At 37.8% G+C, this 262,336-nt stretch overlaps 1 protein-coding gene and 1 pseudogene across 13 annotated transcripts; one reads left to right on the top strand and one right to left on the bottom strand.

Annotated features, from left to right (window-relative positions):
• Nucleotides 1–1,835: 1,835 nt before the first annotated feature.
• On the bottom strand, nucleotides 1,836–31,711 carry LOC117706823 (phosphatidylglycerophosphatase and protein-tyrosine phosphatase 1 pseudogene; annotated as a pseudogene).
• Nucleotides 31,712–38,298: 6,587 nt separating this feature from the next.
• Bltp1 (bridge-like lipid transfer protein family member 1) lies at nucleotides 38,299–236,928 on the top strand. Of its 13 annotated transcripts, none has more exons than XM_076932299.1 (88): nucleotides 38,299–38,540; nucleotides 39,623–39,720; nucleotides 44,828–44,954; nucleotides 47,275–47,391; nucleotides 48,324–48,402; nucleotides 49,747–49,811; nucleotides 56,324–56,510; nucleotides 58,209–58,290; nucleotides 58,681–58,874; nucleotides 60,265–60,344; nucleotides 62,345–62,495; nucleotides 69,208–69,364; nucleotides 69,725–69,803; nucleotides 73,549–73,640; nucleotides 75,010–75,127; nucleotides 88,351–88,506; nucleotides 89,180–89,277; nucleotides 91,732–91,910; nucleotides 92,057–92,163; nucleotides 93,060–93,268; nucleotides 100,796–101,023; nucleotides 104,597–104,734; nucleotides 109,226–109,405; nucleotides 110,686–110,814; nucleotides 113,156–113,275; nucleotides 115,527–115,807; nucleotides 116,504–116,754; nucleotides 119,227–119,485; nucleotides 120,754–121,591; nucleotides 123,014–123,084; nucleotides 123,785–123,958; nucleotides 127,080–127,200; nucleotides 128,489–128,635; nucleotides 131,446–131,573; nucleotides 131,792–131,988; nucleotides 132,635–132,832; nucleotides 133,523–133,734; nucleotides 137,163–137,314; nucleotides 137,733–137,883; nucleotides 138,059–138,211; nucleotides 139,343–139,583; nucleotides 140,690–140,832; nucleotides 144,555–144,774; nucleotides 145,477–145,635; nucleotides 146,886–147,061; nucleotides 149,880–150,055; nucleotides 153,036–153,742; nucleotides 154,146–154,391; nucleotides 155,862–155,955; nucleotides 157,947–157,997; nucleotides 160,534–160,740; nucleotides 161,570–161,808; nucleotides 163,851–164,095; nucleotides 171,893–171,998; nucleotides 177,534–177,631; nucleotides 178,729–178,914; nucleotides 179,811–179,979; nucleotides 181,813–182,024; nucleotides 183,195–183,393; nucleotides 185,889–185,948; nucleotides 187,115–187,341; nucleotides 188,024–188,221; nucleotides 188,448–188,578; nucleotides 189,177–189,300; nucleotides 199,630–199,739; nucleotides 200,547–200,637; nucleotides 201,251–201,313; nucleotides 204,437–204,690; nucleotides 207,602–207,817; nucleotides 211,228–211,408; nucleotides 211,873–212,074; nucleotides 213,698–213,859; nucleotides 214,335–214,474; nucleotides 215,793–215,994; nucleotides 216,989–217,189; nucleotides 217,863–218,042; nucleotides 219,600–219,737; nucleotides 220,368–220,625; nucleotides 221,382–221,532; nucleotides 222,412–222,569; nucleotides 222,702–222,894; nucleotides 223,114–223,331; nucleotides 226,767–227,018; nucleotides 228,414–228,617; nucleotides 230,475–230,669; nucleotides 231,281–231,415; nucleotides 234,785–234,950; nucleotides 236,218–236,928. In XM_076932299.1, the coding sequence occupies exons 3-88, from the start codon at nucleotides 44,858–44,860 to the stop codon at nucleotides 236,432–236,434; spliced, it is 15,276 nt and encodes a 5,091-aa protein (XP_076788414.1). In that variant the 5' UTR covers nucleotides 38,299–38,540; nucleotides 39,623–39,720; nucleotides 44,828–44,857; the 3' UTR covers nucleotides 236,435–236,928. The 13 variants fall into 13 exon arrangements, with proteins under 13 accessions (XP_076788414.1, XP_076788413.1, XP_076788416.1 ...); XM_076932298.1 differs by having other exon boundaries at nucleotides 38,379–38,609; XM_076932301.1 differs by having other exon boundaries at nucleotides 38,379–38,609; nucleotides 214,338–214,474.
• Nucleotides 236,929–262,336: the final 25,408 nt, after the last annotated feature.

Genomic DNA, 262,336 nt, shown 5'->3' on the forward strand with positions numbered 1-262,336 from the left:
ACCTATCAGTATATAAATTAGGAATCAGGCTGCAAGTTTCAGTTTCTGGCTCACAGTCGAAACACCTGAACAAATACAGAATCGAGAGCTTCCTACACCATTCCTCTCCAGAGACCTAAAGCCAGAGAACGGATATGTGGCCTGACATTTCGAACTCTTAATTGTTCAAACTGAACCGAAATCCTGCAAACTCCCATGTCCTCTGAGTGAGCTGTCTCTCTGATGTTCCTATCCCATTAAACAAATCTTGACTTTTTTTTTTTTCTTTTCTATTTCAAATCAAATTTCTTTTTTAGCCTACTACAAGCCATTTCCTCTCTAAATTGTAATAGATTAGGACCTACTTTGGGTCTTACTCTTCATCCCTGAACTAACCTTTTAAACGCACTGCTCACAATTTCTGCCTTTCCCTAAAGCATAATTTATTCTATTGCTGTTAGTCAATCGTTTATTCCTTTCCTCTGCTTTGAAGCTTCAATTGCCCCTCTGCTAAATATCTATTGTCTGGTAGCAGTAAAGCCTAAGAGGATATAAGTGTGTAATACAAAAGGATTTTTGCAACATCTGTTAGAAGTGGTTGGGGTCAGCATGTCTCCATGGCTGAGCTAGCCTCTTCCTCTTTTCAACACATCTCTTTCTCTTCATTCCTTGGCTTCATTGTACTATGTCTCCTCAACAACTAGGAATCTTATTTATAACCTGAACCTATCCCAAGCCAGAGCCACTTGACTCCCCAAGGTTCAAGGGTCACCAGCACCTGAAGCAGCAGCAGTTTTACAACTTGAAAACCATGTCCACCCATCTATCCATTATGAGGAAACCCGTGTCTGGCTCTTCAGTGTGTGTGTGTGTGTGTGTGTGTGTGTGTGTGTGTGTATCCCCAACCCTTTTGTTTTTGGTTTTCTTGCTATGTAGTCCCAGATCTTCTAGGTTTCACTACATAGACCAGGCTATTCTTAACCTCACAACAATCGTGTCTCTTCCCCCTGAGTGCTGGGACTAGAAAATATGTACCACAATACCCAGCTTCTTGTCTTTTTTTTTTTTAGGATGTGTCCCTTTTTGTTTTCCTGAGGTTGGAACATATAGAAGTGAATACTTCCAGACTTTTCTCTGACCCTCAACTGTCCATTGGCATGGGAAGCCTATAACTTGTCTCATTAGTTGGTCCTGACTTTCCCAGGCCATCTTATAAGTAGAAAGTGTTACTGAGCTACACAAACTATATGCAAACTCTCGTTTCTCCTTACCCACCAGCTTCCTTTTCTGTCTGCTCTCTCCCCCTCCTTCCACGATCTCTCCATCTTCCACTCTCCTCTTCCCTCTCCCTTTTCTCTTTGGCACTGAGGGACTTCAGGCCACTTAATACCAATTTCTTTTTCTTTGTTTCTTTCTTTTTTTTTAGGACTAATTTTATTTTTGGAAATACTAGAGACCAAATTAGGGGCCTTATATGTGCTGGACAAGCATTTTGCCAAGTAATGCAGTTGAAATTGGGATTCTGAAAGGAACAAGATCTAAATATTTGTTCCTTATTTTTCTAGCATTAAGTATCTTTGTGTTATTGTGCCATTACACAAGATATTAGATATAAAATAGTTTTCTGTTAAAATTAATATTTCCTTACTCTATTGAAGAACATATGATTTAGCCAGACATCCTTGTTCTCTGAAGCCACACAACAGCGTTATTTCAGAAAGAATGCAAAGGAAACCTATTATCTATTATTCTGCACAGTTTTCGTGTTGTCCTGGCTTATACCCCTTGGTCCTTTTGACTTTTTACTGTATCTCCAGGAGAGCTGGGTTCTTTGTTATCCACAGACTTCATATTCTTCATATGCCAGTGTGAGAGATGTCAGCAGTTATTCTTGCCCTTGCAGAAATCTTGTGGAACTCTTTGAGAACTTCCAACGGTTGGGCCTGACAGAGATGTGTGATTGGAGTTTGGGATTAGCTTGTGAGAGCATGCAGCTTCCTCTGGGCTCCCGTTGTGGTCCTGAGTTAGATAGTCTGCCATCATTGTAGCACTTCTGGATGGCACAGCCTTACAATGCATGTAGACACACTGGCCCAGTGACTGGCATCTTAGAGCAAACTGGACCCCTCTATGGAGGTTGGACAAGGTGAGGAACCCAGTCATGTCGACTATGCTAAGCTGTCACTGCTCAGTTCCTGATATCCTCCATTAATTACTTCTAGGTGTTGCATGTGAATCTAGTCTGTACTCCTCATTCATGGTGATCACCCCTCACTCCCCAGCTTGTCATGCTCCACAGCTGCAACACACCTATCAGCATCAGGGATCCGATGGGTGGTACCAGTAGCTGTACACCTAACCATTAGCCTTCCTGCAGAACACCACATACAGCAACATCCAGTAAAAGAGTGCCAAGGCCAGGGCAGCCTCCAGCCACATAGAAGCAGCCACCCTGCCTGGCACAGCTGTGAGATGCCAAAACACTTCCCAAACAGCTGCTGGGCTGCCTGGCTCCTCCTGAGCCTCACAAACTGGACTTCACTCCTCCCCCAAAATGCCCTCTGTTCCAAACAAGCCCCGGAGCTACAGGGTTGGGCACCATAGCTTCAGAGAGGATAAGTCTCACTTTAGGCAAAGGTTCCCTCTGGCTTGCGATGGAAGGATCTTTCTAATCCTGCTTCACAAACAACCTAGCACTTGGAGACTTACTGGACCTCCACTGTAAAATTTAAATTTTATGGCATCTACTCTTAATTTACTAGAATACAGAGTATAGAAATAATTATAATTTTTCACTCTTGTCTGTAATGCAGTCCCTAGGCCATCTAGGAACAGGATGTCCTTAAGCTGGGACAGTAGGTATCTGGATCCTAAAATTTGGTGACTGGGGTGACTCTACCTTCTGGGGCTTTTTGTTCTTGTTGTTGTTGGTGGTGTTTAAAGAAGATACTTCTCCACTTAACAAGGGCTGTTTGTCATCAGATTCTATGCATGCAATTACCAATATAAAATATATCTGCTCTGTGTGTGTGTGTTTAAACTTGTGATCCTCCTCCTGTCTTTGCTTCTCCAGTGTTGTATTATGAATACAGGTATACGCCACCACACCTGCTTGATTTACAGCTCCCCTTGTTTACCATTCAGGACCCTCTACAATCTTCCCCCTGGGTGTAGAACTCCATAACTCTTACACTTTGCTAGGACTGTACAAGATTTCACTTCCTTCATCCACCCAGACAAACCATCAAGCACGTGAGAGACATGTGAAAGGTGTGCAGAGCAGGCTCTGTACCCTTGACAAGCAGAATCCAAATCACTGATATGGACCCTGCAACACAGCAGAGTTCCCAGGCTAGGAGTTATACTGGTGTAAGCCTTCATTTACTACTCAGAGCAGGGCTTCATCCTTATTTATTAGCTATGACAAAGTCTCATAAACTGGGTAATTATAGAATACAGAATTTTTTCCTAGTGCCAGAGAGCAAGAAGTCAAGTACCAATGTGCCACCCTCCAGTGAGAGCCCCTTGTCATGCCTTCAGGTGAAGCTGACCACAGGGCTCCCACTAAGAAAGAATGAACAGCCACATGGACTGGGCACCTGTCACAACCCCTCCTCTTATGCTAGTGCATCAACAGAAGGCACATTGAAACAACAGCAGGGTTCAATACCGTTATTTAACTTCTCTGTGCTTCCATTTTGCCCTATGAAAGTGGTGGCCATAGCAGCACCTGCCTTCTTTGGGTTATTTCAAGCATAAGGGAACCAGCACTTTAGAGAAGTTAGACTTGCTAATCAGCACCTAATGTTAAACATCACCATCTTCATCCTCCCAGATGATTTTAACTTTAGGACTTGAACATTCATGAAGGTAGGTTTTATGTATTATTTTCTAGGGAAAATTTTTCTGATTTATGATATGAACCTTTCATAATGGTCTGTCCTCTGATCCAAGATACTCTAGTCATGTGAAAGTGAACATTTTCTTCCACAGAGCACTGTTCTGTCAACCAGCTCACCATGACTTTACTCATTTTCCATTAACAGTCTGTGCTGCTAAGTGCTGGCTGTGCATAACACATGTTAAAAGCAATAATGCTGATTGTTGCTATCAATTCTAAAAAAGTATTTTTGTACTGCACAGTCATGGATATGTCCTGGATTCTGTAATAAAAGGGAAGCTATGGTTTGGGATGATAAAATACACCTGATAAAAATGTATTGTCATATGGCACCATACATATTGCCCATGGCTGTTCTCATATTATAATAGCATAGGTAAGTAGTTACCACAGTCCTATGATGCAGAATGCATTTACTAACTGGATCCTTATAAAAAAGCTTTGTCAAGCCCCACTCTTAGAGGTTAAATGATTTCTGTAAATCACACCGCTTGTAGGGGAAACTCTGAATCCCAAAGAACAGGCTGGGAACTAGCTGTTCCTTTGTTTTATAGAGAGGGAAAAAAAGCAGTATTTTTACACGTTTGGAATCATTTTGTGGACTGCCAAGCTTTGAAGCTTCAGTTTCAGTCATGAAAAGCTTCAATTATAGATGCATGAGAAGTGCCCGGTCTGAAGATGTAGCCTCTTGGGTGCTGCTGGCAGAAGCATCTTTCTCATCATTAATCAGAAAAGTGCCATGCTTCTGCCCCAAGCCAACCTCAGAGCTGAAGTGCATCACCTGCAGGAAACTCATTCCTCCCAACGGTGCACACTGAGGTTTGCTCTTAGCTCATGGCCTCCATAACACCCATCAAGAGCATCACACCCCCTGCCATTCTAAGGACAATCAAAACAATACAATGTCAGGAGAAAGAGAGATCCTTCTCACATGGTGCCTTAAAAGTGGCTTCTTATCATCTCTCTGATGCTCAGTAACAATACCTTCTCTGTGCACTTCATATGCAAAGAACGCTTTAAGAACTCAAATACTATGTGTGCTGCAGAACAGTTCCCTTATACTGTGAGATCAGAGTAATCTGGAAGACAGCCATCTGTTCTCAACGGGGAGTGGCTTGTCTAGAAGATTTAAACAGGAGCAAGATGGCCAATTTGGGCAGCTTCCCAAATATTACTTTGTTGATAGTGATAGCCATTTTTTTCTTATGAATTCTCAGAAAATGAAACACATCTATATCCAGACGTACATATATTTACATATGCAAAAATTTTCATTTTTTAAACCCTTTAAATTTTAGAATAAGTGTTGGCGCTGAGAGCCAAGAATTGAATTTCTTGCAATATTTATCTAGAAAATACAGCATTTTATATCTTCCCCAATATTGCATAGAGTATGAAGATCAATTTTCCATTATCCATTAGGATGCTACAAGGTATGATGGCTCACGTATATGACAGTGATTAAAAAAATTTGTCAAGGAGAAAGGTAAACTACACATATACTACAGTAAGAAAACCTCTTAGAAAAACAATTGTAAGGTGGTTTATTCCATATCTATTGTCATTGTTACTAATAAAAGACAATTGGGAATATAGTAGGCTTAATTCTCCACTAGGCTGTCAGGGTGACCTCTAACAAGGAGGTCATTAATATAGACTCGAAAGTGTGAGTAGGCAGACAAACTCTATTTGCCTAAGTTACATTTTTCACTAGGCAGATAATAGTGACTACTGGATGCTCTAAAAGCAATTTGTAATTTAGCCTGCTATTGCAGGGCTTCGCATTTTTCAAGGTTTTAACATTGAAATTATTTAAGATTTACAGAAAGTTGCAAATGTGTCTGTAAACTCTTCACCCACAGTGGTGGTTTGGATAGGTTTGCTCTTCATAGATTCAAGTGTTTCAGCTCTTGACCATAGGGCATAGCACTGTTAAGACATGTGGCCTTGTTTGAAGTAGGCCTTGGAGGAGTGTGTCACTATGTTCAAGTGAGGTCTCTATGCACAAGTGTGGAGGTTTGGACTTCTGCTATATATTGTAATGCTAATACTGCCTCCCCTACCCCTGCCCCAGATCTGGTTGCCTCAGGGACAAGAGAATCCTCCCACACACCAAATAATAATGTGACCTTGCTCCTAAATTTAAAACTGGTAATTAAATAAAAATGCCTACAGCTGGGCAGAAGAGAAGTAGGTGGGAGTTTCAGTTTTTGGGCTTGGGGTCTGAGGGGGAACATGATCAGGAAGAGAGAGAGAAAGTTGAGAGAGGAGACAATGAATATGTTTGTAAAGAGATGAAGAGAATATGTTCTGTGGGTGTGTGGAGAGGTATGGGGGAAGGGGATGTCTCAGTGGGCCCATGCAGAGGCATCTCTCCCCTCTGAGGGACCAGTCACACACCGGTATGGTATAGAATTTATTCAGGGCATGGGGAGCAGAGCCAGGAGGATAATAGAGGCAGAGAGAGGCAGAGAGAGAGTGTTGGACCCTAAGATCCAAACTGGGGAACACGCTCCCACAGAAACACTCACGGACAGCAGATTTTATGCAATAACAAGAGGTTTATTAATAACCAGTGCACTGGAGTTCCCTTGCACACAGGCAAGAGGAACCCCAAGCCAAAGCTAAGAGCAGTTTTTATACCATTTTCACAGAGTTCAAAGGGCAGTTTTATAATTACCCCTTAAATAATAAGGCTGATCTCAAACAGCTGTTCCCAGGCCCCGGTTTCTAGGTAACTCAGATTTGCACATTATCTTTATAACAATGAGGGCTAGCTAAGTAGCTTCTGTTTACCCAGGTATATTGCACTAAGGAGCCAGCCTCCTGATTGCCTCTTATCTTGGGCCCTTCTCCTGGAATATGTGTGTAAGTCTTTGGAATGTGCTCCTCCTGGGATGTGTCTCTGGGGAAGTTAATTTTTAAGTTTAACCCGAGATTCTTTCTATTTTGAGTTTAAGCTGAGACCTGAAATTCCTTCATTACGTGAAATTCCTTCAAGAGACAGAGAGAAAGAGAGAGAGAGAGAAAGAGAGAGAGAGAGAGAGAGAGGAAGGGAAGGGAAGGGAAGGGAAGGGAAGGGAAGGGAAGGGAAGGGAAGGGAAGGGAAGGGAAGGGAAGAAGAGAAGAGAAGAGAAGAGAAGAGAAGAGAAGAGAAGAGAAGAGAAGAGAAGAGAAGTAGAGGAGTAGAGGCTGGCCATGAGCACGTGGAGAGAGTGAGGGAGGTGTAAAGGGGTGAGGGGACAGGGGGAAGTAAGAGGCAAGAGAGAGCAAGAGATCAAGAGAGAGAGGAGGGGACAAGCAGCCCCTTTTATAGTGGGCCAGGCTTACCTGGCTTTTACCAGGTAACTGTGGAGGTAGAGTTTAGACAGAATACTAACATTCCCCCGTTTTGGTTTAATTAAAAAAGAAAAATTAGAAAGAGGTAACAGCGAAGCAGGAATAGGGTCGTTGTGATATCTGGCTACTTCCTGCTGGCATTGGGAGCGATGTGTCTCTAGGGGGAACCTAGAAGAATGGGTATGGGGGATGTTTGTCTGGGAGAGTTGGCTGTTTTCTGCTTCCAGGGTCTATGGAGCCATCTGAGGATAGGTCAGAAGGAACAGGTCCAGTAGAAGCAGCTGTGTGTGTGACAGGAGATGGAGCATCTGGAGGTTGCTTCTCTGGAGCTGTTTTGGAAGCACCTAGACTTGACAAGATGTAGGGAATAAGATTAAGTACATTTGGGAGGAAAGAAACTTTTTTCTTATGATGTACATTTGAAACCCAGAGGAATCCCACTCTCTGGTATAGGTAGTAAGTGGAAACCTTAGGCAGATATACTTATCTGGATGGAGTCTATTTGGTCTGTGAGAGGCAAATCTGAGTGGGTTTCCTGTAGCTTACAAGTTTACAAAAGAGATAACAGCGTAAGTTAACAACACGAGCAGTCTTTAAGATGAACATTTGCTGGATCGTATAGTGGAATGTTTTATTAGAGTTGGGCAAGTTTATAGGAACTCAGATAATTTAGGACAGTGGCATAGCAAGAAGAGGAAATATGAAGCATTTAATTGATGGAAACTGAGTTTGGGTAATGAGGTAACAGATTACATCTGTGAAAGCTTAGCTGTCAATGTAGTCAGAAGTCTGAGAAAGAGTAAACAACAATCTACTAATTATATATTATTTTTAAAAATGACAGCACCCACTATCCAACAGTTCCCATGGTCTCTGTGGTCTCTTGGGCAGAGTCAGTCTGGCTTTCAAGCACAGAAGACACTGGCTTTTTCTCTGTGGAATGGATACACATGACATGAGAAATGACTTACCTTGGTTTAGCCAAGTCATTTGACTCAGGGCATCCAGTTTTGTCAACTGCCTTTTTTCAGTGATCATATCATCACATCTAGTCCAGGCAGTATCTTCTAGGTGTGTGCACATCTTCTGAAACCATCTTGGGTCAACTGTTAGAGGCTTTGGGAATTCTGTTGGTCACTTAAATATATTATTAGCAGACTTCTGACAAGATTGAGGGATATATGGATTGGTTGTAACTGAATAGACTTTAATAACAGTAGTAGAAATCTATCAGGACAGGATAGGAAAGAAAATCTTAAGTAACTTTGGCAGGTTGTGTAGGTAGAGAAAAGCACATTTTTGTATTAGCAAAGAAACATTTGGCTAGGACCAGAATAAGAAAGTTGGCAGCAGTGGCACAGGATCGTATGGCTGGTGGGTCTGGCGGGTCGGGGCTATGTGCCACAGGTCAGGTTCATGACAGGACTTCTTCCTACTAGCAACCAGAAGTCATGGCCCAGTCCTCTGGTGGCTGGAGTCTGGGGTGGGTGGGGAAAAGCAAGCGTGTTCTGTATCACAGCAACGTTCATGCTAGCTGTTCTTGTGTCAGACAGACGGCACCACTAGCACTCACTTTATAGGGCAGAGAGGAAGAGAGAGCCTCCCTTGCATGCATGAGCAGCCAAGCCCTTTGTGTGGGTGGTTGCACACGTGGAGAAGCAAGTCTCAGGGAGGGTCCCTGGCAGGATGCAAGGAGTAGACCCAGAGCAAAGCTAAGAAACACAGGGGGAAGGGAGCAAGCAGGGTCCAGGACCAACTGCTTCAGACAAACCGGCTGAAATAAGTGTCCACAGCCAGCCGCAAATAATGGAGGAGGAAGAGGAGGAAGAGGAGGAGGAGGAGGAGGAGGAGGAGGAGGAGGAGGAGGAGGAGGAGGAGGAGGAGGAGGAGGAGGAGGAGGGAGAGAAGCCTAAGCTAGCAGGTGACACTTGAAAGACTGACCCCTGGGGAAAATATGCTGGGAACTAGAACTTGGAGTTGGTGCTGAGAGAGAGAGACTAGACTGTCCAGGCCTGGCCTGGGGTTCTCAGCTGTGAGAAAAAAAACTGTCTCAAAAGGAGAGGGAAAAGTCTCACTCAAGGGAGGAGTCCTAGAAGGAGAGTCAGGAAAGCACAGGGTTAGCGCCGAGATCAAGAAATCTTTCCTGAGACCATGTGGACAGTTACTCTGACCAGTGGGGGATGGGGGAGCTTACCAGTTCTATGCTAGTGTGGATCTCTTTTGGTATCTGGTGTGATACAAACCTGCAGATTTCTACATCTGAGTCATGGCATCAATGATGTGTTTATAAAAAGATAAAGAGATAAAGAGAATATGTTCTGTGGGTATGTGGAGAGGTATGGGGGAAGGGGATGTGAGGGGACAGGGAGAAGCAAGAGATCAAGAGAGAGAGGAGGGGGCAAGCAGACCCTTTTATAGTGATCCAGGCCTACCTGGCTGTTGCCAGGTAACTGTGGGGAGGAGCATACCTGGCTGTTGCCAGGTAACTATAGAGGTGGAGTTTAGACAGAATACTAACAAGGATGTCATGGAGTAAGACATCATGAGACTTGTCCATAAGGGAGTAAAAGTGGCCTATGCCTAACATTGGCAAGTCATATCTCAGTGTTATTTACAGGGAAGTAGACAAAAGAGCATAGAGGGTAGATATTTGCCCAGATCTGGTGCTTTTAAGGCTTGTTATAAGTATAAAAGTATTGTGTCTTTAATCTGGAAACTGAATGATCTAAGGTGGGGTAGAAATCCTTGACTAATATTAAATATTTACTACAACACTCAAGCTCTACCCAGTGTGGAATTTCAGTATCTTCCTGACTGCCTGCAGAAGACAATCTTCTCCTCTTGACTGCCTTCTGATCAAAATGTAGCTCCTTCTCCAGCATCACATCTGCCTGGATGCTGTCATGTTTCCTATCATGATGATAATGAACTGAACCTCTGAAACTGTAAGCCAGTCCCAATCAAATGTTTTCTTTATAAGAGTTGCCATGGCCATGGTGTGTCTTTACAGCAATGAAACCCTAACTACGATACCCAGATTCTACAAAGTTATGCTTTTTTTTATTGCTCCATCATTTTGTAGACAGATATAGAGATAGACAAATAGATGGTTGCAATTACGGTTTTGTATCACTCGAAAGTTAGAGGTATGATACTCAGTTATCATTCAATATCTCATCCAAGTTTCACAAATGGTCCAGGAACGTAGCTCAGTGACAGAACATTTGAATAGCATGTGTAAAGCCCAGGATTCTATCCTCAGAATGACAACAACAAAATGAATTGATAATTGCTAATCATCTGGGGAAGTACTCCAGGATACCAGATTCTGTCCAGGGCCAAACATTACAGCGAGTTTTCCTTTCTTTTTCATTTGCCTTAGCTTAGACTCTCCAACCGGATGACCTTTGACTGCTTGGAAGAGTCCAGACCATTTATCTCAAAGAACAGCTCTCTATTTGTAGCTTCTGATACGCTGCCATCATTAATGCACACTGTGTGCTGAGGATTCCTAGGGAGGTTTGACCCACTCTCAGTGCCCTGGAAGGACATGACGTCACTTTGTTTGCCCACAGAAGATAATGACCTTGCACATATAGTTAGGGCAGTGTCTGCTGGGCCTCTCCAATGCACAGGTTTTAGGTTTGTCTCTTTGTCATTAATACAAATCCTTTATGGGCTTACTTTGTGGCTATGTTATAGTCCCCTTCTCATTAAGCTTTCAAACAGTAATGTTATCATATATGGGTGGTCTTGTACAAAACCGCTACAGTCTGAACAGCTTAGCGATTGACTTAAAAAGGGTGACAGGAAATAAAGAAACGATGGACACATACACAGAAAAGCTGGCCTTGGGTGAGCCATGTACTCTGGTGCAGACACAATACCAACAGCAACCTGAAAACTCAGCTTGTTTGTTTTATAGAGCTGACCAAGGAGTCAGTCTTGCTAAGCTTGGTAGGAGAACTTGGTAGGGGAGCAGTCAACAGTCTGTAAATACCCTGGAGGAGAAGGAGGCTGCAGTCAACATTTTATGCATGGACCATGGGAAGGCCTTGTCATTGTCATTTCCCTGAACCTGACTTGAGGATGGCATTGCCATTCCCATGGTCCTGAGGCACTGGGGTCCTACAGGGCTGTGCTCATGTCAACAACACACACTCATTCAAAATTTCATCTGCTCCCCACACAAAACAATTATTATGGTGGAGGTTGCCATCAAAATAACTGCATTGTCTCATCCATGATCAGGAGAAAAAATATATATACGATAATACACCTCATGAATTGTTATTTTATCCATTGAATTTTAAACTAGAATCCTCATAGTTTATCCTGATGCACAAATGGTATGAGCTTCATTGTGAGATTTTAAGTGAGCAGAAAGAAACCTGAACTGTTGTGTGGTGCAGTGCTGGTGGCAGAAAGTGCTTTTACCAACTTAAGAAGAGCTGGGAAAACATCAGAGGTGAGGAGAAACTGGGAACAAGGACCAAGGAACAGTGCCTCTGGGAAAGGGGAAGCAACAGCATTAGAACAGAGGCCTAGGAAGAAGAGGTTGGGCCCAGGTAACTGGGCTGATCATGGCATTGAAGGAAACATGGAGAACACAGAGGACAGAAGGTAAGTGAAGGCGAGGAGCCCAGTGTGTACTATGGACCGCAATGTGGAAGTGTCAGCACTTAAAAACAGACTCATCAAACTCAGAGAAGAAATTCACCAAATGACTTGGCTTGGGAATTGTCAAAGAATGAAGCTTTGGAGGTGAGCAAGCTACTTTAGCAGGAGCAGAAAGCCAAATGGAAGAGAACAGGGCCAACAGCAGGAACTTTCTAAAATTAACGTCAATTGCAGAGTGAGACACAGATGCTTACGAAAGGAATGAAAACTTTCTATCCAGGTATGGTGATCCATGCCTGTAATCCCAGGTCCTGGGAAGCTGAGGCAGGATTGCTATGAATTCTGAGGCCAACTTGTCCTAGTGAGATTCAAGTCAGCCTCGAATACAGAGTGAGACCTTGTCTCACCAAATGAAACAAAGCCCAGCCTGTGGGTCAAACTGAACAACACATAGAACCCACTGACCTGTCTAAGGGACCACCCCTTGGGGGAATCTAAGAATCTCAGGTCTCAGTTTAAACTTAAAAAGTAACTTCCCCAGAGTCACATCCCGGGAGGAGCACATTCCAAAGACTTACACACACATCCCAGGAGAAGGGCTCATGATAAGAGGTAATCAGGAAGCTGGGCCCTTAACATAATAAACCTGGGTAAACAGAAGCCACTTAGCTAACACTCATTGTCAGAAAGATAATGTGCAAATCTGAGTTACCTAGAAACCAGGTCTGGGAACAGCTGTTTGAGATCAGCCTTTGTGGTTATTGTTTAAGAGGTAATTGTAAAACTGCCCTCGTGAACTCTGTGAAAATGGTATAAAAACTGCTCTTAGCTTTGGCTTGGGGTTCCTCTTGCCTGTGTGCAAGGGAACCCCAGTGCACTGGTTATTAATAAACCTTTTGTTATTGCATTGAATCCACTGTCCGTGAGTGTTTCTGCGGGAGCGCGTCCCCTGGTTTGGATCTTAGAGTCCAACACCCTAAGAATGTGGATTCATTTAAGTGATCCTAAAGAGATGGGAGAAATAACTAATCTCTGAATGAGATAATATACTCTTTCTTTCCAGATTTTCCACCTCCCAGCACAGTCCCTCCAAGCTACCACAAGGTTTTTTGTGTCTGCCCATATTTCTGAGTCCTGACTCAAAAAGATGTAAGTTTTCCTTCTTCTCTGTTTCTTTTGGGTGCTGATCAGAGCTGAAGTATGGTTTTTCTAGCATTCGGGTTTCATCACTCTTTCTCTAAAGATCCCCTTCTACCCTGCTGTATGACTGACCCCCATGCTGGCTTAACTCAAACGGCATAGCTGTGCTTCTCTGTTCTTCTCTTTTCTACGAAGCTGTTGAGATTCTCTGCTTGTGTTGGAGAACCCTGCTATTAAGGTTGCAACCCCCCTATGACTGGATGGTTCTCTAAGATCAGTACAAAATGGAGGCCTCCCTTTCTCATCGGGGCTTTCCTTTCTCTTCCTGACCTTGTCTAGCAGATCACAGATGCCTGCCCTTGTCTGAAGAATGACCTTGTGCAGAGCTGCATAACCCAGTTTGTGTCCAGCTCTAGCCTCTCGGTGCATGATAATTGGGTCCTGTATTATTATGACCAACCAGCCCTTTCTGCCACACCCCTAAAAGCCCTTACACACCTTATTCCTTACACACTTTATTCCTGGAACAATAAAGAATTGTCTCACTGTAGTGGTCTCTGAAGTCGGTCTGGCATACTCATGGCTGTCCGAACCCTGCTCACAATTTCCACTGCCTTTGTCCTTGTAACCAGTAGCAGATGCCCCACCTTACCCCAGGAGACAGGAGGCCTACAAGCTTGCCTGACTTGATTGTTTTCTTTTAAACTCTAACACAATTGTCTTCAAGCTTCTGTTTGAAGTCCCTCCTCAGATTCTTTTATGAATCCCAAGGGGGACCCCAGTATCACAATGATAGTGTCAGCTGGCCATGTGGCTCACCGGAAGAATGAGCCTGCTCAACATACATGATATTCTGAGATGAATATCCAGAATTACACATGTAATAATGATTATTTAAAAACAAATGAGTACACAGAAATAAAGCATCCTTTTATCCAGCCTCCTCCCAGCTTGCTTCTTGCCTTACCCCTCTGTCTCCCTACCTAACCCGGCTAATTTCAGGCCCTCAGAGCTGCTGTAACTTCATTTGATTAAGTTCACACTACCCCCACTTTCATCCAGTCTTCCAAGGCCCAGGAGTCACTGCATATACATCCATCTTAGCCCTATGTTAGAAGAGACTAGAGATTAATTAACAAGTCTCTCCAAGCCAATGTTTTCAGAGCATTCAGTGGGGACCCTTCCAAGTGAACCAGACTTGCAAAATTTAGACTCATTACATGCTCACTATGGCAGCCCCAGAAGCATAACAAGTGACTGACCATGAAGAGAATATTAATATAGCCCTTTCTTCCAAAACAGTAACTTTCATTAGCAAGTACCCTGGGTGTCTTCATTTTAAACTCTAATAAAATTGTCTAATAGAATGTAGGCTTGGTGACTCCCTGTGAGCCTGGCCAAGTACCCAGGAAGCCACCACAGTTCAAAACTCTGCCTGTCTAAGCCCATTTCCTTCCCTATCTTCTGCATCAGACTGAAGACTCTCCTTCCTCGTGCCCTCCATGGACCCCTGGCTTGCTCTTTCTCTGTTTCTCTCTGTAAATCATTTCAGTTGTCAGTGTGTTGGGCCATCATTATCATGATGTATTCCTAACCAAGCTTTTATATTTTGTTCTTTTGCTGTGATAAAATACTCTGACTAAAGCAACTTAGGGGAGGAAAGAATTTATTTGGTTTGCACTTCCAGGTCGCAGGTCCTATTTTTAAATAGGAACTCAAGGGAAAAACTTGAAGCAAAAAACCATGGAGAAATGCTCAGCCTTGCTACATGCTACTCTGCTTCAAGGCATGGGCGGGTGGGCAGAGCCAAGGACCCCTCACTCTTAGCTTATGGAATGTTTTGTAACCTAAATTCTGTTTTGCTAACTCTGGTCTTCACAAAATATTGTTCTGGACTCATTTGTTGTTCTGTGCAGTGCGAATGTGCTCAGTAGCTGAACAGCTCCCCAGGTGACAATGCCCCTGTGTGACCTTGTACCTACTGTGCCTGGGGTGACATCCAAAGATGCATTGTCCTGGGAGTCATTTGTACGATCAATTTCTTTGGTGTCACACCTTTACGATTTTAGTAAATGGGTTCCATCTCATTTGGAACTCTGTACTTGGAGACACGGCTCATTTTCCTTTAGGAAATTCAATTTTCAAGTTTTTTTAATTAGGCAGATAAAATTTTCAGATACAGATTATATGTCATTTGGGTCATAAAATAGCATAACAATGTCACTATTGATTCCAATATGTTTTCAAAATGTTTCCTTCCGAAGAGGTACTCTTCTCATGCACCCACCTAGCCAATATCTTCCTTGGCATAGATCTGATTTTTAATAATATTTTAAATAAATGGTTCCATTGGGTAAGACAAAGTGTAATTGTTTTAACCTGTTTAAGTGACCAGCTGTTGTGCTGGGAGAAAGCAAAATATCTCTTTTATGGTTTTCCCACATACACATACATCCTGCATTACTTTTCAAGCCACTTGTCACTCTTATAAAGACTGGCTTAACTAAAAGCTAGGAGCTGTAATCATTCAGACTCCATCTTTGTGTGGACCAAATTCATGTGACCCTATTCAGGCCCTGTAGGTTCCTTCATATTTAAACATTACATTTGCTTAAATATCCAATTTGCATAATTGCTGAAAGCAAGCAGCTAACCCTTCCTACCTCCAGCTAATTTTACCTCTTTGCTCCCCATACCAGACTTGACATGTTGTATCACGAACAACATTGGAATGCCAGAGCCCATCTCCATAATAAATGGTTGCAGAATTGATTTTTCTGTGCTTTGTTTGGATCCAACTTCAACCTAGAGACCTTTGTGAATTCCAACTATGACTTGCTGCATAATACGTTAGGTGTTTCAAATTTATCAGTGAATTAGTGTCAAGACATACAGATCCAATATGTCCAATATTGTTTGCCAAGTCCTTGCACAGCCTTAGGATTAGCCTGGCTTCAAGTGGATGAAGACAGACATGTAGAAAGCCTGAGATTGGGTGGTCTCTGTCCTCTGATGGAGAAGCCATGGCACCTTAGAGGGTTAGTGTGTATCAATGAGGCAGCTTAAGCTAATCTTGGAAGGAGGACTCTATAATCAACTAGTTTCCAGGCTGGGAGGAGAAAGCTACAATAAACATTTTCTGCACCCTCTGTCAACATTTGCACTCAGAGAGGAGGAAGTCTTTGCCATCCCTCCCAGCCTCAAAGTCTGGTGGGGGTAGGAGGAGGGTGAGAAGCCATTTCTATTTTCCAATCTATCTGAGGCTTTGTTTATGTCAACAACACACATCCAGTTAAGAATTCACATACTCAGGGCTTCCTCTGCTCCCCACAGTTTCCATCATTTTACTGTATAACTTTGAGGGATCATTTTGCTAATATAGCCTCTGACTCTGTATTTTGCTGAATTCCAAATACTTTTCTATGGGCCAGGTATGGTGTTACACACCTCTTTTTCCCCAGAACTCAGTAAGCAGAGGCAGGTAGATCTCTGTAAGTTCAAAGCCAGTCAGGTCTACACAGTAAGTGCCAGGCTAGCCAAGCCTACATAGTGAGATGCTGTTTCAAAACACAAACAAAACCAAATACTCTCCAGTGAAGGAGTGGGTAACAGACAGTAAGGACTTAAAGAGAAGGGGAAAAAATTCTGGCCTACAGAATTGTTGAGGTCTGGCACCTCTCATGAGCTCCATATTTACTAGTTATGGTGGTCTGTTGTTGTTATGTTCCTGTAATTTCATGATAATGTTAGGTACCACTTAGCATGTGGTATGTGCAGTGCCTATGAGCCCCTTTCAAGGTTAACATTCTGTGCTGGATTGTAGGTTCTTGGTGGGAATCATCTTTCTTGGTCATCAGTACCATTCCAAGGTAATGCACACATGTCCAAGTCCCCGCTTGCCCCATGTGAATGTATCTGGCTCACTCTTCAGTGGAGCATAGTGAGAGCTTCAAATCACGAGACTGAAAGGGGAGATTCCTGAGAATTGGAAACAAATCATTGCTGGAAACCAAAGGCACAGAAATGCATCCCACCGTGAGAAGATGCAGCAAGAGCACTTCTTGCGGCATACACAATGAACACAGCATGAGAGCAGCTATTAAAAAACACAAACAGAGAATGTTTGTGAAAAACAGCTAAAACAACAGAGGTGGGGGAGGTGCTCAGAGCCCTCATGTGCAGAATATTTACCAGAGAAACGACTCTGAGGCTAAGAGAAGGAACCCATGGTGCAGTTCAGACTTCAGATTCCAAAGTAAGGTTTCTGCAGGTCTCCTCCCTCTTATGATATCCACAAAAGCTCTCTCAGGATAGCCAGTGGTTCTTTCTCTTCCAGTTCCCATCAACTAGAGAGACAGGGAAGATAAACAAGGCTGCCATGCTCATCCCCCATCAGTGAATTATATAAAACTGAATGCAGAAGATGAGTGATCCAGAGTCAGCTCTTAGTCTAAGATATGTATTCATTTCCAATGTCTTAACATAGCTCAAAGTAACTTGTGACTTATTGTACATATGTGTGACTAATCACAAATATTAAATTGACATATTGTGCTTGAAATATAAACCTACCCAAGGCCAGCCAGGCTTTTAGAATTAATCAGAGTGGAAAAAATAAAGCAATAGCCCCCCCCCCCAAAGTAATGCCAAACAGGTCATTTGACATAGTCTTATATTATTGTTGAGGAGGTTCAAAACCCCTATTTTACAGATAGGTTTACCTGACAGATTTTGAATTCCTCTTTGATATTGAAAGAATAATCTTTTTTTTTTTCAATTGGGTCTGTCAGTTTCTTTCCATGTTGCTTTGATGAAATAGCTCACCAAAGGAACTTAGGACAGAAAAGGTTTATTGTGGCTTACAGTTCAAGGGAACAACCTGTGACAGGGAAGATGTGGAGAAAGCCTACTGGTGGTGCAAGAGGCCAGCCGGTCATATTGCATCCATACTCAAGAAGCAACGAGAGTGAATATGAAGTTGGTGAAGCTCTAAAACATTAAGGCTCTCTCTCAAGGATCCACTTCTCCCAATGAGACCCTGTCCCCTAAAGCTTCTATGACCTTCTCACAGCACTACAGAGACCAAGGTTTCAAATACATGAGTACCTTTCTCGTTCTGACCATAGCATTGGTGAGACTAATTTTAAGGAAGCCTATTACACTCAGTCTGTTTTACTGTTATTGTCTTGAGAGTACAAAGTCCTAGAGGTCAATTGCTGGGGGTTTTGCTGATTGCTTGTCTTAGTTTGGTTTCTATTGCTGCAATAAACAGCATGACTGAAAGCAACTTGGAGAGAATGGGTTTACTCAGTTCACAGCATATTTAGTCTGTTACCCTAGGAAGTCGGGGCAGGAACTGAGAACAGGAACCTGGAGGCAGGAGCTGAAGTATAGGTTATGGAGGGGATGCTACTAGCCGGATCACTTGTCCAGGCAGGGGTGGCACCACCCACAGTGAGCTGAGCCTTCCCACATCAATCATTAATCAAGAAAATGACCCCATAGGCTGGCCTATAGGCCAATCTGGTGAAGGTGTTTTCTCAATTGAAATTCTTCTTCCCAGATAATTTTAGATTGTGTCACATTGACAAAAACAAAACAAAACAAAACAAAAAAAACAAAAAACAAAACAAAACAAAACAAAAACTAACCAATACTATTCTTAACTGATGTGACATCACAGAAGGGGGGATTTTAGTTATTTAGGGTGCTTTCATCTGGAGTTAAGAGAAAATTCTCTTCAATCTGCACAAGCAATTCATGATACAGATTATTTTTTATGACAAGTAGACCAAGCAAAGTTAGGAGATGTTGCCAGTAGCTCGCACCATTACCAAAGTTTTTTCCCACCTCTCCAAAATACTACTCATAGAATGTAAGCTCTGACTAACAGGATAACTTCTTCTCCTGTGGATTAAACACAGGAGGCTTCCAGACTTCAGATGCTGATGTCTGAGTGTGACGAACATGTGGCTATTTTTTCCCACGCATCCTGTCTAGAGAGCAACATTTTTACAGGATCCCTTTGATTTCTTCCCTTAGCAAGAGAACAACATGACCACTGCAAAACAATCGCTGGCAAAACATGTTTGATTAACAAGATATAATTCTGGGGCTGAGCAGAGTAAGACTCATAGCTATACCAATTAAGTTTCATTTGACTATTGTATCACAGAGAACTAAACCAATTAAGGCTTAAATAAGGAAGAAAATTCCCCACAGGAAAATATGCTACCTATTGACTTAAAACAACACTTTACTTAGCTTATGAATCAAATGATAACTGAGTGGCTCTTCTGGGCTAGACTTGTAGGACTCCCAGTTGACTCAGCTACAGGTCATGCTTACTGGAAGAACATGATCTTTATCTGCCCACACTCGCAAATGGAGAGATAGACTGGACCACCTTTATTCATGTCTTAAGGGGTCATTCTCAAAGAAAGGCCCCAAAGAACAAGCAGAAACAGACAAACTCTCCATGTATTATTTGTCTGAGATCAGAAGGCAGTCCCTGAAGTTCTGATTCCCCCCTAGAGAGGAAGGCTCTTTATGGAATCCAGTCCAACGGGACAGAGCTGGGGTCTTCCTCTCCATAGGGATGGCAAGAGTGCAAATCCAAAAGCATCATGCTAGCACATATGCCAGGGACAGGGGGACAGGGAGACAGGGAGACAGGGAGACAGGGAGACAGGGAGACAGGGAGACAGGGAGACAGGGAGACAGGGAGACAGGGAGACAGGGAGACAGGGACAGGGACGACAGGGAGACAGGGAGACAGGGAGACAGGGACGACAGGGACAGGGACAGGGACAGGGACGGGAGACAGGGAGACAGGGAGACAGGGAGACAGGGAGACAGGGAGACAGGGAGACAGGGAGACAGGGAGACAGGGAGACAGACAGGGAGACAGGGAGACAGGGAGACAGGGAGACAGGGAGACAGGGAGACAGACAGGGAGACAGGGAGACAGGGAGACAGGGAGACAGGGAGACAGGGAGACAGGGAGACAGGGAGACAGGGAGACAGGGAGACAGGGAGACAGGGAGACAGACAGGGAGACAGGGAGACAGGGAGACAGGGAGACAGACAGGGAGACAGGGAGACAGGGAGACAGGGAGACAGGGAGACAGGGAGACAGGGAGACAGGGAGACAGGGAGACAGGGAGACAGGGAGACGACAGGGAGACAGGGAGACGACAGGGAGACAGGGAGACGACAGGGAGACAGGGAGACAGGGAGACGACAGGGAGACAGGGAGACGACAGGGAGACAGGGAGACAGGGACAGGGAGACAGGGACAGGGAGACAGGGACAGGGAGACAGGGACAGGGAGACAGGGACAGGGAGACAGACAGGGACAGGGAGACAGACAGGGACAGGGAGACAGACAGGGACAGGGAGACAGACAGGGACAGGGAGACAGACAGGGACAGGGAGACAGACAGGGACAGGGAGACAGACAGGGACAGGGAGACAGACAGGGACAGGGAGACAGACAGACAGGGACAGGGAGACAGACAGACAGGGACAGGGAGACAGACAGACAGGGACAGGGAGACAGACAGACAGGGACAGGGAGACAGACAGACAGGGACAGGGAGACAGACAGACAGGGACAGGGAGACAGACAGACAGGGACAGGGAGACAGACAGACAGGGACAGGGAGACAGACAGACAGGGACAGGGAGACAGACAGACAGGGACAGGGAGACAGACAGACAGGGACAGGGAGACAGACAGACAGGGACAGGGAGACAGACAGACAGACAGGGACAGGGAGACAGACAGACAGGGACAGGGAGACAGACAGACAGGGACAGGGAGACAGACAGACAGGGGACAGGGACAGGGAGACAGACAGACAGGGACAGGGAGACAGACAGACAGAGACAGGGACAGGGAGACAGACAGACAGGGACAGGGAGACAGACAGACAGAGACAGGGACAGGGAGACAGACAGACAGACAGGGACAGGGAGACAGACAGACAGGGACAGGGAGACAGACACAGACAGACAGGGACAGGGAGACAGACAGACAGGGACAGACAGACAGGGACAGGGAGACAGACAGACAGGGACAGGGAGACAGACAGACAGACAGACAGGGACAGGGAGACAGACAGACAGGGAGACAGGGACAGGGAGACAGACAGACAGGGACAGGGAGACAGACAGACAGGGACAGGGAGACAGACAGGGACAGGGAGACAGACAGACAGGGACAGGGAGACAGACAGGGACAGGGAGACAGACAGGGACAGGGAGACAGACAGGGACAGGGAGAGAGACAGACAGGGACAGGGAGACAGACAGGGAGACAGGGACAGGGAGACAGACAGGGACAGGGAGACAGACAGACAGGGACAGGGAGACAGACAGGGAGACGACAGGGAGACAGACAGACAGGGACAGGGAGACAGACAGACAGGGACAGGGAGACAGACAGGGACAGGGAGACAGACAGACAGGGACAGGGAGACAGACAGGGACAGGGAGACAGACAGACAGGGACAGGGAGACAGACAGGGACAGGGAGACAGACAGACAGGGACAGGGAGACAGACAGGGACAGGGAGACAGACAGACAGGGACAGGGAGACAGACAGGGACAGGGAGACAGACAGACAGGGACAGGGAGACAGACAGACAGGGACAGGGAGACAGACAGACAGGGACAGGGAGACAGACAGGGACAGGGAGACAGACAGGGACAGGGAGACAGACAGGGACAGGGAGACAGACAGGGACAGGGAGGACAGGGACAGGGACGACAGGGACAGGGACGACAGGGACAGGGACAGGGACGACAGGGACAGGGACAGGGACAGGGACAGGGACAGGGACAGGGACGACAGGGACAGGGAGACAGGGTGCTGGGTGATTAAGGTCTTTGCTTTCTTTTCAGGCCTATCTGCCCTCAGTAGTTCAATTTGAAAGGTGAAGAAAATAGTTCTATTTTTTTAGAAGACATTTGTTTTCATTTTATGAGCACCAGTGTCTATGAACTACCTGGGTACAGCATCCCTCAAGTGCGGAAGAGGCTTTTGGAACTGGACTTACAAGTGGTTATGACCCACCCTGTGAGTGCTGAGATTTGAGTCTACATCCTCTGGATGAGTACTCTTAACCGCTAAGCAGCTCTACAGTCCCCGAATGACTCTACTCTTCAGTAAGCATTCCTGCCTTGTGCTCACAGAGAACTTCTTCTGCAAAGCCCGCCTACTGTGCCTGAGAACCACACAGCTCCCATAGGCACCCAGCTACTCCACCCTCTTCAAGAGCACAGTTTGTTGGGCTTTAGAGTAATGTTTTTGTGCTTCTCTATGCCCTCGTGTAACTGACTTGGATTCTAAATTCCAGCTGAGCAGAGAATGAGACTGTGGAAAAAAAAGATTATTTTTAATATAAATGTAAATAGTAGCTTACAAATAAATCTGGTAGCGGTGTCTACTTACCTTATGCTAGTCTCCAGGTACCGCATAGAAAACTAAGATTTATTTCAAACTATACCTATATAGCTGGGGAATATTGATTTATGTTAACTTCCTATGCTAATCTGGCTACCTCCCAGCCATGACCCCAGTATTCTTGCTTCTTATGAATAGTCTGGCTCTTTGGGTTCCAGGTATGTTTCTCTGGACCCCTTTTCCTCATGGCTTCAATTCCTCCATCCTCCTGACCGACATTTAGCCACCCTCTTCCCCCTGGCAGGTGGAAGCTTTTACACTATTCTCTCTTTTGCCCAACCACTGGGTGATCAGCTTTTATTGACAAGGCAGAGAATAAATGTTTGCACAGACCTGATACAGGAGATTCTTGATATAAGCGTTACAATGCCACGTCCAGATTGAACAAGATATGAAGGTAGATATAAGGAGTGGTTCTGATGCTTTGATTTAATTGGGAATCTGGGAATACTGAAGGTCCTTGTCCCCAACTGGTTCTTGGTCAATCAATAAAGATGCCAGTGGCCAGTGGTTGGTCAGAAAGAAAGGGGTGGGACTTCCAGGTTCCCAAAGGCTAAGAGAGAGGAGGAGGAGGAGAATCAAGATACTTGGTGAAGACAGAACAGACTCAGAGTTGTAGGGGAGATCTTCCAAAATTTAGGCAGAAAGGGAAAGTGGCCCGTGGAAGGGCAGCCCTTCCTTCTTGGGCAGAAAGACCAATGGGCTTCACAGAAGGTAATCAGACAACTAAGCTGAGGGAAGATTTAGAGGTGTTAAGCTGGGAGTAAAGGTAAGTGCACGCTGGCCTAGCACAGGAGGCTTAGAAAAGCCTAGCCAGTAAGCCAGTAAGGCGGGTTAAAAATGAGCTAACGTGTATCTTTCATCCACAGATCCGAGATAGCTACTGGGCAGGTGCAAACCTGCGGCTCACCAGGAGCTCAAATCCGTGTAGCAAAAACTCACTGATACAGGTAGAGAAATCATTATTCGAATAACACAAGGGCAACCTTTACTCGGTGCCAAAAAACACGCCTACAAGGCTGGGTGCCTGTCACAGTAAGTGTTCAAGTAAAGAAGCCATTAGGTGCAAACACACACTTCATGGATTAAAAAGATAATCATAAGAGAGGACCCTGGAACCTGAAGCCTAAAGTCATAACAAGCATCTGTACAAATCAGAATTCCTTTGTTTGTGTTTAATACTTAAATATGTTTAAATTGACATATAATGATTGCAATTCTTTATGGTTTGGGAATTAGAATTCTTTATAAGGGATTCATAAATTTGGGTGGGAAATAATGACACCTTTTCTTTCAAACTCCACCTGAAATTTAATAATTTCTTCAATTATTAATTCAGGTGACAAGCCAGAAATACATGGAACTTTGTTATCAGTAAAAATCACTGAGATCTTAGTATCTTAGAGTTGTAGATAATGTAAAATATTTTAACTCATCTCTAACTCAAAAATATAGGGGATTTGGTATCTAATTTATAAACAACTCCTGGGCTAGTGTTTGACTAAATGCAGTAGTCCAGCCTTGTCAAGCTGACATGTGGAACCTTCCTTTTTCCCAGTGTACTCCAGCGTCTCCTGTTTCCTTGGCCTACAATTTTTACTCTCTGCTCCCTGCTTCTCATCATCCATCATTCAGGTATTTTAAAAAATATCTGATAAACAGAACAAAGCAGTGTATCTCCAGACTCAGGAGTCTTTGTGCTCTGGAGTATGGCAAACTGACAGTGATGTGGCCTCCCAAGAGGTCGGGAAGTGGGTTTTCATGCACTCTCTTTGTGGACTCAGCACATTTGCCTTGTCAGCCTTTTAGCTGCCACTAGGTGGAGCCTCTCTCCCCTTGGATTGTAGGTTTGAAGTCCCAGTGGGTTTCATTACTCAGAATCTTCTTCTCTAAAGAGCCCGTTCATACCACAAGGCTGTTTCTCTTTCTACATTTATTTATCACTTACGGTTAAATTTTGGGGCGGTGTTAAATGGGAGCAGGGACTTTGCTTTGTTCCATTTCTGTAGCTCCTGAACCTCAATCAGCATCTGTTGTGACATAGTTTAATATTAAGTCGCTGCCTGATGTTCAGACTACATTTTTTGAAGTTTACTAATTGTTGTTATTTTTATATTTTCTTTTAAATTTATGTGTCTAAGTATTCTTCCCACATGTATGCTTATGTACCATGTTCACTTCTGGTGCCTGTGCAGGCCGGAAAAAGGCATCTAATCCCCTGGAACTGAGTTACTGACGGTTGTAGGCCACCATAGATGCTGGGAAACAAATCCAAGTCCTTTGCAAGAGCAACACGTGCTCGTGAGCACGGAACCATCTCCAGGCCCAGGCTAAAGCCTTGTTCAGAAACGTAATTTCTAAAAGCTCTGTTTTGTTTTGAATTACGCATGTGTATCTCTTTGAGGTATGTGCGTATGGATGCAGATGCTAGTCACAATGCAGAGACCAGACGTGCTGCTGGTTCCCCTCTGTAACCGAGTTATAGGCGGTTGTGAGCCACGCAGTGTGGGTACTGGCCCCGAATCACATCAGTACACAAAGACGTTCTCATCATCTTCGTCCTTCTTCGGTTTTTGCTTCCCTCCTCCTCTGTCTTATTTTTCACCTGTATCCTTTATGTGCTATGTGTGTGCTATAGTTTATATTAACCCATCATCTGTGGTGGACATAGAGACCTGCTTCCAGTATTTGGCCATTACAAACAATGCTCCACAGAATTATCTGTTGTGGGTTTTGGTTTTTTGTTTGTTTGTTTGTTTGTTTCATATTTTTTTATCTTCAGGCCTAATTCCTTGGGCTTAATTCTTGATTTAAATCCACGTGTGGTTTTTATAGATGCTCTCCGTTTTCCGTTGTTGGGAGTTATGCCCTCTTAGCCTTCCTTGGAGACCCCGAGAGTGCTTGTTTTTGCACAGTTTTGTTTTGTTTTGTTTTCCAATCAAACATGTATGTTAATCAGTCTTTGGAATATTGGTTAGTTTACTAGGACAGAAATAATCTAATTTAGCACTTCTCAACCTGTGGGTCATTGTAGGACTGTGAAAGGACAGCAGGGTTTCTCGTCAAGCACCGGCTAGAAATCACCAGAGACCCCAGGTGATCCTAGGGGCCCCAGGTGGGACGCAGTGATCCTAAGGGACCGCATACATTTCACCACACTTCCAGACTCCAGGCTCCTGACACAGGCTCCTGACGCGAGACTGAAGACTTCCATAGAGTGAGGCCTTTCAGTCTTGTAGGACAACCCCTTCTAGCCCCTCCACAGGTAGAGGGCGTGACTACAGGCCACAGAGCCTTACACAGATCTCCCTATTAATGAGATACCTAAATGCCAGAGGGCATAGCCAATTGAACATTCCTTCCCAGACCCTCCTCCCTGCAAAAGGTATTTAACCACAGGCCGCCCTGAAAATACCCGGGTATAGTTTTTATCCATTTTCTGCCATGACAATAAATATCTTAAGACTATGGCCTATTTCTCTTCTTTCGGACCCAACGTGGAAAACGGTAGAGAAGGTTTTCAACTACCGAACTGCTGCCTAATCTCCCGCTGAAGCCAGCCACAGAGGCCTAGTAACCCAAGCAAGCAACCTGAGCCAGTCGTGATCCAGCCAGTTGAGTTGCTGACCAAGACTCTCATCCCCGAGGGACATAGTCAGAGCTTCTGCCCCTCCCGGAGGGACCTCAGACTGTGTTCCCCACCCACAAGCGGAGTCCTGCACCTTCTCATAGACCCATGTCTGCTCGGTGTCAATGTGGAGTGAACACAATCAAATTCCCGTGCCTCTGTCCCCACGAGAGGCTCTAGCTGCATGGTGAGACAGAGGTGGAACCCATGCATCAATACAACAGACCCACGTGCACACTATAACACGACAAGTCTCAACTCTTTGGGGTGTCGAATGACCCTGCCGCAGGGGTTGCCTAAGACCATCGGAAAACACAGACATCTACATTGTTATTCATGACAGTAGCAAAAATACAGTTATGAAATAGTAATGAAATAATTTTATGGTTGGGGGTCACTATAACACTATAACTGTATTAAAGGGTCGCAGCATTAGGTCTCATCATTGATCTAATTTTTAGTGAAGGTTTGATTTCTTTCCTTACTTAGCTCTTCTGTTATCTCCTCTGTGGATTCTTGCTTTTTGTAATTACAGAAGATAAGCTGAGATTCCCGCCCCCCATCTGTCTTTACTTCTCTCCCTACCCTCCAATGTGCTGACCTTCTTCCTGCTCCTCAAACTTCTCTGCAGAAGCCAGGCTTCTGCAGAGAAACACAGTCTGTATGATACTCATCTTGACAGGACGGCTCTTCAGAAGTAAATTTACTGCATGGATCTATTGAAAGACACAGATCATGGTATAAAAGGTTTATTAATGTAGAAAATTCTATCTCTATAAATCTACATGTTAACCATATAGCCACATCTTTCTGTCTTCATCAGCCAGTTAATTGATGAATATGTAGGGTTTTTTGTTTGTTTGTTTGTTTGAATTTGGCTCATGCAGCTGTGAGCTGAAAAGTCGGAAATCCCCCAGCAGGCTTGCAGCTGGAAACTCTAGCAGGATCATTAATACTGCAGTGCAGAAGCAGGGTTTCATTTCCTTGGGAAAATCCTGGCCTTGTTCTTATGTAATAACGTGAGGCCCAACAACAGTATGGAGGATAATCTGTCAGTCACCTGGTTAAGGATGGTAACCTACAATACCAGCACATCCTAGGAAATACATGGAATACAAATGACAGATGGATAATGATAAAATGTTAACTTTTATATAAGAAAAAAAGAGAGAATGAAAGCATGTGATTAATTTTTTATTTTTAATTATTATTTTTAATTTAATTTAATTTTTTTTTTACTTATTTGCTTCACATCCCACTCATTGCCTCCCTCCAATTCACCCCCTCCCACAATCCTTCCCCCATTTCTCCTCCTCTTCTCCTCTGAGCAGGTGCGGCCACCCTGAATGTCTCCCCATCCTAGCACTTCAAGTCTCTGTGAGGCTAGGCGCTTCCTCTTCACTGAATCCAGACAAGGCAGCCCAGCTAGAAGAACATATCTTACATACAGGCAACAGCTTTGGGGATAGCCCCCACTCCAGTTGTTTAGGACCTATATGAAGACCAAGCTGCACATCTGCTACATATGTGTGGGGAGGCCTAGATCCAGCCCGTGTATGTTTTTTGGTTGGAGGTTTAGACTCTGAGAGCCCCAAGAAAGAGAAGAGAGTGAAAACATGTGCATATTTAAAACATAAAAACAACACATTTTAGTCTTAAAAAAAAAAAAGCTGGAACTGAGAAAGAAATCTAGACAGAAGTATATTCTGGATTAAGCCTGATCAGATCCAGGCAGCACAAAGCATGGTCAGGTGACCCAGTATCTCCCAGGCCCATCAGCATTGAGCTAAGTCCCTCCAACACCCACCTTCAGGTGAAGGGTAATGAAAAAGCCTCCAATTGGTTTGTATACAGGTCTGCCAGGGTAAGCTGAGGTGAGGGGCAGCTGCACACAGGCTCATTCAGAGGTGACCTTAGCAGCAATAAGGGACAAGTATCTCAATGGGAGCCTTCAGAGATTGGGAGGTCTGGGAGAGAAGTCTGTGTTTGGACATACAAAACGCACACTAAGTTTGAAGCCCACCCCCCACCTCCTTTTTTTTTTTTTTTTAAATCACAACTTAGTCACTAATAGTATTTGATGTAGAGGACAATCTGAAGTGGTTTGACCAGAAGATATCCGCTGGCCTTTTGTTCCTCTGAGCTAAAACTGTTATGATAGCACAAATGTGAGCATGAAGTTATGATGATATAAACATACGTTAGGGATGGGAACATAGCTCAGTAGTAGAGAACACATGCCTGGCACGTGTGCGGTTCTGGGTTTAACCTATGGCACTGAGAAAAAAAAAATCGAAGAATTATGAATGAAAATGTCTATTTGCTATTTAAAACCACTGAAAATAACCTTTAGCTATTAACTTGACACAGACTCAAATCAACTGGAAAGGAGAGTTTTGACTGAGTAATTGTCTCGATCAAGTTGGTCCGTGAGCATATATGAAATCCCCAAGCAATGAAAATCCCATATGGTGGTTTGAATGAGAATGACCCCCATTGGCTCATATGTTTGAATATTAGTCACCACTTGGTGGAACTGTTTGGGGAAGGATTAGGTGGTTTGGCCTTGTTGGGGGAGGCATGACATGGAGCAAAGCTACAGGGCAAGATGCAAGGGTTGAGGCTTCAAAAGCCTCCCATGGTCCCTAATGCACTCTGCATCCTGTTTGTGGATCCAGACATGGGCTGTGGCTCCAGACCCACGCCTGACTGCCTGCTGCCATATTCTCTACCAGGATGGTGATAGATTCCTATCTCTCTGGAACTGGAGGCTTCACATAAACCCTTTCTTTTATAAGTTGCCTTGGTCATGGTCTTTTTTTCCCCATAGCAATAGAAAAGCAATTAAGGTAGACAGTCATAATTGTTAATTGATGGAGGACCTGCCCACCATGTGTGGTACCTGGGAAGATGGCGCTAGGCCGCATAGGAAACTTAGTTAAGCATGAAGCCAGGAGAACCATCAAAAAAAAAAAAAAAAAAAAAAAAAAAAAAAAAAGGTATTCCTTCATGGTTTCTGCTTCAAGTTCCTACTTGGGCTCTTACTCTGACTTCTCTGTATGCTGGGCTGTAACCTTTAAGATAAAATACGCTCCTTTCTCCTCTAAGTTGCTTTTAGTCAGAGTATTGTATTATAGGAAAGAGACCAGAACACTAGAAAAAATTACATTTCTGCAAGGAGTGCACCTATTTTCTTGGTAGGATCCTGGATGAGAGCTGAGTGAAACAGTGAGAGGATATGTTTTGGGCATGAATTAGAGAAAGCTAAGTATTGTATCCGAGTTTAAAACTATGTCTTAGGAAAGTTTCTGTGCATAATAGTGATACCATGACCATGTAGCCAAGGCACAAGAGACTCATTTGGGGCTAAACAGAGATATCCAGGGATGTTAACAGAGAGTATGTCAGGTTGATGGATAGCTGGATTAATTAGGTATACAATTAATTTCAGTATTTTTTTAAACTTTCTGTAGATTCGAAATAGTTTCAAAGTAAGGGTTGGTGGCATGAAGTTTTCAAAAATAATCTATTATATCCATGCATACTGAAAAAAAGCGTTTTTGTGCCAGTGGTACACAAAATAGAGCAATTTCAAAAGCAAAATTTAATTAGCAGTAGTGCACTGAGAAGGCTGACAGATGATTGACAGGAAAGAGCAGCTGCCAAGGATCCTAGTGAGTGAAGTGTGGGTGGGGTGGCTAGCGAGGAGCTGCACACTAGAGAGGAACGTGATGTTCAGAAACGCTGTCAACAGGGCTGCCCCCAGAAGTCCACTGTCTTCACTGGCAAAGCAGAAAACTTAGGATAGAGGGTAAGCGTTTCTGAAGAGTGGGGAGGAGGCAGAGGGAGGGTGCTGGGTCGTTATCAGCATCTCTGCTTCTCTTACTAGTCTTTACACAGGGCTTGATTCTAATATACTTCCTTCTTTTTTTCTTTCTTTCCTTTTTTTTTTTCCTGCTCCGTAACTCACAGTTCCAACCACAAGGCCACCAGAGGGCGTAGGCTCGTGTTTATTTATTTAGGTTTATAATACGGTTCTTCCTTCACAAGCCCTGAGGAAAAGCTCGGAGATATGAACAATGAATAAGCCGGATGGTGGTAAAGTGCAGTACTTCCGGAACAGTGAGATACATCGTTTCCTAACCACAGGTTTACAAACAAGTAGGGCTTTGTGCAACCAGGAATGCAAATGAGCTGCTTTCAGTTTCCTAATATTTCCTCAACATCTGCATTTTCTAACACGACGGGGTGAAGCGAGCAGCGTAACGCTGCTGCAGGGGCTGTGGTTTAAGTCACCATTGATATCCTCGTCAGAAAAGACACGCCTATTCATATGAAGTGCAAAGCCCTGTATAGCCTCTCACAACTGCCTTCCTAGTTTTCTATAGATACTTGTTGTTTCATATTTGTATGTTGGCACTTGTATCTCCTGCCCTTGGACTTCATTATTGGAATACAGTGCTATTGCTTCAATGCTGTTATAGACAGTAGTGACCTCCAACAGTACAAAAGGAGATATGCTGGACACATCTTCAGAACACACACGGCAGGTGTTATCCCATGATTCATCCAAGGCCAACAGAAGCGCTAGGAAAAGTTCTTAGTTGTGCCCCTCTCAACTCAGCCTCCATCACCGTCTGCTGTCGAGTCCTATTTATCCCATCCAAACATCATGTGTCCTCCACGAGTCTTGCCTCGGCACGTGCCTCTATCTCAGCAAGTGCTTCTGTCTCAACAGACGTCTTCCTCCCAATCAGCCTAAGTCCGCAGAAGCAGCAAGAAACGGTGTCACACCACCAGAAGTTTTTTGATGTGTTTCTTTCTATGGAGTCCTGACAAACGGAGCTCAACTATGCAGTGAAAGGCAGACCCTGACAATAGACCCTTTCATTTTGCCATTGTTTGGGGCTGTTTTATATATTAGTTTTTAGCACATATCTATATACCACATCATTTTTGTTTTAATATTTATTTTTGATGCAAAAAGTTTGTTTTTTCACTAAGAGTTTTCTTACCTTCTTTTCTTCCTTTTTGCCTTCATCTCCCTCTCTCCTCCCTCTCTCCCCCTCTCCCTTTGTTACTTCTCTCCCTCCCTCACTCCTTCTTTCCTTCTTTCCTTCCTTCCTTCCATTGATTGAAACAAGATTTCATGTAGCCCATAATGGCCTAAAATTTGCTATAAAACTCTAGATGGCCTCAAACCCCTGATTCTTCTACCTCCAACTGAAATAGAATTATAAACTTTCTTAATTTTTTTCTTAATACCTACTGCAGTAGCCCAGTTTCTTCTGCTTAATGAAATCATTGACTTACTGCCTTTGAAGCAAGTTCTTTTATGTAATAAATTCAAATTTTCAAATTGAAGGCTTTTAAAATTACAACTTGTGAGTGTACCTATCTCCCACTGCTGGAAATCTCCTGTCCAATCCGGTTTTACTGTTTCTGTCATGCTCAGGATCACCACTTCTGTTTTCCCTTCCACACTAGTAAAGACAGGGTATTGATTCTTGCAAGAGGTTTACCTTGAATGCCCTTGAAGAAAGGATTGCGTATAACTAGTGTTCATCTACTCACCTCCTTTACTTCAATTTCAAGTCTATGACACTGAAATAGCATCAGGGCGTCATGGGTCATTTTCATACCAGCAATGAAGGAGAAGCTGAGCACAGTCAGCCCTAAGGGAGATGCAGTGCTGCCTGCCAGAGTCTCACATCTTCTCAGGGAAGGGCTTGGCGTTTTCTTACTTAACCTTACATTTTATTTTTAGCTCCTATGTTTTGCAAAATCCTCATTGTATGTGCATTTTTAAAATGTCTGTACATAGAGATGGGTCTAAAAAAATACAACTAACTTAAAATATCATGCTATTAGACTCAAGTGTAGCACAGTGGTAAAGTGCATGCTTAGAAAGGAAAGACTTTGAATTTGGTCACCAGAACTGCAAAACAACCCCCCCCCCCCAATCTTCCGAATACACACACACACACACACACACACACAGTTTAACTTTCATTCAAAGTTTTCTCAAGTCAAATATTCCTTAACTCAAAAGCAAAGGACTGTCAAGGTATTTCCAGACCCAACAGTATACAGATTGATTTTTAGAATTTTACCAATCTTTGCATCTGATGCTAAGGGGACAATTAGATTATACAAACCAAGATGGATAATGTAAAAGTTTGTTTTGATTTTGAATGAATTACAGTTTCAGTAAAAAAAATGGCAGTGGGCTGCTTATGATATCTGAATGACTGAGGCAATAATTTAATTACATGTTATTGCAGTGAGAGTTTATGGAAGTCAAATATGATTATTTTTAAAGAGAAGTTACACTAGAGAGTTATTCTAAGTTATATTCTTGTGTAGAGAGATAAATAAGCACACTATAATGTTTTCTTTTGATGAAGATATTAACATTTTGATTTAAGATGTTGATACCGATACTGGGTGCCATAAAAACTGCTGCAGAGAATTTTATCTATTGCTGAAATATGTAAACTATAGTTGAATCACATCATGTTCAACATTTGAAACAGTGGCAAAATTTTAGTTCTAGGATGTGTTTATTAATTAAAATTATTTTTCTTGTGCCAATTTTATAGAATAGACAGTTGAACACCTTGCTTACTCCTTACACATTTTGATTCTGATGAGCAGAAATGAGGGAACATCAAGCCAAATTTATGCAATTTATAGTTTAGTTTTCACATTTATGATCTCACCCAAAATAGAACCAATACTATGCATTTTTCTCTCTAGATAAGCTAACCCCTAAAGTTCCCATCTTCAAATTATCTATTTTGCCTAAGGGTTATACTTTACCATGAATAAATCATTTTTCTGTTTCTCCTGTTTTATCATGTTGTTGATGAAAAGTCCATTTTTTCAGTTTTGACTGCAGTTTTTGGTTTTGATTTGGAGCATGGGTCCATGTTGAGGCCTTTTTCTCTCATGGATTTCTTGCCATCAGTCTTTTCTAGTTTTCCTCCCACTTTCCTGGCCATTTGGTTCCCTTTCATTGACTTCTCAATCCCTTCATCCATACTGAGGGTAACAAGCGCCATCTTGAGCTACCTTTTAGATTGCAATCTGTCTCCTGTGCAGGTAATTCAACTCACTCCTTTATTTCTAGTTAAAAGTGAAATACATGACCACCGAAAGGAAATGCCAACAAATAAATGAAAAGTTATATTTTAATTTAGATATGTAAAGGAGTGTGAGTGGAGTAAATTCAGAGAGGAGCAAACTCTTCTGGACGAGGAAACCTGCCTCTTCTTCCATGTGAGAACAGTTTGTTACACAGCAGAGGAGCAAACAACCAGCTGAAAACAACATTTTGCTGAATAAGAAGTCATAATAACGATAGGAAATGTCAACCATAGCATTTCCTATTCAAGAATACACAATTTTAGTACACACAAAGTACTGTGCAACCATCAGCACAATTTAAATTTAGAACAGATTTGCCTTCTCTAAAAGAAACCCCCCCGCACATCTTCAGTGAATCCCCAACTGTCTTAGTTCCTTTTCCACAGCTGTGACACATGACCCAGGAACTAATAGAAGAACTAGTTAACTGGGAACTCACAGATGTAGAGGGTGAGTCTATGGCTGTCATGTTGGGGAGCTTGGCAGCAGGCATGGTACTGGAGCCGTAGAAGGGATCATATATTCTTATACACAAGTAGAGGACAGATAGAGGGGAGAGTGGTGGGGACTAACTGGGAATAGTGTGGGATTTTGAAACCTCAAAGTCCACTCCCAGTGACTCACTTCCTCCAGCAAAGCCATCTGTCTCAATCCTTCCCAAACACTTCCCCCCACTAGGGACCAGGCATTAAAACATGTGAGTCTGGGAAGGAGGGGGGTGGGAAAGGGTCATTCTTATTCAAACCACCACACTGACTCCTAAACCCCACTCTTCCCCCTACCCCCCCACCTAGAAAATTCACTAATTCACTTTCTATATCACTGAATTTTCTTATTTTAAATCAGTGGTTCTCAACCTATCCAGTGCTACTTCATTACTGTAATTTTGCTGCTATGAATTGTAATGTAAATATCTGTTTTCTGATGGACTTGGGCAACCCTCTGAAAGAGTCATCTGATCTCCCAAAGGGGTCACCACTCACAGGTTGAGAACCATAGTCATATAAATGAAATTATGAAATATAAAGTCTTTATTGATCAGCTTCTTTCATTTATATTTTCAAGATTTACCCATGCTGTAGCAAGTATTAGTTTCATGTTTCTCTCTCTCTCTCTCTCTCTCTCTCTCTCTCTCTCTCTCTCTCTCTCTCTCTCTCTCTCTGTGTGTGTGTGTGTGTGTATGGAGCCAAGGGGGCAGTTTTGGGGGATTATTCATCAATTGCTCTCCCCCTTGATTTTTAAGACCGAACCTGGAGCTCACCAATTTGTCCAGTCAGCCAACTAGCAAGCCCCAGGAATTCTCTGCCATGTCCCCGTCTCCACCTTCCTAGTGCTGAGATTACAAGTCCTCTGCCATAACCAGCTTTTGAGATGTGGGATGGTAAGGTTGACATCTTCTATGGTTATGATTTCTCCTTATCCAGCAAGCACTTTACCATATCCTCTGCCTCAGTTCACGTGTTTTTGTTTCTGAATACTATGCCATGGAATGGACAAGTGACATTTTCTTTGTCAGCTGAAGGACATTTGAGTTGTTTCATTTATTAGACCTGTATGAATAAATAATGCTACAATGAATATTAATTTCATGTGAACATATTTTCCACATTCTCTTGGACACACCCTGAAGAGAGGAGGAGTTGGGTCACTGGTCGGCTCTATGTTTAACATTATGGAGAAGTGCCAAACTGTTTTCCTTGGTGGCTACATGGCCTTGCATTCTCATCAGCAATGTAAGAAAGTTCCAGTTTCTTCATATCTTCTCCAACACATACTTTTTCATAAAATTTTAAAGTTATGATTTATTGTTTCTAGAAATTTGGTCTTGTCACATTGTCCAGGCCAAGCTAAACAATACCCTTGCTTCAGGCTCCCAGATAGTTGGGTTTACAGGCCTACACCACTATGCCCAGCTTGTTTTCTTTATTGTGGTCATTAGAGTGAGTGTGAAGAGACATTTGATTGACATATTAATTTGTCTTTCCCGGTCGATGAAAGATTTTGAGCATCTTTTCATGTGCTTATTAATTTTTGTAGACTTCCTGAGAAATACATATTCAAATAGCTTGTATATATTTTCATATATCATTTCAAGCTTTATTAGGTATAAGATTCCCACCCACATTTCCACACCCCATCTCTTCCCTATTCTCTCTTCTTTCTTTCTTTCTTTAAAGAAATCTGTATAGTTTACAAACTGGCAGGTTGCCGTATGGCATTTTCATGAATACTTAATTTTGATCTATCCCACTCTGGCACGGTGCCAGGTGCTTCTTTGGGTGGAGGGTGCTGGGGCAGCAGCTCACACTATAGCAAAACTCATCTGAAATTCACTTTGTAGCCCAGACTGACCGTGATCTCTGGACAATCCTCCTGCCTCAGCTTCCTGAGGCAGTATAAAACATTTCTGGTGGCATCTTTATGATCTGTGCTATTCAGTCTCTCACCAGTTTATGTGAAACTGACAGGGCCCAGATCGTCCTCATCCTGGCTTGTAAGTGGTTATCACTTGGATTTGTCTCCAGGGAGGCAAATCATGTGCAAGTCTTCCCTGTAAGGTCAATAGTGTTGAAACTTACTTGATCTTCTAATCAGTGGTCGGCCATAAACAGAAAGCTCGAAGGATGTAAGTGCTGAGCATGCTTACGGTCTTGGTCTTTTCCTTTTTGATGGACACACTGGTGGTCAAATTTTTCTACATAGTCACAAGGACCCAGATAGTGGTTGCTAGGTGTCTTAGTCAGGGTTTCTCTTGCTGTAATGAAACCATGACCAAAAGTAACCTGGGGAGGAAAGGGTTTATTTCACTCACAGTTTCATCAAACATCACATATTATTAAAAGCAGTGAGGGCAGGAACTCAAGCCGGGCAGGAACCTGGAGGCAGGAGCTGATGTAGAGGCCATGGAGGGGTGCTGCTTACTGCACTGCTTCCCATGGTATGTTCAGCCTGCTTTCTTAAAGAACCCAGGACCATCTGCCCAGGGATAGCACCACCTACAAGGGCTGGGACCTCTGCCATCAATCACTATAAAAAAATTACTTGTCTACAGCTAGATTTTATGTAGGCATTTTTGTAATTAAGGTTCCCTACTTTCGGATGACTTTACCTTGTGTCAGGTTAACCTAAAACGATCCAGCACACCAGGGATTAGGGATAGCCTTGGAGAGGAGTGGGGGATGACCATAAAGAACAGCAGGAAGGAAATCTCTGTGTGACATGCAGTGGCGGTTACATGAACTTAGACATGACAAAGTGGCACAGAGCCGCACACACATCATACCAGCTTAAGACATGTTTTCATATTGTACTATACTCATATAAGACAGACCTGTCAGAGGGAGTGGATAAGCAGCCAAGACCATTTTGTATGACATCGCAACTTCCTGTGAATGGGCTGTGCTTTCAAAGTAAAAGGTTATAACACAAAACATCATTAGCTGTTTTTTTCTTTTCATAAATTCTTTTTGTTATTTTGTTCACTTTTTGAGGTATGGTCTTTTGATGTAGTTCAGGCTGGCCCAGAACTTTTGCCGTTGGTCTCAAACCCAGGATTTTTCTGCCTCAGCCTTCAGTGTGCTGGGATGCTATGCATGCATTAGTTATGTTCAGCTAGATTATATTTGCTGGAGGCAGGTTTGTTTTGTTTTGTTTTTTGACATCTCTACCTTGGTGACATGCCAGTGAAAAGTCAAAGCAGGAGAAAGGTTCGGTAACCAGGAAGTGTCCCTTTGTAAATTTCATGAGCCATAGGAACTTTCTCAGGGTTAGAGGCCACTGGAATAGAAATGCTCCACAATGAATAATTCATCTTGATGATGTCATCTCTTTTACACCTGTAGCTCTGCGTGGCTTTTAGTCAAGGGGATGAGAAGAAAGGAGAGACATAAGTGTCCAGATTCTCCAGTTCCTCACTCACAATAGAGGAAGTCTGCAGTGAATTACACTTCTCTCCTTGCCATCCTAAGATCTTCCTCTAATCTCTGGAGCAATTTAGTTTCAGTTTAGTTTTCTGGGAACTGAATCATATTTCAGTTACTTCTAGTTCAAAGAACTTGTGCTAAGATTTTGTTTATTTTTTTTAGTCTTATATCTGGCTTCACATCTGTTTAAAAGTAGATGCTCCCACCCCCTTGTGGAAATGTTGAGTGACCTGAACTCTTAGAACCAGAGTCTTAGATATTACCAGGTAGTGTAGAGAATGAACTGGAAGTCAATGTGCTTGGGTTCAAATCCTAGCTCTCTAAACAACGTATTTCAACTCCCTGAGCCTTAGGCTTTCAATTTGTAATTGGAGAGAAGGGAGGGCAAGAATACTCTTTGTAGAACTTAAGGAAGATAAGGGAGTGGTACTTAAGTCCTGCTCAACAGTTTGATCTTGCTGTTTCCATTTCCATTGTCTTACAAGCACATTCCACTCTGCTCCAAGACATCTGGAATCTTTAATGCAGCCAAGACAGTTGAATGCTTTGCTTTACACAATTTGTGCATAAAAAACACTCTGGTTAAGTATCTATCCTATACATTTAATTTAGAAAGTTATTAGCCTTGCTAAATGGTATTCAGAGTGGTGAGCACAAACCATGTTCATTATTAGAATAATAAAGTACTTGGTTGATTTACTATGTCAGCGTTTCACACATCAAATGCATCTTCTGTGAGATGCATGCCACAGCTACCTGACTGTTCTTTTCTGGTTTCCTTTTCCTATGTTGATTATACCATCTACATTATCAGGACGATGTTTACCTCCCCACTTGGAATCTGGAGCAAGGTAGATTTCAAATCAATAGAGACCTCTGTCTCTCAAACTGGGATACACCCTGTGGACACGGCCCCGCCCCTCCGCTCAGGCCTTTTCTCTTGTCAAGCAGGATTCGCCCCTAGGCACAGGTTTCAACTTTAATCTTTAGTTTGGTCCTGAAGCTCAAGGCCTTGCCCCTTGACCTAGGTCTCATCCCTAGGGCCTAATCCCTGTCCCTCTGCCCACGGCCCTCCAAAGCCCAGGCTCCGCCCTTCGTCCAGGCCCCGCCCCCGGCCCAGGCGTTGCTTCTCCGTTCCAGCTCCGTGCCAGTGAGGGGCGGGGCCAACTCGGTTCCTGGGCGGGGCCAGAGTGGCGTACCCTGAGGCGCTGGCGCCTTGACGTGGGACGCTGCCGGTTGACGCAGCTGCAGTGCCGCTGGCCTCCGCTCCTGCCCCTGCTCCGTTCCTCCGCCCCATGGGCGTCCGAGGTGGCCGGCCGGAGCTGGACCTGCTTCAGGCTGAGGGTGTAGGCATCAGCGGAGGTCCCGACTTGGGGCTGCCGCGCTGTCAGGTGAGAGGAGCTGGAGAGGCTGCGCGCGGTGATGCCTGGGAGGCGGTGAGGTGGGCAGCGCCTTTCCGGGTGAGTCTGGAAGGTTTGCGGGGTCGCGGCTGTGGCGCGGGCCTGGGATCGGAGGTCGGAGGTTAAGGTGGAGGCCTAGCAGGCCCTGACAGCCGGGTGCCAGGGTTGCGGGAGGGCGCGCGTGGACCTGCCAGGGTGGGCAGGGCCGAGCGCTCGGGATGGCTCGGCTGTCTCCGGTAGGGCACACCTGAGTGTACACCTCTCCGGCTAGAGGAAGGTCCAGAACGGTTATATTCCATCCGGGGAATCTTAGTTGTCTTCCTTCCTTGCCCCATTGGTTCTGGTGTTAACAGTGGGATGTCTGTTAAAGGGAACGAATTCTTGTAAATTTCCTCTGAGCAGTCATGGGTTTCTGGAACTGAGAAAGTAGGTTTCAGGTGGTTTTGTGTTGCTGCTTTTATCCTGTGCGTGGAAATGTAGCAGATTTAGCTTGGCAAGTGTGAACGTGGATGAATTAATCAGAATATTTGACTTAACAGTGACTGCTATGTGCTATTTTAATAGGCGCTCAAACAGTTTGCAACAGTACTATTAGGTGAAGTCTTTCCCCACTTTGTAGCTGAGAACCTTGGAACAGAACTGTTTCAAACCTGACTTTCTCACTTTATAGCCCCTCAGTCAACATGCCACCCTATTGCTCATACGCCTTAAGAGTTTCCAAGGCTAGTGCTCTGTCGTAAAATGTACCAGGTGCCCAGAGTAGAAAGGAAACAAAGGCACACCTCTTTCTAGCATAGACTCGGTGTCAGTAGAAAAACTCTTTCAAGGCTGCACTTTTAACTGTGCCTTACACGTACAACTTGACTGACTCTTATGTTCCTTTTACATATAAAGTGTTTTTGAAATTATTTTAGTCTTGTTTGAGGTCTAGGAGTTCTTGTTACAAGGGGATGTAATATTGGACCGATACTGAAGAGTTTCCTGGTGTGTTTAAATAATTTAATTTGAAAAGGCTACACTACCAACAAAGTTAGGATAACTTTTATGATTGGTTGATATGCTGCTTTTTTCAGACTTGTTAAGATGAAGCACTGCAGAAGGACCTTCAGAAGAGGAAAGACAAACAACATTGAAGATTAAAAACTAAACAAAATAAAACAAAAAAACTTGTGTAAGTGTTCTTGCCTAAGATTTTTTTTTATATATATAAAAAAATCTAATTTCTCATTAAAGCCCAGATAGAGAAAAGTTAACTTTATGCTTCATTTGTGATTTAGTTCATCCGTGACCCACAGATCATTCCATTTGCATCTTGGACTGCTGATACCTGATTGATAATTTGCTCAAGTGCATAACTTTTGCAAGCCCAGGGGATCATTACTAAGTGCCAGTACGCTTCTCTTTTGCTTACTCTGTTATCTGCTCACGTTTAGAAAAGGCTTAAGAAAGAATATTTCTATGTCTCTCTCTGTGTATGTTTGTCATTGCTGTAGTAATTTGCTTTTAAAGCACAGAGAAAACTCTGCAGCCAAGGCTTGCCTGGAGCTTGAGATCTTCCTGCCTCTGCTTCTTGGTGTAGGCTTGCAACAGTTACCCAACTTGAAGTGTTTTCTTTCTTTCTTTCTTTTTTTTCTTTTTTTTTTTAAATTATGGGTTTTATAGAGCATAGCAAAAGACATGGATAAACATGATTAAAAGTAACTTAATTCATTTAATAGATATTTATAGAGTACTATAAAGCAGACATCATTTTAAGCTTCTGGGAAAGATTGAAATCCTGGTAAAGAATGAAGTAGTAGAAGAGAAAAGGAGCACTTTTGTTCCTCCTGAATCATTTGCTGTATGAAGTTTACTCAGTAGGTTCTTATATTAGCTTCCAGCTTCTCTTCATGCAGCGGTTGGTGTACAGTGAGATGTAGCTGAGCTGCATAGCCTTAATTCCTGTGGATACTCTGTTGCCTTGATCCATCACCTTATGCCAGAGTATGCTCCTCCTATTAAAGGCTGTATTAGTTTCCTTTCTAGTGCTGTGATATGACACCATGACCAAGGCAACATAAAAGACAGTTTAGTTTGGCTTATGGTCCTAGAGGGTTAGAGTCTGTGATGGTAGAGCAAAGGCATGGTGGCAGATGGCTAGAACAGCAGCCGAGAGCTTCCATCTTGATCCATAATCAGCAGGCAGAGTGCCTACTAGGAGTGGCACACCTACTCCAAGGCTACACCTCCTAATCCTTGCCAAACAGTTTCACCAACTGGGATTTTACATTTCATTCCCTGGCCCCCATCAATTGTGGCCATATCATAATGCATAATAATCTAATCCAATTTCAGAAATACCTTTTGGCCTCAAACTGTTTAAAAACTCAAAGTTTTAAGTCTCTTCTGGGACTCAAAGCAATCTCTCAATTGAAAGCCTATGTAAAATCAAAGAGCAAATTAAATATTTCCAACATACAATGGCTTAGAATATGGATTCCAATTTTAAGGGGGGAAGAATAGGCTATAGTAAGGAAATGCTGGCCCAAAAGAAATACTGAAATCCAGTAGGGAAAACCCCAAATCTGGAGCACCACGTCTGATGTCAAAGGGCTTCCTGCTTTTCTGCCTGCAATACACACCTCATTCTTGGGCTGATTCCATTTCCTGTGTTCAGTTCTCTCTGGCAGATCCCGTGACTCTGGCACCTCTAAAATCTTGAGATCTCCTACAACTCTGGCCTAAATTGCAGAGCTTCAGGCAATGGCCTCTTAGTGTGTCTATGCAGGGACTTCCCTGTCATGCCTGCTGTCAGTGGTTTTTCTTAACCACTGAGGAAGTTTCTATAACCCCTTTACTCTTTTATCCTTCATGACTCCACATTCTGCTGCTCACTTGGGATGGAGTCTGGCTTCACATTTACTACAGCTTTAATTTGTTGTCTTTCACAACTTGGAGGCTTAGTTGACTGAGGTCTTACCTTAGTGTACTAACCTTTATTTCAGTGCTTGATCTCTGTATCTCTTTTAGAACAAGCCTTGCTTCCAATACTGAATTTCCTGCTGCACTTTTTTCCACTCATATTGTACATTTTGTGTTTCTATTTGCCCTACTTGCTCTTTTTCATTATAGACCTGCATAAGAGTGATTACTAATAACTATGTGACAGAGTCAATATTGGGCTGTTTTGAAATCTTCACTGCCAAAGTAATCAGTCTGTTACTTTTCAACTTAGTTTCAGGCAAAGTTTTAGGACAAGGTTTAAAGGCAGCCACATTATGTATGATGTATGTATGTATTTATGTATGTATGTATATATGTATTTATGTATTTGCCAAAATTCCATGAAAATAGTCTGAGAGGAGTTGCTAATATTTTTCCCCCTCTAAAACCTCTTAAGCTGGGCCTCTATAATCCACATTTCTCTCAGTGCTTCTGTCTTCGTTTTATGCTCCTACTTAGAGAGTAGGATCTTAAGCTTTGCTTACAGCATTCAACTGGTTTTCTCATCCAAAGTCCTGAAGTCTTCCACATTTTCCCAAAACGAGAACAACAACAACAACAAAATGGCATGGCATGGTCAGGCTTGTCACAGCAATAGCTCATTTCCTGAGACCAGCTGCTATACTGGTTTTTTTTTTTTTTTTTTTCTATTGCTATGATAAATACATCATGACCAAAGCAACTTATAAAAGGAAGACTTTAATTGGCTTATGGATCCAGAGGGTTAGTTTGGGTGGTTAGTATGAAGACAGAGCAAAAGCATGAGAATAAATGGCTGGAGCAGCAGCCGAGAGCTCACAGACCCACAAGCAGGAGGCAGAGAGGGGCACACTGGCAATGATGTGGTTTTGTTTTGTTTTGTTTTTTGAAACCACAGAGCTCTTCCCCAGTGACACACATCCCAAGTCTTTCCCTAACAACTCCACCAACTGGGGACCAAGTAGTTAAACATAAGAGCCTATGGAGGTCATTCTCATTCGAAATATTACAAAGGTCTTTACTAGCTCAAGATGGGTTTTTAACATTGGATTTTTGTCTGATGTTTTTTCTTAGACATTTTACATTAATCTTCTATTGAGGAGAATGCTGGTAGATACTGATGCTGTGGACTTAGGCCTTTGCAGCCTCAACACCAAGAATAATGAGTTGCTATAGTGGTAGATAGTGGTGATTTTTGATGAGGATTCTATGTTCTTTTGTGGATAGGTCATTACTTTTTGGATTTGATTAGAAACAGAGTGTTTTTTATGTGAAGATTTGAATGCCAGAACATATCTCTCAGTTATTGTCAGTAGTAGACTCTGTCTCCTTGAGTATATAATCATCTGACATCTCTAAGATGATAAAAATTAGCATAAATAGGTACATGCCATTTTATCACATTTAATTCATTATAAAATATGTGGATATTTATTTGTATCTTTGTCTTGAGACACATTTTACTGGCCTTAAATTCAGGCTCCTTTAGGCTTAGCTACCAGAGGAAGTAAGATTATAGGAGTAATTATATTAACATCAATTCTGTTAATATATTACTGGCATTACTGTGGCTATGTATGTTCTTGGTCTTTTTTCTTCCTTTGGGTATCAATTGTGTGTCTTCACACATTTGTTCTTTTTTTTTTTTTTTTTTTTTTAAACTATAGGTCTTTTCATAGTGTGTGTCTCCTATTTAAATTTAAAAAATTGTTGAACAAAAAAAGATGAAAGAGAATATTCATGTGCTATAAAGTGATCCCTTCTAAAATTTAAGCTGGTGACAGACTTTGCAGTGCTTTGAGAAATATAAGAACATGTCTTACTCAGTTTGTAAATGGTGGGAAAAAATGTAAGTGTAAAAGCCCTTTCTGCATTATTTTCTCTAGCTTTTCTGCTGTTTTATAGCATTGTCACTATCTATTGTTCTGTACTTCCCCCCATTTTACTTTAAGAGATGCTTACTTCTTCATGCTATACTAATATTTCAAAACACACACACGTATACACACACATATACACACTTGGAAAATTTGGTTTGTTGTGATCCTCAAAGTGAGAGTCATAGTGAACAAACAGTATATTTAGAAAGTTGACAAGTCATATTTATTGAATTCCAATGAAAAAGTTTTCTTCATCATTCTTTGTCCATTTTGAAAAGATTTACTGTCATTTTTTCCCCCAGACTTACCTGTGCTACTTGATAAAAGGAATATTAACAATGTAGTTCTTTTTATGATTCTTTTCCCCCATTTCTTTGAATTATTTTTTTAAATTGGATTATTACTGGATACTTTTTGCTGTAAGTGGACTTGTGTGAATACTGTACTAAAAGGGAAATGCTTCTCTTGTGTTTTAATTATAACATAAGAACTTTATTTTTCATTCTTTGTATGTATATAATCATAATTATGCTACTTTAGTGAATATACATATTGTCTTAGGAGACACCTAATATTACTATTAAGAGACATCATGACTAAAGCAGTTCTTATAAAATAAATCATTTAATTGGGTACTTGATTACAGTATCAGAGATTTAGTCTGTCATTATGGCAAGCAAGTCCACACTTCCTAATTATTCTAATCCTGTCAAGGAGTTCCACTCCTTGCTGACTAACCATTCACGTATATGAGCCTGTGGAGCCATCTTATTCAAACCATTATGCCTATATATCCATATACATATTTATCTGCACAATTGGCCACATCTGTTCATAGTTTGACATTTTATTATAATTTATTCTGAATATCTGAAGGCAAGAGATCATTTAACTATTCACAAGCTACCTAGAATGAACTTGACTAGGAAATCTTGTCAAATATTGGAAAATTTCAGAGAAGTGATGGACATTATGAAGACTTATCTAATTTAATATATACATATATTATTAAGTGGCAACTTTTGGGGAAAATCTAGATGAGTAATTCTGTAGATGCTTAATATTCCATACTGAAATAGGCTTTTATTTTGAGCTTTAATAGTAATCATGCTTCTCTTAGTAACTACTCCTTTTTTTTTTTTTTTTTTTCCCCTTGAGACAGTGTATCTCTATGTAATTCTGGCTACCCTGGTAGCCCAGGTTTGCCTTGAGCTCCCAGAGATTTGCCTGCTCTGAATGATAAAATCAAGACATTACTAATGTGAACCATGGACTTATATTTAGATGGAAATATGTACACATTTCATTTGTTGTTTACTTGCATTCCCAGTGAAAGAAATAGGTGACTTAGCCTTGTTAACTCATGTTTTATTCCTTTACATGATTTTTGTTGCAGTTTTATAAATCTTTGACTTCAAGTTTGTTAATCTTCTTTAGGCCTTTAGATGTTCTGGAAAACCATCAATAATGGATCAAAGGAAGAATGACAGCATTGTCCCCAGTATCACTCAATTAGAAGATTTTCTTACAGAACACAATTCCAATGTTGTTTGGCTTCTTGTTGGTAAGTAGAATATGTGTTTTCTGAATGTATTAACAACTGCCAGATCTTCGGCAGTGGCTGACTGAACCTGGAATGCTATAGTAGCGTCATCCATTTATCTTTTGGAAAGGAGATTTTTATGTATGTCCTTTGACTGTTTGCTTACGTGTCCCTTGCACCGAGCCATTTGTCCTTACTGGCTCCTTGCAGCAGGCTTCTGCTTCACAGGGCAGTTCATTACTGAGAGGAAAGGAGATGGTGTTAGAATCTTTGGGGAATAAACTGGGTGTGGCTGGAATGCAGCCATTCAATAAGCCATGGATGGAAGAAAAACATTAGCTTCAGTAGTGAAAGAACAAAAAAATTAGAAAACAAGTCTTTGGGCCTGTTGGGGTTTGAGGGAGGTGGCATTGTGTTCCAGGTTCAGAACTTAGTCTTTTAGTTAGGAGAGATGACAGAGGTTCTGGTTAGTCAACAAAATGAGGGACTGGGTATTAGGTCTATCTTGTACTTTACTGACACAAATTGGTATAGTTATGTTCTAATTGTATTTTGAGAGAAAAGTTTTATTTTAACAGGAAGGGTGATATGTAGGAGGAGCTAAGGTGAGAGGAGTAAGGAGAGGAAGAGGAGGAGAAGGAGAGGAGGAGCTAGGTGATGAGAGAGAGAAAGGGGGGGGGGTGTCATGGAGGTGGATGTTCACATGTCTCCGCCAGTTAAAGATAGTTGATATATATCTAGGTTGGGTATTAGGTTACACTTCTGATTGATATTGAGCATTACCAAACTTATAAAGCCTTTGATTAACATTAAAAAAATTGTATAAAAGCAAAAAGGAGAAGGGGGCATGGGATAGGGGTTTTCTAGGGAGGGGAAATGGGGAAAGGGGATGGCATCTGAAATGTAAATAAAATATACAATAAAAAATAAATTAAAAAAACCAAAAACTCCTCCAAACAAACAAACAAAAACAGAAAGAAAGAAAAAAAAAAGAATACAGATTGACCAGGATTTGTGGGTCTTCCTGCTTCAGTTTCCCAAGCACTGGGGTGTTTTTCAGCTGTTTGATCACATTTCTTTACCTCTTTCTCTCTTTGTTTTACTATACATGGAGCTGCCTTATTTCTTCCCTTTACCTTTACTGTTACATCCTTTTGTTTGCTTTCTGTCTGTTGCTCTAATACAAAGTTTTACTTTGCTTTTTCTATCACTGTTAGTAACTACTGCCTTGTTGCACACTGTGTTTTTGTAATCATGCAAAATTATTAGGATTGGGGGCAACTGTTTAAAGATTATTCTGTTTTCATAATAGACCTGTCTTGCAATAAGTAGTGGTTTGTTCTCAGAGTTGAGTCAAGTCCAGTGGGGAAAATGACACCTTAACCATATTACAACTTTGTACCACTTGAACACTGTACACACTAGCATTGAAAAAAATGTAGGTGATTAAAAATTACTTAATCTCAGATGTTTATATTCTAACACAGAACTGCAAGAAACATAAAAAAGCAAGGTTGCACTATGCATTTGAAAATTTCTAATTAGATAGCAGGAGACTCCAATGAGAGCAAATTAGATGAAATCTCAAGGAAGTCAAAAAGAATAATAAAGAATGTTCAGTGAAAGGGTAGGTCATGAATAAAATGAACAAATTCAAAGAGTACAAACAATTGAATGGAATAAACATGTCAATGTAGAGATAAAAAGAGGTGATCAATAGAGACATTAGAAGTGCTGAAAATAAATCAGTTTGAAAATTTGGAAATGAAAATGCCAATATATCAAAAATAAACTTAGAGAAAGTCACCAATAAAAGAAATAGATCAAATGAAAAGTGAATTCCAGGGCTTGAAGATATGATAGATGAATTAGAATATTCAGAGAATAATGAAGGTGAAATAGTAAGAGAGTACAAACAGAACAGACAGGATTTATGGAATACCATTCGATGAATCCATCTGGGAATCATGGACAGAGAAGAGGGAGTAGATGGTGTACAGGACAAAGAAAGACTGTTGAAGGCTGTAGGAGTGAAGCACCACTCACTTTACACATAAAGGCAAATACCTGTCAGAATAACTCCTTATTTTAGGTTTTTTTAATCAAAATTGAAGATGGAGGCGTGGAGCAATGCCTTCAACTTCTCAAAACACTGCACTTTAATCTGATTAGAACCTACATTTTAAAATTTTTAATTATTTTTTTATTGTTTGGCAAGTAACTAGGAAAAACAATAAGAAAGAAGTAACCCATGATTTTAAAATTGCAAGCATTGTCAGAGTACAGATTACTATATGGAAGTAAGTCTTATTTTTGCTGACTTGTTTTCCTCTCTCAACAGCTACCATTTTGTCTTGTGGATGGATTATATATCTCACGTACTATAATTCTCGGAATGTTGGTCTTATTTTAACACTGGTTCTTAACAGATTGTATAAACATGGCTATATCCATATTGGTAAGTGTGTATAACACTGTTTCTTCTATGTAATTATAAGATGTTACATATTATAACATACTATAAATTTATATTTTATAAACAAATAGTAGCTTTAGAACATTATTTTTGGTCTGTGTGTTTGAAGTAATCAGTGTATCAGCCTTTCTTGTAATATTCCTTAGAAATGAGCTGCCATTTGGTTATTTTTACCCTATTCTTACTGCTTAATGTATTTCTTCTTCTTCTTCTCCTTTTTTAAAAATAAAATATACTTATTAAAAAATTTTTGAGAAACTTAAAATACCTAAATCAAAGTTTTCTTAGAATCTGCATTGACTTTGAATATTTTGTATAGACTTTCACCCCCTATTTATAAGGTTGATACTTTACAAATCTGTAAGGTGGTATAATTTTGTGGCCAGTTGTAGTCAGTTTAACTATCAGGAGAAAATTTCCAAGTGGATGGAAATTTGCTAGGTTCCTTGAGAAGCCTAATGGTTATTAGGCAGAATGGGCAGTGAGGTGGCTGGATAGAGCCCCTCCCAGTCCTCATTCAAATGCTTCTTAATGAGCAAAAGAAAGTCTTCTCTGAAACATAAATTATCTTCTATTAATTAGGGAAAATGACCTATGAGGACAGGTAAATGGAGAAAGATGATGAATTAGATACTGTTTGGGTATGTGTAGTAGCTGTTTATAATTAAATGATTTACTCATATGAAGCAGTTACATATTATGGTTACTTAGTAGTTCTGTCCAGAGTGGTTTGATCCTTTTATTTTCATTGGAGATAAAAAGATGAGCAGTTTATAACAATTGCAACTATATGGAGAAGAGAATGGGAAAAGATTAATTATTTATTAAACGCTAAGATTCGTCTAAGTTCTTAATCCTCTACTGTGCATTAAAAGAATTGCTATAGTTAATTACCACTTTTTTTTTTTTAACAGGTTCCTTTTCTTTCTCTGTTCTTTCTGGAAAAGTCATGGTTCGTGAAATATATTACATTACAGAAGACATGTCTATTAGGTAATGAAAAAGTGAAAAGAGACCCAAACAAATGTGAAATATTATAAAAATGATTTTATTTAATATGACTTATATATTCAAATGAGCCATAAATTAAAAGTTGTTTTTTTTCAGTAATGTTTAAAAATTATTTTTACCAGTAAGTTAATTTGGTTTAGTTTATTTAAACCAGCAAAAAGTTTCTTAGCTAGCAGTTTATAGAAATGAGTAATTTCATTTGATTTGTAGCTGAAAAATCGAACCATTGAATTACCTGACCATTTCAGTGGTTGTTACATGAAATAAATGTTAGAAATATTGGTAGTTCTTATTAATTAGCTCCTTATTCAAGGTAAGCATATACAAGTATTGAGCATGTGCTAGCAACTATAATTTTACTATGAGAATATAAAACTAATCTGAATATAACAGGAAACAATAACATAATTAAAGTGTTTATGTAAGCTTTGAAGAAAAGCTTACTTCATTTCTTTTTTCTTTCTTTCTTTCTTTTTTTTTTTTTTCGAGACAGGGTTTCTCTGTGTAGCCCTGGCTGTCCTGGAACTCACTCTGTAGACCAGGCTGGCCTTGAACTCAGAAATCCACCTGCCTCTGCCTCCCAAGTGCTGGGATTAAAGGCGTGCGCCACCACTGCCTGGCCGCTTACTTCATTTTTATGTTTTGTCAAAACTTGAGGCTTAGAAAATGATGGATTAATTTAGAAGTACTATGATTTGGCATTGTTTTTTCCTCATTTAAAACTTGGAACAACTTCTGTGGCCGTCTACAGTTACTTCTAAATCAAAGTAAAAATAGTAGTTACAAAGCTGAGAGTGAAAGTGAATTCTTTTAAGGCATGAAGTCATAGGTCATTGGTAGATATGAAAGAGTATCTTTGAAAGTTTTCTTTGAGTTTATTAGTATCCTTTTTAATATTTGCCTATTAAAATAATAATCTTTATACTTTAAAATATTTCTTAAAATATAAAATTTTTCTGTTAGCACTTCATTTTATTGTAAATATATTCTAACATTACATTTTGTCTAATTAGAGTTAGTTGAGTAATTTATGTATGTTTTACATGATGAGTCTATACAATTTTTATCAATTAGATCAGTATTTCTTTCTAATTTGGATGTAGGCGGTCTCTTTTTTAATTGAAAGGTAATGAAACAAGAACTGAGTTGAGTAGAGCTGGGTGTGGTAGGCCACGCCCTTGATCCCAACACTTGGAGGTGGAGACAGGATGATCTCAAAGAAGCTTAAAGTCATTCCTGGCTTCAAAACAAGTTTGAAGCCAACATGGGTTTTAGAAAGTGAGTAGGTAAATTGTTTTCTTTTTTTTGTAATCTGTCTTCCCTCAGGATTCAGGATGGATTTATCATTTTTCGGTGGTGGAAAATGTATAACCCAAAGCAGAAACAACATGGTAAGTTCTTATTTTTACATGTATCAAAGGTATTTGATCATATAATCAGAATTTTTCTTTATATGTATTTAAATGTTTCACATTATCATTTTTAATAACTTGGTATTTACACAGCTCTGATTTTATGTCTGCTTAAGTTAATTTTTTATTTTATCATATTATTTATCTATCTCTATGTTTCTAACATCTGTTGAGTATGTAGACCTAACCATAGTCTGAATAAAATGGCTTCCTACCACTCTAATTTTTCTAAGACTCCACATTCTTTAGCTTCTCTTTATTCATACTTGCTATGTTACCCAGCTTGGTCTTGAATTCCTGGACTCAAGAGATCCTTGTGTTTCAGCCTCTCTAGTAGCTGGACTAAAAGTATGTGCCACCACGCCTCATATGATTAGTGGTGTTAATTACTTGTATATTAGCATTCATATGGCTTCTTCTGAGAAATATTAGGCTTCTTGTTCATTTCTTAAACAGTTGTTTTCTTCCTCTGGAGTAGTTTGAATTCCCTAAATATTTCGTGTATCATCTTTATCAAAGAACTTTTTTTTTTTTTTATTAGTTGTATGGTTTGAAAATATTTATCCCCAAATGGATAGTTGTATTTCTGTTAACTATTTCCTTTGGTATGAATATACTTTTATTTTGACATAATCTCACTGGTCTTTTTTTGGGTCAAGCCTAAATATCAGTACGTGGACCATGGTGACATTTAGTTATTACTCTTTTGTTATTTTTTTCCTGGTAGTTTTATGAATTGGACCTTCACAAGTTTTTAAGCCATTTTTACTTGATATTTATATATGGTTTTGAGATGAGATACTGATATGGATTTATGTTTATCAATACCATTTATTAAAGAGACTTGTTTTCCCAAGTTCTTGGGTTCATTTCTAGATTCCCTTGTGTTCTGTGCTCCATTTTTCTCCTTTGCATCAGTATTGTGCTGTTTTAGTGGCAGCCACTTTTTATATAGTTTAACAATGAATACATGACCTATCTTTCCTGATTTGGGGTTAGAGTTTAGAGCTGTGTTTTTGTGCTCATGATTTCTTTTGGTTCTTCTGTAGTTGCACATAAATTTTAGGATTATTTTCCCTTTAGCTGCTATCTTGATCAGTGGTCTCTTGCTGTGAGGAGACTCAGTGACCTCAACAACACTTAAAATGGGAAGCATTTAACTGAGGCTTGCTTACATTGTCTGAGGCTTAGTCCATTGTCTTCATGCCAGGGAGTATGGTGTCATGCCTGTAGACCTAGTGTTGGAGAAGGAGCTAGAGTTCTACATCCAGATCCACAGGCAGCAGGAAGAGAGGGACTCTGGCCTTGGAAGAGACTTTTTGAACCTTCAAAGCCAGTGACATATTTCCTCCAACAGTGTTCACTTCCTTATCCTTTCAAATAGTGCCTTTTTTTGGTAAACAAGTATGCAAATTTATGAGCCTACTGGGGGCCATTCTCATTCAAACCACCATAGTTATGAAAAAAATTGGAATTTTGAGGTGACTACATTGACTTTGTAGATGACTTTCATTAGTAAAATTTTAGCAGTATTCTAGCTCATGAATATGAAATATGTTTTCTTCTAACATTTAGTTTCTTTCCTTCATGTTTTACAGTTTTAAGTGGCTAGGACTTTAATTCCTTTGGTTAATTTAATCTTAAATACTTTTTATTCTTATATTTGGTAACTACTGTTGAGATTGTTCTCTTGAAAACTTGCTATTAGTGTGGAGAAATGTTAATGATTTTTGTGTGTTGATCATTTTTAATATTGTAACTTTGCTGAGTTCACTTTTTCAGTTTTAAGAGTTTCTGTTAGAATATTGAGGATTTTCTAACTAAAAGATCATGTTGTCAGCAAACGGTTTGATGTCTTCCTTTTCTATTCATGCTGTATTGATTTCTCTTGGCTAAATACTTAGACAAAGTTACACCAATTTGAAATGACATGAGGGTGGATATTCTTGTCTTCATTGGGTCTTAGAGAAAGAATTTCATTTTTACTACTGAGAGCTATGAGCTTATTATATATTCTATGCACCTTTTAAGGGAATTCTCTAATTTGGAAGCTAATGTTCTTAGCAGTGTGCTCATAATCATACCTGTCAAAGGTAAAGATGTGAAATAGCAATGAGAATGCACTGTTCAATCTGTGTATATTATTCTTTTATGATTTGGGATCAGAGTTTTAGAGTAAAGTACATAGAATAGTCATATGCTGGAACATAGCATTGACAAAATCAAAGCACTCTTGTAGATTATGTACTTATAACATAATAGTGACTATATTTACATTCCTAGAAGGACTTTATAACTGAGATATTGTTTCTTGCTGATTTAAGGGCAGATTCATGTGTTTTGACAATTATCTATTCAGTATAGATGGTTCTGATTTCTTGTTGGAAAACTTAGGCTGGCTGGAGCATGGGCCTGAAAACAGTGGGAGCTATGCAGACTTCCAAGGAGATAAAGACAGTCTCTTGGCAGGACCAAGATTTTCATTAGAATTGTTTGATTGGAAGAAAAGAGTGGTGTTCAGGTCCACAAATTTATTGCTGTAGATGTTGGTTGGAGTAATTTTAGCCATTAACACATTGAAATTCTTTGTTTTTTCAAGATCTTCCAAGAAAGAAAAAAAGAAAAAGAAAAAGAAAGAGAGGGAGGGACAGAGACAGACATATTTAATGCTTTTAGCCATAGAATTTGGTATAAAATATTCTCTAGGTTATAAAATTAGTTCTTTGCAATAGATAGATGTCCGTAGAAGGACATTTGTCATTGTTTTAGTAGTTGTAGTCATGCATGTATGGCCCCAGAGTATGTGCCTGTGAGTGCTTGTCTTTGCATACTTCTAAGTCTCTGTGTGAGTACTCCTGTGTGGGATATACATCTTTGTGTATCTGTCTCTTTAATAGGTGTACTATTAATTGTTTCTCTATCTCTATGGATGTGCTTTTAGGACACTTGTCTCTACATATGTATTGGGGTAAGGATGAAGGATGGAGGAATGAGTTTTGCTGTATAGAGTACTTCTGGGAATTTTACGCTTAGATTTTTTAAAACCTACTTTTAATAAGGGTTCTCAAATGCTTCAAACCCCCTCCCCCCATCCCACCATTGGGGGAAAAACGTGGAAAAAAGATGGTAAATAGGATAAGGGGATGTGAACCTGTTTAAAAGTAGTTCCTTAGGGTGGATACATTTGTCAGAATACCAGCAGTCCAGTTTAGTAGTGTCAGGATACCAAACACAAACTGCCAGGCCTCGGCTGAATCAGCCAAATAGGCCGAGTAGGCATGAGTCAGAGGGATCGACTAGGACCGGCCAGGATGCCAGGAGAAGTTTTTGGTTGTGCCTCTTTCAACAAAGCAAATTTCAGCAAAGATGAAGATGCTAGACCAATGCAAAGCTAGGTATGCAAGCTTGCCGTCACTGCCTATTGAGTCCTATTTGTACTCTCTCTAAACATCATGTGTCCTCCCACGGGTCTTGCCTCAGCAAAATACTACATGAATCTGTCTTAACAAAATACCATGTTAGTCCGTCTTAGCAAAACACCACATGAGTCTGTATCACATGGCATATCTAAAAACTACTTCAGAGAATTATAGCAGGCTGGTGACATTGATAGAAAATAATGACAGAAACCCTGACGAACTACAGGTTATAAGTATGGATATCAATCAATCAATCAATCAATCAATCAGTCAGGTTTAGAAAAATTTGATTTACTGTTAGAACTCTGGCTGAAATATTGTCAGTGCAGGCAAAACATATAGAAACACTAGGGCACAGAAAAAAGTAGGATGTGAACTCAGCTAAATGTTTCTTTAAAAAAAATTAGGTAAAAATGTGCTTTTACAAACTTTAAAAAGTTGCTATGTGATACTTCTCAAAAGTGATTTTTAGAAGGAAGAGATAATCTCTAGGCTGATAATTGTTCAATATGGCCTAAATTTTATTCAGTCATTTAAAATTTAGACCCATTACTATTTTTGTACAATGATTCAAGTATGAGTTGGGTTCCTGCCTATGGTCTGGGCATATGGTAGATGCCAGTGATACTATAGTGAACCTGATGAGCAAGCATTTTTTTCTAGCAGGAGAGGCAGTAATGAACAGTGTAAACAACCAGGAAGTGGAAGAAGGAATTAGGGGCTCTTGCAGTGTTTGGTATTGAGTGCTTAGAATTTACGAGGGTTGTCAAATATGTTTTGAAATTAATACATTTATTTGTATACCTTGGCATCTACAATACCTTAATGCAGGTGTGTTATCATATAGCTTTATTGAAAGGAGAGGATCTTCTGAATATTCTGCATGGTAGAGATAAAGTTGAGGGTAGTCCTGCTTCACTTTATGCAGTCCTCATTTGTTTATTCATTACTGCTGATCCCACTAGGACAAATCCTTGTTGCCTTTATAGCATAAACCGAATGCTCAGGACACGGGCTGAAGGGTCGTTACTAAACGGCTAGGTCAATTAAATTTGAAGGCAGGTGCCTTAGTGAGTTTTGAGTTGAGTTGTTTATGACTTGAAAAATTGTATAATAATTTCTACTCGTACTGCTCTATGTGAGATTATAAAAATGTTCTTCTTTATATTTATTATGTTTGCACTTACTAAATATTTAAACAGTGTAAGATCTCATTGTAGATTTTTGCTTTTCTAGAAGTATGACTCATTAGGAAGATGCTTTGCTTTATCTATTTATTGTTTGTTTGTTTTTGTACAAATGAGCTCTTCTGTATAGCATTCTTCTAGGCAATTAATCAGCAAAAATGGTCCCATTGTTGACTGAGCTTCCTCCATTCTTGTTGTGAAGATTCAGATAATCAGCAAGTAATGAGAAAAATACATTGAGGAGAAAAATAGTATAAAAGCATGGCCAGCTGAAATTTGAGGACTTTTTGGTGATGTTGCTCCTGGGAATTCTGGAGAGCCTGCATTGGCAGAGGAGAGTTAAAGAGAACAATTCAGCAAGTAACAAAGTGCATGACTGTCAGCGTCTCAGGGAGAGCTTTCTGCAGTTCTTCTGTTCCTCTCTCAAAGCCAACACCACTGGGCCAGTTTACTTGGAGTTAGGGTAGAAAGCAGAATTATCAGGTGACAGTGTAGATTGTGTAGAACTTACATATTTCAAAGGCCATATTATTTTTCTGATTGAAATAGGAAGGCATTAGAAAATTAGAGAAGATAGTGAAATGTGTTGAGTTTTAAGTAATCTGGTTAGTGTGTTAAGCACAGGCATGAGGAAGAACACAGCAGAAGCAGAGACTGTTACAGGAAGTGGAAAGTGATGGTGACTTGAGCCAGAGCATTAAACAGGGGTTGGACTCTGAATGTTTGAAGAAAAGCAGACATGAAAGAGCAGTCAAAGCTTTTGAGCATTAGCAATGGAAAAGACCGGCTTTCTGTTGATGAAGAACACTGTGTATTGGGCTTGGGTAGAAAAATCAGCTGTTGGTAAAATCTCATTTCAGAGAAGTCAGACACATTGAGTGCTGCCATTTGCCCTTTGACCTTGGAGTCCTGGGAACCATTGTTGATTACGAAGCACAGGTTTAAACCTGATGCATGATTGAATTTTATGTACTTGTTTAAAATGGGTAATTTTAGTTACTGGTTTCAAGAATTGTGGTACTTTATGTATATTAATAAAACACTGCCTGTTTATCATCTGCTTTTAAGAACTTTATACACAGTAAGGTAGAATGATGGACTAGTTGATGTAATAGGGATTGTCGTAGCTCTTAGTAGTGGTAAACCTGGAGAAACAGCAGAGAATCCAGGTCAAAGAACTACTAAAATAACAGGAAGTTACAGTTCATGGGCATCAAGTACTTGGAATTAATATATATTTTCTTTATTTTAGTACCATTGCTTTTTTTTTTTTTTTTGGACTGAATGTATTCCACTTCCACCAATTGTCCTAGAAAGTAATGAGAAAATACCTCAAGATTGAACTAACAGGATTATTATGCTAAAAATAAATGTTTATGATTTGTTTTTCTTAGTTTCTTTAAAAAATTGAATGGCAATGCATTTTGTTAGTTAAAAATTTATATTTGCTTATAGTTTTTAATATTTTATGAACTATCAACTACTGAGATTAAAGTTAGTATTTTTTCACTTATTTTTAAAAATGAAAGTTTTTTTTAACTGATTATCTAAATCTTAAAGAATATGCAATATAATCTTTTAGATGGAAGTAAAAAAATATACTAGGTTACGAAAGATGTTAAGAAAATGTAACATTTTATTTTAGAAATAAAGAAATCTTTGGTAAGTTTTTCCTTATGTGGTTGATATGCCCATGACTTGAAAGTTTTTCCATAGAAACTAATGTCCTTTCTCTTATAAGTTGGTTCATTTTACTTTGTGAAACACGTTTTGACAAAAAAATATTGTGATTAACATTCTTGAAAGTTGACTAAAGCCTTTCTTTCCATTACTCTCTTTGTTTTATTCTTTTTTTTTTTTTTTTTTTTGTAACTTGTATCTTTAGATCCAAAGGCAGAAACCAGATTATATATCACAGTTAATGACTTTGAATTTCATGTCTACAATCGGTCTGATCTTTATGGACGCCTTCAAGAGTTGTTTGGTTTGGAACCAACTATAATTCCACCCAAAAAAGATGATGATAAAACCCGGGAAAATGGAAGAACAAGAACGCAATCCAAAATTGAAAGGTTCAGTGTCATACTTGAATCTAATAAATTTCTGATATTTAAACCTTTTTAGTAGAATGTCATTAATATTTTTCACCTAAACAGAATCTAACCTGTGTTTTATATAGCTATATAATCTTTCAAAAATTAAAGTAATGCAAGATTAGTTTATATAAAAAGCCCTAGCTTTTTTCTTCATGTTACTTTTCTCCATATTCAGACAGTTATTAATTTGCCTTTTATTATTTTAATATGTGTACATAAATGTATACCATAGTTATGTATTTGAAGTACACAGGTTAATATTGTATTTATGAAAATCATGTGTGGCCTCTTGTTCTAATGTCATTTTCTTTGCTTTGCTTCTCTCTCTCTCTCTCTGTCTCTCTCTCTCTCTCTCTCTCTCTCTCTCTCTCTCTCTCTCTCTCTCTCTCTCGGTGCTGGGGATTACCCAGGGCCTTGGTCATGCTATGTGAGCACTCTACCACTTGCTAATCCCCAGCCTGTGCTCTGCTATTTATTTGAAAATATATGTTACGATCTTTCTTTATCTCTATATTGTAAACATTTAACAATTTTATAAAGGAAAATAGAATATACTCTATTTGCTTTAAAAATGTGTGTCACCATCACTTATCTTTGTTTATATATATGTTGTTAAAGTGTGAGAGTCAGAACAGGAACAGAGAAAAGAAAGTCTATTGTAGAAAGACAGATAAAACTTTAAGAAGATACTTAAAATAATATTCAGAGTCAGCACAATGTTCAATGCATAGTAATTTAGTATGAGTCTTGGAAAATAAGCCATAATTAGTTATTAGTAAATGAAATGACTCATATACCCTTATAGTGAGAATAAAGTTTCTTAAATTAAAAATTTTATTCAAGAGGTTTTTTTTTTGTCAAACTATTTTCAAATGCAGCTCCTTTTAATTTTAACTTGTTAGGTTTTAGAGACACTCTCCTTTTATTTGTATTTATTTTTTAATCTGAAAGATGTTCCACTGTATGAAATATTGCTCTGATTTTTTTAGAAAAGGAAATCTTGTCATTTGCAACAAAATGGATATGATAAAACAAGCCAGGGCTAGAAAGGCAAATCTAACATAATCTTGTTTACATGTAGAGTTAAATTTTTTTTTTTCTCAGCTAGGTATAGAGAAAAATGTGAGCTTTGGATCAGGTAATAGTGAGACCCTTTCTTAAAAAAATAAAACATAAAAAGAAACTCCCAAAGAACTAATAAAATACTCTTTAAAAATAAGTAGAGAAAAGAAAGCCAACAGCCTAGGCTCCCTCTGCTCGGAGTCTTAAACTCAGAGAAACAGTTGGAATTGTGGTTCCCAGGGGCCAGAGGTGATGAGGGCCACTCTGACTTACATCTTGAGGGCACAGGTCCCCTCGTTGCTGTAATAACTTAGTTGTGTTATAAAGTTGGGTGATGGAATGGGTACAGTAATGGTGTAATGTTCTACTCTAGAGTGCCATTCTAGAAAGGTAGATTTTCACTGTAGCTTCGAAAATAAACTAGAATGAAGAGGTACATGCTAAGAGATACTCTTAGGGATAGTACCATGTCTTCACATGATCGTGTTTTGTGTACTTGAATGTGTATTTGGAAAATGCAGCTGTCATTAGTGATGTATGATGTGAGGCAGTTTAATTTTGTACTCTCAAGTATTTACGTTTTTCTTCATGTCAGTTTATTTTTTTCATCAGAGTTAAAGTAAAAACAGAATCTCAAGACCCCACATCTTCATGGAGATCACTTATTCCAGTCATTAAGGTCAATGTGAGCACAGTAAGTCAATTATGTTTGAGTTAATGTTTGGCGGATTAACACATAGAACTTATTTTTGCAATTCAAAGTTCATGTAAGAAAAGACAGCAATTGTTTGTACACTTTAGTTGCTGTTTCTGTAACGTGTGAACGAACTGTTTCAACACAGCTCTACATTCGGATACTCACTACACCTGACGGAGTTTTACACGTGTTTAAACGTTCTAAACTTATCTCTAGATTCCTTAAATGTTGATATAAATAGGTGATGATGGTATTTAATAATGATTTAAGTAGCATATACAGCTAAAGTGGAATCAGTTAGTTGTTGCTTAAAATTGTAATTAATTTAGCTAAGGAAAACAATGACTAGACTACATTGGTGTAATAATATCTCTTTTATGTTTTTAGGGACGTTTGGCCTTTGGGAATCATTATCAACCTCAGACTCTATGCATCAATTTTGATGATGCATTCTTAACTTATACTACAAAACCACCTTCAAGTCATCTTGACCAGTTCATGCACATTGTGAAGGGAAAGCTTGAAAATGTTCGAGTCATGCTTGTTCCTAGTCCAAGATACGTTGGCCTACAAAATGATGAGTAAGAAAACATGAAAATAATAATTTCTTCCTACTAATATAAGTATCAACTGGGACCTCTAGCGTCCTTTTTATTTCTCTGGTAGAAGTTGTACATCAATCACAAGTTTTTTCAGTTGTTAAAGCCTTTGTGCTAAGAAGTAATAATTACATTTTTCAGTGTGTTTCTGTATGATTGTTAGGACAATTTTTTACTCTCTTCTGCTCACTTACTTTGGCTTAAATTAAGCTCTGATGTTCTGCTAGCATATGTCCATTAAAGGTGTATTTTTCTGTCTAGAGGGCTTAGATAAGCAATAAACTGAATTATAGTGGATTTAGTGAAAGTTGAAAATTGATTAAAGTTTTTCTTGGAAAAATTGGTTAGAGTAGTCCAATTTTGAGATAACCATTTGATTTTTCTTTGAACCGCAAAGAATTTTTCTATCTGCATTGCAATGTTTCCCCCATGCTGAAATAGCTGTTTTAGTTAGAAGATAGGTTACATGAGAATGCACACCAGACTCACCAGTGTGGTGAGATGCTTGTGCAGGAATGGACCAGGCCTGAGGAGACAGCCCTTCTGTAACTCCTGTCAGACACTGGGTCTTGTATTTACGTCTGGAATAACAGTCCCCTGTCTTCGTATTTTCTCAGTCTCTTATTTTTTATGATGGGTACTCTGGCTGAAGTTGTATAATTTCAACTATATACATTTAGCAGCATAGCAGCCAAGAGTTAAAACTTGCTTTCCATAATTTCATAAAAATGGACATTGTTGATACAACAAAGAGAAAATTGAAACATCACAATAGTTGATAACTAAAGTTTGAGAGAAGGAAAGTTATGGTAGAGAAGCATTCATGTTAAAATTTAAGTTCAGGGTAATTGCGTTACATTTATTTTGTTAATCAGTGAAAATACTCTTAGAGAAAAAGTAAATTGTTACAGATAAAAATGACAATTCTTTTGTTTTGAATAATTACACTACATTGTGCTGGTTGACTAAGTATTACTTTGGATTATAGTGATATTAATATAAATCAAATTTTGTCATAAAAACAGAATTTGATTATTATATTTCAATAATTGTTGTGTTTAACCTCCATTTTAAATAAATTTATTTCATTCCAAACTTAAAGTGGAAGTCTATAAGCCAGTCGTTTTCTTCCTAAACTAATTTACCAATAAAATTTCAGAGTCATTTTATCATTTAATCTGATGTAAAATACAATTAGAATAACTTGTTATAGTGTTTGTGTAAAAGATGTTCTTTTCTTTTTAAGATAGAACCTGTTATGTTCTTTGTAATTTCTCCCCTCTTTCTCTTCACGCTTACTTACTGTCTGCTAGACTGCAGAGCATTTTGTAGTCTAAGATGTATTTTGTGTGCCTCACACTTGTTCCCATAGACCCCCAAGACTAATGGGAGAAGGTTTTGTGGTGATGCAGTCAAATGATGTCGACATCTATTACTACATGGATGAGCCAGGTATGTCCTCTTTGAAAATATGTCTTACAGGAACAGTTCTGTTTCTTCTGTGAAGTACTGTGGCCTACATATTTGAAATCTTCTGAAGGTTAGCATCAGTAAGTTGTAAATTTGACTGTGAGAGTATCAAATTTTTTAAAAAACAGATGTCATATCTTAAGAGTTGAGTTATTATATTACTATTTTATAAAATAATTCATTTCTACAGATACCTCAAAAATTGATGCAGGAACTCTAAAGAAAACCCTTAGGGAATGTGGTAGTTTGTTTTAGCTTAGAGGAGAAAATCACAATTCTTACACTTGAATTTTAAAACTTAAAAATTGAGACCTAGCTCCTTTGAGTGTTTGATAGATGTCTTCCATTTGAGAAAAGTACCTAATATTGGAATTGTTTCGGCTCTTTTATCGTGCTTCTGTTCTTTTTGCCACCAAGGGGTTCGTATGGTCACAAACCTTATATTTTCAGTATAGGACCAGTATTTTACTTGCCTTTTTATCATGACATTGCAGAAAGCAATGGTGCCACAAGTCAGTGCCATGTATTGGCAGTTCAACAGAAAATGCAAGTCTCAAAAGAATTCCTAGATGAAACCATAAAGATTATCAGCTTTTATCGCCTACTGAGCCATAAGAATATACTTTGTATGACAAATTGGGAAGGAAGTGCACATGGGATATTGTGATACAAGCTTCAGAAAAAGCACTCACTTGATTGATTCATATGCCTGTTTGCTTTTTTTCATGGAATGCTAATTTTACTTGGAAAAATAATTTAAGACAAACTGTTGCGCGCACCTCCCGTGTCCCCTCCGCCCGTGGAAGAGAAACACGAGAGGCAGAATTCGGGTAGTTACCACAGCGAGGCTTTACTCTTAAGTGAAGTCCGTGGAAGGGCCAAAGACAGGAAGAGGCACAGCTTAAATACACCCTAGAGTGACGTATTCACTTCTGATTGGCTGTTCACTCATTACCCAATATTACACCTCGGGATTGACCAGTGACTTTGGCGGGCCTTCTGCCTTTGCAGCTGCGCAGTTAATTGTTTACTAGTGGAGAGGACACGATGTTCGCGCCATCTTGGAATGGCGGATAATACCACCGCTAACAGCGGCTTCCTACAACAAACCATGTAGATTTTCATGTGAAAGTTTGAATTTTGGAAACTTGGGTGCTGTCTGACAGCATATCAATATTAATAGCTTTTCTAATGAAATTGTTAGTGATCTTAGCATGTGGTTTCAGGAAAAGTTTAACAGATTTGCCAATGTTTATAAAAATGAACATAACTCATGAACCACTGTTTTTCAAATGACCAGTATATGAGATTACAGAATCATGCGTGGATAAAAGATTCATTCAGAATACAAGAGTCAGCAGAAGAAGATTTTAACATGAGACCATTTGAAAAAACTGAGTAATGGGTTTCAGGGTCTACACTGTAATCTTTTGAAAGTTCCACTTGTTGAATTTTGCTCTAGTATGAGAGAATATTATTCAACTTTATATATATGAAAGGGCTATCAAAATGTCTCTTCCTTGTCTGTCTCCACGTGAGGCCAGACGGCTTCACATCCTTTTAACAGTAGGTAAGTGCAGAAGCAGCTGTGACAATCTGCCTGTTTTCTGTGTGGCTACACATTGTCCTATTGATGTAAAGAGCTTTACAAACACGTTTCACTGAATTGTTGTGGAAAATACAGTTTTGGGTTTTATTTTCTTAAAATGAAAACTTCACTTAATTTTTAATTTTATTTATATACACTTTTATTACTAAAGTTATTCTTTTTATAGGTAAATAGCAAGTTTGTTGTTTAAATAAAACACTTGAAAATCATGAAATTTTAATTGAACATAATAAATTTGATACATAACATACAAAAAAACCAAAAAAACCTCTTTGGGACTTAATTTTAAGTGTAAAGTTTTTGAGACTAAAACATTTGAACTGCTAATGTATGGTGATTTTAACTAATTGCCTTTATATATTCTGGAATATAGGACTTGTTCCAGAAGAAACAGAAGAGAGTATAGAAGGAGAAATAAGCAGTGAAGATTGCAAACTGCAAGACTTACCTCCATGCTGGGGACTAGATATAGTTTGTGGTAAAGGAACAGATTTTAATTATGGACCCTGGGCTGACAGGCAGAGGTATTTGCGTGATTATATTTCTAGTAGTCTTTCAAGTGTATTGAGATCTTATTTTTTATTGAATAATAGCTTAGTATTTAAAACTGTTTTTATTATTTTTTGATTATATGTCTTCATATGTGTCTGTGGGTGTGTGCATGTGAGCTCAGGTCTCCATGGAGGCCAGAGGGTCTCCTGGAGCTGGAATTACAGTCCGTTTTGCGATGCTCATCATGGGTGCTGAGAACAAACTGGGGTCCTCTGGAAGAGCAGCAGGCTCTCTTTAACAGCTAAGCCATCGCTCTACCCCCTCTCCCCCATTGTCTTAGTTTTTGTAAACTATTACATTATGGCAAAGTAAGTTTTCAATGAACACTTTGATCCAGATATTAACTTGTTTGTGGAGAAACCACATGCAAACACCAGTGAGCAGCCTACTTATTGGCTCCTTTGTTTTATTTTTGTATTTCATTGATTATTTACTTATTGACCCTCTGAGGGCCTGGGATTTTTGGGATATATAGATTCAGAAATGAAAGATTTGGTGAAATGAAAGACATAGCTTTAGTGAAGCTGTAATAAATGAGGAAAGGATCTTGGTGACCCGCTTAGAAAAACAGTGTTTTCCCAGGACTGAATAGCAAAGCATCACTGGGATGTAGCTTCAGCAGTGGAAACTTGTTTAATCAAGTTCTGGAGGGCAAGAGTCCCACTTAGCAATGTTGGTTCCCTGTGACCATCATGAGAGGATATGTCCTAGGCCTCTTTTTGAAGCTGAGGCAATATGTGGTGTCTTTCAACACAGTCATATACATATACAGTCATATTCTGAAGGCTGTGCTTAGGGATTTTAACATGAATTTTTAGGGCATAGTTTAGCTTGTAACAATATTTTACATTATGGTTAGCACAGTGAATAAGAAAGGCCTTATTAGGTGACGTGAGTGTAGTTTATGAAAGAAGTAGAGATTTGCTAGGGGAAGGAAAATGGTGTGGATCATCAAGGAAAAATGGGTAAGGACAGTAGAAAATTGACCCGAGGGCCTCAGAGGTAGTTCAGAGTTCTGTAATAAAGAAACAGGGCCAGGTACAGTGATTCATGCCTGTCATTTCAGCACTTCAGAGGCCTAGTAGGAGAATTGTGAATTGGAGGCCAGCCTGAGCTATAAAGTGAGAACCCCAACTAAATCCATGAGCTGAGGCTTTAAGTGAATGGCAAAGTGATTGCCTACCTAATTGCAAGGCCTAAAGAAAATAACTAACTAACTAACTAATAAATGCATGTATGGGTTTTATAGTAATGAGGACTATCCGTAAGGCTTGCTTGTTTGTTTTGAGGTGGGAGCTCTTGTTCAGCCTGACCTTACACTCTGAATTTCAGTGATCCTTTTGCTTTAGTCTTTTGAGTATCTGCAACTAGTCTTGAGTATCATACCTGTCTACCTGGAAGATTTATTTAAACTAGTAACTTGTTAGCTTTAAAGTAACTTCTATTTCTAATATATTATGACCAATTTACTGCTTTTGAAAAATTTCAAAGGAGATATTTAGCACTGATTTTTTTGTTTTTGTATGCATCAATGTTTTATTTTAATTCATAACTGAAAACAAAACAGTTGATTCCAAAAGCATCTGAGAAATAGAGCTGCATCATCAATGAAAAAAAACTGTTAAAATCAGATTATTAAGTTAGATATGAGTGGATAGAATTTTATAGGAAATAAAACCATACTATCTATAGTTTTGTCAGTTGTGGACTTTGATAGTTGTGTTATAGTTCCCAAAGAAGTCACAGAAGGGTCAAGTAGGATTACTAGAAAATGCACTAGCATAAAACAAATGTATCTGTTCTTTTGCCTTTTTTGAAACTGGGTCAAATTTTGCTCTTATTTTTTCAAATCATCTGGGGCTGCAAATTTTGAATGCATCCTCTGACTGTTTAGTTGACTGTCATTGCCTCCATGATGTGTCTGTGTAATCATAATAAAGTGCAGAGATAGAAGGACCAGTGAAACATTCCCAGACTTCTGGTGAGAATGTGACAATGTATACTAGAAAGTTCAACAGTTGCATTTTTTCATGATTCCTTGATATTTCAATTCCAGTAGTATAAAATTTTCCATTGTATTTTTGTTTTAGCAGGAAATTAGGTGAAGGAAGGAGTAAAACAGAAGTTGGTTTTTTTGTAAAGTCCTTCAATATAACTTTAAAGTTTATATTTTCCCACAGAAATATTAAAAATATCTCCTTTAGAAGACTATTATTAGAGCTAAGTAGCATTCCATTGTAAATATATATGTATATACCAAATTTTTATTATACATTCACCTGTTGATTCTAATTCTTTGCTATAGTGAATAAAGCAAGATAAACATAAAGGTACAAATATTTTTATGCTAGGGTATGGAGTGTCCTGGATATATGCCCAGGAGTGAAATAGTTGGGTCATATGGTAGTTCTACTTTTAATTTTTGAAATATTCCAAACTGATTTCCACAGTGGGTTCATTAATTTATATCCCTACCAACAGTGAATCAAGGCTGCTTTCTCTCCACATCACTTTCAACTTTTCTTATCAGATTTATTTTTTTAATGATTTTTTTAAAGATTTATTTTATGTATGTGAGTACACTGCAACTGTCTTCAGACACACCAGAAGAGGGCATCAGACCCCATTACAGATGATTGTGAGCCACCATGTGGTTGCTGGGAATTGAACTCAGGACCTCTAGAAGAACAGCCAGTGCTCTTAACCGCTGAGCTATCTCGTCAGTCCCTGGATATTAATTAGCCCTTTTAAGAAGTGTAGCTGGTAAAGATTTGTTTCTTATTCTCTGGACTATATGTTAATTGATAGATATTTTTCTTGCTGCACAAAATATTTTTTCATATAATCCCATATGTTGATACTTGGGGTTAGTTCCTGTAGTGTTGGAGTTCTATTTAAAAAGTTCTTGCCTGTACTGATATCTTGAAGGGTATCTCCTGTGTTTTTTTTTCCCTAAAAGTTTCAGTTTTTCAGGCTTTATAGTTTAAATGAAGATAAAATTTTCAGGAACATAGTTAGAATGTATATTATTAAATGAGGTCATACTATTTAAGAAAGAAAAAAAAATCTGTGTTTTCTCTCATATGTATAATCTAGCCAATAGTGTGTATGTGTGTGTGTGTGTATGATATATGTAAACAAATGTACATTTGGGTACAGTATAACATGAAGAAAAGAGAGCATGAAAGGCTAAATATAAAGGGACCAGGAATGAGTGAATGTAGTTAATAGACATAAGTTATTTAAGAGGGTATAAAGCTAATTGTTTTTCTAGTTCTGATTCTGTCATGGATTTTTTTTTTTTTTTTTTTTTTTTGGTTTTGGTAGTGCATAACATATATTGATACTGAAAGTATAAAATTTAGTGTGGTGCTTCACAGCTTCCATTCAAAATGTTAAAAGTTAAGTTTTTAGAAAATTTAGAATTAATAATTTGGAAAGTATGAGAATAGGGTTGTATATGATTGTATGGTTTTAAATAAAATGATGGTAGTATGAACAGTGTGGGGGCAGTATGTAGTGTAGAAGCCTAAGAGGAATGGTGGTCTTAAATTGGTGAGGGAAAATCCTTGTGGTGGTTTGAATAAGAATGGTCCCAACAGGCTCATAAAATTAAATGCTTAGTCATCAGGGAGCGGTACTACAGAGAAAGATTAGGAGAAGTGGTCTTGTTGGAAACGATATGAGCATACTGAAGGAATGTGTCACTGGGGGTAGACTTTGAAGTTTAAAAAGTCCAAGTCAGTCCCAGCGTCTTTCTCTTCATGCTGCCTGTGGATCTAGATATAGAACTCTCAGCAACTTCTCCAGCACCATGTCCACTTGTGTGCCACCATGATTCCCACAATAATGGACTAAACTTCTGAAACTATAAGTAAGCCCCAATTAAATGCTTTCTTTTATAAGAGTTGCCATGGTCATGGTTGGCACTGATTTTTTAAAGGGGCATTTTACATTGTTTAGAATGAGTTTAGTTTTAATTTCATGCTCTAGTTTTCTTGGAGAGAGAACAGTCAAGTCCCTCACTGAATCAGGAATTATTCATCTGTTGAAAGAGTGGTGAAATTTCTATCAGTGCTGTCTTGGTTAGGGTTTCTAGTGCTGTGAAGAGATACCATGACCAATACAACTCTTTTAAGGACAGCATTTAATTGGGTCTGGTTTACTGGTTTCAAGGTTCAGTCCATAATCATCATGGCAGGAAGCATGACTGTGTCTGGGCGGGCATAGTGCTGGAGAAAGAGCCGAGAGCTCTACATCTTGTTCCGAAGGCAAACAGAAGACTGGCATCCTCAGGCAGCTAGGAGGAAGCTCTTCAAATCCCACCCCTACAGTGGCACACTTCTCCCAACAAGGCCACAGTCCTAATAGTGTTGTTCCCCAGGTCAAGCTTATTCAAACCACTACAGATACGTTGGTTCTTTTTATACTTTTTTAGTATAAAACTTCCTACCTTCTGTTGTTGGAATCAAGTAATGTGGTCTTTGTTCTTACTTTTTAAAAAATGGCTTTATAAATGAAACTAGGACCCCATATATTTTAGGCAAGTATTCTCATTATTTTCTTTTAATGTTAGTATTTTAGGTATATTAAAGTAATATGCCTCAATAAGTCAGTCTTAAACAGTTGTTCAAAAATGAAACAAAATTTTATAAAACATTTGAAATAATATGCTATTTTATGATCATTAAGTTCTATTATATTACTTAATAAACTTGAACATCAAGGGAACTTAGTAATTCAGGTTAGAAAGCAATACTCTTCATGCTGTTAGATTCTACTTTTTTTTTTTTTTTTTTTTTTTTTTTTTTTTTTTTTGGTTTTTCGAGACAGGGTTTTTCTGTGTAACCCTGGCTGTCCTGGAACTCACTCTGTAGACCAGGCTGGCCTTGAACTCAGAAATCCGCCTGCCTCTGCCTCCCAAGTGCTGGGATTAAAGGTATGTGCCACCACTGCCGGGCTACTTTTCTTTTTATAGAATTTTTTTTCAGGTTTAATGATGTGGCTACTGTGCCATCAGTTGAAAATGAGAGGCTTCTATTAAGTAATGAGCTAAATCTATTTGGACTGTATTCAGAAATCTTAGGAGAACTTAAGTCTTCTTCTTTTTAAAAAATCTGTTGACCAATTCTATTAAAAAGGAAATGTTTTTGTATTTTTATTAGTCAAATAATGCATGATTCTTAAATTATATTTAATCTTGCTATATTTAAAAATATTAGCACATATTTACTCAAAAATACAAGTTACATTTTTTTATAATACAGTTTTTTAAAAAAGATATATTTATTATGTATACAATATTCTGCTTGCTTGTATGCCTGCAGACCATAAGAGGGCGCCAGATCTTCCTATATATGGTTAGGAGCCACCATGTGGTTACTGGGAATTGAACTCAGGACTTCTGGAGGAGCAGACAGTGCTCCTAACCTCTGAATCTCTCCAGCCCCAGTTTTTGTTTTTTGAGACAAGGTCTCTTTACATAGCCCTAGCTGTCCTATACCTCACCGTGTAGACCAGGGTGGCCTCAAACTTACTAAGATCCACCTATCTTTTCTCCTGAGAGCTGGGATGAAAGGTCTGCACCACCATTCTTGGCATATAAATTCACTTTAGAGATTGACCGATCTTTGTATTATTTAGAAAAATGATACTCTAAATGATATTTTGCCATAGAACTTCACTTTCACAACCTCCTCTAGCAGGTTTTTCTCTGTTGAGAGAGAATCCCAGAGTATTTTTTATTTAGGCTCAGAACCATTTATGTTCATTAAATCACAAGACTTATTTGTCAGTGCGCTTTGCTTATGTGAGTAGTGTTTGTTTCCTTATTTGTGTGGAAAGATGGCTGTGTGATGTGGGGAAGGTATTGCACATTCTCAGTTTCTTTCATCTTTGTCAAATGATACAGGGAGACACACACTACAGCTCAGCATCTTAATAGTTGTTCACTTTGCAGAGCATACTGCTCTTCATCCTTACTTTGATTAAATGTTGATTAAAAGTGATTGCAGGGAGGTGGGGTGATGGTTTGGTGGTTAAGAGAACCGATTGGTTTTGCAGAGGACCTTAGTTTGGTGACCATCATGGTGGCTTACTGCTGTCTGTACCCCTGGTCCCAGGGATCTGATGACCTCTTTTGTCCTTTACACATGTTACATGCATGTAGTGCACAGATACATGTGCAGGCAGAATACTTGTACACGTACATTAAAAATAAAGGTTAGTTTTTTTGAGTGATTATGAAAATAATACAAAAATTCTCCCATGTTAATTATTTTAATTTAATCCTCATTACCACTCCATGAAATAAATTATTCTTATCTTGTGAAGACAAGGGAGCAGATCAGGTTTCCTCAAAAAGATTAGGTCACTTGCTCAGGGAAGAATGATGAACTAAGCTATACTCTTTCAGTTCTTTTTTGATAGTTTGCACAACTGATTTGCTTACAGCATTTATTACAACTCACATACATTTAGATTGGACTCTGCTTGTGTCTCACTCGGTAATATTATAATGTTAGGTGTTCAAAGCTTATTTATACCTAGAAGTATAAGATGTGGAAAAGTAGTTTGTCAAATGAGATAGCAATGGTAATGTAAGGTTAAAATATGATTTCAGACCCTTATCAAAGACAATTGTATTTGACTAACACACTGTTTCTCTTTTTCCTTTTCATATAGAGATTGTTTATGGAAGTTTTTCTTTCCACCTGATTATCAAGTTCTGAAAGTTTCTGAGACTGCACAGCCTGGAAGACCAAGACAAATCCTTGCATTTGAACTGCGAATGAATATTATTGCAGATGCTACCATTGACTTGCTCTTTACCAAAAACAGGGTATTCCTTAGAAGATTGTAGAGAATAGTATTTACAATTTGAGAATTACTTCTCAGAGTATTTTTCTGGGTCATAATTCTATGCTTAGCTTCATTTCTGTGAGCTCCCTATATTTCCTTAAATAATTTCATGCATTTTACTTTCATAATACTTTATTAAAGCTAAATAATGGAAAGAAATTAATAATGATTAATAGTAATAAGAATGGAGTATAATTTTTATATAAATTTGAATATTGATTTTTATAGATTTTTAGTAGTTTGTATTAATAGTAATTATATTTCTTTGATAATTTAAAAGTAAAATGATAGAATATAAACACAATAAATCTCATGTAAGTTACTCTTGTTCTTTTGGTAGGAAACAAATGCTGTGCATGTCAATGTAGGGGCTGGCTCATATTTAGAAATTAATATTCCAATGACAGTTGAAGAAAATGGTAAGCTATCACTATTTTGTCTGAAATTATTAGTGACATAATTAATATGTTATTATAGTTTGTTAGTCCTTTCAGATTAGGATTAGTCATTTTTAATTTTTGACCTTAATTTAAATATAGCTTAGTTTTTTACTGATACATAAAAAAGTACCTATTTATGGGATACCATGTGATACTTAAACCCATGTATATATAGACTTAGAATGTTCAAGTCAAAGTAAATATGTCTGTTTCTACATTTGTAACTTCTGTGTGGTAAAATTCATTTAAAAGTTTGTTTAGCTTTGCACTTATTGAGACAGTGTCTCACTATGTAGCCCATGCTGACCAAAGACTTGCTGTGTAACTTAGCCTTGTCCCCAGTTTGAGATACTCTTGTCTCAGACTCCCAAGTACTGTGATTACAGCTTGGTACCACCATGCTGAGAGGCTTTCCTTGACCTTTTAAAAGGGTACCACATCTTCTCATTATCTGTGGGTCAGCCTCACTTGTGTCTGTAACTTAGTAGTCTTTGTTCACTCACTTCCACCCTTCTTTCTCCTTATTTGCCCCAGCCTTGGATAACTGCCATTCTGTTCTTAACTTCTGTGAGATCAGTTTTTGTTGTTTGTTTTTATCTTAGGTTGCATGCTTTAATGAGATTATTAGCATGATCACATCATTTTTGTGTTTTTCTTATTTCACTTGACATAATGACTTTCATTTTGAGCCATTTGTCACAGATGATAGGATTTCATTTTTTTTATGGCTAGCTTTCCATTTCATATTTGTGTTATATTTCTTGCCCATTCATCAGTTGATGGATATCACACTAAGCTTGTTTCCATGTCTTGCCTTTTATGAGCAGTGTTGCAGTGAATGTGGGCATTCAGGGGGTTCTCCAGCCATCTTATTTCATTGTCTTTGGAGATAGACCCTGTAATCTAGTTGCTGGATAATGCGATGGTTCTATTTATATAATTTTTTGGAAGTATTCATGAGCAGATCAGGCATAGTTTTAAATTTTTATGTACTTGTGGTTTAAACTATTGTATAATTATTTGATATCTAGACAGAACAATTTTCTACTTGTTAGGTGTTTTAATTCTGTATTTTTATTATATTGTGTTTATCTCTTGTAGGACTGTACATAATTTGCTTAATATTTCCTAGTTAGACTCTGGTCCTGTAAGAATAGACACTGTGCAGCTCATATTGAACTCTCAGCTCCTGGGATTTGAGCAGTAATTGGATGAATAACAGGCTTAAATGTGTTAATATATACTATTAGTAAATTTTTTTCATAGAGTAAGGTAGGTACTTAGAACAATATAACATAGAGAAAAAATGCCTATTTAAAATATCAAACAATTTTCTTACAGCTATAGTTTCATCTATAGTTTTATCAACTATAGCTTATATAGTTCATTGCATGTTTGCAATTTGGCCACTTAATTAGGAACATGGATAAATTATTTTTGTTAAATTTTGCTTTTCTTTAATTTCTAGGTTAGTATATTTGTGACTGAGGAGAATTAAAATGAAATTGTGGTGTACTTAGTCACTTTCTTGAGAGTAAAGAGAATAGCAATGTACTCTCATTTTAAGATCATTAAGTGGTAATGATAAGGTGGATAACTGCCAATACTTTTATTTATTCCTATTTTATTTTATTTAGCTCCCCTCTCTTGTTTCTGTCACCTGTATTGGTGCTACTATCTGAAGAAAGAAAATAGAGAGGTTGACGTGTTTCTTATTTTTACATAAACGCTATAGCATTTGGGCTTCCCTGGTTAGATAGTCCATAGACACAGTGACTAAGGATGGAACAGTGTCCACCCTCAGCTTACTCTCTGTCATGTGAGGCCATGAAGGGGATAGCTGATATTCTTCAACAATGCTGAATTCAAAGGTGTTGGGTAAGAAAAGTCTATTAGGAATGCCTTAATTATAGTCTGTCAGGGGGGAGAATGGAAGTTGGAGGTTGTCCATAATTAATAATGGTTCAAATATGGGAGTGCTTTTGCCTTTAAAATTGATAATGCACTTTCTGCCCCTAAAAGGACCTGTTTTAGTTTCCAGCACTTCTTGGTGTCTACAACCATCTATAACATTCTTTTCTGGCCTCTGAGGCACTATGCACACCTCCATGTGTGCACATGTATGTGTACATACATATAGGCAGGCAAAATATTCCTAAAATAAAATCTTAAAGTTGATAATTGTCTTAGTTAAGGTTTCTGTTGCTGTGATGAAATATGATGGCCAAAAAGCAAGATGGGGAGGAAAGGCTTTATTTGGCTTACACTTCCATATTACTGATCATCATCAGAGGAAGTCAGGACAGGAACCTGGAGGCAGGAGCTGATGCAGAGGCCATGGAAGGATGCTGTTTACTGTTTTTTCCCCATGACTTGCTCAGTCTGCTTTCTTATAGGACCCAGGACCACCAGTCTAGGATGGCAAATGGCCTGGGCCTTTCCCCAGCAATCACTAATTAGGAAAATGTTCTACAGCTGGATCTTAGGGAAACATTTCTCAGTTGGGATTCCCTCCTTTCGGATGACTCTAGCTCGTCTCAAGTTGTCCTAAGACTAACTAGGGCAGTAAATGCACATGGTAAATGCCCCTGTGTCACTTTACAGTGCAAACTATTGTACAAATACTGGCACACTGAGATAAGGGGGGCACCTGAGGACTGAGGAATCAGTATCTCAGATACCCATATAGTAGAAAGAACTAACTCTTGTAGTTTATCCTCTGACCTTCACACAGACATCTACCCAACTGAATAAAATGTAATAAAAATTGTTAAAAAGATTTGGTGGATTTAAGATAATTTTGTGGAGCTGCGATGCCAAACACACAGAAGCCTGAGTTATTTTTCAAATTCAGTTGTTTGAGATGAGAAAGAAAGCCTACAGCAGGGTACATGTCAGACTAGCTATAGAATAATTATAACTAGTGTCCTACAAAAAGGAATCCAGTTAAAAAAGTAAATGGCACCTTAAACTTCTGAATGTGCCAAGAATGGCCTGTATTGATGTGAGAGTGTCATTGCAGGAACAATTAGATAATATTTGGCAATTGACCTTATATAGGAAGTAGTTGAAAAAATCATAAAGAATATACACTTGAGTCAATGGATAAAGAAAAAGTATGAGACTTGTGCTAATAGTTGAAAGGTTTTGCTTAGACAGTAAATATGTATAGACAGTCTCACATTCATAGGCTTTGCATCCATTGACTCAAGCAGTTGTGATATGAAAATATTTAAGAAAAGTTGCATATGTACTATGTTGTTTTTCCTTGTCATCCCCTAAACAGTACTGTTCAATGGTTATTACATAGTTTTTATATTGTATTAAATATTAATTATATAAATAATGTGAGATAATTTGACATTTGTGGGAATATATGTAACAGTTGGAATACTCTGACATTTCACATAAGGGTCCTGAACATCTGTAGATTTTAGTTTAAGTGTGGGATCTTAAAACCATTGTATATGGACACTGAGAGACCACTATGGGTTTGCTCTCAAAAGCAAACCAGGATACATACACTGTGGTGGTGTTTACTCAGAGTTGTTTTATCTGAGAAGGATCCCTTGTTGTATTAGCAAGCCCCCGTCACTGAAATATACTTCAGCTGTTTTTCAAGGATTCCATTTTTTAAGTGGTAGTAGGAGTTTGTTCTACTCTAAAAATTTTAATTGTATAACTTGTTATTCTGGTTCTGAAATTTTATGTTTTTATTTATTAGGTTACACTCCTGCAATTAAAGGACAACTATTACATGTTGATGCTACTACCAGCATGCAATATCGGACCCTTTTAGAAGCAGAAATGTTAGCAGTAAGTCTAAATATATGATGTGCATATATTTAGTAGATATAGATTTAGTTTTAATTTTCTAATGTAAAATTTCAAAAAAGTATCTGTATTCTTATTTAAGAACTGCCAAGTAGGTACTCTGGTTATACCAAACTTGGGAAGAGAGGTGGATTCCCTGTGCTGTACTGCCTTTGGCATTCCTTTATTCTTCTTCTTCTAATACATAGGAAGTGCTAGAAGATCCCAAAACTTGTTAGGGTGTAATTTTTAAATTTCATATATTTTTCCTAAATTGTAAGTAAAGTAATTTTGATTACATGCTCTGGCCCTATTGGCTTAATTCATTTTATCCTTTGTCCTAAGTTGGTGACTAAGTTTTAAGGAAAAAAAATCTTGGTGGTACCCTGGATGTTTAGAAGTGCCATGGTTTAAATTTCAGATGTAGGTGCTAATTAATCTGTTGCTTTAAAAAGGGGGCTGTAACAACAACAATAAAAACATACTCTGTACAATGGTTGGTATTCACAGAAGATTCATTCATATAAGATGATGTCATAAGGTTCTTAATTACTTGTTTTAAGCCAACATCTTATATGTGTAATTAAGATGGAACATTAATATGTGTAATTAAGATGAAAATTTCACAATTAGTAAGATCCCCCTCCCTTCATACACACACACAAAGATATAGATTATAACCATCTATGACAGCATGCACAGATAGTCAGGCTTGTTGTTTCAGCCTTGGAGTCTCTGTGCAGTCTTTTTTGTTGGTGTGGGTTAAGTTGATGCCATCCTAGTTGAAATAAAAACTAACTTATTTCTTGGAGTATAAGTATAAAAACATGTAGTCAGTATATGAATAATACAAAATTACTATAGAAAATCTATTATTACGTAAAAATATAGTGTTAAAAGCATCAAATTCAACATTCATTACAGTTTGGCACTTGTTCAAATTCTGGAGCTATTGCTCATGAATGGGGCCATGTACAACAGTGCTATTCTTAGTCAGGCAGCTCTTTCCTTTGCAGAAATGCCACGGTCAGGTTATATGATAGTATGCATGGTATCCCACCTTCCTTCCATTACCAAAGGAAGAATTAGGGACAGGGGCTCTTTGTCACCTGCTGCATTAGCTGGTGTGTGTTGCTGTAGTAGAGAATGTTTCTTTGCTCTCAGAGAATTTTGACCACATCAAAGTTTAATATTTCAAAGATCTGGTTATAGACCAGAGTCACTGACCTTTTGCAGCAGTTTAAAAAGTCTCAAAGACACTTTCTGTTCATCTCAGTGGGAAAATCAGTTTTAATTACTCACTAGAGTGTGTGACTTCATTTCCAATGCTGTTAGCATTGTCACATTGTAAACTCTAACATTTGTTTTGCAGTTCCACATCAATGCCAGCTACCCCAGAATTTGGAACATGCCACAGACATGGCAGTGTGAATTGGAAGTTTATAAAGCCACATACCACTTCATCTTTGCACAGAAGAACTTCTTTACAGGTAATTTCCTGTAGATAGAGAGAGTAATTTATTTTGGTGAGCTTATTTATATTCTGTAGGTTTTACTTTTATATTTAATATAGGACTGTGCTTTTATGGTGATATGATGTGTGTTTTCCATTTTTTCTATAATTTTTCATTGATTATTCTCTTATATATTTTTTCCCAAACTGCAGTTTTTCTTCCCTCCCTCTTCCCAGTCTATCCCTCTACCTCTCCTTTCCCCTGGATCCATGCCCACCCTTTCACCTTTCCTCAGGGACATCAACCACATATAGCATAAAAATCTACCATAAGACCAGACACATATTCTGACATCAAGGATGAGGTAACCCAGTAAGAGAAAAAGACTCCCAAAGGCAGGCAGAAGACTCAGAGGCACCCCTGCTCACACTGTTAGGAGTCCCACAAAACTACAAAAACAGAAACAGAACATATATGAAGAGAACTTAGGTCAGACCATACAGGCTCCCTGATTTCTGTGAGCCCATTTGAGTCCCAGTCGCCTGATTCTGTGGGCCTTGTTCTTCTGGTTCCTCCAGTCTCTCCTCCCCCTCAGGACTCCCTGAGCTCGGCCTGAGTTTGGCTGTGAACCTCTGCATTCGCTCCCATCTGTTGCTGAATGAAGTCTCTCTGATCTCTGATGACAATTATACTAGACTCTGGTCCCAGCACATCCTGCAGGGATAGCAAACTGTAGGTTGAAGATTTTTTTGTGGCCGGGTTGGTGTCCCAATCTCTCCACTTGAGGGCTTACCTGGTTAGAGAGGATAGCCAGAGGCTCCATGTCCCCCCATTACCAGGAATCTTTACTAGTGTAGATTCTATGAAGTTTTCCATTGCACTAGGTTTTTACCTTACTTCTGAAATGTCCCCAGTTCTCTCCCAGTATTCTCTTCCTCAGTCTCCACACTCCATTCTTCCTGTTCTCATTGCTGCTCACCCCCCCGTGTACCCACAAAATTGATTCTATTTCCCCTTTCTAGGAAGAGCATTACATCCCCCTGTCCCAAGCCCTTCTTGTTAATTAGCCTCTCTGAGTCTGTGGACTGTAGCATGGTTATTCTTACTTTAAAGCTGATATCCACTTACAAGTGAGCACCAACCATGCTTGTTTTCACTCAGAATGTTTTTTTCTAGTTTCATCCACTTACCAGCAAATTTCATGATGCCATTTTTTTAACAGCTGAGTAATACTCCATTGTATTCATGTACCATTTTTAACCCATTCTTTTAATACATTCACACCCCCCACCTCTCAGAGGGTGCTCCCCCAGCCCCCCAACCTCACCCCCACCAGCCTCCCTCTTCTCTGGGGCATCGAGTGTCCACAGGATTAAGCACATCCTCTTCCACTGAAGCCATATGAGGCAGTTCTCTGCTACACATGTGCCCAGGGCCACAAACCAGCCTGTGTATGCTTGGTTTTTTGCTTAGTCTCTGGGAGCTCTGAAGGGTCTGGGTTAGTCGACAGTTTTTCTTCCTATGGGGTTGCAATCCCCTTCAGCTCCTTCAGTCCTTCCTCTGTTCCATAGGGGTTGCTGATCTCAATCTAATGGTTGGCTGCGAGTATCTATATTTGTCTTTGTCAGATGCTGGTAGATTCTCTCAAAAGACACCCATGCCAGGCTCCTGTCTGCACACACAACATGACCTCAGTAATAGTGTCAGGATTTGGAGTGCACGCATGGGATGGATTCCAAGTTGGGCCTGTCACTGGGTGACCTTACTTGCAGTCTCACCTCCATTTTTGTCCTTCAATTTCTTTAGACAGAAACAATTCAAAACAAATTTTAAGATCGGCAGGTGGCTCCCTACCTCAACTGGTGGCCATGTCTATCTGCTGGAGGTGGTCTCTTCCAGTTCTATCTCCCCACTGTTGGGCATTTGGCCTAATGTTATCCCCATTGTGTCCTGATGGTCTCTCACATCCCACATCTCTGGAACTTTCTATACATTCCAGCTGCCCCCTACTCCCAACTACTACATATTTCAATTCATTCTCCTGACCCTCTGGGCATCCCTCCTTTCTCTCTCCGTACCTGATCCTGGCCTTCCTTTCCCCCTTCTCAGTTTGTCTGCCCCTCTCCCACCCTGGTTCCTCCCTCCCTCTTCCTCCATGATTATTTGTTCCCCTTCTAAGTGGGTTTGAGGTATCCACACTTGGGCCTTCCTTCTTGTTAAGCTTCTTATAGTATGCGAGTTGTATCATGAGTATTCTGAACTTCTTGACTAATATTCACTTATCAGCAAGTACATACCATACATGTCCTTTTGGGTCTGGGTTACCTTGCTAGGGTATTTTTCTAGTTCCATTTATTTGCCTGCAAAATTCATGTTGTCCTTGTTTTTAATGGCTGAATAGTATTCCATTGTTTACATGAACCACATTTTCTGTATCCATTCTTTGGTTCAGGGATATCTAGGTTGTTTCCAGCTTTTTGGCTATTACTAATAAGGCTGCTGTGAATACAGTGGAGGAACATGTGTCCTTGTGGTAATGGTGGAGCATCTTTTGGGTATATTCCCAGGAGTAGTATAGCTGGGTCTTCAGGTAGAGCTATTTCCAATTTTCTTAGGAACTGCCAAATTGATTTCCAGAGTGGTTGTACCAGTTAACAGTCCCACCAGTAATGGAGGAGTGTTCCTCTTTCTCCACATCTTTACCAGCATGTTCTGTTGCTTGAGTTTTTGATCATTCTGATTGGTGCAAGTTGTAATCTCAGGGTTGTTTTGATTTGCATTTCCCTGATGATTAAAGATGTTGAACATTTCTTTAGGTGCTTCTCAGCCATTTAAGAGTCCTTTGTTGAGAATTCTCTGTTTAGCTATGTGCCCCATTTTTTAATTGGGTTATTTGGTTTATTGGAGTCTAACTTCTTGAGTTCTTTGTATATTTTGGATATTAGCCTTCTATCAGATATAAGGTTAGTGAAGATCTTTTCCCTATCTGTGGGTTGCCATTTTGTCCTATTGATAGTATCCTTTGCTTTACAGAAGCTTTTCAGTTTTATGAGGTCCCATTTGTCCATTGTTGCTCTTAAAGCATAAGCCATTGGTGTTCTGTTCAGAAAGTTTTCCCCTGTGCCCAGGTATTTGAGGCTCTTCCCCCATTTTCTCTTCTGTTAGATTCAGTGTATCTGGTTTTATGTGAAAGTCCTTGATCCACTTGGACTTGAGCTTTGTGCAAGGAGATAGGTATGGATCAATTTGCATTCTTCTATATGCAGAATGCCATTTGAACCAGCACCGTTTGTTGAAAATGCGCGCTCTCTCTCTCTCTCTCTCTCTCTCTCTCTCTCTCTCTCTCTCTCTCTCTCTCTCTCTCTTCCACTGAATGGTTTTAGCTTCTTTGTCAAAGATCAAGTAACCATAGGTGTGTGGGTTCATTTCTGGGTCTTTAATTCTATTTCATTGATCTTCCTGCCTGTCTCTGTACCAATACCATAAAGTTTTTTATCACTATTGCTCTGTAGTACAGCTTGAGGTCAGGGATGGTGATTCCCTCAGAAGTTTAATGTTGAGAATTGTTTTCACTATCCTGGGTGGGCAGCCTTGTCTTGTCTCTGATTTTAGTGGGATTGCTTCAAGTATCTCTCCATTTAATTTGATATCGGCTGTTGGTTTGCTGTATAGTGCTTATATTCTGTTTAGGTATGGGCCTTGAATTCCTGATCTCTCCAAGAGTTTTAACATGAAAGGGTGCTGGATTGAGATGATCATGTGATTTTTTTTTCTTTGAGTTTGTTTATATAGTGGATTACATTAATGGATTTTTGTATATTGAACCATCTCTGCATCCCTGGGATGAAACCTACTTGATCATGGTGAATGATAGTTGTGATGTGTTCTTGGATTCAGTTTGTGAGAATTTTATTGAGTATTTTTGCATTGATGTTCATAAGTGAAATTGGTCTGAAGTTCACTTTCTTTGTTGGCTCTTTGTGTGGTTTAGGTAATAGAGTAACTCTGGCTTCATAGATTGAATTAGGTAGTGTTCCTTTTGTTTCTATTTTGGGGAATAGTGTAAGGTGTATTGGTATTTAGCTCATCTTTTAAGGTCTGGTAGAATTCTGCACTAAAACCATCTGGCTCTGGGCTTTTTTTGGTTGGGAGGTTTTTAAAAACTGCTTTTATGTTTTTTTAGGGGTTATGGAACTATTTGAAAAGTTACCTGCTCTGATTTAACTTGGGTACATAGTATCTGTCTAGAAAATTATCCATTCATCCAGATTTTCCAGTTTTGTTGAGGTTTTGTAGTATGATTTTTTTGAATTTATTCAGTTTCTGTTTTCTGACTCTCTTTTCATTTCTGATTTTTTTTTTTTTTTTTAAATCTGGATACTGTTTCTGTGTTCTTTATTTAGTTTGGCTAAGGATTCATCTTACCCTGTTGATTTTCTCAAAGAACAAGCTTTTGGTTTTGTTGATTCTTTGTATCATTCTCTTTGTTTCTAATTGGTTGATTTCTACTCTTGAGTTTTATTAATTCCTGCCATCTAAACCTCTTGTGCATCTTTGCTTCTTTTTGTTCTAGAGCTTTCATGTGTGTTGTTAATTTGCTAGTGTAGGATCTTTCCAGTTTCTTTACTAGGGCACTTAGTGCTATGAATTTTCCTCTTAGCACTGCTTTTGTTGTATCCCGTAAGTTTGGGTATGTTGTGTCTTTATAGTCATTGAATTCTAGAAAGTCTTTAATTTCTTCTTTATTTCCCTGACCAAGTTATCATTGAGTAGAGAGTTGTTCAGTTTCCATGAGTTTGTGGGTTTTTTGTGTTTTTTGATGTTATTTAAGTCTTCCCTACTCCATGGTCATCTGATAGGATACATGGGATTATTTTAATCCTGTATCTGTTATTTTAATCTTGTAACCTTGTTTTCTGACCGATTATATGGTCAATTTTGGAGAAGATACCATGAGATTCTACCATGAGGTGCTGAGAAAGTATATTCTGTTAAATCCATTTGTTTCATGACTTCTATTAGTTTCACTGTGTCCCTCCTTACCTTCTGTTTCAATTACATGTCTATTGGTGAAAGTGGGGTGTTGAAGTCCCCCACTATTATTGTATGAGGTTCAATATATGGTTTTGAGCTTTAGTTAAGTTTCCTTTATCAATGTGGGTTCCCATGCATTTGGGGCATAGATGTTCAGAATTGAGACTTCATCTTGGTGGATTTTTCCTTATATGAGTATGAAGTATCCTTCCCCATCTCTTTTGATAACTTTTGGTTGAAAGTATTAGAATGTCTACGCTAGCTTCTCTAGCTTGTTTCTTGGGACCATTTGCTTGGAAACTTTTTGTTTTTTGTCACTGAGGTGTGTTTCTTGTCTGCAGCAAAATGCTGGATCCTACTTGAGTATTCAGCCTGGTAGCCTAAGTCTTTTTTATTGGAGAATTGAGTCCATTGATGTTGAGAGATATTAAAGACCTTTGATTGTTGGCTTCTGTTATTTTTCTTGTTGGAAGTGGAGTTATGTGTGTATGATTCTCTTCTTTTGTGTTTTTTTTGAGATGATTCTTTTTTTTGTGTTTTCTTTGGTATAGATACCCTTCTTGTGTTGGAGCTTTTCTTCTAGATTCATCTGTAGGGCTGGATTGGTAGATAGATATTGTTTAAATTTGGTTTTGTCTTGGAATATCTTGGTTTCTCCATCTATGGTGATTGAGAGTTTTGCTGGGTATAGTATCCTTGACTATATTTGTGTTCTCTTAGGGTTTGCATGACATCTGTCCAGGATCTTCTAGCTTTTATAGTCTCTAATGAGAAGTCTGGTGTAATTCTGATAGGTCTGCTTTTATATGTTACTTGGCCTTTTCCCTTACTGCTTTTAATATTCTTTCTTTGTTCTGTGCATTTAGTGTTTTGATTATTATGTGACAGGAGGATTTTCTTTTCCTGCCCAGTCTATTTCATGTCCTGTAAGCTTATTGTATATTTATGGCCATCTCGTTCTTTAGGTTGGGGAAGCTTTCTTCTATAATTTTGTTGAAGATGTTTTCTGGCCCTTTGAGCTGTGAATCTTCACTCTCTTCTGTTCCTTTTATTTGTAGGTTTGGTCTTTTCATTGTGTCCTGAATTTCCTGGATGTTTTAGGTTAGGAACTTTTTATTTTTTGTATTTTCTTTGACTTTTTTGTCAGTATCTTCTATGGTATCTTTTATGCCTGAGATTCTCTCTTATATGTCTTATATTCCGTTGGTGATGCTTGTATCTGTAGCTCCTGATATCTTTCCTAGGTTTTCTGTCTCCAAGGTTGCCTTCATTTGTGATTTCTTTATTGGTTCTCCTTCCAGTTTTAGGTCTTGGACCACTTTGCTCATTCTTTCATCTATTTAATTGTGTTTTCCTGTATTTATTTAAGGGATTTATTTGTTCCCTCTTTAAGGGCTTCTACCTGTTTGCCTGTGTATTCCTGTATTTCTTAAAGTGGGTTATTTATATCATCCTTAAAGGTCTCTATTCTTTATGAGATGAGATTTTTATTTCAGCATCATGTTTTTTAGGTGTGTTGGGGTACCCAGGGCTTGCTTTGGTGGGATAACTGGGTTCTGATGGTGCTAGAATATATTGGCTTCTATTATTTATGTTCTTCTGCTTGTCTCTCACCATGTGGTTATTTTTGGTGTCAACTGGCTTGGGTGTCTGTCTGGTGCCTGCCTCCTTGGAGGCAAGTTAAGCTCTGTGACTGGGTTAGAGCAGTCCTCCTGTGAGAGGCAGACAGTACTGTCTCTGATTGGGGGCCATCTTATGTCCCTGGTTAGAGGAGGCCACCTGTGTCCCTGATCAGAGTAATCCTTCTGTGTCCCTGCTCAAGGCACTTCTCCTGGGAGACAGGCAGGCTGTGAGTTGTAGGGGAGGAGTGGGCACATGAATCTGCCCATAGCAGAGGTGCAGACAGAAAGGGTGATAGGGATTGCATAGAGGGGAGGGGTCCTGCATCCACAGGGCTCTGTGGGGGACCCAGCTGGGGCAGTTATTTGAGCTGGATTCTCAGCTCTGTCCCTGGTTGCAGCAGATCTCCTGGGAGACCTGCAGGCTGTGGACTGGGGAGAAGGGCATTCTGATCTCTATCTCTGCAGAGGTGCAGACCAGAAGGTCCAAAGGGCCTGTGTTAAAACAAAATTTCTGTTTTTATTTACTCCAAATAATGACAATAAAAATATTAATCCAGTTTTGACCTTCGGAGCAAATGGAAGAACTCAGTTCAGGCTGTTGCTTTTATCAGGCCAGTGAAATGTAAAGATTGCATTGATTAATCAGTTGCTCCTTCTTCCAGCTTGATTATTTCATTTTGATTATTGTCATCTATGACAGTATACCCAAGTATGTTACTTTAGGCTCAGAGTTCCTGATTGGTCTTTTCTGTTAGTATGGATTAAGTCAGTGCCATCATAGTTGAAAAAGAAGATGAAAGCTTCTTAGCACATTCGTATTTCATGATTATAAAAACATATAGTCTGGGTCTATGAATAATATAAATATTACTACATCAAATATAGGAGCTTTTATTGATTCAGGCTCTAGAAGTTCGGTCCCACAAGAGTATATCTGATTTATTAGAATCAACAGCTGCTCCATGGAAATATAACATTGCTTTACTAAATTTTACTATATAAATCTTGTAAAGACTTTTTCTATTTTCAGATACTTAATACTTTGAATTACTTTTATCAGGCATTTCATTTTTATACGAGCAGTACTAAATATAGAGAGGAAGTAAACTCTGCATGATTTAAAAACTTTAAAGTTTTTCTTTACTTTAAACTAGATATCTCAGAAAGTATTCATTACTTTTAAATACTCAATTATGTATTTATTTAATTAGAACACATTTTTCTGTAAACTTTTTTTTTCTGTCACTCTAATTTTTATGCTTTACCTGTTGTAAAGGACCTGCCCGCCTCTCTGCAGCAGTACTCTTGCACCAGTGGCTTCATGTCTTTCCCTGCCAGTGATCATGTTACCTATTTTTAACTCAAGATGTTTAACACCATAGATTAACAGCTAACACACAGTTTGCCAAGAAAACACACACACACAAACAAAATAACACAGATAGCTCACCCCTTTCACGGGTGGCACATAAACCAGGTGATGCAGACAGTTCTCGCCCCTGCCATGGGCACAGAGACCAAGTTACACAATAAGGAAGGGTGTCAGAAATCCGCCTGCCTCTGCCTTCCAAGTAAGACTCCAATAACCAGACAACAAGGTCAGTCTTCACAGATTCAGATTTAACAGATTCAGACGACTTGGCCAGCCTATGCTGGACCAAGTCTAACAGATTTCTAACACGCCAGCAATGAACAACCCCAAAACAGACACACTAGCACAACAAGTGAGAGCACAACAACCACGGTGGCCATTTCTCACCTTTTCTCTCTAGTCTCATTGTTAACACACAAAAAGACTAACAAAAACCCATCTCAATTGCCAATGTCAGCTGAGAGGGATTCCACATCCTCTCTGGCACCTAGACGAACCCCCAAACGTCTCTGGGGGTGCGGCAGCTAGTGACTCCCCAGCATGTCTGCTGCATGTCTGCTAGTCACTCATTTATCTCTTCTCGAGACAAAAACGGTTTACTGCCCCTCTGTCAGTCCAAACCGAAAGTGCACTTTTCAGAAACCAAATAATTCAGACAGACGGGCACAAACAACTTAGAAACCAAATAACTTAGACAAACCTAGACAAAATGGCACATGAGAAATCAGACGATTTAGATAACCCAACACATGAAAAACCAGAAACCAGGCAATTTAGACAAAAGGTCACACAACAACCAGACAGAAAACCGAGGTGTTCCCCACCTCCCAGTGGGGTTCTTGGATTAGGTTGGTCATAAATCCCAGATGAGCCCCCAAATGAACCCCCCCCCCCATACTTGGGAGACCCTTTCTCAAGTCTCAGGAAATCATGACCACCCAAAGATCACAAGAAACCATACCTGGATGCAATCAGCAGAGGTTTATTAGGGAAGAGAACTGGCAGCCAGCGGTCTGACTACATACTCTAGCAGGAGTAGAGTTTGACACCCCCTGCCCCCCACCAGTCTGAGGAGGGTTTTAAAAGGAAAAACCACAAACCAGGGGAGTGGGAAGGGGGTGAGGTGTTGCCAAGGATACATAACATAAGAATAGCGAAACATTCCAGAGAAACCCACCCTGAAAGGTTAATAGCCATGGAAATTACTCAGTATAATCATTTTTTTCAAAAATGTGGTTTTACCATATCACTGCCCTACCCTGTCAACTATCTATTAACTATTTCTCACTAGCTCCAGCTGTAGAGCCACAGCCCTGTCATTGTGTTTTTGCCACCTGAATGACTTTCGTTCTTTACAGCCAGTTCCTGAAACTGGCCTGGCTTGTTTCAGAGAAAAGTTTCCATGTCCCTAAAAGAACTTAAAAAGCATCTATATATGTATATATTCTATAAAAATGATTTTTATAATTTTTCATTCTTCACTCTGTTTAAAAAATGTATTTGTACCATTTAAGTTCTCATCTCTCGGGTAGCTGTCACATTTTATATTAGTTCTGAAAGTCATGACAGCCTGGTAGTAGCTTCTAGAATATCTTTTATATTTACTAAATCTCCTAAATATCTGCCTCTTGGATATTAATAGTGATTTGGTCTTGGGCGAATATTCTTAGTCACAATGGTTGAATTGTTTTTTCTGTTGGCACAGTCTATAGAAAAGAAGCTCTCCTGCTTGTATGAGGGAATGCCCATTATTCTTCAACAGAGAACTATTTCTTTGGATGTGGGGTAGAACTTTATCATAAATATAAAGGCCCAGGAATAAACAAAGGGGGAAACTGTAGCCTCCCATGGAGATAATTATATTGGCTTAGATTCTATTAGCTGGGGGGGAGGGGGAGTGTGAACAGTGGAGTGATACAAAGCACTAATAACAACGGATTGACATGAGTTATTTCCTCACAATTTAGTTATAAAGTAAGTTACAGGTGGGTTTTTTTTTTTTTTTTGAGATAATTTTTAACTTACTGTCTTAATTAATTGTAAATTTCTTGCAGAGTTGTATAAGGTCATTAAAAAGTACTTCAGTTTTCTAATCACAGTATTTAATAAGTCCATCTGGTAATGTGAGCAGCTTTTGGTCTAAAGACAAAAATGTCATTAAAGTGCCACAAGTGCTTGATGCAGAAGTTAATGACAGTATTTTTGGCAATCACTTGTTAGACTGTAATTGGCTTCTGTGAAGTCGAGTTGCTTCTGCTATGTGACTCCCAACATTCACATTAGATCACTTGCTGTAGCAATCTTCCTTGGCCTACTACCACTGTGGTGGTAGGTGGTCAGTAATATCATAGGGCTTTTTGATTAAGTATTTATTTTTCGTCTTTCGTAGATTTATTTGGCTTTTTAATTGAACGGATATTTCTGGTAAACACTTTGAAGTTATTGTTTCTTATAGTGGAATCGTAGTAGTGACTGTTACGTATACAAAAATATTTTTTATGCTAATTTTAAACATTTATTGGTAAAGATATTGTAGAAGTTGGTGGGAAGAAATTATTTGATATCATAAAATTTTAAATAAGATGTTAAAATCTAAGATTTATTAAAGTATAAGTTAGCTGTTTACACCATTTCAGTTACTACTGAAGAAAAACTTATACAAAATGTGTTAAAATAAAAATTGGCAAATGAGTTTATTTACAAACTACATTGATTTTCCTGAGATACTAGACCATTTGAATTTTGGTTTTATACTAGTTTTATCTCTGTCTTTTAACCAATTTAAGTATATTGTAAATAAATGCTTCTACTAGATATCCCAAGCTTCATAATAATTCAAAACAAATAATAAATATAATTTTTGCCCACACAGAACTTATAGAGATATCACATATTTTTATTGTTTTCCATCATTAGTCTCAAGTACATTGACAGACACATTAGACATAAAATGAAACAATGGTAAATAGTATATATGTTGAGCTAGATTTGAACTATGGTGTTTATACTGTTGGAGAACATCAGAAATCATTACCATCTGAAGCCATTCAGAGAAAAATAAGGGAGGATTATTAATGGTAGAAATGGTCTTTATAAAATGAGTTTGATATAATATATTAGGTATGACTTACATAACATTTTGTTATTTATAAAACTTATTAATTTATATCTTTTTAACAAGACTCTAAAAAGCAATGTTATTATCTCTGAGTTAATAATTAGGAACTTGCAGAACAGAATTATTGAGGCAGAATTAGAGGATACATTGAATATCAGTGTTTAAACTTCAGACCTTGTGCTTCCTGTAGTACCTGCCATTAATAAGGGTTGTTTATCTTCATCAGAAAGCCTATGAATGGCAGGAGTCATTGGTATCCATAGGTCATTTGTTCTGTGGTAGATAGAAATCTGTACATGCTTAATTTAATGCCTTCTATGAAATGGTATGGTTCTTGCATATAGATTGTATATCTTGTATCTCTTCAGTAATCTGCAGATTACTTAAAATACTTATCATAGTATGGATATTTCATAAAAATATCCATAATATTTAAAATATAATGACAGGAAAACTTCATAGTTTAGTTCATATACAAATAAAAATGGTTTCAACCCATGGTAGATTGAAACTGTTGTTAGGAAGGGATGACTTAGTTTCAGACAAGATATGTAGTTTGAGTAGTAATGCTGAGCCATGAAGAGTTTATTAAGGAGAAAAGAAGTTAGCCTAGAAAATGATGGGTTCTTTTGTTAGAAAATAAGACACATATACCCCCTTTACCCCGTGTGTGTGTGTGTGTGTGTGTGTGTGTGTGTGTGTGTGTGTGTGTTTAAAGGTAAGCATAAATTTAATAAGGGGTGACTACCCACTGTAATTTTTTTAAATTTATTTTTCTTGGATATTATATTTACATTTTAGATTTTATCCCCTAGCCCTCCTTCCCCCACCACCCAGGAGCCTCCTATCCCATCCCCCTCCTCATGCGTCTGTAAGGATGTGTCCCCACCTACCCCCCACTCCCACCTCCCCACCCTCGAATTTCCCCCCACTCAGTGTTCATCCTTCATGGGACCAAGAATCTTCTCTCCCACCTATGCCCAACAAGGCCATCCTCCCCTTCATGTACAAATGGAGTCATGGGTCCCTCCCTATGTGCTTCCAGGCTGGTGGTTTAGACCTTGGGGAGCTCTGATTGGTTGGTATTGTTGCTCTCCTCATGGGGCCACAAATTCTATCTGCTCCTTCAGTCTTCTCTCTAACTTCTCCATTGGGAAACCCTTAATCATATCAGTGGTTAGCTGTGAGCATTTGCCTCTGAATATGTCAGATTCTGGCAGACCTCTAAGGAGACAGCTATATCAGGCTCTTGTCAGCATGCACTTCCTGCCATCCACATCAGTGTCTACCTTTGGTGACTGTACCTGGGATGGATACCCAGGTGGAATGGTCTCCAGGTGGCTCCTCCTTCAGTTTCTCTCCCACACTTTGTTTCCATATTTGCTCCCTTGATTATTTTTGTTACTCCTTCTAAGTAGGCCTGAGGCCTCCACGCCTCCACACTTGGTCTTCCTTCTTCATGAGCTTCATGTGGTCTGTGTGTTGAGTTTTGGCTATTCCAACCTTTTAACATGACCACATTTTTTTTTTAAATCATTTTTGAGACTCTTTATTTCATGCAGTCCCAGAATCTAGAACAAAGGCTGCCAGACACTAGACACTCAGTTGATTTTTATTTTATGAACAAATGTGAAAAATATTCATCTGAAACTTCAAAAGAAACATTAGTCGTGTTTCTTTTCTTTCTTTCTCTCTCTATATATACATATATAATTTTTTTTACATTTTTAAGACAGGGTCTCACTTAGGCATGTTGACTGGCCTGGAACTCACAGAGATATTCTGCCTCTGCCTCCTAAGTGCTGAGATTAAATGGGTTCACCACTATACTTACCTGTATTTGTTATTAAGAAAAATTATTATTGTGAGATAATTATAGTGTTCACTTATAAAATGCCAAGCCTCTCATGCCCCCCGATTAAAAAAAATAGGTAGAAATAAACATAAGAAGAGATAGGTGTACAAGTATTCAAAGAAATAGGTATACAAGTGTAAAGATTCTTTTTTTTAATGTACAAAAGGATTTTTGAGAAACTAGAAAGTGTGCATGTATGCATGTGCACATGTATGTTCAGTTAATTTTGCTTTTTGTTCTCTACTCTGATATTTTTAGATCTAATTCAAGACTGGTCTAGTGATAATGCTCCAGACATTTTCTCATTTGTTCCATATACATGGAATTTTAAAATCATGTTTCATCAGTTTGAAATGATATGGGCTGCCAATCAACATAACTGGATTGACTGTTCCACTAAACAACAGGAAAATGGTAAGATTGCTAGAAATTCATCTCATCTGCTCATGAAGATGTGCCAACAAAGTTCAGTGGATTACCCTCCTTCCTTCTGTCTTCTGTCCTAGAAATCAGATGTTGTGCCCTTGTAGTCTGTCCCTTAAGACAAAAGTTTGATAGGTTCCTGTGGTGATCAAGCACTCAGGCCTTTGCAGAAAAAGTAAGCTCCCTTCTAGCCATAAGATATGTTTTTGGTCCTGTTAGTCCCTGCCTCCTTGGTAGGTAAGTCTGGCCAAATTACATAAGTGGTGCAAAGGTTGCCTACCCACAAAAACTTATGCATCAGAAGCCCCCTTTTTCTCGGTATTGAAAGCATTTCTCTTCACCCCGTTATCCCTATGTTCATCCCCATTCAGTGTTATACATGGTGAGTATCTCTCCTATGTCAGTCAGTATCTTCTTCAGGGTTACATCCATTGAAGACCTTCTACAGGATTAGCTCACATTAGGGCCTTTCTTTGAGTCGCTTCTCTTTTCTTTTATTTGTAACAACTAGAGTTGATTTTCCTATATTATCTTAGACTAATTGAGAATTGGCTTTAGATTTTCATGCGTCCATATAGCTAATCTTATTTATGTGTACATTTAGTGTAGTTTTGTCATTTAAATTTTGTTGACATTAAAGCAGATCTGGTTTTTTTTTTCACAGTGTATTTGGCAGCCTGTGGGGAAACACTGAACATTGACTTTTCTTTACCTTTTACGGACTTTGTTCCAGCTACATGCAATACCAGATTTTCCTTAAGGGTACGTATAATTGGTTGTATTGTTTGTTCCACAGGTTACTAATAAGTTTGATTTCCCAGAGCGTGTGTGTCGCCTGTCCATCCATTTCTCCCCTGAGAGTGTAGCATCTATCAGGGACCAGGAGCTTTAGTGTCAGTGACCTCCTCTGTCCTTTTTGTTAACAGTCCCTAAGAAATTGACCTAAAATACAAACCATTTTCTTAGAATTAATTTCTGATCTCTTTAATTTTTTTCTATTGTTGGCAGAGCACCTTCCACCTGTAATGTGCTATAAACAAACTTTGTGCTTTCTTCTATTGATTCCTAGTTAAACCATAAATTCAGTACTTTTCTTTTATCTAAAAGGCAGTAATTATGTACTTCTAAGTTTAAAATTTTTGTGACATATCTAATATGAATATATGGATAAGCATTACCAATCACAATACTATTTGAATTATAGTAGTAAAAATAGCAGTAATGATAGGATCAATTAACACCTATTAAGCCTTTGTAAATGAACCAGACACTGTTATGAGTGCTGTATGCATAGTAACTCGTTTAGTTTTTACAAAATCTTCTTGATATAGTTAGCTGCATTTGTATATTAGAAAACTGAGATATATTTGGGTATGATACTATAATTCTAGTATTCAGGACCCAGAGGCAGGAAGATGACAAATTGAAGAGAATTTGAGCTACACTGGCTTATAGGAGGGAGGGTGCATAAAACTTAGGAAACAGGTTATGTAAAATTTCCTGCAGCTAGTGAGTTGCCAAGTTGGATATTGAACCCTGACAATGTAGCTTAGGGTGCAGCATTCTTTTAACCACCATATTCTACTGTGTTATCTTCTGAGAAACTAGGCATTAAAATGAGAATAGGGAACCCATAAGAAAAAGTGAAACCCAACCAAGGTGAAGTTCAGAAATTGTGGATCATATTCTACCTGATCCTATATTAGAGAAGTTTTGGTTTTCTTAAATTGAGGATGATGTAATATCCATAAACAACCATCAAAAATAGTCATTGAATTGTTATTTGGAAACTGCATTGCTTTCTTTTTTTTTAATTGGATATTTTATTTATTTACAATACAGATGCCATCCCCTTTTCCCATTTCCCCTCCCTAGAACCCCCTATCCCATCCTCCCTCCTCCTTTATGCTTTTATACCATTTTGATTACATGCAAGTATTAAGGTCAGTTCTAGGTTGAAGGTCTAGCAATACAGTAGATGCAGATAGTCAAGGAACAAGCAATACAATGCACACAAATAGTCAAAGAAAAGCAAGGCATTAAGTCCAATTACATGAACACTCCTGTGATCATTGTTTCTAAGGGCTTATCAGGATGACCAAAGTATCTGAGCTTACTTCCCTGTCCTAGCCCATGGTCATTTTCATGTCAGACGCCTACTTCCTTGTTCTAGCCTAAAATTTAGATTAGTGTCTGAAATTACTTCTTTGTTCTAGCCTAATATTTAGATTTCTGTCTGAGATTATTTCTTTGTTCTAGCCTAAGATTTAGATTCCTACCTGAAATTACTTCTATGTTGTAGCCTAATGTCAGATTCCTGTCTGAGATTATTTCTTTGTTCTAGCCTAAGATTTAGATTCCTACCTGAAATTACTTGTATGTTCTAGCCTAATGTCAGATTCCTGTCTGAAGCCTACTTTCTTGTCTTGGCCAATGTCATATTCCTTCCAAGCAGCCCATTTCCTTGTCCTTGGCCCATGTCAGCTTCTTGCCAAGCAGCCCCAGAGGGTCTCCACCTCTCTCGCCCTTTTATTTCATTAACAAGACTGAGTCTGTCTTAGGTCATTCTGACAAGATTACCTTTCTTACCCATTGTGGAGTGTGCATTATCAAAAGCAATGCACTTCTGTCTTAGGTTGGTAAGTCTCTGTGCAGAATCTTACCCATCCTTGGCTTGCCAGCCTGTTAATTTAATAACTCTGTCTGGGGGTCCATTTTCAGATTCAAGCCATGTACTTGTCTGCCAGCATGTTGATGTTGTTGTAGAAAAGCTTTGACACAATTGGTAGGAATAAAAGTATTCCCAGAACAAAAAGGGCTAGCATGATCATGCTATATATGCCATTTTTGAAGCTTGACCAAAATGGAAATACTGACCTCAGGCCATGGGTAATTTTATCTGCAGTATCTACCGCATCAACACTGAGCAGAGCAGCATTCTTGAAATTCATAAGCTCCCTATGTATTGTTAAAACATCCCAAGAGGTGTTAGAATTGTGCCAGATACACTCTGCATTGCTTTCTGTAAGCAATTTTTTCTGTAAGATTTTTTGTTAAATCTTATTCCTGTTATTTATCTGGCTTTTCATGTAAATATGGTATTTAAAATTTATCATTTGATTTTCAGTTTGTTTTGAAGATTATATAGGTGGATTTAAGTGTGTATATAGTATGCTAAAATTTGTGTACTAATTATTATTATAAATTATTTTTTAGGGAGAAGATGTTGATCTTCATTTATTTCTACCAGATTGCCACCCTAGTAAATATTCATTATTTATGCTGGTAAAGAATTGTCACCCAAATAAGATAGTTCCTGAAACTGGTATTCCTGCTGAGTGTCAGAGTGGCCAGAAAACTGTTAAACCAAAGTGGCGCAACGTTACTCAGGAAAAGTAAGAGCATAACATAGTGGTCTGAGGATTTTTTGCTCATAGGTAGAGAAATTCCTTTCAAGTAATAAGCTTTATGTGCAACTAGTGTTCTATACAACTAAAGATTAAGTGTCTGAACAGATTTTGTTGTTGTTTATATTTGGAAGGGCTGGCTGGGTTGAATGCTGGACTGTCCCAAGTGTCATGCTCACCATTGACTATACCTGGCATCCAATTTATCCACAAAAAGCAGATGAACAGCTAAAACAGTCATGTAAGTGTTTGAATATCATTCGTGTATGAAACAACTGCTGCTTTAATGATACTTTAGTGAAGATACAAAAGATAAAATTAATTGACATGTGTGTATTCTCAAATAACTATGAATTTGTATCCTTTAACTATTTTGGAATAATTATAGATAATTTTTATTGAGTATTTACTCTGTATCAAAAAGTGACTCAATCAGTTTTCTTACTTATATCATGCTGTTATTGGCACTCTGTGACATGAATAATATAATTATGCTTATTTTAGAGTTAAAGAGAGAGATTTTTTTCAATGTCTACCAAAGCAAAAATAGCAAAGCTTAACTATAAAATATGGTGTGTTATATAGTATATTTATGATGCCTAATTGAGTGAAATGTTAGTTTTGAATGCACTTTCACAACTATCATGTAGTTTATAAATTATCAAAGATAATGTGTTGCCTTCTTGAGTTCAGAAAAAGAATTCAGGAGGTCAGTGACTTTTATCTTTGTATTTTTTAATTTGTTATGTTTCAAAAACAGTTTTTATAATTGTTCTTACTTATGATATTTAATAATGTCACACATATTTAAATAACTGTTTATATGAAAGCAACTTTAATTTAATGCCTAAATATAGTTCGTGCCTATTGTGACCTGAATTTCTGTTTTAGGGACTTATAATGTTATGTGTAATGGGTGCTTTCCATTGAATCTTTTCCCAAATTCTAATTTATACTTTCTTCGTTATTGGTCTTTCAGGGTTTTTTTTCTTAAATATTACAGATACTATGTTTGATTATTTGATTTTTATATAAACACAGTGAAATTTTTTATAACTTTCTTGAAGAACTTCTAAACAGTCATTTTATTTTTTCCTGGCATACTAATCTTTTCACCTCTATCTATTTATTTTCCAGTGTCAGAAATGGAAGAAACAATGCTATCTGTATTAAGACCAGCCCAGAAGACAGCAGAGAGAGTTGTTTCTTCTCCATCTACGTCACCACGCCCTCCTGTTGATCCCTCAGAACTTCCACCTGATAAACTTCATGTAGAAATGGAACTGTCCCCAGATTCTCAGATAACTCTCTATGGACCTCTGTTAAATGCCTTTTTATGTATAAAGGTATTATTTTAAGGAAACTTACATTTTTTACTCACATGCTTAGTAGTGATAATAGAAAATTAGAGCCATAAGGGATATCTATTTGGATGATTTAAATAGTTGTTTAGGTATCTTATGTATGTAACTAGACTCTGTCTCACCCCTACCCACCCAGTCACCAAATTTTTTTTTTAATGAAAATAATTTTTTTTCCACTGGGTAGTGGTGGCACACGCCTTTAATCCCAGCACATGAAAGTCAGAGGCAGGTGGATTTCTGAGTTTGATACCAGCCTGGTCTACAGAGTGAGTTCTAGGACAGCCATGCTTACACAGAGAAACCCTTGTTGAGGACCACTCTGCCCCACGTTTTGGGGCCAAAAATGTTGAGGCCCGCACTAGCCCATGTTCAGGCACCAAAAATGTTGAGGCCCGAGCTGCCCCACTTTGGGCGGCCTAAAATGTTGCGGCTCTCTCCACTGCACGCTTGGTGGCCACTGTTTCCTGGCCCAAGCTGCCACTCCAGTCTGAGGTTGGGGTTCAGCAAGAGAGAGAGTGAGGACGGACTCGAAGAATGGAGACCAGACAGAGTGTGATTCAATCCCATTTATTCTCTCTTCCTAGTCTAAGTCCCAAGTCTTGAGTTCCTAGTTCCTAGTTGTACTCCTCCTAGTTCCTAGTTGTACTCCTCTTGTTCTCTTCCTAGTGTCTAATGTCTATTCCTACTCCTAGTGTCTGAATCTCTGTTACTCCAAATTGTTCTGAACTCTCCTGTCTGCCTCTCACCTTTTATATGTCTCACTTATAAGCCATGCCTTTTGGTCACACCTTTAAGTCATTCCCTTAGGTCTTGTCTCTAAATCTGATCTCTAAATCACACCTTTAAGTCACACACCTTTAATCTCACACACCCAAGGAAAGTCCTGTGTATCTAAAGCAAGATGTTATCAGAGTGTGCTCAGCTGTTGTAGGCTATTGTAAAACAAGTCTCATGTCAAAGTCAGGGTATATGGCTCAAGATGGCTGCAAAGCTGATAGCTGCTTTCTGCTAAAAGTCGGCTCCCAACAAACCCTGTTTCAAAAAAATCAAAAAAGAAAAAAGAAAAAAAAAAAAAGAAAAAGAAAAGAAAGAAAGAAAGAAAAAAAAAATTTTCTGTTTTTCTCTTCCCTAACTCCTCTTAGACCTTCCCCACCTCCCTGCAAATCCAACTTTATATATTTTCTCCCTGTCTTTCTTTCAAACAAAAAAAAAACAAAAAAACAAATGAACAAAACTAGTGACAAAAAGAAAAACCACAAATAGCTGGATACTATTCTGTTGTATAAATTCATCACATTTTTGTTATCCATTTAACATTTTATGGATATCTAGGCTGTTCCAATTTCTGGTTATTATTAATAGAGCAGCAATGGCCATGGACAAGTGTCTCTGTAGTAGGATGTTGAGCTCTTTGGATATATGCCCAAGGGTTGTATAGCTTGGTCTTGACGTAGATGTATTCCCAGCTCCTTGAGCAACCACCATATTGATTTCCACAAGTTTGCACTCCCACCAGCAACGGATGGATGTTCGTTCCCCTCGTTTCATATGTTTGCCAGCATGAGCTGCCATTGTTTTATTCATTTTGGTCATTCTGACTGGAATAAAATTAAATTTCACATAGTTACAATTTGTATTTTGTTGATGGCTAAGAATGTTGAAGATGTTTAAAGTGTTTCTCAGCCATTTATGCTTCATCATTTGACTACTTTCTGTTTAGTTCTATACCTTGTTTTTACATCCTGTTGCTTTCTTGATTTTCAGCTTTTATACTTTTTTATAATCTAGATACTAAGCTTCTATCAGATGTTTAATTGGTCAAGACCTTTTCCCACTCTGTAAGCTGGCGCTTTGTCTGAGTGATTGTGTCCTTTGCTATACAGAAGCTTTTCAGCTTCTGTTGGGCTCATTTATTCATTGTTGGTCTTGTTGACTGTGCTGTCAGTGTCCTGTTCAGGAAGTCTTTTCCTATGCCAATGAGTTCATTCTAACCTCATTTCTCTTCTGTAGATTCAGGGTTTATGGTCTTATGTTGAGGTCCTTAGTTTATTTGGAGTTGAGTTTTGTGCAGGGTGATTGATACGAATCTATTTGCATTCTTCTACATACATCTAGTTAGTAATAGTTGCTAGTGGAATAGATGCTAAAGGAATAAATAGAAGAAGACAGATTTATGGATACATTTTAATATATTATATCTAATGTAACAGAAGTACCACTTAATATATGAGCATAATTAGCTAAGATTTCTTTTAAGCTATACTTTACAAATAAAAACTGATTTATCTCAAACTAATCCAAATTACTTAAAACAAATTAAGTTTTATGTGGATGTGCACCATATTTTGGAATGAAGAATGAATCCAGGGCTGCTTCCTTTTGGCATAACTTTTCCACTGATGTAGGTTAACTGCATAGTAGAATAGTGCTTCCAGGTTAATCCCTGAGGTATGGTTAGTCACTTACTATTCCAGGGGCTGTTTCTGGAAAAATATTTGAAGACTGACTGTCCGAGAGATATTTTTACTTTTAGTCTTACTAATTTATTATTTATTTCTAATAAATGTTATAATCCATCAAATCCTGTTGTATAGCCTAACAGTCTTGCTTATGATTAGAGCAGCTTTGTGACATCAGTTGTATGAACTCTAACTATCTTTTCTCAGGAGTTTGCAACCTTGTTTTTATTTTTCTGTTAGATGTAAACTGTATCTGATTAAAGAGAGATTCTCTTCAACAGCAGTAGATTCCTTGTGACAAAGATGTTTTTGTGGATCTAATTTTATAGTGTCATCCCCCTTTTAGTTTTACAACTGCAGGGATTTGGTTATTGAAAGCTTAGTTAAATTGGAATTTCTTATATGACTTTTTCTAGGAAGACATAATGGCTGGATACAGAGGGCACCATCAGGCCGAAGAATAGATTATAACTAGCTCTGGCTTGTGAACTAGTGGGCTTACCGGGGTTACTTAATAGAAGCATGGGGAACTTTAAGGTAGCTTCACCACTATAAAGTCTCACCTCTAGCATTTTCAATAATGAAAAGCTGCACCACTAAAGTCTTACTACCCTTAGTCAGCCTGTCCTATTCTACATTCTGTAGCACCCTCCAGAACCACATGCAGCTGGAGCACAATCTTAGGTGAGGGTCTTATAACACCCCTCACCTTTCCACCATGGAATGTTAGTATCCTCATCACCATTACCACAGACATAGCTATGAGCTATATCCTGCTTGTTTGGTTGCTGTGGCTGTAAGCCAAGATTTTTATAAGCCATCACAGCTACTCTGTTTTGTGAGTGCATGCTCAAGATAGTAGATGCACAGACCACAGTTTCCTGGTGCATTACATCTAGTCAGAAAGCAGAGAGAGATGAGTGCTGGCAATCTTGGATGTTCATAGGGTGGTGTCACCCACATCCAGGCTGCTCTTTTCTACCCAGTTAAACTTTCCTGGAAATACCCTCATAGATGAACCCAAAAGTATATACTTTTATGGTATTTGTTAATCTCATCAAGTTGAAATGAGATTAACCATCACAGGTGGCTTCCAAAATTATAGCTCAATGAGCTGCTAAGGAGTCAGTGAGACCATGAGGTAGCTTCTGAGATGCCTTAGATCTGATTGTAGCTGATGAGGTAAACCATAGGTGCCAGGGGCTGTGCAGAGAGTCAAGATTAAAAACAACAAAATTGTGAAGGCTATTTATAGACCTGTCCATGAAACAGCTATAAAACTATGAGTTTACATATGAGAAATGAGTAAGTCAGTATATACTTATGCCTCAAGTATAGTGTGTTGCTATTTTAACATTTTTATTTGAAATATTTTTATGTCAGAATATTTCTTTGTAGGCAATCTTTGTAGCAAATGTTAATTGTGCTGGCATTCTTGTCTCCCTTCTGGTAAGACGTTTCAGCCATTCTCCAGGATGATGGGTTCCTCTTTCCTCCCTTGTTCCTGTAGTTTTTTTGTAATGTGCTGACTCAACAATGTTTGAATATGACAAAAATGAAAACACAGAAAAGTAGCATATGACTTAATTTCCTTTCATACAGTATAACTTCTACTCCAAAAATTTGTCCTATTGCTATATTGTGTTTTGATGTAATTCTTTTTTTGTGGTATCAAAAGTTTTTCTTGCAGTTAAAAAAGTTTTAGAATCTGAATCATCTAATAACTTAGAGCATCTATGAAATATCTAAAACAAGTTATAAAAATTATGACTTGATATTAAATATGTAAAAATTTTAGGCAAAAATTTGTCTAGTTCAGTGAATTCAATGCTTCTTTGTGTGATTCTTTAAATTTCTGACTTGTGAACTTGAAAGCATAGCATCATGCTGGTAAGAGTATGATGTTATGTCTTAAGTATTCCTACCTTCTGTTCTGTTGGTGTCTTCTCCATGATAGAACTCTAAAACTTTTCAAGGTAGGCATTATCTCTATAATTTATGCTCCAAACATGCCAAATTCACATATGTAGATGACAAGGATAAAGATTCATTTAATTTATAAATAACATATAAAAAAAAATCCCTCTCTATATTTGGTTGTATTTGAAAAGGGATGCCAGATCCACAAAAACACTGGTCCTAGCTTTATCTCCATGGCAAGGAACTCTAAGAAGAACACAGGGGTGCATGCTTTAAAGTCTCTGAAGCTACTTTATAGAATAGGAGTTGGATAACATAACTATATGAACCCAAAATAATTTCGGTCATTGACACCTCAGTTCTATAAGTACTGTGTCATTAAAAAAAAAATTAGAAGCTTCACATTATTTCTTCTGTTAAGACACATGGTTGTATAATAGTACTGTTAACATACTTAGCTCAGATTTTGTTCTTGTTCTTTGTTTTACAAGGAGAGGGACTTTGGTTTGTTTGTTTGTTTTTGTAAGACAAGGTCTTCTGTACTCCTGGCTGGCTTGAAACTATTCTTGTAGCTTAAGCTGGCCTTGTAATCACAGCAATCTGCCTCAGACTCCTGAGTACCTAGATTACTGGATGAGCCAAAATTCATGACGTCCTCTTTCTCTCTTTTTTGAGATTAATATAATCACATTTGTCCCATTTATTTCCTCCCCTAAACCTTCCCAGAACTACTCCTTGGTCTTTCAAATTCATGGCCTCATTTTATTGTTATTATATGTACACACACACACACACACACATCATACACATACACATTCTTAAATATAACCAATTGATGTATTCTTCCCTGGAAAAGACGGTTTCTTCTGCTCTCAGCATTCCTCAGTTACCTCTAGTTCTTTGTGGAGTTTTGCATCCTCATGGGCTTTTTCTGTCTACTTTTGCATGTCCATTGGTATCCTTGTTTAGTTTATGTTCAGGCAGTCATGTTGGTGAGACATTGAGTGTGGTACTTAACATTACTGGGAGACACAAAGACACAATCTCATAAAAAAAACCCCATGATTTTACAACACTGAATAATTAGCTAGGTTTCCGGTACTAGGCATAATTTTCTTCTTGATGAGCAGGTCTTAAGTCCAGGTAGGGGGCTATTGGTTACCACTAAGGCATGCATACTACTACTGCACCCTTAGAATTACTCATCTTCTGGTTCTTACAGTGTTTCTGTTACCCTTCTGTAGTTCCCTTAACTGTTAAGTGTGGGAGTGTTTTGCAGAAGTATTTATTGGGACTAGGCCCCATAATTCTGCATTTTGATCAGTTGTAGTTTTCTGTAGTGGTTACCATCTGTTGCAAAGCCCAGTTTCCTTGAGGAAGGTTGAAGACTGCAGTTATCTGTGGCAATAAGGGGGAATGTTTACATTGTTAGGCATTATGTTGGTTTAGTAGTGGTTATAGATTCTCTTCCAATATCTATGATTTTACAACACTGAATACTTAGCTAGGTTTTTAGTACTAGGCATAATACAGCATGCATACTACTACTGCACCCTTAGAATTACTGTGCCAAGCTGGTGCTTCTTGTAGTTCATTGGTAGCATCACTGAGTAGGACAGATGGTTTATTGATTGGTTTGTAGGAAGGTGAGGCTCAGATATTTGGGTCAGAAAATTGTTTACAGATAAAATGACCTGAAGGATTTTTATCTACCTGATACTTGTCTGGTCTCCATACCTGCTACATACCTGCTGAACTTGTCTCCAGGACTGGGATGGTGTGTGTTCTGAAAACAGAAAACTAATGGTTTGAAATTTGAGTTTGAACAGGAAACATGTGTTTTTATAAATTTAATATTATAGAGCCTGTGGAAATGACTCGGTCGGTAAAGGAGCTTGCTATGCAAGCATAAGCACCTGAGTGGAATCCTGAGTACCCACATAAGAAGTCATGTGCGATTGTGTGTGGGTCCTGGAAACATACTGGCCAGCCAGCCTAGCTGAATGGTGATCCTGCAGATGAGTAAGACTGTTCTCAGAGAGTAAGAATAGCAGCAGTGGAGGACACTCAACATCTTCCCCTGGCCTCTGCATGTGCATGCACCACATACTCATATACCACACATATCCACCACACATGCATACACATAAAATTTAATGTTGGAGTTAAGATATAACAGTGTTTAATTTTTATTCATGCCTTTTATCTTGCTTTACAAAGACAATGAGCAAGGTTTTAAGTTGCATCTGTGCTGTTTATAGGTGGACAGGACTAGAGAAAAGAGGGAAAGGTACTGGTTGAGTCAACAGTAGGATTTTAATTTTAGTCTTTCTATTATATGAGCCAAAAGAATATCCTTTCCTAGGAGAAGGTTCTGTGGCCTGATATTTTTAACACAGTCATAAAATAAATTTGTCACTAACCAGCAGTACAAAATATGCCACAATACTGACTTGGTTCTCATACGTAACAATGTAACCAACAATAGTAATACTTAACAGATTTTCTTTCATACTCACAGATCAAATAGGTAAAATGAAAATTTATAGTCAATGGGAAAAGGGACTTCAATCAAAACTAAATTTGTTTAAGACAATTTTATTTACAAATGTAAGGAAATCAGAATATTACTTTAAACACTTGTATATAAAGTAAAAAAAATCAATGAACTGTGTGAAAAGAAATTTGATAATTATTAGTAAATTATGCTTTATTTCATTAATAGTAATAACCTGTATGCTAAGAGCCTTTGAATATTTCTGAGAAATATTCTAACTGGGACATATAATTATATAGTTGTTTAATTGGACTTGGCTAAATTAGTTTTCAGTGAATGGATCTGCTTTGCTCAGAATATTTTCCTGGGATTGTATCATAACTTTGAGAAGCAAAGATTGAAAACCATTGAGCCCTTCAGACCTTCAGAGGTATCATTGAGGAACTAAATTTTTGTAAATTGTCTAGGAGCTTTGCTATATTGCATATTTTAATGAGAAATGCACTTTTTTATATGACTTAAGTAGACCTGATGCTTTTAGTTAAATACAAGAGTTTAGCAAGATGCATATTGTATAACATAGGGCACAGAGGCTGTTCTCTTATTAATGATAGCTTGTTTAAATACTTACAGGAAAACTACTTTGGAGAAGATGACATGTACATGGACTTTGAAGAGGTCATTTCAAGCCCCGTCCTGTCACTGTCAACATCCTCCAGTTCTGGGTGGACTGCTGTTGGAATGGACAATGACAGAAGGGAAAATGAAAGTTCAGCTAAGTCAGTCCATCCGCTTGCCTTGCGGCCCTGGGATATTACTGTACTTGTTAATTTGTATAAAGTTCATGGGCGCCTTCCTGTGGTAAGTGTCTAAGGTCAAAATGATCAGGGCTATATTATGATATCTGTCTAGCATAGGTAGCTGTGTATCTTAGAACTTTACATTTTCTTTTTTTAATTTATTTTTTAAATTTACTTTTTATTTATTCACTTTACCCCTCACTCACTGCCCTCCTCTCAGTCACCCCCTCCCACAATCCTTCCCTCTTCTACCCCCTCTCCTTCTCCTCTGAGCTGGGTGGGGCCCCCCTAGGTATCCTACCACCCTAGTACTTCAAGTCTCTGCGAGTCTAGACACTTCCTCTTTCACTGGGGTCAGACAAGGCAGCCCAGCTAGAAGAACATATCCCACATACAGGCCACAGCTTTGGGATAGCCCCCAGTCCAGTTGTTTGGAAGCCACATGAAGACCAAGCAGCACATCTGCTTCATGTGCAGGGAGGTCTAGGTCCACCCTGTGTATGTTATTTGGTTGGTGGTTCAGTCTCTGAGAGCCCCAAGGGTCCAGTTTAGTTGATTCTGTTGGTCTTTGAGGGCCTGCAGTCCTTCCTCCTATTCTTCCATAAGAGTCCCCAAGCTTCATCCCTGTTTGGCCGTGGGTGTTTGCACCTGTGTGAGTCAGTTGGTGGTGGAGCTTCTCAGAGGACAGCCATGCTAGACTCCTGTCTGCAAGCATAACAGAATATTTGGTATTTGTCTAAGAGATGGGTCTCAAGTTGGGCTGGTTATTAGTTGGCTATTCCCTCAGTCTCTGCTCCATCCCCAGTCCCTGCATTTCTTATAGACAGGATAAGTTTTGGGTTAAAAGTTTTGTGGGAGGGTTGGTGCCCCTATTGCTCCACTGGGTTCCTGCCTGGCCATAGGAAGCAGACTCCCCAGGTTATCCCCAGATAACCCCAATGCTGTGAGTCACAATTAAAGATACCCCCATTGATTATTAGGTGCCTCCTGTATCCCAGGTCTCCATCTCTTCCTGGAGATGCCCCCTACCAGTCCCCTCCCCTCCTCCACCCACCCCATCAATTGCAGATTCCCATTCATTCTCATGGTCATCTGGCCATCCCACCTGTCCCTTACCACACCCTACCACAAAACCCTCAAATTCCCCTCCTGATTTCTCCCACCCAGTTCCCACCCTCCATCTGCCTTCCATGGCCATTCCATTCTTTCTTCCAAGTGAGACTCAAGCATTCTTGCTTGTGCCCTTCTTCCTATCCAGCATCCTTGTATCTGTGGAGTCTAACCTAGGCATCCTGTAGTTTATGGTCAGTCTCCACTTATAAGTGAATTCATACCATGCATGTCCTTGTGGGGCTGGGTTACCTCACTTAGGATGATATATTTTTTTTCTATTTGCCTGCAGATTTCATGATGTTCTTGTTTTTAATAGCTGCGTAGTAAAGATGTACCATATTTTTTTTGTCCATCTTCATTTGAGGGACATCTAAATTATTTCCAGTTTCTGGCTATTACGAACAAAATTTCTATGAACATAGTTGAGCAAATGTCCTTGTAGGATGGTGGGACATCTTTTGGATATATACCTAGGAGTGGTGTAGATGAGTTTTGAGGTAGAACTATTCCCAGTTTTCTGAGAACCCACTAAATTGATTTCCAAAGTGGTTGTACAAGTTTGACCTTCCAGCAGCAATGGAGGAATGTTCCTCTTGCTCCTTATCTTCACCTTACATTTTTTTTCTTTTTTTTTCATCTTTTTATTTTTTTTAAAATTGGGTATTATATTTACATTTCAGATTTTATCCCCTTACCCCACTTCCTCCCATCACCCAGGAACCTCCTATTCCATCCCCCCTTCTCATGCTTCTATGAGGCTGTGCCCCCACCTACACCCCACCCCCACTACCCCCTCCGCACCCTCACATCCCCCCCCCCCCCCGTGATCGTTTTTTCATGGGACCAAGAGTCTCTTCTCCCACCTATGCCCGACAAGGCCATCCTCCCCTACATATACCGATGGAGTCTTGGGTCCCTCCCTATGTGCTCCCAGGCTGGTGGTTTAGACCCTGGGGGTCTCTGGTTGATTGGTATTGTTGCTTTCCTCCTGGGGTCACAAATCCTTTCTGCTCCTTCAGTCTTCTCTCTAACTTCTCCATTGGGAAACCCTTGATCATATCAGTGGTTAGCTGTGAGCATCATCCTCTGAGTGTGTCAGTCTCTGGCAGACCTCTAAGGAGACAGCTATATCATGTTCTTGACAGCATGCACTTCCAGCCATCCACATCAGTGTCTAGCTTAGGTGACTGTACATGGGATGGATACCCAGGTGGAATGGTCTCAAGATGACCCCTCTTTCAGTTTCTGTCCCATGTTTTGTTTCCATATTTGCTCCCTTGAGTATTTTTGTTTCTCGTTCTAAGTAGAACTGAGGCATCCCCTCTTGGTCTTCCTTCTTTATGAGCGTCATGTGGTCTGTGGGTTGAGTCTTCGCTATTCCAAGCTTTTGGGCTAACATCTGCTTATCAGTGAGTAAATACCATGTGTGTTCTTTTGTGACTGGGTTAACTCACTGAGGATGATATTTTCTAGTTCCATCCATTTACCTAAGAATTTAATGAATTCATTATTTTTAATAGCTGAGTAGTACTCCATTGTGTAAATGTACCACATTTTTTGTATCCATTCCTTTGTTGAAGGACATCTGGGTTCTTTCCAGCTTCTGGCTATTATAAATAAGGCTGCTATGAACATAGTGGAGCATATGTCCTTATTATATGTTAGAGCATCTTCTGGGTATATGCCCAGGAGTGGTATAGCTGGGTCCTCAGGTAGTGCTATGTCCAATTTTATGAGGAACCTCCAGACTGATTTCCAGAGTGGTTGTACCAGCTTGCATTCCCACCAACAATGGAGGAGTGTTCCTCTTTCTCCACATCCTCGCCAGCATCTACAATCACTTAAATTTTTTATCTTAGCCATTCTGACTGGTGTGAGGTGGTATCTCAGGGTTGTTTTGATTTGCATTTCCCTGATGACTAAGGACGTTGAACATTTCTTAAGGTGCTTCTCAGCCATTCGAATTTCCTCAGTTGAGAATTCTTTGTTTAGCTCTGTACCCCATTTTTAATATGGTTATTTGGTTGTCTGAAGTCTTAATTTCTTGAGTTCTTTGTATATATGGGATATTAGCCCTCTATCCTCACCTTACATTTTTAAAATTTTTATCATGAGGCCATGGACCAGTTTGGGGCATTCTGGAAAAAAAGAAAGGAAAGAAAAAAAGAGGTTAGGTTTGACCTTGGAGGTTGAGTTGTGTTAGAGGTTTGGATTTAGAATTTAGTTTGGTTCTGCTTTACTTTGAAGCCTGTTCTTGAGCTTGTTGGGGGTGACTTGGCCTGACACAAGAAGCCAGGAGCTTCAGATCCATATAGGGAGAGGAGACTCTGGAGCACCCTGTTGTAGTCATATATACAACCATTGCATAGTACTGCTAGTTCTTATGTTGTTATAAAGGGGGCAGAATGATTTGTTTGGTCACTATGCACTATTTTTCCTGTTAAATATTCAAAATCTTTTAATCATGATAATTGTTATTTTGAACTTTGTGTTTTGATGGTGATGTTTTGGTTAACTCTAGCATGGAACCACTGATGGTCCTGAGTGCCCAACAGCATTCTTGGAAAGACTGTGTTTTGAAATGAAAAAAGGATTCAGAGAGACTATGCTGCAGCTTGTCCTGTCACCCCTGAATGTGTTTGTCAGTGATAATTATCAGGTAATTTCACAGTGACATATGGTAATGATTTAAGATACTTATCATTAATATATAGTCAAAATAGTGTTAGCTTCCATATTTGGTTCTTTTTTAAAATAGATTTTTAATTTCACTATAGTGCTGTTTTTTTATATATGTGGATATATATATATATATATATATATATCTGATATATATATATCTGAGCTGTTTGTAGAGTTAATCTTTTTTGTTTGTGCTAGTCCTTTTTTATATGATCTTAATTATGTTTAGAAATGGAATGAAATAATTCATGACTTTCTGATATGTTTATAGAAGGGAATGATTTCTGTTAACTGGTACCATAAAACACACATGTTCAATGATTTAATTCTCAGTCGCCTAATAAACTTAGACAATATCTTGAAAGTTCCCTCACCATTACTTTTTGGGACTCTTCTGGAAGAGAACCAGTGACTCTAACCTAATGAGGATTTATTCTAATTCTTGGCAGATTGACACTATTATTTTTAAATGTCAAGCAGCTTCTATTACTACCTGTTACTATACATGTGTGTGATGTCAAAATACAATTGGAGTTTAATGTCAGGCAGATATATGAAAATAAAAATGCAGGTCTCCAAACCATTAGTTGTTGATCATTTATAATGGATAATGTGCAGTCACCAATCACGTTATTTTAAAAAAGGATGGCCATTTTTACTTTTTGCTTTAACCACAGCTGATTATATTTTTATTTGTAGACTTTTTATTTATGTGAGCCGGTGTCATACAGAGGATCCCGGCTTGCTTTGAACATGTAATCTTCTGCTTCTTAACCTCCTGAGTGCTGGAATTCTAGGCATGAGACAACATCTATGGCTAGTTTGTAAATTTTATTTATTTTATTTTTAAGTTGAAAATTTTTTCTCTTTATTGAAAATAGATTTTTTTTCATACAACACATCCTGACCACAGTTTCTCCTGCTACCTCTCCTCCCAGCTCCCCCAAGTGTGCCCCAGATCCACTCCCCCTCCATTTTGTTTTTAAAGAAGGCCTCCAGGAAACAACAGCCAAACAGGACAAAACAAGATAGAATAAGACAAGGCAAAAGCCCTCCTGTAGAGGCTGGACTAAGAGACCCAAAAGGAGGAAAGGAGTTCTAAGATGAGGCCAATGAGTCAGAGAAACACCTGTTCCCACACTCTGGTGTCTTCCAAAAACAGCAAGCTAATAGCTATAAGATACACTTGGAGGACCAGGCGCAGACCCATGCAGGCCCCATTTTTGGTACTTTAGTCTCTGTGAGTCCATATGAGACCTGCTTAATTGACTCTGTGGCCTTTTTCTTTTGGTGCCCTCCATCCTCTCTGAATCCAACACTCTCTCCTTTCTCTCTTCCAAGGAAGGTTTCTCTGATCACCAAAGGGAGGGACCCAATAAAGCCCTACAATTTAGATTCTCCATCTACATAATGTCTGTGGGTCTCTGTACTTGCTCTTATCTGCTTCTGAGGGGATTCTCTCTGATGATGACTGGACAAGGCACCAATCTATGAGGATTAGCAGATTGACATTAGTAATTATTTCATTGAAGTTTTTTTTTTTTCTTCATCATATTGGGTTCTAGGCAGTGTAGGGCATGGTCTCTTTCATGGCATAAGCCTGAAGTTAAACCAAACATTGTAACATGTAGAGCATTTTCTTGTGCTAAAGAGTCTAGAATATGTACCAAGCTCTACATTCACTAAGGTGCATGGCTGTTGTCCTCATCAGCGAGGCTCCTACTGTCAGTTTTCAGAGAGTGATCTTCTGTCCTAGCATCAGCCTGGGTTGTTTCAGGATCTCCATGGGATGCCTTTGGCCAATAGTACAACTGAATGTAATCCAGTCCCGTCACCAGAAGCTTTGCCTGACTTACAAAAAATGGTCAGTTCAGACTCTATAACCTCCAATACTAGAGGACTTCCCTAGGGTTACCCTTACAGATTCCAGGAAGTTTCCACTGCATTCGGTTTCCATTTATTTATAGAATTTTATTTTTTGTATTTGAATATCTGATATAGCTGATCATAACAGTTGAAATCAGTAATAGGTGCTAGACAATGTTCTTATTTTTCTTTTTTAAACGTTTGGTTTGAGATAATTTTAGATCTCTAGGAAATAACAAAAATTTTAGGGACGGCTTTTGAATATACCACTCCACTCAAATTCTTTTATAGTATAAGACTTTTATATAATTACAGTTTAGATTCAGACTATACATTGATATGTACAGTGTGTGTTCATAGTTCGGCATCATTTTATTACATATATATTCACACCACTAAAAGGAAGAGACAGAACTGTCATCACAGAAACCTCATTTGCATAAAGCTTAATTTGTCATAGAATTTGAAAAAAAAATTGGCCCTCTTTTCTGTGATTAGTGGGTTGCTATAATTAGTTTGTATTCTGGAATATGTGTGTGTGGAAAGTAAAAGAAAGGTATTTTAAGAATAAAGGGGAAAATTATTTTCTTATGGGTGAATTCTGAGAATCTTAGATGAATTTCTAGTTTCTTTGGATTACAAAAATCATGCTTCAACTTTTAATTACCTCATTCACAAAAGGCATTACTAGATTTAAAATAAAAACATTTTGTTGAGCTCATTATGAAGTTTTATATTAACCCATATTATTGAGGTATATGAGTTTGTAGAAAGATGAAATTTCAAAATATATTTGGAGAATTAGAGAAATAACTCCTGGGAAGGAGATTTGAGTGTGGTTGTAGGAATCCTGTTGGTGTTTTGTTTCCCAGGTTACTTGAGCTTCATGTTTCTTTCCAAACACAATTCATACCTGGAGTTTGCTTACCTGCTTACCTTGCTCACCTTCTGTTAGAGTAACAAAGCATTTGTTCATTTGTCTACACTGTTTAATGTGCTTTTTTGATAGGAAGCTTCACAGTGTGATCCCTCCCAGATGACACTGATGAGCCATTCAGCCTGCCACTATTACTCCTGCTAGCATTACTCTTAACATGATGCACTAAAGTAAAGGATCTGAAGTCAAGTATTGGTTGCTGTGTACAATTATGAAGCAACACACCCTTTAAACTTATGCTCATTTCTGATCTATATTAGTTGCCTAAAGCTATCCTAATAAAGTACATGGATTAGTTTGCTTAAAATAGCAAGACGTTTATCCTCTGATAGCTCTGGGTGTTCACAGTGGTAAGATGTTAGTAGGGCTTATCACAGAGACACTTCCTGGCTCTGCGTAGTTGCTGGGAATCTCAGTAGCCCTTGGTATTTCTGAGTTTGTAGATGCATTGCTCAGATTACTCCCTCAGTTCTCAATAAGATCCTCCCTGCGTACCTTTTTGTCCTAACTTTTTCTTTCTGTATGAACACTGGTCCTATAAGGGTCCACTGTAATTTAGCACCACCTCATCTTAAAGTGATTATACCTGCAAAAACTGTGTTTTCAATATGTCATATGCATGAGTTTTAGGACTGAACCTATTTTTTTAGGAGTTAGAATTCAACCTGATACAGTATGATGCAACACATAACATTCAAAATATAGTACTCATTTTGATGAATCAGATAAGTTGAAAATTCTGAAGTTTTTTATTGACTATTTTCTGCATGTTTTCTAATTAAAGGAGTTAAGTCATAGAGAATAGGTAACGCTTTATATAAAGTCATACAGTTCATATAAAATTAAAATTGTAGGAAAAGAGCTTCTAGTTATTGCAGTTATAATTTTAAGTTTTCTTTATAAAACTTCTTATAAAAGTCCTTATCTTTAAAGAATGTTTTAAAAAGTGTATTTTTATAAACGTATTTCAAGGCAGGGACACTAATCTTATGATAAAGCCTACACCATGCACAAAAAGAAAGACCATAGTAGTAACAGCTTACTAAGTATTTGTGAACTATTTTAATATTGATTGTTAGATTGAAGGCCCCAACAAAACAAATTTGTCTAACTAGTTATTAGCTTCCACTTTTTTGTCACATTGTTAGGTAAAGTGAGATTCTTGGTGAACAAAACAGCAATGGTCCTTACCTAAGTGATTTCAGTGGAGAAGATGATAGGGAGAAGAAGATTGAAATTAAAATAAATAACTTCAAGTATGAAAAGTACTAGGAGGAGACTCATATGTTGTGCTTTGGTAGCATATAATAGGGTCTGTGCAGCCAGTGTATCAAGGAAGACTTAGTTTTAGGATATAGTACATCCTAGACACTTAATTTTAGTATTCCTAGCCTCCTATAAGACCACTTACACTCCCTATCAGAGTACTAACTTGTTTTCATTAATGTTACCAGCAGTTGCCAGTCTGAGATCTGCATACTTTCAGAATTTAGTATCTTTCCTGGTGGTGGGCCTCATATATAAATGCTATACCATATCAGCTGAATCAGTTCTCATGTCATACTTTCCAGACAGCATATTTTATTGTTCATATCCATGGGGGATTACGGCACTAGAAATTATAGTGTTTTCTTGGACTTCTTACCATCTTATTGTTGTTTTCAGCAGCGACCCCCTGTGGATGAAGTACTTAGGGAAGGTCACATCAATTTGTCAGGTCTCCAGCTGAGAGCACATGCCATGTTTTCAGCTGAAGGTCTTCCCTTAGGAAGTGACTCCTTAGAATATGCATGGCTGATTGATGTGCAGGCTGGAAGCCTTACAGCTAAAGTCACAGCACCACAGGTAGGTTTTCACAAAATTGTCTCCATAGGTTTGTGCTCATAGTGCTGTCTCCTATCATCAGCTTTGTTTCTGTCTCTCTGTTGAGGGCAATTGGATCACTTTCCCTAGCTCCACTGCCTTGTCTGGCCTCAGTGGGAGAGGGTGCACTTAGTCCTTTGTAGCTTGATGTTCCAGGGAGGGGTGGTACCCAACGGAGCGCCCCCTTTTCCTCAGAGGGTACAATGAGGGGAGGGATTTGTGAGGGGGAGACTGGGAGGAGAGTCGGGAGAGGATGCTGCAATCCAGATGTAAAGTGAATAAATAAGTAAATACATTAAATAAGCAAACATAAAAAAAAGAGTCACTGTGAGCCAGCCTGATGTTTATTGCATCCCAGTAGTGGAGCCATTCTTGACACTCAGAATTTAGCAACAGAAAAGCCATTGCCAAATTTTACTTTTCTAGGCCATATATGACTGACTGATATGTAGTTCCATATAACATGTGAACTTTAGACTTGTGTTTTGGGGAAAAGATGTTCCAATATTGGAAGGCCAACTAATTCAGCTTTAATAATATTTCTTATAAACAGTTCTCATTATCTTTTGTTTTTCTCCATCGTATGTGTTATATGGGACCACTTTACTTTAATCCATAAATAATTTTATGTTTATTCTGTTAACTAAAATTATATAATCTTAACTGTTGAAATTATATATTTGGAATGACACTATGTATCTGTCTCGATGTATTTATTGTTAACTCTAATGCATTATAAAATCAAGGGTATCAGCTGGATGGTGGTGACGAATCTTAGTATCTGAGTTATTCTGTTCACTTAAGCTGTTACATAGACAGAAATGCTTTAATCTTCAAAGTACCTAGTTTTTAAAATTGTAACTCAGTATCATCATAGATAACTAAATTTTTCAAAATTGAATATTAATAATTACAGGATTTTAGGTGCCCTTTTGTGCAGTTACCTATCCAGTGGATCTAGTTAGTTTTAGAAGAATAAAGGTTTAACCCTTGATTTTAAAAAGTATTTGCTTTTGAAGTTGATGAAGTGAAAGTTTTAATTAAAATTAATTTTCTTTTAACAATGTAGTTTGACATTCACAAATGGAAAGCAACAAGCTTATAAATGATATCAAGGTAGAATATCATCCATTAGCCAGTACTTATTAAGTAGCAGTTACACAATTTTGAATTCTTTCAGACATTTTAGACTTTGTAAACTTTTGAATACTGGATATTTGTTTAGAAAGCTAATAATATTGTCCCCCTGTTATTACTTGTAGCTAGCATGTCTCTTGGAATGGGGGCAGACATTTGTTTTCCACGTGGTATGCCGGGAGTATGAACTGGAAAGACCAAAGTCAGTCATAATATGCCAACATGGAATTGATCGTCGGTTCTGTGAATCCAAGGTATGTTAACAGGTGTACTGGCAATACTATAACCATTCATACTGTTTTAAAAATGAAACATTGGGGCTTAGCTTTAAATCAAATATATATAGCTGTGAAGTTAATAGCTTACTTTTTTTTTTCTTTTTTTCTTTTTTGTTTTTTTTTTTTTTTGTTTTTTTCTTGAGACAGGGTTTCTCTGTATAGCCTTGGCTGTCCTGGAGCTCACTCGGTAGACCAGGCTGGCCTCAAACTCAGAAATCCGCCTGCCTCTGCCTCCCAAGTGCTGGGATTAAAGGCGTGCGCCACCACCGCCCGGCCTAGCTTACTTTTTCAATTAATGATTTTATAAATTCTTAGTTAGTTAGTTGTATCTAAAATGAAGCCAGTATGAAAACAATTCACAAATATAATGTAAGAATTTTATATTAATTTACACTTTTATTATTAAAAATTTTATCTTATTTCACTATTATACTATCAATCCATTTGTAATTTAGCTGTGCATATAAGATTTAGAAATTGAAGCAATAAAGCCAAGTAAATACCTTATTTAACATGATTCACACAGCATCCTGAAACTTAATTTCAATATTGGCATTTGTTAGATTTTGGATTCCACAGACTGTATGTTCTTTTCAGAATACTGAGTTGCCTCAAGTTAGCATTATTTTTATCACCCTACAAGCGTCATAGAGTATAGATGGGAGCCTCTACAAACTGTTTACAGTGACAGTTAAATGAATAATGTAACTGTCACTACATGCCCTAGGAGTTTGTGCCATTTGCTCTCTGTGTTTTAAATATGCACACTACAGAAGACTGAGAAATCATGACGGTTTCAGACGAGGAATATAATGGTAGTTGTGTGGCAGATGAGATGTTAACAATTGAGTCTTTCATTCACTAACAGTATTTCCCTTTATATGTTTGCCATTTAAATTGTATTTGTTTGTTACATTACTAGAATTTCACATTAAAACAGTAATGCCCCAGAAAAGTGTTTATGTCATTAATGGTTTTATTAGTTAAGTTTATTGCAGCATAATTTACATGTGGTATATTAACTCTTTTTAAGTTGTACAATATAAGTTTTAACATGTGTGTGTAACATGTAAAATACTGTATACATGTGTGTATCCATTAGCACCAGTGCAGATAAAGAACATGTTATACTTTGGGAAATTTGTTTTAATTTCAGTCAATCCTTGTCCTATAAAAAGTGTGCCTCTTTTGGCAGTTCATATTATTTTGTTTTACTCCATTGTAAACACTTTATTGTTGTTATATTTGTGTGTGTGTTTGATGCATGTATATGGGTGCTCATGTGCCTCAGTACTTGTGTAGTGCTCAGAGGACAACTTATGGCTTCAGTCCTCTTTTCACCTTTTATGTAAGTACTCAAGATTGAATTTATGTATTGGCAGATGCTTTTACCTGCTGAGCCATCTTGCAAGCCCTTCTAATTTTTCCTAGAGGAAATCCATTGGCATAGGGCATTGATTGTTTCTTCTTATTCCTATGTCACTAATGTGCCACACATGCTCTTTGGCCAGGCCTGTTTACTCATGGCTTTCATTTCCTCAAGTTCACTGAAGTGGGAATATGTCTGTTTTCTTCCAACCTAAACATTGCCAGATCTGCTTTAGAATCAAAATGAAATGAAGTTTGTATGTATTATCCTAAATATGAAAATATTTATAGTTGATTTCCTCGTGCGTGTTATGAAAATGTGTACATGTGACCAATATATGCTTGTGCATGTGATTTTCATAGGGAAAACTTATACTAGAAGACTCAAACTTGTGAGTGCTATGCAGCTTTATATTAAGTTTGTGATGGTTTTTTTTTTTTTTTTTTTTTTTTTTTGGTTTTTCGAGATAGAGTTTCTCTGTGTAGCCCCGGCTGCCCTGGAACTCACTCTGTAGACCAGGCTGGCCTTGAACTCAGAAATCCGCTTGCCTCTGCCTCCCAAGTGCTGGGATTAAAGGTGTGTGCCACCACTGCCCAGCAAGCTTGTGATGTATTTATTTCATCTATTTACTCTGACCAATTTTGAGTCTGAGTAACAAGTAATATATATTATATATGTTATATGTACTGTATATATAACATACATACATATAATTCAGTTAGAGAGAGGGATTGAGAGATTTGCCAATTTTAAGATTGGAATATGGTTACATAAGTCTAGGTTTCTAGTGGGTTATTTTTATTTCTGATTATTTCAGTTGTCATTATAAAACAGTGAAATTTAATTGAATAAAAATTGATCATATGACAAGAATTCTACTTAAATAATGAGGTTTAATTAAGTGTCAAAATAATGAAGTAATAGTTGTATTATTCTTTTTTACTTTAGTTGAGTTGTATTCCTGGGCCTTGTCCAACATCAGATGATTTAAAATACACCATGACTCGTTTAGCAGTAGATGGAGCTGATATTTATATTGTGGAACATGGTTGTGCTACAAATATAAAGGTAACTATTTGTTTACTTCTTAGCCAGGGTAATTAATTCTCTTTTTACTAAAGTAAATCTTTATATTTGGAAACATCTGTACTATTCCCACTTTATACTCATGTATATTTTTTTGAACCTTTTTGTCTGTTAGTACTTCCACCATATTTTCACCTTGAATTACCATGACATTGATTCATGGCAGGATGTAAAATAGCAGGTTGTAGTTATGCCCCTGGCATAGTATTTTTAAAAGATATTACTGTGAGTCACTTAAAAAGCTGGATGCACTGGCACACATCTGAAGCACTCCAATGATAAGGTGAGCACAGAGATATGAGGACTGCCCAGAACTTGGCAGACAGACCAGTTAGAACTGCAGAATAGTAGCAAAAGTTAAGAGAGATCCTGTCTCAACAAGGTTCAAGGAGAGAACTAACTTCTGAAAGTTGCCTTCAGCATTTGGAACAATGGATTGATGATATTTATCCTATTCAAATTCTTGGAAGGATGTTCAGAGTTTAAGAGTGAGGAGCCATCTCGAGTATCATGCCAAATACCAATAGATTTGTGTTACTTCTAAAATTTACAATGATTGTCATTATAATTAGGAAAAAGTTTAAAGACACTTGCAGGGTATTTGGCGTAATTCTAACACCTCTCTGGATGTTTTAACTTTGCATAGTAAGATTATAAATTTAAAGAATGCTACTCTGTTGAGCTTTGATGCTGTAGATACTGCTGATAAAATTGTTCATGGCCTGAGGTCAGTATTTCCATTTTGATCAGGCTTTAAGAATAGTATATATAGCTTGACCATGCTAGCTGTTTTTGTCCTTTGAATACTTTTATTCCTACCAATTGTGTCAAAGCTTGTCTTTAACAACATCAACATGTTGGCAGCCAAGTACATGGCTTGAACCTGAAAATGGACAGAGTTATTAAATTAACAGGCTGGCAAGCCAAGGATGGGTAAGATTCTGCATAGAGCCTTACCAACCTAAGACATAAATGCATTGCTTTTGATAATGCATATTCCATGATGGGTAAAGAAGGCATTCTTGTCAGAATGACCTAAGGTAGGCTAAGTCTTGTTTATGAAATGAAAAAGGGAGAGAAGTGGGGAGCTTTTGGGGATGCTTGGCAGGAATTTGACATTGGCCAAGGACAAGGAAATGGACTTCAGGCATGAATCTGACGTTAGGCTAGAACAAAGAAGTAATTTCAGACAAGAATCTAAATCTTAGGCTAGAATAAAGAATTTCAGGCAGGAATCTAAATCTCAGGCTAGGACAGGGAAGTAGGTTCAGATATTTTGGTCATCCTGATAAGCCCTTAGTAATAGTGATCATGGGACTCTGTTTATTACCTTGCTTGTTCTTTGATTATTTGTGTTTATTGTCTTGCTTGTTCCTTGACTATTTGCATCTATTGTATTGCTAGTTCCTCAACCTAGAACTGACCTTAATACTTGCATGTAATTAAAATGGTATAAAAGCAGATTGGGGGGAAAAAAAAAGAAAGTTGCCTCTGCCCCTCGAGTATATTCCAGGACACATGATGTAATGTGTCCTTCCTTCTCTCTAGTCTCCCTCTGTCACTAAATAATTTAAAAAAGGTTTGTTTGGAATGTCTGTTGGTTTTACCCATTTATATTTCTCCCTTGGCTTCTGAAAGCATTTGCTTACTTCCTCTGATCTATGGATTTTTATTTTTTAAATTAAGCTTTGCCATGTGCTTATGGTTTCAATTCTCTACCTCCTCTTGTTCTTTTGTTGGCTCCTTCAGTTGCATCTGCTCTTTAGAAATCACTTATTTATTTAATTGGGTGGGAGTGTGTGATATAAATGCCATGGGTGTGGAGGTCAGAGGACAACTGGTATGAGTTGTTCTCTCCTTTTACCATGTGGGTTCTGGTGCTCTTAACTTCTGGACTGACAGCATGCTTCCCTCCCCCACTTTGCCAATTTCCAGCCCTGCTTTGAACAAATTTTTTCCCTCACATTTATTTATTTATTTTTAGTGTGTGTGTTGAGGACAACTTGTAGAATTTGGTTCTCTCCATTTACTCTTTGGTTTTGGAGATGCAGCTCAGGTGGTCAAACTCTCTTACCTTCTGAGCCTTTCCTTCTGTATTCTTGCTTTTTGTTTCTTCCACCTATTTTTTTTTTTTTTAACTTTATTTCAGGTAGACACAAGTTCTGTAGTTTGTGCTAAAATACTTAAATATACTGAACTCACAGTGTTGTTTCCTTTTCTATTCCAAATTTAGATGGGTGCAGTTCGAGTTGCAAACTGTAATCTTCACAATCAGTCAGTTGGAGAAGGAATAAGTGCTGCAATTCAAGACTTCCAAGTGAGACAGTATATTGAGCAATTAAATAACTGCAGGATTGGACTTCAGCCAGCAGTGCTTCGGAGAGCCTACTGGCTGGAAGCTGGGTCAGCCAACCTAGGTCTTATTACAGTTGATATTGCATTAGCTGCTGACCATCATTCTAAACACGAGGCACAAAGACATTTCTTGGAAACTCACGATGTCAGAACTAAAAGGTTGGTGGAAATCTTCTAAGAGTAGTGGTGTCAGTGTCTGTTAAAAATTATTGGATAATTTTAGATGAAATTCTACAGTTGGGGTAGATTAAGAACATTTAATAGTTAATGACTGTTTCTTGTCTGTACCCTGGTTAATGTAAAGAAACCTGATACTTATAAGTAAATGTATCATTTGAGGTTCTGTAGTGATAGTGTGATTTTGGAAATAACATCTTTTTTAATGCTTTTTAAGTCTATACTATGTATTTTACAATGATAACAATTCAAATTATGGTTTCCAGATAACATTTTATGACACTATTTGCTCTCTCAGCTCTGTGCTTCCAATTCATTGCTCTAAGAAACCATCATATCATTATGTCCAGCAGAAAACTCTTTTGGCAGGCCTTCAAAACTTGAGGGACGAGTAAGAACACTTGTGCCTGGTTTTGTTACCCTTTAAGAAATGACTATGCTTTTTAAAACAGTTGTCAAAGTCTATTATTATTCTTATTTTCATTTTTCTTGCTGTGGCCAGCTGTGTTTTTGTTTTAAAAGGTAAATTGATCAAAAAGATAGACTGTAATGTTACATTTTTGTGTTTAATTTTTATATATATTAACAATTGAATTATAATTGAATATCTATCTTTTCAAATTTTCCTAATGAATTTTTTTCTGTGTTGTTTTTGGGTTTTTTTTGCATTCCATTTAGATTGTGGTTTTTGTGGCCAGATGATACCTTGAAGAATAAGAGGTGCAGAAACAAGTGTGGTTGTCTTGGTGGCTGCAGATTCTTTGGTGGCACAGTAACTGGCCTAGATTTCTTCAAACTTGAAGAGCTGACACCTTCCAGTAGCTCTGCATTTTCAAGCACAAGTGCAGAGTCTGATATGTATTATGGCCAGTCTTTGCTACAGCCTGGAGAGTGGATCATTACTAAAGAAATCCCCAAATCTGTAGATGGTAATAAAAGTGTGTTGTATGTGGTGATAACCTCTTGCTTCTGCCCCTGTGCTATTCTGAGAGAAGCCCTGTTACTTTATTCAATATAATTGATTATTTTTTAGTAGTGTTGCAGATAGGGGCTAAATAATCTATATGCATTTTGCAAGTAACTTAAAATCAGATAAATGTGTTTCTTTTGGAGGGGGGACATGATGTAGGATCAAAGTAGGTGCACTATTCCGACCTCCTGCTCGTGATAAAGAGCAATGTTCCCTGCAAAGCTTAGCCTAACTAAGCCTGTCCTCATATATACTGATCCCTATAGCTCACTTCAGTTTACTCTTACAGAATAACCTATCACAGCAACATTGTTATTAATCCCTATGTCACCAACACATTTCCAGGATATTTTCCTTGCTAATAAAGTTGAACATATCATGAAGAGAGATCTGCTCTTCTTGGAGTGTATCTGAGATGGTGTTGTAGACACTCTGGTTTCAAATGAGCAGTGCAACTGTCACTTTTTGAGCATGTTATATTTAGATTTAAGTGTTGCCTTTTCTCCAAAGATTTTAGAAATAAGTTTCCCTGATTCTTAGTTACACATTTCTATAATTAAGCTTAATGTTTACTCCTTAAATTTGCACATTATATAGATGTGAAATATAAAGATTAGTTTTGATATTTTATCAATATTTAGCATTTTCCCTTTTGGTTACTCAAAAAAATTACTAACTTTTGGTAGGTTTTTTTTTTTTTTTTTTAAATAAATGGTAGTAGTTTTAACAATTTTTATCAGATTGATTTTCTGTACATAGGAGACAAGGAGGCTACAGTGCTTAATCCTTGTATAATGGTAATGCAAAAATGTGTATGTGTTGTTTAGGGACATTTTATTTCAGAAATGTTACTATCACATAAAACTTACAAGTCACTAAAATTTCTTGAGATTTAAAATAAAATGGATATTAGCACATAGCTGTCTTCTTGTAACCTTATGGGTAAATAATGTTTATTTTAAAGTGTTAGTTCTGTTATTTTTCTCATTTCTTCCTCAAGCTGTCATGCAAGTTAGGTATTATCCCTGTTAATTGTTTGTTTGTTTGTGTCTTTTGGAACATGATCTTGCTGTGTAGCCACTTAGCCTTTAAATCACAGTTCCTCTCCCTCTAGAGTTACAGATTCTTTTGTTTATCCCTGCTTTTCAGGGAGGAAACTGAAGGGTTTTTTTGAGATTAAATTGTTCTAAGTCATACAGCCAAGTGGAATATGGGTTACTAAAGACACTTTAATGTTTTTTCTAGTGTCCCCCAAGTTAGTGCTAATAATGGGCACTTCTTGAGTTTGGGACCAGCAGACTGAGTGAAACCTAACAACTAGAAACTCAAGGAAGAGTGTTTGAGGGCAGTTTATGCATGGCACTAAGCGGGAAGAGCAATGTCCAACCTGTGACCAGAGTAAGGGCAAGGCTAATTATAGTTTTCACAGCATTTAATCTCCTTGGAGATTCTTAAGAGCAGATTATAGATACTAAATTACCTAGGATTCATATGTAGGGAGATTGCAATTAGCACCTACAGTATGTGAGTTTCTGACTGTTGAGCCTTCCTGGAGCTAAGTGTTAGGATGTAGTGTTGGGATGGAGTAAGCTAGGTTCATGCTGTTAGAATTAAGGATTCACTTAGTGCCTGTCTTCTGGAAGTGAGTCAAACAGACCGGGTTTTCTTTTGACTTTCATTGATCTGTTTTGTTTGTTTTGTTAAATCCATGAAACTTTGCCTTCCTTGAATTCTACCTGGAACTGCATTGTCATTAAAGAATGTGTTTTCTGCTTAGCAGCAGGGGTCCTTTTTCTTAAGTAGTTCAGGAATGGCTGCAGGAAAGGAGAAATTGAGCAAATTTTATGCTATGGGGGCTAAAAAGGGCACTATCTCTTAGTGCCTACTCCTTCATTTTTATATCACATCAAAGGGCTCTTAGGAAATGACACAGGGCCCATCCATTTTAGCTATGAATTTATTATTCATCTATTTATCACTTTGTGTTTAAGGTTATTCTAGACCTTGGAAGTTCATCAATGAATAGATGATGATATAATCCCTACTCCTATTCAGTTTCTACAGAAAATGTTTAAAACAAGTAATCTAAATGCGTACATGATGCTCTTATATTAAAGTTTTTATTAAATATGAATTGTGTGCATAAGTGTGTACACATGCTCATACATGCTGGGGATTGAACTGCTGGTTTCCACATCCTGATCACATATGCTACCACTGATATACCCTTAGTTCTCAAATTCTTTAAATGAAAGATTAAAAAGAAAAAGTTTACACATTGTAGACTGTGGACCCAGAATTTTTTATACAACTTTTTATAGTATGTAACATGTTACTGTGTGAAGTTAGATACTTGTAATTTTTTTTAAAAGGACAATACTTTAAAATGTAGTTATATTAAATTGTCATATTTTTAATTTTATTTGCTTAGGAAATGTGAATGGTATGAAGAGGAAAGAATGGGAAAACAAGTCAGTGGGAATAGAAGCAGAGAGAAAGACTCAGCACCTTAGTCTTCAGGTGCCCTTACGGTCTCACAGTTCATCCTCTTCCTCAGAGGAGAACAGCAGCTCCAGTGCTGCACAGCCGTTACTGGCGGGTGAGAAGGAAAGCCCCTCTTCTGTTGCTGATGACTCCTCCGTTCAGAAAGATTTCTTACATGGTTCCAAGAGAGATGATGGCCAAGCAAGGTCAGTATTCAGTTAGACTTAAAAACTGGGTTGTAACTGAACTATACTTACTTAAAATAGTAGCACAAGAACTTCCTTCCTCTTACTCGCTCATTTTAGATTATTTTTCCCTTGAATCTGAACATACAGTGATATATCAGTGTCTTTCCAAATAGAATTAATATACTCTTTGCAGATAATAGAAAATGCAAAAATGTATTTATAATGGAAATATTCCACATCCTACCACTCAGTGAATCTTTGTTGCTTTTCATATACTCTCCTACTTTATTGACTATTTTTTGGTCTTAGCATATAACAGTTGAACACTCGTGTCTTTTAAATTACCCTTGCTCAACAGCACCCTTCACAGTACTTTCACATTCTTGACTCTGTCCAATATCAAGCTCTTCACTTTGCTTTTTTCTTTTTCTTCCTCTTCCTGTGGCCTGCCATTTGTTGAGAGGTGATGTTCTTCTGAATTCTGTTCTGATCTTCATTTATTCTATGCAATTTCCCCGTAGCCAGTCTTAATAGCTATTTGGCTTATTTGGCTATTTGACTATAGCTAACATCTTTTAAATGTAAAAACTACAGTCATAACCTTTCTCCTTCAACCTAGGTACCATTGTATTTTTGTTTGGATGCTTCATGGAAACCTTTAATTAATTGTTGTTAAAATGATTGTTTTAGTTACAGTTCTCTAGATCAGTGTCCTCAACCTTCCTTAAAGCTGTGACCCTTTACAGCTCATCATGTTGTGCTGACCCCCAACCACAACATTATTTTCATTGCTGCTTCATGACTGTGATTTTGCTACTGTTAGGAACTGTAATGTAAATATTTTAGAGGTAGAGGTTTGCCGAAGGGATTGTGACTCACAGATTGAGAACAGCTGCTGTAGGGGAACAGCACTGATAGAGTGAGCAGGAAGAGATGCCTTGTCCTTATCCTTTCCTCAATAAAATACCCTAAGTGTATATTGCTGGATGAGCTTTTAGAAGATGTGGAAAGAGAAGAAGAACCTTAAATATGCTAATAATCCTCGATTTCTTTAAATTTTTGTAATGCGTAAGATGTTTTTGTTTGGGGTTTGGTTTTTTTTGTACCTTTATGAGGGATATGACTCATGCTGTAATGTTTCACTATTTTGAATAAATATTGTATTGTAAAATTTTAGATACTCTTTTATTTGTAAAATATTCAAAATTACTTAAATGATTTTATAAGTACTTTACGTTTAGATTATGCAATGTGCTGAAAATAGAAACAGTTTTCTCCTCTTTTAGTATTCCTACAGAAATCTCAGGAACCAGTCCTGTGTCTCCTAACACCCAAGATAAGGCAGTAGGACAGTCTCCTCTCAGATCTCCTTTGAAGAGGCAAGCCTCCGTGTGCTCCACCCGACTGGGTAGTACTAAGAGTCTCACTGCTGCTTTTTATGGAGACAAACAGCCTGTTACAGTTGGAGTCCAATTTAGTAGTGATGTCTCTCGAAGTGATGAGAACGTCCTAGACTCACCAAAACAGAGGAGAAGTTTTGGTTCGTTCCCTTACACGCCATCAGCTGACTCTAATTCATTTCATCAGTACCGGTCAATGGACTCCAGTATGTCAGTGGCTGATAGTGAAGCCTACTTCTCTGCAGCTGAAGAATTTGAGCCCATTAGCAGTGATGAAGGCCCTGGAACTTACCCTGGTAGAAAAAAGAAGAAAAAGCAAATGCAACAGATTGACTACAGTAGGGGTTCCATATATCACAGTGTAGAAGGACCCCTTACTGTCCATGGAGAAGGCATTACAGATCCTCGAACTCTCCCATTCAAAACTCATCCTTCCCAGGCTTCCTTCGTTTCTGCCTTAGGTGGTGAAGATGAAGTCATAGAACATCTGTACATTGTGGAAGGTGAGAAAACAGGAGAGACTGAGCAGATTACATCTCAGCAGCCTGTGATGAGCTGCTATCAGACTTACCTTACTCAGTTTCAGGTAATTAACTGGTCAGTTAAACATCCTACCAACAAAAGAACCTCCAAGTCCTCATTGCATCGCCCCCTGGACCTAGATACACCAACCAGTGAAGAAAGTTCCTCGTCATTTGAACAGCTTTGTGTTCCAACATTCAAGGTACAAAACAAATCATTTTCCATCAACATACTTATATAGTAAAACCATTTTTAAGTTGTTTTTAGAACTACTGAGTCATTTCAGCTATCTTCTGAAAGATAGACTTTCTGTTGTACGTGACTCCATGTACAACAATTAGATTACAGAGTTATTGCTAAACATTAAAAAATCCAGGATGATCTAAGGTTTCAGTACTGTGGTAATGTAGTAAATAACCATGTAGTCTGATCTATAGTACCAGTGTTCCTAAGATTAGGATCAAATCTCCTTTGCGAGGCTGGAGAGAAAGGATTTAGCTGTTAAGAGTACATGATGTTCTAGAAGACTAGAGTTCCATTTTCAGCACCTGTGGTTGGCTCACAATCACCTGCAATTCCAGATCTTGAGGAATCAGGTCTTTCTTTTGGCCTCCACAGGCATCTACCTATACTTATACATACCTACAGGCACACATTGTAGTCACATAATTAAAATTAAAATTTTTTAAATAAGATTTGGAATTACTTTGAAAAAATAACTTTATTTCTCTTACCCCCTAACTGCTTCTGGTTATATCCAATTCAGCTCAGTTGATACTTGAATTATCAACTAGCACGAATGTGGTTTATGTAAATGGCTTTAGAAAAGCCAAAAACATTTCAAATATATTTAGTATATATTTTAACCAGTATAAATATGTAATAGCCAGTATGAAAATTCTTATTTTTAAAATAATGAACAATGTTTAGGACTCTTTTGTGTGTATTTAATTAATATTTTGGTGTGTGTGTGTGTCTGTGATATTACTTTTCTCCTTATTTTGGGGACAGGAAGTCACTGAACTTGGAAATTGTAGATTGACTTTTTTTGATTTGCCTGTCTCCGCTGCAATCTTTCTTGGGTTCATAGACACATGCTTCCACGTCAGTCTTCTACCTGGGTAATGGAGATACCAACTCAGGTTGTTGTGTTTATGCAGCAGCAATTGACTGTCGGAGCTATAGTCCCCAACCCAGGTCATAGCATTTTAACTGAAAATTGAAGAATGAGGAATCATTGAGGATGAATCAGACCTGGGGCCACTGGATTACAGGCAGAGGTTGTGGTTGTCTAGGCTTTTGTGTGTGTGTGGCTGATGTTTCCTGTGTCTTGTGGCTATACTACAAGACTGAAGTAAGCTTTTAGAAGGAACTAACTCAATGTCAAAAAGAACTCACAGAGGAAGGACATTTGAATTCCTATTTGAGGCATGTCTTTTACCCTGATTCCACCTCATAATTCTTGTCACTTACTTGAGGAAAATGTGAAGTTACCCATTGAATATCTTCTTTTAACTATCTATATTGAATATATCAAGATCATAATAGCAAGGTTACTTTGAGTACATAACAATAAGAAATAATTAAAATTTTAGACTATAAGCAACATTTTATTCTATTCTAGGTCGTCAAGCAGGGGCTCACTGCTAATTCTCTGCTAGATAGAGGGATGCAGCTTTCAGGATCAACTTCAAAGTAAGAATTTTCTTTCTTTCTTTTCTCTTCCTCCTCCTCCTCTTCTTCCTCCCCCTCTTCTTCTTCCCCTTCTTTCTCCTCTTCCCCCTCCTCCTCCTTCCCTCCTCTTCTTCCTCCCCATCTTCCTCCTCTTCCTCCTCTTCTTCCTCCTTCTTCTTTCTCTTTTCTTAAAGGCATATGATTTTATTATGTTGCCCAGCTTGCCCTTCAATTCTGGCACTAAAAGAATCTTTCTGCTTCAGTTTTCTAAGCAGCTAGGACTACAGGTGCCAGAAAATTGCATTTTTAAAGTTCAGAGTCATACTCCTTCTTGATTATGAGATTAGTAGACTGTATTCTGAGCAACAAACCTTTTGTATTTGAGTTTAGATCTTATTTTAAGAATAAATTACCCCAAATATTTTTTTGTGTGCAGGAGTAGATAAACATGTTTGTATATTTTAGGACAGGCTTATCTAGTAAATAAATATATCTAAAATATTTGTTGTCATGTGATGTAATTGCCATCTGTGACCAGTGTGCATTTTAGTACCTCATTCAGCCTTGTTTTGAAGTGTTTAGCCTTGAAATATTAGCCTCTGTCTGTGAAATTTTTTACTGAAATAAATGTAATTTAAATGTCCACTTTAATGAAGCTTCAACTTTTATTCTTCTTGTTTATATTCTTTTAAATACATGCTTTTATGATTAAACTCTATAGCACGCCATATACTCCACTGGACAAGAAAATTGTTGATAACACAGATGATGAAACATTAACAGAAGAGTGGACTCTAGATCAGCCTGTTGCTCAGACCAAGACAACAGCCATTGTTGAAGTAAAAGGAACTGTTGATGTTGTTCTGACTCCACTGGTGGCTGAAGCCTTGGACAGGTATTACCTTTGTCTAAAAATATGACTACTATTTTATATAGTGATACATTTTCATGATATAAGTAAATAAAATACAGAGTTTATTAACTGCCAGGCAGTGGTGGCGAATGCCTTTAATCCCAGCACTTGGGAGGCAGAGGCAGGCGGTTATCTGAGTTCAAGGCCAGCCTGGTCTACAGAGTGAGTTTCAGGACAGCCAGGACCACACAGAGAAACCCTGCCTGGAAAAACCAAAAAAAAAAAGAATTTATTAACTAACTAACTGCTTTTAGTAAAAATAGAAGAAGATTATAAAGTGATTGTGTTTTAGTTAAAGTGATTGTGTTTTAGTTAATCATCTGATACTTTTTCAAGCTAAACATATTGAGTGTTATAATAATTACAATGTACTTTGTCTTTTACATTTGGCTAATAAGCACAAAATGATTAAACATGTGGGAATTATTTCATATTCATACTTATTAATTGAAGTGATAAAGGGGAAATGATAGTTACTCTGTCCTGCAAGATTTACATAGTCTATCAAAGGAGATAAAACTGACCCAAGTAGAAACTTTTCTGAAGGGAAATGGAGAAGGAATGGATTGGGGGAAAAGGGAAGGTAGAGGAGAGGGACTGAGATGAGAAGAGGGAGGGGAAGCTGCAGTTGGGATGTAGTATATGAGAGAAAAAAAATCAACAAATGTGGGGCTGTAGCTTGCACGTGGGTGTGGGTCCTGTTAGGCTGAGTTGTGGATCCCGTGTGTCTGTCATGGCTCGGGGGCAGAAGTGCGGGAATTTGACTGAGTTTACTCAATGAGGTGCCCGGTGGACGCTGGGCAGAGCTCTTGGGTTGTGGGTCTCCTGGCCAAAGTGGCAGCTAGATGGAGACCTGCTGGTCTCTGTTCTTGGGCTCACAGGCACTTCTGGGAGGCTGCAGAAAGACTGAGATGGAGGCATACAGGCTGGACTGGCCAGCAGCTGAGAGGGGCTAGAGGGAGAAGCTCTAGCAGCACCCTGAGGGGTCGCTTGGCTGGGTCATGGCTGGCTCAGCTAGCTTGCTTGAGTTGGTAAGCTTTGTGGCTTGAAGATAGAGAGGTCCTCAGTGGGAGATTAGACTGCAGCTCAGTATTCGAAGGCCCCCTCCACAGTTCTTCATGGATGGGGCCCCAAAGACGAGAGATAGTCCATGGTTTTAAAAGGTTTATTGTCATGGCAGAAAGTGGATGTAGCAGTACCCCGTGTTCTCAGGGGGAGCTGGAGGTTAAATATCTTTTGTAAGGAGGAGGGTCTGGGAAGGAATGCTTAATTGGCTATGCCCCCTGGCCTTTAGGTATCTCATTAATATGGAGATCTCTTGAGGCTCTGTGGCCTGTAGTTACACCCTCTACCTCTGGAGGTGCTGGTAGGGGCATTGCCCTATGTAACTGAAAGGCGCTGATCAATGGAGGTCTTTGGCTTTCTTTCGGGAGCCTAGAGTCTGGGAGTGTGACAAAATGCATGTTGTCCCTTGCAGGATACCTGTTGGGTCTCTGGCCATCTCTACCCGGTGCTCGACCAGAAACCATGCTATCCTTTCAGGTCTCACAAACAAACATAAATTAATGTGGGGGAGGGCAAGTGGAGTGGCACATGTCTGTATTCCTAGGACTTGGGAAACTGAAGGAGAATCATGAACTCATTGCCAACCTGGGTAGCTACAAAGCAATGCCCTGTCTAGAAAACAAAAATGTCAATTCAGAATGTATTAACTAAAGTAGAATACCTGCAATGTTAAACTACTACTACTACTACTACCACACACACACACACACACACACACACACACACACATTCACACTCACTCAATATGCATAGTGGAGAACTTTGGGACATGGTTTCTTCATTTTGGGGGTGGGTGGAACATGTAAAACTTTAGCAAAAAAATAACTAAAATAGATAAATGGTATTACAACAAATTAAAAGTTTTAGAAGACACAAGACATAGTTCATAGGATTGGAGAAAGTATTTATAAAGCAAACATTTGACAAAGGGCAGCTATCTAGAATATGTTAGGATTTCCAAAAATTTATTAGTAAATAAAATAAGGAACCAATTAAAAATAGACAGTAGACCGAAGTAGCCATTTCTTAGCACTGACCTACAAATGACAATAGGTATATGAAAAATTACTACTAACTTGAGAGATGCCAATTAATACTATTGTGAGATACTGCCCCAGTAAGAATGACCATTATTAAAAGGAAGAAAAGGGATTATTATATACACTGTTGATGGAATGTAAGTTACTTCAACCCTACATTGAGGTTCTTCCCAAAGCAAAAGACAGAACTGTTGTGATTCACCAACCCTATTAGTGGGCTTTTACGGAAAGAAAATTAAATTATGTTGAAGAAACAGCTTTCTCCTCCCATATACACCATCATTATTTACAGTAAGTAAAAACATGAAAGTGACCCATGTCCACCAAATGACAAAATTTTGTACATTTATACAATGAAATACTGTTTAGCTATAAAACAATTAAATTTTGTCATTTATGACAGTACAGGTGAAACTGAAGGTCAGTAGTTAAGTCAAATAAGACAGGCACAGACATATTGTACATGATATCACTCACGGAATCTCAAACATTTTTGTCTCCGAATTTTAATTGTTGACAAAAGTCTAGGGACAGACTGACGAGGTAGAGGAATGTTGATCAGCTGGTAATGAGTTATACTTAGAAGCTCTGATGTACACTGCTGATGTGTACAGAAGTGTTTAAAGTTTTCACCTTAAATAAATAACATTCTTTTTATCTACACGGTACCCTGTTAGTATATACAGTCCTAAAGTTTTTATGTATTGGCTAAAAATAAATTTAAAAAAACCCAAAGTTTTGTAAGGTGAATCTGTAGAAATTTGGGTGGGTGCAAATATTCCTGCCTAATCTGAGGTTTGGGGGTGATGGTAGGGCTAACCTTTCAGTAATGTTTTTTCCTGTAGAATTTCTAAAGATATAATTTTTGCATTTCAGTATTGAAGAATTGTAAATATTCAAATGGTAGTAAGTTTCACTGATTGTTTGGTAAAGTAAGTCATAATATTAAATTAAATTTTATTATTTTTTTCTTTTTCTTTTCCTTTTGCTTTCATCAGATATATTGAAGCTATGGTTCACCGTGCAAGTACTCGGCACCCAGCTGCAATTGTAGATGACCTTCACACTAAAGTCCTTAGAGAAGCTGTGCAAAACAGCAAGACTACCTTCTCAGAAAATGTAAGATGCCTTTGATTCACTGGGTAGAGCAAGTTGAATCTTCTGCATGTGTTGGAATATCTAAAGTTGAAAAACTTAAATGTATCAATTTTATTACTAAGTTAAATTGGAATCCATCTGATATGTTCCAAAAGCTTTTACATGCCATTGGCTCCATAATAGCATAAATACCTTCTGTGGATTGAGTAGTTCTAATTAAAAACCACAGCTTTGTTTTTATTCTTTTGTTTTGAAAGTAGCTTAGTTCTAAGCCTTTCCTAACAAGACTTGTCCTTAAATGATGAAAATTTTTTTAAGATTTACTTTATTTTAAATGTGTGTGTGTGTGTGTGTGTGTGTGTGTGTGTGTGTGTATGTGTGTGTGTGCGTGCGTGCGTGTGGTTATGTGCACATAGTTACAGATGCCTATCAAAACCAGTAGAGGGTATTAGATCCTCTGGAACTAGAGGTGTGAATAGTTGTGAGCTACCCAACGAGGATCCTGGGAACAAAACTGTGTTACTTAGGAGCAGCACTATATTCCTGTAAATGCTGAGTGCTTCTTCATTTTCATGATAAACGTTCTTTAGAATTAGTATTTTAGTGCTTTCAGAAGCAAAGATATACATATTTTTAACTTCTCTTTGTTTTTATGTTGTTTCTTGTTCACCTCAGTGAATTAAGTAACACCATTTTCTTTGTGACACCTCTACTCCTGCTGTCATCTGACTATTCCACTAGTTGCCTAACAGTCACACACTGGTTGTCTTTTGCTGATTCTCCTTTGATTTTCAAGTTTATCTGTGCCATATTTAGATTAGGAACTAGAGTAGAGGTGAAACTGAGCCTGAGTGTTTCTGGTAAACTAGTCATTTTTACTCATTCTTTGTTGGCCTTTCATGTGCTACATTTGGAGAGTTGAGGTAGAATGATATGAATAAGGGAAATTTGAGCTATTTCCAGCCAATAAGGAGCCAATTATCAGAAACCAAGTCAGCTTTCAAGACAGTAGAGTTCAGTTTTACTACTATTACTACTACTGCTACTGCCAATAATAATAATAACCTATTATAAAAATATGATTACCATTTTTGTTCATCTATGAGTGGATTTCATTTTAGTATACAGTACTTTTTTCAGGCTGGCAGGCTGGCCTGTTTGCCAGCTTTGACCTGAATTTCAAGATTGAGTATTAGGATAGTTGACGTTATACAGGTCTGGGGAGTGGTAACAACACAATGAATATATGTTGTGGGTGGATGCATATCTTATGAAATGCCTGGAAAATAATTTTGTTCAATGCTTTCAGTTATCCCCCAAGCAAGATATTCGAGGAACCAAAACTGAGCCTCCTATCATAGGAACAACTAACCAGGGACAAATTCAGACAAATGTCACAACGAAGCAAGATAATGTGACAATTAAAGGTCTGCAAGCTAATGTGAGCATACCAAAGGTAAAGCTAAGCTTTTCAGAAACACTTTCCTGATATAAGTGGGCATACTTAGTTGTTTGCCTTTTACATTTACCAAAGGGAATGTTAGTAAACAGTTTGCAATATCAAAAGATACATTTCATTCTCTTAATGATCTAATGTTTTAATATATTATAATTAATAATATTTAATATATTATAATTAATATAGCAAACTACTAGTAAATATTTAGTAAAATGTTCCATAACCATATTTAGTAAATATTTAGTAAAATGTTCCATATCCATCCAGTAAAAATTTAACTGTGCTTTTTTATTATTTGAGAATTTTATGTATATATAGTATGTTTTGATCAAGTCTTCCCAACTCCTTCCCCTGAACTCCTCCCCATCCACCTCTGCCACTCTCCCCTCCCCCTGAACTCCTCCCCATCCACCTCTGCCACTCTCCCCTCCCCCTGAACTCCTCCCCATCCACCTCTGCCACTCTCCCCTCCCCCTGAACTCCTCCCCATCCACCTCTGCCACTTTCCCCTCCCCCTGAACTCCTCCCCATCCACCTCTGCCACTCTCCCCTCCCCCTGAACTCCTCCCCATCCACCTCTGCCACTTTCCCCTCCCCCTGAACTCCTCCCCATCCACCTCTGCCACTCTCCCCTCCCCCTGAACTCCTCCCCATCCACCTCTGCCATTCTCCCCTCCCCCTGAACTCCTCCCCATCCACCTCTGCCACTTTCCCCTCCCCCTGAACTCCTCCCCATCCACCTCTGCCACTTTCCCCTCCCAATATCATGTGTGTGTTCTTTCTCTAAAGCCACAGAGTCAACACTTAGTCTCTTAGGATGTGCATGGACCATCACAGGCTACATTCCTAAAGAAAACTGAGTCTGTTCCCTGGTAGCTGTCAATTAACTAGAGCTTCTTAGATAGGATTAAGACTTTAAGTATAATTTTTCTTTATTGAAAAAAACTTCTTCATACAATATATTTTGATCATGTTTTTTTCCCTTCCCCAGTTTATCCTAGATTGTTCCCCAACTCCTTACCTACTGAATTTTATGTTCTTTTTCTTTCTCTCTAAAATAAACAAAACAGAAACATAAAAAAATCAAAATAAACAAGACTGAAGAGACAAAAAAAAAGAATGCTAAAACAAAGCATAATGAAAAAAAAAATAGTCTACAAAAATACATCTCACTTCATTTTGTGTTGGCCAACTACTTCTTGGAATGGGGCCTGCCCTAAAATGTGGCTATTATGCCAGGTGAAACTCCATGGAGAAAACCAATTTTTCCTTTGCCAATGGATATTAGTTGCAGATAGCTTCTGGGTCCATCTGGCTTTAACTTGTGGGCATCTTCTTTTTCATGCTGCTTACAGTCTCTCTGAGCTCTTATGTGCATCCTGCTTAAAGATTTACCTTGGAGAATACTATCACCTCTGCCTCTTAATCTTTCCACTTCCTCTTTTGCCTAGAACCTTGATTCCTGAGAGGAAGGATTCATTGAAGACATCTCACTTAGGACTCAGAGCTCCAGAGTCTCTTGACTCTGCATTTTCCAGTTGAGGGTTTCTTTGTTAGTCACCATCTACTACAAGAAGAAGTTTCTCTGATGAGGCTTAAGTGAAGCTCTGATCTATGGGTATTGCAGTATGTCATTAGGAACCATTTTATTGCTGTGTTCATTTAGCAGAGTAATAGTAGGAGGGTTTTCTCCATAGTCTCTTCACCTATATAGCTTTAGATTCTTGGCCTCTTTCACATTGTCAGATATGTATTCCATCTCATAGAGTAGGCTTTAAATTTATCAGAAAGTGTTCGGTTACCTCCGTAACAATTGTAACAATTTATCTTACAGGCTTGTCATTGTTGTGGGTTGCAGGGTTTACAGCCAGGAAATATTGATAACTGCTTTTCTCTAGTAGCGTGCAGAGTACCTGCCAGTGTGATAAATGCTAGGGTCGGCATGGTCTTCTGTGAGTCTTGTAGAGTTCTATGTAATGACTTGTCATATCTAGAAGACATAGTTTAACAGCATTTATTCACCATCTTTGGCTCTTAAGATCTTTCCTGCTTTATTATATCTGATATTGATATCTGAGACTTTGGAATGGGGGTATGATATAGATGTTCTGTTTCTAAATGAGTACTTTTATTCTCTACCTGTTGACAAATTGTAAGTTTTTGAATTAATTGCCATTGACTTTAAAAAGAAACTTCTCTGCATTTTTCTTTTAAAGTGTAGTTGACCTCACCCTGGTGGGAGAACACAATCCATAGGTATTGTGGGCAGCACAAATTGGTCTTGAAGGATTTTTTTTTTTTTTAAAAAAAGATACAGAACTGGGTGGGTAGGAAATGGAGGGATGGATCTGGGAAGAGCTGGGGAAGGGAAAAGAGTACAATCAAACCTTTGAACTAATAAAAGAGAGAGAGAGTTTTAAAGCAGTCTCTTGAGTGTTGATAGATGCATCAGTGGAGGAGTATAAAGACATACTGAGGAAAAAATTAATACTGTGTCTCTCCTTTTTTTTTAATTGGATATTTTCTTTATTTACATTTCAAATGTTATCCCCTTTCCATATTCCCCCTGCTAGAAACCCTAATCTAGTCAGAAAGCATTGATTATTCCCATAACATTTTTGCCACTACTGTACTAGTGAGCATATCTTGACAGGAATCCTGGTTGTTTTGAGAACTTACAACTTTTGTCTTCATTACTCTCAGATCTATATACTATCATTATTTTTTTTTAATTTGTATTTGTGACCTAGTTATAAAAGACACTGTTTAACTTTTCAATTCTGAAATCTGTGTCATTTGTGTGTTAGGTTAACTTATGTTTGTTACAAGCCTCAGTGGAAGAATCTCCAGCCACAGTTCCTAGTAGAAGTGTGACACATGTTTCCCTGGTGGCTTTGTGTTTTGACAGAATTGCTACGCAAGTTCGTATGAACAGGTGAAAAGATCTTATTAATTTGAGCCATGATTGTTGGATATGAAAAGCCTTGTCTAGCCTAATTATTCATAATTATTTTAAAGAAATACTTTGGCAATATTCTTGATATTGGTTTGGTTTATACAGAGTGCTTCATTTTAAACAACATAGTGAAATGTTTTTATTGGACTGCATTATTTAAATGTTAACCGTTGGGTACATTTTCTATTTCCATTCAGAGGTGTGGTTGAAGAGACTGCAAATGTAGATGCTAGTAAAACATCAAATTTTGATAGATATGTTCATGCCAGCAAGATGCAACCTCAGTCATCTGGGTCTCTTAGGTCCAATGCTGGAGCAGAGAAAGGCAAAGAAATTGCTGCCAAGTTAAATATCCATCGAGTCCATGGGCAACTTAGAGGCCTTGATACTACAGGTAAGCTTCAAAAATTTTGTCATTTGTAGATGTGAAATTTTGCAAACAAGTATTTTCCTTTGAATATTGCTACAATTTGATACTATAAGGAAGAGAAAAGCACTTCTACATTTGTTGTACTTATGGTATTTACCTATTCTATATTATGTTCTGTGCAAAATGGAAAGTAAGTTTTAGGACTATCTGTGTTCTAGGTCATTCTAACCTCTTTCAGGGATTGTCTTAGAATTTCTATTGCTTCAATGAAATGCCATGGCCAAAAAGCAAATTTAGGGAGAAAAGGGTTTACTTGGCTTACATTTCATATCACAGTTCATCATCAGTGGAAGCCAGAACAGGAATTTAAACAAGGCAGGAACCTGGCGGTAGGAGCTGATGTAGAAGCCATGGAGGAGTGCTGGTTAATGGCTTGCTCTTCCTTCTTTTTTGACAGAATTTCTTAATCTTTCAAAAACAAATTGATATATTCATTGTTAACTCTGGAATCATCTTTACTTCTTTGTAGATAGCATTATTTTCTTTACATCTTTTATTTATTTTTCTGCCTTTTCAGAATACCAAGTTTTTTTTAGTACAACCCCATATATTAACATCTGATTTTTGTTGTTTTCTTAAAAAGATTTTCATTGTGTTCTCTCAATAATAGACATTGGGACCTGTGCCATCACTGCCATTCCCTTTGAAAAGTCCAAAGTTTTATTTACTCTTGAAGAATTGGATGAATTTACTTTTGTAGATGAGACAGATCAACAAGCTATTCCAGATGTAACACGGATAGGTCCCAGTCAAGAAAAATGGGGCTGGATAATGTTTGAATGTGGACTTGAAAATTTAACTATAAAAGGTAAATTTTAACCCTTGAATTCTGCTTAGGTAGGGATAGTTCAGTTCCATATAACGGAAATGTGTTTAACAGTTGTTACTTGTAGCAACCGGGATCAATATAATACAGCAGAAATTGTGGAACTTGGTTTTACCTACAAGGGGTACATACACATCTCCATTATGCAAGTGGTAGCTCCTTCCACAGCCAGATAGAGAGTCCTTCTGTCACAAACCTTGGGGACTCACAGAGCAACAGGATTTAGAAATTCCTGAGTTTACTGGACATCCCTCCCCCCCCCCCTTTTTTTTTTTTACTGTTTTTAGAGCCTTGCCATATAATAAGTAAACATTTTATGTGAATTCTTCTTTAGTGAAAACTACTGATTTATACTAGTTTCTTATATAAGACAAGAGGAGCAGAGTAAAGGAGGAAGGAAAGCCTTATACGGTTATGAGTAATACTTTATAGCAGGAAAGTTGAGTTGTAAGACCTTCAGGCTTAGTCTTACATGATACAGTAACTTAAAATACTAGTAGCTATACATCTACACCTTTTACCTGGAAAGTCATACATAACTCTCTTAGATAAAGGCAAAGGCTAGCGAGGAAAAACATGATCTTGATGAAGTTAGTTACAGATATTTTAGAGTATAATAGCAAAACACATATCCACTTTTTTTTTCTAACAAATGTCTCCCTTTATTTTTAGGAGGAAGACAATCTGGTGCAGTTTTATATAACAGTTTTGGAATTATGGGTAAACCTAGTGTCACAGAAAGGGGTGGAGTGCTGGCATCCAATAATTCTTCTGATTCTCCTACGGGCAGTGGCTACAATACTGATGTCTCTGATGATAACCTACCGTGTGACCGAACCAGTCCTTCCTCTGACATAAATGGAAACTCAGTTTCAGATGAACAAGTTGGTGATTTTCTAATAGTTTGGAAATAGAGAACTATATACTCGATTCAAAATCAATTTCTAGAGCATATTTTCTTTTCATTTCCTGTTTTAGAGTTGAAACATTTTGTTGAATATAATATGAATAGAGTATAGTTCCTGAATAGTTACTATGGTGCATATTCCTGCCCATTATAATAGTTAGCACAATACTCTGCTTATGTTATACATATAATAAATAGGTTACATAAATGAATTTATAGAATTAAGAAATGTAGGCCTTGATTAATTAACTTTTAGTTAATCATTTTATGCTTATTGGTAATATTTTATATAATGAGTGTTTTTACCAATATCTGCTTATTTTAGATAATACCTTATATTCAATTCATTTATTATTTTATATAATATCATTTTATATAATACCTTATATTCAATTCATTCATTATTTTTTATTGTGGTAGAATTTAATTGTGATGAGTATAATAACAGCAAAATTGTTTAAAATTTTGTATTGTTGAAAAGTTGGGTCATTAACTGTTTGGTGACCTTGGAAAAACAAGCAAGAATTTAGTGAATGTATACACATATACACATAAACTCCTGAGAATAAATAATAAAAATGTAATGGAGCACCCTTTCATTAAAAAATAGATTGTAGGTACCTAGTGTTTACGATTATACTCACCTCTGAACCCCATTTCTTGGTGGTTATTTGTTTGTATTTCTCTATGAATGAGAGACAGATGTGTATGTGGGTGTGGGGTATGCCACACTCTACAGAGGATGCTAGCCCTCACCCTAACCTTGAGACAGATTCCTCTAATGCAGTGTAAACCAGGTTGGCTTGTCTTCAAACATTGGAAATCTCCTGTCTCAACTTTCCATTTCCTTGTAGGTATACACTGAAATTACAGACCCATATTTTGCAGGTGTCTTGTTGATTTTTGTTGTTGTTTTTAAATGTGTCTTCTGATGATCCAAAATCAGGTTGTCAGGCCTACTGGACAAGTACTTTTTTTTAACCACTGAGCCATCTCCACAGCCCCTAGGGATTTATTTGGTGCATATTTGTTGAGTTTATCAATTTCCATAACAACCTGATGGCTCAGCAGGTAGAACCAATTGTTAGGTGTCCAGCTTGGCAACCAGTTTGATCTCTTGAATCCTTGTAAAGGTAGAAGGAGAAAAGTGACTCCACAAAGTTGTCCTCTGATCTCCATATTTCCATATTTACACCGTGGTACTCTTTGCACACACGCTTACACATGTTCTCACCCCCCCCCTGACGATAATCATAAATAAAATTTTAAGTTAGTTTATTAGTTCCTTAGAAATATTGGGGGTGGGGCTTCCATTAGAATTTTAATAAAGGGAATTAAGACATATGTGGCTTTGAACTAAACAAAAATTATTTTAGTATTCTGTCCTTACCTTTTGAAAAACTACAGAATATTTTTTAAAGATTTATTTTTATGTGGAGGAGTGTTTTGCCTGCATTTGTGTCTGTGCACCATGTATATACCTTGTGCCAACTAAGACCACAAGAGGGTGCTGAATCTCCACCATGTTGGAGCTGAGAATTGAACCCAGGTCCTCTGGAGGAGCAGCTGGTGTGCTTAACTAAATCATTCTCTCTAGCCTCACTTTACAGAAGTTTAAGGGCCTTTCTCCCAGATATTGAGTTCCTTGGATTTCCTTTTTTTTTTTTCTTTTTAAATTGGATATTTTATTCATTTACATTTCAAATATTATTCCCTTTCCCGATTTCCCTTCTGGAAACCTCCCATTCCGTCTTCTATGAGGGTGCTCTCCCATCCACCCACTCCTACCTCCCTATCCTGGCTGTGCGTTATTTTTTTCCCCATTTGTTTATGGAATTGTTTGTCCTCAAACATGGGGATTCCCTGGAAGTTATATTCATAACATTAATTTTCTTGACTCACTGATATTTCTATTATATAGTGATACTTTCCCATGTTTCTTTTACAAAGGGTTTGAACCATGACATTAAGTATACCATGGCTCCAGAGAGAAGTCAGTCTGTAATCATTTGTTTGATTATTCATGTTGCTGCAATAATAATGCATAAGTTTCCCTCCTTTTTGTCAAATGTCAAATTCTACATCTTTATACACCCAAGTGCTTGGTGTATAGCTTCTTGAGAAATCAATGTTTTAAATTTTATTATGTTTTTTGATACTGAGGATTAAACTCAGGACCTTAGAACATGCTATGCAAGAGCTAGCTCTATCCCTGAGTTACCTCCCCAGCTCTAGAGGCTGTTTTTGTTGTTAATAGTTTGTTTTATTTCTATTTTTCTCATTAATTTCTTTGCTTATTCACTTAACATCCTAGTTACAGCCCCCTTCCCTCCTCTCCTCCCAGTCCCATCCTCATAAGTCCCTCCTCCCATCACCCTTTTCCTTCTCAGAGAAGGAGAAGCCCTTCTTGGCTGCCACCCTGCCCTGGGCCATCAAGTTTCAGCTGACTAAGTGTATCCTCTCCCACTGAGGCTCCACCTGGCAGTTAGGTTAGGGAAAGGGGATCCAGTGGCAGGCAACAGAGTTAGAGACAGCCTCACTTTAATTGTTAAGGGATTCACATGGAGACCAAGCTGTACATCAGCTACATATATGTAGAGGACCTAGGTCTAGCCCCTGTACTCTCTTTGGTAGGTAGTTCAGTCTCTGTGAGTCTCCATCTGCCCAAGTCATCAGGTTTGGCAGCAAAGCAGTAAATGCATTTGCTTGCTGAGCTGATTTACTGGATCCCATATACTTTACTTTGGGGAAAAAAAAAAGCTAAACCTGTAGTCTTAGATACTCAGTAGGCTGAAACAGGAGGGTCTCGTAAAAACTCAGGCGGTCAATACTAGTCTAGGCAACATAGCAAAGTTTTCTCTTAAAAATATAAACAATGAATCTGAAAAGCTTCTGTAAGGCTCAGGACATCATCAATAGGACAAAATGGTAACCTACACAATGGGAAAAGATATTCACCAACCCTATATTCAGAAAGAGGACTAATATCCAAATATATGAAGAACTCAAGAAGTTAACCTCCAAAAAAACCAAATAACCCAATTAAAAATGTGGTACAGAGCTAAACAGAATTCTCAACAGAGGACTCTCTAATGGCCAAGAAGCACAAAAAGAAATATACAAAGTCCTTAGTCATTAAGTAAATGCAAATCAAAACAACTTTTGAGATTCCATCTTACACTGGTCAGATGTCTAATATTAAAAAATTCAAGTGACAGTACATGTTGGTGAAGATGTGGAGTGAGAGAAACATTCATGCATTACTGTGGGAGTGCAAACCTATATAGCTATTTTGAGCAGCATCCACAGATCAGGGTTCTCTGTAAAGGTTTTATGCTTAAAGTGCTAATAAGCCTGTCTTAATGGTTCTGGAGGATCAATATTGGTTTTGGCTTTTTTATATAGGATGAAGGAGTTGAATCTGATGATTTAAAAAAAGATCTACCTCTAATGCCACCACCTCCAGATTCATGTAGCATGAAGTTGACCATTAAAGAAATTTGGTTTAGTTTTGCAGCCCCTACCAATGTGAGATCTCCTGCACATGCATTTTCTAGGTAAGAAATTTCAAAGTGTAATTTTGTCCATCCACAGTTCCTTTTTATTTCAGACAGCTTACTATTCTGTTTTGTGTACTTCCTGAATTATTTTTCTGACATATCTAATACCCAGTGAGTGCTAAAATGGCTATTCTTTCCATCTTTCTCGTTGAATATTTTCTATAGTTACTATATATTCTCTATTTAGCCCAATTTCTGTCCTAGTATTTTGTTTGTATTTACTTGACTTGCTGCCTCTGACTTTTGTTTTATTTTTCATTTCAAACATGTTTTCCCTTCTTCCTTTTCAAGTGTCCATTTCTTATTCATATGTTCATAATTTGTCAGTGACCAAAAAGAGAAAATACTGTCAGGATAAAATAGCATGTAGTGCTTGAAACATAAAGTTTGACCTTAACTCTTGTTCTTTTTAAAGGCAGCTGAACCTCTTAAGCACTGCAACCCCAGCTGTTGGTGCATGGCTTGTTCCTATTGATCAACTCAAGTCATCCTTAAACAAACTAGACACTGAGGGAACCTTACGAATTTGTGCTGTTATGGGATGCATAATGACAGAAGCATTAGAGGTATGTCTTTTAATCATATAAGGTATTAGACATACTTTTTTACTCTAAATGATTCGTTACTATTAATAGTTGTTGGAAGGTACCAGATCTACAAGTTCTTAATTACTAAATATCTTTGATTATAGGAACTTTTATACATATAATTCTAAGTCTTTTATATTTGTTTGGTTTCCAGAATAAAAGTGTACATTTTCCTCTAAGAAGTAAATACAATAGACTTACAAAAGTTGCCCGCTTTCTTCAAGAAAATCCTTCTTGTTTATTATGTAATATTCTACACCACTACCTGCACCAAGCAAATTACTCCATCATTGACGATGCCACAATGGTGAGTATAAGGAAGCTACTGTTCTGTAGAAATATACTAGATAGGCAGGGTAAGAGGTGTGATTAGACATACAGGTCAGTGGATGTCTTACTGCTCTGATTAACAGTTGTGGAGTGGCTTGTATATAGAAGCTTGTCAACATGGATAAAATTCCTTAGCTTGATAGGTTGAATGAGAAATTGTCAAAGATGAAATTCTGAAAAAATGCCAAATTTCAAGAAGGTTAGAGAGGTTCTATAAAGCTAGATTGAGTGCTGAGAAGGGAAGTAAAGACCTAGAACTGAGACTGCTGTGTCCTAGAAGCTAAAAGCATAAATTTCAAGCCAGGAAGTAATCCTGAGAAGCATTATGGTTTAATAAAACAGTTACTCACAGAGGGGAACATAAATAATTGTACAACTCATTCCCACTCCTAGAAAAGCAATTTGTGTTGACTATTTTGAATTTTGAGAACATGGCTTGTCTTCTCTTAGCCTCCAAGTAGTAGAGCATACACAACAATATTTATCCATGTTAAGCACCTGTGTATCAGTATTATTAATGGTTATCCAAACCTTTCACCAGGCAAGTGAAGCATCTATATTAAGTAATGTGTTTTACAAGGATGTTTATATCTAAGACTAAAATAGCACTTTGTACTTTCCTGGAACTGAAGCCAAAGTTGTACTGCATAAGCTTGGCGTGCCCAACCTCGTGGTCAGAGAGAGGCTAGAACAGAGAAACTTGAAAGCATTAACTCTGAGTGGATGCTTTACATACCAAGACAGGAAACCAGAGCTGGGGAGGTTGGTCTTGCTCTTTAATAGCTGCCCATATACAGATTACCAGGTGGCTTACCATTTCTTACCAAAACGGCTCTAATGAATTCCTAGCCCACTGTCCTCTATGATCTCCACTAGATCTCCGCTTAAAGATACCACCCCCTTTCAAACATTGTCACAGTGAGAACCAAATTTTCAAAATACATCAACCCTAAAGGGATGTTCTCAATATATGTGTATCTATAGCAGGTTTTATTGTCAACTTGAAAATATGGGTAATGTTGAATAAATTAAAAATCTAAATTTTAGATTTCCTTCATCTCATAGTGGGTGTTTTGAGATTAAAATTAGTTCTTCATTCTTATTACAGAGTGATGGGCTCCCTGCATTGGTAACTTTAAAGAAAGGATTGGTTGCTTTGGCAAGGCAGTGGATGAAGTTCATTGTGGTAACACCTGCCTTTAAAGGAGTTAGCTTACACAGACCAGCTCAGCCACTGAAACCTCCAGCGACTGTGGACCACGAGCATGAAGAGGGACTTGGCCTGGATAATGGAGGTGGCCTGCAAAGTGATACTAGCGCTGATGGTGCAGAATTTGAGTTTGATGCAGGTAACTTTTGTTCAGTGAACTTTTCTTTCCTCAGTGTAAACACTGTGTGTTCTTGTAGGAATAACTTTGTATCAATAATATGCCTCATTAAAAGATACCAATCGAGACCTTTTTTTTAGATAGCTTTTTAAAGATACCTGTAATTATTAGGAAATTAGTAATAGAAGAAAATTCTGACATTACATAGTTGATCACATGGTACTCAATAATTTTAATAATTTTTGTACCAAATTTGAAAATTCTGTGGTTGAACTATGCAGTTCTGAATTTTGCTAATCCAAATTCACAACGATTTTGGAATTTTTTTACTGAACAGATTTTATAATTTAGTTACTGAGCTACAGTAGACTAATGAATATGTCTAATAGAGACAGCTTTTATAGAAAACTTGTAAACAGAAACCTGCCTTTTAAAATTGTATTGGCCCATTTGTCTGTTTTTAAAGGAGTTTTGTTTTGTCACCTGTTACATATATTTTACTTTGAATACATTTGGAGGCCTGAGCTGAGCATACAATTCCATATATAGTATGTGTTACATCTGAACCAGGTGGACATACTTTTTTGAAATGTGTGTTTTACTTTAACTTTTTGCTAAAGATTAATTTTGTATTATGATGACAATTGTCTTACAGTGTTTTGAAAAAGAATTAAAAGTACTGTGGGAAAGAAGTACTGTAGGAGAAAAGTCCTAAAAGTAAAGCTTCCAGAATATTTATTTAGCTTAATTAAAAAATAATTTAATAAATATATTATAAGAAGTAGCTTGAGTTTTATTGCTTATTATCTAGAGTTTGTTATGCACAGAGGCTAAATTAGTTCACTAACTATGCCTTCTAAACACCAATGATGCCTGTGTCCATTCCTGACTATGCATATTCTACAGGGTAACTGAATTGGTTGTTGGTCACTGGATCAGTTACATGGATAGTGTAAACTCAGATTCATGTTGGAGAGTAAGGAAACAAAAAATAAAAATTACAAACATTGTACATCTTTATAGATTATAAAAATGTACAGTAATTATACAAACCAGAATGTTTGTGATGTTTCAAATAAATGTGTGATCATATGTATATAACTCACTTGTCTTTTGAACCATTTAAGCCACAGTCAGTGAGCATACAATGCTTCTAGAAGGAACAGCTAACCGGCCACCACCTGGGAGCTCTGGACCTGTCACTGGAGCTGAAATAATGAGGAAGCTTTCTAAAACTCACACCCATAGTGACTCTGCATTAAAAATAAAGGTACAGCATTATTATCTTTGATTAGAGTTTAAAACTTACAGATGTGACCTACACTTTTTAATGTCAGTGTTAAATAATTTAGATGTCTTTTCTAAATGTTGAAATTAATTTGGTTAATAACTTTAGTATATAGATTTCCATTAAATTTGTACCATCAATAATTGGTACTTAACTACTACTAAACCTTTTTTTTAATCAAATATTATATGCAATAAAATTCAGTATTGAAAATGTTGATAATCTGATCATTTCAGTTTTAGTGGGAAGCCTTTTAGGCTATACATTATTGATACAAGTTTAGGTTGAGTTTTTATAAATTATAATCTTAACTTACACTCCATTGTTTTAACAAGTTTAAAGGATGCTTGATAAAGAGAGATGGTACAGCCAAGTGAGTAGACTCTCATGGGGAGCAGTACCCTCACTTGAATCCCACCCTGTAACTTGAAAATTTCTGACTGAATTGTGCATCAGCTTCTTTATTTGTAAGGTATGGGTTTTGATAGCATCCTCCTGTAGAAGATTGTGGTGAGAAATAAGTAAGTAAAGACATGATAAGTTTATCTGACACTTTGTATTGTTCTGCTTTATTGTTGCTGTTGTTAGTTTGCTTTTCTAAGAACTGAATATTTGAATTAATAGTGTTACTTACACTCAAAGTCTGCATGTAGGCTTACACTGAAACTCAGAATAATTTTGACATTTAAATTTGAAATTTCAAAATAAAAACTAAAAACACATGACAAAGGGCTAATATCTCTCAAATAACAATAAAATATTTTTAATCACTAAGAAAAAGATAAGATATTAAAAAGAAAAGTTTTAAAAAATGGGTAAAATCATAAAATGTTATAGAAAAAATATACAAATATGAAGATATATTTTCTCATAAGGAAATGTAAATTAACATTTTTATCTATAAGATTAGAATAACAAAACTTGATATTATATGAAAAGAAAACAGTCATTCTCATACAATATTAGAATATTGTTGTATGACAAAACTTTTCCTGGGAAGACACTACACATGTGTCTACTCACCCCCAAATAGAGAACTCCTGATAGACCAAAGAATCCAACTTGGTGAACCAGTGAGTTGTATTGGGGTTACTTACAGGAGTATGAATGGAAAGTTATTTCAATCTTGGAGGAAACTGTTAAATAAGAGATTTACATGGTTGTAACTTTTTTGAAGGACGGTGTGGCAAGTATAAGTGAAAGCATTTCCGTGTCAGGGACTTTCATTCTGGAAGTGACCATAAATGATCAACCAGATCCTAGAGCTTTCTTGGCAATGCTATAGTGCAAAAATAGTGGGTGTGACATAAAAGAATTAAACATCAGAGGGCCAATAAGTTATGTAAACTGTTACAAATGCCTACTACAAAGCCTTTCCAAAATGGGGTAGGTTTCTGTACAACTGTAGATGCCACTGGAGTTATATGGATTGAATTAATAGCAAAATAAAGGAGGGTGTGTGTTACATTTCTATTGCTGTGTAGAGACACCTTGACCAAGCAACTTGTTAAAAAAAAAAAAAATTTTAAATGGAAGCCTACTTAGAATTTCAGATGGTTACACTACATGCTATCATTGTGGTAAGCATGGCAGTAGATAGGCAGGCATGGCAATGGAGCAGTAGCTGAGAGCTTACTTGGTAAGACAACCAGAAGGCAGAAAGAGAGCAATCTAATTGGGAATGGTTTAGGCTTTGGAAACCTCTATGCCCACCCCCAGTGACATACCTCCACCAACAAGGCCACACCTCCTAATCCTTCCCAAATAGTTCCCCCTGCTGTAGAACAAGCATCCAAGTATAGGAGCCTATTGGGAGCCAGTCTCATTCAAACCACCATAGTGTGTATATGCTTTTATAATACATAAATAATACAGGACGATAAGAAACTAGAAAACTATTAGGGAAAGGATCTACTTCCTACTGAAGTTTCTTATGTTTTTAAAGTTTTTATTTTGTGTAACTATTGACTTTCAAATTAAAATATTTGTCCGTTTTTAGTTTTTAGTCTTAGTATTGTATGTTGAAGTTATAAAATTTTTTTTTTTAACATTTGAGACCTAACAATTCTAGTAGACAAAAAGCACTGTGATTTTAAAAGATAGAATAGAGTATTTATATAAATAAATGTCATTAAGTGTTATTAAGTGCTAGAAGAGTAAACATTCTAGTTACATTTTTGTTACTATGACAAATACTCGTGAAAAGCAATACAGGGAAGGACAAGTTTTATCATGTTATAGCTCATCATTTCAGGAAAATCAAGACAAGAACTCAATTAGCTAAGTCATGTCATATTGCTAGTCAAGAGAGACTATTTGCTCTCAGCTGTGTCCTCTTTTATCTGTGCAGGACCCCTTGCCTAGGGAGTGGTGCCTTGCAACCTGGCTAGGTTCCAACATCTATAAGTAGTTAAAACAGTCTTCCAAAGACATGGCCATAGACTTACCCAGTCTTGACAATTCCTCATTAGACTGTCTCCCCAGGTGACTCTTGGCTGTGTCTGGACCAGTGATGGTCAAAACCAGTGAGCAAAGATGGTCTAATGTCAAGAATTGTGGAGTGGAAGTGAGGCATTTGGATTAAAATATCTGACTTTTCTTGCTTGGTTATTTATAAAGTGGTTTTTCTTTTGTGAAACAAAGTTAATTGTCTGCACGAAGAACATATAAAGGATAAGATATGAGATATGCAAAACACATGTTTAGTATGTTGTAAGTACTCTTACTTCCTATAGTGAGAGACTTCTTCCTCTTCCCCCATCTAAGTGAAGGCATGTAAAAATGAATACACCTTTCCACTTTGTGCTAAATCTTCAGTGGTCTAACATACTTAAATATGACGTATACTTGTCCTTACTTAATTTCCTGCTCTTAGTCAGAAAGTCTCTAGTTTCCTTTTTGTTGGTTGTCTATGCTTACCTTCTGTAAAAAGACTAGCAAACATATTTCCTTCATTAGATTTGCTCTGTGTTTTGGGGTTGTTTGTTTGTTTGTTTGTTTGTTTTGATAAAAGTCTTGCATCTCCTTAGCTGGCCTAGATTTTACTGGTAGATTATGCTGGCCTTGAACTCATGGCAATGCTCTTGCCTCAGCCTCCTGAGTCCTGAGATTGTGTTTAATGCCATTATGCCTGGCCTGATAGTGATAATGTATTTTTGATGGTGTCAGTCATGTAACAAGTTGATTCTCAGTTTTAAGTGGAATAGTTGTAATAGGGAGATTGATTCTGGATATCAGTTTGCTGGTTCCATAATTAAGCCATAACAGAAATTGCTTAGGCTACTTCTTATTCTTTAAATAGCCACAAGCATATTCTTAAAGTACCTCATGACTTGCTTACATCCTGGTGCCCTGGATACTGCACCCCACCCCCCCGTCATTAACCAGCATTTTATTTCCTGTTTTCTGTTTAAGATGCTGTTCTATGACTCTTGTTTAGCTGTAGAAATCAATTAATGATTCATTGTTAAATTACTTCAAGGAATATACTTGAATGTGATGTATAGCCCCTAGTATTGTATTGCAGAGATATAAAAATTATTTTTTTACATTTGAGACGCAATAATCCTACTACACAAAATTACTGTAAGTATGAAAGGATAGACTAGCCAGCAGCAATAGGAACAGTTATGGCGATTGTAATTATTGGCAGTCAGTTTTATAGTCTTCAGGAAAAAAAAAAGAGCCCTGTGTTCATTTTGTAGGGCATTCATCCATATCATTCTCTGAGTTATACCAGTGGAGACACTGCTACAGATTCTCCAGTACACGTTGGACGTGCTGGAATGCCTGTAAAGGAGAGTCCAAGGAAGGAGAGCCTTCTCAGCTATCTGACTGGAAGCTTCCCAAGCCTTCACAACCTTCTGGAAGGCACTCCTCAGAGAAGTAGTGCAGCTGTGAAAAGCAGCTCCCTAACAAGAACAGGTATCTAGCTCCAGTGAATCCACTGGACTACAGGCAACTGCACTCACTCACAATGTACAAATACACGTATAATTTAAAATAAAATAATTCTTTCAATTAAGTTTTCTTTTTTGGGAAAAATAGAAAACCACATTATTATATACTTTGATTGCATGACTAATCATTTTAGTTACTTTGTTTTTGAAAAATAATTTGGAACAAAATTATAACTTTGTTTGTGCCTTTTATTTCTATTTTCAAATTAGTGCTAACTAACGCCAAGCTACACATGCTGAGTCTAAAGAATGCAAAGTCATCACCATGTGATAACAAAAATGAATTTTGTACTAATGCCTTAGGATCCACATACCAACATCATGAAGTGAGAGTTTAAAAATACTTGGAGAGATGGCTTAGTAATTAAGAGTACTAGCTGCTCTTGAAGAGGACCTGGGATCAATTCCCAGTTCAGTTCATAGCTACTAACAACCATCTGTAACTCCAGTTCCAGGGGATCCACATGCCCTCTTCTGGCCCGGCATACACTTTGTACACAGACACAACTCAGGCAAAGCACCTATATACATAAAATAAGAATAAATGAATCCTTACATTTTTTTTTCAAAAAAAGACATTTTAATCCAACTTTCTGAAAGCATGCAAGTAGCATTTTTCTCTTTTATATTATATAATAATCTTATTCTCCATAAACTTTCTTTTCAGGAAATACAGTAGCCACTGACATGTTGTCCGAACATCCTTTGTTATCTGAGCCATCATCTGTGAGTTTTTATAATTGGATGTCAAATGCTGTGGGAAATCGTGGAAGTGTAGTACAGGAATCTCCTGTTACAAAGTCAGGACATAACAGTCTTCCAACAGGTAATACAGTTATCATTTTTATCTTAACAGTCTTCAGTTGCACACAGAGTTACTGCAAAATTTTGTTTCTCAGAGGATACTTAGACTGTCAGCTATTTGGATGAAATTGGACCCTTTCAGAAAATGGCAAATTGAACTTTTACTTGGTACAAGATTTGCAGAATGTAAAACATTTAATGTGGTTGGTTAAACATAACACAATAGGAGGCAGGTTAAAAAATGTATAGTTACAACATAATGTACCTACAATACAGAAAATATTTTGAATCTGTTTAGTTCCCTCTGAAACATCATAACAATTAATTCATTTACTCTTTGTAGTTACTTACCAAACATTTAATGAGATCTATGGGAATAGTAAAGTAAGATTTCTTTCCTTAAGGAGATAAATAAATTAGGGCCATTTATTAATTTTAAAAGAACTTGTATGTATAGAAAGAAATATGGCAGTATGTTCCCCAAGAAAGTGGTGGCTATATCCAGTATATTAGCCTTCCTTTCCTGTTTTTGAAGTTTTCCATGTTAATAAATATTGAAGAATATTGAAGTAGACTTTGATACTGATTAATAAAGGAAGCTAAAATGAAATTTAAAAGCTATTTAAGCTATGTGAATTATTTTTAGATAGAAATGAGAAGAGTGGTTGATTTGTGACTGCTCACTGAGCTCTTTCTTGCATTGAAGTGACCTGAATTCTAACCGCATGCTATGTTTCTGCATTAATTCTTGACTGAAGAAAATAGAAAGATGGCATCCCACAGTTCTTGGCATTAATCTGGTTCTGATTTCACTGTTGTTTAGAATGACTGTAGTTTCAATTTCAAGACCACTTCAATGGAATAGTTCCTCTCAACAAGGATCCTTTGTCTCGAAGGACAGGATAAAGCTTGGGTATAATTCTGTTAACACCTATAGCTTTTCCCCTGTTGTACTTGCTTTTCAAAGATTCTCCAGTCAGAAAATTCTACATTTTGGATAGACTGGCTTGAATTCCTGTATAATTACCACTGGTATTTTATGAATATTTAATGTCATTTTTTTATTAATCATATCTCTAAATATTTACTGCTACATATTATTAGTATTTTTGTTTTGTCTTTTGTTTTGTTTTGTTTTGTTTTGTTTTGTTTTTCCTCTGTGGTCTGGAAAGGGCATTACAACATAGTTGCTTTTAAATTTGACTTGTTATGCCTCTGTTTGGTTTTTTGTTTCCAAATGATTCATATTTACTTTCGACATTTTGCTGTTAGGAGTTGCACCCAATCTTCCTACAATACCGTCAGCCTCAGATTTCAACACTGTCTTATCTAGTGATCAGAATACTCTGGATGGGACACATTCTCAGCACAGTACTAGTCAAGATGATGTTGCAGGTGTAGAAGAAGCAAACCAAGGATTTCCTGCTGTTCAGCTTGCTGACGCACAGGTGAGCTTGCCTGCTTTTCCTGATACTGAGGTCACTTTCTTCAGCAGGGCTTAGCACAGGCACCATCAAGCAGTAGGGACCTGAAGTTCAAATTAAATCTTTATTCTATGCCTGTTGTAAAAGGCTTCATGCAAAATAGGAACAGCCTTTAGAAGCACTTGCATTAATTATGAATGCAAATTAACCAATAGGTTATCATTAGTTGAAAGTTTCATCATATTTTTATTATGGGTTAAAAATTGACCATAACATGTCTAGAAAGTTAAATTTTATCATATTCTACAGACTCTTGTACTAAGTTAAGACTATTAAGTGAGTAGTTGGTTGACAATGGATTTAGAATAAGAAAATAAAGTACTTAAAACATGTAGATATCTATGAGTAGCAGCATCTTAAATGACTAGGAGGAGAAAGTAGAGGTCAAGTATGAACTGTTTAAGTAGTTCATACCATTGGGGGTGAAATCTAGGAAAAGTTGTTTGCAAAAGTATAGACAGATACTGTGAAATTATTTGTAATGTATTTAAGTTTGAATGAATAGGAGGTAAGTTGGAGAATGGGACATGTGGGATAAGTGGGGTTTTAATTGTGGACATTTGAGAGCTGTGTATTACAACTATTCATGGAATACAAAACTGGGCAAGAAAGTTGTTATACTTCCCTCAGTGACCCCAAAACAGGCCACCAAATCAGAGACAGCCCTGCTCCTACTGTAAGGAGTTCCATAAGAACACCAGGCTACACATCTATAACATATGAGCACAAGGCCTAGGACAGTCCCATGCAGGCTCCCTGGTTGGAGGTTCAGTTTCTGTGAGCCCCTATGCACTCAGTTGAGTTGATTTTGTGGGTTTTATTGTAGTGGCCTTCACCACTCTGGCTCCTACAATCTTTCCTCTCCTTTCACAGGATTCCCCAAGTTCTGCCTAATGTTTGGCTATATGTCTCTGCATCATTTTTCCTCAGTTGCTGGGTGATACATCTCTGATGACAAGGGTGCTAGGCCCAATCTATGGATATAACAGAATATGATTAGAAATCATTTCATTGACTTCCTATTTATTTATTTATTTATGGTAGTTGTGTTTGGTTCTATACTAGGTCTCTAGACTATCTAGCCTCTTGTTCCTGGTTTTCCAGGTAGTGTTGTGAGTGGTCTCCCTCTACTGGCATGGACCTCAAGCTGGACCAGTCATTGTTTGGCCACTCACACAGTTTCTGTGCCAACTTTATCACAGCACATCTTGCAGGAAGGACAAATTGTAGGTCAAAGTTTTTGTGACTAGGTTGGTGTCCCAAACCCTCCACTGGAAGTCTTGCCTAGTAACAGGACATGTCTGATTCAGGTTCCATATACTCTATTGCTAGAAGTTGTAGCTAGGGTCACCCAGATTCTAGGTCTTCCTCATAGATTCCTGGGAGTTTCCATTGGACTGGATTTCTAGCTTGTCACAGAGATTCACCCCCCCCCCCCCGCCCCATTCTGTACTCTTTCTTTCCATTTTCCACCTTCCTGATCCCTCCTGTTCCCATCCCCATACCATCCATCCAGGTCCTTTCCCCTGATTACTTGTGATGTCTATTTTATTTCACCATCACAGTGAGATTCATATATCTCCCACCACCACCACCGAAGCCCTTTTTGTTACTTAGTTTCTCTGGGTCAATTTTCTTGGATCTGTTGAGACTTGTTTTGTGACTGAGTATATGGTCAATTTTGGAGAAGGTTCCATGAGCTGCTAAGAAGAAGGCATATTCTTTTGCATTTGGGTGAAATGTTCTGTAGATACTAGGTTCATTTGAGTCATAATGTCTGCTAGATCTTTTACTTCTCTTTAGTTTTTGTCAGGTGATCTTTGCATTGTTGAGAATAGGGTGTAGACGTCTCCTACTATTAATGTGTGGGGTTCAATGTGTGTTTTAAGCTTTAGTAGTGTTTCTTTTACAAATGTGTGTGCCCTGGCATTTTAAGACATAGATGTTGAGAATTAAGACATTATCTTGGTGGATTTTTCCTTTGATGAATATGAAGTGCTCTTTTCCATCTCTTGATTAATTTTGGTTGGAAATCTATTTTGTTAAATATTAGAATGGCTATACCAGCTTGCTTCTTGGGTCCATTTGCTTGGAAAATCTTTTCCAGCCCTTTACTCTGAGTTAATATCTTTCTTTGATGTTGAGGTGTGTTTCTTGTATGCAGCAGACTGATGGATCCTCTTTTCATATCCATTCTGTTAGCCTGTGTCTTTTTATAGGGGAATTGAGTCCATTGATGTTGAGAGATATTAATGACAACTGAATGTTAATTCCTGTTATTTTGATGGTGGTGATGGTATTGGTTGTGTGTGCGTGTCTGCGTGTCTGCATGTCTGTGTGTGTATGTGTCCTTTTTTTTTGTTCATGCTGGTGTGAAATATATTTCCTATGCTTTTTGGGTATAGTTAACTTCCTTGGTTGGAGTTTGAATTCTCATTTCTTTTGACTAGCTTCTCTGTAAGCTATGATAATAGGCTTGGGCGGCCAGGTCTGGTGATAAGTTTGTTTTTTAATAGAAAATACACGGGTATCCCTATGGATATTATTAGAATGGCTATACCAGCTTTTTAAAACGCATAAATGAATGTAACTAAATTATTTTTCCCTCAGGGAAGTTATAGGGTAACTGATTTGTTTTTATTTTTTAATTTTTTTTATCAAAACAATTATGGTGTCTTTTGGTTTTGTTTCGTTTGTGGCAATAGATAATATGTGTTAGAATAAGAACAGAATCATCAGTGAACAATAAATTATGTTAATGCTGTTGTTTGATATTTTTCAGGTTGTCTTCAAACCTCTTCTGAGTCATACAGGAATCCAGTCACAGGACACAATGCCCCTTTGTTACCGGATGTACTTTGGAGAACACCTTTCTTTTTCAGGAACTTTAGACTGCCTTAGAGCAGATATTGTAGATTCAGATACAGCTAAAGACAGGAAAGGGAAAAGAGCAAGAAGGTATTTTTTATATTATATGAAATTTTATTTAAAAATTAAAATTTTAGTAACAATGAGAAGATAATTTCCAGTTAATAAATGTAGTAATCATATTTTATTATGAATAACTTTTGATTTTATTAATGGATCAGGCAAGATTTTAGGCCTTTTTTAATAGAATGTACATAAGTTATTCTAAAGTATATCTATTGATAAATGTATGCAGTATTTGTATGCTTAACTTCAGTAGTGAAGGTTTTATGTTTCTGTAGCTTTAATCTTTGCACTGACAGTTTATTCCTAATTAACCTTTTGAGTTGACTTTTAGCATCTTTGTATCTGTATGTATATATTTATATAGGTGTGCATGTCTGTGTGATTGTATGCATAAATATATGGGGTGGAGTGTACATATGCACAGGGACCAGGAGAGGATGTCAGGTGTTCTCTAACATGTTCTACCTCTTCATTTGAGGTAGAGTCTCTCCCTAACCTGAGGCTAATTTTGTCTTTGCTAGTCTGGAAGCTACCAAACCCTAGAAATCCTCCTACCTCCTCTACTGTTAGAGCTGTGGTTATAGGTGCTCATGTTCATGGGATGCTTGGCTTATTAAATGAGTGCTGAGGTCTGGATGCCAGTCTTCATAATTGCATAGCAACCACTGAGCTACCTCTCCAGCCCCTCAGACAATATCTTTTATCCAGAATAAAGTAAAATTCATATTGAGGCATAGCCATAAGAAAAAATACATAGGAACACATATGTAACATATGGCAGATAAAAAGATCTGAACTATTTGTTACTGCCATTCTGTATTTTCTTGGGTAGTTTGTACATATCTTTACTGCTTGAATAAGCCCTTTCATATCTACTAATAGGTTTGACAGTCTTAGTTTTGTTTTTGTTTTTTTGTAGTTTTGCAAGGTGTAAGAGTAAAAGATCACTTATATCTAATTTAAACTTAAGAAAACTGGATTTTTAGTTTGAATATTCTGTTTACGTTTTTTAAAAATGAAATTGTATTTATTTGTTGTGTGTGCACGTATATACTCATGTGTGCAGGCATGAGACAGCATTCCTATGGAGGTTAGAGGACACCTCTGAGAGACTGTTCTCTTCAGCATGTGGGTCCCAGAATTGAACTGATAGCATCAGACTTAGTGGCAAGTGCCTTCATTCATTAAGCCATCTTAATGAGCATATTTAAATTTTTAAATAATTTAAAATTTGTTTTTATAAATGAATCATATATAGAATATAGGGCTTTCTTTACTTTTACTTGAGGTCAAATTATCTAAGAATTTTCTAATAATACAGGGACATAGAAGCAGTATTCTCTTTTTTGTTAAACACAGGGTGTTGTTGTAAAGTATTTGTAAAGCTTAATGAAAAAATCTTTAGAATGTCAAAATATTGTATATAAATACATATGTATGTGTGCAACAAAATATTGTATATAAATATGTATGTGAACACACATGCAAATACATCATATATTCTTGTAAATAAGTACATGTAACTACATTATACATAGTCATTATATATAATATATAAAGAAATCAGAAACTGCCTGTAGATATACAGATTTTGTAGATATGCATATATAATTAGAAACCAGTTACAGCCTTTTACTGGTGTCGTAAATGGCATGCAGTGGTGCATGTACCAAGTCCCACCCACCTAGGCACACTTTCCTTTCTGTGTGCCCAGAGCTCTTTTCTCCTTTTCTTGACTATCCCAAGATTTTTTTGTCTTCCTTTTGTTCATCGTTCCATATTTCAGACTTTTTTGACTGTTTGCTTTTTCTCAGAGATTTGTTATGTCTCCCCTTTGTTTTGGATTATATTTATAACTTTTTATTCTTCTGTTTATTCTAGTTCTTAGCATCCAGTGTTTCCTTCTGCAACTATATGCAGAACATTGATAGCCTCTTGCGAGCATCTTCATCTGTACATATAACATGATCATGTGGCATACATTTTATTAAATAATAAATGCTGTTTTCAATAAGGAATTACAGCTCTAGTTGTAAATTCATAATTGAGTTGAAATATCAGAGTAGTTTCTGGGCCGGGCGGTGGTGGCGCACGCCTTTAATCCCAGCACTTGGGAGGCAGAGGCAGGTGGATTTCTGAGTTCAAGGCCAGCCTGGTCTACAGAGTGAGCTCCAGGACAGCCAGGACTACACAGAGTAACTCTGTCTCGAAAAACCAAAAAAAAAAAAAAAAAAAAAAAAAAAAAAAAAAAAACTAACAACAACAAAAAAAAACAGAGTAGTTTCTGATTTTTTTAAAAATAGATATATGGCCTATGTTTCATTTTCCTTGTGTTTCATTTTCCCTGTGTATTCACAGTACACATGGAAAAAAGAAGGGAAATGGTGATTTACTTGAGATTTATCATTATTTTTGATAGAAGTTGAGTGCCCTTTTAAAACAAAATGTTTAAAATAACTGTAATTTTTACGCAAAAATTTTTAGATGTGTCAGAGGATGTAACAATTTTGAGCAAGATTTTAGGTACTTTTAGTGTGGTTTGTTTCAGTTGGTTTTCCTTTCCAATTGCAACTTGGTAAATGAAGCTTTGAGGATTTTCTTTCTAATAACAAATTGGATTATACCAAGTTTGAAATTTTAATTAATTGTTTAGTATGACGGGCTGGTTCTAATTGATGTGTGGCTAACTCTAAATTTCTATACTATTGGATATGATATTAGATAGGCAGGAAAAAAATTGTCATTGTTTTATTAACCTTTTTTTTTAAATAGAAGACAATTGATTTAGACTTCTTTGTTAATTTTACAGTAAAATTAACAAGAAAAACTAAAGGTTCTCTTCTATCCCATGAACAAAGTAGACTAGTACAAATATGCAATGTATTTAATCTCTTGCTTAACAGCATAGTTCACCTTGGAGGTTATTATGTTTATAAATGCATAAGAATATGCTATATAGTTCTTCACAAAAGGAAGTAACAGCCTTTCCTTTTGAATATTTTAGGCAAGGCCATGTGAATCTTCCCCCACTGGAGTTCAAGCCAGCATTAATGTTGGAAACATTCAGCATCAGTGCTGTTGTGATGGAAAAGTCAGTGTGCACTCCGCAAAACTCCACCAGTGCCCTTTCCTTTCATGATCTCAACAAACGCTATTACAACACATTCCATTGCAACTTCACTATTTCCTGCCAGTCAATAAGTCAGCATGTGGATATGGCTCTGGTCCGTCTTATCCATCAATTCAGTACAATGATAGATGACATCAAAGCAACTCAGACAGACATTAAACTTAGTAGATACACAGCTGGGTCAGCTTCCCCTACACCTACCTTCAAAACCAGAAAACATCGGGATTTCCGTTCATCTGACTTCAGCCGCAGTTCGAGAGGGAGTCTCAATGGTGGCAACAGAGTAAATAATGCCAAGAACAAACGGGCCAACAATGAGAACAATAAAAAAGAATCCCGAAACAAAAATTCACTAGGAAGGTCTGAAAGAAGAACTTCAAAAGTATCTAGGAAAGGTTCAAAAGATGTAGTGGATCATATGACCATTCATATGGATGATTCAGATTCCATTACGGTGTCAGAGCAAAGTGAGCCTTCTGCTGAATGCTGGCAGAATATGTATAAACTGCTGAACTTCTATTCACTTATATCGGATCCAACAGGAATATTGGAAAAATCTTCAGAAACATTTGGACCAGCAGGTAACAAGCATTTTTATGATTTAAAAATTTCTGTTCAGGAATGCTAAAGAAGACTATTCACCATATTAATGGTATAAATTATTGAAATGCAGAGAAATTGGTAGTCACCAAAAGGAGAAAATAGTGTTGACATTAAGATGTTCTGTCAGCATACTTCCTATTTTCCTTGACCCTAACATGGACTATTTTTAAAGGATTCAGACAGACTTAATTTCAAATATCTAGATTGATCATTTACTTCAGTAAGTATTGGGGAAGATGTTGAAAAAAAATTAGTTGAATCATTTAAAGAGGGAAAAGTCTAGTCTAGAGTTTGAAACCAAGAAAGCTAATACAGTATTTAGAATGTTCTTTGTACTATGTTTTTCAACTCTCAAACCATATATATCCATTTACTAAAAAGGTGTTCGAAGTCCTACAGAGCCAACATGTAGAGTTGTGTTCGAGAATGAACAAGACAACAACAGCTTGACTAAAACACAGAGGAAACGCAGTCTGGTAACCTCTGAACCTCAGCATGTTACTTTAATTGTGTTTGGGATTGGCATGGTGAACCGCACACACCTAGAGGCAGACATTGGTGGGCTGACAATGGAATCAGAACTGAAGAGGATCCATGGCAGTTTCACCCTTAAGGAAAAAATGAAAGGTATAACACTTTTCTAATACTATAATGTTGCTTTGCTCAAAGAAATGTGTTTCTAATATTTGAACATTCAAGAAAAATGAAAGTTGTATAATATTTGCTTTTCCTTATTATTGCCACTATAGAAATTTATAATCTAATGTTCATTTTTAGTATCTTTATAAAAAATTGAGAACTTCACAAAAATTCTACTACTGGATATAAAATTTTCCTAGAGTAATTGAAATGTGCCATGTGCCATTTATTTCTAAAATGGTCACAGAAAGTATGTTCATTAAATCTAAGAGAACATGTTTGAATATGCTCCATAACTTTATGTAGTACAAAAAAAAATAATGCTGTTAGATGAAATTGCTTGTAAACTATACCCCAGTTTCAGAAATTCCAAAATAAAATGAAATATTTAAGTCAATGGACAGAACAGTATGGAATTGACTTTTGGGATTCCCTTGCATATCATTGTTGTTTTCTTCATGGTTTTTATATTGTACAAGAAAAGAAACTTAGAAATGACCACTTATTTTTGTTAACTTATGATTATCCAATATATAAAGTTTAAATTTTGCATTAAGTACTCATCTTTAGCTGTTTTGTTTCATACCCTAAGTACGAAACAGAAGTTAAACACTAATTTTACATGAAATTTTTGTATGATTAAGGAAAATATTGTGAAGAAATGAAAAATTATAAATTGCTAAGAGAAATACAAACACATTAAATCTCAAATACAAGGCAAAAGATGTCTATATTGAAGTAAATTTTTTATTTTAGTTATTTTAAGATTAACCAGTTTTTTCTTCTGTTGTTTTAGTAAACATTAAAAATTACATTGATGCTTTTGGTTAGAATCTGGGAGATGGACAATCAGTTCTAAATCAATAAATTTAACATTCTCAAAGTTTAATTGATTTTATCAGTAGTATCTAAACTATATTTCTTCTTTAGTGTAGCAATTCTAGTTCTACAACCTAGAAAGAACAGAAAGTACCTAATGTTAAAGACCTGGTGGTTATTTTCATAGTCCCAAGACAGTTTAAGATTTACCCATTATAAATTGTATCACAGGATTTATTTATATGAAAAAATTCTAAAAGAGAAAAGCAGGCAAAGTGACATGTTTATTTTATTTAGATTTATAAATAATAAGTATATTAAAATCACAGGAAGTATATGGACCAAGAGTAGTAGTTTGTTTTGTTTTTTGTTTTTCAAAGTACATTGTGGTATAGGCCATTTAATTCCAGTAAGTTATTTAATGCATGAAGTGCATTTCTGCGTAATTCTACTTTTTAGATATACTTTGTATGTATGCAAAATAGTAAGCTAAGGAAATTTTCATAAGGTAGTCTGACAATAATTGAGCACATTTTATTATAATTTATAATTATCACTTGTCCTCAAATATATTGTGAATAAAGTAAGTTTAATATACAATTATTTTCAGAATTCAAATTACTTTTTTTCATATTTAAGATGTTTTGCATCAAAAGATGACTGAGACCTGTGCTACTGCTCACATTGGTGGGGTTAATATTGTGCTACTTGAAGGTATCACACCAAATATACAGTAAGTGTGCTTACTTGTACTGTTTTCTTTTACTTTTTTGTTAAAATTTATAAATAACTTTGAATTCCTGGAATGAACTCATACTATGTAAATTTTGAAGTTTATCCAGTGTTTCTAGATACAATTGGAAAAAATACAATTGATTTTTTGACACGTGCCTACCGTAAATTCACCCCCACTCATTAAAAAAAAATACGCAGTTTCCACTATCTGGTGAGATTGTCTTATAAGAAAAATGATCATAGTACAAATTTCTATTTTAGCATGTAGGTTGTTATTTTTCCTGTCATTTAAATAAATAATTAAAATTACAAAGAATAAACTGTCTTAATTTTAAGTTAATAATCATTATTCACCTAGACTTCAGATTTATCATTTAGCATTTTATGAAACATAACAGTTTGAAATCTGTTACAATATAAATGAAGCCTTTAAAAAAAAAAAAAAACTATATCGACCTAGGTGTGGTAGCTCACCTGTACTTTCAGCACTTGGGAGATTGAGGCAGGACATTTGTCACAAATTAGAGGCCAACTTTGGCTGTATGTTGCATCCCATGCTACTCTAGATTACAGAGTAAGAATTTGTCTAAACAAGGAAACATCATCAAAAACAAAAACCAGACCCATATACTGTATTTTAACTCTTTGTTGTTAATTTTTTCCTGTAAGTTCTGTCTTTGGGTCTGTTCTGATTCGAGTGATTCTGATGTGATAACATTTACTCGTGCTACTATGTAGAGCATTTGTATATGAGGAATGCGTTTGACCATATGACTTTATATCTTTGGTAGTATTTGCTTTAATTTATAATTTCTTTTCAATGGTTAAGTTTTGTGTTATAACTAGAAGTGTTTTAATATTTATGGTCATGTTTTGAGACTTTGTTCATCTTTGAGAGTATAATTAGTGTTATGCTAATGTTGTCCTGCAGCATAGACCTCAGACTAGGTAACCACTAAACAGAAGATATGATTCCTCTAAAAATTATTATTAGATCAAACTACAGTTCTAATCACTATTTTAGAATTCTGGATAATGCAAAAACCTGTCTTGAGCAATATTTCAAGTAGATATTGATAAACAGGACAGAGCCTAGTGTAGAGAAGATCTCAGATTTAACTCTTGCCGAAGTAGCTATGGATCATTACTTAGAATCATCATTAATAATTTATTTCATAGGCACTTCCTAGGCAGATCCCATCATTAAAAAAAAGAGAGACCAGGAAATTCTCATGTTTAAAACAGATTTCTTTCATTCATTGTGGACAAGCAGCAGGATGTATGAAATCCCTACTGGAGTCCAGAAACTGAATATTCGTTCATTTACTTAATCCTCCTTGTAATTCTGTGATCTGAGGTAACTTTTATCTCCATTTTATGAAATAAAAAGAAGTGAGATTTAGAAAAATCAAAGTGTTAGCATAAACTATTTAAAGTGGTCCAGTCAGAAGAGCCCAAAACTGCACTGGTTCCATCTTCCTTGTTCATCTGCAGAAACCCATCACCGAAAGCAGACTGATGGTTGTTCCATTGACTCTGAGCCAGATTCCCTTAGATGTCCCAAGTCCTGATGTTTTTCTTGTATCTCCTTGTCTGTTGTACCTCTTAAGAGAATGGCTTCAGTCTCTTGGCTTGTAGAACTTAACATTCATAAAATGAGGTTTTAAATAATATAGAGTTGATATTTCTTATCTTTCCCCCGTATCAGCTTTATTTGAAATATAAAAGTTACTCCTTTGTTACTGTCAAACTGTTAGTCTTAAGATATTTTGTTAATACTGTTTGCATTTATTCTTCAGCATTTCCAACTGCAATTAAAATGAAATAGAATGGGGGAAGGTAGTTTCAAAATGTCATTTGAAAGAAAATTTTAAGAGCTGGACATTAATAAAGCTTCCTGATATGCAGTCCTATTGTAACTAACGTATATGTGAATGCTGATTTGCTTCCTTTTTGTTTTCCTGCTTTCTCTTGAATCTGCATCTGTAGATTGGAGGATTTTCCTACATCTCCTACAAGTACAGCCAAACAAGAATTTCTGTATGTCATATTCTTTTTCATGGCTTGTGATTAATACTGTATTGTATTGTATTTATATTATCTCCGTGGGATGTGTATAGTTACCGTCTCATGTTCTATTAGTCAAGCCTAAGTGAGGGCTGTCTCTTAGGTAAGATAGACTTGGTTTTCTTGTGCTTCTGTGGGCATATTATTATTTGATATCAAAATGGAATTTTACACTTGGTGAGGTTTTGTTAATTAAAAAGTAATTTCTAAAAACTAACAGTGCATATGCATGTTTCAACTTTATAATTTTGTTTTTAATGGGAAATTTGTTTTATCTATGGCTTTTACTATATGTGCATCTGTGTTTGGAATATTTTAATTTAAACCATTGCATATGTTTGCAGTTAGCTGTACTTGAGAAATATGTATAGATGTTTACCACATGAATCTGTCACCATGTCACATTAGCATTTAACTTAGCACTGTTTATGTCTTTGGACATTTTAAAAATAAATTTTAAATATATTGAATAGGTAGGTGATCTATATATTACAGGTTTCTTGCTGTTAAGATTATCATATTTTATGAAATTTGTTTCATTGTTTATAAGAAGCCATAGATAAAACATCATCTGTTCAAAGTCATTTGTTGGGATTATGTTCAATTTCACTTCACTGACCAACTAAAAGTAATAAAAATTTAATTTTATTTCTGAAAAATAACCCATGTAACATTGTTTATGAACAGAAAAGCAAAACAACCACATTTAATTCCACTCAGACAGTACCCAGAAATATTTTTTCTTTTTATTTACTGAGTTCTCTGGATATTTAACTGAAAAAATCAATCAATAAATTAAAAAAAATAAAAACCTCAGTATTAACTTTAGAGAGAAGAATTTTAGTGGCTAAAGATCACATTTGTGAGAAAATTACTTGTAGGCTTGGATATTATATACTAGGAAGGCAGCAATAGAAAATTAATAGGTGGTCTTTGTTGTGATATCATCACATTCGGCCACCTTGTTCCATTCTCAGGTTTTCTGTTAAGAGAGACAGTCATGTATAATACAATTGCCAAGTGGGAAAGAAATTCTGTCTTTCATCATTGACTAAATAGCATATGGTCATTCAACACATTCCACATTTCTATTGTAGAAATTTTCAAGCAAATTGATTTGAGGTAGCATAGAACAAGTTATGTAAATTAAACTTCTCCACCTTCCTGCATCTTTTACGTTCAGAGCTAGTTCTAGGGTCATGGGTGTAGAGATTGAGGCAGAGCTTCTAGATTTGTATAAGACTGGTAAGATTACAGTGTAAATGAGACCCACTACTGGAGCAGGTCAGATCTTCAAGTTCTTGACATCAAAATTTCCACTGAATACTTTAGTACTCTGCAATCACAATCAGCCGTTAGCTTTATTCTGAGTTTTAGTTTAAATTGAGAATTAAGTTTTACATGTTCGCTTATGAAATCCAAGTGATAGTTAATCAGTCTGCTATAGGTTATAAAGATAGATGTGAAAAATTAGAAAGATATATTGGGTTTTTTTCAACTTGTACTTTTGCTGTGTGGTAAAGAACTAATAAAGGTCCAGTGCTCACTGCTGTTCAGTAAGCATCAGTAAACTTTATGGTGTGGATAAAAGCATTCCAGAGAGTTGGTTCCACCATGATGATTCTGCACAGATCAGATGCAACTAGAAGTTGTAGGGGATGCTTTTGTCAGCCTTGAAGGAGATGTAGAGAGACCTGTGCTATAAGTCAGTTTACAAGTTGTTAATACGAGTCATCTGTTTGCAGTTTCATTATTGTTGAAAAGCATTACCATTTAGTTTAAGCCGTATAACATGTATCTCTCCAGTTTTATTCAAGGAAGAAATAGTTTTCTTTGAAAGATGACTAAAAATTTGCAGCATGTTTGGTATGCCCCGTGTATGTGAAGAGTTCATGGCAAATGTCCATAAAAGACAGGCTACAGATTCATGGATGGTGCAGTTTGCAGAGCTCTACTAGATTTACTGGACCTCTTGGCCTCAACTCCTTTCATGCTTCACAGCGCCAGGGCCTATTCCTGCTTCTTTGTCCTGAGTTCAAGCAGGAGCCTTTATAAAGCAAGCCTGTGCCTTCAATTTCTTTTAACACAGTAGATGATTGTTAGAATAATTTGTTTCGTTTTTGATAACATTTTAGAAGTACATAAATAGATCTTTTCTTTTTGTATGCAGAAGTTGTCTCTCTTTAGATCCTAAAACTAAACTGGAAGAAAAAAGAGGTTCTAAGTGAGAAAAAAAAAATCAAAGTAAATTTTTTTGCATGTGCATACATAACAATTTCTAATGTTTCTGCTTTACTTACATATTTGTATATGCTAAAAAAAATAATAGACTTTTCAATGCAGTATAAAATGAGTATATCTTAATATCTTTTAAAATAACTTTTCAGACTATATTTTGACACATAAATGCTCTCCTCCTAACTCTGAGTAAGAGTATCTTACATTCTTAATATTTTTTCAAAACTTTTTATTTGCCTATGTTTTAATAGTCTTCTTCCTCTGTTTCTAGAACTGTGGTGAAATGTAGTATAGCCAAGTCCCAAGCCCTCTACAGTGCCCAGAGAGGTTTGAAGACAAACAACGCTGCAGTGTTCAAAGTAGGAGCTATCAGCATCAACATTCCTCAGCACCCTGCCACTTTACACAGCATGATGGTTCGAAGTTCTCACCAACTGTCCAAACAAATCTCAGATCTTATTAGACAACCTTCCACAGCGTGAGTTATTTTGCTTTTTATATTCTGTGACTATACAATAAAATATACCTTTTATTTTTGCTATAACAAAGGTTTGTAAAAAATGAGCAGTTACTGTGAACATTGAGTATCACAGTAATGGAGCTGTTAGAGAGTATTCAAATGACATCATGGGAGAATCATAGTACGTATCATTAAAGTATTATATCACAATGGCCAATAAACTATTAGATCACATTGTCTAGTACCAAATATGAAATGTAAACTCAAGTTTAAGAAAGAGATTTTAAAGATTTATTGGCATCACAATAAATTCCAATAAAAAGCAAATTGATAAATTCTAGAACTTTCAGTTATTGTTTAAATTTAAGAAATTGCAGCAGTCATTTATAGCATGCATGGTTTTGCATATTCCTTTATTGTGACATTTCTGTATATTTTTGAAGCAGACTACATGTCACATAGCATTTTAAAGGGCAGTAAATCAGACCTTTTCACAGTAACCTTTATTTCCTGTGCATGTTCCACTATTCATAGCAACACACACACAAACACACACACACACACACACACACACACACACACACACACACATGCTTCCTTTTCCCCATCCTATGAAGTGATGAAATAGTACCTTGATAGTCTCAGAAACTAATGCCTATTTTTCCATAGTTGTTTTATCCAGGTCTTTAGCTCTCATGTTGATAAATTATGGCTCAAGTTATTACTCTGTCAGCTTTTCTAGATCATCATTGTGTATTAGTTGTTTTTCACTGAAAAATCTAGTAATTTTATGAATAAAGTTGTAGTTTCTAATAGTTTTATGGGGTCTCTGTGTTTTGGTTTGTAGCCCACAGCCTATGAAAGAAGATATTGCAACCCCACTGCCTTCTGAAAAAACTCCAACAAGTGTTAATCAAACTCCTATTGAAACAAATGAATTTCCTCAACTCCCAGAAGGCTTAGAGAAGAAGCCTATTGTTCTCAAATTCAGCGCTATGTTAGACGGCATAGCCATTGGAGCAGCACTCTTACCGTCGCTGAAGGCAGAGTACAAGATGGGGAGAATGAGAAGCCATGGGATGACAGGTAACATGGAATGTTAAGTTCAACCATGGAAAACTGATAATTTTGAAAAGAAAGTAATATTTTGATGAAAAGTTACAGTTCTTAAAAATATGATATTAAAAAATCTTAATAGCCAGGCATGGTGGTATATCCTTTAATCTCAGCATTAGAGAAGCTGTGACAAGTGGATCTCTGAGACAAGCCTAGACTATAAAGTAAGTCCCAGGCTAGGCTAAACTACATAGTGAGACCATCTTACAAAGCAAAGAACAAAATTAAAAATTGAAGTATTTGATCACTTAAAGTTCAATAATCTTTTTTCTAAATTTTATTCATCTAATCTTTTATAATTTCATTCATGTATACATTGTATTTTGATCACATCCACTCCCCTTATTCCCTTACAGACTTGGTTGTAATAGGTATAAGCTTGGTTGTAATAGGTAGAAGCTTTTATAAGATGAGCTTCTCCCAAGCACCTCAGAATTACCCTCCCAACATCTTACCATCCTTTTACTCCATTTATAAAATGGTTTAATCTTCTTTATTGGTATTGCCTTGTCTTAATTCCAGTTTTTAAGGCGTAATAATCATCATTTTATTAATGATTTTAATTATTAAAATTTTTATTTAATTACTAGAAACATAATGATAACTGCTTAGGTTTTCATATATTTTTTTTTTGTCATGTTAACAAAAGGATTGTTTTCCTACTCTACTGTGAGATTTCTGTAAAACAAACTGGAGACTAAATACACACACCTTCTTCTATACCTGTTGAAATAAAAGTGTCTTTTTTCCTTTTTTGTTTTAACATAGTACATTAATTTTTAAAGCACTAATAAACTTACTCAAATACAATATTGTATTAAGGATATATGTATTACTACTCTTTACATTTCAGAGTTTGTTTAATAAAATAGTTTTCTGAACATTTCAATTTTTATATTACCAGAAATAGAAGCAAGATAAGTTAAGCTTTTGGATTTGACAACATTAGAAAACATGGACTTTCATATATCAGAGCCCAGTTCTATCAGTACTCTTGGTAATTTGCTCATTTTGAAGTCTACTGGAATCCATAGGCTAATGGAAGGAGCATGCCAAATAGGTACTTTAGAGCTGAAAAAGTAGAATATCTAAGAGTACACACCTTGTTGAATAGCCAAACAAGAACCCAGAATTCTGTAAATGAAGAAGAACAGAGCCAGAAAAAGAGTGACACATTCATGACTACAGATGAGTAGTAACTGAGGCCTTTAATTGCTTTGATCTGGATGTTTTTATTTAGTGATACTAAATAAAGGGAGGTAGCAGAAGAAGACCCTACCTCCTGCAACTTGCAGGAGCTAGTCAAAGCTAGACTTCATTATAATAGGTATAAGAGGAGCACAGTGTAGTCAGGACTTTTGTGGCCATCTCAAAGGTATTGTAGTTGGAGAGTAGCCTTTTCTGTTCATGAGAGGAACTTGGGTGTATATACATTGCCTATGTCCTGAGCAATAGTATAGTTGATGATACCCTTCTGCCAATTCTTCATACCCACATAGACAGCTGAACAACATCAGCAAAATAATGAAATTAACTCTACATTAATATTTGACCAACTCTTTGCCAGATAGAGAGCTTAAAAATAAACATAATATTAAATTAAACTGTAATATTAGTCTCTTAATAGTTGTTAAGGATACAGGAATGTGTGTTTAATGTTTCAGAATTTGGGATTTTTTTTTAACTCGAGTTGCTCTTGTTGTAGTATAAGCTTCTCTACATGAAGGGCAGTGTCTTTCTGTTCTCTTCTGTCATAATTCAGAATCTGTGTCTCTGCATCTGATACGATATTGGCTGTTGGCATCTGCTGGCTTAATAGTACTTGCTGACATTCTTTTTATTAAGTGTACTTGTTTAAAGGTAGTGAGTAACTCATATGTAAATTTTAAATATTACTTTTATGTATATCAACATAAACTGTGGGATTACAAAATGTTTTTTCTTAGACATCATTTTTGTAAAAGTGATATTATTGTATGCTGTACAGCTATAATGTTCCTTACTTCTTTCAGGTGCACAGACAAGGTTTACATTTGAATTACCAAATCACAGATTACGTTTTACTTCAAAAGTTTCTGCAACAGATATGTCCACTATCCCTCCTTCTGCAAGTCTTAACCTTCCACCTGTTACCATGTCGGGGAAATACATTATGGAAGAACATGATAGTTACTCAGATCAAGTGTGGAGTATAGATGAACTGCCTTCTAAACAAGGGTACTATTTACAAGGGAATTATCTACGTTGTGTGGCAGAAGTAAGTTTATTTTTGAGTTACTTTTTGCAGTTTATAAGTTTTCAAGATTTAGATACCAAATACATGATGGTCCAAACTTTGAAGGTTAAATGTTAAATTATTTGTTCCTACAGAAGGCTAATCTACTGAATTTCAAGAGAAAGGATGTGTGTCTGTCTCTGACTACCTCCCTTCTCTGTCTTTTATTGCAACATGCTTTTTGAAACAATGTACTAATTATATGCTAATTTTTGTTTTATATGTTAAATTTCAAGTTCATTTTGGCATATTTTCATGGTTTACTTGATTTAAAAGAGGATAAAAGCTGACATCAAGCGCTTTATATATTTACTTCTGTAGTCCTTTCATTAACTTTGAGGTAAATGTACCTCTTCTCTTTTTAAAGTGTGTGTAGGGGGACTGAGTTTTAATAGGTTATATGAATTAAAACAACTATTAATCATAATCTAAAGGCCATGTGGAAAGGTAAAATAAATAGACTCATTTATTATTTAGGATAATGGTAAAGGCTGCCACTCCTGACTGCCTCATTACTTTCACTTCTATGTATAACTGTCAAGAGCTTAAAAAGCATGATGCACCTGTTTCATTTGGTTTGAAAATCTATAAGAAAGCTCTTTGAGTTTTTGATGGAAATACTGTAATTGGAGGAGACACATTTATGTCTGATATACCTTTTCCAGACTGGGCTTTCTTTAATACCTAACACTTGTAATTTCTTTTAGTTTTTAATTTTATTTATGAGTGAGTGTGTGTGTGTGTCCCTGATATGTGGTTGAAAGTAGGATGCCACGGTACACATAGGGAAATCATGCGACACCCTTATGGAGTTTGTTCTTTGCCTCTACTTTTACCTAGGTTGTAGGGACAAAACTGAAGAATCTAGGTTTGCATGGTAAGCTTCTTTGCCCAGCAGTTCACCTAGCCAGGCCAGGAGTTGAGATTTCTGTATGTAAAAACAAATATACCCAAAGTAAACAAGCTTTTAAGAATCCTAAGATTGAATTAGGACATTTTATATTGCATGTATGCTTTCCACATAGAAAAATAAGTGGTCCAAACTAGTTGACCAATATTGTTAATAATGCTTTGATTCAAAGAAAGTAAATCTAAAGCAATGTATGGTGTAATTCCATATTAATGTCAGATACTAAAAAGGAAGAATTTATACCAAAAAAAGAAAGTAACAAATTAATTTCAAAGCATTTAAAGTTGTACCTTATATCGAAATTGGCTATTTTGAAATAGACCTAAAATAAACACACTGAAACTTATTTTGTCCTATTTGCACTTTTCTGTGCAAGATAAAAGGAGGGACATCTCAGTGGTTAAGAACATGTACTGATCTCCCAGGAGGAGTGAGCATACACTCACTCATAAATAAAATAAGTTCAGCTCCCAGCACCCACCTCAAGGCACCTCACCACCAACCCCATAGGAATGTTACACCGCTGATCTCAGCAGGCATCTGCACTCAAGTGTACAATACCACATACAGACAACACACATAATTAAAATTAATAACTAGCCCCTCACTTGGTCCTTGTGGCTGGGGCAGACACCTACCTGGTCTGCTACCGTGAAGACACCATATCCTGAGACATCCTAGGGGAGCCACTGCACTCAAAGCAGCAGGCAACATATCCTGAGACATCCTAGAGGAGACAATGCACCTAGAGCAGAGGACACTTACCTGGGCTGCTGCTGTGGAGACATTGCACTCAGAGCAGCTGGAGATCAGGATCACGGGATCACAGAGACATCTGGACCTTGAGGAGTTCTGACACAGCAAGATAACAGGAAAGACAGGCTCCAGTCAGAGACAGTGAGTACAGGTAGCACTAGAGTTAACCAGATGGTGAAAGGCACACAGAACATAAGCAACAAAAACCAAAGTTACTTGGAATTGTCAGAACCTAGTTCTCCCACCATAGCAAGTCCTGGACATCCCATCACACCAGAAAAGCAGGATTCAGAATTAAAATCACTTCTCATGATGATGATAGAGGACTTTAAAAAGGACATAAATAACTCCATTAAAGAAGTACAGGAGAACACAGGTAAACAGGTAGAAGCCCGTAAATAGGAAACACAAAAATCCATTAAAGAACTGTAAGAAAACATAAGCAAACAGGTGAAAGAATTAAACAAAACCATCCAGGATCTGAAAATGGAAGTAGAAACAATAAAGAAATCTCAAAGGATGACTACCCTGGAGATGGAACCCCAAATAGATTAGACCAGAAAAGAAATTGCTTCCGTCACATAATAATCAAAACATCAAATGCAAAAAACAAAGAAAAAATACTAAAAGCAGTAAGGGGAAAAGGTAAAGTAATATATAAAGGCAGACCTATCAGAATTACATCAGACTTCTCAACAGAAACTATAAAAGCCAGAAGATCCTGGACAAATATCACACAGTCCATAAGAGAACACAAATGCCAGTCCAGACTACTAACCCAGCAAAACTCTCAATCACTATTAATGGAGAAACCAAGATATTCCATGACAAAACCAAATTTACACAATACCTTCCCACAAATCCAGCACTTTAAAGGATAATTGATGGAAAATTCCAACACAAGAAGAGAAACTACAACCTAGAAAAAGCAAGAAAGTAATCTTCCAACAAACCCAAAAGAAGATAGTTACACAAATATAATTCTACCTCAAATAACAAAAGTAACAGGAAGCAACAATCATTTTTCTTTAATATCTCTTAATATCACTGGACTCAATTCTCCAATAAAAAGACATAGACTATTAGACTAGATACCTAAACAGGACCCAGAATTTTGCTGTATACAGGAAACACACCTCAGTGAAAAAGACAGACACTACCTCAGAGTAAAAGGATAGAAAACAATCTTCCAAGCAAATGGTCCCAAGAAACAAGCTGGGGTAGCAATTGTAATATCAAATGAAATCGACTTTCAACCAAAAGTAATAAAAAAAGATAAAGAAGGCTACTTCATACTCATCAAAGGAAACATCTACCAAGATGAACTCTCAATTCTGAATATCTATGCCCCAAATGCAAGGGCACCCACATACATAAAAGAAACTTTACTAAAGCTCAAAGCTCACATTGCATGTCACACAATAATAGTGGGAGATTTCAACACCCCACTCTCAGCAATGGACAGATCATGGAAACAAAAACTAAACTGAGACACAATGAAACTAACAGAAGTTATGAACCAATTGGATTTAACAGTTATCTTTAGAACATTTCATCCTAAAACAAAAGAAGATACCTTTTTCTCAGCATCTCATGATAACTTCTCCAAAATAGACAATATAGTTGGTCATAAAACAGGCCTCAACAGATACACAAAGATTGAAATAATCCCTTGCACCCTATCAGATCACCATGGACTAAGGCTAGTGTTTAATAATGACAAAAACAATAGAAAGCCCACATACACGTAGAAACTGAACAATGCTCTACTCAATGATGACTTGGTCAAGGAAGAAATAAAGAAAGAAATTAAAGACTTTTTAGAATTTAATGAAAATGAGGACACATCATACCAAAACTTGTGGGACTCCATGAAAGCAGTACTAAGAGGAAAACTCATAGCTCTCTACAAAAAGAAACTGGAGAGAGCATACACTAACAACTTGACAGCACACCTGAAATATCTAGAACAAAAAGAAGCAAATACACCTAAGAGGAGTAGACAACAGGAAATAATGAAACTCAGGGCTGAAATCAACCAAGTAGAAACAAAAAGAACTATACAAAATATCAACAAAACTAGGAGCTGGTTCTTTGAGAAAATCAACAAGACAAATTACCCCTTAGCCAGACTAACCAGAGGGCACAGAGACAGTATCCAAATTAATAAAATCAGAACTGAAAAGGGAAACCTAACAACAGAAACTGAGGAAATTTAAAAAGCCATCAGATCCTACTACAAAGGCCTATACTCAACAAAACTGGAAAATCTGGATGAAATGGACAATTTTCTAGACAGATACCAGGTACCAAAATTACATCAGGAGCAGATAAACCATCTAAATAGTCCTATAACCCCTAAAGAAATAGCAGCAGTCGTTAAAAGTCTCCCCACCAAAAAAAGCTGGGGACCACATGGTTTTAGTGCAGAATTCTATCAGACCTTCCAGGAAGACCTAATATCAATTCTCTTCAAACTATTCCACAGAATAGAAACAGAAGGAATACTACCCAATTTGGTCTATGAAGCTACAATTACGCTCATCCCTAAACCTCACAAAGACCCAACAAAGAAAGAGAGCGTCAGACCAATCTCTCTTATGAATATTGATGCAAAAGTACTCAATAAAATTCTCGCAAACTGAATCCAAGAACACATCAAAACAATCGTTCATCATGATCAAATAGGCTTTATCCCAGGAATGCAGGGATGGTTCAATAATCAGAAATCCATCAGTATAATCCACTATATAAACAAACTCAAAGAAAAAAAATCACATAATCATGTCACTAGATGCTGAGAAAGCATTTGACAAAATTCAACATCCCTTCATGTTAAAAGTCTTGGCAAGATCAGGATTTCAAGGCCCATACATAAACATAGTAAAAGTAATATACAGCAAGCCACTAGCCAACATCAAACTAAATGGAGAGAAACTTGAAGCAATCCCACTGAGTTGAGGGACTAGACAAGACTACCCACTCTTACCTTACCTATTTAATATAGTACTGGAAGTCCTAGCCACAGCAATTAGACAACAAAAGGAAGTCAAGGGATACAAATAGAAAAGGAAGAAGTCCAAATTTCACTATTTACAGATGGTATGATAATATACTTAAGTGACCCTAAAACTTCCACCAGAGAACTCCTAAACTTGATTAACAACTTCAGTAAAGTGGCTGGATATAAAATCAACTCAAACAAATCAGTAGCCTTCCTCTACTCAAAGGATAAGCAGGCTGAGAAGAAATTAGGGAAATGACACCCATCACAATAGTCACAAATAATATAAAGTATCTTGAAGTGAGCCTAACCAAGCAAGTGAAAGAGATGTATGGCAAGAACTTCAAGTCTCTGAAGAAAGAAATCAAAAAAGGTCTCAGAAGATGGAAAGCTCTCCCATGCTCCTGGATTGGCAGGATAATTTAGTAAAAATGGCCATCTTGCCAAAAGCAATCTACAGATTCAATGCAATTTCCATCAAAATTCCAAGTCACTTCTTCATAGAGATAGAGTAATTTGCAAATTCATTTGGAATAACAAAAAACCCAGGATAGGGAAAACTATTCTCAACAATAAAAGAACTTCTGGAGGAATCACCCTGACCTGAAACTGTACTACAGAGCATTACTGATAAAAACTGCATGGTATTGGTACAGAGACAGACAGGAAGATCAATGGAATAGAATTGAAGATCCAGAAATTAACCCACACACCTATGGTCACTTGATCTTTGACAAAGGAGCTAAAACCATCCAGTGGAAAAAGGACAGCATTTTCAACCTATGGTGCTCGTTCAACTGGAGGTCAGCATGTAGAAGAATTAAAATCAATCTATTCTCATCTCCTTGTACAAAGCCCAAGTACAAGTGGATAAAGGACCTTCACATAAAGCCAGATACACTGAAACTAATAGAAGAGAAGGTGGGGAAGACCCTCGAATACCTAGGCACAGGGGGAAAGTTTCTGAACAGAACACCAATGGCTTATGTTCTAAGATCAAGAATTGACAAATGGGACCTCATAAAATTGTAAAGCTTCTGTAAGGCAAAGGACACTGTCAATAGGACAAAATGACAAACAACAGATTGGGAAAAGATCATTACCAATCCTACATCCAATAGAGGGCTAATATCCAATATGTACAAAAAACTGAAGAAATTAGACTCCAACCAACCACATAACCCCATTAAAAAGTTGGGTACAGAGCTAAACAAAGAATTCTCAACTGAGGAAACTTGAATGGCCAAGAAGCACCTTAAGAAATAAATGCTCAACATTCTGAGTCATCAGGGAAATGCAGATCAAAACAACCTTGAGATACCACCTCACACCAGTCAGAATGGCTAAGATCAAAAACTCAGGTGAGAGTAGATGCTAGTGAGGATGTGGAATAGAGGAACACTCCTCTATTGTTGGTAGGACTGCAAGCTGGTAAAACCACTCTGGAAGTCAGTCTAGCGGTTCCTCAGAAAACTGGACATAGTATTACCTGGGACCCAGCTATACCACTCCTGGGCATATACCCAGAAGATGCTCCAACATATAACAAGGACACATGCTCCACTATGTTCATAGCAGCCTGATTTATACTAGCCAGAAGCTGGAAAGAACCCAGATGTTTTTCAACAAAGGAATGGATACAAACAATGTGGTACATTTACACAATGGAGTATTACTCAGCTATTAAAAATAATGAATTCGAGAAATTCTTAGGTAAATGGATGGAACTAGAAAATATCATCCTGAATGAGGTAACCCAGTCACAAAAGAACACACATGATATTTACTCACTGATAAGTGGATATTAGCCAAAAAGTTTAAAATAGCCAAGATTCAACTCATAGACCACATGAAATTCATGAAGAAGGAAGACCAAGTGTGGGTGCCTCAGTCCTACTTAGAAGGAGTAACAAAACACTCAAGGGAACAAATATGGGGAGACAAAGTGTGGGACAGGAATTGAAGGAGGGGCCATCTGGAGACCATTCCACCTGGGCATCCATCCCATGTGCAGTCACCAAACATAGATGCTGATGTGGATGTCAGGAAGTGCATGCTGACAAGAGCCTGATATAGCTGTCTCCTTAGAGATCTGCCAGAGTCTGACATATTAAGAGGCAGATGCTAACAGCTAACCATTGAACTGATCAAGGAGTTCCCAATGGAGGAGTTAGAGAGAAGACTGAAGGAGCTGAAAGGGTTTGTGGCCCCATGAGGAGAGCAACAATACCAACCAACCAGAGCTCCCAGGGTCTAAACCACCAGCCTGGGAGCACATAGGGAGGGACCCATGGCTCTGGCTGTATATATAGGGGAGGATGGCATTGTCCGGCTGAGGTGGGAGAGAAGGATCCTTGGTCCCATGAAGGCTGGACATCAAGTCAGGGTGAATTAGAGTGTGGAGAGGTTTGAGGGGGGCAGTAGGTGGGGGCACATCCTCGTAGAAGCAGGAGGAAAGGGGGTGGAATAGAGTTTCCTGGGTGGTGGGGAGAATGTGGTAAGGGGATAAAATCTGAAATGTAAATATAATATCCAATAAAAAAAACTAAAAACAAAAAAAGTAATAACAATATTTTAAGTGCTTCCTGATATACTTAAGCTTTTTGTGATTTTTCATTAAAAGTGACAAATCTATTTGCTCTACTAATTTTTGAACAAAATCTGAACCATATAACAATGATAGAAGTATTTGCTTTAATCATAGAGTGCTTGAATCTGTGTTTTCTGTAATGGTCACTTAATTAAAATTTGCTTTCTACTTCATCTGTTTACTGACTTAATTTTTGTCAGAACCTTGTATTTTTGTACTAATCACAAGATATGTGCTATATACAATTAGATTAGGTCTGTGATTTGGTAATTTACTCTCATATAATCCTTAGACCTATAGTGTGCAGTTTCTGTTTTTAATCACTGTATGTTAAGCATATAATATAAATAGAAATGTTCATTGCAAACAAATACTTTTAAGCCCATTTTCAGTGCATTGTTCTTATATAGTATGTAGATAATTATCTTCTTTTCCTAAAGTTTTGGATGATTGGCTTTACAGAAAAGCAGAGCTAACATACTCGGCAGTACAATCTCACACTCTGATTTCATTTGGCAGGTTGGTTCCTTTGAACACAATCTCACAACAGATCTTCTAAACCACTTGGTTTTTGTACAGAAAGTGTTCATGAAGGAAGTGAATGAAGTAATACAGAAGGTGTCTGGTAAGACTGTCTGGGGCTAGGAATGCAAGTTTCTACTCTTATTTGTCATATGGGGTTTCATGATCTAAAATAAGATGAAAGTGACATAAAAATTATATTGATAACTAGTATGTGTGTGAGAGGTAAAAGAGAAGGAGAGAGAGAAGATACACATTCAGAAAGCAAAAGAGATTACTGGCTAGTTTCTTTTATTTTCTTTATCTTATTTTCTTAAGCTGGGAGTCTCTCATTGAACCTGGAGCTCACCATTTGTTGTTGTTTAAGGTGGTAGGATCCTTTATTTCAACAAAGAAAACCTGTTGCTGTGGCAACAGGAGGAGGAGTGAGGGCAGTTATATATAAGAATCAAAGCCTACATTCACTTACAAGCTGGAATAGGTGTAGGGCAGACAGGGAGGGAAGCAGGAAAGGAGGATGATATTTCCTTTTTAGCCAGAGATGGGCTTTTTCTACAAGTGACCAAAGAAATGGTGAGTAGCAAATGAAAGAATGTAGGCAGTAGGTGGACAACTCTCATGGACAGCTGTAAGGCCTGCAGAGCTGCATGTGCCAGGAATCTAGGTCGGGTTCAAAATGACCATGGTTAACATTCTTGACTTTTATTTATGTGGGTAGATGTTGTTCATGTGATTCTCTGCTGTCAAGATCAGCAGCCCTATCACAGTTTGGAGGCAGTTTCTGGTCTTGAAAACTTTGGAAGAGGACATTTTAAGGGCTGAGTCCTTCCCCAGAGGCCTTCAAGCCTGCTGATAATACCTGTCCATCTAAATTTCTCTCCTCATGAGTTGAGACCCTGAACCCATTTAGAAGATGGATGATGAATCAGTCTGGCTGCTTCCAACAAGCATTAGGAGATTAGAGAGGAAATAGAAGCGAATTAGAAAGACTGTTGATGACTTTCAAGCGTGGGAGAACAGTCAAAGGGACCCAGAGCTGGATCATCTCAGGACTATCTGAATATGGATCAACTGTGCATTAGTATAGACAAAATTAAGACAGTGATTGAATTCACAAGGTCTAGAAAAGAGCATTACAACTAAAATTATAGTAGATTTAACAGGGTTTTACTACAGAGAACCATCTGTAAAGCCGTTCACCAGTGAGATGGTAGTCTTTGGCACGTTTTTACTCTTATTTTGTAGGTCTTATAAAGCAAAAGAGACATTTCAAAATTATCAAATATATAAAAAAAGTATGTGATTTAGAAAAATATAAGAGTTCCTTAATTTAATTAAGGACCTTAATTTGATTAAGCCTATTGTTTTATTATATTATTTTCAATTGTTTTAACTTTGGTTATATTTTTCTTCTGTGTGCTTAAGACTTTGCAGGTGGCCAGAATTAATCACTTTATTCTTACTTTGATGGATGTTTATGGTCTGGTCCTTAAGGATTTCTTGGGCTCAGGAGGCCCTCTGGTCAGTTGTTCTATCTATATGAGGATAAGCCAAGGCCTTGCTAGACACAGGACTTCACCTGGAAACATGGAGGAAAATTTCCCTCTGTATTGATCTTTGTAAAATGGATATTATAGTCTATGTGGTAGGGTCTTCATGGCCTCTTTAAAAAACAGGTGACTCATCAGGGCTGCAATAGGTATTGATCTTGAAGACAAAAGGCAAACTGCACCTTTTAATCCTTCTGTCCACATTAGTATAGGCACCAGAGTATAATTATTGAGCACCCAGAAGGTGTGTTAATACCAGTTTAGTACTTTAACTACTATGTAATAAAGTTTGGGCAAAAAACAAGCACTTTTAAATAAGCCTTGATTAGATGCACATTTTGTCCTTATAAATCAGTGTAACTAAGAACAGGTAAATAAGTTAACAATAATTTGAGTAGAGGTGTAATACCATGCTATTGTACTTTGACCTTAGAAATTTATATTACATATGTATATGCACATGTATATGCATATATATACTTCTGTATGTCTTATATAACTTAGAGATTTTATGACTTACATAGGTTTTTCAGGAAGAATGACTACTCTTTTACATGAATGCTGCAGATCCAAACCCCGGTTCTTCTATTCCATAGCAAGCAGTCTTACCCTTTGAGCTATCTTCCCAGTCCTGGATAAATACATAAGTATTCATGTATATATCTATTCGTCTTTATATTTTTCTTTTTTATTAATTTTTATAGATTATCATGGAAAGTAATAGTCTTCATTCTTGCATTTTACATACATGCCATTATACTTTGTTTTTATCTGTTTCACTACTACACTACCTTGTAGGATGTAAAACCATGCCAGGAAGTTTGGTAAGGTAGAGCAGGTTGAGACCTGGAGACTCAGTGGGCACACACCTGAGGCTTAGGAGACTCCCCTCTTCCTGCCAGATTCCTGGCCTAGAACATGTGCCATGTTCTTCATATGAAAGAAACATGTCCTATGGTCACATAGGCCCAAAACAGAGTTCTCCATGCTAATGAGATACCTGGAGGCCCAGAGGCCTTAGCCAATAAGTGTTCCCTCCCAGACATTCCTCCCTGCAAAAGGTGTTTAATCTCAGGTCTACTCTGAGAAGTAGGTATGCCATTGTATGCATCCATTTTCTGCCATGAACAGCCAATAAACTGTTTAGAACCATGCACTGTCTCTTTCATCAGGATCCACCATGGGGAGCCATGAAGAAGCCCTTTGCCCCCAGAGCCACAGTAGGAGGCCTCTCTGTGCTCCTAGCCACAACTGCCACCAAGCCTGTCTCCAGGAAGCTAAGGACAATTAACTGCTGGGACAAAGCAGAGCTTCCTCTACCCCAGCCTGTACCTGGCTAGATGCTATCCCCAGCCCGTGGGCCCTCAACTCTATTCTTGGCTCTTCCAAGATTCTCAGCTATACCTGGATGTCTAAGAGTCAGAAAACCCCACAGCCTTGACCTCATCGCAGGCCCGGGGACCCCAAATCAGCTCCAGCTTTCCCATATCTCAAACTGCGTTTTCCAACCCCCCGCCCCCCACCAGTGTCTTGATGCTTCCCTACAAACAGGCACCCACCCTGGCAGTGATGTGGAATAATCACAGTCCAATTTCCCAGTTCCACCTCCTGAAGAGGCAGAGCAGTTGCAAAGTGACACTATCCCCACTCAGTGCTCACGGCACACCTCAGGCAAGCCCACTCTCGTGGTCGTTCTTTCTGTCTTGCTGTCTTATAACATGCATTCCATTACCTTTCCCCTATACTTAAGATTTCTTCTTTCTTCACCACAATTCCCCCTTCTAGTTTATCTTGGCTTCACAGAGAAATTAAGATTTATTCATTATTTAACTAAGAATTCCAAGTATTCTGCAAAGGAGACCCCTATAATCCTTCCTTGGTCACATAAGCACTATGTTAGTCATACCATGAGAGTACTCTACAGCAGTGGTTCTCAGTCTTCCTAATGCTACAGTCCTTTACAGTTCCTCAGGTTGTGGTGAGCCCCAATCATAAAAATTATTTTCACTGTTACTTCATAGTTGTGGCTTTTTGTTACTGTTATGCATCATAAAATATCTGTTATGCAGGATATCTAATAAGCAACCCTTGTAAAAGAGTCAGTCAACACCCTCCTACAATGGGGTCTCAACTCATAGGTTGAGACCCACAGCTCTAGCATCGTCTAGAATGTATGCTCAATTAGTGGCATGTCAGAGACTAAGAACTTTATTGGCTTAAACATTTTTATTGACAGTATTTTCAAAATACTTCTCGAAGTATAAGTAACTATTCTATGTGGTTTTTTTTTTTTCTGTAGTACATGGTATACTTTTGTGTTTCTAAGTAGGAATTGTCTCTGAATAAGTTATCTTTATAAACTGTTTCTATATAAGAGATCTGATATCAAAACATTTAAGTAGTATTTATGAGATAGAAAATATGTGACTCCAAGTTAAATAAAAGCTACAAAGACACATGAAAATAACAGTTATCAGGCTTAGCAAACCTACACCTTCATTATGATGGTCGTGCTTGTTCACACACACACACAAGTATTAAACTTATTAAGAAGAAAGGACACACTTTGTGAATACATTATCATTGCGGACTTCATGGCATCAGGATGACTAGGACTTGAATGCATTCTGGTTTTTGATCATAGAGCCATTACAAAACACAGAGACAATATGGGGAAAAAACATCAAAAAGAGAAAGACATGTTAATTTGCTGTGATTGACATAAGAATTGTGGGAGCCTAAAGAAAGTAATAAAGACATGCCATGGCTGTTGTGAGGAAGGTGGTATAGACATGAGTGAAGATGATGAGTTGGATCATGAAATAGCACAGGTGCCCTCAACAGTTAGAAAAAACACTGAGAACCCACTAGGATGCTGCTTCTCCTGAGGAACTCAATCTATTCTACTTTGAGATGTAAGTGTGGAGTTAAGTAAAAATTATACCAGAAATGGATATTTAAACTCATCACATTAGAAAGACCAAGAATAGTACATCAAGGAAAATTTTTAAATGAGAGTTACTAAGAATAAGAGTAAGAACTGGAGAGATGGTTTAGCAGTTAAGAACACTGACTGCCCTTCCAAAGGTCCTGAGTTCACTTCCCAGCAACCACATGGTGGCTCACAGCTCTCTGTAATGATCTAATGCCCTCTTCTGGTGTGTCTGGAGACCGCTACAGTCTGAAGATGAGCTACAGTGTACTCATATACATAAAATAAAAAGAGTAAGAGTAAATATACTAATGTGTGTAGACTAAGTTGAGTGTATTGCACATTGCATGTACTCAGTAGCTCATTCTCCTTGGTACCAGGGTACACTCAGATATCTGCTTAGTTGAGAATGTAGCAAGGAATAAAGAACAGAATACGGATGGAGGGCCAGAGTTGCTTTAGAAAAGGTAAGTCAAAGAATGATAACATCAGAGCTGTGGCTTAGAATTCAAATAAAGAAAAACAGCAACAGTGATTTAACATTTTAGAAATTGCACTGAAATATAATGTAAACATCCTCTGTTGGAATGAGTTAGCATGAGTCTTCCAACTCTGGCAGCAGAAAAGGCCTTATTTGAAGGAAGTTAAACTATCTAAGAAATACAAGTGATGTATGTCACTTGAAACTTTGATGGTAGCTGGATGATAAAGACAGGAAGAAAGATGGAGTAATTGATAGCTGGCTTCAGAAAAGGTGATCACTCATTAAGACTGGGTAAGAAAGGTTATTGCGGGTTTCAGATACGAGGTAGAAATTAGGACCTGATGATGAGCAGAAGAGGGGAAAGAGTAATGCTGTAATTCTAGAGCAGAGTTGGAAGAGAGGGAAAGTGCAAGCATGCAAGTAGGCACTTAGCTTACCAAGACATGTACAGCCTGTACAGGCTTACAGGAGGTCTATGTTCTGCTGCTACTCACAAGTCCTAAGGATTTGGGTTCCTGTCTCATCATACATACTATTCCTTTTTTCCTTTCGAACTGAAGATTGAATTGTCATTAAAAAAATTTACTGGAGGTTTTCTTTTTAATGCACAAAATATAGTCAATTGTATTTTCTGATAAGGAAGCTGTTCTAGTCCTTTTTAACCTTTCCTAGGTGGAGAGCAGCCTATTCCTCTCTGGAATGAACATGATGGGACAGCTGATGGAGATAAGCCGAAAATCCTCCTCTATTCTCTGAATTTACAGTTTAAGGTAAATTTCTATAACTGATACTTTTAGAACCAGATTTCTAATTAACCAGTGTATTTTATGTGGAAAATTTGTATAATACATAATTGCAAAATGGTGAAAATAAACTGTATTCTGCTTGCTCAGGGAAAGCTTTAACATTTGAGTCTTCTATCAGTGCTTGTTATTTTTCTTTTTTGTATTGACACTGCCGGGCTTTGAGCCCAGGGCTTAAAAATTCACAGCAAGCCTTCACTGAGCTACATCCGCAGGCCTCAGTTTTTTAAGGGCAGGCATCAGGCTTCCTACCTTCTTTCCTTCCTTTTTCTCTTTTTCTTTTTTCCTTCCTTCTTTTCTTTCTTTCTTCTTTTTTTTTTTTTTAAAGACAGAATCCCAACTATGCAGTCCTAACTGGCTTGCTGGAACTCACTATATAACCTAGGCTAGTCTTGAACTCAGAGATCCAGTTGCCTCTGCCTCTCTAGTGCTGTGATTAAAGGAATGCACACCACCATGCCCAGACCTTCTATTACAACTACTGCTACAATAATAGCAATAATGATAATAATAATAAAATAATAACAACAATATTATTATATTAGCATGTATTTTGAAACCCTTCTGTCCTAGATTATTGAGATCAGCTTTATCTTCTGAAAGCTGTATTATATTCTGTAATATAAACAGTTTGTTTGGCTATGTTCCAGTGAACACTTGATATTTCTAATTACTTCTTTTATAATTTACTCTGCAAGAATATTTTGAATAATAATATTTTAGGAAGGCTGTGGTAGAATGCTTACCCACATGTACAGTTATCTGAATGTAGCGAAGCCATGGTTTCTTCCTCAGCACCAAAGGTGGGAGGACAGGGCATAGCCAAAGAGAAAAAGAAAAACCTATAGTACTTTAAATCTTAATTATCTTCTGTAAAAAAGTAAAAATGCTAAAACGAAATGTATTAACTATAGCATCCTAGTATAACCGATTTAAAGAGTATGTGCCTTGGACATTCTGTATATGCTTTAAACATGTCTTTTTGTCATATTTCAAAAGACTGCATTTGAGTGAGTCTGCATTGGTTTATTTTCTTATTTTCCTCATAACATGTAATCTGCTAGGGTATTCAAGTAACAGCCACCACACCTTCAATGAGAGCTGTGAGATTTGAAACTGGACTGATTGAATTGGAACTTTCAAACCGACTTCAAACCAAAGCTTCACCAGGAAGCAGCAGCTATCTGAAATTATTTGGCAAATGCCAAGTGGACTTAAATCTGGCATTAGGGCAAATTGTCAAACATCAGGTTTGTATAAAATATAATGGTATTGGCACTATTGTCTGTAAATTAATTTATGTGTTGTAATTTTAAAAATATTTAAGTTCCTAAAATTTATATTGTAAATTCTGATGAAAACTTACTTAGGCCTTTACAATTTTATTTTGCTATTTCTTGCCATTTTTGACTATATACTCCATATTACAAGTTTGTCCAAGAGACTTTATCCAGAATCTTTAGAAACATTTGCCTGTAATTTTTTAGTTTCTTAAGCATTATTTTTATTTCAGTGTCTTGTGCTTTTATTAGTTAATTTGTAAAGTGTTAAGTTCACACTTTCCCTATAGAATATTTAAATTTTTCATATGTAATAAATGTTAAATATGTGAGGTTTTAAGAAAAAGACAGCAACTAGTGTAGTTCCCTAATCAAGTTTCACTGTTTAGCAGAGATATTTTTTGTTGTTTTAATTTAATTTTGCTAAATATGTCTTTTTTAATGTCCCACCTAATTTTGATTTGAAATTTCATTTTTAATTGCTAGTTTAAAAAAAAAACAATGGTTACATTAACTATTTCAAATTCTTATTAGAATTACAAAACTATTTTTTTTTCAAATGGAAACATCTTTTGAGAGAAATCTTATTTATTTCAAACACCTAATATATCAGTAGGCTTACCTCTGTTGGGTAACTGTGCTTGTTAATAGAGCTTTACCCAGATCCAAGTTTACTTTTACAGAGTTCTTCATATTTTATATTAATTTTAAGAATTTATGTTACAAAATATAAGGGATCTATCATTTAATGGTTGAATTTGGGAAGTATACTGTAGGTGTTTGAAGAACAGTGGTATATAATATTTAAATTATTTTGGTGAAATTTCTCATTGTTTGGCTTTATTAAGTTTTGAATTTTATTTTAGGTTTATGAAGAAGCTGGTTCTGATTTTCATCAAGTTGCCTATTTTAAAACTAGAATTGGTTTAAGGAATGCCCTTCGAGAGGAAATCAGTGGTTCTTCAGATAGGGAAGCTGTGCTGATTACCCTGAATAGACCAATTGTTTATGCACAACCTGTGGCCTTTGATAGAGGTAAGCTTAAACCAGCCATTACTGTCTTCTAGGCGGTAGGCATACTCAGTCTATGTCTACCATAGCTTTCCAGTGCAGATGCCTGATAGCTAATGCCTCCAAAATCTGAAATGTGAGCACCTAAGACAAGTCTTGCTAACTACAGTTTTTAAAGTCATTTCATATTTTACAATTATTTTGCTTTTGACATAAATAGGATTATTTTATTCCAAGTTCCAATCTTAAATGCTAAGTTTTTTGGTTGAATTATCTACCCATTTGTATTTTTGACAAACATTGATTTGTTTATACTGAAAATGTTTATTGTGTGCTGGCTAAAAGTGGGATACAATGGATAACAGGATCAGGATTTCTGCCCTCAAGTAGTGTAGTCTGCTGAAAAAGAGTTCATGTAGATTTATAAATGACTCAAAAATCTTTTTTCCTCGATCTGAAAGAGTCTGTATCTTCCTTTGCTCTTTATAGGAGAAACAAATTCTTCATTTTCAACTTAGACTGTAGAGGTCACCAAGGAGATAAGCACATGAGATCAGCTGTTACTCATTGTCTTGTCCTAGGGCTAGAACAATCCTACATACAGTACTGCATACAAACATTTGCAACCATTTGAGAGAAGTGAGTGTGTGTGAGCACAGTAGTCTAAGAGAAGATAGCAGCTTTCAGAAAAGAGAAAGAAGGCTGACTAGATGGACAAACTAATGTTAATGTTGGTTTTCAGAAGAACTAAGGGGATACTTTCGAATTTGTGTAAAACCTCACTTCCCAGTGGGTTTACGTCCACCATTAAATACTTTCCTTTTGGCAATGCTGCCATAGCTGCTTCTTTTTCTCCTGAGCCCTTTGCTTATGCTGCACATCTCCCATTTCACTAGCCTCTCTTTAGCCTTCTCCAGGCCTTAAAACACCCTCAGCTGGTGTGTGGCACCATTCTTGGATTTTCTCTTCTAGTGGTTCTCCATTTTACCTTCCTAGACTTCCATACTGTCTTGAGATGAAGATTTTCTTTTGCATGTTTTTCTTACTAACAAACTCAAATGACTTTGACCATTTCAAATCACATCCTTTAAGATATATGCCTAGCATTGTGTCTATGTTCTTAGGAATGTTTCAAAATAGTAAGTACTTTTTACTTGATTTTCTGATTGTATGATTAAAAAAAAAAAACAAACAAACTGTGAACAAAGGTACTTGTAGATACAGAGTTTATTTGGGCTTAGAGTTCTAGTAGGATAGTCTATAGAGGCATGACAGCTGCTGGTAGCCACAGCAAGAAGCTAAAAGATTGTCTCATTCATACTGAGGAAAGCCCAGAGTGAACTCTAATGGGGCAATACTATGAACTCAATCCACCCTTAGTTGCCTATTTCTTCTAGCAAGGCTTGTTTCTACATTTCCTATAATTTCCCCAAATAATAACATCAACTGAGAAACAGTGTTTAAATACATTACTCTGTGACATTTCTCAACCAAACACAAAAGGTAAACTGTACAGTTAAGGCCAAGGGCCATGTTTGTTTGCATTTATTATTCTAACCAGGACCAAATGTGTAATAGGAATTTTACAATATTGAATGGATAATTGGACCTGGGTTTTCTTTCTGTTGCTATTAGGCAGTTGCTTGCTTTCTGTTTTTTCTTTTTCTTTTCCATGAAAATATTAATTGTATCATTTTAGTATCATTATAATTCTAGCCAAAATTTTCTGATAGTAATTTATATGAGAAATTATTATTAATCATCAGGATTTTATAGTAGTTGGGATTTACTAACTGTAATAAATCACTTACATCATTGACTTTAGTTTTCTTTCTGCCTGTTCTTAATTTGCAAAAGCTGTTCTGTTTTGGCTGAATTATAAGGCTGCCTATGACAACTGGAATGAACAACGAATGGCTTTACATAAGGATATTCATATGGCTACAAAGGAAGTGGTAGACATGCTCCCTGGTATCCAGCAAACATCAGCCCAGGCCTTTGGGACTCTCTTCCTCCAGCTAACTGTGAATGATCTAGGAATTTGCCTCCCTATAACAAATACTGCACAGGTACAGAAAAATCAAGACATAGGAGACTTTATTCCAGAATTGAAAGCTAGATATTGCTACTTACCATTCCTGTGAGTATAGCTTATAACCATTTTAAGTAGAGGTATTTATAACTTGAGGAAGGAAGACTCCTAATTCTTGCTTTTGCAAATGAGCTTCAGAATCTTCTTACTGCTTTTTTTAAAGTAAGAAATCTTTGGATTGATCTTTGTTTAAAATAAAAACAAAGGGACATTTCAAATGTACTTTATTATCCCCATCTGTAATACGGCAGGGAATCTCAGTTTGCTAACAAAATGTAGTATGAATATTAAATAATGATAAAAGGATGCTGTTCATAGTTTAGGGCCAGTTTTCAGGAATGCATTTGTACTTGAACTTGGGGTTAAGTAAGAAAATGCTGTCTGTACTTGTCAGACCAAGAAGAAATTGCTCTAAGAATCACATGCAGAGATAGATGTCTTATTGTTAGTTTTCCTTCATTGTCACTTTTAATCATTTAAATGTTGTGGCAGAAATACTAACACAGAGTGCAATAAACTTCTATTAAGGGTTCTGTTTGGTAGAGAAACTTGGAGTTCAAGATGTACCAGTAGTGTTCTTGGTGTCCAAAGAGTTGAGATGTGGCAGCTTTTTAATGACATGATAAGACGTTCAGGAAAGCTACACACACAAGAACCGGCTATCATAGTGAGAGGGTTCCCGTCTAAACAGGGGCTAGAGAAACACAGATATTAGCCCTTTACATATTAAAAAGGAAAAAGTGCACAAGGAAAATGCATTTCATTTGAGTATTGTTTAAAACTTATTTGCTAGATTGCTTTATATTGAGGATTTCTGGACTTAACTCTTTCTAGATATTTATTATGAATATAAAGGTTTTTAAATTTTAGAAGTCACCTGTTTGGAGGAACAACGCAGCAGTCAAAAGCACTCGTTGCTCTTGTAGAGAGCCTGAGTTTAATTTCCAACACCCATATGGTGGCTCACAGCCATCTGAACCACTCTAGTTCAGTGGATCTGAAGCTCTTTTCTAATGTCTGTGGGCACCAGACAAGCATGTCCTGAACATATGTATAGGCAGGTAAAACATTCATACATAGAAAATAAATTCTTTAAAAAACATTTTAAATTCACTTTCTGCCTCATTTCCCTATGATGTTTCTTTAGTCTAACCACACTGGCGACCTGGACACTGGCTCTGCTCTAGTGCTGACCATTGAAAGTACTCTCATCACTGCATGCTCCTCAGAGTCTCTGGTTAGCAAAGGCCATTTCAAGAACTTTTGTATCCGTTTTGCTGATGGCTTTGAGACATCGTGGGATGACTGGAAACCAGAAATCCGTGGAGATCTAGTAATGAATGCTTGTGAGTCTGGTTTATTTTCTATATGAAGCTTATAATTATAAAAAGAAAAAAATTGAAATGTCTCTTGTTGAAAAATGAAGTGTGTTCAGATATAGGAATGCTTTAGAAATGAAATAAGGCCTTTTTGTAGTTAAAGGTAGCAAAATACATCTGTAAAACACTATAACTTCAGCCTTCTGGTAAGGCAGAGAGACTTCTACACATTTGAAGTTTTGCTTACTGCCTGTTTTTTCTTGTAGTTGAATGAACAAGTAAACCATCCTTGTTCATAGATCTGTAAGAGAGTGGTAACTGCAAGACCCAACTCACAAAACATAGAATAGATTGTAAGTCTACTGGACTAGAATTTCAGCTTTAATTATAGCTGACAGCCCATCTACACAGCCCAAGTTTCTAAGAGCTGAAAGAATCATTGTGAATTCCTCTAATTCTACTATTTGTATACATGATGATTTGAAAGGAGAAAGGTTTGTATCACTTTTAATATTTCTAGGTATTATCACAGCAGAGATGCTACAGAATCACTTTTTTTTTTTTTTTTTTTTTTTTTTTTTTTTTTTTTTTTTGGTTTTTCGAGACAGGGTTTCTCTGTGTAGTCCTGGCCATCCTGGAACTCACTCTGTAGACCAGGCTGGCCTCGAACTCAGAAATCCGCCTGCCTCTGCCTCCCAAGTGCTGGGATTAAAGGCGTGCGCCACCACGCCCGGCCCCAGAATCACTTTTTTATAACAAAGCAGTGTGCATACATAGAGAATCTTAAAGATGGTAAACTGAATTCTTCAGCCAGTCCTATGATGCAAATACTCTTTAGAAGGTGGTTTGCCATTATTTATGTAATTTTCTTCTTTCTGAAAGATCACTATAACAATATATTTCTAAATTAAAGGCAAAAGTTAATTTAAACATGATTTATGTTGAGTGTGATATCTTTGTTATCCATCACTAATTAAAATATACTATGGATAGAAAGGAAATAGACCACTTTCCTAGTAATGAGGGAAAAAAATCTCAAGAGTATATAAGAAATAGGCCAAGAGCTTAGAATTAAGCAATAATTATGAAAATGAAATCATTATTTTAATACCTTGGTTATATTATTTTGGCAATAAAGAACCTTGCCATCCTGATCTCTAACCTTCAGAATAACCAGACTTAGACTTTGTAGAACATTTACTTTTGTAGCTCACTGTTGTTTCTGGGGAAAGGAATTGGAGGAAGAGTGAACAGAGTAATTATTTTATTAATAAGTTATATGAATTCAAAATGATAAAATGGACAAATTGAATAATTTGTAGTTAGTTTCTAGTGGGAGAGATACTAGTATGTAATTTTTATATTTGAGAGTAGAAAAAGATGATGTTGAAATTTTGAAGAGTTTTCATTGCAGTATTCTTGAATTTGAAATGTTACTAATGTAGACTCTGTTCTGACTTACAACCTTGACTAAAAGGTTACCAGAGCCTATCTTAACCAGAAGCCATATTTTGCCTTGTTGTTTTAATTTAGAATTGACAACTTAGATATTCATACTTCAAGGTTGAAAAGTACATTTTTAACAGTTACTGGCATTGTATGTTTAAGAACATAAGAGGGCTGGGTGTAGCTTAATTAATAGAGTACTTGCCTACTATTCAGGAAACCCTGATTTAGATTTCGAGCACCACATAAAATCGGCATGATAGGCATGTCTGGAATCCCAGCCTTCCCACAAAGAGGGCAAAAGATCAGGAGTTCAAGGTTGTTCTTGATTGTCTTTTTTTTTTTCATTGACTTCCATCCTCAAAATATTTATACATGGGGCTGGTCAAGTGTCTCAGCCAGTAAAGGCACTTGCCATTATGCTGATAAGGTGATTATAATCCCCAGGACCTACAGGGTAGAAGGAGAGAGAACTAACTCCTGCTCTTCACTCATGTTATGGCACTTGCACAGGGTATATACACATGCTCACACATACACACACACACACACAGACATAAATGCATACATACATATAAAATTTTTGTAATTAAAAAAATGTTCTCTCCAAGGTTTAGTGTCTTGTTTGTAATCCTAGTACTTGAAATAGCCTGAGACTTGATTGTGATTTCAAGGCCAAGCCAAGCTGCATAGCAAGAGCCTATCATCCAAAATTAGAACCAGCAACAACAATGTGCGTGTGCGTGTGTGTGTTGTATATACACGATGTCACAAAAATTGTTGTAGAATCCTAGAGGTTGGTAAAAAGCTGTCTAGAAATGCCCAGGTAGTGTGACTCTAATAATTACATGCTATAAGTAAAGCCAAACTGTAAGTTGCTAAAATTATAAAATAAAATGCTCCCCTTTGTATAACAAGACTACTAAGTCCAAGGTTTGTGAGGAGGAATTGAAATGTAGCAGAGCTAGAAATCCTGTTTACATTTATGTAATTGTCTTTGGGAGAAAATATATGGTACATGTTTAATCACAAGCATATTTTTATTGACAACTGTTACTGGGTTTATTCTTGTGCAGGTGTAGTTCCAGATGGCACCTATGAGGTTTGTTCAAGGACTACAGGACAAGCTGCAGCTGGTAGGTTCACTGTTCACTTTGAAACAGAGTTAGGTGAAAATAAGATGAGAAGTCTCAAATGCTACATTTAGGAGTTGATTTGTCGATGACTACTAGGGAAGCTAGTAAATATTTTTGAGTAAGAAATCAAATGGTGATACCATCAAAGGAATACCTCAAGGCAGTAAAGCATAGGAAAACGGAGCGGCAGTAACTGGAAGTGTGGTGGTGTCTCAACCAAGAAGATAGCAGTGTCAGGCATTAATTTCTCATACAATAAAAGTGAACAGGATGCACTAACAGCAGACATTTTCTTAAAGGCTCTATGAATGTTGAGAGCCATAGAACCTGATTACAACCAGTAATGTTCCAAGTGATCTTTTCTTTTCTTACTGTTCCTGACACTCTTCTAACTGTAGCCTGGATATTCATCCTGAGTAAGAGATCTCAAGAAACACCTGCTATTCCCAGCAATAGAGGGCTAAGAAGTTAAGACAGTTTCCAGCAGCACTGCTAGGAAGCTAGGGACTAAGCAGACACACCTTCTACGAAAGACGACACATGTCTTCCTTCATCAGTGCTATCTGTTTATACGTAAAGCAACCTACCCAAACTAGCTTAACCAAAACCAGGATCTTTTCCCAGGATGTTTGCAGATGATGTTAAATAAGAATGCTGTGGCAGGGAAGGGAAGGAACAACTGGAACCAGTGTCTAACTGTCAGCAGGGCCCATTTAGCTCTGGCTTTGGCTGCTCTTTCCTCTTACTTGTTTTGCTTTGCTTTAATTGATGACATCACATGGCAGGAAAGAGCTCATGGCCTCATTTCTATGTTCTCACTTAAAATGAGATCCACGTTTTCTCAAGTTCAGAAAAAGATTTTTGGTTTTGTAGCTTTGATGTTTACTGTGATCAGTTATTTAGTTCCTTGTAGCTGGTGGATGCAGATTATAATGGTTTCTGCTTTATCCATGGGAAGGGATCTGAGCTCAGAGGGAACATGTAGTCCTTGGGATAATGAGCCATGCTGGTATACAGAAGAGGTACATACACACTGTATACACGGAAACCAACAGAGCAGGTCTCACTGTGAAAGGCATTGGGTATCTGATATGGCCATCATACAGTTCATAAGTGCTTATACTCCTATTCCTAGGACATTGAAACAAATTTCTTTATTTAAACAGAAAGTAGTAGTGCCGGAACCTGGACACTGAATGTATTGTGGAAAATGTGTGGGATTGATGTTCACATGGACCCTAACATTGGCAAAAGGCTTAATGCTCTGGGCAACACCCTTACAACACTGACAGGAGAGGAAGACATAGATGACATTGCTGACCTCAATTCAGTGAACATAGCTGACCTGTCAGATGAAGATGAAGTCGATACTATGTCTCCTACAATCCATACTGTAAGTCCATTCCCTGTCAGGAATTTCAAGACTGGATTTTCCTGAGATAGATACCTGATTAGCTTGGGGTTATTTTTTGTGTTGTGGTTGCTGTTGTAGAGGAAGGGAGGAAGGTGGTGATTTCTAGGCCTGCATTTTACAGTGCTGATGTGTGTTTTCTAATAATGCCTTTATGAAATATGCCTTAACCTCAGTGTAATATAGTAACATTGAAAGTAAGATAAGATCAACCTATAAACACAAAAAGTAGATCAGTGGGTTTTGAGTCTGGGGCTGGGAGTGAGGTTTGAGAACAGGGAAGGGAAGGCCTGCTAAAGAGGAACTTTGCTGGCTGGAGCTGAGAGTGTGGTAGTGACTGCTCAGCTCTGGCCATCCATCCTAAAGCCACTGAGTTACACATTCTAAATGGATGGGTCTTATGGTCTGAAATCATACCTTGGGAAAGGGTTTTACAAATAAGTCTTTCAAAAAGCAAAGGTGTTTATACTGTGATATATACATTTAAAATGTGTTTTTCTAACTATACTGCTTATTCTATTGTATCAAGTTATTTAGTAGCAAAAATGAAAGTGACTTTTAGATTTCATTCTGGTTTTGATTTTAAATACATTTATCTGTTGCATCATTAAATAGTTTTGTCTTGAAAAGAAATTTTAAATTAATAATACTGTTTATTATTTAGAGTTCAGATGGAAGTTCAGTAAGTGGAGATGGCCACAAACTCACCTTTGGGCAGCGACTTGTAAATCACCTACTAGGCCTGGGGCCAAATCAGCGCTATTCTGTTCCTGCAGAGTATCTGTGTGATTCAGAGATTCGGGGCTCCCCTCAGTCTAGCCAGTCCCATTTGAAAGCATGCAGAGCACACTCATGGGGAAACGTAGGTAGCAACTCAGTAGATACCTTATAAAATGAGGGGCTTGAATCAGTGGAGAATTGCAATCATCTTAGCTGCTGTAGATGGCGTTGATTCTTGCATGCTCTTTTTGATCTAAGGCAGTGATTTTTGTAGTATAGATGGTCTGTATGAACTGAAAATGGTATTAACATATATACTTTGATTTTTTTTTTTTTTTTTTTTTTTTTTTTTTTTTTTTTTTTTTTAGGAAGCTGTAGATTATCGAAGACAAGGAGCATCTTCTAGTCAGCCAGGAGAACCCAGAGGAAGAAAGATTATGAAGCGTCTAGTGGACATCAGAGAACTGAATGAACAGGCCAAAGTAATAGATGATCTTAAGTATGTCATTGTTTTTTACTTACTATAGCATTCTCTAGTAGTAGGATAATAGGATAAATATTCTTCTTGCTAAATTTTGAAACTTTCATTTTCTCAAAGTGGCCATGCTTCATCTTTTCTAGTGTTCAAATTGAATTTTATTAAATCAGGATTTTCCAAAATACAGGAGTTTTGAAATATAGTGAGTATGACCTTAAAGGTTCTCTATAAATTATCATGTACTAATATATAGTTTCCATTAATTTGAGTTTTATCTTCAGGGAGAAAAATTACTTGAGGCAAAATATGTCTTCCAAAATCATCATACATTTTTCTATAGGGTGAATGTTTGGTTTTCATGAGATTGCTTGCACCTTGAGATATATCAGTGAGTAGAGAGTGTAAAAGCATTTCCCTAGGTGCTAGCATGTCTTTTGTAATTTACCAAATATGAGCATTAAGTTTACAGGAGTTGGGTTATCCAGACATGATCCTTGGCTTTCCTGAGCAGTGAGAGGGCTGAGAGAAGTAGTGAGAAGTCACTTGGACTTTCTTGCTTCTTTACAGTAACCTATTTTGGTGGGGTTTTTGTTTGTTTGTTTTGTTTTGTTTCATTTAGAAAATTGGGTGCAAGTGAAGGAACCATAAATCAGGAAATTCAGCGTTACCAGCAGTTGGAGTCTGTGGCTGTAAATGACATCCGAAGAGATGTTCGTAAAAAGTTACGGAGGTCCAGTATGCGAGTGAGTACATACTTAAGAATCTCAGAAGACTATTTTTAAATGCTTACTTTTTGAAACTTAACCATGATATTTATGAAAACAGACCTGTATACAGAGCACTATTTAAACACTTTGCCTTTTACCACCCATAAATCTCCACAGCAACCATATGGAGCCTTTTTCTCATTTTAGAAATGTCACAACTGATACACAGAGAGGTTAAGTAATTTGTTCTGGTTTTATCTAGCCTTTAATGCTGATGGAGTCAAATTTCAAATCCAGGCGATGGAGTGCTGTACTTAGGCCCAAATTACTGTGGTTTCCTGACATTCATGGACTCACTGGCTTTGAACCTCTAGTGTGTGCTCCCAGAAATGGGCAATCTTTTTCCATGTCTTTACCTCCAGTTTTTCAATATTTACCTCTAAGTCACAATCTCTCTTTTCTGCTTTATCTTTTTAATAAAATACAATTTTTAGAGCAATTTTAAGTTCCTAGCAAAATTCTCAGGAATGTTTTGAGATTTCCCTGCACACATATATTGTATTAGCTACTCTCAATATTCTCTGTGAGAGCATTACTCTCACCACAGCTGATGCACCTACATGTGCTCAGTTGCCAAGGTTGGTAATTTACCAGAGGGTTCCCTTTTGAGGCTGTGCACTCTGTGCTTTAGGATAAACATATGATGACTTGTATTCTGTGTTAGATACACGCCGGTTTCACTGCAATAAACCCATTGTGCTCCCTTCTCATTCCTTATCCTTGACTAGTATTCTACTTGACAATACTGATGTAAAGTATTGCCCCATTTTTAAGCTCTTTGATTTCTGTCATCAGAATTTTAGTTTTTTTTTTGTTTTTTTTTTTTTTTGTTTTGTTTTGTTTTTTTTTGGCTTTTTGAGACAGGGTTTCTCTGTGTAGCCCTGGCTGTCCTGGAACTCACTTTGTAGACCAGGCTGGCCTTGAACTCAGAAATCCGCCTGCCTCTGCTTCCCAAGTGCTGGGATTAAAGGTGTGCGCCACCACTGCCCGGCTCTAGTTTTCTTCATATAATAACTCCTATACACATTTTATAAGATTTATAATGAAATATTTTACTTTGAATTGGGCAAGTATAAATTACATGTGTTTCAAATTTCACATTCTCTTTGTTCATTGCAAGTATTTAGAAGAGCAAATTGGCTTTTATATATTCATTTTATATCCTGATTATGATTTAGTTGTTTGTAAGTTTCAAGTAGGACGTTCTGTATTTTCTACATAGACCATTGTGTCACAACTGTAAGCAGAGGTAGCTTTATTCCTTCCTTCCTGATTTATATTCCTTTGAGGGCAGTGTTGGAAAGGAATGGTGAGAGGGAAATCATCAACATATAAGAAGAAAAGGTTTATTTTGGTTCATGGTTCCAATCTCTGTCCCTAATCCTGTTGCTTTGTTTGTGTCCATGGTGGTAGAGCACATCGTGATGGGAGGTGTAGCAGAGACCTGCTCACTTCATGGTAGCCAGGAAGCAGTGAAAGAGGAAGAGAGATACAGCTTGGGGAAGGGGGAGAACAAACAGCCACAGAGGATCTCAGTATCCATGGCATGTCACAGTTACCTAACTTTGCAACTGTGATTCACTCCTAAGTTTCAGTCACCTGCTAGTTGTTCTATTATGGGCTGGGAACAGAGCCTCTCAGCATGTGCCTTTGGGGGATATTCTAGATTCAAGGGGGACTTCCTTACCTTGTTTCTGTTCTTAGTGGATAAGTTTGGAGTTTTTGACCACTTAGTATGTTAGCTCTACAGGTTTTTTACAATTTTTTCTCTACCCAATTCAACACACTCCCTTCAAGGCTGGGAGATGGCTTGGTGATAAAGTGAACTTGCTACCCAAGCATGAGCACCTAAGTTATGTCCCTGGCATGCACTTAAAATTGCCCATGTGGCGTTGTGCTCTTGGACTTACCCAAGCACTGGCCAGGTGGAGACTTGCTAGCCCGTCAGTCACCTAGTTGGTGAGTGCCCAGTTCTCTGAGGGACCCTGTCTCAGGAAGTAAGAAGACACCTGACATTGATTTATGGCCTATGCACACACACATACACACAAAAGAAAGCTTCTCTCAATCTTAGATTACTTAACTTTTAATGTGAGGGGATGTCAGGTTTAATCAAATACCTTTTCTGTATCTATTAATATAATCACATTAATTTTCTTGTTTAACTTGACTATATGGTGAATTACATTAATTGAATTTTGAGTGTTGAATTACCCTTGAATACCCAGAATTATTTGGACTTGGTTTGCTGATTTTATATCTGTTTTAAAAGATAGCAATTTATAATTTTTCTTTCTAGCAGTGTCCTTTTAGATTTGATATTGTGGTAATGGTGATCTCACTCAGTGTGTTAGGAAGTATTTGCTGCTACCGCCTTCTGAAGTGCTGATAGAAAATGACCTTCCTTAGACGCCTGCTGTAATTCATCAGGGCTTTCATTTGGACCTGTTGCTTTCTGTTCTAGACAAATTATTTATTTATTTTAATAAACATGGGTCTATTCAGAACTTTTTTCTTCTTGTGTAATATTGTCAACTATATCTTTCAAAGAATCAATCTAGTTCATTCAGATTCATTCTCAGATTTCAATGTTTGTAGTCCTGTAGTCCTGTCCTTTGCTTCCTTTCCTGTGTTAGTGAGCTCCACCTTTGAAGCCTGCCTAGAGGCTCATTGGTTTTGTTAATCTCTTCTTTTGTTGACTTCTGTCTATTGATTTCCTCTCTGTTTCATTGACTTCTGTGGAAATATGTAGTTCTTCTTTTTCCTGTTTAACTTTTCTATCATCTAAATTTAGACAGCTAATCGTAGATACCCATTTAATTTTGTAAATTTCAAGTTAAGCCCTGCTTCCATTGCCTATCACAGATCTTTGTGTTATTTTTATTTTCATCTAGTTGAAAATAATTTAAAAGTTGACTACTTCTTTGACACATGCTATTTAGAAATGTGTTGTTTAATCTTGAAGCATTTTTTCTAGATAATTTTCTGACACAGACACATACATTTTGTTAAATTACATTGCAGTTTAAAACAGCACTCATTATATGGTTTCAGCCCTTTAAATATGTTATAGCAAATCTTAGGACCTAGAATGTGGCCTGTTTGGGTGAATTTTCCATGTTGACTCGAGAAGATTTTGTATGTGCTGTTAATGAACAAAGTCTTCAGTAGCCGTTGATTAAATCTATGTGACAGATGTGCAGCTGAGTTTAAGTATGTCCAGCTGGATTTTCAGTGTGCACTGGGTCTGATGAGAGGTCTCCACCATAATAGTGAATCCATCTGTTTCTCTTTGTATTTCTGTTAGTTTTTGCCTTGCATAGTTTAAATCATTGATATTAAAACTTATTATAAGTTTGGTATTGATACCATTGGATTAAACATCTACCTATTTTGTATTGCTTTGTATTGCTTTTGTTCTCTATTCATGCTTTCATCTTTTTGCTTGTCTTTTGTAGTTTTAACTGAACATTTTTTATTCTATTTTCTCTGTCTTTAAAATCAATTATTAAATAATTTAATGCATTTTTAGTGGTTGTTTTAAATTTTATAATATAAATGCACAACTAAATCCCAGGTTGCTTTCAGATAACACTATACTACCTCATATGTAGCATGAGTACCTATTGTAATAAAATAATCCCTCTTGCCATGATGGTCATGCATTTCTCATGTTTAAGCATGTATATAAGTGTGATATATGCATATACTTAAGTTATGCAACATATGTGTATATATTTGTAATAATTATAATATATGTAAGCACACATAACACAAATTATTAGCTAGATCAATTAAGAATAGAAAAATGAGGTAATTTTTGTCTTCGCTTTATACTTTGATACTCTACCTTATAAGAGGTCCGTGTTTCCAGTCTGTATCGTTTTTCATCTCTATAGAAATCTTACTATTTCTTGCAAAACAACTCTGTAGACAACAGTTCTTTATTTTTGTTTGTCTGAGAAAGTCTTACTTTCCTTCATCTTTGAAGAATAGCTTCTTGTAAAACTCTAGATTATTTGGAGGTTTTGTTTTCTCAACACCTTAAGTATTTTTCTTTACTCTTTTCTTACTGGCATCACTTCTTAGGGCAAACTGGGTGTCATTTTTATTCTTTACTGAGTCAAAACCACTGGGTTGCTCCCATGGCTAAGCAATATGAGAAGGCATCTACTAGGGCTGTAGATCAACTGCTCTTAATGGGGAGTTACTAGGAAGAGCTTACTCCCCATCAGGTACCCTTCCTAATTGCCCTAGTCTACAGAGAACTGTGCTTGGGAAGGAAGGCTATTACTTACTCTTCTCCTACTTCCTTCTGAGATTGCCATTGTACCTCTTTATGTATTCTATAATTTCCCTCAATTCATAGGCATTCTATGGGGTTGCTTGCTTGGTTGGTTGGTTGGGTGGGTGGGTGGGTGGGTGTCTGGTTGGTTGGTTTGGGTTTTGGTTTGCTCCATTTTCTTGACTTTTAACTTTGGAAGTTTGCGTGATTCTGTTTCAATCTCAGTGATTCTTTCTTCATCATGTCCAGCCTGCTGATATACTTATAAAAGCTTTTTTTTTTTTCCACTCCTGTTAGTATATTTATCTCTACTGTTTTGCTTTTTTGTTGTTGTATCATTTTTGGTCATTCTTAGAATTTCTGGTTGTATTGTCCAGCTGTTCTTACACTGCTTTTGGATCCATGAGGTCCCTAACGCATTAATTAAAATAGTTTTTAATATTCTTTTTTGGGGGTGGAGGGATATTTTATTTACATTTCAGATGTTATCCCCTTTCCCCATTTTCCCCCTACTCAGGAACCCCCTAGCTCATTTACCTTCCTTCTGCTTCTATGAGGCCCCACCCACCCATTACCACCTTCCCACCCTCGAATTCCCCAACACTGGGACATTCAGCCTTCACTGGGACCAAGGACCACCTCTCCCACCTATGCCTAACAAGGCCATCCTCCCCTACATATACAGCTAGAGCCATGGGTTCCTCCCTATGTGCTCCCAGGCTGGTGGTTTAGACCCTGGGAGCTCTGGTTGGTTGGTATTGTTGCTGTCCCCATGGGACCACAACACCTTTCAGCTCCTTCAGTCTTTTCTCTCACTCCTCTATTGAGAACCCCTTGATCAGTTCAATGGTTAGCTATGAGCATCTGCATCTGAATATGTCAGACTCTGGCAGACCTCTAAGGAGACAGCTATATCAGGCTCCTGTCAGCATGCACTTCCTGGCATCCACATCAGCGTCTACCTTTGTTAACTGCACATGGGATGGATACCCAGGTGGAACAGTCTCCAATGACCCCCTCCTTCAGGTTCTGTCCCACACTTTGTCTCCATATTTGCTCCCATGAGTATTTTGTTACTCCTTCTAAGAAGGACCAAAGCACCCACACTTGATCTTCTTTCTTCATGAGCTTCATGTGGTCTGTGAGTTGTATCTTGGGTATTGCAAGCTTTTGGGCTAATATCCAATCATCAGTGAGTTTATACCATGTGTGTTCTTTTATGATTGGGTTACCTCACTGAGGATGTTATTTTTTTTAGTTCCATCCATTTGCCTAAGGATTTCATGAATTCATTGTTTTTATTAGCTGAGTAATACTCCATTGTTTAAATGTACCACATTTTCTGTAACCATTTTTCTGTTGAAGGACATCTGGGTTCTTTCCAGCTTCTGGCTATTATAAATAAGGCTGTTATGAACATAGTGGAGCATATGTCCTTGTTATATGCTGGAGTATCTTCTGGGTATATGCCCAGGAATGGTATAGCTGGGTCACAGGTAATTTTTTCCAATTTTCTGAGGAACTGCCAGACTGATTTCTAGAGTCATTGTACCAGCTTGCAGTCCCACCAATAATGGAAGAAAGTTCCTCTATCTCCACATCCTCACTAGCATCTACTCTCACCTGAGTTTTTTATCTTAGCCATTCTGACTGGTATGAGGTGGAATCTCAGGGTTGTTTTGATTTGCATTTCCCTGATGACTAAAGATGTTGAACATTTCTTTAGGTGCTTCTCGGCCATTCGAGTTTCCTCAGTTGAGAATTTTTTGTTTACCTCTGTACCCCATTTTTAATAGGGGTATTTGTTTGTCTGAAGTCTAATTTCTTGAGTTCTTTGCATATATGGGATATTAACCCTCTATTAGATGTAGGATTGGTAGAGATCTTTTCCCAATCTGTTGGTTGTCGTTTTGTCCTATTGACAGTGTCCTTTGCCTTACAGAAACTTTGCAATTTTATGAGGTCCCATTTGTCAATTCTTAATCTTAGAGCATAAGCCATTGGTGATCTGTTCAGGAACTTTTCCACTGTTCCAATGTGTTCAAGTCTCTTCCCCACCTTCTCTTCTATTTCAGTGTATGTGGTTTTATGCGGAGGTCCTTTTTCCGCTTGGACTTGAACTTTGTACAAGGAGATAAGAATGGATTTATTTGCATTCTATATGCTGACCTCTAGTTGAAACAGCACCATTTGTTGAAAATGCTGTCCTTTTTCCACTGGATGGTTTTGTCATGGAATATCTTGGTTTCTCCATCTATGGTAATTGAGAGTTTTGCTGGGTATATTAGCCTGGGCTGGCATTTGTGTTCTCTTAGTGTCTGTATGACATCTGTCCAGCATCTTTTAGCTTTTATAGTATCTGGTCAGAAATCTGGTGTAATTCTGATAGGTCTGCCTTTATATGTTACTTGGCCTTTCTCCCTTACTGCATTTAATATTCTTTCTTTGTTTTGTGCACTTGGTGTTTTGATTATTATGTGATGGGAGGTATTTCTTTTCTGGTCTAGTCTATTTGGCGTTCTATAGGCTTCTTGTATGTTTATGGGCATCTCTTTCTTTAGATTAGGGGAGTTTTCTTCTATAATTTTGTTGAAGACATTTATTGGCCCTTTAAGTTGGGAATCTTCACTCTCATCTATACCTATTATCCTTAGGTTTGGTCTCCTTATTGTGTCCTGGATTTCCTGGATATTTTGTGTTAAGAACTTTTTGCATTTTGTGTTTTCTTTGAAAGTTGTGTTGATATTTTCTATGGTATCTTCTGCACCTGAGATTCTCTCTTCTATCTCTGGTATTCTGTTGGTGATGCTTGTGTCTATGACTCCTGATTTCTTTTCTAGGTTTTCTATCTCCAGTGTAGTCTCCCTTTGTGATTTCTTGATTGTTTCTACTTCCATTTTTATGTCCTGGATGGTTTTGTTCAATTCCTTCACCTGTTTTGTTGTGTTCTCTTGTAATTTTTTAAGGGATTTTTGTGTTTCCTCTTTAAGGGCTTCTACCTGTTTAGCTGTGTTCTCCTCAAATTCTTTGAGAGTGTTATTTATGTCCTTCTTAAAGTCCTCTATCATCATCATTAGAAGTGATTTTAAATCTGAATCTTGCTTTCCTGGTGATATGGGGAATTCAGGACTTTCTTGTGTGGGAGAACTAGGTTCTAATGATGCCAAGTACCCTGGGTTACTGATGCTTATGTTCTTGCGCTTGCCTTTTGCCATCTGTATCTCCTTAGTGCTACCTGCCCTGTCCCTGACTGGAGCCTGTCTTTCCTATTATCTTGGTTGTATCAGGACGTTGTGGGGTGGGTTTAACTACTGGGGTATGGGCTAGGGCCCAAAATCTGCTCAGTGCTCAAGCGCAGACAGGATGCTGACCAGGTTAGAGCTCTGGGAGTCCCGTTTCCTCTGAGTTCTTAGAGATTGGTGGCAGAGCTGCCACCCAAGATCTGCTCAGTACTCTGGCCCAGACTAGAAGGAACCAGTGCTCTGGGCTGGGAGTGACTTTCTAGGTCCTTGTGGGTCACAGTTACTCCCTCTTTGGGGTGAACGTTGCTGTCTGCTTACCTAAGATACTGCCTGGGTTAGAGCTCATGGGATCCCTGCTTCCTTTGGGTTCTTAGAGATTGGGGGCAGAGCTGCCACCCAAGATCTGCTCAGTGCTCTGGCCCAGACCAGAAGGAACCAGTGCTCAGGGCTGGGAGTGACTTCCTGGGTTCTTGTGGGTCCCAGTTACTTCCTGTTTGGGGTGGGCCTTGCTGTCTGCTTACCTAAGATACTGCCCCGGTTAGAGTTCCTGGGAGCCCCTCTTCCTCTGGGTTCTTAGAGATTGGGGGCAGAGCTGCTGTCTTGGATCTGCTCAGTTCCTGGGCCCAGACCGGAAGGAACCAGTGCTCTGGGCTGGGAGTCTCTGTAGACTTCTTGTATGTTCATGGACATCTCTTTTTTTAGGTTAGGGAAGTTTTCTTCTATAATTTTGTTGAAGACATTTACTGGCCCTTTAAGTTGAGAATCTTCACTCTCATCTATACCTATTATCCTTAGGTTTGGTCTTCTCATTGTGTCCTGGGTTTCCTGGATGTTTTGGGTTAGGAGCTTTTTGCATTTTCTTTGACAGTTGTGTCAGTGTTTTCCATGGTATCTTCTACACATGAGATTCTCTCTGATATCTCTTGTATTCTGTTGGTGATACTTGAGTCTATGACTCCTGATCTCTTTGCTAGGTTTTCTATCTCCAGGGTAGTTTCCCTTTGGGATTTCTTTATTGTGTGGCCTGCTTACCAGCAACCCCCTCAACTAGGGCCAGCTCTACCTTGCCCAGGAAGCGTGTAGAGCCTGCTCTCCACACTGTTGTAGTTGGTGAGGGACATGGCTTGTTTTCCCATTCTCATGAGCCCTGTGGCTTGCTCTCCTGCCTGCCGTAGGTGGCAAAGGCTGAGCTGGCTTGCCTGCACCCCTGTTATCACTGTCAGCTCTACTGTGCTGCCCAGGTAAGGTGCAGGGTCTTCTCTCCCAAGTGCTGCACCTAGTGAGGGGCAGGGGCATCTCTTCTGCTCTTGTGACCTTAGGGCTAGGTCTACAGCCTGTTACATGCAGGTAGTGAGGAGCAAGCGGGTAGCAAGGTACCTTTCCCTTGTTTATGCCACTGTATATGAGACAAGTGGTAATGAAGACCCCCATGCTCGGGAGACCCTTCCTCAAGTCTCAGATCACGACCACCCAAAGATCACAAGAAACCATACCTGGATGCAGTCAGCAGAGGCTTTATTAGGGAAGTAAGCCGGAAGTCAAAACTACAAGCTCTTTAGCTCCAAGAGCAAGGTTTTGGCCGAGAGTGGTGGGTTAAAGGGTCTTTCATAGCATGGGGTGGGGGAAGGGAGGCATTTTCGCGCTTACACATGAATGGTTGCATTTTCGCGAGCTTACACATGAATGGTTGCATTTTTACGCACTTACACATGATTGGTTGTTTTACAAATTTTGAACATAGCACTGGGAAGACCAAGGGAGGGATGACCAAGAACAGTAGAACATTTCAGAGAATCTAGCCCAAATGATCTAGAGTCATGTGAAAATCACTCTGCACACTCATTCTTCTCAAAAATGTGGTTTTTACCATGCTATTGTATCCTATCCTGCCATTTACCAACTATTTCAGATTAACTATCTTTGCTTTTTTCCGGCTATAGCCCCACCTAGGTAGCAGCATCTTTTATCTGTGGTCAGGAATGTGTCTTCCTGCCTTGGGCCTCCCCCACCCATAGGTGGGAGAGGCTTGAGGAATGTAATCTGACAAGTGTCCTTCACCTGAATGTGAAGGCCTGAAATCTTATTTTCAGTTCCGCGTTCTATAAGGCGAAAAATCTACACATATTTCATAAAATGGCCTTTATAATTTTTCACTCTACAGTAGGGGCAGCTCTCCCATGCTCATATCTTCAGGGCTGGCTCACCAGCAACTTCCACAGCATTCAGAGCCTGTTCTCCCAAGAATTGCAACTGGACTAGAGGCAGGATCAGCCCTCCTGCTCTCAAGCTCCCAGGGCCAACTCTCCCATGGTGCCTAAGTGAGGGGTGGGGACAAGTTCTGCACAGCCCTCAAACATTAACATATCTGCAGGCTCAGGCTAGAGTCCAGACCAGGGACTTCCTCCTGGCTTTTGGTAGTTACCATATCCCTGATATTACAGGACCACAGACCCACAGTGGCAGCACAGGCCAGGAGCCTACTGTGGTTCCAGGTGGCATCATGGAACCTGCCATTCACTGCAGGCTGTTCCACGATACCCTCGTGTCTCCAGTTCTGCCTCTCTTCATTGTGACCACATTCTTCTGTTTCTCTTTCTCTTCCATTTCTCCACCACTTACTTGTTCCTCTTAGTGTGTCTGGGGTCTCTGAGTGTCTGGAGCCATGTCAGGAGTGGTCTCAAGAGTGTTATGTTTCACTTGTGCATTATGGCACTGAAGCCTACACATCAGTATACAATTGCCTTGAGTCACTTTTTTTTTCCTCTACCATTTTATTAGGCTGCTTCCCTCAAGGATAAATGGGGTTTAGGTTACAAACCAAGTTACAGCCGATCAAAGAGCATTTCAGCTTCTGGAAGACCACCTCTTAAGAGAATGGAAAGAGCAAGGTAATACATCTTTTAACCAATTAACCAAGACTCAATACTTTTTTTGATAATAAATAAATCACCCTTAGAAGTAAAATAGAAATCACAGTTACTGTCAAACATCGTTGGTATAAGGAAAGCTCAAACCTTTAGTCTTAAACATAATAAGAACATTTTAGTAAGGTAATTTTATTTAGGTATGCCTTATGTATAAGCTTACAGACTATATGAAGAAATGAAAATTTGCATACTGGTGGTTGCTTTCTAAATAGTCAATTTAGAAAAGATGATGGTAGACATTAAAAATCCTGTTAGAATATTAAGTCAGCACTATAAAAATAAGATGTATAAATCCCTGAGGTGTGTTCTAGAGTGGTTGGTAGAATGTTTGCCCAGCACATATGAAGCCCTGGGTTTAATTTCTAATACCACACAAATTGGATGGTGTATGTCTGTAATGCCAGCTCTTAGGATAGATAAGGAGGTCAGAACTCAAGCACATTCTCTGTATCAGCTGCATAGTGGATTCCAGGCTGGCCAGAATATATGACAACCCTTTCTCCCAAAAATAAGTATAAATTCTTTTTATAGGTTTAATTTTAGAAAACTTGAAGTTAATTGAGACAGGGCTTTTCTACAGATCTTGAAGATTAATACATGGAATGCCAAAATATCAGTCATCTGATAAGGTTAATAGAGATAGAATGTTAATGACATTAATAAGACTTGTATAAAGCCAAGGTTTATTTTAAAGCGACCATGTTGGGGTTTTGTGTTTTATATCTGTGTTGCATATTTATGCTTACATCATAACTATTTTACTTATAGTTCTCGAATAGGAGAAACTGATGAGCTCCCAGAAATCCGTGTGGATGCAGCATCTCCTGGACCCAGAGTAACCTTTAACATCCAGGATACAGTAAGAAAGACTGTACTTGTTAAAAATTTATGTTGCTAAGTAGTTTTTAAAAATTGCAGACTTGCAATATGATATTATTAATTATATATTATTATATTATTAATTATATTATATATTATTAATTACATAATATATAAAATATATAAAATTATATTATTAATATATTAATATATAATGATATATTATATCATTTCAAAAGTAGAACTTGTCGCCTACAATGACAGGTTGAAACAGCAGTAGTATCTGCAGTGGTAGTCAGCAAGCACTGCCCAGAAGAGCCCTACTGCATGTACATGGTCAGATGTGTGTACAGTAAAAGTCTCATAGCTATGTGCTCTTACATGGGATTGGTTGTGAATTTTGTTAAGCAGTTTTTGTTAGTAAGGACCCATGTTAAACTGTCTTTTGTGCAGTTGTTAATGTGAAATAAATACTCATTTATGTGTTAATAGTGCACAGGATATAAATAATAGAAGGCATTAGGAAAGTCAGCTTTAGAGCTGCACACTACAGCTTGTCAAAATTTATGTTAAAATGTTTATTTGTGGATTGTTTTGTTCACATTGTCTTTATTTTCCATGTTTTATTTTCTTTTCTTATTATTTTAATTAAGTTGAAAAACACAGTGTGGGGAAGTTCACCACAGTCCAGCTCTCCAGGGGAAGGGTACTTTCAGGTACTTATAAAACAACACAAATTTTTTCTTTAAAACTAATAAACTGCCCTGAAATTTTGCTTTCAAAATATCTTCTTTTCAAGCTAAACTGACACCTCAGAAATACTTTATGTAAAGATTCAAGCTTGTTGGAATTCTATTTTAATGTATATTTTATAATACCCCATTTGGGTTTTATATTTGCATGTAGCTTAACTTTACTTTGACCTTCAAAGGTGAGGAATTTTAAAAAGCTTATCAAATCAACTCAGCCAAATTTAAACTCTAAAACTGCAGTTTACTAAATCACTTCCTATTAATTTGATCCTGAAACTAATCTCTTTTTGATCCTAAAATCAATCTCTTTTTGATCTTGAAATCAATCTTTTCTCCTTATATTTAACTATGAAGTAAGCCATTTTAAAATCAATAATCTTTGTTAAGTGCTTCAAATACAAGTCAAATCTGAACAACAAACTGATTGATCATTGACTACTAATTCTTTTAAGTCACTATAGTACATTAGTGTTTATTAAATATTATATTCAGAACTAAATCTGATGGCATATGCCTGTCATTTCAGATACTTGACAGACTGAGGCAAAAGGAAGGAAGTGTAAACCCAACCTGAATAACTTGGCCTTTTGGTTTCAGTTTTTGAGGCATGGTTTCATGTAGCCTAGGCTGGTTTTAAACTCAGTGTCATTGAAGACTGCCTTGAATTCCTGATCCTCCTGCCTCTGGCTCCCAATGCTGAGATTATAGTCATGTGCCACTAAGCTTGTTCTCAGCCTGAGAAACTTAGTGAGACCTTATCTCTAAATAAAAGCAGGGCTATGGATATTGCTCACCAGTAAACCAACTGCTATCATGCATTAACCCCTAATTTTAATCTCTAACACCAAAAAATAAAACTAAAAAGATCCATTTCAAAAAATGTTATGTTCTGAACAGAATGAAAATGTGCTACACAATACTTACTAATATAATTAACATTTTAAGCTAGATTTTACCCTGAATGTATCATTAATGTAAACATAAACTATTAATATATGTATGTATGTGTATATGTATACATTCTACATACAACACCAGACATCTATTTCTGCCTAGAAATTTTCTTTTACATTATAGTTAAAAACAAAAAAAAGAAAAAGAAAAAGAAAATTGGCAACCACTCCAAATACGTTTCCTTGTCTTTATCCATTCTTTCAGACTTAAGTCTCAGTATAGATCCCATAGTTATACTGTGTTTAGTCAAACTGTATTTGATTTCCAAACAATTAGAATGTGATACAAGGCCTGGGGACATGGCTCAGCAGTTAAGAGCACTTGATACTTTTGGGGAAGACCTAAGTCTTCCCATCACCTACATGGTACCTCATTACCATATGTAACTGCAATTCCAGAGAATCTTGATATCTTCTTCTAGCCTCTGTAGGCTCCTGCACACATGTGGTGCATATAGTATGCTCAGGCACATACATATAAAAGAAAATAGTTTGTTTTTTTTTTTAAATGAATGATATACTAAGTTTGACAAAGATTTACTATTTTTCAAAAAACCTTGAAAATAAATTATGTATATGAATTTAAATGGATTTTCTAATTAAATGACTGTTTGGTTTTAGTTTGGTGTGTGTGTGTGTGTGTGTGTGTGTGTGTGTGTGTGTGTGTGTGTTACTGAGGATTGAATCCAAGGCCTCACAAATACCAAACAAGTGTTCTACCAGTACTTTACATCTGCAGTTATAATCAGAGCATTCTTGCTGGTACCAATTTTTGGTGAGCCAGAGAGATGTGTCAGTGAGGGTGCTTGCCACAAAACTTGTCAATTTAATTTTATTCCCTAGGATCCACATAGTAGAAAACCAGCTAGCTCAAATGGTTTTCTGACCTCCACAAGTACATTTTGGCACATGTATGCACTCAGCCCCTCCACATATACATGCACAATTAATTAAATGTAAAAATACTTGAAGATAATTCAAGCCTTATTTTTAAATAATAGTATATTCCTATTTATATAAAAAACTTAAGTTAGATAACATGAGATATTAGACTTGGCAGTTATAAATTGGAAAATAGATTATGAATGTATGATTTTATATAAAATAAATTATCAAGCAAAGAGATTTATCTTTTACAAAAATTTATCAACTTTAAAAATTGAAAGATATTCTGAAATCTATTTATTTACTCATTTATTTTTTTAAGGAAAAAATACCTGAATTCTACAAATGTTTGATGTTTTGATTTTATGATTTTACCATGAATCTTACAGCAGCATCTACTACTTTTTAATAATAAATTACATTTTCTTGCCAATTGCACTTCATCAGGGCTACTCATTTTTAGATGACACTAGAGCAGCACTGTTTAGCTGGGAAACTGAGATCAGTTCATAGCAAGTCTTGCACACTTCAAAACTGGCTTGCCCATCATAAAAGGTATGGTGGCACGCACCTTTAATCTCAACACTTGGGAGGCAGAGGCAGGAAGATTTGTCTTGAGTTTGAGGCCAGTATTGTCTATAGAGTTAGTTCCTGGGCAGCCAGGGCTACACAAAGAAACCCTGTCTCAAAAAAACTAAAAAAGGAAGGAAAGAAAGGAAAAGAAACTGGCCTCCAGCTGTTTACTTAAAATACGGCATGGTTACCGGTTGAGTAATTGATAACATGTCTCATTACTCAGCTGTTTACACATCTTTTGTCAATCCATGAAAGTTCAGTTTTAAAGATTTGTCCACAAGTTCCTCTACAAACCATCTTTACTAACAGTCACTGTGCTCATCATAAATCAATCTTCTGTTCTGATTTATATTTGATTGTTTCCTTACACTTAATCTGCTTCTGCTTTATGTGTACTAATTAAATATGATGCTTTATGTTCCTATAAAGTAAAATTTCACTGTGATTTTTTTAAGAGTCAGTGGTAACTTGCCGTGGTTTGACCTGTTTCATTCCTTGGTGTGCTGTTTCATGTGCTCATGAGTCTGACCTGCCTTTCAGTTCAGTGAGCAAATTCAACTCAGAGGTTCTGAAATGTTTAGACTTACATCTTTCATATTTTTAGTTTTTCTCGTTTTTATTGAAAGAGAACTTGAAAAACAATTTGATTTATATTTTCTGTTTTTGAAATCAGTTTCCAGAGGAGACAGAACTGGATCTTTTGTCAGTAACAATTGAAGGTCCATCACATTATTCATCAACTAGTGAAGGATCGTGTTCAGTGTTCAACTCTCCCAGAGCCACAGGCAGCTTTTCACCAAGTGTTCCTTTCCAGTCCGAGGACAGCCGAAGGGATGACAGTCTGTCTTCTACCAGTGAAGACTCTGAGAAGGATGAGAAGGATGAAGACCGAGAAAGGGAAAGATTTTATATTTACAGGAAACCCTCGTGAGTAGCCTTTTTCTGTGAGATCTTTAGGTGATAATTAAGAATCTAGAAGTGAGCCTAAGGTATTTTATCCAGCCTCATATTTAACAAGCCAAGCATGATGTCACATTCCTATAATTCCAGTAATTCCAAGATGGAGGCAGGAAAATCAGTTTAAGGTGCTCCTGGACTGCATAGCAGACTCTGCTCCAGCCTGGGCTACATGTGGCTCTGATTTAAATATAAAATCATAATAATAACAATAATAAATTAGCAAAAAAAGTATTAATTTTTTTTTGTTTGTTTTTTTTTGTTTGTTTTGTTTTTCGAGGCAGGGTTTCTCTGTGTAGTCCTGGCTGTCCTTGAACTTACTCTGTAGACCAGGCTGGCCTCAAACTCAGAAATCTGCCTGCCTCTGCCTCCCAAGTGCTGGGATTAAAGGCATGCGCCACCAGTGCCCGGCAGAAGTATTAATTTTCAAGTAATATTATGATACCTATCCATAATTTCTTATGTGATTTAACTTTATATGGTGCTGTTTTCTTCTAAATACAAATAGGTTTATTTATATTGCTTTAATTAATTCTCCATGATAATACCTGTCAATAAAACAAAAATAGAGATTTGATTATAAGCTATAATATAGGAGAGAACAATACTCCTCCTGGGCTTAATAAAAATAAAAGGAGACACTGAAAGGTATCATATAGTTGAAAAAATCAAATAGAAAAAGGAAGTTAGTATCAGTGGATGGGGATTTTAAATTGTTCTTGGAAGAAATAAGAATACAGTGTTAATGAAATAAAAAGCAGATGATAGATAGATAGATAGATAGATAGATAGATAGATAGATAGATAGATAGATATAAAGTCTTACTAAGAAATGTGCCCTCATGAGGAGTTAGAAAGACCTTTCAAATTTACCTGCTTGTAAAAGCCTGGTCCACTGCAAGTGTGGCAGTAAGACTAAGTGTTCCCACTGTTACCATCCTCAGTCTTCCTAAGCTCAGAGGGCTCCTGCACTCTTTCTCCACAGTGAAGCAAACCATTTGCTTTGGAACCTTTCATATTAGCATATTTTGGCCTATTCCTTTACTTATTGAAATTTAGCTTCAAATAACCTTCAAAGAATTATAATTCAAGTCTGCTTTCTTAAAGGTTTAAAAAATACGAGATAACTTTTGTGAGTTCATTTGATTATTGAATTGAGTATAAATTCTTTTCTAAGAATTAATGTTTCTTTTAAGAAAATGTTTGTCTTCCAGCACCAGTGTTTAACATTTGTTGTTTGTAATCTTCTCAATGCTGTCAGTGTAAATTACCTTCATTTTCTTTTTGTTTGTTTTTTTGTTTTTTGTTTTTTGAGATGGGTTTCTCTTTGTAGCCCCTGGCTGGCCTGGAACTCACTCTGTAGACCAGGCTGGCCTTGAACTCAGAAATCCACCTGCCTCTGCCTCCCAAGCGCTGTGATTAAAGGCGTGCTCTACCACTGCCCGGCTACCCTTCATTTTCTAAGTGTCTCTGTGTGTGCACTTCTGCAGGGACCAGAAATGGGTGTCAGATTCCTGGAACTAGAGTTTGCCGTGGTTGTGAACTGCCATGTAGGTTCTGGGAATTGAACCTAGGTCCTCCGGAAGAGTAATCAGTGCTCTTAGCTGCTGAGCCATCTCTAGCATGTGTATTCTTTTTTAACAGTAGCCCTCTGAGTCAAACAAATGCTTCCACGGCACAGAGTGTGTATCTCTTGTTTTTACACTTGCCATTTTTAAAAAGTTATTTTTGATGATTTTGCAATCTTTGCTAAGTTTTCAGCTTATTTTTATGATTTCTTTTTTTTTTTTTTTTTTTTTTTTTTTTTTTTTTTTTTTTTTTTTGGTTTTTCAAGGCAGGGTTTCTCTGTATAGTCCTGGCTGTCCTGGAACTCACTCTGTAGACCAGGCTGGCCTCGAACTCAGAAATCCACCTGCCTCTGCCTCCCAAGTGCTGGGATTAAAGGTGTGCGCCACTACCGCCCGGCTATTTTTATGATTTCTTTTGGCAAGAACATTGAGCATAAGATGTCTGCTTCCTAAGGTATCTAAACAGGTAGTGCAGGACCATCCTCTGTGGTCAGTGTGGCACAGCCAACTTTCTAGAGCCTGGCCTGAGGAGATGAGACTTAATAGTGTTTGTTGACAATTCCTTATGCACATCTGAAATGTAAATAAAATATCCAATAAAAAAATATTTAAATAAAAGAATTTTAGGTGTTTATCATTTCTCTATTAAAAGATGTGAATGCACATTATAAATTGTGAAGAACTTTTCTGACCGCTTGGCAGGAATCTGACATTAGCTAAGGATAAGGAAGTGGGCTTCAGGCAGGAATCTGACATTGGGCCATGACAAGGAAGTAAGTTCAGGCAGGAATCTGAATCTTAGGCTAGAACAAAGAAGTAGACTTCAGGCATGAATATGACAAGGAAGTAGGCTCAGATATCTTAGTCATCCTGATAATCTCTTAGAAACAGTGATCATGTGACTTTGTTTATTGCCTTGCTTGTTCTTTGACTATTTATGTCTATTTTATTGCTAGTTCCACAACCTAGAACTGACCTTAATACTTGCATGTAATTAAAATGGTATAAAAGCAGATTGGGGAAAAAAATAAACCCACCTCAGCCTCAAAAAACAAAACAAAACAAACAAACAAACAAACAAAAAAACAGTTCCTTCTGGTACCTATCATTCTTTTCCTTACTTCTGTGAGTTTTGACTTTCAAAGTGGAATCATGTGATATCTGTTCTTCTTTGACCTTGGTTAGTATTAGCTATAAATTAATAAATTATAAATTAATAAAATTTCTTTAAAGACTTACTCATATAACATTGGGAAATAGTTCACTAAGCAGACTTCAGTTTACTATAATGAATAATTCCGTGTTTTCTGCAGACATAGCTCTCGGAAGAAAGCAACAGGCTTTGCTGCTGTTCATCAGCTGCTTACTGAACGATGGCCTACAACCCCAGTCAACCGAAGTCTTAGTGGCACAGCTACTGAGAGAAATATTGACTTTGAACTTGATATACGAGTTGAAATTGATAGTGGAAAATGTGTCCTTCACCCAACCACCCTTCTGCAGGAGCATGATGATATAAGTTTAAGAAGGTAAGAGACTGGCAGGAAAAGTTATTTGGGATTCATTAGTTAGAAGCACTGTCCATATAGCATGAGTTATAACAACTTTCCCTGTCCAACACTACAGACTTTAAAAGGAACTGATTGAAGTCATAGTATTCATTTTTTACCATACAGCTTGTTAAAAACAAACACATCTTTTCTGGCAATTAGAAGCAGGTATCTGACTAAGAATCTGGTAAAATTATTAATTAAAATAGATCTATTGACTGGATATTTTAGCTCAGTGGTAGAGTGTGTGTATATTGTGTGAGCACAGGATTTAATCCCCAGTAGTAGTGTGTCCACGTGCGTGTGTGTGCGCGAGTGCACACACACACAAACATACACAAAAGATATAAGTAAAGAATTCTTTGGAATTCTTTCTTTTTTTAATTACTTATTTTAAACTGTTGTGGTAAATCTCCAACCCAAATAAGCGCTGTCAAAGAAAACACAACTCAGTAATTGTGAATACGAGCTACATGCCTAGATCAGACAGATTCACCACTACACTACTCTGTTCCCCAGCTATGAGATCCCTTGTAACTTGTGGTTTTTCCAGGCCACGTGCATCTTCTCATTGTCCTTCCACTTCTTCCTCCTCCTTTGTCAATCCTCCTTCCTCTCTCTCTCTCTCTCTCTCTCTCTCTCTCTCTCTCTCTCTTTGTCATTCTCTCTCTCCCCCAAACTTTTCCATTCCACCTCCCCTTCTACTGCCCAATCACCACCGGCTCTAGCCTTTATTTTACAAATTAAGGTGGGCAGAAGGTTCACAAGAAGTCACCTGTATACTGTATACTGTATACTATATACTCATCCCAGGAAAGCAGAATTAGCATCAAAATACAAGACCAGGGCTATCCACAACATTAAACTCCAAATTTTATTCACTTCCAGGTCCACCCTCCAACTGTTCCACATCCCGTACCTCCTCCCTGCTCCCCTATCTCCATGAGGATGTCCCTCCACCCCCCACCCTACCAGACCTCTAAACTTCCTGGGTCCTCCACTCTCTTGAGGGTTAGGTGCATCTTCTCTGACTAAACCCAGACCAGGCAGTCCTCTGCTGTATATGTGTGTATACACCTCATATCAGCTGGTGTATGTATGCTGTCTGGTTGGTGGTCCAGTGTCTGAGAAATCTCAGGGGTCCAGATTAATTGAGACTGCTGGTCCTCCTACATGGTCACCCTCCTCCTCAGCTTCTTCCAGCTTTCCCCTAATTCAACCACAGGGGTCACCAGCTTCTGTTCATTGATTGGGTGCAAATATCTGCATCTGCCTCTTTCAACTGCTTGTTGGGTCTTTTGGAGGGCAGTCATGATAGGTCCCTTTTTGTGAGCACTCCATAGCCTCAATAATAGTGTTTTAGGCCTTGGGACCTCCCCTTGAGGATCCCACTTTGGGCCTGTCTCTGGACCTTCTTTTCCTCAGGTTCTTCTTCATTTCTATACCTGTAGTTCTTTCAAACAAAAACAACTATGGGTCAGAATTTTGACTGTGGGATGGCAACCCTCTCCCTCACATGATGCCCTATTTTCCTGTTGGAGGTGGGCTCTACCCCTCCCTTTGAGTCTTGAGAGTCTCTCACCTCCCAGGTCTCTGGTGCATTCTGGAGGGTCCCCCAACCTCCTACCTCCCAAGGTTGCCTGTTTCCATTCTTTCTGCTGGCCCTCAGGACTTCAGTTCTTTTCCCCCCAACTCCCCATACATTTTTTTTCTCCCGGGTCCTTCCCTCCCCACTTGTGATTGCTTTCTTCTTCCCAAGTGGGACTGAGGCGTCCTCACTTAAGCCCTTCAGCTTGTTGACCTTTTGGAGTTCTGTGGACTGTATCTGGGGTATTCTGTTCCTTTTTATTGGCAAATGTCCATTTATTAGTGAGTACATACCATGCGTGTCCTTTTGAGACTGAGTTACCTCACTCAGGATATTTTCTAGTTCTATCATTTGTTTGCAAAACTCAGGATGTCCTTGTTCTTAATAGCTGAGTAGTATTCCATTGTGTAAATGAACCACATTTTCTGTAGCCATTCTTCTGTCGTGGGACATCTGGGTTGTTTGCAGCTTCAATAAGCCCGAATTTATGTCTTGCCTTTCTTTGTATTGATTGAAAAGATTTCTATTTTGAAAATAATGCAGGACTCTTAATTAAGAATCTTTGATATGTTTACAAAGAAAGACTGGAACCAGTTATGCAAATAGGGCCTGCCTAAATTGAGCACAAATAGAGCCTAGCTAAATGAAAATAATCAAGATATAACTTCAGGATTACCATTTGTTTCTGTCATTAAATGATGACATAAACAGATTTAATATTAGACTTTGGTTATGTTTTTGGCGTGTGTGTGTGTGTTCCTATGTATGTTTTAGTGTACATATATGTGTATACTTTGGTGAATGGAGATCAGAATCAACCTGGGGTATCAATTCTCAGATGTCCACTTTGTTTTCTGAGACAGGGTCTTTCACCAGCTTAGAGCTTACCACGTAGGCTAAGCTGGCTGACCAGAGAGTCTGAAATATCTTCCTGCTTGTACCTATCCAGTACTAGGATTACGAGTATGTGTCACCATGATTTATCTTCCTGTGTGTCTCAAACTCAGGCCCTCATGGTTGCTGTTGGAAACACTGTTCAGCCTGGGCCATTTCCTCGGCTCTTTCTTTGAATATTTCTTCTCCTTTTTGCCTTCTTTCCTTGTCAAAAAAAATGAATTATGAAAGTAAGATGACAGTTACTAGTGAGTGAAAGGATGGAAATATGGGTAAGAGTGGCAGAATGTAACAGCTGTTGAAACAGATAATGAAGATCCCCCATCCCATTCCCTTTATTTTATATTAGTCTAAAATGAAGTATTGTAATGATCAGTCAAATGAAATTTTTATAAAATGAGAGAATAAAAACACTTTAGACAAGTACAGTATCTTATAGGAGTAATAATGGTGCTTAAAGAATGACTGATAGGCCGTTTTAATTGAACCATAACAGACTGCTATGTTTAGCTGCATTTGGTTTATCCTATTGTGTTTAACTGAAACAGCTATGAACTTAGAAAAGAATAAGGCAGCTGTGCATGGCACACTTGTAATTCTAGCATTCGGAAGGTGGAGGCAGGAAAATACCTCCTGGTCTTCTTACCATGACTGTCATGAACAAACAAAAAATAGTCACATAAATAGATAGATATAGCTAGTTTTAAAACATACAACATTATTATCATTCCTCTAAAATATTAACTAGTCTAACTAAAAGTTCTATTCTTTTCTTTTTCAACTTATTAAATTACTATTTTCCATTTACTACATAAATAAAAATTTACTTTGAAATGAAAGAAAAGAAAATGTTTTGTTTTTAAAATATGATTTTTTTTAATTCACTCCCCCCTTTTTTTTTCTGTAGGAGTTATGATAGAAGCTCTAGGAGTTTAGATCAAGATTCTCCTTCAAAAAAGAAAAAATTTCAAACAAATTATGCTTCAACCACCCATTTAATGACTGGCAAGAAAGTGCCATCCTCTCTACAGACAAAGCCCAGTGACTTAGAAACAACAGTATTTTACATTCCTGGAGTAGATGTAAAGGTAAAAACTGAATTGTATAGAATAAGAGACTAGAATATCAATAACAGTTTATTTTCTATTAGATATTTTTCTTTTGCTTATTTTGTTAAAGATGAAACTTTCTGACTTATCTAATATAGCCATAGTCTGAATATGAGAGTATTTAAACTGTGGCTTACCATTTATTCATAGTAGGCTTGCTAAACCTTGCCTTCTATAGCTTCAATAAGCAATACTTTTTTTTTAATTTCTAAAATTGTTGAATTTTAGACCATTAAGCTTAAAAGAACTTCAAAGACAATTTGGATTGAGCTCTTTAATTTTAAAAATAAAAAAGTCAAGTAGTTTCTAGAACCTTACAGCCGACTTATAAGCAGAAGCTAAGTCTTCAGGCTCCTGAACCAGTATTCCCCCTAATTACATCTTCTATGTTTCATGGTATTTCCTCATCTGCAAAATTTTTATCTTGACTTTTTTTAATACAGTTGCATTACAATTCTAAGACACTAAAGACTGAATCACCTAACGCCTCCAGAGGATCCTCCTTGCCTAGAACGCTCTCCAAAGAGTCCAAGCTGTATGGTATGAAAGATAACGCAGCATCTCCTCCTTCTCCTCCTTTACCCTGCACTGTCCAGAACAAGACTAACACCTTACTTCCTCCCCAACCCCCACCTATTCCCTCAGGTATTTAAGAGGCTACACTGTATTTCTGTTTTTCTTAAGTTCCTTATTTTGCTTGCTCTGTTGAGATTCTTTAACTTCTCTGTTTAAGAAAGGCCATAGACTTGTCAGTAATGACTATATAAAATCTATATGTGAAAGTACAGGACAACCACTTTAGATTATTTCTTAAATTTTTATTATGTTAGAATATTCTTACTAAATAAACCACATTTTTAGAACAATATATATTTGCTAAAGGGTAGTTCATGTGGTTTAACATTGGGAGCTATGATCAGCTAGGGATCAAATTTACACGTATATGAGCACACTGGTATTCTCTGCAGTTATTAATTATCTGCTGTGACCTAACCTCTTACCCAAGCTTATAGCCTTAATCACATTGCCTATTGAAAGACAAAACAGAACACCAAGAGGAGTTTCTCACTTAGTCTTTCATGAGATTGAAGTCAAGATGATGGCTATATAGGTCACTTGAATACTTGACTGTACTAGAAAGAGCTTCCATCATATTCTAGCCATGTGACTAGCTTACTGGTACCCCAAGTCCACCCCATGTGGACATCACCACTGGGTTGTGAATATTTTTATGACATTACAGTTAATATCCTTTGGGTGGAATGGTCAAAAGAAAAGCTGACCAAACCTGCAAAACTTAATGCCATAGCTTTAAAAGTCACAGAGTACTACATTTACAGTTTCTTATTGCTTATACAGGCCATTGAGGACAAGCCATTGCTGAGCTTGGAAGCCAGCAAGGATTCTTAGAAAGCATCCGGGAAGTGGATATCATAGCACATGCATGATATTTCACACACACACATACACACACACACACACACACACACACACACAAATTTCTAACATAGGGACTTTAAGAACTAGGCAAGAATTATTGAAGAAATTTTGTTTAGAAATTTCACATGATATATAAACCCTTTAAAGTAGTCAGTAAAGAATTACAACAATAATGTCTAGCTAGTGCTTACCACTTTTCAACTGACAAGGTATAGTTAGATCCATTAAGAATGAGGTACATATTAGTATTCCATTTTATAAATGGAGAAAGTTGGGGCGTATAGATTTGGAGCATTTTCCTATATTTATACAACTAATTTTCAAATTGGAAATCAAGAACAAAGTTAGCTATCACTTTGTTAGGTACTTTTATGCATTTTATGAAGCAGAAATACTTGACTAGGAAGAATGAGAGAGTCATGGTCTCCTATGTAGAGAAGTATTGTCAGTGTGTACATACTTAAGAAAAGCTGTGATACCTTTTCTTCACTTCCTACTAATTCATATTAGTTGAGATTTTCTCTCTTTTTAAATGAACAAATGGACTAGTACCAGCAAAAAAAGTATAAAGTTGAAAAATTTGGAACATAATGTGTGACCTAGCACAAGTAAGAATAAACATAGTAATACAAACATTAATAATATTTTATCTTAACATTTATGTGTCATTTCTATCAGCCTATTTTTATTCTTTTCTCTTGTAGTCTTAGATAAAGTACTTCACTTAATTAAGTTGTCATACAATTCTAATTTCTCATTAACTTGTCATATTTTGTTGGGACATTTTATTGAATTCCATTCAGTGCATCACATTTATCAATATTCTAGCTAAAGGAAAAGGAAGTGGAGGAGTGAAAACTGCCAAGCTGTATGCCTGGGTAGCACTGCAGTCATTACCAGAAGAAATGGTTATTAGTCCTTGTCTATTGGACTTTCTGGAAAAGGCTCTGGAAACTATCCCAATTACACCAATTGAAAGGAATTATACAGGTAAGTATTCTCCACACATGCATCCTAACCTTAGATCTTATTTCCTAGTTTCTCAGTGCTATTATACATTGCTATATATATTTATTTCTATATAAAACAAAGAACTGGAGAAGAACCAGGGAGTCATTTCATTCTTGTTTGCAGGTAAAGAATCCAAGCTGTGGTGAAGCCATATAATTTTTTCAAGGTTACACTAGATAGTGACAACACTTATGGTTGTGTGTTCTATGTTAATGGACTCTCTTTGTGGACATGACATAAGTGCTGATTTTTATGTATAGTGTTTGCTGTGGTGGAAGAATTTAATTTGGAGAAATGAACATGAGATTTGAGTAGGCAAGGCTGTGTAGCCTGACAGACTTCAAAGCAACTTTCTGGTGTTGATACATCTTATATCAATACTAGTTAAAGATAAGGATCTTTCAGTAATTTGCCCTTGATATGATATAAAACTTGAAACTAAATATTTTAACAGCAGTCAGCTCACAAGATGAAGATATGGGACATTTTGACATCCCAGATCCTATGGAAGAATCAACAACATCCCTAGTGTCATCTTCAACATCTGCATACTCTTCCTTCCCTGTAGATGTTGTGGTTTATGTGCGAGTTCAGGTGAGGTGTATTGTTTCTTCATAAAGAAAGTATTTTATTTGAAATTTCAACAATATTTTCCTTCAAATTTTTCTGAATCATAATCTCATGAATATTTTATATCTTTACAATGGCTTAGAAGTCTGCTAAGTCCTGAGAAGTTTATGTAAAAATTTGTATATATTTACTATTCTGAGCAATTTCATAAATTAGGAGTTTTCCATTTTGAGTTTTCAATCTTTTATGAAACAAAATTAAAATATATAAGTTTAAACCTTTTGAAAGCATTTTATCTCTTTATTACTTTGGTACCATTCACTCTCACCATTATACTATCTGGATGGACTTACCATATAATTAAGATACAGTAGTACCTTTTAAGGAGTTTGTATAAAAGTTATTTAGTTTTAAAATATTTTGTTATTTAATTCAATCTTAACAATGCACCTTGAGGAATAGGAAAAAAATTTATATATACATATATATGTGTGTGTGTGTGTGTGTGTGTATGTGTGTGTATGTGTGTGTGTGTGTATTCCTTTGATTTAATCCATTTGTATATATATATATATATATACATATATATGTGTGTGTATATATATATATTCCTTTGATTTAATCCATTTGTTAAAGAGGATTAGAAAGATGCCTATATCCAAACTTTAAGTTCAGATTACCAGTCAGTCAAAATTTTAAAATCAGTTTGTAAGAATAAGAAAAATGCTGGTGTCATCTGTTTCCTCCATTTTCTACAGTAACAGTTTTCCCAAAAGATCATTAGTCTGAGACTCTGGAGTTTTATACTAGCTTATGTTAACGGTTTGATAAAAATATATTAAGTACTTGAAAGTTTATAAAAACTTTTGTTACTAACACAGCAGTATTTTAATATGTGATTACCTCCTTTAAAAGATTTGATTCTTAACAAAAAATAATATTGACATAAATATGTTTAAGGTTCTGAATTATCTAAATGTCAATGGATCTTCAAATACTTAGTTTGTTGTAGACAATATCTCAACTCTGTAGCCCAGGCTGGCATGTACCCTAGGTTGTCCTTGAATTTGTAATAATCCTCCTCTCCTAGACCCCCTGAGAGCAGGGTGAGCTCTAGACCTAGAATATTTAGCTTCATAAAGATTATGCCATCCTGTTAATACACTTTGTTTCACATGTCATCCTTCTGTTTTTATAAGTTGTATCATTAAATTTAATTCCTTTTAAATATCAGGTGATTAAACATAATATATTTATTTATGTATGTTAAAAAGAAAATTACATATTTCTTTTAAAGATTCAGTTCTTAAAAATTCTTTTCCCCTTGGTTTCTACACTTTAGCCTTCACAGATTAAATTTAGCTGTTTGCCAGTATCAAGAGTAGAGTGCATGCTTAAGCTACCATCTCTGGACTTGGTATTTTCTTCAAACCGAGGAGAACTGGAAACTTTGGGGACTACATACCCTGCAGAGACCTTATCCCCTGGTAGCAGTGCTCCTCAGAGTGGAGCAAAGATTTCTGGGAGCAAAACTGGAATGCCAGGTATAGAAATGTTAAGTTATCTGGTACTAGGCCAAGTACTAGTCTTAATAGTTATTCATCTATATTCTAAATAGATTTAGAAAAGCAGAATATTAGGCAATTGTGACATTTGTAGGAAAAAAAAATCTATAGTAGACCAACATTGTAAGTGTATTTCATGTGTTAGTAGAATATGAATCCTCTTTAATTTATATTCTTAGCATTATAGCTTCGGCTTGCATACCACTAGAGGTACTATAATTAGAATACTAACAGTTCATGCATCCATGTACTTTTGAATGTGTCATGTTGGATCATACATTTTAGGAACAATGGAGTTTGCAATTGGAGATAAAAGATATACTTTTATGGAGTTCTGTCCTTATCAAATTTTACCAAGTAGCACTTGTATTTTTAAATGGTAAATTTTGCTACCTCATTTGTTTCATGCAAGGTTTGGTTGTAAAGTGTAGTTGAGGATTTCCTGATTTCTAGCACTTCTTCCTCATGAAAAGCTCTGTGCTATAGATCATATAGAAATACATATGTAAATGAGAGGGCAGTGTTGACTAGTTTGAGTGGGAATTGACAATAGACTTGAAATGTCATTAAAACAGCAGTTCTTAGCGAAGGGTAGCAGATGCCTTTCAGTGTTGGGATTTCACCACTGAGAGTCTTTCACTGAAAGCTAGTGGGGAAAGCAGGAACAGTGTGTAGATGTCCTGCCAATCTGAAGACCCTTCTTTTAGAAAGAATCATTTGACCTAAAATGCTAGAATGTCCAAGTGGAACACATTAAAATATATGAATGAAATCCAGAGAAGCATAAAAACTGTTGAAGGGAAATCAGCCTTCAGATTTGGAAGGTGTCACTTGGGGTTAGGTCCTGGTATTTTGTACAGTTATCTTGAATTCAAAATTTTACCAAATAGCCTTGTTTGGCTTTTGAGAGAGAGCATGTGAGACCTTGTGGACTTCCTTGTGCTGATGATGCTGGACTGTCTCTTATTTACAGGATCTGCAGGATTAGGCAGCCCACTTGGCCGAAGTAGACACAGCAGCAGCCAGTCGGATCTGACTGGCTCCAGCAGCAGCTCATCTGGCCTGAGCTTCACTGCATGCATGTCTGACTTTTCCCTGTATGTGTTTCACCCCTATGGCGCAGGGAAGCAGAAATCCACTGTGTCTGGTCTCACGTCTGGATCAGGAGGACTAGGTATATTTGCTTATTGGTGTCTTTGTTAACTTTTTTTAGGCTTTCTTTTCTTAGATCACATTACTGTGGTTTATAGCCACAATGGCTCTAAACCAACCTGAGAAACTTGTATTTTTCCCTTTTGATAATACCTATTTTATCCCTGTTTTATAAGTAAAAAGATGAAACGAATTCAGATAACCATTATATAATAATTTAAAACCTAAGAATGCTTGTTAAATGATATGTTTAGCATAGTATCTAAAGATAGAAGAGTTGTCTTACATTATTAAATCAAATTTAGCAAATTGTAGTCCATAAAAAGTAAAATTTTTAAAGTATGCTTGGTAATTTTAAATGAGATCATTAATCTTTTAGATTAGTAAAACTAAATTTGCATTTTAAAGTTCAGGTCTCATTAGTAAATATTTCTTATAGTCATATAAGTAACTGCTACCTTTTGTCATTAGAATAAGCTTGTCATGAATATGGGCTTCAATGTGTCTAAACCGCTGTGAGAAATGCAAATGCTCCTTAGATTATTTTGTTTAAATTTTCCCTAATTTAACTCTTTTTGATTGGTGACATGTTACAGTACATTGAATAATTTTCTTTAACTAGATGTGTGCATCTTCACATATCTGTGTGTACATGTGCATACATGTGGGCATTTTTCTTGTTTTGGTTTTCTCAGGGAATGTGGATGAAGAACCCACGTCAGTCACTGGTCGAAAAGACTCACTAAGTATAAACCTTGAGTTTGTGAAAGTGAGTTTGTCTCGGATAAGGCGCTCAGGAGGTGCCTCATTTTTTGAAAGTCAATCTGTAAGCAAGTCTACAAGCAAAATGGACACTACATTAATCAATATATCTGGTATTCTCTTTTATAGTTTTTAATTAAAATATTATATTTTAAACAATGAGCTCTGTTTTATTGGTGCTTAAATATTAAGTATACTTAAACACTAAGCTTAGTGATAAAGGTTAGAAGTTCAGCCCAGCCAACAAGACTCTCAGCTCGGGCTGTTAGTGTTAGAATGTTTTCTAGGTACTCATATCCAAGGGTAAAAATGTGCCAAATTAAAGAACAAAAATTCTTAGTTTTTTTATTTTGCTTCTTGGTTATGAGTTCATAAAATTTATGACTTTTTATTTATATCAACTTACAGAAGGCTACAACACTAAAAATGGGACGAGTAGCCTTAATAAAAGTCCTGCTTTATATCAGTAGGTGTGAGGCCAGCCATTTGTTCTCTTTGCATTATAACTGGAATACTTAAAATTAAGTGAATATAACCATCTTGGGAATTTAGGGTACTAAATGAAAATGTTTACAACAAGCAGTCTTACTGTATAGTATGTTCCTTAAACTGATAACCATTTAGCAAACATCTTAAGCCTATGTTTCCTAGTAAACTTGCCAGGTATTGTGCTAGGTTACTAGTATAGACAGGCATGAGTAATGCAAGGTCTTACATGGGGACAAAAATAATAACACACATTAATTTCAGAAAAAATATCCTTGAAAGTAGCAACATGATATTTTGTATTTTAAATCATAGAGGTATCAAAAGGAGAGGGCAATGTCTTTGGAGCATACTTTGCTGCTATGGCTGAATCATGAGGTTTAACCAAACACTTTATTGAACAGAGTGGATGGGGCAAGAGGGAGAAGTCCTGGCTAAAGGTAAAAATGATGAAATAGACCAGTAGCAGACTGGACTCAGATTGAACTGAAGGGTCAGATATTTATTTTTCAGGTGGTGAAAAACCATTAGAGGTTTCTAAAGAATTTGGATGATGCTTCAGATTGGTATTTTAGAGAAAGAGTCAGTAGTACCACAAAAGATGGGAGGAAAAGATGCCTGAGAATGCTGTGTGACCATCAGTAGTGAGAGAAAAATCTGATGTAAAAGAGGAACAGAAGAGAAAGACAGCAGAAAGGAAAAGATACCAAAACAGAGCCCCTGCACAGAACCATAGGGTGCTTTTCTTGTGAAAGTCTCTACCCTGAACACAAAGGGAATTAAGTACTCCCTTGCACACAGCTGTTTGGTTTACAATTTCCTTTGTGCAATTTATATCTTTGTGCAGCTCATAATCTTGACCCATTCACCATATTTGGGTGGAGCCCTGTGTTACACTAAAAGCTTGCTTTATAGCTAATTTCTTGACCCTCTCTGTGACAGAGCAATAATAGAGCCCTAACTTGCCATCTCCCAAAGAAAGGACACGAAGCTAATGATTTTGCAGTGCACTGTTTTTCTTTCATTTGAAGAAAGATCAACTCACTTGTTAAATGGAATGTATCCTGGTATTTTATGGTTTAGAACAGTAGGTATATTTAGCTCTATAATACCATGTCTGATAACTAAACTGTTAAAAGTTTTAGAAGTCTGTTTTATGCTCTAACAAACTATTTCTGCATCAGCTGTTTGTGATATAGGTTCTGCTTCGTTTAAGTATGATATGCGGCGACTCAGTGAAATCCTGGCATTTCCAAGAGCCTGGTATAGGAGAAGTATTGCAAGGCGCCTGTTCCTTGGAGATCAAACTGTAAATTTGCCAAGTAAGCATGTTATGTAACCATAATTAGTTTTTTTTTTTCATTTGGGTTAAAGAAAACAAGATCCATGATTAATAATACAAATTTTGACTTATTTTGTAAGCTATACCATGTAATTCATTCATTTGTTCAAAAGAATGTCCATTGAGTCCCTCTAATGGTAAGCACTAGGCATACCAAACAGACAGACCTTACCCTCTTGAAGATTACCTCCTAACATTTTATTCTATAATAATTTACAAGTGCTGCAAATATGTGTTTATTTAAATAAATAGTTAATTAAAGCATGGGAAAATGAAAATATTGAAGACATCCTACCCATTGTTTCCTCCATCTCTTTCTTGATCTTAGATATTGTTATAGATGTTGCTGTGTTGAACTGAAAAGGCTGTGGAAATGAGGAGTACAGGTGACATGATACAGTGAAAAATGTAAAAAGATCTTGAGTGTATCTGTTCTCTCTCCTGTAATGCACTCTTCCAGAATTAAGTACAATACTGGATTGCTCTTTGCAAAGACTGCCATCTGTGGAAGGAATAAACAGTGTAGTTAGAAATAGTGTCTGGGTGAAAGGACTTTATCACTTAATGTTCTTATCTGTGACTTTGACTTTGTCTTCCACTGTTGTGTTAGCATCTGGTCCAGGGACTCCTGATTCTATTGAAGGAGTAAGCCAGCACCTTTCTCCTGAGTCATCAAGGAAAGCATACTGCAGGACCTGGGATCAGCCAAGCCAGTCAGCCTCCTTCACCCATATGCCTCAGTCACCCAATGTCTTCAATGAGCACATGACCAACAATACCATGTCACCAGGGACAGCAGCACAAAGCCTCAAGTCCCCAGCTTCCATAAGATCAAGGAGTGTTTCAGACTCTTCAGTTCCTCGAAGAGGTAACTTTTGTTGCTAGTATGCCTCCAGTGTTTCTAAGATAAAAATCTTAATTACTCTCAGGTTTCCACTCACTGGAGATGAATTCTTGAGGAAAAGAAACCAATAAGTACCAAACAGTTTCAGGTACTGCCTACAGAAGAGTTCTGTGGCTGTCGGGTAGGGAGTGAGGAGTTGCCATATTGTCAATGTACTCTGTAAGAACAGCTGCTTTTAGAAACGTTCCAACAATGTTGTGAATGTGCCAAAAGATGGTTCAATATTGAAGACATGAAGTCTTTATATTGATTCAGTTGTTCATTTATTTAGTCTTTTTTTTCAGCTCTTGCATGTTGGTGTTGTCCTTGTGCTAATACCTGAATATATCAAAATGAATGGTGTAATTCTTGGCACTACCAAGACCAAAGTATAGTGAGCTAAGTCAGTACCTGGTTTGCTCCCTGAGTCCATTAGTTGGAGGCCAGCTACCCAGCCAGTGCCTGCATTTCTGAATGGTTTATGCCTTTTAAGGCTTCTATTTGACTGAAACACTTTGGCTTTTATGAAGAAAATCCTAGAGTGATGAATTATCTGTGCAGCTATATCTCATGGCACCAAAGCTCCTTCATCTTACCCGTTTTAGAATTAATGTGACTACTTTGGTCTTATACAACAATATCATGTCTACCTTTTAGGTTATAGAAACTAGTGGGTTTTACTTTGTAATAAGCTTTGTTTTATGTGAATAAATGTGCATTTGGGTTTTTTTCTGCCTTTAGATTCAATTTCAAAAACATCAACTCCTATTAACAAATCAAACAAAGCAGCAAGCCAGCAAGGAACTCCGTGGGAGACACTTGTTGTGTTCGCTATCAACCTTAAACAACTAAACGTCCAAATGAATATGAGTAATGTCATGGGAAATACAACGTAAGCTATTCAGAGGAAATATATCTGCCTAATAACGTTTTAAGTGTTCCTTACAGTGTTGTAAAGCAGTTCAAACCCTTTTAAATGTAGTAATATTTTGAGACAGTAAATAGGTGAAAACTTGTAAACTCTTTAGTCTGAAAATGGCTTTTTAGGATACTATAATAGAAACAACCCAAAACACATTCCCAAAGGAGAATTATAAGGAAATAGAGTACTTTTCTACCTATAATGTAGCCACCTTCGGCCATGGGTTAACTGGGTTCACCTGGAAGGGGGGCTGGGAATGAAAGGGGGATGGAGAGTAAGAAGAGATGAAGCTAAGACAACATTCTCTGATCAAGGCTCAATGCTTTAGTGTTCAGCTCTCAATTTAAAGGGAAAGGCCCCACCAAAACCCTTTCTGGTTTAAGCCAGAGATGGGTGGGATAATCCATTCTTGGTTGTGTAGATATCTCAAGGCAAGCCCAGGGGCAGTTCTTCTGAGTTCCTTGCAGCCAAGGTGGGTAACTCCACCTATATCCTATCACTTGGTCTGTTGTGTTAAACAAGGTCTTTCAGGCCTGCTCAAGGCCTGGGGAAGGTTACACTATAAAGCTTCATTAGTTTTAATATTCAAACATTGACCACATAGTATTTAGTTTGTATTTGTGTTGATCTGGGTGTGGTGGGTGTATGCCAATCATCCCAGCCCTTAGGAGGCTGAGATAGGATCATTTCAGTTCCAGTGTTCAAGATCAGCTTCAACAACACAGTGAGAGCCTAAAAGGAAGTATTTCATTATAAAATCGGATCTTCTATGTATAATCTGATTTTGCTACTGGTTTTAATTCATGACATTACCAGCCACTTATCTAACAATCTTTTCCTTCTTTTTAGTTGGACAACTAGTGGTTTGAAAAGCCAAGGCCGGCTTTCTGTAGGAAGTAACCGGGATCGAGAGATTAGCATGTCTGTTGGTCTAGGAAGGTCACAGTTAGATTCCAAAGGAGGAGTAGTTGGTGGGACCATTGATGTCAATGCTTTGGAGATGGTTGGTATGTTGAAATTTTACAACTATGTAGCATATTTTCAAACATTATGTTAAAAAAAAAAGAGTTTAGAAAGTTGAATTTGATAAGTTTTTCCATGAATATTTCTATGGAAAGTAATTACTGTTTTTATTTTAGCTCATATTTCTGAACATCCAAATCAGCAACCAAACCACAAAATACAGATTACTATGGGTTCTACTGAGTCTCGGGTTGATTACATGGGCTCAAGTATCCTCATGGGTATCTTCAGTAACGCTGATCTTAAGCTTCAGGATGAATGGAAAGTAAATTTATATAATGCCTTGGATTCAAGTATGACTGATAAAAGGTATGTATTAGGATGTCCTCTTCCAAAAACTTTATGTGACTCTCCGTTAACAGTTTTTAACATTCGGGGACAGGAGAAGTAGTTCATTTTTTTCTACAGACTAATTTTTTATATTCTACAACTAATATAAATGAAAAGCTGGGCAGGGGAGGATAATTATTTTTGCATTATTTATATCATCTCTGAAATTTATTATACAAATTCTGTTTCATGCTTTAGTGAGATTTTTGTGCATGGAGATTTGAAGTGGGATATTTTTCAAGTAATGATATCAAGATCAACTACACCAGACTTGATAAAAATCGGAATGAAGCTCCAGGAGTTTTTCACACAGCAGTTTGATACTAGTAAACGAGCCCTGTCGACCTGGGGACCTGTGCCTTACCTGCCACCCAAGACCATGACCAACAACCTGGAAAAGAATTCACAAGAACAATGTAAGGACTAGAATTCAACATGGATGTAGTTTTTATCTTCCCTATATGTTCTATTCTTAAGTAACACATTTATATGCTGTCCTTAAAAAGTATCCTTTGGGCTCTCCATCCCATCCACTCAGCAAAACACTGACAGTGACTCCCCCAGAAGTTCTTTTATTGTTGAGAATATCCTGGAATTTGTTATTCCAAATGAATTTGCAAATTGCTCTTTGTAACTCTGTGAAGAATTGAGTTGGAATTTTGATGGGGATTGCATTGAATCTGTAGATTGCTTTTGGCAAGATGGCCATTTTTATTATATTTATTCTGCCAGTCCATGAACATGGGAGATCTTTTCATCTTCTTAGATATTCTTGATCTCTTTCTTCAGAGACTTGAAGTTCTTGTCATAGAGATCTTTCACTTGCTTGGTTAGACTCACTTCAAGATATTTTATACTATTTGTGACTATTGTGAAAGATGTCATTTCCATAATTTCTTTCTCAGCCTGTTTACCCTTTGAATAGAGGAAGGCTACTGATTTGTTTCAGTTAATTTTATATCCAGCCATTTTGTTGAAGTTGACTTACTCTGCCCTGTGGCTTCAAGATTCAAGACAAATGTTGCTAAAGTTGTTGGATCACCAATGAATATGAACTAACATTATCTGATATCTTAGTTGAAGTCATAGTTAGAAAGTGGGTAATAAAAGAAGGGGTCTTGAGTCTGGCAGATGAGTCTCACTCCAGGTATTCCACTGGTTATCTCTGTGTTCCTGGGATAATCACCCAACTTACGGTGACTCAATGCCCAGTTTCATGTGTTATAAATGAGAAGGCATGTAGTTACCTTATAGGAATCACACAAGAATGAAACAGGTGGGCATATATGAAATCTGTACTATAGACTGAAAGTAACTACAAGATGTGTTAAATCATAATGTTGAAATAAGACCCACTAGGGAATAAAAATATTTTCATAATTTAAAAACAAGAATAAAAGAAAACTGACTGTTTCTAGTAATAGTGTCAGCTGCCCTTTGGGAAGGTATTACTTTTTATCTCCACTACAGCTTACCCGCAGCATGCCTTCTCCGTGACAAAATTAGATTCTAATTTGTGGCATGGGCTGAGGATGCAGAATAACTAAGTCTGTCTATTAACCTAGATATTAGGCAGGTTATTATATTTCACTCAGTAATTAAGAAATTAGCTTGTATTTATTAAGCAACAACTACATGCTTTGGGTACTTCTCTAGGCACAAGAGTTACAAGACATGACCATCCCTAACTCATGAACTTTACATTCAAATAGGAGATGGAGACTATAATTAAATATATAAAAGTCATGGTTTTAGGTAGATAGAAGCACTTATTTAAAAAACAAGGCACAGGAAGGCTACAGAGAAGGTTAGAGTAAAATAATGGCTATTTCACAAACGATGGTTAGGGAAGCCCTGCCTGAAGTGACATGTTAGTAGAAATGAGTCAGTGGATGAAGGATCTGAGATAGCATGTTGGGGAAAGTTCTGGGCAGAGGGCTGTGGAGGTCTGAAGTTCCTGTTGTTCCTCATAAAGTTGATTTATTTGAAAATCATTGCTGGACCTGGTAGCATAGTTCTCTAATCTTAACTACTTATCTACTTGGGAAGCTGAGGCAGGAGACTACAGATCAAGTTCAAAGGCAGTTTGGACAACTAGTGTAAGACCCTGTCTCAGAATGAAATTCTCACAATAGTCTGGGGGTATAATTCAGTGATAGGCCCTTGCCTGACATGTTCCCAATGGATACAGGGATTTGAGGGGAAATGGTAGTCATTAAAATAACTGAACAGAGCAGAATGATCAGTAAGAAAAGTATTGGACATTACCTCAGATAAAGGGCAAAAATAAGGTTTTTAATATGATGAGTATTGTAGAGTTTTTTTTTAAAGACATTTGGTATCATTTGGTTTACCTTGGCATAAAATACTCCTTTGCAAATAATCACCATGGCTACTGTAGAGAGAACAAGGCAGTTAGGGATGGACACAGGAAGGACATTGTGAAATCCAGACTAGAGAGGATGTACCTGTAACTAGGACAGCAGTGTAAACGTGATCAGTAGTGAACAGAATGAGGACAACTTGGTAACTCTCAGTTGGTTTGTTTATTTATTTATGGTTTTAGGGTTTTCTTGATACAGGGTTTTTCTACATAGCCCTAGCTGTCCTGGAACTATGTAGACCAGGCTGACCTCATAAGTGCTGGGATTGAAGGCGTGCACCACTACACCTGAGCAAACTCCCTAATTTTTTATCATAGAAATAATGTGCTGGGAGGTGGTGGCGCACGCCTTTAATCCCAGCACTTGGGAGGCAGAGGCAGCCGGATTTCTGAGTTCGAGGCCAGCCTGGTCTACAGAGTGAGTTCCAGGACAGCCAGGGCTACACAGAGAAACCCTGTCTCGAAAAAACGAAAGAAAGAAAGAAAGAAAGAAAGAAAGAGAGAGAGAGAGAGAGAGAGAGAGAGAGAAGGAGGGATGGAGGGAGGGAGGGAGGGAGGGAGGGAGGGAGGGAGGGAGGGAGGGAGGGAGGGAGGGAAAGGAAGGAAGGAAGGAAAAGAAAAGAGAAAGAGAAAGGAAGGAAGGAAGGAAGGAAGGAAGGAAGGAAGGAAGGAAGGAAGGAAGGAAGAAAGAGTGAGTATACATTGAAAGCAATCTAGAAAATGTAAACAAAAATGAAGGGTCATATTCCTGCCTCAGAATCATCACTGTGAAGCAGCTTAGAGCTTAAACATGAACAAGTTTTTATATATTTCCTATGTATTTTTACACTTGTTTGTTTGTACATGTGTAATACCTGGAAATCTATATTTTGAAAGTGCTAAGGAATGACCTCAGGGCCTTCCACATGCTGAGCAAATGCTCTATTACTGAGCTGCGCTCAGCCTAGGAGATGCTTTTGGAAAGCAGGTCTGATTCAGGAGATAGTGAGTGGACTTAAGAATGTGGATTCTAACTACCTCCAAGTGTGGTGCTGATGGCGTTAGTCATCTGACCTCACTTTAAGTTGAAAGCATGTGGGAAAGAAAGAAACATAAAACCCCTCATTTCTGCTTTTTCACTGGTGAAAAGTTGATAGATGTAACTGACAGTTGCCTTATTTCTTGTTGTGTGGAATTTGTGTGAAATACCATTCAGGCTCTTTGTAAGTCAATCAGCATTTCAGACACCGAGCTGTGAGAGTTGTGAACATTAGAAAGGTCAGACCTTCCCAGGCTCTGTCCATCCGTATGCAGCATCTTTCCTTCTGTCTATTTAACAACTGCTTAGCATCCCCCATTATTTCCACTCATTCTCAGAATGGAAAACACACATTATACACAGGGCTGTAGAACAGACCCACCTCTGCCTTTTGCCCTGTTCAGGATACTTGAGACAACTTATGATGAATGTTTCTTGGTTTTCTTGTAGTGCTTGATGCTGCACACCATCGACATTGGCCTGGCGTGTTGAAGGTGGTATCTGGATGCCACATATCCTTATTTCAGGTTCCATTACCAGAAGATGGAATGCAGTTTGGAGGATCCATGAGCTTGCATGGAAATCATATGACCTTGGCTTGTTTTCATGGTCCAAATTTCCGTTCAAAATCTTGGGCCCTTTTTCATTTAGAAGAACCAAATATTGCCTTTTGGACTGAAGCTCAGAAAATCTGGGAAGATGGTAACCTGACACATTTCCAGCTTTCATTCTTTGTGTCTTCTGTCTGGCATGATCATAAACGACTTAAGTCATTTTTCTTTCATTGATATTTTGTGTGTTGATTTTTGAAGAGTATGTGTGTGTATGTGTGTATGGCATAAGTATGATGTTTGTATGTTTGTGTATGGTATATGTGTGTTTTTGTATGTTGTGTTCATGTCTATCTATGAGTGAAGGCACGTGCATTCCAGGGTGCATGTGGAAGTTAGAGGACAACCTGGGGTATGAGTGCTCACCCTCCACCTCCTTTAAGACCAGGCAGCTGACTCCCATGCTTCCAGGGATTCTCCTGTGTGCACCTCACATCTCACTGTAAGCGTCCTGGGATTAGACACACAACACTGTGTCCAGCTCTCTATTGGTTCTGGGGATTGAAGCTTTGGACCTCATATTTGCACAACAAATGCTCCACACACTAAGCCATCTCCCTGACCTCCTTTTTTCTTTTGTTTGTTTCCAGTTGTTTATTTTGGAAGGGATTTGTTTGTGCTATAGCACACATGTAGAAGTCAGAGGACAACTTAAGGAGTTGGTCCTCAGTTTCCATCATGTGGACTTTAGGAGTTAAATTCAGGTTGTCAGGCTTGGTAGCAAGTGTCTTTATCCCCAGCCCTGTGATTTTTTTATTGGAAAACTCCATCTCTGTTTGCTATCCTATAAATAAAAGGTTAAGGAGTTCATTGTTAGTGAATCAGCACTGGTAAAGTATGTACTTGTTAAAGAAACATTTAAGCATGCTTCTAAACTTGCCCTCTTATTCCATGTTACTTAAATTTAGTGCTGCTGTGACTGGCCTTAGCATGTTATCTAGAAATAGTCCTTGTAAAAATGTGAGGACAGTGCTGGTGTGAGAAGATTCTGTTAGACAAAACTGTGGGCAGTAATAGAACCCTAGGATACTTCAAGCAATATTTGGTCAACACAAATTGGCCTTGGTGGGATTTTTAAAAAGGACACCAAGACATACACAAAATTCTCAAAGAACTAATAAAAATGTAAAAATAACAGTACCTTTGAGCAGTTTCCTATTCAGTGTTTCCATGTGTTTTGCTTTTTCACAGTGTCTTACTCATTAGCCCAGGTTGTTCTATAACTCACAATCGCCCTGCCTCTGCTTCCTGAGTGGTATACACATGTATACTACTGATTGACCCACTCCAAGGTCCGAGGTTTCTTATCAATGGTTGATGTTGTTCATCTCACTGGGATAAATCCAGCTGTTTGTAGACTTTCTTGTTTATTTAGCATTTCTACTCTGTATAGCTTAACTACATCTGTTACACTGATGCCACAGTTATTTTCTTAGCCATAAAGACAGTTTATCACTTTTAGAAACATACTTTTCTTGTCTTGTAGGCTCTAGTGATCACTCTACATACATTGTTCAAACACTGGATTTTCATCTGGGTCATAATACCATGGTTACCAAACCATGTGGTGCTCTGGAAAGTCCCATGGCAACAATAACCAAGATAACGAGGCGTCGTCATGAAAACCCACCCCATGGAGTAGCAAGTGTAAAAGAATGGTTCAACTATGTCACTGCCACAAGGAATGAAGGTTAAATATTTAGCCTTTATTGGGCTTATTTTGTTTCTTGTTTTATTTTGAGCTCTTGTCAGCTGTTCGGAAATCAAGTAGAGGTCAAGTTTTCATGTCTTGATACAGTTTTAATTTTTGTTGATATACAAAGTGGTTATTTAATACAAGAAACAACTACCTGGTAGTACAACATTTTACAGATTCAAATTATTCTAGAAATAACTGAAACCATCCCAAGTAAATTGGTTTTAAATAAATAGAAATAAATTTATTAATTTTGTAACATTTGGTAAATATTTTAGAATTATTGGAAAAATGTTTTGTAGTTATTCTCAAAATTAGACATTTGGGAAATGCCAACTAACAAAATGCCAAACATGTAAGATTCTACTTACCTGGAATAAAATTTCAGTAATATTACCCTATCAATTTGTAATGTAAAGAAAACATTTTTGATGAATTTTTCATCTATGAGACCACTTCTCTGGTCTGATAACCAGGATAACAAGGTGTCACCACAAAAGCCCGCCCCATGGAGTAGTGAGTGTAAAAGAATGTTCAACCCTGTCACTACCAGGTCATGTTGTGAATAACTATGGTGTTTGCCAGCTCGCTCCTATGTTATTGCTTTCAGTTTGCATGTCTAACATTGTTTTTATCATCTGATATTGGCAAAGCTGATTAGATTAAGACATGTTATGATTGAATATTTTACTTTAAAATGAAATTTTTAAATAAGATTACTTATACCATGTGATTTTTAGATTAGCTTTCAGGAATAGGCAAACAATCTGGATGGGTAGAAATATGTTTAAAAAAAAAAAAAGAAGGTAAGAGAAAATTAGATTTTGTCCTATTTTGGCTTTTATACATTTGGAATAGGGTTGTTATTGAGGTTTTTTTGTTGTTGTTGTTGTCATTTTGGTTTTTAAGATTTTCTTTTAACTAGGATGTTCCAAGAAGCTGTTTATGTATCTACAGGAATGATCTTCACAGTAGAGTAGTTATAATGTTCCAAAAAATAGGACTTCTACGTAATTTCAAGGGTCAGGATAATATTTAGTGTTCAATGATAAAATCCAACTTAAGACATGATTAAAATTGATAGTTCTAGACACATTAAAACTGGAGAAACCAAAACTAGCAAGTATTTGGTTTATCCAAAATTCACATTACAAAGTTTTGGTTTTGACAAAATTATATATGCACATTTGTTAAGAATATCATTCCCAGCTTGTAAAGTAATTAGCGTTTGATACAGTATCTTTAAAGCTACACTTTGTACAATTTAGCTAAATCTATTATTCTGAGGCCTCATTTATTTGCCTTTGTCTAAATACAGCTTATCACTTTTAGAGACATACTTTTTTTTGTCACTAGGCTTTAATGACTGTAAATTATTTATTTCAGCTAGCCCATATAAAAGACACAAAAGCCTGCTATTTTCACTTACAAGCAGTAAGCCTAGATTGAGCAGGTTCTAAGCTATTCTAATTTACAACTATATGCCCCTAATTGCTTCCTGTTTGAGTCTGTCCAGGGCTGTTTTTGCTCCCTCAGTCTGTCCTTGGGTGCATTTCTTCTGGTCACATACTCCTGTTTCAGGTCCTGCCTTGCTCTCTTTCCTGCCCAATCACTGACTCTAGCCTTTTATTCACCTTTAAATTGGGAAGCAAGGTTTACGTAACAAAGACTGGAGTGCATGAGAATTCACTTGTCTGGGGGCAACCAGATCTTGGGGTTTAGAATTTAAATTTTGTATGCATAGCAACAGAGGAACCCCCAACAATTGATCATCCTCTACACATTGTTTAAATGCAATGTGGTGACAGTGACCTTTGGTTTAATATTACCCTTTCTGTTTTATGTATGTAGAGCTAAACTTACTTCGTAATGTTGATGCTAATAACACGGAGAACAGTACTACTGTGAAGAATTCTAGTTTGTTGAGTGGGTTCCGGGGAGGTTCTAGCTACAACCATGAAACAGAGACCATCTTTGCATTACCAAGGATGCAGCTAGAATTTAAATCGATTCATGTTCAAGAACCACAGGAGCCTTCATTACAAGGTATGCGGGAAAAAAATTCCTTAGTCTTTTAGTCCTTTTTTTTTTGGGGGGGGGGGGGGGTTGAGACAGGGTTTCTTTATGTAGCCCTGGCTGTCCTGGAACTCACTCTGTAGACCAGGCTGGCCTCAAACTCAGAAATCCGCCTGCCTCTGCCTCTTAAGTGCTGGGATTAAAGGTGTGTGCCACCACTGCCTGGCAATATTCTTAGTCTTAATAGTTACTAAGAAAATTCTAATGAAACTTCTTACTCTCTTACTATAGGCTATTTTGGTATGTTAATTTAATAAAACTTGTGATGTAAGTCAAATTAATGTTTTTACTAGATATACATAGACTGCGGTGAATTTATTTAGCCTATTTGTACCTTTTTTCCCAAGTAGGAAGAGTAATTGGACTTTATTTATTTGAAGGAACAATGATACAGTCTAGGAATGTTTTAGTACTTTTTCATTAGTCTGTAAATTATATGCACATAGAAATTGCTCATTTCTCAAATCTTTACATTTATATTACAAGTGGATGCATTTACATGGATCTGTGTAGACCTTTATTGCTGGAAGAGGCCTTTGCTTCATGGAATTTTTCACTATAAAAGACCTTTATCATTTCAGATGCCAACTTGAAACCCAAGGTAGAATGCAGTGTGGTGACAGAGTTCACTGACCACATCTGTGTGACTATGGATGCTGAACTCATCATGTTTCTTCATGATCTAGTGTCAGCATATTTGAAAGAAAAAGAAAAGGGTGGGTTGCATATTTCTTTCTTCTTTCAATTTACAGGAAAGGCACGTGTCTGTGGATTACCATGGAGAATATTTTTATGGTCTAGGAATAGGATGAATGCCTTTTTCTCTGTGGGCTGCAAATGTCATGAAGTAGCACTTCTAAGACTACATAACAGATTCCTGAGTTTCTGCTGGATGCATGGCACTTTTTAATTTTTGTTTCCATTTATTTAGTTTTTTTTGGGGGGATGGATTCATCAAGACACACATATGAAGGTCAGAAGACAGCTTACAGGAGTCCATTCTCTCCTTCCACCGTATTGTCTCCAAAAGTTAAACTCAGATCATCAGCCCTTCTGGCAAACACTTCTACCTGCTGAGCTGTCTGATTGGCTCACAATGGTACTCATTTTAGTCATGAGGCATTTCTTACTTTATCAAGAGGTTTAAAAAAAAGAAAGAAAAGAAATTAGGGACTGGAAAGGTGGCTCAGAAACAACCTTAACTACTGCTCCAGAGGACCAAACACTTCCTCCTATCCCCTGCTACACACACACACACACACACACACACACACACACACACACACACACACACTCACACTCTCAGAGAGAGAGACAGAGAGAGAGAGGGAGGAAGATAGGGAGGAGAAAGAGAGGAGGGATACATGTTCATATATATTAATAAAAAAAATTTAGTAGTTTCTAAAAATATGAAAGTCTGTAGTTAAGCCTTATAGGTGACTTTTGCAAGTTGGGAAAATGGGAGGAAATAGTATAGATTTAAGTACTGAAGAAGCAACTACCTAATAAAGTTGCGTTATTAGTCATGTTCAGTTGGAGAAACTAAATTTAATAAGGAGATAAATCTATGCAGAGAACATTTTTGTTTTATAAATCAATTACTTAGACCTTAGTGTCCTGGGTTTGATTTCATGAGCTAGATAACACTAATTTTCTTTCTGGCACAGTAAGTGCTGTTGAAACACATTAGTTACTATATACAGTGGCCCTAGTAACCTATTTGGAATTGGTCAGATGTATTGTAGTACTCCATAGCTATTGATGAAGTTAGGTAATTGGAAAGGGTAAGGAATGTCCTCTCAAACATGGTGATTTATTGCATTCAGTATTTATTGTACAACTGTTGTGCCTATGAAATATAAAGTTACAGTGGGTTAAATATCAAATGCGTTTGTTTTCCCTAGTGCTGGGATCTAGGGCCTCATGCATGCTAGCAGACACTTAACCACTTAGCTTTTATTCTGGTAGTGGTGGTGATATTGAGGCAGGCTTTCTTTCTGTATGTTGCCCAAGATGACCTTGAACTCACTCTGCATCCTAGGCAGGCCTTGAACTTTGGATCCTCCTGCTTCACCTTCCCATATAGGTCTGGGAGAGCAGGACTACTTTGCCAGGTCCAACTCTATATGTGATTCTCAGTAAATATAACTTGGAAAAATTATAACTTGTTCAGATCATTCTTTAATATTGGGGTTTTGTTTTTTATGAAGAAAAAAATGTAAAATTTACCTTGCAGATACCTCAAAACTAAAAGATTTGTCAAAACAACCATATTGAAAGAGTCCCAAGTTAACATAGATTGGACTGCCCTTCCATTACTCTTCATCAGAAATATACCAAAAATTGAATGAGAGTAAAAATCTTTAGTGATAGTGGGAAGAGTAAGATCAAGCTGCCACAGACAGCACTGTCTGCCGAGCCTTCCCAAAGTATGAGCCTGCCTTTCGTGTCCTAGCACTGAAATAGAGCAGGCACTAGTTACCCTGCCGCTCATGCTGGATTCAATATCTATACAAAATGTATACAAAGCAGGCTTTGTGCAAATCAACATTCAAACTTCATTTTCAGTCTGCCCATATATGAAAGACTGTATTTATGTATCTCAAATATATTGTGAAACCTTTGACATTCTGTGAAATATTGTAGTGGTTTCAGTCTACCTTAAATTAGTCTACCTCTTAAAGCAGAATCTCTTAATTTAAACTATTTTAGTGAGGCATGGTTGGCTTATAAGCCCAGTGACTTAGGATGCAAGGCCAACCCAACCAATTTAATGAACATTTTTCTTAGGGAAAAACTTAAAGAAATTAGGAAGATACACACACAACACACACACACACACACACACACACACACACATATATTCTTAGTGGTAGAGTACTTGGGTAGCATCTGGTAGGCCTAGACTCGGTCCCCAGTAGTACATAAGCAGTTATAAGACATTTGAATGAGAAAAGACAAAATGATGTCTGTGAAGATTTCATTGTAAAGATAGTGTGATAGCCACTTAAGTATAGCTCATTACTACAATTTTAAGCCAAAATAAACATAATAAAAATAAACATAAGCTTCTCTGAGAAAGTTTACACTATTATGTAAGACTAAACAAAAATCAACAATTTCTAGAACATGGTGATATAGTACAGCAGTGTAACTTCCACCAATAATAGAAGCTCAGTAAGCAGAACTTTTAGGCATTTATGTTCTGACTGAACAACCTAGCTTGTGATCAATCAAGTTATAATAAAAGCTGCACAATGAACATCATATTCAATTGTTTTAAGTCTACTTTGTGTTCTGAAGTTTGTAGTTCAAGAGAAATGCTGTGTTTATTCAATTAGATCATATAAAAAGCTATGTGTGTCTCATACAAGTGTGTGTATTTATAGTAGCCAACTTTAAAGAGACTTTTGTTAAGCACCATGAGGAAATGATTGTACACAAAATGCTGACTATTGACTTTTTATGTAACTATACAACTATTAACATATAAAAAAGCACTGATTACACACTTATTTGAATTCGGTATACAACAGTCCAACTAAACTTTTAAGTCATCAAGCTATAACTTTTTTTGCTATGTTGAAGTTTAGACTCAAGGTTCAAGGTTTCACATAGCTAAGAAAGTATTTTATCATGAAATTATTAACCCCTGGTCCTCCTTTAAATTTTTATTTTGAGACACAATCTCACCAAATTTTAATCTGACTTGAAATAGGCAGTCTCCTCAGTCTCCTCCTCAGCTGGGATTGCAGATGTGACCAGCATACTCAATGACTAGTCATCACTAGTCATCAACGACTAGTCATCACTCAGGAATCCCACCTCTGTTGATTACAGTGCCCTGCACTTGCTAACACACATGTGAGCTCTACATTCTTTACCACAGTGACAACCTCACTTTTCTCAGAAATACTAAGACTTGATATTTTCCCTTGGCTTATTTTAAAATGCCTTTTAACAGGTGTAATTAAATGAAACTTGGCATGGTAGTAAAGCTAGTGGTGTTTCTTAAGATCTGGCTTTATATATCATCATCATCATCATCATCATCATCATCATCATTATTATTATTATTATTACAGCAATTTTTCCACCTCGGATTTTATCCACTCGACCAGGACAAAAATGTCCAATTATTATACACGATGATAATTCCTCTGACAGAGACAGGGAAGATAGCATCACTTACACCACTGTGGACTGGCGAGACTTTATGTGCAACACATGGCATCTGGAGCCTACTCTTAGGTAAGAATTGAGTGTGCACACCTCAGCATGTCCAAGTGTATAGCAGTGGCTGCTTTTCCAACTTATGTGACCAAATCCTTGACAAGAAGCTGAAGGTGGGGGAGTATTATGGCTCACAGTTTAAGAGGAAATACACTGTCCATCTTGGTGGCACAGTATGAGGCAGCCGTTCACAGTGTATATATACACAGTCAGAACTAGAAAAGTGACAGGAAGTGTAGCCAGGCTCTAACACCTCAAAACCTCCTCCAGTAAAGCCTCACCTCCTAAAGATTCCACAGTCTCTATAGTCTTCAACACTGCCATCAGCTGGGGACCAAGTGTTCAATGCAGCCCATGGAAGACAGTTTATGTTCAAATTCAAACCACAATACCCGCTTCATCCCCCACAGGCTTAAAGCCACCCCATAATGAAAAATGCATTTATTCACTTTCAAATGTTTTCATAGTCCCAACCCTATTTAAAATTTCAAAGTCTCTTTAGGGGCTTAAGGTCGTTTCTTAACTGAACTGCTATACAATAAAAGAACAAGTTAATATTTCCAGTATGCAGTGGCACAGAATGAACCTTCCCCATTACCATGGAGGAATGGGGCCATGGCAAGGAAAGATTGAGCCAAAGCAGCACTGACACCCAACAGAGCAGAAACAAGGGCTCCACTCTGCCAGCTCTGCCTCCTGAAATACACACACACTCTCTCTTAGGCCAGTTCTCATGCCTGCAGCTTTTCTCAGGGAGCATCCCACTGTCCTGGTGTCCATCTTCTCTGCTTCCTTTGTGCTTAGTGTTTCCCTTCACAGCTTCATGCAGTGAGCTCCTTGCCCATCAGAGGTGCAGATGCAGGAAAATCTTTCTCCCTCATATCTGCCCCCCCCATTCCCCTAATGTAGCCCTCCCCCAACCCCTGCCCTACCTGTATTCTTCCCAGTAACTGGCTGTAGCCACTTTTATTTAACCAATAGCTTTAAATTGGGGAGTAAGGTTTACACAACAAAGGCCACTGTATGTGAGAATTCACTGGTCTGGGGCCCAGCCAGATCATGGGGTTCAGAATTTAGCATCTGTATACATAACACCAGACCAGCCCCCAGTACTTATCAGCACACATAAATTGTTTTTAGGAACTATTACAATGCATACAAGGCTTTTAGACTCAAGTATTCAAATAAATCTGCTAAAGTGTTTTATCCAGAGTCTATTAAGGGAGTGCAGTCATGTTCATGCATCATACACCTTGATAATAACCATTTCTAATTACCATTTTAGATTAATTTCTTGGACTGGAAGAAAGATTGATCCCGTAGGTGTTGATTATATTCTTCAAAAATTGGGCTTTCACCATGCCAGGACTACTATTCCCAAATGGCTTCAGAGAGGAGTGATGGACCCACTGGACAAGGTGCTGTCCGTTCTCATCAAAAAACTCGGAACTGCACTGCAGGATGAGAAGGAGAAGAAAGGAAAAGACAAAGAAGAACACTAGAATAGTAACTCCATCTGTGAAACACCTGACTCTGTCTGTTAAATTATATTACACTGCAATTTTTTCAGCATAAATTAAGTGGTACTTTAGAATAATTCTAATTTTGTGGCCATTATTGAAACAGTTTGTAAGTTAATCTGTTTATTCTAGCTCTACCATTCTGTATACAGTAAAGTATTGCATGAAGATGTAAATTTTGTAGAAAAATTAATTAAAAGATAATACATCTGCTCATTAAAGTTTATGATTGTTTTATGTGCAATATGGTTGCTGCATTTAAAGTATTTACAGAGTAACTGTGAATTTTTTTTCTTCTTGGCCATAACTTTTAGAAAAAAACCTTGTTGATAATGTGATTGGGGGTCTTTTTTTTTAATTTAGACTTGTATAAAGATCTATTTGTATATAATTTGAGTAATTGTGATGATTGTATACCACAAAAATGTTGTTTGTAACTATTGTAATAAAGTCACAATGACAGCTTCAGTCCATAATTGTTTCCTGTCTTTGTCTCATTTGCTAGTTTGTTAGTATGTAAATGCTCATTCTGTTTCACAGTTAACTATGTGTTTTTAAATATGATGCTTATAAAATTTGAATGCATAAAAATACTTAATAAAAATAGTTTCAGGGAAAAGGTCCCCAGAGGTTTCAGAGCCATTAGGTATTGTTTTTTTCTGTGGTGAGTATACAGATGCTCATTTTTATCATTACACTGCATTTAATCCTTCTGAATATAACGATGTTTATAAGGTCATAAGATATAAATGTTACATATACACATATATGTATACACATGTATGTATAGTGTATGTGTGAAAAACTAGTACATATGTATGCATACTAAAAAGAATTTTTTATCTAAAATGATACTCCAATTCTCAGTGTACATGAGCAAATGGATATTCAGAAGTAGGTATATTGTTGATAACTCAGGTTGAAAATTTGGCCAATCCAGGACAGTCTAAAAAGCGGACATGCAGCAGAACTGAAGAAACCAGAGCTAGAAAACACCTCAAGGAAACTTCTGGTAGACCCTTGCATAGAGATGAATATTAAATAATAGAACAAACCTCTAGAAAAACTGCATGCCAGTCCCAGAACTGTGTCCAATATGCAGTGATAAACGGAGAGCTAATTGCTGACATCAAACATCAACTCTGTATCTTGTCAGACCATCTCATTGTGTAACTGATTCAATAGAAATGGAGATCCTCTGAGGTGATACTTGTGCGCTCAGTCTGGCTATTGGACTATTGAAAAGATAGGCCTCAGGGAACTGCAATTTCTCCAGAAAGTCTTATGTTGGGAGAAACCCTAAAACCTGAGCCAGCCAGAAAGGAAACTCTTTTCTTAAGAATTAATTTTCAACTTAAGAGACCACGTTGCAGGAGAGTAAAGCCAAAATGAGGATGAGTCCAGGACCTTTAGATACACATAACTTGATCCCTCTACTCAAACCTTAACCTCACTTCAGGACCCACAAGATACACTTAAAGATGTCATTTGTCCCTCTTCCCTCAGTGGCTACACTGAATAAAAATCTCCTTTTTTTGATTTATATCTTTGCATTGGCTTATCGAGGACAAATAGTAAAACCTGGCTTATTGGGGAATAGGCTCTGACACTAAGTCTATCATATGTCAAACGCTGAATCCTCTCTAGCTCACTCAACAACTGGTCCCAGAGGTATCTATATAATTCATTTCATTACTCAAGCTTGCCAGAGAAGCAAGTTGTGTACCTACTTTGGTTATAAGGGCTAAGATAGAGGGCAAGAGTTAAATCTGCCGGGAGCCAACAAGGAGAAGCTAAAAACTAGCAGGTTATCTTCCTGAGACGGTTCTGCCATGGACTGTCAAAATTAATGATGAAATTGCTTGTCTAGGCAACACTGAAGAGAATTTCATTTTAGTAAACATTCTTGCTGTTAATATGCTTTTCCTGTTATTATTATATATATAACAATCAGTAGGCATTAGCCCACCCTTTTGAACATATCTCCACAGAACATTTAAGATGCACTGTCTTATAGTGATGTTACATAGACAAACAGATGATTTCTTAATGATGATCCTATAAGAATTCATAAAATTACATTAGTAATTATTAACCTCTTTTATAATAGGACTGCTATTAAGTCCTTTCTGATGTCAAAACTGCATTGAGAACTCTGCCAGTTGTCAAGTGTCATGAGTTCATTGCTTCTGAGATAGAAAGCAAGCATCTACAACTTAGAGCACATTTCAAGAGGTTGTAAAACCATCACCCAAAGGTCATAAAAAGGAAACTAAGGATTTACTATTGGTACAAGGACAGAAGATAAAATATTGGCTGGGTTCATCTATACAAAGTTTCAGTGATAACTTACGTTTTTTAACTCTACATGAACCTGTAGAGCTAGTGATAGATGATGAATGTTTAGCCAGATAATTCTTACTCAATTTATAATTTGAAATTGTTTGAACTATTGTAAAAAAAAAAAAAAAAAAAAAAAAAGAAGAGAAGAAAGAAAGAAAGAAAAAGAGAAAAAGAAAATAAAAGGGGGAGGTGCTTGGAAAAACCATGTGATTATTCTAGAAAAGGTACAAAAGACTAGGAAAAATCACATTGGAAGATATAACATTGGAGAGAAAGCACTGGGAGTAAGGCACTGGGAACAAGACCATTATTACATCAGAGCAGGGGGAGAGGCCAAGATTAGGAGACTAGAGAATGGAATAATGTAGAAAGTGTAAGGAAACATAAAAACTTAAGAGAGCAATATGCAGAATGTAGAGAAAAAGGGGGGGGGGAGAAGCTACAGAGACAGCAGGAGGAGCAGGCCGCTTCTCCTTATCATGGGACAGAACAGGTCTTTTCTTTATAGCAAGGCAGGCTTAGTCTTACTAATCAGAACAAAACTTTCTTCTTACTAACTTCGTGGGGGGGGGTGTTTTGTTTTTTTGTTTGTTTGTTTGTTTTGGTTTTTTTTGTTTTAGTTTTTCAAGACAGGATTTCTTTGTGTAGCCCTGCCTGTCCTGGAGCTCACTCTAGACCAGGCCGGCCTCGAACTCAGAAATCTGCCTGCCTCTGCCTCCCAAGTGCTGGGATTAAAGGCATGCACCACCACTGCCCGGCACAGACTTGGGTTTAATTCATTTAGCAATAAAAGAGTAGAAGCTTTTACTTCCTCTGTGCAATAAACATTGGAGCTCAGTTTTCATCCAGAATGAGTAAGTTCTTTCTACACTGGTGTGGCCTTCCCAGCCTTGAGCAGGTCAAGCAGACCGTGAACATTTGCCATGACAGGTCTTCTCAACCTAGACAGAAACATCTATCTGCCTTGGCTGCAGTTGCAGGTTCCCATGGGAACTTAGCTATTTTGGCTGCCTGTGCTGACCTTGCTCTACAACATACTCCAACCTGAAGCTGGGGATGGGTTTTGTGGATTTTCCCTTTATATAAGCTGTGCTTATTATTAAACTTGGAGCCTTGATCAGAACTTTGTCTTGGCTTCATTCTCCTCTCGCCCCCCTGCCTTTTTCATTTCTTTTTTTTTTTTTAAGATTAATTTTTATTGGATATTTTATTTAAATTTCAGATGTTATCCTCTTTCCCCATTTTCCCCCACCCAGAAATCCCCATCCCATCCCCCTCTTCCCACTTCTATGAGGATGTTCCCCCACCCACTCCCTCCTCCCCACCCTCAACTTCCCCCACACTGGGGCATCCAACCTTCATGAGACCAAGGACTTCTTCTCCCACCTATGCCTGACAAGGCCATCCTCCCCTACATAATACAGCTGGAGCCATGGGTCCCTCCCTATGTGCTCCCAGGCTGGTGGTTTAGACCCTGGAAGTTCTGGTTGGTTGGTATTGTTGCTCTACCCATGGGGCCACAAACCCCTTCAGCTCCTTCAATCTTCTCTCTAACTTCTCCATTGGGAACCCCATGATCAGTTCTATGGTTATCTGTGAGCATCCACCTCTGTGTATGTCAGGCTCTGGCAGACCTCTAAGGAGATAGCTATATGAGGCTCCTGTCAGCCTGTACTTCCTGACATCCACATCAGCATGACTGCTCATGGGATGGATACCCAGGTGTAACAGTCTCCAGACAACCCCTCCTTCAGTTTCTGTCCCACACTTTGTCTCCATGGTGTAAATGTACCACATTTTCTGTATCCATTCCTCTGTCGAAGGACATCTGGGTTCTTTCCAGCTTCTGGCTATTATAAATAAGGCTGCTATGAACATAATGGAGCATGTGTCCTTGTTATATGTTGGAACATCTTCTGGTCTATGCCCAGGAGTGGTATAACTATACCTCAGGTATAGCTATGTCCTCAGGTAGTGCTATGTCCAATTTTCTGAGGAACCACCAGACTGATTTCCAGAGTGGTTGTACCATCTTGTAATCCCACCAGCAATGGAGGAGTGTTCCTCTTTCTTCACATCCTCGCCAGCATCTTCTATCACCTGAGTTTTTGATCTTAGCCATTCTGACTGGTGTGGGATGGAATCTCAGGGTTGTTTTAATTTGCATTTCCCTGATGACTAAGGATGTTGAACATTTCTTTAGGTGCTTCTTGGACATTCAAGTTTCCTCAGTTGAGAATTCTTTGTTTAACTGGAGTCTAATTTCTCAGGTAAACCCAATTCTTTCATGGCTAGTGGACAGCTACAGGTGGTGCCCGACATGGGGCCTGAAAACAGAGGATCCACTGAGAAATGCTGTCTTGGGTGGTGCTTCACAGAAAGCAGAAAAAGTAATAGTATCCTGCACAGTAAGCAATGAACAGTATTAATGCTAGTGATAGTAGTTATAAAGTTTATCTTTTGGAGGCTATTGTAGTGCAGTGAAAAATGAAAAGGGGTACTAGCTAGGCCAAAGAGGTATTGGCCTGACACTGACTTCACCTAGGGGTGGTAACACAATGGGTCAGGGGAATTCAACATAGGTCTTAGTCCACAGCCTGAACAAGCTGATTCAGGCTAGAGGAGGAGGGTTTTCAAAACAGGCATTAGAAAAAAATTTTAGCTCAAATAGATTTATACTGTCCATGGTTTCCAGGGGAAGGAACTTTGGATAAGGAAACCTGGGAAAAGAATGGAGACGTTCTGCAAACCATTCAGGCAGATCTTACTACTTTCTGTCTCTGGTGCTTATAAAAGATGCTGTTGATAATAATAAAGATAAAGAGAACTCTCAGATGTTGGCTACTACCCAGGAACAGTTTGAAGAATTCCAGGAAGAACGCTTGTCAGAGAAAGCTTCTTCAGAAAAAGTCTCACTAAATCTGGGAAATACAGACCTAGCAGGTCTTATAGACTTAGGGAGACAGAAATTGAAGACATTGATGATGAATTAGATCCAGAAGAGGAAGATGATTTAGAGGAAGAGGCTGTCAAATATCATAATGAGGATTGGCCTTCTTCTGTACCATCTGCTCTGCCAATGGCTGTAGGTGATGTTGCCCAGATGGACATGCAAGTCTATAAATTAGAGTTAGAAGTTAAGCTGTAGAACTTGACTAATGAGCTAAATTAATTAAAGAGTGCCTCCAGTGTAGGAAAGGGCAATAATTCAGACAATATCAAATGTTAGAGTTTAAGGCAATAAAAGAGTTAAAAGCACCTGTGCCACAGTATGGTCCTACAACTCCCTTTATACAAGCTTTATTGGATACTGTGACGGAAGCAAATTTAACTCCTAAAGATTGGAAAACTGTATGTAAGGCTACTTTGTCTGGAGGAGATTACTTACTTTGGAGTTCTGACTGGCGAGAAGCAAGTAAAAGAAGAACTGCTATGATGAATGTTCAGGCAGGTAATTCTCAATGGGATATTAACATGCTTTTAAGAGAAGGCCAATATGAAGGGAAAGCTAATCAAATTGTGCTACCTGCAGGTTGCAACGGCTGCTCGTCATGCTTGGAATTGGTTGCCAACTAAAGGGGATCTCAGTGCAAATTTATCTGGCATAAAACAAAGTTCTGATGAACATTTTAGGAATTGTGTACAGACTGCTAAAAGCAGCTGGTAGAATTTTTGGAGATCCTCAGGCAGGAGTTTCTTTTGTTACACAATTGGCTTATGAGAATGCTAATGCAGCCTGCTGCCACTATCAGGCCATGCAAAGCAAAGACAGACTTATCTGGATACATTTGTCTTTGTGCAGAGATTGGGCCCTCATATAATCAGGGTCTGGCTATGGCTGCTGCCTTAAAAGGGACCACTGTGCAAGCAATGCTTTTGCAGAAACAAAGGAATAAAAGATGTTTTAAATGTGGAGGTCAAGGTCACTTTAAAAATGATTGTCCTAGGAACTGAGGTATGAGTGGACAATCAGTTCATGCCCTAGGGGTTTGTTCTCCATTCAAGAAGGGTAATCACTGGTCCAGGGAATGTAGATCTAAAACAGAGAATCAGGGCCATCCCTTGTTGGGAAATGGGCAGAGGGCTCAGCCTCAGGCCCCCAGATGTCCACAGCAAGTAGCTTGTGGGACCATGAAGCTGTTGCCAAGCTAAGAAAATCCATTTTCTGAACTTATCAGAGCAACCACAGGAATGCAGGACTGGATCTCAGTTCCACCACCTACATAGTGCTAACCTCAGAAATAGGAGTTCAAACACTTTCTACAGGAGTTTTGGGGCCCTTGCCTCCAGGGACCTGGGGCTTACTTTTAGGCCAAAGTAGTAGTATTATAAAAGAGCTACAGATTTATCCAGGTGTGACCTGACCCGTGGGCCTAGTAATTCGTGGGTATGAGAAGGACCGCAACCTGAAAGAAGAACGGGTGAGACAGGGAAAAGGACCCAAGGAAGCAAATGCTTGTCAAGAGTCATATATTTGGGCGCAAAGCGCTTATTTATAATACATTTTGCAAAGGGAGGGGTAAGAGGGATCCAGGTGATGGGAAAGTACAGAATCTTCTTGGCCTGTGCCCTGAAACAATGGTGGTCTAACTGCTTACTCAAAAGATACGGTACACTGCTTTAAGTCTATAAGTCTATTTGTAACTGTCAAGCCGAACCTTGTGGTTGCTAGGGAGATGAAGCTGCAGGAGACGTAATTATCAAGCAGGACCTTGTGGTTGCCAGGGAGATGAAGCTGCAGGGGACATTGTGCAGGTGGAGAGAAGGAGGGGGTGAGGGTAAGAGGCGAGGGTCCTGGCTTCTGACACAGGTGTTATTGATAATGATTATGCAGGAGAAATTAGAATTATGACTGCTTCTCCCCATGGCATTATAACTGTACCCCCAAACAAAAGAATTGCTCAACTTATCTTAGTTTCCATGTATCCCCTACCCTCCAAATTTGTTAAGAGTGTAAGAGGACAAGGAGGCTTTGGTTCGTCTGATGTGTTCTGGGTTCAATCTATTACTAATAAGAGACCTAATCTTAAATTATTAATTGAAGGAAAACATTTTAAAGAACTAATAGATACTAGAGCTGATGTAACTATTATTAGAGGACAAGATTGGCCATCAATTTGGTCCTTATCAGATACACTTAAGGAATTGGTTATTCTAATAACCCAAAGCAAAGTTCCAAACTTCTAACCTAGAAAGATGAGGAAGGTAATTCAAGACAAATTCGACCCTATGTCATGCCACATTTGCCTGTTACTCTCAGGGGACTCTTCCCACAGATATGTCTTATGATGTGCAGTCCTAATGAAGTAGTGACTAGACAAGTGCTAAGACAAGGATTTTTACCTGGTCAAGGGCTGGAAAAGGATGGACAAGCTTTTAAGAAATTTGAAAGGCCTAAGCCTCACTCTAATACTAGAGGCTTGGGGTATTTTCAGTAAGGTCCACTATTTCGCCTGCATCCCATGCTGATAAAATTCAATGGCTTAATAATGATCCAGTGTGGGTTTATCAGTGGTCTTTATCTAAATTAAAAATAGAGGCTGCGTCAGCACTTGTGCAGGAGCAATTAGAGGCAGGGCACATAGTAGAATCCCAGTTACCTTGGAACACTCCAATCTTTCTTATCAAGAAAAAATCTGGAAAATGTCAATTGTTACAAGATCGAAGAAAGGTTAATGAAACCATGGTACCTATGGGATCTTTAAATCCCGGACTTCCATCTCCAGTAGCCATTTCTAAAGGATACTATAAAATAGTAGTGGATTTGAAAGATTGTTTCTTTACTATTCCTTTGCATCCTCAGAATTGTGAAAGATTTGCTTTCAGTGTTCCTTCTATTAATTTTAAAGAACCAATGAAAAGGTATCAATGTATAGTTCTTCCTCAGGGCATGGTCCTACATTGTGTCAAAAATTTGTGGCACAAGCCATTCAGCCTATAAGACAGCAATGGCCAATAATATATATTATATATTACATGGATGATAGCTTGTTGGCAGGAAAAGACCATCAGGATTTGCTTTTATGTTATAGAGATTTACCACAGGTATTAGCTGATAAAGGACTACAAATAGCTCTAGGAAAAGTACAAAGTCAAGATCTTTACAATTACTTAGGCTTTAGACTTACAGATCAAACTGTTTATCCACAGAAGATAATTATTCATAGAGACAATTTAAAAACTTTAAATGATTTTTCAAAAGCTATTAGGTGATATTAATTGGCTTCATCCTTATTTAAAGCTTACTGCAGGAGAATTGAAATCCTTAATTGATATTCTTAAAGGGAATGCTGATCCTACTTTCCCTTGAGCTTTAACTTCAAAAGGATCATTAGCCTTACAGCAAGTAGAAAGAGCCATTGAAAAACAATTTGTTACTTATATAGATTATTCTTTGCCTTTACATTTGTTGATTTTTAATACAACTCATACACCTACAGGATTATTATGGCAAAAAGCTCCTCTTATGTAGATATATTCAAGGATATCTCCTAAACCTAATATATTGCCATATCATGAGGCAGTAGCTCATATGATGGTACTTGGAAGAAAACAGGCACTGATTTATTTCGGCAAAGAGCCAGACATCATTATTCAGCCATTTAATGTGGATCAAAACAATTAGTTAAAGCAGCATAGTACTGATTGGTTGCTTTTTTGCTTGCTCAAATAGGATTTTAAGGTATTATAATCATCACCCTCAGATAAGTTGATAAAATTGTTTAATGTACATAAGGTTATATTTCCTACTATGACATCTTTACAGTCTCTACATAATGCTCTTTTAATTTTTACTGGTGGCTCCTCTAAAGGATGAGTGGAATATCTTATAAATAATCAAGAAGTAGTGATAGAGACTCCTAGGCTCTCTGCTCAGCTAGCAGAGCTAACAGGAGTACTAAATGTTTTTTGGTCTGTAAGTAATGCTTTTAATCTTTTGACTGATAGTCTATATGTGGCTCGGGCTGTTTCTTTGTTGAAAACTTGTAGTTCATTTCATTTCAATACATCAATTGGATCTCTGTTTTCACAATTACAAAACATTATTCTTACCCGAAAAAAAAATCCCTTTTATATTGGTCATATAAGAGCTCATGCTGATCTTTCTGGACCTTTAGCTGCAGGCAATGATAGTATTAAAAGAGCTTTAATAGGAGAAGTTTTAGTTTCAGATCCTGTTGTTTTGGCTAAATGTGATCATGATAAATTTCATCTCTCTAGTCATACCTTAAAGACTCCAACATAAAATTACTAAGGAGCAAGCTATTATGATTGTAAAACAATATCTTGATTGGCTTACCTTATCTCCAGTTCTTCATTTAGGGGTTAATCCATGAGGCCTTGTGCCCAATCATATTTGGCAAATGGATGTAACTCATTATGCAGAATATGAAAAATTGAAATATATACTTGTCTGTATTGACACTTGTTCAGGATTCCTTTTTGCCTCTCTACATATGGGAGAAGCGTCTAGAAATGTAATTGATCATTTCTTACAAGCTTTCAATGCTATGGGATTGCCTAAAATCATCAATATGGACAATGGGCCAGCTTATACTGGATACAACTTTATACAATTTTGTAAGGAATTTTGTATTGACCATAAAACTGGAATTCCTTATAATCCAGTGGGACAAGGGATTGTTGAACATTTCCTTGTACATCACACTCTGAAAAATCGGCTTTTATTTCATTTTAACAGGAAGGGTGATGTGTAGGAGGAGCTAAGGTAGGAGGAGTACTGAGAGGAAGAAAAGGAGTAAGAAGAGGAGGAGAAGGATAGGAGAAGCTAGGTGATGAAAGAGAGAAAGAGGGGGGAGACAGGGAGGCAGATATTCATGTATCTCCACCAGTCAAAGATAGTTGTTATATCTAGGTTGGTCAGTGGGTTATACCTCTGATTGAACAATTCTAAACTTATAAAGCTTATGATTAACATTATTTTTAAAAAAATGTATAAATGCAAAAAGGAAAAGGGGGCATGGGTTAGGGGTTTTCTAAGGGGGGAATGGGGAAAGGGGATGGCATCTGAAGTGTAAATAAAATATCTAATAAAAAATAAATAAAATAAAAAAACAAAAAAAAAAAGAAAAAAGAAAGAAAAATCGACTTTTAAAAACAAAATGGTGGGGGGAGTTATACCCTCCAAGGTCACCAAAAGCACATCTTGCTTTTGTCTTATTTGTTTTAATTTTTTTTTTTTTTTGCAAACTGGTGCTAAGGGTCAGTTTGCAGCAGATCACCACTGGCATCCAGTTACTTCCAGCTCATATGCCATGGTTAAATGGAGAGACCCTCTAACTAATACATGAAATGGTCCTGACCCTGTTTTAATATGGGAACATCTGTCTGTGTTTTTTCACAGAAAGAAAATGGAGTTCAATGACTGCCTGGAAGATTGGTTTGTCAAGTGGACATGGGTCCTTCTAATGATGATGATACCAATGATGCAGACAGTTCAGAATCCTCATCAGCCAGTTAAATTAACTTGGAGTTTTGTCTTTATACTCACTGGAAATCAAGTACACTCGGTTAGCTCCTTGAGACACCCTCCTTACACCTGGTAGCCTGATCTTGTTTTTGAACTCTGTCAGCTCGAAGCAGGCCTAGACACTTGGGATATACCTAATCAATTACCCCATGGAGGTTTACCTGAGTGTGATGGAAAAGAGTCCTGCTCTCAAAAATCTTGCTTATGTAATAGTTTAATTGGAAATTTGGGATGTGGACATCCAGAGCTTAGAGATAAACTATACACATTCTTTTTATGTATGTCCCCAGGATGACAAGACTAGATCCCACACTCATAATTGTGGAGGTGCAGAAGATCTTTTCTGTGCTGCCTGGGAATGTGAGTCCACAAAAAATGTTTATTGGAAGCCCCTAAAAGGATTTAATTACAGTAGTTAGGAATTCAACAGGTCCTGGCCTGTCTGGTCCTAGTTGTAAAGACAGTGAACATTATTTTTCTCATGGCTTTGGTTGTGCCAAAGTTATGCTGTCTGAAGTTTGGACAGGAATAGGATCTTGTGTTAACTTTTAGTGAAATTCATTGAGTTTGGCAAAAAGGTTAGAGAAGACTGGCTTAAAGGAAAAACTTCAGGACTTAAATTATATAACACTGGTTATGATGATGGATTACTCTTTACCATTAAGGTTAAAATTAAGCCTATTTTTTTTCAGTAGGACCTAATAAGATTATAAATAAGCCTAAAAGGGGGAACAATAAAGATAAAAAGAATAGTGCCAATAGGAATAGGAATAAAATTGTTTCTTTATTTTCTTCTCCAATGTCTGGTATCCCTCATAGCTCTACAGTTGCCACCACTACCTTTTCTACATTTGCTATTCCCCTTATAGAATTAATGGTGGGCATGCTTTATGTGCTTAATGATTCTTATCCTAATATTACTCTCTCTTGTTGGCTTTGCTATGATATAGCTAGCTCCTTCTTATTATGAAGGTATTGCTTTATTATCTAGCAATGTTTCTTACTCTAATAGTTCTTTTGATTGTCGATGGCATCAGAAATCTGGCATAGGTCTTTCTCTACATGAAGTTTTTGGACTAGGCTTTTGGACATAGGGAAAATTTATAAGTGAAAAAGACAGAACTTATGCAATCAAATGTTTACTGTTTCTACCTCTTTTTCTTATCTTATTCCTCCAAAGGAAGGATGGGGGGCTTGTTCCACAGATCTTATCCCCTGCATTCATACACAAGTGTTTGATAGCTCCAAAGATTTTTGTGTGATGGTTCAATTTATTCCTAGGCTCATTTATCATTCTTATGATGCGCTCATGAATCATAGGGATGGAGACTTCTCTTGCTCCAAGAGAGAACTTGCTACAGCATTAACTATTTCAGTACTGATGGGCCTCAGTGTAGGAGGAACAGCTACAGGCACTTCTGCTTTAGTTTTGCAAGGAAAAAAATATGAGCTTCTTAGAACAGCAATAAAGATATAGAAAGAATAGAGACTTCTATTTCTTATTTGCAAGTGTTTCTAAACTCCTTGTCTAAGGTAGTACTTCAAAACAGAAGAGGACTTGATCTTCTATTCCTTCAACAGGGAGGATAATGTGCAGCCCTCCACAAAGATTGTTGTGTTTATATTGATCATTCAGGAGTAGTAAAGGATTCAATGGCTAAAGTTTGAGAAGGACTGGCTAAAAGGAAAAGAGAAAAGAATCAGGGATGATTTGAAGCCTGGTTCTCCATGGTTACAACTTTAATTTCTACATTTCTTGGACCATTAATTATAATTTTGTTGCTTTTAAATTTTGGACCTTGTATTTTAAACAGATTGGTTGCCTTCACACAAGATCAGTTTCAGCAAGCTCAGCTATTCACAATGGCAGTTATTCATCACTATGAAGAAATGCATTAAGTGTATATGCAGCTTGATGTGTCCTTTGTGGCTTTGGTCTGATTGGGAAAGAGTGCTATAGAGGACCGGTTAGTCAGAGATGGGTAAGAGTGTTCATAGCACATCAGTGCTATTCATGTTTCCACGACAGGTAAGAAGGAGCAATATAGACACCAACCTAAGACAGGCACAGTCACCTAGCTACTCTATGCCCTAGAAGGGATTGTGGAAAACAAGTAAATATTGTGCCCCTATCCAGCAACTGGTACTGTTCATCTTTAAAAAACAAAAAACAAAACACAAAACAAAACAAAACAAAACAAAAAAACTCATGGAATTGTGGGCTTCCCAGGCTTGAGCAGGCTAAGCAGACCTTGAACATTTGCCATGACAGGTCTTATCAAACTGGACAGAGACCTCTGCCTTGGCTGCAGTTGCAGGTTCCCATTGGGAACTTAGCTGTTTTTGCTGCCTGTGCTAATCTTGCTCTACAACATACTCCAACCTGAAGCTGGGGATGGGTTTTGTGGATTTTCCCTTTATATAAGCTGTGCTTATTATTATACTTGAAGCCTTGATCAGAACTTTGTCTTGGCTTCATTCTCCTCTCACCCCCTACTTTTTTTTTTTTTTTTTCATGTCCAGCCTCCCTTTCAGGTAAACCTAGTTCTCCTGTGTCTGCTGGGTAGCTACACACTGGCACTTGATCTTTTGTTCCATATAACATATGTAAGTATGGATGTGTGTAAGTATGTAATTATGAGATAGTATATATAAGCTGAGCCAAACTAATTTGAAAAGAAATGTATAAATGTATGTGCACGAATCTGTATATGAATTTATGTGAGTTTAATCCATATTTGCTTGTGTAAAACTTTTTCCTTCTGTGAGCATGATTCTCTTCTCCTGGTTCAATAGATGTTTATTGCCCCAACCATTCCCCTAGCCTGACAAGAGAGAGGCATCTGGAGAGGGAAAAGGCTCTAGCAAATAATCCTGTACTTAATACAGTGCTGTTTTAAGATGAGGTGCTAAATGCCAGAGACTTCAGTTTCTGGGCCCAAACCAACTCTGGCAAATCAGTTACAGCAGCAAAGTGACTTAGACTTAAGATAGGTAAATGTTTTATTATTAAACAGCAACCCTGAATATCCCATAAGACCATGTCTTACTCCCATAGATGCTCTTCCCCCTCTGCTGCCTCAAGAGGAACCAAGAAAGAGGAACAGCCAGGGCCAGCACTCAGCATATGCCTACCTAAGAAATTCTGGTCAAAGTGTAGTCCACTTATTATTAACTCATCATCAACTTAAAGTCTTTCCTGCAAGATAGTATGATAGGTTATCTCAGCACTGAAATCCCAATCCACTTTCCAGTTTCCTCTTTTTTTTTTTCTAGCATGAGATTCCTAGGAGAAATTCACTTCCCTTGGTGCTTTGTTTCAGCAATCTGATGAGAGGGTCACAAATATCCTTTTGGAATAAGAAAGTTCTCACAGAACTCCCAGATGTTGGGACAAGTTTCTGTTTTTAGAAAGTGCTATTGAAAAGCACCCAGAACAACAACTACTGTCAGTAGGGACAACACCTGTACCTCTGTATAAGCAGTGCTACTAAGTGGCAACTATAAAGTTTGCACTCAGAATGAATTCAAGTTCTAAGTGGAATGCTACTCTTTCTGTCCAGTGCTACTGGTTAGAGTGCTTAGTAGTATGCCAACAAAATGCATTTCTGATATATTTAGTTTTGCTGGCATATATTTTTCTTTTCTACATTTTGTGTAGGATTTTCATTATTATTGTTATTAAGGTCATAGAAAACATAGATAAATATTCAGTGATGGGCGAAACAGAGATATATATCTACTTTTGGCTACTTTACTGGGTTCTTTTCCCTACCATCCTTCTTCATCCTTACCTCTTCCAATCCCCTAACATTAGGTAGGAGAGAAAGAAGGTTAGAGAAAAAAGTGGGTGCCATTCTCATTAGACTGCTGATTAGGGATGTCGAGTTCCTTGGAGCAAGTCACAGTGTTCATTGTCAGGACATCTCCAACCAGAACAGCAGCTGTTACAGCCTATTGAGGCTCTGGTATCTTTGTACTCTCTCAAGAGTCCCCAGAATTCCAAACCTAAACTATCGTTAGCTGGCAAAATCACACTCCTGCTAGAGCATGAGACAAATCAGTTAGCTTCTGTGGACAATCTGAGGCAGCCTGATACCACACACCTGGGATTAAAACATTCACATAACATTTCTATGTTTAAAGAAACTGAAGTTCTCACTACATTTCCCCGCTTCTGTTTTAAGTCATTAATTGTGCTGTTTAGAGAGAACTGTGTATTTAGAGAGAAATTATAAACAGACATTTTCTGTCTGAGTTTTTTGTTTGTCTGTTTGTGGTTTTTGTTTATGTGTGTGGGTTTTTTGATAGTTTTGTTTGTTTGTTTGTTTGTTTTGGTTTTTAGAGACAGGGTTTCTCTGTGTAGCCCTGGCTGTTCTGGAACTCACTCTGTAGATCAGGCTGGCCTCAAATTCAGAAATCCACCTGCTTCTGCCTCCCAAGTGCTGGGATTAAAGACATGCGCCACCACTGCCCGGCCAGATATCTTCAATAAACTTCTTTGATCAATGGTCAAAGTCTTTAGGAGACCTCTCCTGCTAAAAATCTAATCTTCATAATTTTTGATGGCATCATAGCTTTCCATATCCTGTAGAAACATAAACAGAATCCCCCCAACACAAAACTATTGCAGGCTTCCATTCTGGTATCCTTATAGTATATAGGTTGACTTAATTCCACAGTGCTTTCTATAACCCAATGTCTCTCAACTGCTCTTGTTCCTTTTTCATTACCATTCAGAGAGTTTAAAGTTTAACAAAACATTATTTAGTCTATCCCTGGGGGATCTTTATTCTTCTTTTCTTTCCTGCTTTATAAGCATGTCTTTTAAAGTATGGTTAGATCTTTCTACAACTGCTTCTCCTGTAGGATTTAGTGGTATACCTATAATATGTTTTATATTATAATGTGCAAAGAATTGTCTCATCTTAACTGCAGACAATGCGGGAGTATTGTCAGTCTTAATTTGTGCAGGTATCTCCACAATAGCTGTTACTTCAAGTAAATGTGTAATTACAGAATTAGCCTTCTCAGAACTCAAAGCAGCTGCCGAATAAAATGCCAAATATGTACTGATGGTATAGTGTATCAACTTTAGTTTTCCAAATTCTGCTCCAAATTTAGTTTTCCAAATTCTGCAAAATAAAACACATCCATCTGCCAGATTTAATTTATATTGGTACCCCTAGTGTTACTTCTGCTTGGTAATGGGGTTTGGTTATATAAAAAACAAGATTTTTTTACTTGTTGCCAAATGATAGAATTTTTTTCACTGTTAACATGGTGGGGTTTTTTTTTTTTCATGAAATTTTGAGGCTTCTAACACATTTTCTTATTAATAATTGATCAATTTCCTTATTTCCTTGTGCCAGTGGATCTGGCAAACTTGTATGAGACTAAATATGGGTGATTATAATGAATAGTTTCTATTTGACTGCTTGTTGCAGTTGTATAAATAACAAGGTTAATTCTGACTTCTCAGGAATAAATTTGTCAGTTTCTATATGCAAACAAGTCTGCATATTGAGAGTCAGTAATTATATTAAGAGATTCAAAAAAATCTAATAATACCATAAGGTTTGCATACAACTCTGATTTTTTAATTGAAGTATTTTGTATGACTTATGCTTGCCATTCCCAACTTACATCAGTATAGAATGTAGGGTCTTCAAGGATTGGTGTTCTCTTTATAATACATGGGAGGACCCAATTATTTCTATTTATAAACTGCAGGCACTTGTGTTTAAGATATTTATTATTAATTTCTCCAAAATAGTTGGTACAAGCTCTTTGACAAACTTCATTGAGTACCTATAATGACATAATCTCAGCATTAGAATAAGGTAATACAACTTCAGCTGGGTCTGTTCCTGACAGATGATATAATCTTATTCTATATAATTAAGTCAGAAAACTTTCTAAAAAGTCTTTAATTTTTTCCTTTGTATGCTAGGAAAATCCACTCCATAATAGTATATTCCCCATTGCATATTGAGCCCAATAGTAGGCCATAGCCTATTAATATTTTTTTTAAAAACTCAAAATTTAATTTTTAAATTTTTTATTTTTTTAAATTAAATTTTTTTTAACTTTTAAAAATCATTAAGAGTTTGAAACCGATCTTTTCTGATCTATACCTTTTGTGGTTGAATTTTCTGTTGACTTATTTTATAACCCAAATAGTTAATAGAGTTTCCTCTATATTTTATCAGGAGCAATATGTAACCCCCAGTATGACAGAATTCTTTGTGTTTCCTTAAAAATTTTTCTAAAGCACCTGCATCAGAATCAGCCAACAAAATATCACCCATGCAATGATAATTAATGGACTGAGGAAACTGCCTAAAACTTATTTCTAGTGGTTGTTGCACAAAATATTGACATAAAGTTGAACTATTTAACATTCCCTGTAGGAGTACTTTTCAATGATATGCATAGGTACTGAGAAAGCAAACCTTTCCATATCCTGCTGATGCAAGGGGATAAAAAGCAATCTTTTAAATCTATTCCTATGTATAGGCTATGACTTAGGTAATAAAGAAAGCAAGGGAATTCCAGGCTGTAATAGAACCATTGGTTGAAATACTCTACTCACTGCTCTTAAATCTGATAACATCCTCCATTTTTCTGATTTTTTTTTTATAACAAACACAGAAGAATTCCATGGGCTGGTAGAGTCTCCTATATGTTGAGCTTCTAGCTGCTCTTGTACCAGCCATTCAGGTGCCTGCAATTTTTCCTTAGTCGAGGGCCACCAATCTACCACATTTTAGGCAGGGTTGTTAGTATTTGGGAGCCCAGCCCCCTTATACATTTGGAAACTCAATCCCTGAGGTATCCTGTGTTTGGACAATTGCCATATGCCAATACCTTCCCCAGGATCATCTACCATTTTACCCCTAATTTCATTATGATGGGAGGAGTAATTATCTAATGAGACAATACACTTCACCTCCCCACAAACTGCTACTCTACAGTTGCCTCCAGAGACGCCTCTATGTAACTCCCCCAATCCTGACTGCTTTCAGAGTTACTCGGGAAGTGTAAGTGTTAGCTATTCATGCAAGCTCAAGCAGCAGGGAAAGGCTTCATTGCTGTGGACTCCCTTTGTAAACTTTGTATACTGTGTAAACTTTGAAAATCCCCAAGGCAGGAAAGTGGCCAGGCCCAGGCCTGAGGAGCTCCTCTGTAATTGTCACAAAAGTCATCTCCAGCTTTTCAATCTTCCCAGACTTGAAATTCTACCAATCCCCATCCTGGAAATCTCTGCCCTGAAATGCTTCTTCTTGCCCCAAAAAATCTTATAGAAGCCCTACCCTCTGTTAATTTACTGCTGTCATCTCCTGGGAGCAGAGGCAGCCACCCCTGGATTTGTTTCTTCACACACTATGTTTATCCATCCAAATAAGCTCTTTTATAAGATTTACTGCCTGGTGTGACTTTCTCATGGGAAGAAGCCAAGAAGTAATGAAGCAAAGAAAGGAAGAAGCAAAGAAGTGGAGCTGGGCTGAAGATGCTCAGCTCCTTTGCTCTACTGGGGATACCTTCCCTTGGGAGCTGCCGTGCTGGGGATACCTTCCCCCAGGAGCTGCCGTGCTGAAGAAGAGACGCTGCAAAGTGGAACACTTACACTGTAGCACTCCAGCTCAGCCAAGGATGTTTTCCCTCAGGGTTGCAACACCTCTGCTGAGGAGGCTTCCTCTCAGAGCTGTGTGGATCCTGGGCTCCCATATCTCAGGATACCCTTGTATTGGGGCACTGTCCCACCTCAGAGCTAACTGGTTCCTGGGCTCCTGTATCTCAGGATACACTTCCATTGGGACATTGCCCCACCTCTGGACTGTGTCTGCTCATCTAAGCTGGAAGGAACACCAACAATATGCTTCCTTTTTTTGTGGAAAATTACCCAACTCTATTCTAGGAACTCAAGATCAAAATGCCCCAGTTAACATTAACTTTTGTTAAACTGCTTGCTTGCCTAAAACCTCTCCTTACAGATGCCAATGGAGATATGAGGATGTCTGTTTTGCCTTTAAACATCCCTATCCTAAACACTTGAGACTACATTTAGGTCCTGAATACCTGAGTGTAGTACCAGCTGACTAGAATAAAGACTTTCAATTGTCTATAAATACGTCTGAATGGTTGTCTCTGGTGGACTCCTTGTAACACCAGCAATTAGACCTTAAACCATATGGTTCATACGCAGTTGATAATCTAAGTTGGTAAATGTACCCACAAGGCTGTTGAAACTTTAAATTGGGTTTAACTGTTTCTAAGATGTTGATTTCTAAGGAACTAAAATGCCTGCTAACACAAAGTCAGAGAATGGTCTCAGCCCACACAAGGAATAATGATCCAAATGAAATAGTGACTGTGAGATACACTGATTATGCCAATAAAGTTTTGAGTCCTTTGTCATTAATGGCAAGACCAAGAATGGACTTGTGACTCTGAAAAGTCTCTTGGTGCCCAAATTCAGAGGTACAGTGTTTTTAAAGGAAAAACAAAAACAAATAGAATAACTGTATTAATGCTGGGGATAGTATACTAAATTAGTGAGGATTTTAGCGTGTCCCAGTAACATCTGCTTTCTTTGCAAGGCTCAAGGTATCTTTCAGGCACATATTACATTTGGACCATGGTAAAGGTCATAGATAGTCCCTGAAGCATTCCTGAGGCAGAGGTATCTGTTTAGGGGGCGGAAGGCTGAGACATGACCAGGCAATGGTGTACATTGGTTATGTCACTTGGATTGAATATAATGATAGCGTGGAAGGCTTTCTCCAACTTTCTCCATGTGCTACAAAAGCCAAATGCCACCTGTGGACATTGTGCACAATTGCCTACTCTCTCTTCTTTCATGGGCTCTTTATCCCAGCTGACTCCAGAGTCATAGAGACATCAAAACAAGATCAAATATCATCTTTTGGTATTTTCAATTACCACTGATTAGGTAAGGCATATGTATATCCTTCCTGGGGCTGAGACCAAGGAATCTTTTGCATTTTTCTGTATCCTCAATACCCTTACTTTGCTGTTTGGGAACTTTATACATCAGGGTTATTTTTCATGTTCCACTTGTACTCTTGCTATATCTGTGGTAAGCTAATTCAGGTTGGCTGCTGTCGCTTCTCTATCTAACCAGCAGACAGGAATGACGCAACTCAGATTTCTTCTCAACGCAGTTTATTCAGGATCCTTAACCATTCTCTCTTTCTCAAAACTCCTCTCTCCTCTCTCTCTCTCTAGAAGCCCTTCTCTCCTCTCTTTCTGGAAGCCCTTCTGTCCTCTCTTTCTAGAAGCTCTTCTGTCCTCTTCTCTCTCTGGATGCCCTTCTGTCCTCTCCTCTCTATGGATGCCTTTCTGTTCTCTCCTCTCTCTGGATGGCCTTCTGTTCCAGCCCCTTAACGGCCATTCTTTTTATACCCCTGCCTGTCCCAATCAGCACCTGCCATGTGGGTATGCCTCATTGGTGCACCTCAAACAGCCCGATCCTGTGTGGCAGCGAGTCTGTGCAGTAGTTTTGCGGTTGTGGCTCAATTAGGGAAAAGCGCACGGTGCACACATGGCCAAGAAGTGGAGCTCGAGCGCACCCGCTCCTCACAATTCCCCCTTATTTATTAATTTTGGCAGAGAGAGCGCCTGTCTTAGGTTGCCCCTTTCAAGCAATGCTCCTTACCCGTCATGGGGAGTCAAACAGCTTTGGTTTTGTCCCTGTCTTGGGTTGGTAACGTGCCCAAGGAGTCTTACCCGTCATTGACTACCTCTCTAGCATGCCAAGCCACACTTGAGGAGACTGTCCATCTCCACTGCTGCAAACACTTGTCCTGAGATGTTTTCTGTTGGGCTTTCATCTGACACATGCACCAAAAGGCAAGGCAACTGATGGGGACCAGGCACATAGCAACCTCCCCTATTCCCACCCACTCCTTGATGTGGGACATGGCTTGAAGAGTCCAGCTGGTCAATCCAGAGGCCAGGGGGGCATCCACTCTTGTCGAGTTAATGTGAACAATGGACTGTCCTGTAAGAAACTGAGAAAGGCTTTTGAAAAGATTATTAGCATGGCTTATAAAAGAAATACTGAGCTTTCAAAGGTGAGACTTTCATAATAAAAACTAGCATTGCTCCTTATCACTGGTAGCATCCACATCAGCAGAAGAGTCTTTCTTAGCATCTCCATTCCTGTCTTCTTGCTGTATGACCCTGGTAAGTCTTTCTGGAACCCAAATTGGCTGATGTTGATCCTGAGGAAACACACAAACAGACCCTCTCGCCCACACCAATACTGGGTCAGGGCCCCTCCATTTTCCTGTCAGTATGTCCTTCCACATTACCATGCCTTTATGGGTAGCATCGAGATCAGCATGGCGATCAGCTGCAGACTGTCCCTGCTTATCCAGAGTCAAAAAAATTTAGGGTAAAGAGGGCTATAGCCACTCTCTCTCTAGGCTTGTGGCTGGAGGCTATTCCCCTTCTTTATTTAAGAGGACATTCCTTTAGGGTACAGTGTGCCCGTTCAGCAATGTTCTGCTCCTGAGGATTATAAGGCAAACCATGGTTAAGGTGAACTCCCATGGTCTTACAAAAGGAAACAAAGGAAGTAGAGGTATACGCTGGTCCATTATCTGTCTTTAAACATTTAGGCATGCCCCAGGCTCCCCAGGCTTCAAAACAATGAGCAATGACATGGCAAGCCTTCTCCCCAGAATGCAGGGAGGCAAACATAATTCCAGAAGTAGTATCTATAGATACATGAATATATTTTAATCTTCAAACTCAGGGAAATGGGTGACATCTATTTGCCATCTATTTGCCTCAGGAATTAACCCTGATTCCCATCTGGGGTAACAATGGGGCACAAGCTTGACAAGCTTTCACTATATCTCTAGCATCAGCACAAGGAATGCCAAAGCAAGATGATAGGGTTTTAGAATTTACATGAAACTAGCTATGAAAGTGTCTTGCTAATTCCAGGGAATCATGGAGCGCAAAATTTGCAACATTAAAATAGGTCTTTGAAGCTTTATCAACAATATCATTTCCTTCAGTCAATGGACCAGGTAAACCAGTATGGGCACGAATATGTTGAATAAAAAAGGGTTGTGCCCTATTCCAAATAAGAAATTGCAATTGGGTGAGTAACTCTCCTATGGTGGACTTTAGGTTATTTTACCTACAATTTCCAATTGTTTAATAGCATTTACTACATATTGACTATCAGATACCAAATTAAAGGAATGAGAAAATCGTTCAAAAACCTTTATCACAATCTGTAATTCTATAACTTGAGGGGATGCTGGAGAAAATTGGATGGTTACAGGCAACGATCCTGCAACCAAAAATGCTCCACATCCTGTCTTAAAACCATCTGTAAAAATATTAGGGCAATTTAACAAAGGCTTTCTATGGGTGATCTGTGGAAAGACCACAGGATGGACATTAATCAATTGTAATATAGGGTCCTTTGGAAAATGATTATCCATTGTCCCATTAAAAGTACATCTCAAAATTGCCCAATCATCCACAGTGGCCGTCAATACTTCAAGTTGAGCGGTTGTATATGGTATACCTTGTTGAACCAGCAGTAAAGGTGCCCTAGCTTCCTCAGTGAGCTGCCTAAGAGAATTCAAATTTGGATCACCAGGTAGGATATCCTACAATGGTTATAGCTGCCTGTTGGATAAGCGAAGGTATGGTCTTACCCATTGTATATCTCCCAATAATCTTTGAAAGTCATTCAATGTCTGCAGGACATCTGTATGAATATGAATCTTTTGGGGAACTATCCATTCCGCTGATATCCTAGTTCCCAAGTACTCAACAACACTACCTTTTTGTACCTTTTCTGGGGCTATGACTAGTTGTTTTGTCTTTAGACTGGATATAATAAAATTGTAGGCATCATCAAGCATTTGTTCTGTAAACTATCTATCATTCTGCAGTCTAAAACTAGTGAGACTTCCAAACTACAACAGTCTGACTTAACAATGTATTAATAATGAACACATGAACCGAACTTTCACTCTCTTGCTTGATGCAATGTTTGTCTTAAAAGTTAAGAAATCAAGTATTAGAAGCACAAGGGCCTTTTATTTTTAATGCAATTAAAAAAGAAATCCCTAAAATACTGTGTGTTCTTCTTATTCAAGGGCTAGGCTAGTACCAAAGTTTACTGAAAATTAAGAGGGGTGCATCAATTCACTACCCTTTCTTCTGGATATTAAAATCTTTATACTCCAGTAAAATTTTAAGTCAATTTAAAAACACTGAAACTTTTGCTGACCTTGTTCCTTCGATAGATACTAATAGAGGGGAGAAAAAGAAACAAAGATAGTTTCATACTCCTGGAAAAACTTCTGTGGTTGGTATTGAGTGCCTCTTACTCCCGTGACTAGTACCCCTTGTTCCTCGGCCACTTAAGGTCCTTTCCCAAAACTGAAACCTTATCCACAGCCTGTAAGAACTTTTCTTTTTGCTTTTAACTCATCCCAAAACCAGGAATTTATACTTTCACTTTCAACATGTCCCAAAACTTGGAACTTATATTGTCTCCTATCTGAGAACTTAACTTGTCCCACTTGCCTGGGAACTTTATAGTCTCTGAACCGAGAGCTTTCTTTTGTCCCACTTACCTGGGAACTTACCAGCTAGCTGCTCTGACTGCATTGAGTTCTGAACTTCCCCGTATGGGCCACCACTTGTCGCTTCTCTATCCGACCAGCAGACAGGAATGATGCAACTCGGAGTTCTTCTCAACGCAGTTTATTCAAGATCCTTAACCATTCTCTCTTTCTCAAAACCCCTCTCTCCTCTCTCTCTCTCTCTCTCTCTCTGGAAGCCCTTCTCTCCTCTCTCTCTGGAAGCCCTTCTCTCCTCTCTCTCTGGAAGCCCTTCTCTCCTCTCTCTGGAAGCCCTTCTCTCCTCTCTCTCTAAAAGCCTTTCTGTCCTCTCCTCTCTCTGGATGCCCTTCTGTCCTCTTCGTTCTCTGGATGCCCTTCTGTCCTCTCCTCTCTCTGGATGCCCTTCTGTCCTCTCCTCTCTCTGGATGCCCTTCTGTCCTCTCCTCTCTCTGGATGCCTTTCTGTCCTCTCCTCTCTCTGGATGCCTTTCTGTTCCAGCCCCTTAATGGCCGTCCTTTTTATACCCCTGCCTGTCTCAATCAGCACCTGCTATGTGGGCATGCCTCATTGGTGCACCTCAAACAGCCTGATCCTGCATGGCAGCGAGTCTGTGCAGTAGTTTTGCAGTTGTGGCTCAGTTAGGGAACAGCACACGGTGCACAAACCTCCAAGAAGCAGAGCTTGAGTGCACCACTCCTCACAATTTTGTGCCAAGAAGCTGCGCTTAAGTGCACCCGCTCCTCACAGGCTGCGATCAGGTGATGTTTTCTAGTGTCTTTGTTGTCGTGTGATATAGTCATTACATTTCCTATATCAGGCTTAGGAGGCAATACCATATGTCAAAGATGGATTCCTTTGGTTTCTGGGGCAATTTAAACAGTCTTTCACCTGGTTTATTTAAGGGAACTTGTTTTCCTTGTGCCTTCAATGTGTCCCACCAAAATAGACAGTTCTGACTTTTGAGTTCCCCTCTAATCATTGCAAGAAGAAATGCAAGATCTGGAAGAAGCAATCATGCCTGTTTTATGGAAAAAGAAAAAAGAAAAGAAAGCTGATTACTGCAAATCAAGGCAACTTGTGGGGCCTAACCCTCCATGTTGAGAAGCTTAGACCTGGTGACTATAATATCTTCAAAATTACCCTGACTCCCTATAAACTTTTGGGTCTTGGGTTTCTTGCCAACCAAAGAAACTCTGGAATTAAGTGATATACACTACTGCTGACTCCTAAGTCTAATGATTTACCCCTCAGGTGTATTCCACATTTTCTATCACTGATTTAAAGTTAAACAGACAAAATACAGGAAGCATTCATCAAGGCCATGGGGCCTTTCCCTTGTGGCTGCTCATGAGGAAAAGAAAAGAAATAAGCAAACAAAAGTCTTTGATTCTACGGATAGATAACTGTCCCATTATTTGTTTGACCCACCAACCTATAAAAGAAGCCTGCTGTCGCAGCCCGTACTGCCTGGCTTTGTGGGCCAAAATGCTGTGGCCTGCTCCGCTCCACACTTGGCGGCCACTGTGTCTTGGCCCAAGCTGCCGATCCGGTCCAAGGGTCGGGGTCTAGCGAGAGACAGAGAGTAGGGATAAAGGGGAAGAGACTCGAAGAATGGAGACAAGACAGAGATTCTGATCAAGTCTTGTTTATTGAAGGGAATTCTGAGGTATTTATAGGCTTTTGCCACGTGCCTTGTAGGTGCGTGGATACCACGTGCCTTGCAGGTGTTGATATGATGTAAGCCTTACAGGCGTCTATAGCGTGGACAGCACGTGCACCGTGCGCCTTGCAGGCTTGGATACCACGTGTGCCTTGCAGCTGGGGGCAGTAAACAGCAAAACAAGCTATGTGGGATAAACAATATACTTATCAGAGTGTGCTTCAGCTGTTATAGGCTTTTGAAAACCAAGTCTTTCGTCAGGGTATATGGTTCCAGATGGCTGCAAAGATAATCTAGCCGCTTTCTGCTAAAAGTCGGCTCCCAACAGCCTGCCATTTTTCTGCATTTGAGCCTGGACTAAATATAAATTGAAGGATGAAAAAGTAGCCTCCAGTGGGAAATATCAAAACCACAGCATTATCTTTCTGTAGGAAAGAAGACATTCACTAAGTTTTTCAGGTTGTTTCCACCTACAAGTGTAAATGTCACTTTTTACCCTCAGAGGAAGGGATGAGATGAGAGCCATAACCAGGCTTTACAAATAGCTTAGGCAGAATCCAGAGCATTTCTCCCTCTGTTCTAATTATTCCCTAGGCCTGGAAGCTTCTAACCTCCATACAATCTAATCTTCTGCAAGCCCTGAAGACTTCAGCTTCTAGTCTAGAATGGTTTAGCTTCTGAGACTTACTGCTGAATAAACTCACTCTTTCTAGTTCTTTCTAAACTTTGACTTCCTGGTTCAACTCAGCTGATTCATCACTTTG

Source organism: Arvicanthis niloticus, chromosome 4 (assembly GCF_011762505.2).
Source record: "Arvicanthis niloticus isolate mArvNil1 chromosome 4, mArvNil1.pat.X, whole genome shotgun sequence".
Taxonomy (NCBI): Eukaryota; Metazoa; Chordata; class Mammalia; order Rodentia; family Muridae; genus Arvicanthis; species Arvicanthis niloticus.

Excerpts from the sequence above, each read along its gene's own strand:
- Bltp1 (XM_076932299.1), top strand. The coding sequence starts at position 44,858 with ATGGATCAAAGGAAGAATGACAGCATTGTCCCCAGTATCACTCAATTA. Across the intron at positions 73,641-75,009 it reads TAGAAGCAGAAATGTTAGCA|TTCCACATCAATGCCAGCTA; the intron begins GTAAGTCTAAAT and ends TTTGTTTTGCAG. Across the intron at positions 179,980-181,812 it reads ACCTGTGGCCTTTGATAGAG|CTGTTCTGTTTTGGCTGAAT; the intron begins GTAAGCTTAAAC and ends AATTTGCAAAAG.